We start from the raw sequence: 288,358 nt of genomic DNA on the forward strand, positions 1-288,358 counted from the left end.
GGTCAGGACTCTCAAGTCCAGGCCTCCCGCTGGAGGGAGCACCCAGTCAGAGGCCACGGAGGCTGGCCACAACCTTCAGAAGCTGAGTCGGTTCCAGGGCAACTTGCACCCGAACGAACCGCTGCAGCGGTCCTCCAGAATGACGAACTCGACAAGAAGGTCGAGAAGCTGGAGCGCCAAATCCAGGCACTCCACGGAAGAAAATCAGGACGTGATGGCGACTTCGAGTTCACTACGAAGTCGCCCTTCTCTCTGGAGATTGAAGATGAACCGGTTCCACTACGGTTCAAGATGCCTCAGGTGGAGCCTTACAACGGCAAGGCTGATCCCCTTGACCACCTGGAAAGTTACCGGGTCTTAATGGTCCTACAAGGAGCCTCGGAGGCCATGATGTGCAAGGCTTTTCCGGCAACACTCCGAGGGCCAGCCCGGCTTTGGTTCACCGGGCTGAAGCCGAGTACTGTCTCTTCTTTTGAGCAGCTCGGCAGACAATTTGCTGGCAATTTTGCCGCCAGCCAGCCCCAGCGGCGGACATCGGACTCCCTCCTTGATATCAAACAGAAGGAGGGAGAATCCTTCAAGGAGTATTTGGACCGGTTTACCGCCGCAACATGGGAGGTCCGGGAGCTTGACCAGTCCATCGCCATGTCAGCGCTAAAGACTAGAGCCCGGTCTTACAAGTTCCTCTTCTCAATCGAGAAGAATTTCCCCGCGGACCTCACCGAAATGTTCGCTCGGGCGCGGAAGTACGCCAAGGCTGAGGAAGCCGTGGCTGTTAGGCGGGGTGGGACCGAGCAGACCCCCAAGAAGAGACGCCGCGAGGAGCGCGGCCAGCCCAGAAGCCCGTCGCCGCTACGAGCCAAGAATCCGCCCCGCCCGAAGAGTCCACCCCGGTTGAGGGGACCGCCACAGCAGAGGTCACTACCCCGCCCGAGGTTCCCACTGCGGGCCCATGCACCCGAAGGGAGGTATGAAAACTACACTCCCCTCAACGCTCCTCGGGTTGAAATCCTCATGGAGATTGAGGGTCGGGATCGCATCCGGCTCCCACCTCCAAAACAAGATACCAGAACCCGGCGTGATCCCCGGAAGTATTGCCGTTTCCACCGGGATCACGACCATGATACTGAGGATTGTTATCAGCCCCGAAACGAGATCGAAGCACTCATCCGCCGAGGGGTGTTCGATCGGTTCGTACAAGGCCGGCGTGAAGAGAAGAAGCCAGCCGAAGGAGTCGCACAGCCTGAAGGTTCAAATGCCAACAGGCCCATCGCCGGCATCATCAACGCCATCCGAGGCGGGGCCTCGGCTGGAGAAGCTTCAGGGGAAGAATCCTCCTCGAAGCGCCTGCGCGCCTCTGAAGCCATCTCCTTTTCAGATGATGACCTAGAGGGAGTCGAAACTCCCCATGATGATGCCGTGGTCATCTCCATGATCATAAATAAATTTGATGTAAAACGCATCTTGGTCTATAATGGAAGCTCGGCGAATGTTTTGTATTTCGGTGCATATTATAAAATGGGGATGACAAATGAGCAGCTACGGAGGATGAATGCTCCGTTAGTTGGATTTACTGGGGATTCAGTCCCAGTAGAAGGCGAAATCGACCTCCTGGTCACAGCCGGGCTCGCCCCCCGTGAAAATACCGTGGGGATGAGCTTCCTTGTAATACGCCTGCCCTCAGTCTACAATGCCATCCTCGGAAGGCCGGGTCTCAACGCCCTCCGAGCAGTGGTCTCGACCCGCCACCTGCTCATGCGATTCCCCACCAGCCAGGGAGTCGGCGAAGTTCGAGGGGACCAAATGGTGGCGAGGCGATGCTACCTGGCAACCCACGAGGCAAAACGGCCAGCCGAGGCGCCTACCCCAGCAACTGGCCAGCCCTCGACTAAGGTCATCGAGGCACGGGTCAACCCTCAGAAAGAGCGGGTAGAGCCTGGTGAGTTACTAATTCAAGTTCCTTTACGAGAGAACACTCCCGAGCTAACCGTGCAGGTCGGCTCTGGCCTCAACGAGCATGAGAGGGGTCGCCTCGTCAATTTTCTACGAGACAACATGGACGTCTTCGCATGGTCGCCTGCGGACATGCCGGGGATAGATCCAGAGATCATGGTCCACCGGCTCCAAGTGAAGCCAACCAGCAAGCCCGTGCGACAAAAGAAACGAGGCGCTGCCCCTGAACGACAGCGAGCAGCAGCCGAGGAGGTCAGCAATCTCCTTGAAGCTGGCTTCATCCGGGAGATAGCCTACCCAGAGTGGCTCGCCAACGTGGTCCTCGTCAAGAAAGCCAGCGGAAAGTGGCGTATGTGCGTGGACTACACCGACCTGAATAAAGCCTGCCCAAAGGACAGCTTCCCACTCCCCAGCATCGACCAGCTCGTAGACTCCACCTCGGGTCATGAGCTGCTGGCATTCATGGACGCCTTTTCCGGATACAACCAGATCCGCATGGCGCCAGAGGATGAGGAAAAGACAACCTTCATCACCGACGGAGGAACCTACTGCTACAGAGTGATGCCATTCGGCTTAAAAAATGCCGGGGCAACTTATCAAAGGCTGGTCAGCCGGATCTTCAAAGACCAAATAGGCCGAAACATGGAGTTTATGTAGATGACATGCTGGTGAAAAGCAAGATGGCGCGAGACCATATAGCCGACCTCAATGAAGCATTCTCCACACTCCGAAGGTACCAGATGAAGCTCAATCCGGCCAAATGTGCATTCGGAGTCACCTCCGGTAAATTTCTCGGCTTCATCATTACGCAACAGGGAATCGAGGCCAATCCTGAAAAGATCCGAGCCCTTCAAGAAATGACGCCTCCCAGGACGGTCAAGGAGGTACAACGGCTCACAGGCCGAGTTGCAGCTCTTGGGAGATTCATCTCCCGCTCGGCCGAGCGCTGCCTTCCATTTTTCGCAGCCCTCAAGAAGCCGAAGAACTTTTTGTGGTCGGACGAGTGCCAGCAATCTTTTGAGGAGCTCAAGCATCTCCTGGCTTCCCCTCCCCTGCTCACAAAGCCTCAGCAGGGTGAGCTCCTCTACTTGTATCTAGCTGTCTCCCCTATAGCAGTAAGCTCGGTCCTGGTCCGAGAGGAGGGTAAGCTCCAAAAGCCAGTATATTACACCAGCCGGGTCTTGAGGGATGCCGAGACCCGATACTCCAAACTGGAGAAGACTGTCTATGCTCTGGTCATCTCAGCTCGGAGGCTCCGACCCTACTTCCAAGCCCACACAGTGGCCGTACTGACCGACCAGCCGGTCAAGCAAATCCTGCAAAGATCAGACCGTGCGGGCCGGATCACGAAATGGGCCATCGAGCTCGGGGAATTCGACCTCGAGTACCGACCCAGACCGGCGATCAAAGCACAAGCGCTCGCAGACTTTATAGTCGAGTGCACCATACCAGACGAGGCCAAGCCTGAACCTGAGCCACCAACGGAGCTGACCCCGAGTTTGACATGGACCCTGCATGTCGATGGCTCTTCAAACTCGAGGGATAGCGGAGCAGGACTTATCCTCACCAGCCCGGAGGGGGTGGTCGCCGAGCAAGCCTTGCGCCTCGAATTTCCTGCTTCCAATAACATGGCGGAGTACGAAGCGCTTGTCGCCGGGCTCAAGCTAGCCAAAGAGCTAGGAGTGAAGGACTTGAAGGCCTTCAGTGATTCTCAGCACGTCGTCAACCAAATCATGGGCGACTTTGAAGCCAGAGACCCGACCATGCAGAGGTATCTTCGGAAGGTACAGGATCTCGCCTCAACCCTGGACTCTTTTCACATTCAACATGTTACCAGGTCGGAGAATCTCAGGGCCGACCAGCTATCAAAGCTGGCGTCCTCTCGCATGAGCGAGCTCCCCAAAGCAGCCGTACTGGAGTATCTCCAAAAGCCCAGTGCAGACGAGCCCGAGCAGACCCTCTGCACTGAGTTCGAGCCAAGCTGGATGGATGAACTCATCAGCTACCTGCAAGACGAAGTCCTCCCCACTGATGAACGAGAAGCTCGCCGAATAAAGCGCTCCGCCACCCGGTACATACTGCATGAGGGAAAGCTTTATCGGAGATCTTTCACATCTCCTCTCCTCTGATGCCTTCGCCCAACGGAGGCTGATTACGCCATGCGCGAGGTCCATGAAGGAATTTGTGGAAATCATCTAGGAGGACGAGCATTGGCCCATAAAATTCTACGCCAAGGATACTATTGGCCGACACTCCGAAAGGATGCTCTGGACTTCGTCCAAAGATGTGACCGGTGCCAGAGGAACGCCAACGTTCAACGCCGGCCCTCGGCTCCCTTGGCCTTTTGCCCAGTGGGGAATCGACATCCTAGGGCCATTTCCACAGGCCACCGGACAGAGGAAGTTCCTGGTAGTTTCCATCGACTATTTCACAATGTGGGTGGAAGCCGAGCCCCTTGCCCGAATCACCAAGCAGAAGATGCGGGATTTTGTCTGGAAGTTCATAATCTGTAGATTCGGCTCCCCCGCATCCTTATCTCTGACAACGGTCGCCAGTTTGACAACATTCACTTCAGAGAATTCTGCTCCGAGCTTGGCATTGACCACCGCTTCACCTCGGTCGCGCACCCTCAGACGAACGGAGAAACAGAGGTAACAAACCGTACTATTTTGCAGGGGCTCAAAGCCAGGCTCGACAAATCTAAAGGACAATGGGTCGAAGACCTATACAATGTCCTGTGGGCTTACCGGACCACGTTCCGCGTCCCCACCGGCGAGACTCCCTTCAACCTAACATATGGGACGGAGGCTGTCATTCCACTAGAGATTCGACTTCCTTCTCCAAGAGTTGAGTATCACGATGCCAGCTCCAACTCTTCGCAACTCAGAAGCAACCTCGACCTAATCGAGGAAACAAGGGAGGCCGCCCGAGTTCGTATGGCGAGATACCAGCAAAAGACAGCTCAGTACTACAACGCCAGGGTCAAGGTCAAATCCTTCAGACCAGGGTACCTTGTCCTCAGAAGAGCTGAAGCCTCCCGACCAACTGAGCAAGGGAAGCTAGCCCCGAATTGGGAAGGACCTTACCGAGTCACGCGCATCCGCCGACCCGGAACTTATAAACTAGAGTCTCTAGACGGGACTCCAATTCCACGAAGCTGGAGCTCTGAAAATCTCCGCGCGTACCACCAATAGAACCCCAAGGGGTCCCTCAATATTCAACTATAAATTTCATTTTGTGAATTTCGTTTTATGATGGTCTGCGTGCTTACTTCGAGCTCACCAATTCTCCTGATTACCCCATGGTGTCAGGTTTATTTCCCCTCCCTTGACCACGGTTGGGATGCCCCGATGTCTCGGGATGATGGAGTATCTACGTGGACTCCCTGAAGATGTTCGTGAGTTTGTGATGCGCTCTCCATCGGCCAACGAGCTCGGCTCGTTCTCCATCGACCAACAAGCTCGGCTCGTTCTCCTATCCCGACCTCGGCCGGGATGCCCCGATTCGTCGGGAAGCCTCGAGACGTCGAGTTGCGGTCTTTAGTGACCAGACGAGCTCGGCTCGTTCTCCATCGACTTCCACCGACGAGCTCGGCTCGTGCTCCATCGGCCAACGAGCTCGGCTCGTTCTCCTACCCCGACCTCGGCTGGGATGCCCCGAGACGTCGGGATGCCCCGATTCGTCGGGAAGCCTCGAGACGTCGATGTGCGGTCTTTAGTGACCAGACGAGCTCAGCTCGTTCTCCATCGACTTCCACCGACGAGCTCGGCTCGTGCTCCATCGGTCAACGAGCTCGGCTCGTTCTCCTACCCCGACCTCGGCCGGGATGCCCCGAGACGTCGGGATGCCCCGATTCGTCGGGAAGCCTCGAGACGTCGAGTTGCGGTCTTTAGTGACCAGACGAGCTCGGCTCGTTCTCCATCGACTTTCACCGACGAGCTCGGCTCGTGCTCCATCGGCCAACGAGCTCGGCTCGTTCTCCTACCCCGAGCTCGGCCGGGATGCCCCGAGACGTCGGGATGCCCCGATTCGTCGGGATGCCCCGATACGTTGGGGTGCGGTCTTCACTGACCAGACGAGCTTGGCTCGTTCTCCATCGGCTTCAGCCAACGAGCTCGGCTCGTTCTCCATCACTGAATCTCTGCCGACGTCCTCAAAGAACGGAGTCCGAGCAGAGGAACGTCTTCAGTCGCCTCGGCGCGAGAACGCTCACGGTACAAGGTACCCATTTATTTAATGTCTTTACATTATTTTACCTATTCTTGGATTTCTCTCTGCCGACGTCCTCAAAGAACGGAGTCCGAGCAGAGGAGCGTCTTCAGTCGCCTCGGCGCGAGAACGCTCACGGTACCAGGTACCCATTTATTCAATATCCTTACATTATTCTATTTTTGGATTTCCCTCCGCCGACGTCCTCAAAGAACGGAGTCCGAGCAGAGGAATATCTTTAGTCGCCTCGGCGTGAAAACGCTCACGATACCAACAAACTTGGTATAAACCAAGTCTGTTGAATCCCCGTCACGAGCCGACGAGCATTCGACCCATTCGTTGGAAAAAAATCCGGTCCGCCCCGACAATGCGAGGCTCGAAGTTCACTAGCTTCGCTGAAGTTCGAGTCCTAATGACCGCCCTAGGGCTTGGTCGAATTCTGGACTTGGCTCGAAAAGACTCTCCGAGCCCAAATCCCTTGGGCATAAGCGTTGTTATACCTCTGGTCGAAGGACCGAGCAATGGAGCTCGGCAAGCCGAACCTAAACGCAAGTCCTGTGGCGGACGAAGTTGGGGCCATAGAGCCCATGCCTTTGGAGCCTAAAGAGGATCCAGGCAGAGGAACCTAAGCCTATCAAAGATAAGGCATTGCAAATATAAGGAAAATACGTGTATATTCATTTCAAAAAAAAAAAAAAGCCCGTAGGCTAAGTACAGAGCTCGGACTCGGCCTTAACAAGTATAGAGGTCGCTCCGGCTTACAAAAAAAAAAAAGAAGAAAGAAGAGAGAGAGAAAAAAGGGGAAGACTACACCAAGGGCTCAGGCCCGGCGACTTCAGGAGCGGTTGGCTCCTCTGCGGTCAAGGCCTCCACGATAGCTTCGGGAGCCGCCTCGATGACCTCGGGAGCGATCTCGCCTTCTTCAGCTTGACCCTCCTGGTCGGCCCCACCAGAGGTTGGAACCTCTGCCTCCGCCTCCGCTTCTGGATCTTCGACCCCAGCGCCTGGTTGAAGCAGGCTGAGGTCGAAGTCTGGGAGAAGTCGCCGCAACTGGTTGCGGAAGTCCTTGAAGCCCTGGATGAGCCCGTTGACGCCTTCCTCTTCCATCAAGTCGCGAAACTCTTCCGATTCACGGAAGAGCTTGACGGCGTCCTGGGCCTGCTCCCGGGCCTCCTTCTCCCGAGCCTCATGGTAGGCGGCCTTCCGCTCCAAAGTCTTTATTTCTCTTTCGCGGTCCGCAAGCAGAGATTGCACGTCAATTAGACGGACCTCGAGATCTTGGACCTTTATTCGAGCCTCCCCCACCTCCTGCTCGCGTATAGCGAGCGACGATTCGGCCTCCATCCGGCGGGCCTCCGCGGCGCGCACTTCAGACCTGGTCAAAGTGTGCGCGCCCTTGTCCTCTTTAAGTTCGGCAACCAGAGCCCGAACCTCGTCCTCGGCCGCCCCTAGCTTCGCTTGAAGCACTTTCTGCTCGGCCTCGGACGCGAGAAACTTCGCTTCGGCCTCCTCACGCCCCCTTTGATGCCTTCGGGCCCGGTCCCGATAGTCTTGGATGATGTCAATCATCGTTTCGGTCTCGTGGAGGCGCTGCAAGAGGGACACGTAAGAAATAGTTTTAAGCCGAAACACAAATTTGCACAGAAATAAAAGCTGACTTACTCGGATGGAGGAGCAAATAGTGGAATCCATGAACTCGCCATAGTTTATGGATCGGATCTTGACCTGGTCGGCCGGGAGCAGTGCGACCCGGAGAACTTCGCGCGCCACTTGTACGCTGTCGAGGGCCGAGTCGCCCTCAAAGACGACCCATCCAGGAGCGTATGGCACCCGCTCCAGGGGGCCCGATGAACCCGCCAGGCCGGCCTCGGCCGGCCTGGGTGCAGCCGACCCCGTCGCTTCCTGACTATTCCCCGGCTCGGAACCGGAGAGTTGGGGTCGGTTTGGCGGCCGACCTGACCGCCGCATGGTAGAAGAGGGGCGCGCGAGTGCCAAATCTGTCGAAGTCCTCCCTTCCTGGTCGGAATTTGGAGTTTCCTGCCGACCAGGGACTTGCGAAATGGGCACCGGGCATGGAAGTGCAATCGTGGCTCCGCCAGAAGCTGCGCCCTCTCCCCGACCAGCCTCAGAGCGCGCGGGGCGAAGAGCGCGCGCCTCAGCTGAGGTGGTCGCCGAGGTCTTCACCGAGGTCTTTGCTTTCTTCCTCGGCTCGGTCGGTTCTCCCGAGAGCTCGGCCGCTCTCTTTTGGAACCGGGCGTATAGGACCTCGCTCTTGGTCACTATCTTTGCGATATCTGCAAGGACGAGCAGGATTAAAACTTAGAAACTGTAATAAAATAGAAAAAAAAACACCTTAAAGCTACTCCTACCATGGGGACGCGCCGAGCTCAGCCCAACATTTACTAGAGCGTCCTCACTGATGAGGCCGTTCGGTAAGATGCCGCCCCCGAGGCTGCGGATGGCGTCGAGGACCCTCTGCTCGCGCGAAGAAAGCCTGGGGACTTTATTGACAGATTTGAGGTGGGTTGGCCCCCACCTAGGGTCAAACCCCCACGACCGCTCAGACCCCAGGAAGAAGAACTTCTTCTTCCAGTCGTAGATGGACGAGGGGGCACCATGGAAGAGTGGCCGACCCGCCCGAAGGGCGATATAGAGCCACTCTCTGTCTCCCGGATTCGACTTTAGCACAAAAAGTCGCCGGAAGACGTTAACAGAGGTCGGAATCCCGTGCAGTAAGCACAGTGACAGAAAACCGATCACTGTTCTCCAGGCGTTCGGAGCAAGTTGCGCCGGAACCAACTGGTATTCCGTCAGCAACTCATTCACGAAGCCGTGAAGAGGGAAACGTAGGCCGGCCCAGAGTGATTCTAAATACACTCCAACCCAGCCTACCGGAGGGTCGGTCACCCGATCCCCCTGCTTGGTGGGTTCCAACCGGAACCCTTGGAGAGGGAAAAACCACTCCTCGGTCATTTCCACCTCCAGTACGCTCATGGTGGACTCGACTTCATTTGGACCGGAACCCATTAGGAAGAAGGAAAAGGGATTCTAGAAGGAAAAGAAGAAGGGGGGAAGGGACCTGTGAAACGCCGGGAACAAAAAACTTCGGACTGAGAAAAGCTGAAGGAAGAAGACGACAAGAGAGGAGGAGAAAGCCAGGTGAGGGTTTATATAAATCCCCCCAACGGCCCAGATCAGCGAGAAAGAACGCTGCTCCCTATTCGGATTACGACGCGTGTCAACCCAAAAGGTAAAGCGTCACATTTATTCCGGGCTGACGCTTCGAACACAGAAGCGCCTTATCGAATCATACGGCCCCATCATGAGCCCACGACGCGAGGACGCTTCGGAGAAGGCGTCCTAATAATGAGGCCTTTTCGGAAAAGGAGAAACGCCGTCTATTAAAGGCATCTCGAAGCGTCCGGTAATTCAAAAACGCGCAATAACTTTAAAATTTCTAAATCCATAGTAACCCAACCAAAACTACTTCCCGCACTCAAGCTGGTAGCCAGCTAGAACTAGGAAGTCGGGGGGTAGTGTTGGGAAAATACCCAAGTCATGACACCTCAGAGGCGCTCGACCGAAGAGCGCCGACCAGAGAGGCGCTCGACCGAAGAGCGCCAACCAGGGAGGCGCTCGATTAGAAAGCGCCGACCAGGAGCAACCCCGCCACAGGACAATCCGCTAAGCGAACTATTCGGCTCGGCACCTCTGCTGAGCCCATGCCTTAGCCGAATATCCAATCTCCGCTTAATCCTCCAACAGGTCTGACAACCAAGTACGTGACTCCACTACAATCTGCCGCCATCCTTTAAGTCATCAAGGCACGGGATCTCCACAGGAACTCGGCATGACCTGTCATTAATGCATGAGACCCCCTCAGGTCTCCGATGCACTCAGTCATTAAATGAACACGGCCCAAGAAGATCTCCGGATCACTGAACCATCAGAGCGTATGGCTCTTCCTGACCGCCGGTTCACTCGGCAATAAATGCACTTACCATCTACGAACCTCAGGCCCACTACGGCCGACGGTTCAACCACTCCAACGGGTCTGATCAACCACGACAACTCCCTGACCCCGGCCTGATTCGGCCTTATCCTCCACTACGCCATTAATGGGCCAGATCGCGCCCAATTATCACCAAAAAGGACAAATTCCCCCGTCACCTCCCAGGTAACACAATATCCCTCTATAAAAGGGAACCTGGGGGGGGGGGGAAGAAGAAAGGGAGGAGACAGCACAGACACAATTGAACACAATATTCTCTTTATTTTTTCCACATATCTCTTCCTTGCTCTCTCCACATATTGGCCCCCTCTGACTTAAGCATCGGAGGGCCGGCGCCGGAGAGCCCGGCCACCGGCTTTTTTGCAGGACAGGACAGGACGCACTCTTCTCCGCTCTCTCATCCCCACGAAGGACGCAGTCGGCCGGCGCACCGCCGTCCGCCCTCCCGGCAGCGGAGCTCCTCCTCCCCTGGTTTCGTGGCGGCCCCCGGGTCCAATTTCCAGCAACAGAGCCCACCCCCGCATAGCAGCTTCTACTGGGTCCCTCCCTCGCCAGGAGAATATTCGATTCGGATAGAAATGACCGTATGTTAGGCACCCCGACCGGTTTTACTTCTACCCTTCCCACCTGTGGGCCATGCTCGGATATCTCTCTTGACTCCGGCACAAATCTTTCGTGTAAGTACGTCACACCTGGTACTACCGAGGCTACCAGCAGACCAGTAGCTCTGCCAAACCCCGTATCCGAGCAGAGAGCATCCTGTCTCCATAATTTAATCGATGCCCGTGCATTTCGAACTCGAAACCACTTGATTGGAAGTAAGGCTCCGTTCTACCGAGTTACCACCTCAGGAGCAGCACACACCTCTTTCACTAAGTTCCATCCGCAGTGGATGGACCCAACCCCGCACCATGCACCATGCACCCCTCATGGAAACCCTCCCCTCATACCCCTCTACATCCATGCCGCCACCTCCTCTTGCACATTCCACACGAGTTGCTAGACGATAAAGGAAAGGAGGGCCAATGAAGAAGTTATCGAGCTGATAAAGGAGTTAAAGTTTAATTTTTGGTTCGACAGGTTGTTAATTGCATGCATGTCGTTGTTACCCCAGTAATAATGACAATAACTACTGAAATGCTTTACATCATAAAAAAGTTCAGTATTGTTAGCATTGGGTTTACAACAATACGAAGTCTTAAAGGTTATCACGAACTTACCGCGCTAAATAACTCTTTAAATTATTAGTTTGGTGCTTCTCTTTTACTCAATGGCAACAGAACAAAAATAGCTTTCGACAACAAACGGCTCTATAAATTCCTTATTTTATGCAGTTATTTTTTTACCATATTATAGTATAAATGTCACTACCTTGCAATTAATTTTTATTATTAATAGTATTTTACTGTATGTTGTGAACTAAAACTGCTAATATGAAATCAAAAATTTTAGAAGACTGCCGCTAAATTTTAAATTATTAATTTTTATACAAAGTTTAAATTTGATCAGCTTGAGGTGTTCGTCTAGACATATATTAAAAAATTAAGAATCAAAAATTATTTAAGATAAAATTATAATATAAAAATTTAGTATTTTTGTATCAAATATTATTATTAATTTTTATGAAAATATAAAAAAATAATCATGAATGATCTATTCCTAGAGAGCTTGTAAGATAATTGATATATGAATATAGGCATACCCATAAGTTAGTCTAAATTTTTTTAATGATAAAATTTTGAAAATTTTCTAAAAAATAAAATTAAAATAAAAAAATATTAAAATAATGATTAAAATATGAAATATCAAAATATACATCAAATAATTATTAATTAATCTAAATATATATGAATAAGGTAAACAAAATCTTTTTGTATGATGCAAATGCGTCTTGTTGTTTGGCAGTTAAAAACTTCCCATTCAAATCAGCAATCAGTTGATAAAGAAACGATACAAAAATAACGAATAAGATAATTATAATTTTTTCCTTGCAATATTACTTAAAAATATTAGTAATAACTAGTAGTATGGGCTAGCTGTCATCACTTGGATTAAGATTTCTACTAGCCTTGTTACTATGTCATAGCTATGGGGTTTTTTTTTTTTTTTTTTGGTGAAAAACGGGGGTGGGGGGGGGGGGGGGGGAGAAAACCTCACCCGCATAGCAGCCTCCATTGGGCCTCCTTCTACCAGAAAATATTCGATGCAGGCCGCAAGTTTCCACGTATCCTTTCCGATCCGTGGGCTCCCCCCACTGGGATTAACACTCACGTATGAGTATGTCACCCCGGCGCCGCCTCAATTCCACCGAAAGCGTCCAGGCATGGGGTATTCGGTCTCTAAATTTAATCGACACCCGTGCGTTTCGAATATGGACCATTTTGATGGAAGCAAAGTCTCGTTCTATTTATGCTACCATCTTGGGACATGGCTATGGTTTTTTGACATGGTGGTCCTTGCCTTCGTCAAGAGGGATGGCTGTTTCCTTTCTCATCATAAAATTAGGCTTGCCCTCTCGAGGTGCATCGAACAAAGAAGTTTATTTTTAACCAAAAAAAAAAAAAAGTCTACGCTGATGCAGGGCTGCGTCCATGTCGATTGGAAAAGCGCAGATGAGATCAAGGCGCGATCGTGCGAAAGAAATCAGTCGTCCTTTTGAAACGGTGATATACGGCTCTCAGTCTCTGATTCATACGGTTGAATCGTTCACCGTGGTATCTTATGTAATATAGAATGCTGTCGTATATTAGGATTCCTGTCATAGATACTGGGAACGAGCTATAGCCAGGTGTCGTGATATACGGATGATTGTTTGACGAAAAAAGCTCTGATCCCAGTTTGGGACTTCCTCTTCATGTCACGAGAGGCATTCGATACTTGACCTCCGAAAATTTGCTGTCCAGTCAGCAGCCTGATTACATTCCCTATAGACATGGTGACCTTGTCATTATGAAAGCTTCCCAATCGGCCTCGTTGTCTGGTGTAGCCTTTAGTTGGTATGGGAGGCTTCCTCCCAACTCTATCCATTAGATAATGATTCCCATATCGATAAAGTGTATGATCCTGTTTCAGGAAGGAAACAATGAAAACTACCGATATGATCCCCCAGGTATGGTCTTGTTGGGAGTGTTTTTGGAGTATGACTACGATCCCCTGATATGGTCATGTTGGGAGTGCTTTTGGAATCTGGCAGGCGGAGGGCTTCACTGCTTTGGCGTGAGATTTGCAGATATATGCTTATGGTCATGGAGCGGTGCAAGTGGTTGATAGGAGATGGCCAGAGAGTTGATATGGTGGAGGATGCATGAGTGGATAAGATTCCATTGAGGCATTGGCCGACCCTAGTCGGTGTTGAGATTGGGGAGGGACTGCGGGTGGGTGACCTGCTCCTCCCCAGCGACGAGGGGTGGGATACCTGCCAGATCAGTCAGCTGTTCGGTGAGCCACTTGCAGAGCGAATCCGGTCGATTCCAGTTCCAGTCCACCCATGTCCGGATGTCAGAGTCTAGAGTTCGTCCTGTAGATCTACAGTCAGGGTGGCCAACATCTAGGGCGTTGTCCAGGATGAGCAGTGAGCGGTAGATTTTGGCTGGATTTGGCGGTTTAGGTTGCACCTCAGGGTGGCTCTGTTTCTTTGGAAGGTCACTTGGGGTCGTCTACCGACGAGACTTCTACTCTTTGAGAGGGGCATGGGTGTCCATCCCCAGTGCCATGAGTGCTTGACAGACGAGTCGCTAGATCATGGTGTTTTCTAGTGCCACCGAGCTAGGGGGATCTGGAGTTGAGCAGGGTTTCCCTTGGAGCTCTGGTGTCATCGGTGTCCTTTCTGGAGGCACTGGGATGTCTTGCGGGGCCCTCGCAGTCTAGACCAGAGGCGGTGAGAGCGACCTATACTGCCTATTAGATATAGCTTGCGAGGAACTCATGGACGTTTGGGGAGTCGAGACTCCTCCGGGGGTGGTGGTGGAGAGGGCGAGGTTGCCAGCAGTAGAGATCTCTCAGATGGACCTTTCGAATGGACCTTTGATAGCTCGGGACATCTGGAGCTCTACCTCTTCGCATATATCACTTTGTACGGTGTTTTTCATATGGGAGCCCTCATCCTTGAGTTTTCTTAAGGTCAACTTTGACGGTTGCGTTCTGCAAAACGGTGCAAGGGGAGGTACGAGCTTTGTGGTTAGAGGCCCGGACTTCAGGGTGATTGCTGTTGGGGGTTGCCAGCTGTTTGACACCTCGGTTCCTGGGGTGGAGTTGAGAGCAGCATGGTCTGGCTTGTGCTATGTGCGGCATGCTCTGCAGGCGAGAATGGTGATCTTAGAGGGCGACTCTGCGATGATCATTAGATGGATTCAACAGTTTTCTGGGAGGATTGGCGATTACCATCTATTGTTGAGGGATATCCGGGCCATGGTCTGAGATGGGATGGCCATTCAGGCGAAGCATACTTTCTGTGAGACCAATGGTACGGCCGATTGGGTGGCTTTTTTTGTTTTCAATCATTCTGGAGAACACCTATGGATGGGTAAGACGGAGTTGCCTGGTGCTCTTTGAGATGTACTACTTTTTGATTTTTGTTAGCTGTATTTGTACTTATTTAGTGCGATTTTTTTGGGTTTTGCCGGAAAAAAAAAAAAAACTACCGATTCGCCACATGTTTATTACCAAAAGCAGATGGTAATCCAGAAACAACACGCACGTGGTAACAGCACATGGCATCACCCCTCCCTAGACTTGTTACGCTCCTCGCGGCACAGCATCAGACCCTGGATGAGACAGCTCATGTCCTCGTACGACGAGCCACCCTCCGCTACCGCCTGCCGCCCCATCGCCGCCAGCTCTCGCACCCTCCGCCTCATAGCCGCCACCTCCTCCCCGCCGCCGACGAGCCGCTTCACCGCCTTCGCCAGCGCCTCCGCCGGCACCACCACCTTTTCCTCGTCCACCACGCTGCTGAACCCCTCCCACACGGGCGTCGCGATCTTGAGCACGTCCACCAGTAACTTTTCCGTCACGAACTGCTCGAAGCGGCGCGGCCATGTGGCCAGGGCCACCCCTGCGCACACCCCTTCCATCACCGTGTTCCATCCGCAGTGCATGACGAACCCTCCCACCGCCCGGTGGGCCAGGATCTCCGCCTGCGGGGCCCACCCCCGAACCACCAGCCCCCGCCCGGCGACCCTCTCTTCGTAACCCTCCGGCATCCACTTCTCTCCTTCAGCTCGCAGCACCCACACGAACGGGTGGCCGCTCGCCTCCAGCCCCAGCGCCAGCTCTCGGAGCTGCTCCTCGCTGAACTCGCACAGCGTCCCGAAGGAAACATACACCACCGAGTCCTCCTCCCTGGCGTCCAGCCACCTCAGGGTGGCGTCGCGGCAGGCGGTGGCTTTCTCCTCTTTCTTCTCCGCCGCAGGCGGATGAGTTCCGGCGAGCCCGACCGGGCCGACGAGGAAGACCTTCCGGGGGGCCACCTTGTAATAGTGCTCGGCGTAATCGGGCTCGAGGGCGTAGAAGCTGTTGACGATGACGCCGTAGCTGTTGAGCTCGGACTCGTGGAGAAGGCCGAGCATGTAAAGGGAATTGAAGCCCTCCGCCATGGAGGCGCGGGTGAGCTTGACGGGATGGGGCAAGCCTGGGATGGAGAATGGCTCGGAGCGGGAGGAGATGGACTCGTAGGGGCGGTGAAGGTAGGTTTCGTTCTCGACGCAGAGGGGGAAGAGGCCGAATACCTGGAAGATGAGGCGGGGGATGCCGTGCTCGGCTGCGAGGGCGGTGGTCCAGACGTGGATGGCGTCGGAGACGAGGGCGTCTACGGGGCGGAGGTCGCGGAGGAGGGTGTCGAGGGCCCCGCGGAGGGAGAAGAGGGCGGCGTAGAAGTTGGGGACGAGGGCGGGGGCCGGAACTGCGGAGAGGCTCTCGCAGCCGTCGGGGAGGCCGAAGTCGGCGGAGGGGTAAGGGATGAGGCGGAGGTCCATGTGGGGCTGGTGGGGGAAGGCGGGCCTCGAGTTGGCGCGGTCGATGGTGGGCTGGACGAGGTGGGCGTTGGCTGGCGTGGTGACGACGGTGACCTTGACGCCGCGCTCGGCCGCGATACGGGCGATCTCGAGCATGGGGATCATGTGGCTCCGTGTTAGAAATGGGAAGAAGACTAGATGGAGGGGTTGTTGTTGCTGTTCCGGAGCTCGGGAGTCCATGGCTATTTTCTTCCCTCTACTATTGTTTTGTTGTCTTCTCAGCAAGCAAGCAATCCAGGGTAGACAGGAGGTCTATTTATCGAGCACGCATGCAGTACCATGGAATGCTGTACAATCATGGATGGCCGAGATGAACGGCCGTTAAATAACAAGGTAGACTAGGGAAGCATAAATATGTATATATACGATGACCGGATGGCGCCCATCCAGGGATGTAGAGCACTCTGCGATGCATGGGTCTACCGCAGAAGATTTTGATTGTTATTTACAGGGATCAGATTCTCTGTGGTGTGGGTTTTACACTGTTAAGGACTATGTAATGGTAGACTAGTATTATGTGGATATTTTTTTTGATCCAACGGTTCTAATAATAAAAACCAATTCGAGTTCATTAATGCAATATTTTCGAACATTGTTTTCCATTTGGGTTTGACTCCAATTCTTCAGATCCAACCTTATAAGGTCTTCTAGATTGATGCGTCTTCTATCCAAATTAAAGAAAGGTGTCTCGTACCAATTTAAATGCTTTCTTATAAAGGCACTATCTGGTGTGACGTAATTCCGATGGATGTTGGTCATCTAATATTGGGAAGACCTTGGTTGTTCGATCTTGATGTCACCATCTATAGTCGCCCTATTTCTTGCTCATTCATATTTGAGGACAAGAGGATTAAACTTAATCCCTTAAGACCCAAGATGCTTGACAAGGGTAAGAAGAAAAATGAGCCAAAAAGCAAGGCACTCCCTATCTTTAGGCCCTCCAAATTTGAAAAGAAAGTCTTTAGTGATTCTTTGGTGTTCGCTTTACTTATCCTAGAAAACCATCTGCATCTGCAAAGCGAGCTGCCATCAGAGGGTCAGTTTATCCTAGAGGAGTTTTCGAAAGTATTCTCTGAGGACCTCCTGGATTAACTGTCATCTTTGCGTGATATACAGCACGCCATTGACCTAGTTCCGAGAACTACTCTGCCTAACCTACCCTACTATCAAATGAATCCTTCTGAGCATGCTGAGCTGCAAAAACAAATAACGAGCTCATACGAAAGAGGTTCATTCGTGAAAGTTTAAGTCTGTGTGCCGTACTTGCACTCCTCACACCAAGAAAAGATGGCACATGGAGAATATATGTTGATAGCCAGGCAATCAACAGGATCACGGTTAAATACCGTCTCTCCATTCCTCGACTCGACGATATACTGGACATGATGGCAAGCGCCGCGATCTTCTCCAAGATTGATTTAAAATGTGGATACCATCAAATTCAAATCTGCCCAGGTGATGAGTGAAAAAACGGCTTTTAAAACAAAAGATGGCCTGTATGAATGGTTGGTCATGTCTTTTGGCCTCTCGAATGGTTCTAGTACTTTTATGCGGGTGATGACACAAGTCTTGCGACCTTTTATAGGCAAATTTTTAGTCATATACTTTAATGACATCCTCATCTACAGCTAGTCAAAGGAGCAACACTTCAATCATTTGCGACAGGTATGCACAATCCTGCGGGATGCGAAACTGTACGCTAACCTTAAGAAGTATTCATTCTTCACTTCTTATGTCAACTTTTTGGGTAACATTTTCTCATCAGAGGGTTTGTCTGCCGACCCTAATAAGGTCACGGTGATATTCGAGTGGCCCGAACCCAAAACTCTCAGTGAGGTTCGCAGTTTTTATGGGCTGGCTACTTTCTACCATCACTACATTAAGGGGTTTAGCATGCTTATGTCCCCAATCACTGATTGTCTTAAAAAGGGCGACTTTCATTGGACTAACGCTGCAGCTAAAGTATTTTACGACAACAAGAAAATAATGACGGAGGCGCCAGTTATGCGCCTGCCCGACTTCAGTAAGGCTTTTGAAGTGGAGTGTGATGCATCCGACCTTAGTATAGATGGCGTGCTCGGCCAAGAACGTCATCCCGTCACATACTTTAGTGAGAAGTTAAACGAGGCTAAGCTGAAATATTCCACCTATAACAAAAAATTTTATGTCGTAGTCCAGGCCCTCCGGTATTGGCGCAATTACCTACTGCCCAATGAATTCGTCCTTTACTCTGATCATGAAGCTCTTCGCTACTTTAATTTTCAAAAGAAACTGAACTCTAGGCAGGCCAAATGGGTTGAGTTCCTCCAGAAATACACTTTTGTCCTCAAACACACATCAGGTGCCTCCAACACTGCTGCTGACGCACTGAGCCGTCGAGTGACCCTACTCACGACCATGTTTGTGCATGTCACGAGCTTCGACAGACTCATAGAGGACTACTTATCTTGCTCTAATTTTGGAAAACTCTACAAAGACCTCGCCGACGGACGAGGTCCCTCGATCAATGGGTGTCACCTTCAAGATGGTTATTGTTTAAGGCAACAAAGCTTTGTATCCCACGGACATCAATACGAGATTTCTTGGTGTAGGAAGTACATGCAGGTGGCCTTTCCGGGGATAAGACCATCGAAGAGGTGGAACGTCAATTCTTCTGCCCTAGCTTAAAAAAAGACGTTGCTAAAATCATTGGCCAATGTCGAACTTGTCAATTAGCCAAATACTGAAAACAGAACACTGGCCTTTATACCCCTTTACCGGTACTCGATCGTCCCTGGCATGACATTAGTTTGGACTTTGTACTTAGTCTACCCCATACCGTCCGGAGACATGATTCTATTCTTATAGTTGTGGACCGTTTTTCCAAAATGGCCCATTTTATCCCTTGTTCCAAAACCTCTGATACTTCCAAAGTAGCCAAGCTCTTCTTTGATAAGATTGTCAAACTCTACGGCCTTCCAAAAACCATCGTGCCGGTCACGACCCCCGCCCCGTTCCCGACGGGCCGCCGCGACGGTCCTAGGGTGCGGGTAGGCATAAGGCCACCAGCCACCACGTAGAACCCTACTACCTATCAACCATCAATAAATTCTGAAAATTTTGGCATGATGCATGCACAAAATGATCACCTTTCCTATGGTGACCTGTCAGGATTATCTCAATACATACAACACACTACCTGTCAGAGCAGCAATCACATAACCTGTCACATAACGAACCTGGACAATATATATCAATACATCATCACAGGTATATAACTCAACTGTATAAAAATCTGGTTCCTATTCCATCCATAGTCAAACCCATATCCACAACAGGATCTATGACTGTAACTATACACTAAATACAACAGAAGGTTTATAATACACCAAAAGGGTATAAACCTCTATCTACATTATACTATACTATACTATGGAGCGGCACAGCAAGCAGACAATCTCTAACCCTGCTCCTCTCTATACAATACCTGCCCTGCAATCAAAAACACCAAACTGGGGAGTGAGTATATGAATACTCAGTGAGTGGAGTAGAGAGTACTATGCACATGAGACAGAATATAATCATGGCTCGAGATGAAATCTCAAGATCAATAACAAGATGAACATGAACTCAATATAGAGAATATGGAGTGAATCATCACAATCCCAATCAACACATCTGGAGCACATATGGAATAATCAAGTAATCATATATGCTACCCATGAATATGCTCAATAGGTCATAGTACTGAATCATATAAATCAGGTGTCAATAGGCTGAATCATCAACAAGACAGCTATCGGGAGGTGGGTTTTACGCCCCAGGCGAACCAGCAACAACTCCCTACTGCCATATGCATACATCGAATATGACACCACACCAATATGTAAATCATCACTAGACAGCTGTCGGGAGGTGGGTTTTACGCCCCAGGCGAACCAGCAACAACTCCCTACTGTCACATGCATATGCAGGATAAGACACCATACCGATAACATAAATGCTAGACAGCTATCGGGAGGTGGGTTTTACGCCCCAGGCGAACCAGCAACAACTCCCTACTGTCACATGCATATGCAGGATAAGACACCACACTGATCATATAAATGCTGGCCAGTATCCAGAACAGAAATCCATCTCACATCTACATACTAAACGGCACCTCGCGGGAATTCTACATCCGCGGAAAGCCATACTGCACCTCGCGGGGTCTTACTATGCCCGGCGGCAAGCAGAATATAAGTCGTAGGACCGGCCGATCCTACGCCTAGGGCCGTGTCCCCCCCTAGGAAGGGACTGGGCTCCGCCCACCCAGAAGGCTACTATGTGCACAAAGGCCGATGTTCAACCCCATCGACTATAGGTGTCCTGCAGATACTGCCAAGCCATGCATAAATGCCATAATGCACCCTCCCAATACTCTACTAAAAAGGAGTATAATCAAGATTACCACTCACTCGATCATGACCCAATCATAAACTAACATCAGGGTTAGGAGTGAGGGTCAAGGAAGTGCAATACAACTCAATATACCACTAAAAAGGCTTTACAAATCTTTGAAATGGAGGAAATGAAATCAATTTACAAAAGAAGTTATTTCACAATTTGGAACCAATTTAATTACTCATAAAAGAGTATAATCAAGCTACGACTCACAAGTCTTTAAAATAGAGGAAATGAAATCAATTTACAAAAGAAATCATTTCACAATTCGGAATCAATTTGATTACTCATCAACCCCTCGTAATTCCTCTCAATGTTCCCTCAAATGCATGTACAGAATAATCAAGCATGGAGAATCAAGATTATAGAGGAATCTACTACAATATCAATCAATATGCTCAAGTGGAATCAATTCACACTTGGCGACATTCATGAAAATGAATTAAGGATGCTCATGGTGCAAAGTACATGACTCCCACTCACCTGCCAATCCGGCACGGCCTCGATACGCCTCTAGAATTTTACAGTAGGCAGCAGGGGACTTCTTCCTCTTGTTCCCTAGCTTCTTGCCCAACTGTGACATGCATTTACAATACATTTAGTTTTGTATCAAGGGCTATAATCTACGTGCCAATTATAACATAGGAAACTTTAATTGATTCAACTCCCCTGTTCCCTAAATCTTTTCTTTTCTTTCTTCTTTTCCTTTTTAATTAATTAACTCACCATTTATGTGTATTAGGGACTCCTTTGCATGAGTACAAGGTCCCTTTTAGCTTGATCTAGGCTTAATACTCTATTATAGCATGAAATCCCCTATTTTCCACCCGGATGAACAGTAACCCGAACTGACAGTGGGTTACTTCATCCCGGTTTTGATCCACTTTCAGGACTCCAAATTTGATGAAATTTTTACCTAACATTCTACACTCACAGAGGATTCCAAAGAGATAACATGCATCATCATCGGAGGCCATTTGACCCCCTAAATAATTTGCCGAAGTTGGGACTTCGACACAGTTTTTCCGTAGTGCCAGAAAAATTTGTCAAAATCCGATTCTTCTTCTTTTAACCACCTCTACAACCCTTATCCGACCCCTCTAGACTATATCCACCATTTGTATAGCCTAATGTCATCAAAAGACTAGATAGGGATGGATATTTACCTTTTTCTTTTTGGAAATCGAGGTCCTTGTGTAGAGGAGAAGGAGATCTACGTTTTTCCCTTCAGCTGGAAGTGCAACCGGGATCCCTTTCCTCCTTGAATCCCCTTCCTCTTCTTCTTTCTTCTTCTTCTTCTTCTCTTTTTCTTTCTTTCTTTCCTCTGTTTCACGCCTGAGAACCCCCTCCCTCTTTCTTTCGGTTTCATTCCAAAAGCCAGCTCAAACCCTCCAATTAAATCACATCAAGACACTATTCACCCTTTGTTTAATATTATTAAATTCCCATTTTGCCCCTAACACTTCAACATATCTACCGTTATGCCATTAACTTTTGATTCTTTCCTATTTTACCCCTTATATTAATTGAAAAGGACTATTCTATCCCTTTTTATATAAAAAAAATATTTTGTGGTTATTACATCCTCCCCCCCTTATATAAAATTCGTCCTCGAATTTAAAAGAGTAAATTACCTGATTACTCGAAGGGGTGAGTGTATCTGCTCTTCATATTCTGCTCGGTGTGGTATTGGGAATCAAATAAATTAGGAGTGTTTTACCTTCTATCTCTACCACACAGGTAGGATAAACATACTTCGCTTTTATACTATCCCCTACATGTGTACTAATAGCTAAGGGAATATGCATTAATATCTTATCCTTAGCTAACTTTTTAGCGAAATAAGGGGACACAAATGAATGGGTAGCTCCACAATCAAACAACACTCTAGCTTTAAACTTATCAATGAGGAGCATACCTGTCATAGCTGCATTCGATGCCTGTGCCTCTTGTGGATTTACCGTAAATACCCTTCCTTGCCCTCTGCCTGCTGGAGCTAATGGCTGAGATGGTCCAGCACTCTGCTGTGATGTTTGTGCTTGACCTCTGCTTCTGCCTACAGGCCCCCTACTACTAGGCCTGTCCATCTGCACAGAAGGGTAGGATGTTAAAGGCACAAACTGCTGGGTGGCACCCTGCGGGCATTCTCTGACAAAATGACCCGGCTGTCCACATCTGTAGCACACTCCCTGACCCATTCTGCATCTGCCAAGGTGCTGCTTCCCACATATGCCACATACTGGCCATGATTGGAACTTGGATTCCGTTCTGGCCATAGTGACCGGAGGACGAGGTACTGATGGCAGAAAAGTATCTTGTGATTGACCTCTTTCCCTCCATTTCCTCTTACGTGGGGCAGGTGGAGTTGAGCGTAAAGACTGCTCCGTCGGGCCCTCCGAGAGATCTACTCCCTCAGATCTACCTCTACTGCTTTGCTCCTTCCCCACACTCATTTTTCTCTGTTCTCTTTCAACTCTTTCCTCTTTGTTTCTGGTCTCCCACTGTTTTGCTTTATCTATCAGCCTAGACAAGGTGGGGACCTCTACTGCCAACACCGCATTATAAAGCGGGGAAATCAGACCTCGTCTGAACCTTTCTATCCTGGCGGCTTCAGTGGGGATGATGTAAGGTGCATACTTCCCCAATCTAGTGAACTCACGAGCGTACTCAGATACGCTCATTCCGGGCATCTGCTTCAGCCTCTCAAACTGAAGAGCCCGATTCTGCCTCTCAGCCGGAGACAAGAACTCATCCATCACTGCTTGCCTGAACTCTTCCCAGGTTGGAGGATTCCTACTGTACAATCTGTCCTCCATATGCCTCTGGTACCAGTCCCAGGCATCTTCCTTCATTGTAAGCCCTACAAGTTCTATAACTCTTGCATCAGAACAGGGCAGTCTCCGTATCATCTTTTCAGTCTCCTCCAGAAATCTCTGAGGATCTTCACCTTCTTCCCCCTTAAACTCCGGGGTTCTGAGCCTCAGAAATTCCTGTACAGTAATCCCCTCATCATTTAGAGCTCGCCTGGCCAAACTTCTTGGCACAGGTACAGGAGGTGGGATGGATACTACTGACGGGGCAGGAGATTTCCCCCGAGCAATCTGCTCCCTCAGAGCCTGATTCTCCGCTAGTAACTGTTCCATCAATGCATCTCTACTTCCTACCTCTCCTTGATCATCAACCCTCCGTCTATCAGCAGGAGGAGATTTTTCTCTTTGGGGCTCGACATGTGCGGAACCCGCATCCAATGCTATATCTGGCTCCATCCTCTTTCCAGGACGAGCAGGTCCTCTCCTTGGAGGTATTCTTTATATGTCTCTAAAAGAGTTAAAAAGAAAGGACGGTCGTTACACATTGAGTCATAATATATTTTACTGAATTGTAAATGACTCATAAATTAATATACAGAAAAATCCTATGCTCCATAGTATAATCTTATACTTAATCCTGACTCACCCTATTGCTCTGACAGGACTCTTCTTAACCTTTGCTCTGATACCACCTCTTGTCACGACCCCCGCCCCGTTCCCGGCGGGCCGCCGCGACGGTCCTAGGGTGCGGGTAGGCATAAGGCCACCAGCCACCACGTAGAACCCTACTACCTATCAACCATCAATAAATTCTGAAAATTTTGGCATGATGCATGCACAAAATGATCACCTTTCCTATGGTGACCTGTCAGGATTATCTCAATACATACAACACACTACCTGTCAGAGCAGCAATCACATAACCTGTCACATAACGAACCTGGACAATATATATCAATACATCATCACAGGTATATAACTCAACTGTATAAAAATCTGGTTCCCATTCCATCCATGGTCAAACCCATATCCACAACAGGATCTATGACTGTAACTATACACTAAATACAACAGAAGGTTTATAATACACCAAAAGGGTATAAACCTCTATCTACATTATACTATACTATACTATGGAGCGGCACAGCAAGCAGACAATCTCTAACCCTGCTCCTCTCTATACAATACCTGCCCTGCAATCAAAAACACCAAACTGGGGAGTGAGTATATGAATACTCAGTGAGTGGAGTAGAGAGTACTATGCACATGAGACAGAATATAATCATGGCTCGAGATGAAATCTCAAGATCAATAACAAGATGAACATGAACTCAATATAGAGAATATGGAGTGAATCATCACAATCCCAATCAACACATCTGGAGCACATATGGAATAATCAAGTAATCATATATGCTACCCATGAATATGCTCAATAGATCATAGTACTGAATCATATAAATCAGGTGTCAATAGGCTGAATCATCAACAAGACAGCTATCGGGAGGTGGGTTTTACGCCCCAGGCGAACCAGCAACAACTCCCTACTGCCATATGCATACATCGAATATGACACCACACCAATATGTAAATCATCACTAGACAGCTGTCGGGAGGTGGGTTTTACGCCCCAGGCGAACCAGCAACAACTCCCTACTGTCACATGCATATGCAGGATAAGACACCATACCGATAACATAAATGCTAGACAGCTATCGGGAGGTGGGTTTTACGCCCCAGGCGAACCAGCAACAACTCCCTACTGTCACATGCATATGCAGGATAAGACACCACACTGATCATATAAATGCTGGCCAGTATCCAGAACAGAAATCCATCTCACATCTACATACTAAACGGCACCTTGCGGGAATTCTACATCCGCGGAAAGCCATACTGCACCTCGCGGGGTCTTACTATGCCCGGCGGCAAGCAGAATATAAGTCGTAGGACCGGCCGATCCTACGCCTAGGGCCGTGTCCCCCCTAGAAAGGGACTGGGCTCCGCCCACCCAGAAGGCTACTATGTGCACAAAGGCCGATGTTCAACCCCATCGACTATAGGTGTCCTGCAGATACTGCCAAGCCATGCATAAATGCCATAATGCACCCTCCCAATACTCTACTAAAAAGGAGTATAATCAAGATTACCACTCACTCGATCATGACCCAATCATAAACTAACATCAGGGTTAGGAGTGAGGGTCAAGGAAGTGCAATACAACTCAATATACCACTAAAAAGGCTCTACAAATCTTTGAAATGGAGGAAATGAAATCAATTTACAAAAGAAGTTATTTCACAATTTGGAACCAATTTAATTACTCATAAAAGAGTATAATCAAGCTACGACTCACAAGTCTTTAAAATAAAGGAAATGAAATCAATTTACAAAAGAAATCATTTCACAATTCGGAATCAATTTGATTACTCATCAACCCCTCGTAATTCCTCTCAATGTTCCCTCAAATGCATGTACAGAATAATCAAGCATGGAGAATCAAGATTATAGAGGAATCTACTACAATATCAATCAATATGCTCAAGTGGAATCAATTCACACTTGGCGACATTCATGAAAATGAATTAAGGATGCTCATGGTGCAAAGTACATGACTCCCACTCACCTGCCAATCCGGCACGGCCTCGATACGCCTCTAGAATTTTACAGTAGGCAGCAGGGGACTTCTTCCTCTTGTTCCCTAGCTTCTTGCCCAACTGTGACATGCATTTACAATACATTTAGTTTTGTATCAAGGGCTATAATCTACGTGCCAATTATAACATAGGAAACTTTAATTGATTCAACTCCCCTATTCCCTAAATCTTTTCTTTTCTTTCTTCTTTTCCTTTTTAATTAATTAACTCACCATTTATGTGTATTAGGGACTCCTTTGCATGAGTACAAGGTCCCTTTTAGCTTGATCTAGGCTTAATACTCTATTATAGCATGAAATCCCCTATTTTCCACCCGGATGAACAGTAACCCGAACTGACAGTGGGTTACTTCATCCCGGTTTTGATCCACTTTCAGGACTCCAAATTTGATGAAATTTTTACCTAACATTCTACACTCACAGAGGATTCCAAAGAGATAACATGCATCATCATCGGAGGCCATTTGACCCCCTAAATAATTTGCCGAAGTTGGAACTTCGACACAGTTTTTCCGTAGTGCCGGAAAAATTTGTCAAAATCCGATTCTTCTTCTTTTAACCACCTCTACAACCCTTATCCGACCCCTCTAGACTATATCCACCCTTTGTATAGCCTAATGTCATCAAAAGACTAGATAGGGATGGATATTTACCTTTTTCTTTTTGGAAATCGAGGTCCTTGTATAGAGGGGAAGGAGATCTACGTTTTTCCCTTCAGCTGGAAGTGCAACCGGGATCCCTTTCCTCCTTGAATCCCCTTCCTCTTCTTCTTTCTTCTTCTTCTTCTTCTCTTTTTCTTTCTTTCTTTCCTCTGTTTCACGCCTGAGAACCCCCTCCCTCTTTCTCTCGGTTTCATTCCAAAAGCCAGCTCAAACCCTCCAATTAAATCACATCAAGACACTATTCACCCTTTGTTTAATATTATTAAATTCCCATTTTGCCCCTAACACTTCAACATATCTACCGTTATGCCATTAACTTTTGATTCTTTCCTATTTTACCCCTTATATTAATTGAAAAGGACTATTCTATCCCTTTTTATATAAAAAAAATATTTTGGGATAATTACAGTGCCCGACTGAGATGTACGTTTCATGAGTTATTTCTGAAAAACCTTGTGGCACTAGGTTGGTACGAAACTTAAATTTTTCACTGCTTATCATTCACAAACCGACGGCCAAACAGAAGTGGTCAACTGAAGTCTTGGTAACCTGTTACGATGCCTTGTAGGCGAACATACTCATAATTGGGATTCAGTTCTTCCTATCGCATAGTTTGCATACAATAATTCCGTCAATAGGTTCATATGCACGAGTCCATTTGAGGTCGTGCATGATTACAAAGCTAGAAAACCTTTAGATCTTTTATCCATGTCACCATATATTAGGATTTCTAAGTCCGCACATACGTTTGCACAATACATTCATGAGTTACATCAGAAAATCCAAAAGCGCATTCATGCAAGTAATGCTCAATATAAACAACAAGCTGATTCTCATAAGAGGGATAAGATATTCCAACCAGGGGACTATGTTATGGTACGTATTCGGCCGGAGCGGTTTCTGCATGGAACCATTAAGAAACTGCAGGCTCGTAGTGCTGGGCCATTTCGGGTATTGCACCGGGTGGGCACGAATGCCTATGTCATTGTCATTCCATCTGATTTTGGTATCAGCTCCTCTTTTAATATTGAAGATCTGGTTGCTTATAATGGTCCTACATCTATCCTTGATGACTCTTTCGTTGAGCCCTCTCTTGATCCCGCTGATTCTCCTTATCCCTGATTTTATACTATCCCCACTTTCTTTACCTCTCCCACTAGCACAAAAAGAACTCATTGATGCCATTTTAGACGAGCAAATCATTTTATCCGGTGATGGAAGTATTCAGCACTTCTTGGTTCGTTGGAGAGGATGACCGAAGTCCGATTCGACTTGAATTACACGGTAGAAGTTCCAACGTATTGATCCAGACCTTTCGGAGTATCACCAGGGCTACACCGAGCCGTGTTCGTCGAGGTCGACTTTTTTCCACTCGAGAGAGTTGGTGCGGACACTAGTATCGGACCGTTTGTTACGCGGGGCCACAGTCATCGCAGGAGCATAGTCCAGCCACTTTCGTTGTGGCTGGATTGATTTAATTTTATATTATTTTACTGGGTTTGTTTGCATATTGATATTTTAGGGCTTTTATGGAATTATTTTATTTGTAGGGGGTCTATTTGTTATTTTGTGATCCTATATATATGGGTTCGTGCACTTGATTAGGGTTAATGAATGATTGCTTGAATGATTAGCCTTTTTTCTCTTCTTCTTCGTCCTCCTTCTCTTCTCTTTCCTTCTTTTTTTTTTTAGCCGTCCTGCAACAAAATGCCAAATGCGGCTTGGCAATTAAGAACTTACCATTCAAATAATTATATTCTTTTCCTTGCAATAATACTTAAAAATATTAGTAATAACTTGTAGTACGGGCTAGCTGTCATTACTTATGTTGCTGGAAATTGGACCCGGGGGCTACCGCGAAGCCGGGGAAGGAGGAGCTCCGCTGCGGGGACGGTGGTCGGTGGCGCGCCGACTGGTGACGTCCTCCTGGAGGGGCGTAAGTCCTGCAAAAAGCCGGTGGCCGGGCTCCCCGGCGCCGGCCCTCCGATGCTTAAGTCAGAGGGGGCAGATATGTGGAGAGAGCAAGGAAGAGAGTATATGGAGAAGACAGCAGGAATATTTTTATAAGATGAAGAAGATGAAGAGGGTGATATCCTCTATTGTGTCTGTGCTGTTTGCTTCTTTTCACCCAGTCCAGGAGGGTTCTGTCCGGGGGCCCCATCCTTTTCTCCCCAGGTTTTCTTTTATAGAAGGATTTTTGTTACCTGGGAGGTGACAGGAGGTTTGTCCTCTTTTGTAATAATTGGGCACGATTTGGCCCATTAATGGCGTAGTGGAGAACGGGACTGAATCGGACCGAAATCAGGAAGTTGTCACGGTCGATCGGACCTGTTGGAGTGGTTGAACCGCCGGCTGTGGTGGGCCTGGGGTCCGTGGATGGTAAGTGCATTTATTACCGAATGAACCGGCGGTCAGGGAGAGCCATACGCTCTGATGGTTCAGTGATCCGGAGATCGTCTTGGGCCGTGCTCATTAAATGACTGGGTGCATCGGAGACTTGAGGGAGTCTCATGCATTAATGGCAGGTCGTGCCAAATACATGCAGAGATCTTATGCCTTGATGGCTTGGAGATAGTGGCAGGCTATAGTAGAGTCGCGTGTATAGCCGCCGGACCTTTCGAGAAAGCTTGGCGGGGAGGAGTATTAGTTAAGGCATCGGCTCGGCAAGGGTGTCGAGCCGAGCTGGTCTTCCAGAGGGGCGCCCTGTGGCGGGGTTGCTTCTAGTACCTCTGGTCGACGCCCTTTGGGCGAGCACCTTCTAGCCGAGCGCCTCTATTTGGCGCTGTCTCTGGTCGGCGCTTCCTAGTTCGAGCGCTTCTCTGGTCGGCGTTCTTCTGGTCGGCTCTTTCTAGCCGAGCATCCCTACTTGGGACGTGTTGGTTGGTCCGAGCACCTCTTGGCGCCCCGGTCGGCACTCTTGGGCCGAGCATCTTCTCGGATTGGCGCTCTCTAGCCGAGCACCCCTCTGGTTGGTGCTCTCTGGTCGGCACTCTTTGGCCGAGCACCTTTCCGGTCGGCGCTTTTCGGCCGAGCGCCTCCGTGGTGGTATGACTTGGGGTTTTTCCCCCAACACTACCCCCCGACTTCCGAGTTCCAGTTGGCTAACAGCTGGAGCGTGGGAAGTAGCTTCAGTTGGGTCATTACGGATTCCGAAAATTCTAATTTATTAAATAAACGGGTACCTGGTACCGTATGCGTCCTTGCGCCGAGGCGACTAAAGACGCTCCTCTGCTCGGGGTCCGTTCTTCGAGGACATCGACAGAGAAAAGTTCAAGAATAGAATAATGTAAAAACATTAAATAAACGGGTACCTGGTACCGTATGCGTTCTTGCGCCTAGGCGACTGAAGACGCTTCTCTGCTCGGACTCCGTTCTTTGGGGACGTCGGCAGAGAAATCCAAAAATAGAATAGACAATATAGACATTAATGTAGAAACATTAAGCAAATGGGTACCTTGTACCGTGTGCGTCCTGGCGCCGAGGCAACTAAAGACGCTTCTCTGCTCAGACTCCGTTCTTTGGGGATGTCGGCAGAGAAATCCAAGAATAGAATAGACAATATAGACATTAATGTAGAAACATTAAGCAAATGGGTACCTTGTACCGTGTGCGTCCTGGCGCCGAGGCGACTAAAGACGCTTCTCTGCTCGGACTCCGTTCTTGTACCGTATGCGTCCTTGCGCCGAGGCGACTGAAGACGCTTCTCTGCTCGGACTCCGTTCTTGTTCCGTGTGCGTCCTTGCGCCGAGGCGACTGAAGACGCTTCTCTGCTCGGGGTCCGTTCTTCGAGGACATAGGCAGAGAAATCCGGCGATGGAGAACGAGCCGAGCTCGTCAGCTAAAGCCGGCGGGCAACGAGCCGAGCTCGTCTTGGTCAATGAAGACCGCATCCCAACGCATCGGGGCATCCCGATAAATCGGGGCATCTCGACGTCTCGAGGCATCCCGGCCGAGGTCGGGGTAGGAGCACGAGCCGAGCTCGTCCGGTCAGAGAGGGCCGCTACTCATAGTCGATGGAGCACGAGCCGAGCTCGTCCAGTCAGAGAGGACCGCTACTCATAGTCGATGGAGCACGAGCCGAGCTCGTCCGGTCAGAGAGGACCGCTACTCATATCTCGACGTCTCGAGCTTCCCGGTAACCGGGGTATCCCGATGTCTCGGGGCATCCCGATAAACCGGGGCATCTCGACGTCTCGAGGCATCCCGGCCGAGGTCGGGGTATATCGATGGAGCACGAGCCGAGCTCGTCCGGTTAGAGAGGACCGCTACTCATAGTCGATGGAGCACGAGCCGAGCTCGTCCGGTCAGAGAGGACCGCTACTCATAGTCGATGGAGCACGAGCCGAGCTCGTCCGGTCAGAGAGGACCGCTACTCATAGTCGATGGAGCACGAGCCGAGCTCGTCCGGTCAGGGAGGACCGCTACTCATTGTCGATGGAGCACGAGCCGAGCTCGTCCGGTCAGAGAGGACCGCTACTCATAGTCGATGGAGCACGAGCCGAGCTCGTCCGGTCAGAGAGGACCGCTACTCATATCTCGACGTCTCGAGCTTCCCGGTAACCGGGGCATCCCGATAAACCGGGGCATCTCGACGTCTCGAGGCATCCCGGCCGAGGTCGGGGTATGTCGATGGAGCACGAGGGGAGCTCGTCCGGTCAGAGAGGACCGCTACTCATAGTCGATGGAGCACGAGCCGAGCTCGTCCGGTCAGAGAGGACCGCTACTCATAGTCGATGGAGCACGAGCCGGGCTCGTTGGTTGATGGAGAGCGCACCACGAACTCACGGACATCTTCAGGGAGTCCACGCAGGTACTCCATCATCCCGAGGCATCGGGGCATCCCAACCGTGGTCAGGGAAGAAGAATAAACCTGATGCCATGAGATAATCAGAAAAATTGGTGAGCTCGGAATAAGTTCGCAAACCATCAGTTTATTATGAAATGAAATTCATAGAATGAAATTCAATGGTTGAATAATGGGGAACCCCTTAGGGTTCTACTGGTGGTACATGCGGAGATTTTCAGAGCTCCAGCTCCGCGGAATGGGAGTCCCATCTAGAGACTCCAATTGATAAGTTCCGGGTCGGCGAATGCGCGTGACTCGGTATGGTCCTTCCTAACTCGGGGCCAGCTTCCCTTGCTCAGTTGGTCGGGAGGCTTCAGCTCTTCTGAGGACAAGGTCCCCTGGTCTGAAAGATTTGACTTTGACCCTGGCGTTGTAGTACTGAGCTGTCTTTTGCTGGTACCTCGCCATACGCACTCGGGCGACCTCCCTTATTTCCTCGATCAGGTCGAGGTTGCCTCTGAGCTGCGAAGAGTTGGAGCTGGCATCGTGGTGCTCGACTCTTGGAGAGGGGAGCCCAATCTCTAGTGGAATGACGGCCTCCGTTCCATATGTTAGGTTGAAGGGAGTCTCGCCGGTGGGGACGCGGAACGTAGTTCGGTAAGCCCACAGGACATTGTATAGGTCTTCGACCCATTGTCCTTTGGATTTGTCGAGTCTGGCTTTGAGACCCTGCAAAATAGTACGATTTGTTACCTCGATTTCTCCGTTCGTTTGAGGGTGCGCGACCGAGGTGAAGCGATGGTCAATGCCAAGCTCGGAGCAGAACTCTCTGAAATGGATGTTGTCGAACTGGCGACCGTTGTCAGAGATAAGGATGCGGGGAAGCCCGAATCTGTAAATGATGGACTTCCAGACGAAATCCCGCATCTTCTGCTCGGTGATCCGGGCGAGGGGCTCGGCTTCTACCCACTTCGTGAAGTAGTCGATGGAGACGACCAGGAACTTCCTTTGCCCGGTGGCCAGTGGAAATGGCCCAAGGATGTCAATTCCCCACTGGGCAAGGGGCCAAGAGGAGCTGATAGAAGTCAAAGGAGCCGAGGGCCGGCGCTGAACATTGGCGTTCCTTTGGCACCGGTCGCATCTTTGGACGAAATCCATAGCATCCTTCTGGAGTGTCGACCAATAATATCCTTGGCGCAGAATTTTATGGGCCAATGCTCGCCCTCCCAGATGGTTTCCACAAATCCCTTCGTGGACTTCGCGCGGGGCATAATTAGCTTCCGTTGGGCGAAGACATCTGAGGAGGGGAGAGGTGAAGGATCTCCGATAGAGCTTTCCCTCGTATAGTATGTACCGGGTGGCGAGGCGCTTGATTCGGCGAGCCTCTCGTTCATCAGCGGGGAGGGTTTCGTCTTGCAGATAGCTGATGAGTTCATCCATCCAGCTTGGCTCGAGCTCGGTGCAGAGGGTCTGCTCGGGCTCATTTGTGCTGGGCTTTTGGAGATATTCCAGTACTGCCTCTTTGGGAAGCTTGCTCATGCGAGAGGACGCCAGCTTTGATAGCTGGTCGGCCCTGAGATTCTCCGATCTGGCAATATGTTGAATGTGGAAAGAGTCTAAGGTCGAGGCGAGATCCCGTACCTTCTGGAGATACTTCTGCATGGTCGGGTCTCTGGCTTCAAAGTCGCCCACAATTTGGTTGACGACGAGCTGAGAATCACTGAAGGCCTTCAAGTCCTTCACTCCTAGCTCTTTGGCTAGCTTAAGCCCGGCGACGAGCACTTCATACTCCGCCATGTTATTGGAAGCAGGAAACTCGAGGCGCAGGGCCTGCTCGGCGACCACCCCCTCCGGGCTGGTGAGAATAAATCCTGCTCCGCTACCCCCCGAGTTTGAAGAGCCATCGATATGTAGAGTCCATGTCAAACTCGGGGTCTGCTCCAGCGGTGGCTCAGGTTCAGGCTCGACCTCATCCGGTATGGTGCACTCGACTATAAAGTCTGCGAGTGCTTGTGCTTTGATCGCCGGTCTGGGCCAGTACTCGATGTCGAATTCTCCGAGCTCAATGGCCCATTTAGTGATCCGACCCGCACGATCTGATCTCTACAGGATCTGCTTGACCGGCTGGTCAGTCAGCACAGCCAATGTATGAGCTTGGAAGTAGGGTCGGAGCCTCCGAGCCGAGATGACCAAAGCATAGGCGGTCTTCTCAAGCTTGGAGTATCGGGTCTCAGCGTCCCTTAAGACCCGGCTGGTGTAATACACTGGTTTCTGGAGTTTCCCCTCCTCTCGGACCAGGACCGAGCTTACTGTTACAGGAGAGACAGCTAGATACAAGTAGAGGAGCTCATCCTGTTGAGGCTTCGTGAGCAGGGGAGGGAAAGCCAGCAGGTGCTTAAGCTCTTCGAAAGATTGCTGGCACTCATCCGACCACAAAAAGTTCTTCGGCTTCTTGAGGGCTGCAAAGAATGGAAGGCAGCGCTCGGCCGAGCGGGAGATAAATCTCCCGAGGGCTGCCACTCGGCCCATGAGCCGCTGTACCTCCTTGACCGTCCTGGGAGGCGTCATCCCTTGGAGGGCTCGGATCTTCTCTGGATTGGCCTCAATTCCTCGTTGTGTAATGATGAAGCCGAGGAATTTGCCGGAGGTGACCCCGAATGCACATTTAGCTGGGTTAAGCTTCATCTGGTACTTTCGGAGTGTGGAGAATACTTCATTGAGGTCGGCTATGTGGTCTTGCGCCGCCTTGCTTTTCACCAGCATGTCATCCACGTAGACCTCCATGTTTCGGCTTATTTGGTCTTTGAAGATCCGGCTGACCAGCCTTTGATAAGTTGCCCCGGCATTTTTTAGACCGAACGGCATCACTTTGTAGCAGTAGGTTCCTCCGTCGGTGATGAAGGCTGTCTTTTCCTCATCTTCTGGCGCCATGCGGATCTGGTTGTATCCGGAAAAGGCGTCCATGAATGCCAGCAGCTCGTGACCCGAGGTGGAGTCCACGAGTTGGTCGATGCTGGGAAGCGGAAAGCTGTCCTTCGGGCAGGCTTTATTCAGGTCGGTGTAGTCCACGCACATACGCCACTTCCCGCTAGCTTTCTTGACGAGGACCACATTGGCGAGCCATTCCGGGTAGGATATCTCCCGGATGAGGCCGGCTTCAAGGAGCTTGCCGACCTCCTCGGCTGCTGCTCGTTGTCGTTCAGGGGCGGCGCCTCGTTTCTTTTGTCGCACGGGCTTGCAGGTCGGCTTCACTTGAAGCCGGTGGACCATGACCTCTGGATCTATCCCCGGCATGTCTGCAGGCGACCATGCGAAGACATCCATATTGTCCCGTAGGAAGTTGACGAGGCGACTCCTCTCGTGTTCGCCAAGGCCAGAGCCGACCTGCACGGTTAGCTCGGGAAAGTTCTCTCGTAAGGGAACTTGAATTAACAACTCACCAGGCTCTACCCGCTCTTTCTGGGGATTGACCCGTGCCTCCATAACTTCAGTTGAGGGCTGGTCAGTCGTTGGGGCAGGCACCTCGGCTTGTTGTCTTGCTTCGTAGGTCGCTAGGTAGCATCATCTTGCCACCATTTAGTCCCCTCGGACTTCACCGACTCCCTGGCTGGTAGGGAATCGCATCAGCAGGTGGTGGGTTGAGACCACTGCTCGGAGGGCGTTGAGTCCTGGTCTTCCGAGGATGGCATTGTAAACCGAGGGCAGGCGTATTACAAGGAAGCTCATATCCACGATACTTTCACGAGGGGCGAGCCCGACTGTGACCAGAAGGTCGATCTCGCCCTCTACTGGAACTGAATCCCCAGTAAATTCAATTAACGGAGCATTCATCCTCCGCAGCTGTTCTTTTGTCATCCCCATTTTACAATAAGCACCAAAATACAAAACATTCGCCGAGCTTCCATTATCAACCAGGATGCGTTTTACATCAAATTTATTTATGATCATGGAGATGACCACGGCATCATCATGGGGAGTTTCGACTCCCTCTAGATCATCATCTGAGAAGGAGATGGCTTCAGAGGTGCGCGGGCGCTTTGAGGAGGCTTCTTCCCCTGAGGCTTCCCCAGCCGAGGTCCCGCCTCGGATAGTGTTGATGACGCCGGTGATGGGCCTGTTGGCATTTGAACCTTCAGGCTGTGCTGCTCCTTCGGCTGGCTTCTTCCCTTCACGCCGGCCTTGCACAAACCGATCGAGCGCCCCTCGGCGAATGAGTGCTTCGATCTCATTTCGGAGCTGATAACAATCCTCGGTATCATGGTCGTGATCCCGGTGGTAACGGCAATACTTCCGGATATCACGCCGGATTCTGGTGTCTGGCTTCGGAGGTGGGAGCCGGATGCAATCCCGACTCTCAATCTCCATGAGGATTTCAGCCCGAGGAGCATTGAGGGGAGTATACTTTTCATACCTCCCTTCAGGTGCACGGACCTGCAGTGGGAACCTCGGGCGGAGTGGTGACCTCTGCTGCGGCGGTCCTCTCAACCGGGGTGGACTCTTCGGGCGGGGCGGATTCTTAGCTCGTCATGGAGACGGGCTTCTGAGCCGGCCGCGCTCCTCGCGACGTCTTTTCTTGGGGTTCTGCTCGGTCCCACCCTGCCTAACTGCCACGGCCTCTTCTGCCTTGGCATACTTCCGCGCCTGAGCGAACATTTCGGTGAGGTCCGTGGGAAAATTCTTCTCGATCGAGAAGAGGAATCTGTAGGACCGGGCTCCAGTCTTCAATGCCGACATGGCGATTGACTGGTCAAGCTCCCGGACCTCCCATGTTGCGGCGGTGAACCGGTCCAAGTAGTCCTTGAAGGATTCTCCCTTCGTTTGTTTGATATCAAGGAGGGAGTCGGATGTCCGCCGCTGGGGCTGGCTGGCGGCAAAGTTGCCAGCAAATTGTCTGCCGAGCTGCTCAAAGGAAGAGACAGTACTCGGCTTCAGCCCGGTGAACCAAAGCCGGGCTGGTCCTCGGAGTGTCGCCGGGAAAGCTTTGCACATCATGGCCTCCGAGGCTCCTTGTAGGGCCATTAAGACCCGGTAACTCTCCAGGTGGTCAAGGGGATCGGCCTTGCCGTTGTAGGGCTCCACCTGGGGCATCTTGAACCGTAACGGAACCGGTTCATCTTCAATCTCCGGGGAGAAGGGCGACTTCGTAGTAAACTCAAAGTCGCCATCGCGCCCCGATTTCCTGCCATGGAGTGCCTGGATTTGGCGCTCCAGCTTCTCGACCTTCCTGTCGAGTTCATCGTTCTGGAGGATTGCTGCAGCGGTTCGCTCGGGTGCGGGTTGCCCTGGAACCGACTCAGCTTCTGAAGGTTGTGGCCAGCCTCCATGGCCTCTGACGGGGTGCTCTCTCCAGAGGGAGGCCTGGACTTGAGAGTCCTGACCTCGAAGGGGAAGTCCGCTTGCAGGAGGCTCCGGATGGACTGGAGCCGGAGGAGGCGGTGCCGTTGGGATGCCCCTGGGTTGCAAGCTTTGGACAGCGGTAGCCAAGGCTTGCACTTGTTGCACTAGGGCATCAAACTGCTCCGGCCGAACTTGAGGGGTTGACTCGGCCGGAGGTGGTGAGTTTCGGACGGAATGCCCAGGATTGGGTGGAGGACGTCGAGAGGCGTTGGAAGCCCCTTTGCTTCTTAGCTTCATGGCAGCGAACTCGGTCCCTTCCTCTAGCGCCAACTATTGCTGGAAATTGGACCCGGGGGCTACCGCGAAGCCGGGGAAGGAGGAGCTCCGCTGCGGGGACGGTGGTCGGCGGCGCGCCGACTGGTGACGTCCTCCTGGAGGGGCGTAAGTCCTGCAAAAAGCCGGTGGCCGGGCTCCCCGGCGCCGGCCCTCCGATGCTTAAGTCAGAGGGGGCAGATATGTGGAGAGAGCAAGGAAGAGAGTATATGGAGAAGACAGCAGGAATATTTTTATAAGATGAAGAAGATGAAGAGGGTGATATCCTCTATTGTGTCTGTGCTGTTTGCTTCTTTTCACCCGGTCCAGGAGGATTCTGTCCGGGGGCCCCATCCTTTTTCTCCCAGGTTTCCTTTTATAGAAGGATTTTTGTTACCTGGGAGGTGACAGGAGGTTTGTCCTCTTTTGTAATAATTGGGCACGATTTGGCCCATTAATGGCGTAGTGGAGAACGGGACCGAATCGGACCGAAATCAGGGAGTTGTCACGGTCGATCGGACCTGTTGGAGTAGTTGAACCGCCGGCTGTGGTGGGCCTGGGGTCCGTGGATGGTAAGTGCATTTATTACCGAATGAACCGGCGGTCAGTGAGAGCCATACGCTCTGATGGTTTAGTGATCCGGAGATCGTCTTGGGCCGTGCTCATTAAATGACTGGGTGCATCGGAGACTTGAGGGAGTCTCATGCATTAATGGCAGGTCGTGCCAAATACATGCAGAGATCTTATGCCTTGATGGCTTGGAGATAGTGACAGGCTATAGTAGAGTCGCGTGTATAGCCGCCGGACCTTTCGAGAAAGCTTGGCGGGGAGGAGTATTAGTTAAGGCATCGGCTCGGCAAGGGTGTCGAGCCGAGCTGGTCGCCCAGAGGGGCGCCCTGTGGCGGGGTTGCTTCTAGTACCTCTGGTCGACGCCCTTTGGGCGAGCACCTTCTAGCCGAGCGCCTCTATTTGGCGCTGTCTCTGGTCGGCGCTTCCTAGTTCGAGCGCTTCTCTGGTCGGCGTTCTTCTGGTCGGCTCTTTCTAGCCGAGCATCTCTACTTGGGACGTGTTGGTTGGTCCGAGCACCTCTTGGCGCTCCGGTCGGCACTCTTGGGCCGAGCATCTTCTCGGATTGGCGCTCTCTAGCCGAGCACCCCTCTGGTTGGTGCTCTCTGGTCGGCACTCTTTGGCCGAGCACCTTTCCGGTCGGCGCTTTTCGGCCGAGCGCCTCCGTGGTGGTATGACTTGGGGTTTTTCCCCCAACAACTTGGATTGAGATTTCTACTTGCCCCATTACTATGTCATAGCTATGGTTTTTTCACATGGTGGTCCTTGCCTCCGTCAAGAGGGATGGCCGTCTCCTTTCTTATCATAAAATTAGGCTCGCTCTCTCGAGGTGCATCCAACAAAGAAGTTTATTTTTAATCAAAAAAAAAAAAAAAGTCTACGAACGATGCAGGGCTGCCTCCATGTCAATTGGAAAAGCGCAGATGAGATCAAGGCGCGATCCAACGGTTAAGGTGCGAAAGAAATCAATCTTCCTTTTGAAACGGTGATATACGGCTCTCAGTCTCTGATTAATACGGTTGAGTCGTTCACCGTGGTTTCCTATGTAATATAGAATGCTGTCTTATATTAGGATTCCTGTCATAGATACTGGTAACGAGCTATAGCCAGGTGTCGTGATATACGGATCCCGTTTCAGAAAGGAAACAGTGAAAACTACCGATTCACCGCATGTTTATTACCATAAGCAGATGGAAATCCAGATTCCAGAAACATCATCGCACCAACGGGGCCACGCACATGGTAACAGCACATGGCATCACCCCTCCCTGGACTTGTTACGTTCCTCGCGGCACAGCATCAGACCCTGGATGAGACAGCTCATGTCGTCGTACGACGAGCCACCCTCCGCCACCGCCTGCCGCCCCATCGCCGCCAGCTCTCGCACCCTCCGCCTCATCGCCGCCACCTCCTCCCCGCCGCCGACGAGCCGCTTCACCGCCTTCGCCAGCGCCTCCGCCGGCACCACCACCTTTTCCTCGTCCACCACGCTGCTGAACCCCTCCCACACGGGCGTCGCGATCTTGAGCACATCCACCAGTAACTTTTCCGTCTCGAACTGCTCGCAGCGGCGCGGCCATGTGGCCAGGGCCACCCCGGCGCACACCCCTTCCAACACCGAGTTCCATCCGCAGTGCATGACGAACCCTCCCACCGCCCGGTGGGCCAGGATCTCCGCCTGCGGGGCCCACCCCCGAACCACCAGCCCCCGCCCGGCGACCCTCTCCTCGTACCCCTCCGGCATCCACTTCTCTCCTTCAGCTCGCGGCACCCATACGAACGGGTGGCCGCTCGCCTCCAGCCCCAGCGCCAGCTCTCGGAGCTGCTCCTCGCTGAACTCGCACAGCGTCCCGAAGGAAACATACACCACCGAATCCTCCTCCCTGGCGTCCAGCCACCTCAGGGTGGCGTCGCGGCAGGCGGTGGCTTTCTCCTCTTTCTTCTCCGCCGCAGGCGGATGAGTTCCGGCGAGCCCGACCGGGCCGACGAGGAAGACCTTCCGGGGGGCCACCTTGTAATAGTGCTCGGCGTAATCGGGCTCGAGGGCGTAGAAGCTGTTGACGATGACGCCGTAGCTGTTGAGCTCGGACTCGCGGAGGAGGCCAAGCATGTAAAGGGAGTTGAAGGCCTCTGACATGGTGGCGCGGGTGAACTGGACGGGATGGGGCAAGCCTGGGATGGAGAATGGCTCGGAGCGGGAGGAGATGGACTCGTAGGGGCGGTGAAGGTAGGTTTCGTTCTCGACGCAGAGGGAGAAGAGGCCGTATACCTGGAAGATGAGGCGGGGGATGCCGTGCTCGGCTGCGAGGGCGGTGGTCCAGACGTGGATGGCGTCGGAGACGAGGGCGTCTACGGGGCGGAGGTCGCGGAGGAGGGTGTCGAGGGCCCCGCGGAGGGAGAAGAGGGCAGCGTAGAAGTTGGGGGCGAGGGCGGGGGCCGGAACTGCGGCGAGGTTCTCGCAGCCGTCGGGGAGGCCGAAGTCGACGGAGGGGTAAGGGATGAGGCGGAGGTCCATGTGGGGCTGGTGCGGGAAGGCGGGCCTCGAGTTGGCGCGGTCGATAGTGGGCTGGAGGAGGTGCGCGTTGGCCGGGGTGGTGACGAGGGTGACCTTGACGCCGCGCTCGGCCGCGATGCGGGCGGTCTCGAGCATGGGGATCATGTGGCTCCGTGTTAGAAATGGGAAGAAGACTATATGGAGGGGTTGTTGCTGCTGTTCCGGAGCTCGGGAGTCCATGGCTATTGCCTTCCCTCTACTATTGTTTTATTCTCTTCTTACCAAGCAAGCATTCCAGGGTAGACGGGGGGTCTATTTATCGAGCACGGATGCAGTACCATGGAATGCCGTCCAATCATGGATGGCCGAGATGAACGGCCATTAAATAAACAAGGTAGACGAGGGAAGCATAAATATGTATATATACGATGACTGGTTAGCGCCTATCCAGGGATGGGTCTACCGCAGAAGATTTTGATTGTTATTTATAAGTGTTGGGGGAAAAACTCCAAGTCATATCGCCACGGAGGCGCTCGGCTAGAGAGCGCCGACCGGAAAGGCGCTCGGCCAAAGAGCGCCGACCAGGAGGATGCTCGGCCACAGAATGCCGACCAGGAGAACGCTCGACTAAAGGGCGCCGACCAGAGAGAGAGCGCCAAGAGGCGCCCAATCAAAATAACCAAGTAGAGATGCTCGGATAGGAAGAGCCGACCAGCGGACGCCGACCAGAGAAGCGCTCAACTAGAAAGCGCTGACTAGAGACAGCGCCAAATAGAGGCGCTCGGCTAGAAGGTGTTCGCCCAAAGGGCGCCGACCAGGAGTACTCGAAGCAACCCCGCCACAGGGCGCCCCTCTGGGCGACCAGCTCGGCTCGACACCCTTGCCGAGCCGATGCCTTAACTAATACTCCTCCCCGCCAAGCTTTCTCGAAAGGTCCGGCGGCTATACACGCGACTCTACTATAGCCTGCCACTATCTCCAAGCCATCAAGGCATAAGATCTCTGCAGGTATTCGGCACGACCTGCCATTAATGCATGAGACTCCCTCAAGTCTCCGATGCACCCAGTCATTTAATGAGCATGGCCCAAGACGATCTCCGGATCACTGAACCATCAGAGCGTATGGCTCTCCCTGACCGCCGGTTCATTCGGTAATAAATGCACTTACCATCCACAGACCCCAGGCCCACCACAGCCGGCGGTTCAACCACTCCAACAGGTCCGATCGACCGTGACAACTCCCTGATTCCGGTCCGATTCGGTCCCGTTCTCCACTACGCCATTAATGGGCCAAATCGTGCCCAATTATTACAAAAGAGGACAAACCTCCTGTCACCTCCCAGGTAACAAAAATCCTTCTATAAAAGGAAACCTGGGGGGAAAAGGATGGGGGCCGCCCGGACAGAACCCTCCTGGACCGGGTGAAAAGAAGCAAACAGCACAGACACAATGGAGGATATCACCCTCTTCATCTTCTTCATCTTATCCAAATATTCCTGCTGTCTTCTCCATATACTCTCTTCCTTGCTCTCTCCACATATCTGCCCCCTCTGACTTAAGCATCGGAGGGCCGGCGCCGGGGAGCCCGGCCACCGGCTTTTTGCAGGACTTACACCCCTCTAGGAGGACGTCACCAGTCGGCGCGCCGCCGACCACCGTCCCTGCAGCGAAGCTCCTCCTTCCCCGGCTTCGCGGTAGCCCCCGGGTCCAATTTCCAGCAACAATAAGGATCCGATTTTCTGTCGTGTGGGTTTTACACTGGAAAGGACTATGTAATGGTAGCCTAGCTAGTATCATGTGGATTTTTTTTTTTTTTTTGATCCAACAGTTCTGATAATAAAAACCAATCCGAATGCGACGGTGTGATCTCATGCTTCTCTCTCTTTCTCTAGCCTCCAAAAATACAACCGTACTCTTATGATCTTTCCTCTCTTTACCAAATAGGCCAAGGCCGAACCAATGACTCTAATTACAGAGACCAAAACTCGAGACTTTATCTGGCAGGCCATAATTTGAAGGTTCGAACTCTTCTAAATAATCATCACAGATAATGGGCTTTATTTATTATTATTATTATTATTATTATTATTATTATTTGAAGGTTCGAACTCTTCTAAATAATCATCACAGATAACGGGTATTTCATACATCATGAGTATGAAAACACTCAATGAAATCAAAAAATAAAAAGTATCGAAGTGCTCTGGGCATCGCACCCTCCCCGGTCTATAGGGTATCTTCTGAGTGGCTCGGTACATATGCGGCCACCTAGTCGGCTGGCCCATTAGCTTGACGATATACATGCATAGCCTAAAATGTAACACTCTCTCACCATTGTCTAAATATCGCAGAGCAGGGGATGAACTCCTCCGTCACTGCTCGAGCCCTGTCGGATCCAGCTGATCACCGTAGCCGGGTCACATTCCAGCAGCACTGAAGTCGCCTGAAGCACCCGTCGTACGTAACACATACCCATCCAGGCTGCCCGCAGCTCTACGCTAGGAACCGAGGTATCGAAAATCTGACAGCCCTTTCCAGCAACCACTCTAGAGCTCGGGCCCCTAATGACGAAGCCAGCCCCTCCTCTCCACCTCCATCCGATACTGAGCCGTCAAAATTGATCTTGAGGAAACTCGGGGGTGGGGGCTCCCAAGTAAAGAATGCCCAATTAGGAACTGCCGAAGCAATGTGGGGGCTCTAAATGTCCCGAGCTGTCAACGGTCTATGGTCTAGATCAGCATGGATAATTTCTGCTGTCTGTGCACGAGCTCACTCCATGACGAACCGCGGGGATGGACTAGACTCACCAAATATCCGGGTGTTCCTGGCCAGCCATACCTGATAAGCTGTACAAGTCGCCCTAATAGCCATGGGACACATCTGGGGGATACCAGACCATCGCCGAACCTCTTTGAGACAACAATCCCTCTGACTCCAAGTGTCCTTGGGATCCCTGATAGGCACCAAGCACCCCTCGCCCACACACATTGGAATAACACATGATTCACCGACTCGTCCACCCCACAATCCAAACATTGGGGAGAGATGCTCATTCCTCATTTGCTTAACTCTGAGCAAGTCGGCAGGCGCTCCCATGCCACCTTCCAGAGAAAAATAGCAATCCTCTGATGTAGCCCAAACCCCCACACCCAGTGACAGTCTAAGCCCGACTCTGACTCCTGCTGAAAAACCCGAAAAATATCGTCGATCCCGACTCTGGCTCTACAAGCAGTGCTTCAAACCCTAAGATCACAGATAATGGGCTTTAGTTCGACAATGCCTGATTCAAAAAGTTCTGCATCGAGCTCGGAATCAACTATTGATTCACTTCGGCGATGCACCCCAGTCCAACTAAGAGGCCGAAGTGACCAACCAAAAAACCCTGCAAGAACTGAATGCGAGATTGGATCGGGCAAAAGGGTTGTGGGCCAAAGAGCTCTACAGTATCTTGTGGGTATACCGGAAAACGTCTCGGGCCCCTACTAAGGAGACACCCTTTAACCTTGTCTTTGAAACAGAGATAGTAATCCCACTGGAGATCGGATTTCTGTCTCTTCAGATGGAGAGCTTCGATGACCAGACAAATTCAGATCAGCTCCGAGCTAACTTCGACCTGCTAGAAGAAATTAGAGAACGAGTTCAAATATGTGCGGTGGCGTACCAGCAGAAAGTAGCTCGGTACTACAACTCAATGGTTAAAGATAAGCTCTTCCGACCTGGCAACCTCGGTGCCTAGAAAAGTGAATCTTTCTTGCTTGCGAAAGATACAACTACGTCCCATATAGAATTTGCCGGTGCCTTGTTATCTTGCAATACTTAGCTTGTATGCGTGCGTGATGCCGCTGCAGCTCGTCCCAAGTCCGCAGCCGCACGAATGGATAGTTTGCAGGTCTTGATAGTATATTGTAGCCTAAGGATGCATTTAAATTAACTTGAAACTTAAGAGTAAATTTTGGTGCTATTGTAATATTTCCTTCCCAAAGAAAGGGTTAACTGAATAACCGCGGTGCTCTCCCTTCTCTCTCTCTCTCTCTCTTTCTTTTTGTAATATTTTTCTCAATTTCCCATGCTAATCCTCAATCTTCAACCAAATAAGAAATTTCAGAGTAAACTAGAGTTAAAGATGACTATCCCTCGATTAGCTTATGCATCCAATTGCAACCTTAAACGGGTAAACTCCGCTATATGATTTGTCTATCCATCTTCACCGCACGGTGAACTCTAGTGCTAGTTGCAAAAAATCTGGTTGTGTGTGGTCCCACTGCATCAGTGCTAGTGGGGATTTGGAGGGCCATGACCCTCCATAAACTCCGAAATCTTATATGAGAATAGGATTTTCTTCCTATTACCTATGCGCTATGGTCTTTACAACTTACATGGCCCTTTTCCCCAAATTTTTCTTTTTTAACCAGTTTCTTCTACTTATTCTATGAAATCTTCAATCTCTTAGTCCTCCTCCATTTACACCTTAAAAGAGTATTTACTCCTTTTGACTCTAAAATCAATAATTGGATATCAAAATTGAAGGTCAATATTATTAATTAAGATTTATACCACTAAAAATATCTAGATATAAAAATTGTATATTTTTTCAGCCTCTAATTTAATCAGGTGTATACCAAAATGGATGATTATTATTGTATAAGTGTATTAAAATATATGATAAAATATTTAAATTAAGAATCCATGTTATTGATCATGATCTATATATGTTGAAAAATGTATCGATTGAAAATCACTAAACATTAATATTTAAATCATAGTGAAGTATAGTCTCGCATCATTTAAATACATGGTTGTTAGTCTCTCTCTCACTCCATATATAAAGATTTTGACAACAAAGTTTCTTTTATTGCCTTAAATGCCATTATTGTCCCTCAACAAAACTAGCCCCTATAAAATATGTATAGATGGAAAATAGACCCCAATGCCTAAGTAAACACATAGAGATTCATTGCCAAGTCACACTATTATTAGGAATTTCTTTAGTATTATATTATAGTAAATTTTAGTTTTAGTACTAGTCCACTTTAGTTAGGATGAGCGTTACGCATAATATATTTGAGTTCGGCTTTTAGTTAAAGTGAGGCAGTGATATTTTTATTTTTTAATGAAAAATGGTGACGTTTTATTTTATAATAGGAGAGAAAGTGTGTGTTTTTATTAAGAGAGAGAGAGAGAGCTACAGAGGTAGAGGGAGATCTTTATGAGGCATCCTTGTGAGAGGGAGAGAGATATCCTGAAGAAGCTTGAGGTAGCCGAATTTATTATTTCAACTTTTATTTTTTTAAAATAAATTTATTTTTCTATCCTGATTTTTTTCTTTTATTATTATTGTTTAATTTAGTTGGTGTTTGTTCTAAACCCTAGACCAGCATATTTGATCTATACCAAGTCGTGTATCCTTCTATATGGCATCATGCCACAATTTTGATATTAGTGGTTAAGAGAGCGACGTCGCGATGGTGTGTCAAAGCTCAAGAGCACTTACCCGAAGGACCCTTCTTGGATTGGCATGTATAGGCAAGGGCTAGTACCCATTGGTGGAGAATTCGGTCTCGTAGGCCGGTCATCTTCGACAGGTTGCCGAATGTGCCGGAGATTACGTGCGGTTGTTTTGCACGTGCGATATGCACGATGCATATCGCATATGCAGTCAAGAAAACCTTCTACAATCATGGCCTAGATGTTGCTAGCTAGGAAAAGATTTTGAAATTCAAATGGCTCTTCACGTGCTACTAGACTTGCCACGTGGCGGGTCTTGGTTGGTGGATTGAAGGCTTCATAGATGGTTTGATTGGTCGGTCCTCTATATTAGTTTTGGTCGATTCTAAAGCATATCGGAAAAAAAAAAAAAGAAAGGAAAGGAGAAAAAAAAGAGCCAGAAGAATCCAAATAATCGAATATAAGTCCAGACAATATCAGCAATTCCAGCCCCTGGAGAAAGTAGCTGCAATTCAAAGATGGAGCCCAACCCAGCAGCATGTCGAGCATTCAAAATAAAAAGGATGAAGGACCGCCGGATATCAAAATTAATGAAAGTAGATTGTTGGCGATGCCATACAAGGAACAAGGACAATATGCTCGGAGTAGTTTTGTAACTTTTATACCTAACACTTGGAATCAACTACTACTTCCTGTTACGCCTCCAAGTTATTGAGGTCGTGTTTGGAACTTTGGATGCTGGTTAAATGGTAGATAACATTAGAATATCTAGTTAACCCGCCAAATGTCATACAGAAAGGCTTGAGTAAACTTATCTAATCAATCTAATAAATGGGCCAAAAAGGTAGATCATCAGATTATATTCATTTCATGAGAAATAACTTCCTCTCCCATTCTCATTTTCTCTAATGCTTTACCCAGCTAGATGTTATTTTTAACCATCTCCTTATTGCCATCCTTTCACGTTTTGTAACATTTTATACATTAACGGTGACCAGTGAGTACTAACCAAACGGTGAACGATTTTATTCCCTGATTAATTGGTTAAGGGGCGAATACTAGGGATTAAAGTTATTCAGGAACGGAAGCCAATGTTTAACACGTTTCAATCCAAATAAGGTTGGGACGTTCAGAGTAGGCCTTTAGCTTTAATCTAATATTTTATAATCAACACTTCATATTACACAGAAGAAAGAAAACAGTTGAATAATCTTTAACATGTTTGAATCCAAAAACTTCTGCTATTAGAATAAAAATGTTTTTTTATGGCTGAAAATTTCTTTTATTGCTGGATTTCTTCGGATTGGAAGTACCTGGCGATTCTTTTATTAAAATCAAGAGAGAAACATGGAGAAAAGGTCCCCCACAATTCAGTGCACCAATATGACGGAGGAGGGGGCATTGATGCAGTGTTCGGTCGCTTCCGACCAACTTGGACCGGACGGGACGCAGTGGCTTTTCCAAGTTTTTGCTGTCCGATTGCTGCGAGTTGCAATTTGTTTTAGATGAGCCCCCTTGTCCAGTATCAATCATTAGAATAAGATTTAGAAATACAAGTGTGATCAAAACAGTAGATTGTTGTGGCAGTGATTTAGAACTTCAATTGGAGGAGCTCTCCATATAAATTTCGTTCCTTCTTCGTAGCCCTGATGCCCCTCTTAATCTATACTCGAGAAAAACAAATTCAATTCCTTGATATCCGATTCAGGTTTCAGATCTGACAAGAAGCAACTCACATGGCAATAGCAAATATCAATCCATGGAGGAGGACCAGGAGGTTGATAAATTCTCGAAAGCGGCGCCACCTGCGTCAATCAATATGAAATTATTAATGAATTTTCTGCACTCTTATCGATATCCGGCCAGCATCATTGTTAAAACGCTCGAATGGCATCGTCCCCTCTCGCAGTTGCAGCTATTCAAAACCTTTTTTTTTTTTTTCTTAAAACATGTGCTTCATACAGTACGTGTGTGAATATACCAAATAAGATCAAAATACAGTAACTCACGGAGTGCCAATGGCAACTCCCCCTTCTCTGACCAAAGAGCATCCCCGAATGGTGGGCTACGTAGGCAGCTACCCAATCGACTGCCCCGTTGGCCTTCCTGAATACATGCTTGGCCTGGATGGCCATCCCATCACTCATCATCACCACGATATCGCGGATCAAGGGGTGGTCTGTGCCCTCACCCCTCAACCCCCTCTGAATCCATCCGATGACAGCGGCCGAATCACCCTTCAACATAATCGAGCTGGCCCGCAACATAATCCGTGCATGACGAAGGCCTGCCCAGACTGCCCGCAGCTCTGCTCCGGAGACCGATGTATCAAATAACTGGCAGCCACCTGCTCAGGCTGCCCGCAGCTCTGCTCCGGGACCGTTGTATTCAAAACTCCTTCGGAACCTAACTTCTGTCGACGTAGATATATTTGATTTTTTTTTTTTTCAAGCAAAACTCTCGAACTAACGAGCCCTTGCGGAAACGAATCATGCATGCATTGGAAAGACAACCATCGCTAGAATTATCGTGCACAACGAAGAGCCTTAAAAGCTAGCCCCTAGGTATAATTGCAATTCATGATCCTACCTATTAATCCCATCCGGAGCATGCTTTAAGCAGTTCAGGACTTGACCTAAATAAATTTAGATCCTAATTCATTTAAATATATTTATTAAATAAGCCGAATTTAGACTTAGATCATTGACCTATTTTATCCATTTTGATCTATTAAATAATTGGATTGGATCACAATCCAATCTATTTAATCCCCATTTAATCCGTTTAATACACTAAAAAAAAACTATTTCAACTTGTATTGAAATAGAAAATAAAAGTAATCTTAATATAGGCAGGATTTCTAATGAAGGAGATCGAGCTGCATCACTTCTTATGCTTGAACTAAGGGATCGTTTGGTTCGCGGAAAAAGAAGGAGGAAAGTGTGGTCAAAAAAAAGTAATGAGATGCCTCTTGTTTGGTTAGAGTTTTCAAAGGAGAGAGATAGAAAAGTTGTATTTTCATGGAAATATGATTCCTATATTTCATGGAAAAGTCTTTCCCATGAGAAACATGGAAAAGTAATATGAAGCGGGAATCATTTCTTTTTTATTTTGTTTTCAAAAAAATCCTTCAGCATTAAAGAAGCATTAGAAGGCATTAAAGACCTAATTTTTATTAAGAACATAATAGAAATTATACATAACTTTTCCAGAAAAGTGGATGGTTAACCAAACATAAGCACTTTGCAAATTTATCATTTTTCCATGTTTAACCAAATATGCCAAAAGTACTTTCCTACATATTCTCTTCCTACAAATATGATTTCCAGGAATCATATTTCTAAAAGGAAAAATGCTTCCTGCGAACCAAACAAGCCCTAAAGGTATCTTTTCAAAAGGTTAAGCCTACTTTTGGAGACAATATATTTACGAATTTGGCTGGATCTTGATATAGTAAATTATCTTGATAAGATAATGGATTTGTAGTTTTGTAGAACACTGTTACTCGCATGGACTCCACCAAAATTGTCCTCATGAGGCACTGCCACCCTGGTCGGCCAGGCACCAAGCCGCCTGCAATTATTAAGTGAATCAGATCCACGGTGAATTCAAGATGGAATGAATATTTTTTAATGTGGTGACAGAAATTAGCACGGTTTCATTTGGACCCACGTTGGACTTGATTGATCTAATAATTTCAGCCCTATTTGGGGAGCTGTTGGAAGTAGAGCTGTTGGAAGTAGAGCTGTCTGAAGAAGAGCTGTTATAAAAAGCTGTTTGTTGTTTGGTACACTACAAAAGAAAGAATATCTCCCGGCGCTTTTTTTGGTCTCTCCCGACGCTTTTAAGCGTCGGCAAATTTCCAGCCCACGCATCGCAAAGCGTGGGTCAGACGTCGGGCAGGTGGGCGTGGGTCCGGTTTTTGCCGACGCTAAGAAAAAGCGTCGGCAAAAACAGGAATTTGCCGACGCTAATGAAAGCGTCGGCAAAAACGGCTTAACCGACGCTTTAAAGCGTCGATAAAGCCCAATCCAGTTTTGCGTTGCTTGGACTATGCCGACGCTTTTAAGCGTCGTTCATTTTTTACAAACCCGACGCTTAAAAGCGTCGGCGTACTTCAACCCACGCTTCCCAGTTTTGGACTATGCCGACGCTTAAAAGCGTCGTTCATTTTATACAAACCCGACGCTTAAAAGCGTCGGCGTACTTCAACCCACGCTTCCCACCGTATTTTGTATTGGACTATGCCGACGCTTAAAAGCGTCGGTGTATGCAACTTGAGCGACGCAATAAAGAGTGCTGTATGAAGATTGGCCAAGCAACTTGCAGTAACTTTTGGGGGTGGTCTCCCTTAGAATCCAAATGGTGGCTACAAATTCAAGAAGCCAAACATGATACAGTGGGCTATAAACAACTTTATGTTGCAGTTTTAAGGCATAGCTTTAGCTAGGAGATGGTTGCTTCCCTGCTTGCATCAGATTTAGCCTAGTTCGATCAACCAAACAACCAACCAATACCATTGAAGGACCTTTCATAACTTGAAGAAGATTCAAGCTTCATAGCTAAGAATGTCTATTTTAAAAGTCTAAGAAGAAAGGGGGTTGTCATGAACAAAAGAGCTGCGTGCTTTAGACAATCATCTTAGCACCTAAACAGGAAAAGGCTAATAATAAAAACAGGCGTTGGCTTCTCACTAAATGGATTTACATGTGACCTGCTATCCCATTGCCGCTAATATGTATTCCCTCTCCTCTTTCCTTCAACACTCTGTTGCATTTCTTTTCCTGCAGACTGCTCCCAGCTGAAAAACAGTGAAGATATGAAACAAAATCAGTCATAAAAGTAATCAAAAATAAATAACATGCGCACAATTCTGACCAAGTATGTACACTAATGAATTATCTCTATCAGCCAAGGTAATGATCACAATTTATGAAAGATAACAAAACAGCGAGCTTACAGATAGCACAGAAAGATCGGAGCTCTTCAGCACCCTCAGCCTCTTGACAGAAGAGACAAACATGCTGCAAGTGTCACCAGAAAGTATTTTAAGCTATATAAGATTATGATAAGCAAATCATCTGGCATTCTGCTGTGATTAAAATAGAACAAGATACATGCAGCATTCCTTTTTTCAGAAAAGATATACGCATAACCATGTCAAAGTTGATCCTTGATGAGAGATTGCTAGTGGCTTCCCTATCCACGCTTTGATTGTCTTACAATTCAATGGAGATATAAATCTCTTAATGCTGATATACTTGGAGAGGGTAAATGTGTTTGCCTTTTGTGTCAGACTTGAGTATTTCAATTTGAACAGGGTGTCCTATAATTGCTTTGCCATTCAATCTGCTCATCAGAGAAACCAGAGGAACATGCTCACCTTGATAACTTGCTTGAACCTTCAAATCCACATCAAACAGCATATGCCTCGTCCTGTCACTGAGACGAGCAGCATAAACTGTCTCATAACACTCGTCAGAATCTTCCTGGTATGCCCTACGAGCCACATGATATGGGCCTCCAGATTTCCAGACTGATGGGGAAATCATATGAGAATCATTGTCAGAATCTTTGAAGCTAATGTGACTTCTCCCCCGATCTCTAGCTAGCTGCTTTCAGAACAGAGGAATATCTTCGATTACCATACCCAGTCAATTCTGCACCACCCACATCCTTATAAAAGCATATAACAGCAAGAAAGGATTGAAGCAACAAGAAAGAATTGGTGAAGCTCATGGAGAGCAGCTGAACATAACATTGGCAATAGCATGAGGTAGGCCGCGATAACGAATCTCCAAAGCATTTTTATTGGCATATTATGAGAAATGACTAATAAAAGGAAGAGAATACAGTAGATGTGCCTGGGAGGGGAGAGAATATACTGGATGTCGATTCAAGGGGCATCCATGTTTCACAGTTCACAACAAAACTATTTGAATCAATTATTCTCCGTACTATTTTTTAACAAAAAAAAAATGCATCGTCTTGTTCTTATTTTTCCCTAAAATTCAAGACAATAATACCACAGCACAAAAAGGAATTACAAAATTCTCAAGACAGAATGGATGTAGGCATTCACCATAAACCATGGATCCCTCTACAACTTTGAGAAGGAACATATCAACCCCCAAAAAACAATCTTTGCATACATAAATTACAGAAGCCTCTGCAGTACATTCAGAACCATGAAAGCATACTAGCATCATATTCAAAAATCAGGAAGGCACAATAATCATTATATATAAATATAACAATTAATAGTTCATCCGGGTATACGCTAGAAAGGCAGTACAAAAATCTTCCCCGACCAAAAAGGCATACAAATAATCTAACAACCGTCTCCCGCAAGGCGAGTAAAAGAATAAACTAAAGGTAGTATAAAAATGTCGAAGACACCAAAACTTCCTCTTCCTCATATTTTCCACATAAAACAACAGCATGGAATGAGAACGCATCACTTCACTTAGCCAACACCTGAAAACAGATACTTCAACCTACACTCTAGAAAGCCCGAAAAATACTTCATTCCAGAAAAGCCTTACTGCTGCTTGCACTCCGCGGGCCGATCCCCTTGTTGACCATCCCCTCCACTCTTCTGCAGTAAGATAACCATCATTTAGAATATAGATTAAGAACTATGCAGATTAAGATCAAGTGGGTGAGTAGATATCTCACCTTCTTTGTTGTAGCTGTCTGCTTGGGACAATAAAGCAGATCAAAAGTAAGCACACCATTCTCAAATATTTCAGACCTAAAAAGAGTAAAATTTAGAAATCTCAGACACATACCTTCTTCCTGGTCTTTCCTTCCTCTTCCTCTTCTTCTTCATCATCATCTTCATCCTCCTCATCCTCTTCCTCGTCCTCCTCCCCATCTTCATCTTCATCATCCTCTTCTAAGTCCTCAAAATCATCCTCCTGAACAGCCTCCCCCGTGAACCACGAAACAGCATGAGGAATAATCTTGTCTCTGATAGTGGACCTGCAGGACAATGACACCACCCACTCAGCATCATCTAGGAGCATGCATGAGCTTACACAGTAATCAGAAGGCTTATCTCAATCCTGATCTTATAGGCAAATCATTATAAGAACTAGCAACCAAAATGCCAGAGATGAGATAATCAAAAACTGCCTCTGCAAATGTTAACTTGATTTTGTTTTTTTTCCATAATCAACACCTCCCTCTAACCTTTAGACACTTGAGAGCTCCCTCATCACGCTCTTGAATCTGGAATCATCATAATCCAACTTTCATAAGTCATATATCCAATTTACAAGGAATAGAAGGAACAAAAGAAATGCATCATACTCTCATGAGGAATAGAAGGAACAAAAGAACAGAGGAATATCTTCAGAGGACTACAACCAAAGGTGAACATATAAAAGCATAATCATGAAAACTCTCTTCAGGGGAATATCCGGTATACTATATAAAGAATTGAACATGTGATAGATTTAGGCAATTGTTATTGTAATCAATATAGAAGTCATATAGGAAATCTACCGAACAGAAAATAACAACAACTATTTTTTCTTACCAAGTCTTGCCTATAATGATATATTCCATTGATATTTCGCTTCTTCCATTCCTTCAAGTCAAAGATGTTCATCCCAAATGCCCATCGACAAGCTTGTGGATCAAAATTTTCAGAGATTTTTGGGTTTGAGAAATTGAGGTAAGTATCAAACCTATGAAAGCTCTCTTTGCACGTCTCAACTGCTCCATTCACCATCCCCTTCAAATCTAAAGACCATAGTGGTGTCAAATCCTTTTGAACAACAACATCATCATCAAGAAAAAGTATCTTATCAAGCCATGGATAAATAGAAATGAACAGTTTTACTTGCATGAAGAAGATGTATTCCAGTTACCTCATCTAGTTCGTGGGAGTCAAGTTGTCCAGCCGGACTGCCTGTCCTGAAACCATGTTCCTGTCAAGTCAACATAGAGCCATTCCCCAAGTAAGATAAGGTGAAGTAGATAAAGTTGTGCATATTTGAAGAACATACTAATTTCACAAACAAGAACTTTTCATTCAAAATATTCATATTATCATATTTGATTACATTGTACTTCAAAAACATTCTTAAAGCATACAAGTCAAATTCCTAAGTCACAATCTACAATATGTATCAAGGGTCGGCATCATCATCTCTACGAGTAGATGAAGTATCATCAACCTACAAGAAAAAAAAATATTTTAGAAACTAAAAATACGAAAGTCATCACGCTCATACAAGAATACATTATAATTACATAAAATATTCAAATAGATTTAGTTATGTACCGGAGGAGCAAATCTCTGCAAAAAGGATGAAATATGGTCAAGCTGGTCCTGCAAAGATTGTATCTTCAACTCTTGGCTTTGCTTCAACTCCGCCATATCAGTCATATGACTCTGCCTCATCTCCTCTATCCTTGTCTCATATGACTGCTTTATCTGTGCCATCTCTGTCTTCAAACTACAAACCTCTGCAGTGCTAGTACCTTGTCTGGCATCTTGGGTATATCGGCTCACTGCAGACAGCTGAGTGGGGGTAACTCCGACACCGTAACCTCTCACGCGATCATAGCGTTCTGGGCCCATCAATTCAGCATAGACCTGAGCCTCGACGCGACTGGCCGTGTCGGATGATGATGACTCCCCGACGCGCTCTGAAATAAGAGTTGTAGCTCTTTCCTATATCTCTCTCAAGAAAAAAACAGTCACATTAATATTTTAAAAGAAGTAAAATTAATAAGAAAATTCTGAACAAATAAAAAATGAATACATACAACTATATCTCTCGACTCGTCCCGGACAAAGCTGCCATCTCGGTGAGTGTGGGTCATCTTATAAAACTCTACCTCACCAGGCTCCCTTCCATGCTCTACCATCTACACATACGGAAAGTATATTGGCAAACTATATATCATGATACGTGCTATATGTTAGTAAAATATCAAATAGTTTCAAAAGAACTTACGAATTCATTTCTACGTCTTGCATAACTCTTCGAGCCTGAAGTATGAGGAACTGCTTGAGATGCTCGTGCAGCTCTGCCAATATTAGAATATGTCTGCCAAAATAAAAGCACACAGTATAATATGATTCAATGTATATATTCGCAATCTATATTAATAATAAATATAATATAAAATATTGAAACAATATACGTGACCTGTCCTCTTTCAGAAAACCAGTAGTGAACAAGCTCCCTTCACTGCTGAGGGTATACATCAGGAGGAGTCACACGAGCAACCTCCTCCTCTGTCATACCCTCGCGCTTGAAGTCCGTCTTCAATTTTGCTTTATATTCTTTCCATTTGCGATTGAGGGACTTTAGCACCCAATCATGGCTCTCTGGAGGGAGTACAAACTTATCCTACAACAAGATTCAGAATGTTATAATAATATTAAACATCTAAAATAAAATTATGATACTAAGCAAATTAATATACAGGAGGTGTCGAATTAAAAAGAATAAATTCAATTCATTACCTGTATAAGTCTAAGAAGCTCAACCTTATACGAAGGAAGCATGTCATTCCACTTTGTATAGTTGAGCGGACACAGCTGACCCTTGCGTGCAACCGATCCTAAAAAGCTTGATAGAAGACTTCCAGCTCTATTGATGGGCTGCCCCAATTCGTTGCATCGGATGATGATCTTCTCACCCGGAGGAAGCTTCCACACATCCTTTGCTTGAGTGGGTCCCCGTCTCGTCCTCACCGTCCCTTGTCCATCTATTAAAATTAAAAAGTCTTAAAAAGTTGAAGACAAATATGAACATAAAATATGAACTTTAAATCGAATTACTCTGGATCCGGAGCTCATCCTCCGGGCAATCAGCAGGAGGCTCGCGCTGAGATCCTGACTCGTGCTGCTGGTGCTCACATGGCTGCTGGGACTGCAGGGACTGATCAGAAGTAGATCCCACCTGAGAATGCTGGAACTCCACATCTCTAAATCGTCTCCCTCGGGGCATATTGTTACCTGGTATGCACAAAAAAGAATCAATATTTGGTTAAATGATAAATTTATACTAAATTTCATATTGCTACCCGGTCCTCCCATCTTTAGCTGCGGATCTCTTGATGTTAAACTGCTAACAAACAAAAATAGGATCATCAACACCATCAATCAAACACATTTATAATCTAACACTTACTATCAAACTATCAACCTGAACTATCAAACTAGTTGCTCAACATCTCCTGGTTTATAATCTAACACTTACTAACTGCTGCCGTACCTGGATGAAGATCCATAAAGAATTGAAACAACGAAGTCTTGTTGTACGCGAGATGAAAGTGAGCAGCCTATTTATTTCCATAGAGTTCTCAAGACATGAGATTCAAAAGATTCTCTTGGGTTCCCATTCCACTAGTCCAAAAGATTTCAAATGTTTTTCCAAGTTATACACTTTGATGATAATATTATGAATGAAAGTAGTACTACATTTAGATGACCACATGCAATTGAACATAAAAAGAAACAAACTACATTCCATAAATTATAAGTCAACTGTAATGGTCTCTACATTGCCATGGACCTCTATTTAAGTACTGGTTCTTCACAACAACATGTTCTACATTCTCTACTACATTCTCGACTTCCACCCATTGTCTCAAAAAGTGGTCGCTGCACCTACTATAGCAGCTGTCATGGTGATTTTGACCCAAAATTGCTACACTAAGCTTCATTGGGACTCTGTGGCACTTGGGTAAAAGTTGCCGAATATATCAAGAAAAAACATGCTGTAGCAGCTGCTACACTACATGCTCAAGGCAAGCACTTTATTCCATAAGGGTAGCACCAGTTCCCTAATGGACTGGTCCAGCAATTATATATCAAATCAGCTGAACTAAGAGTTTGTTTGGAACAAGGGTTGGTTTAATGCTTTGTGCCCTTACCAAACGAATGTTGGTACTGGGTGCATGATGTTTATAACTTTGCCTTTAATATTTAATTATTTTTGCACAAAATATTTAGTGAAAAATATTGACATGTTTAAGTAGCCTGTCATAATTACTATATTATGAAGGTTACCTTTACATGAGATTATAAACTATATTTATATCATAATTACTAGAACTTATGTGATCTGAATCACTCCGATTAGCAAAAGTGATTATGCGTTTGGAATCTGGTTTAGGTACTAGAAAGAGATCTTTTAGAACGTTTGCTGTCTTTTGACCAAGCTGCAATAAGTCACCAAATCAAGCACACTCAGATGAATTTAGCAAGAAAGGGAAGAAGATAATGTCTTGGTGAAATGATAATATCCACTATCAATGTCAAGGAAAAGAGCATGTGTCACAAATCAATATTAAAAAGGTAAAGAATCTTATTACTGTGATTTGAAAGAAACCCAATATCATGTGATCTGAATGTTTACTAAGGAACATGATATAAGACAACAAACTTTCTTGATCTAAAGGATGTATCAGCTAGATCGGTTACTTTATTGATATTGTAACTAGCCATGAAAGACATCTTGTACCTTTACAATTTAAATCATGTGTAAATTAATTGATGCCAGTCTACACAACATTTTTATTGGTACATATTGCTAAACAATATTTTCTAAATATCATTTGGTTGTTCCATTATTTGAAAAGTTCATCAATTAATCATGGTCTACCGGTGCCACAATAGAAGAAAGCCAGATCATCAAGTAAGCATGCAAGGTATAAGATCTTGGTCTTATAAGATCATGGAGAGTCAGGGGAGTTACAAGCCTTAATTTGAGTCTTGGGCGCCTTGCTGCACTTCTTGCCTGCAACAGATATCGACAAGCATGCCATATTCGAAGATTCAAGGTCAAAAATTGAAGACTGACAATAATAGGTCCACAAAACAACAACAACAACATCATAAAACCATGCTACAGAAGTTATAATAAGACCATATTCAACACTTATCAATGCAAGTTCTCAGAAAAGTACTGGTAAATACCGTAAAAAATAAAAGGCATGACTAATGCATTACTATACTAATCAACTGATGAACATACACAAACATGCACATACATGTGGGACTGTGATATTTCAATGTCCCTGTGCTGCCCATCCATTTTTAACTCCTTTATTATAATTGTGATTTAAATGTTTAGTCTTGTAAATACAGCCTATTCATTACATAAAATTGTGAGGAGTATTTATGTCATTTAATCAAGAAGGTGGGAGCAATGCAGTTTGTTTTCAAATTGAATGCTCTTTCAGAAGAAATGACTTCCCTGTAAACAAACTTTCCTCAGGGAGGTCCAATTCAGAGATTACTCTGAATCAAGAGAGCTGGAAAACTTCAGAAAACTCTTTAATGAAGGATTCATGAGTGACATCCATTATTTAAGTTGTATCTTCCGTTGTCCCTAACAGCTTCTCACACTCTCAAAGTTGGCTACGTGACACAGCTGCATGACTCTTAAAGAGCATACGAGTCTTACAGAACGAACAATATTTCAATTACACCCAAAATTTAAACCAAACATATAATAGCAATAAGAATTCAGTTAAATATTTTCATCATTAATAAATAGTAAAATTTGTTCAACTACATAATGCAAATGTTCATCATATACATGGGGTATATGATGAAGCACAATAAAAAACACAGTGAAACTACACTGTGTTTCACTGGATCCGGGACTGTGACTTCTAAATGATTAATAAAAAAAGATTCGAGGCACTGAATTGCAATAAATTTGTGTTTCAACCAGAATAATCAACCAATTTGTGTTTCTTGAACCCCAAGTTGAGAAAGGGAATTTTGTGATATGAGGAGAAAAAAAAGTACATGAGAAAAGAAAAATAACCTTGAGAGCAGAGAGAGCCTGTTCGATTTGATCGGCAGAGAAACCTTCGAGCGGAGCTTGTCGTAGATGGTCCGAAGCCTCTTCGCTTTTTGAGCTTGTCGTAGGTGGCCGGTCGCTCGGTGCCGGAGACGAGAGAGGAGGATGCGGATGGTCGCTTGCCGCCGGAGAGGAGAGAGGACGAGAGGAGCTTGGCGTCGGACGTCGCTCGGCGCCGGAGAGGACAAGGGTCGATCGGTCGCTCGTCGTCGGAGAGGAGGGAGGAGGAGCCAGAGGAGCTAGGGCTTGATCGGGATGCAAAATGAGGAGGAGAGGGGTGGCCACTGGTTTTGATGTGAATTTGACTTTTGACGACGCTTATACGCGTCGTTTTAGGCCGGAATATACGACGACGCTAATAAGCGTCGTCTATTCCTAAGAATTACCGACGCTTAATTAAAGCGTCGGCAAATATTTGGGCGGTGAACTTTTTTCCGACGCTTTTTCCTAGCGTCGGTAGAAGAGCGTCGGGAAAAGACCATTTTCCTGTAGTGGTAACTATATTCGTAAAGTGCTGTGGTACTTTGTTTTGTGTTTGGTAAACAAACTGAGAAAGTACTTTTATATGACAAAATTACCATAAAGAACATTGCATAGTATTATACAACACAACATAATAAAATATAACATAAATTAATACATAAATATACGATATAGTATAATATTATTGTAATATAAAATAATATTATGTTAATATAGCATAATAGTAATATAATTATTAGAGTAAATTAATATTTGATAATATAACATAAAATTAAATTATTTAACATAACAATCCAGTTTTGCGTTGCTTGGACTATAAAATTAAATTATTTAACATGAAAGCGTCGGCAAAAACGGCTTAACCGACGCTTTAAAGCGTCGATAAAGCCCAATCCAGTTTTGCGTTGCTTGGACTATGCCGACGCTTTTAAGCGTCGTTCATTTTTTACAAACCCGACGCTTAAAAGCGTCGGCGTACTTCAACCCACGCTTCCCAGTTTTGGACTATGCCGACGCTTAAAAGCGTCGGCGTACTTCAACCCACGCTTCCCACCGTATTTTGTATTGGACTATGCCGACGCTTAAAAGCGTCGGTGTATGCAACTTGAGCGACGCAATAAAGAGTGCTGTATGAAGATTGGCCAAGCAACTTGCAGTAACTTTTGGGGGTGGTCTCCCTTAGAATCCAAATGGTGGCTACAAATTCAAGAAGCCAAACATGATACAGTGGGCTATAAACAACTTTATGTTGCAGTTTTAAGGCATAGCTTTAGCTAGGAGATGGTCAAAAATTGCCTGCAACAGATATCGACAAGCATGCCATATTCGAAGATTCAAGGTCAAAAATTGAAGACTGACAATAATAGGTCCACAAAACAACAACAACAACATCATAAAACCATGCTACAGAAGTTATAATAAGACCATATTCAACACTTATCAATGCAAGTTCTCAGAAAAGTACTGGTAAATACCGTAAAAAATAAAAGGCATGACTAATGCATTACTATACTAATCAACTGATGAACATACACAAACATGCACATACATGTGGGACTGTGATATTTCAATGTCCCTGTGCTGCCCATCCATTTTTAACTCCTTTATTATAATTGTGATTTAAATGTTTAGTCTTGTAAATACAGCCTATTCATTACATAAAATTGTGAGGAGTATTTATGTCATTTAATCAAGAAGGTGGGAGCAATGCAGTTTGTTTTCAAATTGAATGCTCTTTCAGAAGAAATGACTTCCCTGTAAACAAACTTTCCTCAGGGAGGTCCAATTCAGAGATTACTCTGAATCAAGAGAGCTGGAAAACTTCAGAAAACTCTTTAATGAAGGATTCATGAGTGACATCCATTATTTAAGTTGTATCTTCCGTTGTCCCTAACAGCTTCTCACACTCTCAAAGTTGGCTACGTGACACAGCTGCATGACTCTTAAAGAGCATACGAGTCTTACAGAACGAACAATATTTCAATTACACCCAAAATTTAAACCAAACATATAATAGCAATAAGAATTCAGTTAAATATTTTCATCATTAATAAATAGTAAAATTTGTTCAACTACATAATGCAAATGTTCATCATATACATGGGGTATATGATGAAGCACAATAAAAAACACAGTGAAACTACACTGTGTTTCACTGGATCCGGGACTGTGACTTCTAAATGATTAATAAAAAAAGATTCGAGGCACTGAATTGCAATAAATTTGTGTTTCAACCAGAATAATCAACCAATTTGTGTTTCTTGAACCCCAAGTTGAGAAAGGGAATTTTGTGATATGAGGAGAAAAAAAAGTACATGAGAAAAGAAAAATAACCTTGAGAGCAGAGAGAGCCTGTTCGATTTGATCGGCAGAGAAACCTTCGAGCGAAGCTTGTCGTAGATGGTCCGAAGCCTCTTCGCTTTTTGAGCTTGTCGTAGGTGGCCGGTCGCTCGGTGCCGGAGACGAGAGAGGAGGATGCGGATGGTCGCTTGCCGCCGGAGAGGAGAGAGGACGAGAGGAGCTTGGCGTCGGACGTCGCTCGGCGCCGGAGAGGACAAGGGTCGGTCGGTCGCTCGTCGTCGGAGAGGAGGGAGGAGGAGCCAGAGGAGCTAGGGCTTGATCGGGATGCAAAATGAGGAGGAGAGGGGTGGCCACTGGTTTTGATGTGAATTTGACTTTTGACGACGCTTATACGCGTCGTTTTAGGCCGGAATATACGACGACGCTAATAAGCGTCGTCTATTCCTAAGAATTACCGACGCTTAATTAAAGCGTCGGCAAATATTTGGGCGGTGAACTTTTTTCCGACGCTTTTTCCTAGCGTCGGTAGAAGAGCGTCGGGAAAAGACCATTTTCCTGTAGTGGTAACTATATTCGTAAAGTGCTGTGGTACTTTGTTTTGTGTTTGGTAAACAAACTGAGAAAGTACTTTTATATGACAAAATTACCATAAAGAACATTGCATAGTATTATACAACACAACATAATAAAATATAACATAAATTAATACATAAATATACGATATAGTATAATATTATTGTAATATAAAATAATATTATGTTAATATAGCATAATAGTAATATAATTATTAGAGTAAATTAATATTTGATAATATAACATAAAATTAAATTATTTAACATAACATATTAATGTATTATGATATAATGTAATATATATTATATTTATAATATAATACAATAATAAAAGTATAAAATATTATAATTATTAGTATAAATTAATTTCTCATAATATAACATAATATTAAATTATTTGAAATAACATATTAATGTATTATAATGTAATGTAATATAATACAATATTTATAGTATAATACAATAATAAAGGTATAAAATATTATAATTAATATTATAAATTAATTTTTCATAATATAACATAATATTAAATTATTTAAAATAACATATTAATGTATTATAATGTAATGTAATATAATACAATATTTATAGTATAATACAATAATAAAGGTATAAAATATTATAATTATTAGTATAAATTAATTTTTCATAATATAACATAATATTAAATTATTTAACATAACATATTAATGTATTATGATATAATATAATATGATATTATATTTATAGTATAATACAAAAATAAAGGTATAAAATATTATAATTATTAGTATAAATTAATTTTTCATAATATAATATAATATTAAATTATTTAACATAACATATTAATGTATTATGATATTATATTTATAGTATAATATAAAAATAAAGATATAAAATATTATAATTATTAGTATAAAATAATTTTCCATAATAATTTTTCATAATTTTTCATAAAATAATTTTTCGCGGTCCAGGGGCTCTTCTTCATGGTCCACGCTCGAGGAGGACCTCAGCGTGGGCTACGAGGTTGATGATAAAAAAAAAACAATAGATTGATTTTGGAAGGTATAGAAAAGGATTAAAATTTTTTTCTTCTAAAATGTGGTTCAAGAGATGCATACAAAAATTGAAAAGAAAAATATCTTTTCTTACGGAAGGGAGTCTGACGGCTTGGGTTCTTGGCTCCAGCAAATTTTTAGGTTTATACAGGGATAAACTATGTAATTATGTTATTTTAATATGGGCATTTTTGTCAAAAATATAGCTTTCCGAAAAAGCTGAAACAGCTTCCTCCCAAAAGCTCCAAATTGGAGCTTCCTCCCAAAAGCTGTTTTCAGCTTCCCGCAAAAGCTGAAACAGCTTTTTGAAAAATTTACCAAACATAGTTTTGCATCTAAAAGTACTTTTGGAGGGCCAGAAAGTGCTTTCTGGCCCTCCAAAAGCTCCCCCAAACAGGGCCTTCTTCACGTGAGCCACCGTTCCGATCGATGCCTTTCAGCACTCTGATCGTTATCAAATATCTGATTATTAAAACGTTAAAGGATGGCGATGTCTCCCTCTTTTTTTTTTTCTTTTTTTTTTCCTTTTTTTTCCGACGGATTCTTTACACAATACGCGTATGAATACATCCAAAAAAAATCAAAAAACACAAACTCGCGGAGTGCCAGTGGCAGCTCCCCCTCTCCTGACCACAGGGCACATCCTGAGTGGTGGGCCGCATCGGCAGCCACCCAGTCAGCCGCCCCGTTGGCCTCTCTGAATACATGCTTGACCATGAAGGCCACACCATCCCTCACCATCATTCCAATGTCTCGGATTACTGGGTGGGTTGTGCTCTCACCACTCGGACCCCTCCGAATCTATCCAATGACCGTAGCCGAATCGCCCTCTAGGATGATTGAGCCGGCCCGCAGCACCTGCCGCGCATGGTGAAGACCTGCCCAGACAGCTCGCAACTCCGCCCCCGAAACTGATGTGTCGAACAACTGGCAACCGCCCGTTGCCACTATCCTAGAGTGAGAATCCCGTATAACAAAGTCTGCCCCGCCTCGCGTACCTCCATGCAACACCGGCCCGTCAAAGTTGACTTTGAGAAAACTTAGGGGTGGGGGCTCCCAGGTGAAAAACACCGTCCGAAGAGCTGCCTGAGCAGAGAAGGAACCCCAGGTGTCCCGAGCTATCAAGGGTATATTTGAAGGGATGGTGGGTCTGGACTCCATCGCCAGTACTCGAGCGGACTCCGCAACAAACCTCGGAGACATCCTGCGCTTACCAAAGGTGCGAGCGTTCCTTGCTAGCCAGATCTGATGGGATGTGCAAGTCGCTCTGATGGCCTCCTGACATGTCCAAGGACTAGCCAACCACTGTCGTATCATCTGTAGGAAGAGTCGCCTCTCATGCCAAGCCTCCTCCGGGATCCCTGTCCACTGCCATGTCGACCTCGCCCATGTGCACTGGAATAGCACATGGTTCACTGACTCCTCTGCACCGCAAGCCCCGCATTTCGCAGGAATCCCCAAACCACGCCTGCTCAACACTGCTTTCGTCGGTAGGCGGTCCTATGTCACCTTCCATAAAAGGAGTGCTGCCCTTGGGTGGAGCCCGGACCTCCAGATCCAGGTGCAGTCCGGCCCCCGCTCATGCTCCCGCTGGATAAATCGGGATAGGTCTCCCAGTCTGACACTGGCCCTGCATGAGGTGCCCCAAATTCTGACGTCTGGCCCCTCACAACGTAGTACTGGAAGAGACCGGATTCTCTCAGCAAGGTGTACTCCGAACAGCTGTCGTAGTCTGGCCTCGTCCCACTCTGCCCTCCCTAGTGCTAGAAGGTCTCACATCCGGAGCCCCTCTGCTGCCTCAGTATCCACCATGATCGGCCAGCACCTCAAAGAAAAGGTATCCACCACGGTGTCTTCCTTTTCGCAGCAACGTGATATCTCCTACCACGCATGCATGTGATATGAATTGCGTAAACATTTTTCCTGTTAGCAGTGGTAATGTCCACACAATTTTAGCAATTCAAAACATCTTTGAAACCTAACTTCTGTCGACATTGATATAATTTAAAAACTAGCCACTAACTTAACTTCTCATGGAAGTAAGATTGGCAATTTATGATCCAACCAGCTAACTAATTAGCAAATAACTTGTTTTAAATAAATTTAGATATGACATAAATAAATTTAAATTCTAAATAGACCCATCCGTCTAAATTATTTATTAAATAAGCTGGGTTCAGAGTTAAAATTTTGACTTATTTAACCCATTTTGATTGGTCTAATAAGTGGAACAGACCATAATCTGGCCAATTAACCCATTTTGACAGATTTATTAATTATGTCGGGTCATAACTCGACCCCTTTAACCCGTTTAAGACTTATTTAACCTATGCAAAACCAGCTTAACCTATTTCTGTCTTGTTTAATCCAAACCGCTTAAACTGTTTATCCAATTTAAATTCATTTAATTGCTTGAAAATCTATTTAACCTAACTTAATCTATTTAATAAACATGTTATGTGGGTCGGATTGAGTTATCTGATCTGAATCTTTGATTTGTTTAATAAACCAGTTGGATTCATAGCTGATGAATTTTTGACCAGATTCATATCTAATCCAACTCATGTCTGGCCCGACCCGACTCACCAACCTAACCTATGAAGAACACGTTTTAAGCAGGCTCGGATTTGATATAAATGGATTTGGATCATATATAGAACAACTTATCTAAATCTATTTATTAAATATGAAAGGTTCAGGTTTAGACTTTTGACTCGTTTAATTTATTTCGATCCGTTTAACAATTGGGCCATGTCATAACTTGGCTCGTTCAAACTATTTTAACCCATTTAATAATTAGATTGGATCATAACCCGGCCAATTTAAACTGTTTAAAAGTTGTTTAGTCTATTTAAACATACTTAACTTATTTCTGTCCAATTTATCCTGATCTGTTTAATCTGTTTAACCTATTTATATTTATTTAATCTATTAAAAAACTATTTAAGCTATTAAATCTATTTAATCTAAGTTAATCAGTTTAATAAATGAGTTATATGAGTGGAAGCGGATTACTTGTTTAATAAAAAAATCGAGTTGATATCTAAATTTTTGATCGACTTAATAAATAAGTCGAATTTAGATTGATGAATTTTGGTCCCCATCTCATCACCCTGCATCGATGTTGACTGTACGTGATTAATTCTCCTCCAACAATCCTATCAACTATGAAGTCAAAACAGCTGCCAAAAAACAAAATTATAAAATCTAGCAAATTATTGCCTTCGGTGGCATTTGTCGTTGCCTTAGGCTTAATATGTTTAATCTTTATTTTAAAGTTGAAGTAGGATAGTAATTTTTTTGACTTTTAGTAGTAGATAGTGATGCTTTTGTCTTTTTAGTGGGAGAAAAAAATGTGGTTTTATTATGAGGGGGGAAGAATTCTGCATTTATTTCATTTATTTTGCTTTGCATACTGAAGTTTGGAATAAGTTCAATACAAATCATGGTCTTGTTGACAAAATATCTGAGAGAGTTGCTAGCTATTTAGAACTCAGATACCTAAATAGTCTCTCAGCCGATGTATTGTATTCTTATTCTTCCGTTTGATTTTTGTTGTGTGATGAAGCAAAGAGGATGGTGCAAAGCAGTCCACTTCTTCTTGAGTTACCATCACACTACTAAGGCAGGTGGATGAATATAGAGTGCTTTGAGATCTGCATGGGTACGATCCCATAGTGGTTACGGGGAAAGAAAATCAATTATTCTTCCAAGCTAAAGATACTACCCGAACCCTTTAGCAATACATGGAGCAGAATATGTACGTACATGGGTAATATGTGGAGCAAAATAACAAATCCATCCATCTATTTCTTTTGGGTAAATCATTTTGGTAGCAAATAAATGAGATTGGATCTTCGCCAATTCTAACACTAAGGTTCCATCATTTATACAATAGATAGTGATAAAGTCAGTGCGTAATATTGTATTGAAAAAAAATGTTAGTACATAATATAATTTAAAGAAAATCAATGGTCAATCGCTTCAATTAGCCATCATTTTATATTTAGTCTCTATTAACCGAAACTTTTATTTTTGTATTTAGTCTCTCTTCATGTATATGCTTAAGTATTACTGAAATTTTATCTTATATTTAGCTTTTGATTATGTACATGCTTAAGTATTACCGTTATATAACTGTATACGTAAACTCGCACAAGCATGTACAACATAGATATAACAGTGTGCAAGGCTATATATATATATATATATAGAAAATGCTATATGTTTCAGTACTAAATATAAAACAAATACACTACGAAATACTGATCTGGATCTATACATTATGAACAGCGAGTGAATGGCATTTATTACACAAATAGGAGAGACTCCCAAGTTTAATGTCATAGTAATCCACCATCAGCAACTATTTGTCAATTAAATATGTATAGACATATATTTATTTTGTATGCTTTTCGAGGCATCTGTATATATACATTTACATTTGTATATATTCTTTTAGTAATGCATATGTTATTTTTATATAAACATATTGCACATGCATGCGTGCATGCATAGAGATTCCTAGATATATGTAGGCATGTATTCATGCAACCATGTCAGTATATGCGTTTATGGCACATGCATAGTAACATAGGCACATATATACATATACTAAAAGGAGTGTATGCATACATGCCTATATACAAGGTATGTTTGGAATTTGTTTGAAACCTGCTATCAAATACATCCCGCATATACTTCGCATAACTTACTTTATGAGGAAATCAGCAGCCAAACTCTCCGATAGGCCTAGTCATTTAGTTAATCCCTTGTCCCAAGATCAGAGATAATCTTTCATCCTTGCTGAAATTTTGCCTTTGCATTGATCCTTGGGTAATTAGCGCACAGGAGCATATAAATTTTAGTGACAAAAATCCTGATAGGCCTTGTCTCATGAGTTTGTTTATTTTGGCTTGACATGTCTCATTGTTTGTGATTCATCTAGTCAAATGAGTCGGATTAAGACATGATTGCGTCAGTGCATCACAAGGAGATTTTTATTAGGGCCAGGCACCCAGCTTGGTCAAAAAATGTAGCAATTTAGTGATATCAATGGATCAGACCCTAGCCTAGCATGCACCCACGTAGCTTAAGCTTGAGGCTAGACTTGTTCATGGGCGAGCAAGACTAGGCTTGGGTCGGACTTTGCCCAAGCGTTAGCACAATTCACTTGGGCCTGGACCCACCTCAGCCCCACCTTCGGGCTTACTTTTCTAGCCCAAGCCGGCTTCTTCCCAGCCTTCGGATCAAGCCTCAGGCTTCTTAACAATTTCTTCTAATTCTTAAAAATAGTAAAAAATATTTATAAATATTGCCAATGACAATTTTAATACTTGGAACTAAAATAAGATGCTTAAGATTCTAGATCCTCATTAAGTTTCGATATCAACAAAACCTAGGATTTAATCTTAAAAACCTAGCATTAAAAAATTGTGTGCCAGGCTAGGCTTCATCTCCAGCCTGAACCCGCCCATTTAATAAATGAGCTTTGTTTTAAGCCCTGCCCAGCCCGATGGGCCTAAAGTCGGAAGTCGGCTCAAGCACACCCAAAGGGCTTGGGACTTAAGCGGGCCGGGCAGGCGGGGCCTCCGGCCTGTGAACAGGTCTCATTGATGTTACCGGCCATGGTTGGGCTAATATGGAGTTGTCTCAGCCTATTAAAGCTGGACTATTCTCAAACCCAGCCTGCCCGACCCTATGGTACTGGCTTCTAAGTCTAGTCTTTAGGCTGATTGGACCAATTTAGCCCATTGATACCCTTAGAAGGATGGGAGGGAGGTGTTAATGGCGTCTCAGGTAAAATCTCATAATGGTGCATGTCCACATGACCGTTTTGGTTCCGACGTATACATGATTTGGTCCAACCGCTTACACCAAAAAAAGAAAAAAAACAAAAAGAAAAAAAAGAAAGACGTAACTCTCCAGACAGGGTTCTCTCTCCTAATTACTCCACTATGGAAACCAAAAGTTGCATTTGAAAGGGACAAAAGATCTTGGTCCAGACGAAGCATGTGTTTAGAGAAGCCAACGGGGCTGCGGATTGGGTGGCCACGTATGTGGCTAACCATGCCGGTAGTACCTTATGGGCTGGGGACGGGGAGCTGCCTCGGGAGCTCCGGAATGTTTTGTTTTCCAATTTTATTGGGTGTATCCGTACACGTGTTGTATAGATCACCCGTTTTAGCACAAAAAAAAAAAAAAAAAAAGAAAGAAGAGAAGAGAAGAGGGACAAAAGATCTTCATCAAAAAAATTTTTTAAAAAAAAAAGAAAAGAAAAGGGGCAATGGATATAAAGAAAGCCATCCATGCGCTCTCTCTCTCTCCTTACAGAACAACAATGGACTACATAATGGGGCGTAGCCTTCCTTCGATACTCCTGATTGATGGAATGATTAACTTAATGAATTATAAATCATACCTTGATTCGCTAAATCCATCTGGATTAAACTTTGGAATGCGTGCGCAGCCTCGAGCACCGATGATCTGAACAAAGATTAGCGAGAGACCTTCTGGAGAGAGAGCTCTTAATGCGTGTTTTAGAGAAGGGGTCTAACAGGCTATTTATAGCCCTCTCCAGGGACCAAACGCTGCAGGCGGTTACACCCGTGAAGAGTCACCCCCCATCAAGGTAACCCTTCACTGCTGTGAAAATACCTTAATGCCCTTGTGATTATCAGGATTTACGAAATTCAAGGGACACTTGTCAAGATGTGGATTCTAATTAAACGGGATCAAGGTTTAATTAAACGGGATCCAACATTCTCCCACTTGGACCATATTGACGCCATTTGTCAATGTGGGCCACAACTTGACGAGATCCCAACATTCTCCCACTTGGACCATATTGACAAGTGAAATATCCTTAGCACTTGAATGTTATAATCTTTATACGCGTGTTCTTTCTATCCTGATATCAATTTGTGCAAACTTTATGTTTGATTACTTTGAGAATAATAATACGAACCATGGCGGAAATAACACCTATTTGATCGGCGTATAACCTTCCATGATCACTATATTACTAAACCATCATAACCAAACCCTTATGAATGAATTTCTCATAAAATTCATTCTTTGGTCACAATTTCTGCTACCATAGTATGCATAAACCATATGAATTCATTAAAGCAGAAAATACAATATATGTGATTTACAACCATCTAAAATGTGCACAATAATACATTAATTAATTTATACAGAAAAGACCCATTTGACTGACATGCTCCTTATGCAATCCCGGGGTTATTGCTTTGGTCAAAGGATCTGCCAACATAAGCACAGTATTGATGTATTGAACTGAAACTTTATGGTCTTCACATTTTTCCTTTATAACAAGATATTTCACCTCCATGTGCTTATTTCCATTGGATATCTTGTTATTCTTTATTGAGGAAACTGCTGCTAAATTATCACAATATAATTTTATGGGCCTTGAAATAGTGTCCACGATCTGTAGGCCCGTAATAAAGTTCCTCAACCAAATAGCCTGTGTAACTGCATCATAGCATGCTAATAACTCAGCTTCCATTGTTGAAGCAGCTGTCATCTTTTGCTTCGAACTCTTCCACGAGACTGCACCACCAGCTAGTAGAAAGATATAACCTGATGTTGATTTTCTACTATCTAGACATCCCGCAAAGTCTGAGTCTGAGTATCCAACTATCTCCAAGAGATCGGATTTGTTGTATGTGAGCATATAATCTTGAGTTCCTTGAAGATATCTCAATACTTTCTTTGCAGCTCTCCAATGTTCCATTCCTGGATTAGCTTGAAATCTCCCCAGTAATCCCACAACATATGCTATATCAGGTCTGGTACAGACTTGAGCATACATTAAAGTCCCAACTAGTGAAGCATATGGAAAAGCTTTCATATGCTCCCTTTCAATTTCATTCCTCGGAGATTGTGATTGGCTCAACTTTTCACCTTTAGTAATAGGCACTGGACTTGGTTTGGAATTTTCCATACCAAATCTCTCCAATATTTTCTTAATGTAGGCTTTTTGAGATAGACAAACTTTTCCCTTAGATCTATCTCTATGAACCTCAATGCCGATGACATATGAGGCTTCACCCATATCCTTCATATCAAAATTACTGGAGAGAAATTGCTTAGTCTCCCTAAGCAATGCCAAATCACTACTAGCAAGCAAAATGTCATCTACATATAGGACTAGAAAAATAAATCGACTCCCACTGATCTTAAGATAAATACATCTATCAACAACGTTTTCTACAAAGCCAAATGTAGAAATGACGTTATTGAACTTAAGATACCACTGTCGGGATGATTGCTTGAGTCCATATATAGACTTATTTAGCTTGCAAACTTTTTGACTCTGACCTTCTGAAACAAAACCTTCAGGTTGTTTCATGTAAACTTCTTCCTCTAAATCTCCATTAAGAAATGCAGTTCTCACATCCATTTGGTGCAGCTCTAAGTCAAAATGAGCCACCAAAGCCATAATTATCCTTAAAGAATCCTTCTTTGAAACTGGAGAGAAGGTTTCATGATAATCAATACCCTCCTTTTGAGTAAATCCTTTGGCAACAAGTCTGGCCTTATGTCGCTCTACCTTGCCTTTGGAGTCTCTTTTGGTTTTAAAAACCCATTTGCAGCGTACTGCAGTAGCTCCAGGAGGTAGTTCAACTAGATTCCAAACATTATTTTTAGCCATAGAATCTATCTCATCTTTCATAGCATCTAGCCATTTGGAGGAATTTACCGAACTTATGGCTTGTGAGAAATTTATTGGATCATCTATATTTCCAATGTCATAATCATTTTCTTGAAGGTATACTATGTAATCTGGTGGAATTGGAGATCTCCTTACCCTTGATGACCTTCTTAAAGTTGTTTCTTGATCCACTGGTTCTATAGGTGGAGGAGCAACATTCTCAGTGATAACTGGCACAGATTCAAGTGGAACATTAATAGTAGACTCATCCTCCTCCAAATCATTATCAATGATAGGTAGAGGAATCATTGGCTGCTTATTTGAATCTTGCACATCATACGGAGTTTGCTTTTCCTCAAAATTAATTTCTTGAGGTTTTATACTCCCACTGATTTGGTCATTTTCAAGGAATCTAGCATTTCTTGTCTCCACAATCCTCAAAGTATGATTAGGACAATAAAATCTGTATCCCTTGGACTTTTCTGGATAACCAATAAAATAACAACTAATGGTTCTAAAGTCCAACTTTTTCTCTTGTGGGTTGTACACCCTTGCCTCAGCTTGACACCCCCAAATATGTAGATGTCTTAAACTAGGTTTCCTACCTGTCCAAACTTCATAGGGTGTTTTTGGGACAGCTTTAGTAGGAACCCTGTTTAGAATATACGCAGCGGTTTTTAAGGCATCACCCCATAGAGAAATTGGGAGAGTTGAGTGACTAATCATACTTCTTACCATCTCCATTAATGTTCGGTTTCTTCTTTCCGCAACTCCATTTTGATCAGGAGTACCAGGCATAGTGTATTGTGCAACTATACCTTGCTCTTGAAGAAATCGAGCAAATGGACCTAAATGTTGTCCTGTTTCAGTATACCTACCGTAGTATTCACCACCTCTATCTGATCTCACAACTTTAATCTTTTTATTAAGTTGTAACTCTACCTCTGTTTTGAAAAGCTTAAAGGCATTTAATGCCTCAGCCTTGTCATACAACAAGTAGAGATACGCATAGCGTGAGTAATCATCAATAAAGGTGATAAAATATTTATGACCAGTAAAACATGGGGTCGAAAAGGGCCCACATATATCTGTATGTATGGCATCCAATAAATTTGTGCTTCTTATAGCACCTTTCTTAAACTTGTTAGTCTGCTTTCCCTTGATACAGTCTAAACAAGTTTCAAAATCACCATAGTCAAGAGTTGGTAAAATTCCATCATTTACTAATCTCTTGATTCTTTTTATGGAGATATGGCCTAATCTTCGGTGCCATAACATAGAGGAATTTTCATTTATTAGGCTACGTTTTAATCCATAATGATCTTTATTTTGCAGGGATAAAAGGGATAGTTCAAAGGATGTATCAAGGTCTAATTTAAATAAACCATCCTCTAACAAGCAATTACCAACAATAATATTATTCAAGGAAAGGTTTACAAATGACCGTCCAAATGAAACGGTATATCCAAAAGAAGTAAGTTTAGAAACAGATATTAGGTTTCTAGAAAATCCAGGTACATAAAAGGTATTTTCTAGGTACAAAATATGGCCAGTCTTTAAGGTCAATTTGAACGTTCCAACAGCTTCCACATGTGAACGCATCTTATTTCCCATTATGATGCTTCGCTCACTTTCCGTTGAAATTCTTTTGTTTAACAATCCCTGCAAAGTTTTACATATATGGATAGTAGCACCAGAGTCAATCCACCATGTGTTATGAGGTACATCAATAAAATTTGATTCATAACACACTAAGGAAAGAAAAGTACCTTTCTTTTCGAGCCATTTCTTGTACTTGATGCAGTCCTTTTTCAAATGTCCCTGTTTCTTACAGAAGAAGCACTTTATTTGCCTTTTGTCAGTCACTTTGGCTGACACTTTCATTTTCTTCTTCTTAACAGGAATATGATGACTGGTACCGCCGACCTCTTTATGTCCTTTTCCCTTATGAGAGGTGAGATAAACACTCTCTTGTCTCTCTTGTTTCATTCTCTGCTCCTCATCAACACACACGGCTAGAAGTTGATTCATAGTCCATTTTTCTGTATGTGTGTTGTATGAGATCTTAAATGGTGCATACTCCATAGGCAGAGAATTAAGGACAAAGTGTACAAGAAAAGTTTCTGACATGTCTACTTCCAATGATTTTAATTGGGCAGCGATGTCACGTAATTCCATAATGTGCTCAGTATGCCACCATTATCATTATACTTTAAGGAAGCAAACCTTGATATTAAGGTGCTGGCTAGGGCTTTCTTTGAACTCACAAATTGCTCTTCTACTGCTGTTAAGAATTCTTTTGCAGTTTTGCAATCTGGAATTGAGCCCCTTATCTTTCTGGAGATATGATTTTGTATGAGTAAAAGACTTAAGCGGTTTGACCGCTCCCACCTCTCATACAACTTTTTCTCCTCTGGCGTAGTTTCCTCCGTGGGGACAGGTGGCATGTCCTCACGAAGTGCCAGATCAATATCCATGCACCCTAAAGTAAATGTCAGCCTTTCTTTCCATTCCGAGAAATTTGAACCATTAAGTATTGGGATGCATGATGTAGATTGTGAAAAAACTGTCGGAAACAAAGCTGCAAAACATATGCTTACTATCAATATGCATGCTATAATTACGCTAAAACCTTATCTAAATCACTAACCCATATTAGCAATTTAGTGAGTAAATCAAAATTAACTTTACATGATTTACCCCTTTACGATAAAACTAATGTATTAAGTATGATATTTAATGAACTTTATATATCTAGTTGGAAAAAATTCAAAGAATAACAGCCATATCAGCTCCAGATCGGCGGTGGAGCACTAGGCTCACTTAAGTACCAGCCTTTCTTAGGCACGTATGCCTTTTTGACAAGCTTTTCTTAGACACCGTTATTCAATGGATAAAATTTTACTAGATATTGTTCAATAAAAATGAAAAATTCAAGGCCTTTGGGCAACAAGATTTCATCATAAATATCATACTAATAACATTATTTCATCCCACCATTAACTTTGTATAATGATTTCCCTTTGGGGCCGGTTCATTATATATGATGCAACTATTCAATTTCATGAAATGATGATAAAAAGACTCTTTATTGATTAAATTAAACTAAAGCATTCTAAAATTTATGGGATGCTTTGGCTCGTCACCACAAATATGCACAAATTTAATCATTTATATGTCTTTTCCTACATAAGATGCTTTGGCTCGTCTCATGCATATATCATCCTTTTATCATGAAAAATATGAATAATTTAAACAATCATGTATCATCATAAGAAAGCATCTAAATTGATCATTTATGTAATAAATTCATTACAGGGACCAATATGTAATAATTGGTGTACTGATCTGTAATAAATCCTAAGTACAGGGATCAAATAAATATATTTTAGGACCTTTCTGTAACTCAACTTTCTTCTGGGGACCGTATATGAATTTTCTAAAGCCCCTTTTTCAGAATAACATATTGTCAGGGGTTTAACTGCCAAATGCACAGTTTAGTCAAAAGGATTCGGGTTTCGGGTTGCGGGCCGAGACCCAATAACCCGAAACTGTTAATCCCTTCACCCTTTTTTTTTATTATTATTTAAATGGATTCGGATTTGGGGTTGGATTCCATGCCCGAAACCCGAAACCCATCTCTTCATCTTTCCCAAACGAAAGGAGCAGAAGGGGACCAAAACCAGTGGCCCCTTCTCTCCTAAACGACGGCGGCGCAACCGCCACCGCCGGCCGTAGGCGCGGCGGCAGGCCGTGGGGAGGCCACAAGGCGGGGCCGGAGGTCGGGGTCGGCCGCAGGGTGCGGCCGCAGCCCGCGGTCACGGGCCGCAGGGGCGTCGGCCGGGCGCCGCTGGCAGCGGCCGGGGCCGCTTAGCGGCGGGCCGCAGGCCATGGCGGGGCCGAATCCTCTCTTTCCTCCGCCCGCGGTGGCCATGGCGGCCACGAGGAGCCGCAGCCGCTGCGGGCTCGCCGGGACGGCGGGCCGCAGTGGCTGCCGGAGAGTCGTAGGCCTTGGACGGGGAGTAGGGCTACTGGACGGTGGCTCTATTGGCCACCGGTTAGAATGGGGAGGGCCGCGACCAAGACTCGTCGCAGCGACGGCCATGGCAGCGGCTCTCCCTTAATTTTTCTTAAACAAAGGTGGAAGAAGGGGAAAACAAATGAAGGTTTTAGTCCCACATCGCCCAAATGAAACGATTTCATTTCTTTAAGTAATATGGGCAAAAAAATTTCATTCCAAAAGAAGCTTTTAGTCCCACATCGGAAAGCCAAAAATCTTTTATATGTTTAAATAACATCGGGTTCCCAAGGCCTTCCGGTCAGCAGAGTAAATAGGTATAATTTATTTTGAAATCCATCTGCTCTGATACCATTGATGGAATGATTAACTTAATGAATTATAAATCATACCTTGATTCGCTAAATCCATCTGGATTAAACTTTGGAATGCGTGCGCAGCCTCGAGCACCGATGATCTGAACAAAGATTAGCGAGAGACCTTCTGGAGAGAGAGCTCTTAATGCGTGTTTTAGAGAAGGGGTCTAACAGGCTATTTATAGCCCTCTCCAGGGACCAAACGCTGCAGGTGGTTACACCCGTGAAGAGTCACCCCCCCATCAAGGTAACCCTTCACTGCTGTGAAAATACCTTAATGCCCTTGTGATTATCAGGATTTACGAAATTCAAGGGACACTTGTCAAGATGTGGGTTCTAATTAAACGGGATCAAGGTTTAATTAAACGGGATCCAACATTCTCCCACTTGGACCATATTGACGCCATTTGTCAATGTGGGCCACAACTTGACGAGATCCCAACACTGATACCTCAAACCCTGATAAAGATAGGATTCAATCACAAATCACTGAGTACACCTATCAAAAATTTTACTTACTTTACTACCTTGGCAAGCTAGTACCTTTCATCTATATTTATCTGAAAGAAGAAATTTAGTTTCAAAAAATCTAAGGCCGAGGTGATATCATTTAAAGTATCCAATGCTTGTCCTTTAGACATACTCCTCTTAGAACTAAATTTCATATTACAACTGACTAGTTTCCATAAACATGGCTTTTCTTGTTCCTTTTATTCCCTAAGTTCATCTCTCAGATGCCAACGAGTCTTGTCAAATGGGTCAGATAAAGTTTTAACTTTTTGAAAGTAAAGAAGGGAAACCCTCCTACACCATGACTATCGAGATTAAAATTTTTGGAAATGGACCAACAAAGAAGCAAACTTAAAATCCCTATTTGGAACTTGAATCTCTAATTGCTAAGCATGGATATGTGAACACTAGTGGAAATGGACCAACAAAGAAGCAAACTTAAAATCCCTATTGAAACTTGAACCTCTAATTGCTAAGGATGGATATGTGAACGCTAGTGCAAGATTTAGTCCGCTGATCAAGTTGAAAAATTTAGTTCAATTGACATCCAACCGAAGTTGGATTTGAAATTTAGGGTCTACGCCTCATTTCGACCTAACCGATCTCGAACTGTGGATCCTCACCGGCTTTCTCTCTCTCTCGGCCTTCTTTGGAATATCCCCGCCTCGGTCTCGCTTTTCTAGAAGTACTATAATCTAAAGAAGCAATCTTAGGACAGCAGCTGGTGTTTTTTTTTTCTTTCAAAAAGACCGCAAGTTGTTCCGAAGTACTCCCTGCTTCATCAATGAATGGAAAAGAAGATTTTTCTTTGTATCCTCCGAGCAACCATAACGATTTGAAATCATATGGAGGACACCTCCGTAGAATTGGAAACGGCTCCCGTGGTTGTCTGGCGACGACCAAGGGGTCTTGGATAAACTTTTCCACTCTCATTCCAAGATTTCTGCCTTGTAGAGTTGTTGTCCGATTGATATTGGCCTAAGTTTGGCTAGACAAATTTCGCTCAGAAAAGGGCTAGAGCCCGTTTTATCATTTTTTGTGGTATTTAATTGCCGATCATTCCGTAAACCTTGCTGTAATGGAAAGTTCTTCGACTATCGTTTATTTAACATCCGATCCTATCTTATCCCTCCTCATTCTAAAATTTCCAACTCTAACCTTTCCCACCTACCCTGTCACCCGCTCAAAAAAATTCCTAACCACGTATGCTCAACTTCTCCATCCCATCCCTTCTCACTTGGCAGGAGTTTTTTTTTTTTTTTGACGGAAAAACCTGAATTTATTAAGAATGAAAAAAAAATGTTCAAGGATAGAGGAATATAGAGGAAAGAAAGTCTGACAATGGTTACAATGGTTTCATAGAATAATAAAACACAGTCAAACAAAATCTCTAGCTGATTTAGAGAAAGTTGATTAAACGGAGCAAAGATACTAAAAAACAGATAAAAAGATTTAAAGTAGGCCTAATGAGGTTACAAAACACCAGCTTCAAAGATAACAACAAGAGAATGGAATCTTTAAACAAACTACATTTGCTAGCAGCAATCTTCCTATGCTTTCTAATTTATCCTCCACCGGAGCTACTAGGTAGGCTTGATAATCATGATATTTTTTATTATTATTTAAATTTAATTCTAAATAGTTGCAGTTTCTTGTAGGTTGATTCATAGTATGAGCTAGAATACGTCATGTTGTTCTTTGCAATTGATAAGTAACATTTTAGGCCACCAAATACAACCAATTTTAATTAAGGCTTAAGATGCATTTAGTTCAGAAAGATTAATCAAAGCATTTCAAAAAGAACCTAAAGTTTGAAACTCAATCTTAAGTCCATCTATGCAACTTTTGATAGCATTCTTTCCTTCACCAAGTTTAACCAAGACCTTACATAAACTAAGGTGAAAATGCACATTATAAGAACCATGATCGGATCCATTGCAAGGGCAGCCCGGAAGTCCTCAACATCCAATTCTAGCTTACCCTTTATAGCATTGTCTTCAGCCTGCAATAGTCCCATCAACTTCCACTTAATAAATATGCGATAAAATACTAATTTTTATATTTACATATAACTTCTAGAATAAATTAGCTTTCATATGCATCATAATGTTAAACATGTGCAGACATTACACAATGCAATTGTGTGGAAGTAATAGTATGTAGAGTTGAGCCAATAACTGCAGGTTAAAGAAAGAATAACATCATTACAACATAGTATAAAAATTTTCAGCACACACTTAACATGCCACAGATATACAGTTAATATACCACAATATATATTTAATATATTACAAGAGATAGTTAATATAATACAATATATAGTTATTAGATATACGTACATACTAAATATACCACAATAAACATTTAATATAGCACACGACACAATTAATATAAGACTGTACACAACTAATATCTTTAGTACACAATTGTTAGATATGTATATACATTTAATATACCACTATACACTCTTAATATATCACAATGCAAGGTTAATATATCATAATATATAGTTAAGATAACACAGTACATAATTAACATCTCCCGTACATATTTATTAGATATATGTTTTTTTTATATATTTATTTAGTGGTAGGTGTGGCTGATAGGTTGGGATGGGAAAGGTTGAAGAAGATGTATTAGAGGAAGAAAAAATAAAATAAAAAATATATTAGTTAGTTTAGACTTAGTAAAAATGGGTAGAAACTTGGAGTTATAAAAATTATAATTATTGGACTGGGTATTATAGCACGTTCGTGGAGAGACCGGATGTAATTTTTTTTTTTTACTAAAGCTGAGGTTGCTCCATCTGTCTCCACAGGAAGATGCACAAATCTTGTCCGGGTCTAGATTATAATTTATTCTCTCTGAACCACGAAGCACGCAACGAGAGTGGGAATGGGGGTGGGTGGAAAATGTCAGATACGGAGCCAAGAACAGGTGCCCCTCTGACACGGGAGCCATAATGAAAAAGAGTCGCCCTGGCACGCGGCAGTGTCGTGTATCTCGTGAACATTTAAAGAGGTCGTAAAAAATTCCACCAGTTGGCCATTCCAAACTTCTGGAAGGAGAAGACAAAGAATCCCACTATTAAAGCGGTTGCTGCGTTTCGCTTTATCGACTCGAATTATTCTATAGAGAGCGCCACTTCGCATGTGCGGTCCAGCGCAACGAGTCACGTGTCATTCTCCTCCCCTTGGAAGCTTGACAATTGGCTCAACTGCTCCTCTACGAGCAAATAATGGGTTCCATGTATGCAAATGGTTTTAGACACGACGCTAACAATTGGTTTCCTATTCTAGATCCCTAAGAAATTCACCATTTAATTGGTTGGCATATAATCTAACGCGCTTTGGTTATAACCCCTAGGCCAGTGGCATAATCGAATTTGCCGGTTAGATCTAAATAATGGGTTAAATAGAGGAAATACAAGTGGCTTCTCGCGTCCATCTTTGTATTTTTGATGAAATAGGTTGTGCTATTTTAGATATCTAAGTTGATGATGAAAAATTTGTGTTGGAAATAAGATCTGAATTGTGCTTTATATGCAAATTAAATTTTTAGATATAGTAGAATACAATAATAAAATTATAAAACTATGAAAAAGATACTAAAAATTAAATATAGTGTAATACAACAGTAAAATTTTATAATTTACTGTAAATACTAATTTTGCATATAATAATTAATTTAATAATTTTTAAAGATTGAATTGTAATATTATACTAAAATTATGCATCATTTAATGTACGGTTGCATGTGATTCTAAGAAGGTGGACATTTTTTTAGGTTAATAGCATTTATTATTGGGGGGCTAAAATTCAGTGCACTTCCTCACGTGGTGTCACATCCCTGTATACATGACAGCGAAAATAGTGACGGACGGTACAAACTCCACCACGCAAATAAGAAGGGCAGGGACTGGCACATTACAAGTGGTTGACAAATTTTACGTATCCTTGAGACAACAATTTATTTTGGTCCTCTAGTGTATATAAAATGAAAAAATATTGTCTTTAGGTCATCAATAATTATTTAAAATTAGTTCCAGATGCTAATAAACTATAAACCCATGTTCCCTCCCATTCTCCGGCCACCACCGAGCGAGAGAGAGTCCGAAGTCTTCAGTCTAAACGAGTGAGCGGCGAGGCCGAAGCAGCTGTTTTTAAGCCAAAAGGCGGCACCCAAAAAGGAAGGAGAGAAATCCACCCACGGATTCCCCTCCCCTCCCCGCCTTCAAAACCCCCCCCTCTCCACCCCCACACCCCCCGGGCCCTTTCCCCCGGACTGGTACGGTTTTTTCTCTCGTTTTATCTCTCTTTCGGTAGATATAGAATGATAGCTTTGAAATCAAGGGCAGGAATTTTCTCAGCTTTGATTTTTTTTTTCTTTGAATTGATCTGATTTTTTTGATGATTTCTTTCTTCATTTCTATCTAATACTCTGTTCTCAATATGATCTGCTATTAATGGAGTTTGCCGTTTAGAAATGGAGATTTAATTAATTTTTTTGGTGATTTTTTAAGTAATTTTGATCTGGAGTGTTAAAAAATGGGGATCTTTTAGGGGCTGGCTGTTGCTTTCTTCTCCATTCGTTTGGAGATTCTTCTGAATTTATGAACAGAGCTTTCCGGCCCTGGTTGGGTATTTTGATCTGGAGGGCATCTTGCAACTGTTTGTGTGGGTGCTTCCATGTGGGAGACTTCTAGTTGTTGAAGGATGCAAGGCTTTTGTTTAGGGTTTTTCTTTCATCTCTTCTATTTTTCTTTGTGGCGGCTATTAATTGGTTCCAACCAGCTGGCGCTTTATATGTGCTGGTAAGTAAGGAGGCATCAAGGGCCCGCTGTCGAGGTGAATCCTTCCATTTGGTTGCTTATCATGCAATTTATTGAATTCCCAATCACGAGCTTCTTATAATCCTGTAATTCCATGCATGTTAGACTGGTTTTACCTTTGCAAGCTGATGAGTAGATCGAAACCTGATATTTTCCCTGGTTGGTCCACACCATAGGCTCATTTATTTAGATCGCATACTGAGTTTTTTCGGTATGATTTCATTGTTGGTCAAGAATAGTACGAAAAGCTGAATTTGTCGATGTTGGACAGAAAAGAAAGGCTCTATCCCTTTTAAATTTATTTGTGCAGAAAAGGTTTGTGACGACAAACGATGCTACTGTGCTTTCTTTTAGGCTTTTATGCACCTGCACATCACATGGGTCATGGCAAATATGCTGAAAGCTTTCAGCATACGAGCAATTATGATTCTTTAATGTGCATACACTCCTAGGATCTGGATCTTGTGTCATTACTGTTGTTTGAGGAAAACTTCAGCTCTACCTCTAGGGTCTGCATGATTTGTTGAGAAACATTTGTTAAACACTATCAGATGGCGGTTTCACAGTCTTGCATTCTTGCCAAAGTTACAGCAAAAAGGCTAATGGAGTCTAGGTGCATTCTCATACAGACTGCCACTTCGACCTTCTGTTGGTTCTTGCTTTCACTCATGTTCAAGTTTTTCAACAGGGCTTAGTTGCACCAATGCGCTAACTGCTACATCCCAATTCTATGAGTCCAAGATGCATTGACACCTTGTAACGAGATCTGGCTTGTTGCTCTGCTCAGTGAAATTTGCTGTCAAAACAGATTGGCAAAAGAATTCCATATGAGAAGAGATTCTCTTCCAGTGTAGGCTTTTCTGAGTTAAGCAGCCAAGGAAGAGAGATCTTGAGTATTACAAATAGTAGAAGCTGGCTTCTGCGTTGCAAAGATTTTAGGAGGAAGATGGACCTCTTCTTAAAATTGTTCTTTGCCTTGCAAAAGCCAAGAAAGATAGCAAAGGAGTTATTTTATACATGGGCCCAACCAATGATCCCACACGGTGGTTATCTTAGGGTACTGTATGAAAATGGTGGCTAAATACAGCCAGTCCAGATGCCACTTTTTACCTGGAAAAGTAAAAGAACATGTCTTATTTAACACTTATCAGCAAAAATAAGGTTCATTGAGTAGACTTGGTTGCTAGATAGTGACAAGGTGGTCCGAGTCTAGGTTGTATACTATGCATGCCCTATGCTATCGATCCAAGCATGTTGCAGGCTAGGTATTGAATGTGATGGCCCCATCTTTATGAAGCCATAACTTTGCTCAACTTGCATGAATGCGGTGCATTAACAATCTGCTTGCTTGTGCAAAAACTTGTTGTGACCCTTATGGGCATGTGGAAGAGCCCACAATCGTTTCCTTCCATGTTTGTATTTAGCCCTTGCTACTAGGAAAAACTTCTACGTAGGGTAGCTTATCCACTTTGAAAAATCTCTGAAAACTTGAACTTGCACCTGCTTCCTAAGCTCTTCTTTATATTAAGCGTGTTTAAGTATCCATTTCCTTGCACCCACACCCTACCTATTCTTGCACCTGCACCTGATTATGGAAAATAAACGCAGCCCAGGGACTTGCTTATGCGTGTAAAAACATGTGGTCATCCTCGACGGCATGTTAGCAAGCTGCGACATCACACATGGCACATGCATTATACTATGGACCTTCCTTACATGTTTATGAGCGATTAACAACTGCCATGCACATGAGCATCTGGTGCCACCTATGCCTCGATATGGGGCATCCAACCCAATAATCGAGTCAATCCAGAGTTTGACCTCCAGTTATATGAGCTACTTGATTCACATTTGGCTTGGTTTGAGCATAGCCGGCTCTTATTTGGACCATATTGTAGACGCATTTCATCTAATATTCATGTTAAGGCCAGATCATGACTGGCCTGCGGCTAAGCTAGGTCCGTGGCTGGATAGCATATGGTTGCTTCAAGGGATGCAATGCAGCTAACAAATCTTATGCTAGATTGTTTTTACTTTGGCTGAGCAAGCAACATTACTAGTGGAACCTCAAATCACCACCTGGTTTATGGTGCTCATGAAAGTTGTAATCGAGCTGGTGAATTTTCACATAGAGACTATCAACAATGTCCGACTGCTATTTAGCACCATAAATGTTCAATATTCCAGTGTTTGGTATTCCACTTTGATTCAATTCTCAAGTAGAGACTTTTGACAATACCCAATTATTTAGTACTAATTTTCTGTCTTCGCTTTTTGGTTTACTCGCCTTCTGCCCTCAACTGATTCTTCAATATGATATCTCTTTGCTTAACATGCTTTCTTGCTTCTGTATCTGCCCAGAAACCTTATGTCTCCATGCCCATGTCTTTGCATTTCTTTCTTGTTAGTTTTGTGGGGTTCAGTTCATTGGAAGCCTAAGTTGTATTATCCTCTGTCAACTCAAGTTTGAAATTTACATTCTCTATATATTTCTTGTTGCTAGTCTTTGCCATGACTGCGTGAGGCTGTGATGTTCAAACAAGTTTTTTTATATGGCCTGAGTCTTGAAAGCCTCTCATGTGAGGAAACTTCTGAAGTTCAATTATTAAACATATTATAACAGAACACTACCTTTGGGTAATAGCCGGAGGTTCACTCATGTACTCTCCTGCCCAAAAAAGCCAAATTCCTTTCCTAGTTTTTTGTGATTAAACTAGAACCTGGTTAGCTAAGGATTTAGAATATCTAAGTGCAAAGAGCGCCATAGATTCCAGACCATCTAATTTTTTGCAGTAATTACTTCATACTTTAATTTATTGCACAGGTCGATATTACATATCTATATGGTTCAATCAAATAGAAATTAATATCTCGTTTGATATTTTATCATTCCTGAAAGATCTAAGTTTGGATTACAACTTAGATCATGTTTTCACCAGGGGACTTTGTGTAATGAAGAATTTTCACTAATTAAACTATGTAGGGGGCTAAGCACCTCCTGTTAATTTGTAAATGACTTCAATATTAATTGTTTCATCCAAGGTTTTAAGTACAGCTTTCAGGAAGCTGGTACCTCCATTGGTACAGATTGTACTGAGTGTTAGTACAGTATATCTCTTGGTACTGATACTCGGTGCCGTCACTCAGTGCGGTTGGCATGCTAGGTACCATTTCCCTATTGATGTAGTACGGTAGACCCATTAGGGACTGGTATGTTCTGGTGCTTAAACCTTAAATCTTTTGTCAATTTCCTCTCAGACCCACCATCAGTAAGCTGTAGACATGGAATATGACTTGAAGCTAAACAACTACATTTGTGGTGTTCACAACTGAATAAGAATTTGGCTTTACTGGTGCACCGTTGTGAATTGGTTATTTTTGTAGAGAGAAATTTGCCTTAGCTGATGTATAGAGTTTTTTTTTGGAAATTAATGCATTCCTTTAATGAGTATATCTGCTATCTGAAGGTACACATTTTTGTGACATTGTGAATTGGTCATGTTTCGCAAAAAGCATAGCGCACATGATAATCAGGAGGATGGTACTATGCGCCAAGAAGCAAAGGTAATTAGAGTGAACAGGTCCAATTGTCATGTTGACTTGATTTGATGGTCATGATATTCTGGTTTGCATTTGTATATATATTTTAAAAAACTGTATACCTTGATAAATATGCTTTTAGCTTGATTTTTATTTGACAAATACTTCCATTCACTTATAATGTTTTTATATTACCTAATTTAGGTTTGCTAGTATAGCTATCATGGTAGGGTTTCTGAATGCGGTGTTAGTATTTGCTTCAATTATATAGAACAGTTGACGAAGCAAAAGAAAAATAGAAGGTCTAAGACCAGTCATTAGGTAGAGGATGATGACCTAGAGTTTTGAATTTATTCCTGCATGAAGATCTCTTTATATGGTTGTTATGTTTTCAGATTCTGCTCTATTTTCGTAATGCAGAAAGTTATAGGACCTTATATACTACAAAATTGTAGCGAATATTTTTTTAACCTTGTGGATAGTTAATAGGCATTCATTTTACATATTTTTTTCTTGACTATGAAGGAGCAATGAAGAAACCATTAATAATGTTCTTTCCTGTCAAGTTTTGTTCTATGTTTCAGATCGATATACCCCATTTTCTCTTCATTTCTTGCTTTGGAAAACTTTAGGCTATTATGCCTACTATTCTTTCTTGGCAATAGTCAACACACAAAATTAGCATTCTCTCTCTGGAAAAGACTAGCTTTCTATCATTAGTAAATCAATTTTAGCTTTTTGTGAGCTCTTAGGTCACATATGTTAATTAAGTTGGGTACTTTTTGTATATTAGGGCGTGCAAATTAGTTGCACTCTTTGTTTTTTTATTAAGAGATACAACCAAATTCTTTGGTACTTCATTTAATATATACAAGAAAACACATCTCATTGGTTTTTGTTAATCATGCTTTTTCTATAAAGATTTATAAAATATGTTTTTATTCTTTTGAAATTTCTTATAATGGTTAGACTTATTATATTTTCTTTAGTGGAAATATACATGAAAATAAAGTGGGTGCTAATTTTATTCAAACTGATTTTGCAAATTTTCTTTTGTGTCTGGATGTTGGTTTGGGTGTATGTAATTGCATGTCCTTTCATTGTTCAATGCTAGAAGGTGTGACCTGTTTATGTGTATGGATCTCATTCAAAGACTCCAGTTCTTTATTCATTCCAGAAATCTAAACTTTAACATCACTGTACAGAGTGACCCTGTCTCTCCTAGATGATAAAATCTCCAATTCTCCATCTTCCAAAATTTCAGCTAGCCTTCATTCAGCTATACTCTATGCAGTGCCAACCAAGGAAGGCAACATCAGAATCGGCATATATGCCGGTTGGCCGGCGGGATGGTATGGTACACCTTCGTGCCGTGCCGTCCCGACATGAACTGAATAGGCAAAACCGAAAGGGAGAGGGAGAGGGAGGAGATAGAAAAAAAAAGAGAGAGAAAGAGGGAGGGAGGGAGGGAGAGAGAGTGGGCGGCAGCCGGAACAGGGGCGAGGGAGGGAAAGGAGTTTCGAGGCCCTCTCTTCTCTATGCATTGGAACAGGGGTGGAAGCTTTTATTTTGTTTCGAGACAAGGGCTTCCCCTCCTTTTTATATATTTTTTTGATTTTTTAAATGAAGTCGGTAGTGGCTGAAAAAGGGGCGGAAGCTCCTATTTTGTTTCGAAAAAGGGGCAGACCCCCCCCCCCCCCTCTTTCCAATGCATGGAGGAGAGAGGGCTTCGAAAGCCCTCTCTCCCCCCTCCCTTGCCTTTGTTCCGGACACAAATGGCCATTTCTTTCAAAGCCCTCTCTCCTCCCTCGCTTGCCCCTGTTCCAGCCACCACCCTCCCTCCCTTCCACCCTCTCTCTCCCTCTCTCCTTCCACTGATTTTTTGATCTGAAGACCGGAACCGTCCCGATCTGCCACCGGTACGGTTCGAAGCGCCACGAACTGGAAATTCGGGACAGTTCCACGAATGCTGCTGCCAACCTTTTATCTCTATTCTTTTGCTGATAAATTTTATATAGAAAATAGAAGACAACAAATGACTGCAGTTCCATTCTGTTTGGTCTAGACCTTTATTTATCTTCAACTTTTATGATAATAAAGATGCAAACTTATAAACAACTGATTGCTCATTATTTCTTAGTAAAATTTGATGGAATCATGGAGTCATTGGTTCATCCCTTTAAATAATCTAACTGTTCACTCCCTTTTCTTTTACTTACAAAAATTTACATACTGCTCGGGCCTCTTCATTGAGCCAACAAAGTTCTTCGAGGCAATTTCAGAAATCATGAACTGGGAATCATTACATAGAGATTTGATCTAACCTGCATGTACTATCTGTCCTTTTCTATGTACATCATGTGCAAATAAGCCCCTTTGGAATTTTGTTCAGAACTTGTTTGATGTGGTTGAGAGTTAGATGGGGTTAGGTCTCTTAATTTGTTTAGGAGTCCATTTTGTTTCTTTTTGCTTTATGTGACTTGTAAGAAATCAGGACCATTGAGGGTTGGTATTTTGGGATGCTTTTAAGTAACATATGGTATTCTTTAAGAGAGTGTGGGATCTCATCTCATTCTTTAGGAGCTTTCAGTGAGTTGTGACAATTTTATAGGAGGAAAGAGCAGTTCAGCTGAGGAAGAGAAAAGAAATTACAAATACAAAGAAAGAAGAGAAAAAGAGAGACTGAAGGAGGGAAAGAAAGCAAGAAAAAAAGGAGGAAAGAAAGGGGATAAGAATGGGAGGGGAAGGACAAAAATTACGAGGACAAAAGAGAATAGGTAGAGTAGGAGGAAAATAAAGGGAAGAAAGGTGGCCGGTCTCAATGTAGGAGATCACTTAAATGGTTGGTCATACAAGGCCTTTTAACTTCAAATTTTTCTTCTTTTATCTTAAATGATGGAACTTACATCACTTTCAGTAATCTGCTATATATAATGCAAAAGTCTCGATTCCAGTCATGCAAGGCCTACCTATAAGGCCTTCCGCATTATACAAATGCCATTCACTATCTTATTAAAATAAAAATTCTATTCCCAGGTCTCAAATCTCCATATATGCTATTTGTCATTATCTTTCCCTATTTCCATCTTTTCCCTTCCTCCTCCCTGAACACGAGATGTAACCATGGAATCGCAGCAATCCATCAAATGCTCTCCCTCTGTGTTCCTCCATGCATTCCACTGACCTAATTATGGAGTAATTAGAGAGATTTATGGACATTTTAGGTCCAATATCCTTAAGGAACAGGATTTGTTTGGTTGGCTGTAGAAGTGGAAATAGGGGATTTTTTTTTCTAATTCTGGTGGTGGTGGGATATTTAGGAGTTTCTGGTAAATCTTCATCTTTGTTAGTGGATTAGGTTTCAGGGATTGAGAATTGACCCTCATATCCTATCATGGACTAGAACCAAAACGCTCATCTGATACCTTTATCATATCTCATATCTGATTTAACCCATGACAAGAAGTTATCATCTTCATAAACTCATTATATATGAATATGGACAAGAGACCAAAAACCAAGAAATATGCATTCTTAATTCACGGTGCATTTTGCACCTGCTGTGTTACCATGTATATGATTTAATCTAATGCACATGCATGCTCATGCTAATATTGTCACTGTCTGTTGCTATGTAATAGACTTGCTTGACAATTATCTTGGCTTGTTTTCTCTCAATTTAGCATTCCTTATCGGCTCTAGGTCAATTAAGCTTGTTATTTCTCCTGTAATCTCGAGTTATTTGTTTAAGAACATGTTTAAAGAAAGTGCATATGGCGGAACTGCCACAATCAATGGCTCAACCTCTGCAAGTGCATTGCATGTGACTTGGGCTATGTTGTGTGGTTATTGATACTACCTTTTATGTAATACTTAGGTATGTGGAGTTGTTATTTTCTGAACCTTAGAAAGATAGAAGTCAACGCTAGAGCTATGCATATTGAGGTTTCATTTTTTCTTGTATATACAAATTGGTTTAGAACAACTGTTTATATTCTTCCTATGTAATCAGAACTATTTTTTATTTTTTATTAAATTTAATGTATTAATAATCAAGAAATTTGTAAAATGCATGTTATAGATTTTGCTAAATTATGACATGATTACTCCATTAAGAAATATGCCTTGTAGAAAAATGAACCCTAGGTCAAATTTATTAACATCTAAACAGTGTCTACAGTGTTTTCTAAACACTTTTTAGTGATTGTTTTAGATAGAGGGAGCAAAAGACTATTGAAAAGTATGAGTTTTTTGAGATTTGCTAAGCTTTTTTCCTATTACAGAATCATGATTGTTCATGTGATAGTTGCACTATTGGTATTTCAGCCAGGTAAAAGTAACATATGTTTATTGTGGGATTTGCTGACATGCTTTAGCCCAACGATATTCAGCAAATATTATAGATGTTTTTCATGAACTTCTAAAGAGGATGCACAGAACATTACTTTCTAAGAATATCCAATATGTCTGTATAATTTCTTGATGAACAGGTCTGATGAAGCGTCTGAACTCATGCTAGTTGCACTGGGTTCTCATAGACAGAATTGCTTCTAATTTATAGTTTTATTAGTTGTGCATTAAGTAGATACAAATACTTGAGCTTATTCAATATTTATTCTACAAACAGATCAATGAGCTAAGAGTTGCTATCGGACCCTTGTCTGGACGTAGCATACAGTATTGCACTGATGCATGCTTGAGGAGATACTTGGAAGCTAGGAACTGGGATGCTGATAAGTCCAAAAAAATGTTGGAAGAGACGCTTAAATGGCGATCGACTTACAAGCCGGAAGAAATCCGCTGGGTAAGTTCTACTTTTCTGGGACCATCCTTCGCCATTAAATTGTTAGACGAGAAATTAACGTATTCACTACAATTTTTAATTCTTTCAGGATGAAATTGCTAGTGAAGGTGAAACTGGTAAAGTGTACAGAGCAAATTTCCATGATCGAGAAGGAAGAACTGTTCTGGTGATGAAACCAGCAAAACAGGTATGCACTGAATTTTTATTTTCCTTACTGTTTCATTCAAGGACAAGGGTTTTGAACATGTCTAATCTACAGAACACTGCATCACATGACAATCAACTCCGGCATCTGGTATATCTCTTAGAGAATGCGATTCTCAATTTGCCTGAGGGTCAAGAGCAAATGTTGTGGCTGATAGACTTCACTGGGTGGTCATTAAGTAATTCAGTCCCCACAAAGACTGCTCGAGAAACTGCAAACATTTTGCAAAACCATTATCCTGAGAGGCTTACTGCTGCATTTTTATACAATCCCCCAAGAATCTTTGAAGCTTTTTGGAAGGTTTGAGTTCTTACATCCTCTAAGCAATCTATAAGCAAATATAGGAAATTACACTTACATGCACATCTTCCTCATCTATTGTCTATTACCTTGAATACTATTTAGTTAAAAAGATAAACCTGAAAATGGAAAAATGTATGGAATTGTTGTTTCAAATCTCTTAAATCCCAGGATCGATCGAAATGTTTCATGAGTAGCTTCAGTGCATCAGTCTCTTTTTTCTCTTTTCCTCATATGCTGAATATATAAAGCACTCACCGTCACTCTCTTTGTTATATGATCTTCCTCTGACATTGTTCTATTCTCCCATGCAGATTGTCAAATATTTCCTGGACCCAAAAACATTTCAAAAGGTAAAATTTGTTTACCCAAAGAAGGAAGAAAGCATGGAACTCTTTCGTAGGTACTTTGATGTTGAGATACTCCCTGTCGAGTTCGGAGGAAAGAGCAAAGTACAATATGACCATGAAGAGTTCTCCAAGTTGATGTTAAAGGATGACATCAAATCAGCAAGCATTTGGGGTTTGATTGAAAAACCAGCCCAGGTCGACAATGCAACCAATGGGCACTCAACTTCTGAGGTCGCACCAGAACCATCGGGTATTGCTGCACAAGCAAGTTGAGCAAAAGCACCACTAGTAATTCCCCTGCAGTATATAGCTACTTAGCACAATGCGTATCATTTCTCATTACCATTAACAGCTTGACGGTATTCTTCGGGTACCCACTTATACTATGGATCTAGTTCTTTATGTTTCACTACAAATTGTGCGAAGAGATGTTTCTCTTTGCTCGAAAAACTAATTTACTGCAGACAAACAACATTTCTAAAGAGTACATAATGCAGAGGAACATGGTTCTGGTGATTCAGGAAATTATTCTCTTCACTTTTGTTTTGCAATATATTATGATCATTCCAAAATCTAATAATGAATATCCATGTTTCATGAATTATGTTTTGGGATGGCAATTCTCGACACAACCTGTGTCGATCTGACTTAAACAGCTTTGGGTTGGCTATAACTAAACACGCCTGAGAACAATAGGTCAGTCCGACCTAATCTTGTATTAAATCGGTTGGCTTTAGGTTCAAGGAATTGATATGACAATCCTAAGACGACCCATCTATCAAATGGGTATTTTTCACTAAACTAGGACCCAAAGCCATAAAGATTGAGGGCATTTTTGTAAACTTAATAAGAGAGAGGAAAAACCAGGGCTATGTTGCAACCAAATTCCTCCTCTTATCCATGCTTCTATCTACGGCCTCATCTTCTCTTCCTCGCCTCCTTTGCAGCCTGCCCCATCACCCCCATCCTAGGAATGCCATGGATGAGCTAGAGTGGGTCTTCAAGAAGTTCGGCTTAAACAGGGATGCTTGTCGTATAAATAGGTTAAACAAGGTAGGGCAGGTTACTATTTATTAAACAGATCGGAATTAGATTTTAATTTCTGACCTAAAAAGTTTATGTTGAGTCTTTTTTTATCTCAATCTGTCTGACTTGACTTGGATCCTTCCAACCCAATTGATATCCTTAATCATGATAATAGGTGGATGTTCTTTCTTGTTACCATGAAACTAGTTTCCTCCGTGAACTGAATTGCTTGAGTAAACTTCATTAATTTTTCAACTATTTAGCTTGCAATAGGGAAGCTCTAATATTCAAATTTGAATCCACATTCAGCTAATTTGCTCGGTACAAAACTTAGTTATCAGTTCTGAGTGGAGGTTCCTTTAAGCCTCATCAAGCAGGGGGGCAGCCAAAGTGGGTATTCTCTTTCAAAAGGAGATGCTTCTTTTTATTTTGATACGTTCGAGATGAATGACTTAGCTTGTATTGGTTACATAACCTTTCTGAATTTAGAGCTAATTTTTAAAATATGATTTGGACTCATTAATGGATTCGAAGAGGACATCCCAAATCGGGTGCAGATGCTTGCACATAACTTCATTTGGTTGAAGAACATTATGTCCAACCTGTGCAAAAGAAAGAACCATCACCAAACCATCTCATGCTCTCAACTCCACTAAACAATTTTTTTTTTTTTTTGCATCGTGCAGCTCCGACAAGCTCTTCACATTCGTCTCCCCCCTGTGGCTGGCATTTAGCACTGAGAACAAACCAAGGGATGTCTAATATATGATTCTCAAGAGTTAAAAGGCATGGTTACAAGAAAAAGTACCTCTATCCTGTTCAATCACCTCTGCTTGCAAACATTTAAAATCCATAAAAGAAAAACAATTAAATTAATATTATACCCCGGGTCTAGTCCGTGGGTTCAGATGATTCATATGCAAAGGAAAGAGATACTAGGAAAAAAACAAATGCTGCCACAGAATCTCAAATGCTTTGGAACTTATCGTTCAACAAAACAGGCTTCAGAAGCATAAGCACAAGGAAAACTGTGTCAGCAACAAGTAGAAAGTTCCTGCTATCTAAAAATTTCACAGCATGAAAGGTGCCATTGAGGCAGAATAAAGTTAGCTGCTTTATGGATGAGTGGAGCACGAGAGGAAGAAAAAAAAAAAAATCCAATTCTTGTGATTAATATTGGTTGAGGCAGTAGTTTCAGATCAGGATCAGAAGAGTCGCCTTGTAAAATTTCGAGTGGAGGCTTGATACGCCCGGACCAACAATCCAACACCAACTCCAAGTCCGAGGCAGATGCCAAGGCCAATCCCCACACCCACCCTCACACCAGCATTGAACCAAGAGAGTTCCCCATCCTGCCCTTCCATATATTCAGCTCTTGAGTAGATGCAGTTGTAGTCAACCGCTACATCATTTTCTTGTTGGTAGCCATCATATTCAGTTAACTGCCACAGAAGAAGAGATGGATGTTAGTATCTTGCATGAGTGGTTAATTATGAGAGCAAATGCAAGAAGATGCATTTGCTCCAAGTCATATTGGAAGAATTTTCTTTTCTTTTCTTTTCTTTTTTTCAGAAAGAGAATAATGGAAGAAATTATAAACTATATAGGAGAATTTTTTTATCCAAGATGCTAAACAAATTTTTATCCAAATTCTTCATACTGGATACTAAAATAAGCATTCCAAGAACAAATTCAAGTAAAGAACATAAAAATAAGTAAACGTTCATTAAAAAAAGTCATTTTTTAAATGGAAAGTAAGGACTTGTTAAGCGATGCAGAATTTCGTTACCAGAGATGAAGTGTTGTCAGCTGCTGAGACAGCATATATGAACAAGCACACCACTCCATTATGTTAAGATCGACTCTAATTCCAGATCAATGTTCAGACAAAATTTCAGACAGACCCATGCATCTCGGTCCTTGCAGCCTTATGTAATGAAATTCTACCATTATGAGCAAACAAATGGAGAGAAAAGATGGTTTGGAACATAGATAATTCTGAGTAGGGTGTACATTGCCAGGTTTGAGGGGAACTGTATAATGGCAACTTAAAAGCTACTTCTGACTATCTTTAGTGCTTTATTTAACTTAGTGGTTAAACTAGTGGGACAAAACATCTTTCTCAAAAGACTAGTGGGTGAAAACGATATATCCACCGTCCACAGCTTGAACACAATCAGGGGGCATGCGAAATTACATTGTATGTTCTTCAGCACGTCCACTAGAAACTAATACGGTATATTAGTAACAGGAACATTGTGACATAAAGGCCTTATGGATTAAGCAGTTATATAAGATTCAACTACCAAAGCCAAGGGACAAAGCAAAAACTACAAAAAATGCTGACATATCTTCGCAACAGTCTCTATACATGAAAAGGGAACTTGAGAGGTAATCTTGAGTCTATCATCTTAGTTCGTATTGCTTTACTTGCTTTCATATTTTTTGTTTTTTCTTGGTTTTGGGGTGTAAAGGATCTCCAAGGATAGAATTTTCCCTCGACAGCCGGATATATTTGAGTATTTCCTCCTCATCTCTAACGAATTGTTATTACTAATATAGCTAGTAGGGTCTTGTTCTTTTCCTCCCTCCCTTCCTCCTAGAATGTTGGAGCTTGGGATTTCTCCTAGTCCTTATCCAGTTTCTGGATAGCAAAGGAACACTAACAGAGGTTTGCCTTCCTTAAGTCTTCTCATGTATATTAATCTTTGTTCTAAATCTTGTGTCTTGTTGAATTCCTATTGAAGAGACTATAATCTGTAGTCATGCCTGGTCAGTGATTGGAAAATATCAATGGGATTCATGCTTGGACGGTGGCAATATCTAAGGTAGAAGGTTTCTGCAATGAATGCAATGACAAGCAATTAATGTTTTTTTTTACAATTCGTCTCTTTTTGAAGTCACATAACTCCGCAGGGATGACTGAGGATATGGAATTCATATGAATATGCTCTCGCCAGAAGAAGGCAGTCCCAGAGGGAATGCAATCCTAGAGGATTTTGCTATCTATCTGAAGTCCTCAAAGATTACATTCGAGATAATTATTAGTATTGAATTAAAAGAAAACGGTGACTTGATTCTTAAATACCTAAAAAATAATATCCCCAAGTCATATTGCACTTCTATGGTTTCATTCACAGCTTTTATCACTTCATAGACTTAAGGGCTGAATGCATGTGATGCAATTGCTGCATTCTGCAGTATATACGGTTTAGGCAGTTGTTCCAGCATGTTAAAAAACCCAACAGTTCCTTCAGAACATTATTAGAAAGTCTAACTAGACCACATTTCAATCTCATGTTATGAACAAAATAATCTAGAATTAAGATCAGAAAAGACATAAAAAGGTGGCCAGGTAACGCAAATGTCAAAAAATTGGACTGCATAGAGCTAAACATAAATGTCTAATGTGTTTTCCTTTTTGTGCCACCTCTTGAAATAAATTTGATGCAGATACCAAGTTTTTAGCATAAGCCATGGTGCTATGTCAAGATTAAAAAAGTCAATGGAAAAACAGGTTATCTTCAACAGTCCTCTTAAATACTTTGCTGACCATAATTTGTATATATTGACTGATTGTTTCTCTACTGTTTCAACTATTCTATGCACCTTCTATTTATCCCTCTCCAGAGCAGACAAACAGGATATATTATAAGTAAAAAATCAGAACATATATTGCATGAACATTGATGCCAGGGACTCGTTAAAGTATGAATATAATGCCCTATCATTACTGTAAAAGTTAAAAATAACAGCACTGTGAAACCTTTCCAGATGTTGTCACAATGGATTGGAAGTTTTTGCCAAAACATCATAATGCTCAGCTCATTGATCAGATACTTCACAACAAAATTAAATACATCAAAATTATTACAATCATTACAATTTGGCAAAATTGAGCATGGTTTTATTATGGACAAATCAAATGCAATTTCAGTCTCTTTAGACCAGAAAAGAACATGAGTTCCCATTTGTACAAAATGCACCTTTTAAAATATATATTTATCTGGAAATTTATTTAGCAAGATAACCAATTTTTTGAAGGAATTATACAGAGTCACATAAATTATAGTCTTTAATCTTGATTGATATTATTTAAAACTTGTTATGTTATCAGACATAATCTGCAATTTATGTCTTCGAACTTACTTTTGTTTCAAAAGTTTACCAAAATCTTGTTAAATACTCCCCTCTTTTTCCATTGGGAATTTTACAGAAATGGCTTAAACTTACTTTCCTTCATGCTGGACCATTTTTTTTTCCAAGGGAGCAGTTTAAAACTTTTTAGACACTCTTGACTCTGAGTCACATGTTTAAGCGGAGTTGAACACATCTTTTTAAATAGTGAATACACATGATTGTATGAAGTCACATATTTTTTAATATTAAATTAATGTATTTTCTGAGTACAGAATGCAAAGTTCCCTATCTATGGTCCTACTGCTTTATCTTTTTTGCCTCCTGCTTACCACATTTATTTGCTACTTCTTTAAATAACTGTCACCTTTCTTAAAGTTCTCTTGACCCAAACGACATCTCAAAACCAATATTCTAAACCTTTTGATCTCTCCATTCTCTTATTTTTTCCAATATTTGACAAAAGCTGTCTTTTAAATAAATACTGAGTGTATGTGAAATGAAGGTAGAAAAGAAGTATGGTATCACAAAAAAAAAAAAAAGAAAATTTACAATTAAGTCCCAATCTAGGGTCTTCTATCTAACTATCATACTGTGACATAAAAACATATATAATCAAGTGAATTTCCGAAGGCCCAATGTATTCCTGAAACAAGCTGGGGAAGACCCAGAATAGCAGAATACCCCATGTTCTCATGGTTTGTAAATTTCCTCCACAAAATGATATGAGGAAAGCTGAACAAATTTGATAAAAACTCGGTGAACTTCTGCTTAAATAAATTTGAAACAAAGCAATATTTTAGTGCATAATGGCTAGAAACTGAACAGGCATGCCTTGTGCCGTTGGTAACTGGATCCACAAATTGCAGTTAGAACATGTGACTCAGGAGATTGTGAGATCAGTGCACTTTCATCATGGATATCTCCAGGTAAACCTCAAGATAGCAAAATTCAGAATATAAACAAGTACCTGAAAAGTATCCTCAGATGAAACATTCTTCATAAATTCAGCTGTCTCATGCTCCGGAATAGAATCCAGCACAACCTTCATCTGATGTTTTTTCCGACAAGCTAGCTGAAGAGTCTTGGTTAGGATGATGGGACTACCCGAGAAACAACCAGCAACATATACCTCAATGGTTGGCAAACTCCTCTCTGAACTCATGGAAGGTTTGCCCTTCAGAAAGCCCATCACAGGCTGGCAATTCATGTTCCATTTCTTTCTGGTGTTCCTTGATTCTGCCGTAAAACCATTACCACCACACAATTCCAAGACTCCGGCAAGAAGCAGAGCATCTCCATTGTAGACCTCAAATCTGACACTTCCAGTCATCCTTATACTATCTGTGCTCACAAATGTCACTTCTTCCGATCTCTTATCAACCCTGTCCCTCCTAAGCAAAGAAGAAGCGCAGCCGGAATAAATGCCACTTCTCTGACCATTTACTTCGAGGATGGTGTTGGGAGTCAGGGGGACGTGATTAAGAGTAAGATGATCAGGAGTTGATTCATGGACCTCACAATTGCCCACTCTCACGTAGAAAACCCTCAGATCAAACCAAGGTGATGACTTAGGAAGGTGGAGGGAGTGCAAGATGGTCTTCCGACCAGGATTAGATGAATCGACCTTGGTGATTGGATCGTAACAGCTCTCCATAATCGGAGAGCGATCCTCTCAGCAAAATCTTTTCACATCAGTGTTGACTATGAGAAGAGAGATTTACCAACAAAACGAACTCATGGAATTCAAAGTTCCACGTCTGCAAAGCAAACCGATAGCTAATCATTTGCACCCAGCAATCACAGCAGAATTGGAACGACAACTAAAAAATATTGTAAACTGAAGCATCACATAACGTAAAGCCATTCATTAGAAAACAAGCCATCATCAATTCATCATCAATAAGACAGACAACACTGTTAATTTCTTCAATACATAACATGCATTAAATAAGCACAATTCAAAGCAGCAGAAACAAGATAAAGTTAATGAAAAAGGATTGCCTTTAGCAACTCTATACAGCTTTTTTTTTTAAAAAAAGCAAAATTGAGCAGAATACTTCAGAAAATTGAAACAAAAAACTACGCAACAGAAACTGATCAAAGATTATGTAAAAAGAGGCCTCTTTTCTTCTTTGTTCTTTTCAAAATGCAATTGTTAAGTCCAAGGAATCACCAAAAACTTCTAATTCTGATGGGGAGGCATTCCTCCAACCCGGGTGACACAACTTGGAGGAAGACTTCGTTTTCCGCTAAAGAAGAAACAAACTCCCAGAAGATCATAGAAGAAAACAGTAAACAAAAGAATAAGTACAACCTCTATTATAAACCGAACAGAGAAGAAAAAAAAAAGCCACTTTTCCGATGATATCCAACGCCTAAAGTTACATCTTTCTCCTTCTGTGTGTGATATCACAGTTGCAAAAGTGGAGCTAAATATAAAAGAAAGTTGCCTTTTTTATATCACAGGCCCACGAAGGAAAGAAGCAAAGCGGCCGACGAGAAATTCGCCGGCCACGTCCTACGTCACACTACCCAACAAACCCACCACCGTGTCTCTCTCGTTCTCTCGATCCATGGAACCACTACAAGAAATACAATTATAATTCGATGGGAACCCCGTAGCCACGACTCACCAGGCGGTCCAAATCGAGGCTCCAATGGCCGCTGCCATCCCTTTCGGCGTCCGACGAGATGGGACGAAAGCGAGAGACGGCGGAGACCAGCGGCTCCCTATGTTATGCACGCAACAAGACAACAAGGAGAGAGAGAGAGAGAGAGAGAGAGAGAGAGAGAGCGAGCTTAATTTCCAAGTCCTTTTGTTTGGATTCCATCAATATCTCATCAGAGTCTTCAGAGATAGAGATATATATATATATATATATATATAGAGAGAGAGAGAGAGAGAGAGAGAGAGAGAGAGAGAGAGAGCTTAATTTCCAAGTCCTTTTGTTTGGATTCCATCAATATCTCATCAGAGTCTTCAGAGATATATATATATATATAGAGAGAGAGAGAGAGAGCGCCCACTAGGACTCGTGCGGTTTTGACGTTTATTTGGGTCTTACGTCCTATAGGGCATCCGACTCCGAGCTGGGCTCGGGTTGCATCTGTCGCCTGAAAGAATGACTGGTGTTGTGATCGCATCAAGCACAGATCGCAAAGCATTCTGAACTTCTTCATCCACCATATGCATAGATCTTGGAGTGAATATTGTGTAGATCCAACGGTGGATTTGCGCATAGAAAGATGAGTCCTTCGCATGAAAGATACAGCCCCTGTCCCTCGGAGCCATTGTGGGGGAATTAGAGTATAGAAAGAGAGGGAGAGATAGAGAGGGAGTTGGGACTTTGGCTATGGTTGCCATGGCATGAGATACCTCCCTCCTGACTATCAACATTCACATAATTCATCAGCCACGAGGCTATCCTTTGTTGGTGTTAATTTTAGGATGGCATGTCGCTTTTATGTTGCTACTTGCTAGTGGCTACGATTACTTGATTATGACTCAATTTGTTAGTTTAGGTCAGCTGTTATGAAATAGATATGCTTGATAATTATGGTTAATAGCTTACCACTGTATCATTGTTTTCTTAATGATACCAATCTAGGATTTGAGTCAGGCGCAATCACCCGTGCAGATCAAATCAAAGTGGGTAGGAGGGTGGGATTGATGGTGCCAATTAAGAATTGTAACATGTTAATTAAACATTCGGAGTCTAATAGATGAAATATTATGTTCTCAGCATATTTTCAAAATAATATCAAAAATAATGAAAATGTTTAGCATACTCACATTTCAGCGTTTATATACTAAGGTTCCTTTCTACCTGTCTTAGTTGCTACTTAAATTAAAAGGTTATTTGGATAAATTCCATGACAAATGGGTCTCTAGTACCAAACGATGTAATGAAAGAAGAAAAAAAAAAGTAGAAGCAGATATTCTATTATGGTCAATTGGCAGTACTATGATCACTCTTGCTCCATCTATTATTTTAAAGAGCATTCTGCATATTCATAGACATGATGAATTGCTTGAAGCAGACCAAAATGCCAAATTTTATTTAAGTTTATCTTCTAATTATTGTATACAACAGGCTTAGGGGGTGTGACCAGTTCCAAGGGCAAGATATATGATGGGTTAAAAGTTGCACAGAGTTTGCAGCAACCCTTTTAGATGAAGTGGCAGTCCGCACGCATCTTGTCCTCCTACAACGTGTGGGAATCTGTTCTGCCATACGGTAGGCATGGATCCGAGTTGTACACAGATAGCTCGCCGAGAAATTTAAATTGTTCTGATTTTATTTGGTGTATTCGTACACGCATTGTATAATGAACCCGCCAAAAAAAATAATAATAAAAAAAAGAAATTTGAGTTGGGCTGCACCGTCGCCTCCTTAGAGCTTGTCAATTGCTGTCCACCAAGATCTTCAAACATAGGCTTTTACATAGCATCACCATTCATTATATACAGTCTTCTCTAAAGTTGACACCATTACCTACTAGTTTACCACCAAGACTAACCATGTATATTTACCAGAGTAAAAATGTCCCAATCCTTTCACAATTCCATGGCAGACAAAGAAGAGGGAGAAGAGCCAGACACAGTACGGCATGGAGATGAAAGCGATGTTATTCTAATCTCCTTAAGGATTTCAGTCCATGAAAACAGATAGCATTGTCGACAGCTACCCCTAAAGTGAGCCATCAAGAGACTACAGAGTCAGAACTGAATAGATTGTTGACAATTCCTTCTAATAACTCTTGGGAGATGCATGGGCCACACAAGAAAGCACGAGGTGCTCGATTAGCATCACATCTAAGTCCAACAAGCATTCTTATCACTCGGAAAAGTCATATGTTTCCTATGGATAGAATAACATATTCCTGTCCCTTCATCTTAAAACCAAACCACTACTTAAAACATACAGCTAAGGGCTTCTCCAAGCTTGGATAAGCTATCCCTAAGATCATACATAATCAAATTTTTACTAAGTGTTTTTGGACTGCTTTATTGAGATGGCTGCAGAGACGGTTAATCAGATAGAAGACAGAGCAAAGCCCCACAGTCATAGCTCATAAGCACCTAAATAACAATCTTGGTGTCACGCATCCATCCCTCTTTTTCGTCATCTTATCAAAAGAAAGTAGTTTCCATGTATTTGTCTTTCCATCCCCTGCTAACTGCTTGCTTTTAATCTCATTCACAAGGTCAGCATAAGTTTCCAGATCTCCGCTTTCCCGCAAATGATTCCTGCTAAGATGAACATAAACAAAACCAACAGCCATCCATTCTTCATGAGACAAGAATTTGTTCTCATCTGGGTTTGGGAAAAAAATGGGGCCCCAAGCCATCAATAGCATGTTGATTTCTAGAATTCAAGGACAAAAGGCAACTCTACATAGTTATTCACTGACTGGAATACTGAGTTTTCAGTTTCTTCAAGTAATTGTCATGTTGGAACTATCAGATACAGTACAAGCATGAACTTTCACAAAAGAGTTGTGAATCATAAGGCACGGATCAGAAATAGGTAATCAGGAGCAGATCGATTTGGTAAGAAATAACAGCAGCCTTGTGCCTCCATCCCCATGGGATGGCAAAGTCTAGATACTGCATACAAGAATTAAACAAAAGGGGAAGATAGATCGGCAACACAAAAACATCCATATGATTATCATGCAAGAATAAAGGGAAAAATTTTGTAGCAACAAGGGGCTCTCAGAGATCTCAACAAAGTCCATTATAAAAGAATGACGGATCACAAGTAATATTAATATCCACCAATTTACCATGTGATTCTTTACAAACTAGATGAAATAAGAAATCACTGGGCAGGCTGAAGGATGGACCTAACATACAAAAGAATGAACTGCAATTTTATAGTTCAAAACTGGCATGCATTTTGTTTGGCTTAAGAACAAAACTCTGGAAAAAGCGATCAGCTATTGACCATGAAAGCAAGGTCTTGTCTACAGTTAAATTGTAGACCTTGAAGACAATGGTGCTCGACCTACTTGACAACTAATTTTGGCGGTATATATAGCAGTGATGGGTAAAAGCATCCATGCTTGAAATATACATACATATATTAAATTTGCTACTGAAGGATTTGTCATGTACCAACACTTCCTGGCACTAATACAATGAGTCAAAAACTATTCTGAGCATCCTATAATGGTGATAATAAAGACTTAAGCACTAAAATTTCCTAAATGTGATTAATTATTGTGGCTCTATGACCTCGAGGAAGTATTTGTTTAACTTCTAAAGCTCTCTCTGTTACCCTTTTGAAGTCTCAGACAAGTAAAGGGCTCCACTCATAGTTATTTCATATAGGAATTGTTCTATCTCCAACCTAAGCTTCTTACAAGCATTGCTATTCATAAATTCACTAAGATGATCCAGATAATGGTTTCCTCATACATACTTGGATATAAAGACATTAACAGACTCCTTTGGACATGATAAGGATAATAGCAATCATTATTCCAGAGCAAAAAAGATTATAGAAATCTCCATCTTCAACAAGAAGGTATGAGCTAAAGATGATACAGGACATTGCGACATTGTGCACCACTCTGAACAAAGTGAGGTAGACAAAGAAATGGTGTGGCAGATTAGGATAAATTAAGATACCAACCGGTTTGAGCTAGGGCATTAGTTCATTCCATGTACCAGAGAAGTTTTAGACAAATAATATTTGCAGAAGCAATGATGGTTGCTCTTTTAGAAGATAAGCAACCAAGTAACAAAATAACTTAAGACAGCAATGTTGTTTCACAATTCACAAACAAACTGCAAAATTGAACATCCTATAGTACCTGGATGACTTTACTAGCCATACATCAATATACCATACCACGACAATAATGTTAGATTCTAAACTGGTAATGAATCAATTATTGCCTATATCCTCAGATTGAAGCTCCCCTCTCCCTGGGATATTACAGAAATTTAATCAGCATGCTACATGGTTTTCTACTGAGGTACGTAAACATTTTCTCTTTTGGTTCATCCATGGTTCTCAGAAAGACAATGCTCTACAGTAGATCTACCTATATTCTTAGTTCTATTTGGTCTACAATATCTTGGGCTGCTAACGTGTTGCATAACCGACAAACAATATCAGTTTATTATACTAGGCCACTGAGATGCATTACAGATCTTTCACTGGTAACCATAAATGTTGCCATATCCAAGCAGAGGTCCTTAATTATAAGAGTTCCCGTTGCTAACCCACCAAACAATCAAGTTTTGTTATGTTCTGTAACTGAGAATAACGAATTCATGTTCATAATCAAGGCTACCAGGCCTGAATACAATGCAAGAGTTTCAAAAACCAAGCAAAAAAAGCTTGCCAGAGACAGTGCAAAGTGTAAATAAACTAGTCCAAAGATGTTATTGTGGAATAGAAGATAGAAACAAAGTAGCTATCGCCTTGAGTAAATCGCTCACTACTACCCTTCAGCTTGACCACAAGTGACAAGCAAATTCTACAATTTCACAATTGTAAACAACATAATTGCAGGTTATCATTACCACCACAAAAAAGCATGAAAAAGTTTTACGACGATGCATGACCCAGAAAAAGTTCAAACATCAGTACTCAGATTTGTTTCCAAGCTAAGGCTCCCCTGAATCTAATGGCAGACATGTGGACTTCTTTTGTTTACCTCTCTTTACATAGCCCTTCACCACCAGGCAAAGACTTCTCAAAAAATTCCAATTCTCTTATTCCTCCAATTTCTCCAGAATGAACTGCCTTTTTACACGCATTATTTCCTCCAGACACCAATGATCTATCTGTTTAAGAAATTTTTTTACTGTCAAAGAATGACCCTGCTTTTCACACTTCATCCTTGCTTACACCAATCCATTCATGAATTTTCTTTTTCTGATAGTCTACATCTTCAAATGCTAATCCCTCCTTGCACTGAATAAAAAAACCATACTGTTCCCATCAAAATCGATCTATAAGTCAACATCCTTGCAAAAGTGTAGATCTGCCAAGTTCCAGATTAAAAAAGTACCCTTTTCACCTGTTTCCAATCACCCATCACTATTACAAGTACTTAATATGAAGCGAGCGAGCTTTCCTATCTAAAACATTCAATATATTTAGCAGGTCACCTCTACAAGAATTTAATATGATAAACAATTGCAATGCAAGTAATATCATTGTCTCAACACAAGAATCATATAGAATTTCTCCACAAATAGTCCCAACCCCTTTTTTATAGAATGTATTGAACTATCCCTAGAGCTGCTCTGGAGTTTGGCTAGAATACATTCAAGAAAGTTGGATGAGTGGCTTCTTTATGAGGTGATAAAAAATGTAGAGATTCATTTTTATATCTGCTTTCTAGGACAATTTTTCATATTAAATGAATTCTTTTCAAGCCTCTATGACTGTCAATAGGATTTACAAAGTCTTTGTTCTTGAGCTTCATAATTGAAGTACCCCTACCCAACCATCACATCAGAAAGTATAATTGTCTAAAAGGCTTGCTGGGGCAAAATAATCTAATCAAACAAAATATTCATTCTATAAAGGAGAGAGAGTTACCTAAATACATGAGCCCAATGAGAAGTCAAGGCCTACAAAAGATTTTAAAATGATAACCTCAAAAAAACTGACTCAACCATGCACTCGTACTTCTATCGAATTGTATGTTTAAGTATACAGATGTATACAGAAGGAAGAGACAAAGAGGACCCCTAATTGAAAAGTAACGATATGTGTGACATTGTGGTTATACAATTTGAAGTGCCAGTGAATGTTTCAAAGTGGCATAGGGTCACTAAATGCTTAAAAATACCAATATGCTTTAGAAAAATTATCTGAAGCTTCAAATAACAATGACGAGAAATCCTTAAATACGAACCAAGAAAATATGACAATATAAAAAGATTCCCTTCTGGAATGGTTGTTTTATTATATAAAACCTTGTGAGGTCTCAATATTGCAGCTGATATCTAGGTCTTCAGAAAACAATGAGGGAATCCATGAACATACTCGCCCATCAGATTTACACCATCTAAGTGATCCCCTTTCATAATGTTTATTTTGTTATTTTAAACTTCGCAACATCTAAACCAACTATTTTCACTTAAGTTGACAACTGCATTCCGTCCATGGTAATGTATTGGGCCCCCTGTGCCTCCCTAGCTTCAAATTTTTCAACAAAACCTCCACAAAAACATAATCATTCCACTTGTAGATGGAAAAGGACCTTTCAAATCTTTTAGACAAAGAAACTTCATATTTTCAAACACATTTTATGTCATTTCCCTAAGGCTTCAAAGATTCCAAAATTACTCTCTTCAACTTCTTCGCAAAGATCTCATCATGATAATGGCCCACGGTTGCCAGAATCAGGAGCAAGTGAGGGGAAGCGGTATTTTAGAAACACTTTTTTTGTAAGTGCTTAACAAACAAGCGTGAGTTCGAGATTCTGCGGAGATTCCAAAGTGGGTGGTGTACTATTCTAAGCAAAAGAGTCCATGAACTAAGTAGTGGCCCACCACCAAGACGTCATCAAGATCTTAAAAAAGTTTGTCAACACCAAACATGCAAACTTGCCATGTATACCATGTCTTATTCCCTATAATGAAAAAGGACAGTATAAAGATAGAAGAAATGGCCTTGAATTTCCTATGAGACACACCCAACAGTATGGTAAAAATGCTCAAAGTTTACACACCTCCCAACAATTACTAAGACACCATATTACTCTCAATATAATGAAATCTACTAAGAAGCTATTATTGCTAGCTAAGCATTTGATAATTCATGCATAAAACTCAACATCTAATTTGTGGATTGTGCTGTAAGACAACTCTAGTGGCACATATCATATGACAACTAAAGGATCGCTTCACATTAATAAGCATGAAGAGCCAAATTTCATGCTTCTGAACAAAGACCTTGACTTGCATTTTGATGCTTGTCATTTGGTGTAGGAACAGTAAATCATCACCCACCCAAAAATGATAGTATATTAATATACAAAATAGACTGGTATAACTGTTCTAGGTGCAAGGGACAATCAACATTTACACGTGAACATGAAATGCATTATAGAACTATGGAAACTTATAATAACTCAAAGCCACTTTGTTTAGCAGAAGTTTGTGTTTGGATTTTTTTTTTTTAAAGCATATAGGAACCATATCCTTATCTAGATAGCCATAATGAGTGCATGTGAAAAAGCATTGATATTATGAAAATGTAAGCAGCAATATATAAAAATTTTCTTGTAGAAACAGAATTTTAGATGCAATTATTATCACTTGCAAGGCCAGATTTGGCTGCATAAAAATATGTAGCAAGTAACACGTCCATGCCTGTAAAAGTACCAAATTAAATAAAAAATCCAACTAGAAAACAACATCCATGAAGAAGCGTTATATCAAACACCCAAAAAATGCCACAAGAGGGCAACCATTTAAAAACATATCTCTGTCTCAACTGTTTGATGCATGATAACTAAGCTTAGAAAAGTTATTTTTGTCTTCGAAACAACAGAGAAGCTCTAAGAATCTACCCCGCATAGAGCCAGTAGACCTTGGTCACAAAGGTAAAGCACGCCCTATATCATGAAGCAAAAAAATAAAGTCAGGTCATATTAGAATTGATACATGAGACCCTATTTACCCACGGATATAATGTTAAAAATCTACGTAACTTTAATATTATTCAGAAAAAATAACAATTTCAGACAGAATTAAAGGCATTGAATTGTTTTTTTGAATATGCTCATAAAATATCACATCTCAAAACTCTAGAAGAAAGCTTGGCCTCATTCATTTTCAATTACGGTTCAAATCCTCACATGCAATGTTCCCTTACCTTCTCCGTTGCACTTCTTCATAGCCATGGTCAGATGCGCTTGTTTAAACCTATCATCAGAATTATCAAAAGACAAAAGTTCCAACCTTTACAAAAAAAATCAACCAAAACTACTCATTTAACGACATCAATCTCCGTACGAAATACACTAGCTTCTTAATTTCATTCTGTACAGGAGTCATAAAATACTAAAACTCAAGAAGCAAACAGTTAAAGCCTCAAGTAGCAAAGATTTCTTCCATGCCGAATAAAAAGCTAATGAAATCTGGATTTAAAGGAAAGAAGAAAACTTAGATTTTTCGGGATTAGGAAGAACCAAATAATTCATAATTATTACCCTGAGAAAGCCAGCTCCAGCAGGAGGAATCGACGGCTATGAACGACCTGAGCCGGGCGGAGGCGATGGCGCTGTGGAGAGGCATCAGAGACTCCACACATCCCAGCGCCGGCGCCACCGACCTAGAGAACCAAAAGCCGGAAAGCTAAAAAACCAATGATCGAGAAGGGAAACGGGGAGAAAAGCAGCGAAAGCTAGGGTTTTTAGAGGCATCGATTCACCTCCGAAGGAAAGAGGTAGCTCTCCTGGAAGGCGTGGGCTTGGGAAGCAGGGTTTTGGAGCGGACGGCGGCTGACCTCGCGGCGAAGACGACGGCCGACCTACAGAGCGACGCCATTTCCCACCCTCGCTATCCCTATCGAGCGGACCAAGAGGGGCATAGGAAAACCCCCTTAAAACCCTTAAACACGGCGAGTTAGACAACGAGTCGAACGAGTTACTGAGTCTACTTTCACGCTTTTGACGAAGGTCGGCCTTTTGGGCTCGGGCGAAGTGGTTCGAGTGTAGCCACCAAGGTGGTAGCCTAGTGGTACTGGGCAGAAATTCTAACCTTAAGGTCCTAAGTTCGAATCGCTGCGGCGACGATTAAATTGTGGACCGGAGCTCACTACTTTGGCCACTGCTTGGACTTGAGGTATAGGACCGCTCTTGAACCGCTAGTAGCCGGGGTGGTGCCGGATGTGACGTACTCACACTTGAGACTCGAGCCAGAGCCTAGAGGGGTAGCTGAGCCGGGCCCATGGGTGGGGAGGGTATGAGTAAAACCGGTCGGGGTATCCAACACACGGCCATTTCTGCCCGCATCGAACATTCTCCTGGTGGGGCGGGGGCCAGTGGGGGCTGCTACGCGGGGTTGGGCTTGTCCCTTCCTCCCTCCTACTCCTTTTTCAAAGCAAAAAAAAAAAAAAAAAAAGTGGTTCGAGTGTTTGGGTGTTCGAAATATACCCCTCGAACCGAGTTCAGTGACTTCGGCCTATTTTGGGATGGTCGCCCGAAGCGAGGGCTGCGAGAGTACTTCCCTCGCCTCTTTCTTATTGATGCTGTGCTCCCCTTTCCTTCCTCCATTGAAAGCCTTATCTCCTCCGACGACCCTCCAGCGGCAGCCCCAGCCTCCCCTACCCCTCTGGCGGCGACCACGGCCTCCCCTGCCCCTCTGGCAATAGCCACCGGCTCCCCCCCCCCATCCAGCGACGACCCCGGCCTCCCTCGACCCTCCAGCGACAGCCCTGGCCTTATCCCGCCCCTCCAATGCAGCCTCACCCTTCCCTCGCCCGTCCAGCGGCGTCCCCAGCCTCCCTCGCCCCTTTGGCAGTTGCCACACCCTCCCATGCTCCTCCAGAGATGGCCGCGCCTCCCTTTCCTCTGATTACAAACCTGCCCTTTCCAACTCCTCCAGTGATGGCTTCTCCCTCCATTTATTCCACCCCTTTTGCAAACCAACACCCAAAATCTCACTTTGGCCGCTTCCTAGCTCAGCCATTTCGATGTAATCAAGGACGCCCTGCTTTTCATGGACGACTGCGGGTGTCACCTGACCCATGTATCTGAACTAGGGGTACAAATGGGTTGAGATCGGAACCTCTAATATTAGTATCCAGATCCAACTCAATAAAAGATCGATCGGATCGGATCCATGGCTAAAACTTTTGACCTGTGGATCATTCGGGTTGGGTCGGGCCTACATGGTTACTGTTGAATAGGCCTATGATACTCAAATACCATAGCCAAGCAATACGGGCCACAACATCAAAATTGGATCTAGTAAATTTCGAATCTTCCGAGACCAACGATGTCCCGAAGTCGGATCAGGTCATAAGGTTGAAAATCTAAAATTGTTCCAAAAATCAAATAGGTCGAATCAGGTTAGAATTTCATAAATTCTGACCCAACTCGAAAAATAGAATTGGTCCAATTTTAGAACCCAACCCGGCCTATGGGTCCTTTAAATCAGGTCAGATCGGGACTAAATAGGTTGGGCCAGATCGGGTCATGGGTCAACCCGACCTATTTACAGCCTTAATCTGAACCTGATTCAGACCCTACCTAAGCCTAACTTGAACTTGAATTGGGGAGAGACCCGGGTTTATTAAAACTTTACCCTATCTAATCATATACAAATTAAGATATAAGTTTGAATTCCATGGATCTTACTTGGCCAAATCAAACTAAGTGTATATTCGATAGCCTATACAATATATAATACAAATTTTGTACTTTCATCATTCACATTTCAATAAAATTTATTATTTTTATTTTTATTTTACATTATTCATGAATATTTTTTAGGGCATGGAAGGAATTAAGCTTTCTAAATCATGCTCATTTGAAACTAGGATTTGGCCCCGATTCATAGACAATCCAAATTAGATTTAGACTCAATGTCTACCTGACCAGATCCAATTCTTAAATTGGAACGATATGGATCCAAATGTAGTCCAAACCTTCACCCTCCCCAACAAAAACAAGTCAGTCTAATGTAGGCAATACTCACATCCAACTCGACCTTGTGTTTATAATGCATCTTAACCTGTAGTGGAAGCCTAAAGTTTAGCTAGATAGAGAACACATGGCAATATCAGGGATTTGAGTAATAATGAGTGGTTCCAGCCTCGATAATGGAAAGAGGCTGAGCATTGAAGACTAATTTAACAAGACGAGCACGAACGATTAAGTGTTTAGATTTTTTACATCATGTTTCTATCAAAGTTGTAAAGAGCGGAAAAATTGATGCCACATGCTTAGAGAAGGAAGATAATTAAAATATAGACCAAGAAATGTACAGGCCGATCAATTTACCATATGGCATCATATAAGATACTCGAGGTGTAGACCGAGTCCCAAAGAGGTTATAAGTATAGATCGATTGTGAATATAGCCTACCTGAGAAGATAAATATTGATTAAAGATCTATCATTTTCTATGCTAAGATATCAACTTGATATAGGTTGAAGTAGAGTCAATTACTAAAAGACTAGAACGTGAAAAGTGGGAATAAACGGTTAGAATTGATTATAGCAACTGTCAGAAGAAAGTCGAAGAGCTGATAATAACTAGAAATGACAGATGTCAATACTAAAAATTAATAATTATCTGATGGTTAAGATGGAGATGTATAAATGTTAAAGTGTAATTCGAAAATAACCTTCGTCCAATCAATGATCAGCAGTTTTATTTTATTTTCTAGATATCTTTCTTTGCTTTTATTTTTCTTTTAGTTTACAGTTTTTAGCATAGCACTGTAATTACCGCTCTCCGTAGCAAAAATTCTTGAAGGTTAAGACGGTGAAACTCACTACTATCTATCCTTTTTAGTTCAAACACCAGTGGCATGCCCTCATATCGATCCAAACTTGTTCTCCTTTCCATTGCATCTTGAGAGGAAAAGAGAAGCAACACCAGGTAGCACCCCTAGACTAGTCATGTAGTTGGACTAATTTTGTTGAGTCTAATTGGGTCCTTTCAAGTCTAAGTAAGCTAGGCCCAATTTTAGATCTTCGCTTGGGACTAGGGGTGGCAAAAATTAACCCATCTCAAAAACCTAACTTGACATCTTTTGACAAGGTTCCGATTAGGATTTAGTCAGTTCAATTGCTCAACATATATGGTCGAGTTTATTTTGATTAGGAATTTTAATGGGTTAGGATGGGTCAATGTTGTAATCCAATTTAGATCGCGAAAGTATAGTTTATTAGAGATAATATAGTTACATTAGTTAGATCATAATCTTGGATAAGGATCTTTTGGGTGGTTGGTCTCTTCTTCTTCTTTTTTTCTTGAGAACTAGGTCAGAAAAAAGCCCAATCAAAGTTAAGATGAGGAGGGATCAAAGTTAAGTCATGTATGGGATGCATATATAGATATCTAATTTAACCTAATTTGGGCCCAACCTAACCTAAACTGTTGACACCCTACTTGAGACCGTTGTTTGATCTATGGCTACTTAGGCAGAGGCCATTTGTAGAGATTGAAAGAGCAAAAAAACAAAAAAAGAAAGAGTTATGCTTTTGAAATCAATTAATTTATTTTTGAAAAATCAATAATACATTGGATACAATCTAAATATCAATATGATCTCAAGACTAGTTAGATTCTCATGAGGATTCTCATCATCCTAAAATCTAGAGAAAATACTAGAGATACACTCGAAGAGACTACTTGGAGTCCTATAAGCAAAGCCGCATGTAACTTAAATTGCAATTATGTGCCAATCTGTTTATTTGGATGCCTGCAACTCTAATTGCACAGTAATTTTAGTTGCTTGTTGGGCTGCAACTCAAGACTTATCTTATAATAGGTCAACTAGCTATTAAAATAGCTACAAGATGAGTTGTAACCATTCAAATAATTATCTTAATAAAAAAAATTACTCTATTCTATCCCAATCAAAACCTTAGCACCCCAACCAATGTCATTGCCTCGCCTCTCTTCGATGTCCCATCTTAATCTCGACTCCTACCAAATCTCCCTAGTTGTGGCCCGCTAGACCCCTCCTTGGCCTTTCCTCTTTCACCTCCTTCCCTTCACCTCTCCTCCTTGCCCCACTCTCAAGTCCCTCCTCTTTGCTACTCTCAATGTTGCTATTGTCTCTTACCACCTACTAGAAGCCCACAACGATCTCCTTCACCTCGACCTTCATTGTAATAGCTTCCTCATCACCCACCTCCTCCACAATCTCATCGACTACCATATCCCACCCACGACACCAGTCTTCTCCTTCACCTTGGTCCCTCGCTCTAATTAGAGGTGACAATCGGCTCTGAACAAACCAAATACAGGTTGAGTCCGATATAGGATAGATCAAAAATTTATCAATTTGAACTTGATCTATTTATTAAATAGGTCAAAAATCCAACCTTGAATCTAATCATTTTATTAAACAAAAAATTCAAACTGACCTACAATAGGTTGAATCAAGTTACATGGTTAAATAGGTTAATGATTGCCACACCTAGCTCCAACTCCATCCTCTAGACTGCCCTCATCTGCAACCCTGCCCTCCTCCTCTATTATGCCTCCTCCACCACTTCCTTTGCTGCTCACCTTCTCTGCTTCTGTACCTCCATCTGCTGCCTCTAGTCCCCTAACTTGCCTTGCTCTTTCACCTTGGCTGTACTCCTCAAAGCCAGCATCAATGCTCCCTCCCTCCCCATGAGTACTTAGGGTCCTAGCAACTAGCAGCTTCAACACCAATCTCTTCGTACAAAGTAGTCTCATATTCATGAACCTCGAGTGCTCTAGCCTAACATCTGCTCACAAGATGCTTGACAAAATATTTATAGAAATGCCACATTTTGGACTTCATTGATTATCGCCTATACCAAGACCAGTGACATGGGCTTTGTCAAGGGGCTTTTTTAGAGGACCCCGGTGAAAGATATGGTGGCATGGACTGTCATGGTCTTGGGATATGGCCACCACCTCTTCTTTCCATCTTTCCTATTTCGTCTCTCTTTTCCTTACACTCTTTTTTAAACACAAGAAATGAGCTTCTTTGTAAGTAATTACTGCAACTTAAATTGCAATGTGACATAAGTTGCAATGAAACTTCAACCGTAGGGCTCCAAACAACCTTTTGAGTGAAAGCTACATCCCTGTAGCATGAGCGACGTGTGACTCCCTCTTTATGTGGTCCAGTATATAATTTATATGGAACCAGTATCTCCAGCGCGAAAGGTATGGTTCGTATTAAGAAAGTTGGTAGTTTCCATCTATGGGCGCACATAGGTTTAGCACACTCTGGTTGATTTTGGATCCTCTCAAGTATAGAGTTGAACAAGAGAGTTCTAGTTTTGCAATCATGGCCATTCATGTATTAGGTAATGATCATGATTGTGTAGATTCCGTGTAATACATAGGATAGTGCATTATATGGTACCAAGGAGTCCATGCAATCACAGGTCATCATGTGATACGTGGATAGTTGTGATTGCAAGATTTGATTTCTTGAGTTCAATGCCTCCTAGCAAGGACTTAGGTTTTGCCAGCCCTGGTTTTAGAGACATGTTTTTTTCTTTTTCTGTCGCCTATCCCTCCTTCTAGTATCTTCTTTTTAGCTTTTCTAAAGACCATTTGAAGTACTAGCTAATTGAGGGTGAAGGATTTCTCTACCAGCTTCATGGCCTTCTCTTCCCTTCCCATCTTCCCATCTCCTTCCTTTTGTAGACGATTCCATGGCATCCCTGAACCCATCCGTGGAAAGATGATCGAGGCATCAATGAATGTGATATGCCAGTCACTTAATGATGTTGAGGAGGAGATCCAACGATTATCCCTAGTGAAGAAAGCTAATGCAGCAAGCATTGATCAGCTGATGAGCATAGTGGAGACTGCTGCACTAGCAGGATTCGATGTGGAGAACTACAGGAGACGTCTAGGCCAGGTGAAGTCCATTTGCTTTATGTTGGAGAACAAGGTAAACAAGGCAGGGATGTTTCAGAAAAAAATTGGGAAACTCCATGGCATGCTAATAAAGTCGGATGATGAGCAAAAGGGGGACCCTAAAGTTTTAGAAAAGTGTTGTTCTGACTTTGAGAGTGTGGCTTCCAGCCCTTGGGAGTGCTGCTTTGATCTGAAAAAAATAGCATCCAATCCCTGGGAGTGTTTTTCCGATGCTGAGAGTGTGGGATCTTGCCCTCGAGAGATCGAGATGCAGAGGGAGAATGAAGAAGACGACAATGAGGTTACTATAGGAAGGAAAATTATGTAAACTTTTGAGAGATGTTGTGTTTTGATGGTTATGCAGCAAAGTTTACTTAATGAATAAAGCATGTTGTTCTTGTTAATTTTCTAATTCTCTTTGTCTCTTTTTTTTTAAGAAAAAATCTTATTTGTCAATTCACCTATTCTTGTCCTCTTTGAAATGTGATGGTATCTTAGAGGAAGGATGAGTGCAAGGTCATGTATGAAATCCCATTTATGGCAGTCTATCTATCATTGATGGATGTACAACCATTATGCATGCAAATCCTTTAATGCTAGAAAGTGCCATACAGGTGGCCCTTCATTAATGTGGAAGATTTCGCTCAAACAAATCTATGTGGTAGCCATTTTGATTGAAAATCCTTGTGTGCTAAAGAATAGCAGATTGGCAACTACACACAGGTTGAAACTTCTATGAATGCGATGTGAGTTAGGACCTTTGCACTTCAAAGTAAAGCTAGAAGGTGTCTTTCAATCATAACTGCCAGTGTATTATGCAATGAGCATGATTAAGAGGGTATCAGGCAATATGATGAGCCCCTCAATCTTATGTACTATGTTGGGCCCTCTCAATCACAATCATCATGCAATATATACAGGAGTGGTCATGATTGAGCTAACAAATCTCTTTAGTTCAACCTAAAATCGGAGAGGATACAAACTCAAAGGATACTCCTACATTCAAAATGGACTTGTATTAAATACTACGTGAACCGCGTCCTAGGACTTCAATCATGCTAAGTATATATTTTATGAACGCCACTTACAATGAGGGTAACATACTTAAATTTTCCAAAACATAGATAAAATCTTTGTGAGGATCCGTGCGGGCATATATTTAGTCTCATATTAGCTATGAACTGGATAAATCTTGGGTACTTATGCAGGGCCAAGAAACCCAATAATATCTTTCAACTAGCCTTTGTGGATGAGATCTTGGATTATAACAAATAGTATCAGAGTGAATCTAGCCCATAGTCTATATAGACTAGGAGACACTGCACCACGAGCCCATTGGGACTGATCACATATTGATTGTGGTGCTTGTGATTAGATTTGAATGAATTTGAACCCTTGATCTGCCGAGGACATCGGAGCTTAAACGAAAAAAGAATATGAGGATCCATGCAGATATATGTTTAGTCCCATATCGGCTACGCAGTAGATAGATCTTGAGTACTTATATAGCGCCAAGAAATCCAAATAATACCTTTTGACTTGTCTTTTTAAATGAGATTCTAGGTTGTAACAATCTATATTTGACGTGGTAAGCTGGTTTGCTTTGCCTGAATTAGGAAATATATGTTTACACTTTCTACAACAAATCTTTGTATGGTAGGTTCTTACTTAAATAAGTTTCTATGTGATATCTATCCTTGTTAGAAATCCTAATGTACTAGAGAACGGCAGATTGGCAGCCATACACAAGTTGCACTTATACACGAAGCAAACTAATAAGCATATGGTGTAAATTGCATCTTAAGACTTAAAAAATTATGCTCGAGTTTATAATGCATGAAACCCACTTACAATGGTTGTAACAAATTTCTTAATTTACTAAAATACTTCTATCAAAATGGAATTACTAAAATACATATGGAAATCCAACATGGTAAGCTACTTTTTTGGAGCAAATTAGGAGGATCAAACTACTACTTTTTGCAAAAGTTACCTGATCTATTTCAAGATATGTATTGGCTATATTTGAGAATTACTGCATATTTCGAAAAAAACTATCCAACACTTTTTAAAAAGACAAGTTAGAGAAAATTTGTAATTTATAAATAATAGTAGTCCTTGCACAAGTAAAGCCCTCTCACAGCAATTAGACCTATATATTTAGCAATGCAACTAAAGCGAGCTAAAATGTAATTTGAAGGTGGGCACACAATCAAGCTTGGTTTAGCTAATTTGGATAGAGTATTAGAAATAAATCTTCTCTTTAGTCAAGAACAATCCCCTCCCTCCTCTCCCATCATGGTTAGATAATACCAAAAATTAGTAGATTCATCCCTATTCAATAGTTGATTTTTAGATAATTTCAAAAAAAATAAACTAAATGTGGCATAGGCACCAAATATGCATTGGTTGAGGATCCTAAAACCTAAAACAATGTTGCAAAGAATGGACCCACTTAGGGCTGACTTGAATCTGGTTGAAGTTTCGTTAAATGGAAGTACAATGCATGGAGGAAAGTAAAGAAGATTAGAAGGTCTCTTGGAAAACTAACAAATTGCTAAGAAAAATGAATACAATCTTGGAGTGGTATGGCGGAGGTTCACACCCTCCAAGACCACTACCGTAAGAGCATCTGGGAAGAGACAACGAATTATACTCGACCAAGAACTGATTCAAGATGACGCACGCTTGGCCTCTAGCCTCCACCGCGGTGACAAAAGGCTGTGGTGGTTCAGGTAAGTTGAGTTTCCACAACTACTCATTCTCTCCTCCTCTCCTTTCCACTCTAGCATATAGGGTTTTCCCCTACTTTTAAATTCTTCTCCTTGGTCTCCTTTATTGGATTCTACCTTTTGTACGATGAATATATCCAAGGGATGTAACCTCTGACGAGGATTCAACGAATCCATTGTTGATGCTTGTGACTTATCTCATCTTTATTTTATGCTTAAGGTTAGAAGATGTGGGAAGTTTAGGAATGAATTGATAATTAGAAAGAGGATTTCTGGATAAAGATTGGATCACTTAAATAATTAAGGCCAGGATATTATAGAGTTCAACTCCAAGATGCCTTTTTTGAGATATTTTGCCCTACTTTCTTTTAGAAGGTGATATCTTGTTAGTGTAGAATAAAGAAATTTTTCAATAACAAAATTATGATTTTGTTGATCTTTCTTTAAAAACTAAGTTAAAGGAGTGCAAAGACCAAACTTTTTATGTTCTTCAGGTTGATTTTTTGTTTTATCAATTGTCATGATATTTATACTCAGCAATTATTATCGATTTTTTCTTCTATTCATAACCCAATTTTTATGAAGGACTCTAGATTTTATTTTCCTTTTTAAGTTTGCACACATATGGCTTGACAATAAAAGATTATGAAATCAATCGAAGCTCTCAAGAGGGAAGGAGGCTTTCCTTCCATCTGAGTTTATGTTATTCTCTTGACTGTAATTTGAAACTAAAAGGCACAAAAAAAAATTTGGAGAAAAAATTCTTAGTGGCAACATTGCGGTAAACAAGGGTGAAGAGAGAAGAAGAATATTTCTATTGGAGAGAGAGAGAGAGAGAGAGAGAGAGAGAGAGAATAACTATTGGCAAAAATCAATATTTGGGAACATATTTTTTGGTTAAAAAATAGATGAAAAATATTCTCACTAACAGTTTTTCATTCAAAATTAATTTGGACAAAAAATTAATCTGCCTCGCGCCAGGAAGGGGTCGAACCTTCGACTTTCTGCTTAGGAAACAGACGCTCTATCCACTGAGCTACAGGCGCCTCACTACATAACCGGCAATAATTATTTCCTTTTCTCTAAAAAGAGTTCTTACATCTTTCTCCCCCTTTTCCCTATTCCCTCCACCCCGTTCTACCACCGATCGGGGCAGAGCAGGGCAAAACGTAGCCGAGGTGCCGTCTCCAATCGGCGAGTTCCGCCGGCCAGAAACTATGATTCGGGCGGTGATAGTGATGAACACCCAGGGCAAGCCCCGCCTCGTCAAGTTCTACGACTTCCAGGTTCCCTTTGCCCTCTTCTAGGCTTTTCCTTCCCATTAGATTTCTTCTTCTAATTTTTCCCCTCCTTCCCTTCTCCTTTCCTTCATTCTTCTTCTCATCATTTGAATCCCAGCCGCCGGAGAAGCAGCAAGAGTTGATCCGCAGCGTCTATGGAGGTCCCGAGTCCCTTATCTATCGAATTGTTCTGTAAAAATCTCACCTTTACTCGTTTTAGGGCTTCTTTCTTCCTTAACTCGGTCTAATCCCGTCGCAGTTTTATCCGAGAGAGCAGACAACGTCAGCAACTTCGTTGAGGCAGACGCAATCTTCGGCCCGGTATGCCCGTATTATCTATTGCAGATTTTGATGTACTATGCTGTCTTTCCACTGAGTACGATCAAAAAAAGTGACTTTTTTTCTTTGTGATGATTAGTTGCATGCTAATTGCTTAAGTTTTCACTTGGTTCTAGGTTCTACATTCTCTCTTTCTCGGATTTCACTCCCTATATGTCCACAATTAGTTATCATAATTTGAACTTTTTAAACATGCAATCGGCCCCTCGTAGCCATTGAGCGAAGATACTGAGATAAAAAAAGTGGAGAGATAGATCTGTTGCAATCTATAATGTATTCATTCCTTATATTTTTTTTAAAATCGTGTATCAAAGATTGTAGAATTTGATGCAAAGAATGCTTAGGCTTGATGTAGAATTCATCTGATGATGAACCTCTTGATGCATCTGTTTGTGTACAAAAACCCATCGTTTTGTCATTAATCTGAATGATTATGACTTATCTATTATCTGCATGTTCATTGACTCATCTTATTTGCAGGGTACTCAGCTGGTGTACAAGCATTTTGCCACTTTGTATTTTGTTTTTGTGTTTGATAGTGCTGAAAATGAGCTAGCTATGCTTGACCTTATACAAGGTAAGTCAAAAGCTTTTTATGTGAAGATTGTTTAGTGCAAGTCTGTGCCTTTTGCTCTTGCATGGAACTTGAATGGCCACGAGTCGTGCATGGATTGTTGCTCTCATATTGTGCATTAAAAAGCCATATCTCGTAACTATTCCTTGTAATTTATGACTGAGCACTGATGTAGAATTTTTTAGGTCCCAATAGGATATTACCTGATTTTTTTTTTGAAGATATTGGATCTAATTAAATTGTGTGGCTTGCAGTGTTCGTTGAGACTCTGGACAGATGCTTCAAAAATGTATGTGAGCTGGACATTGTGTTCAATTTCAATAAGGTAGCGTTATTGGCTGTTGCTACCTTTCTCAGCATTTTTGGTCTGTCCATTGAGTTGTTTCATTTAGGTAGCCAGTTGACATATTTGGATACTGCCTAGATGACCGTAAAAAGATTGTCTGAGCCTCTGCATGCTTATCTAAATGAAGTGTATTAGGCTTTGAAGTGAAGTTTAAGAAAACTTGGAACAGGGAAATGGATGAAAACAAAAGTAGGAGGATTAAATTCATTTTTTCAATAAATGAATTACAAAGGCAGAATAATATGAACTAGCACTACGTGTAGCTGTAACCATCAAGCTTTGTATATTGGGCCCAGCTTTATGAATCTTCATTTTCCATTTGCTTTTATTAATGGCTATCTATATTGTTAGTGCAATTCCAACCATGTTAGCTTAGCTCTTCTACTCATCTCCCTAAATCTGTCAAGAAGATAAAGAGTACTTTTTCCTTTATGGTTCGCCCTCAGATCCTCATCCTGCATGCCCAGCATTGCACTCAGTTCTCTGTTTGTCCTCAGCTTAATTAGATTATCTAATATAGTAATTCCTAAGTCTAGTATACAACACATGTTTCTCGACATTCTCATTTTTGTTACATTTAACTTGTTTTCTTGAACCCCTGGTATTGCCTAAGTTTTTAAGGCATATGATATTGTGGAATATTTTTCATTTTTATATTTTTTTTCACTTAGATTACCAGGAATGCATTCATCACATCGCACACCATAATGTTTAATTTGTTCTTTTTAATCCTTTAAGATATATAAAATGAAAAATAGAAAGACTGAAATATCATAACAAAAGATATGCAAAGAAATCATAAGCTCAGCATACTTAAATAATTGTTGACAAAGTTATGAGGAAAGAGCATGTATAAACAAGTCATGAGGATTAGAAGATGCTTGATCCATAAACCCATTCTCATTTTTATCTCTATAATTTATGATATTATTATCACACACAAAATGCTAAATAACCAAACATAGAAATAAAACTGCATGGGAAATTCTTCAGGGGAGATAAACAAGTTCCGTTTTCATTTTGCTTGATTGACAAAGTGTAAAATGATAAAATGCATTAACTTATAGCAAAATCTTCTATATCTGACCTCCTCTTAATTTACAGAAAAGACATATCTCATTTGTTAATTGAAGTTTCCTACGCATGGTTATAGATCTTTGAAGTGTGGTTTCTGAAACTTACTTTCTACTGGAAGACTTTTAAATGACTTTGTGATTTAACCCTGGATTTCACTATGCTTGTATATCCTTTCTTATAGTCGACAGTGATGGATCTCTTTTAAAGACCCGATTGGCCTTTGTTTGGAGTTAAAGTGCAAAGTAAGCCTTTTGTTGGATGGCAACTTAAATGAAGAATCTAACTTATAATTATTGCTAGAAATGCAGCCATGTTTTGTTTTGTGTCGAGAGGATGTTTATATGTTAAGCACCTGCTCCTTTTTATAGTGGTTAGGCAAGTGAAAGCTCCAATCCCAAAGTCAATGAGTATACATTGGTTTCTAATTAGGGAAATGTCTGTTTTTTGGTAATGCTGGTAAAGTTTTCAAATAGGTTGCATTGACAAAGGGACCTTGATTCCTCAGGTGATCTTTTGGGGGGTTCCAATCGAGTGGAATAGAAGAATTCTTGATATCTTGAGAACATCTCAAAATGTTGGGCAATAAGTAATATTCAAGAGAGGAAGGCCATGGCATGAAAGGGAATATTGAGTTGTATGTTTGATAAATCTAGGAAGGACAGAGTTGAGAATGCATATGTTAGAGGAGGCGTAGGAGTTGCACTGATGAAAAAATGATTGGGATGGTATTGGCACATGCAGCAGAGACATGAGGAAACCGCTAGGGTAAAGTTGTTCTAGTCAACGATTGCTGAACCGGGCCGTACATCTCGGTTTAGGCCAAACCGGGCCGACCCGATCTCTGACCGGGTCGATTTGCTTATGGAAAATGGTTTCAGCCCCGGCCGGTACTAGACAGAATCGGGCAAAACCGGACGGGTCCATCTGGTTCGAACCAGTACCAAATCGGACTGAGCGCCGACCGGTACAGCACCCGGTACACGTTCGGCAATTCTTGTTCAAATATATGTAAAAGGATCTAGTAAATAGAGAGGTAGATAGCAAATCAGAAATATGTGAGAAAGAAGAAAATATTGCAGTAGTGTTGGAAGTCATCATTGATAAGAAAGGTTTAAAAAAAAAGATTCACTCAAGCAAACACAAACAAATTGGATCAGTTTAATGTGCATGTGAATGAAATATTTTTCAAAATTGGCATTGTAAGAAAGAATAAGGAAGATCTTGCTCTAATGCTGGAAGCAGTCATTGATAGTAATGAAGCAAATGAGGATTCACTAAAGCCATCCGAAACAGTTTGGATAAGGCGTGATGTGCATGTCAATGAAATTTCAGCAAATTTGGCATTGTAAAAGATAATATGGAAAATCTTGCACTAGTACTAGAAGTAATGATTAATAAGGATTATTAGCAAAATTCACCAAAGCCAACCCAAACAATTTGACTAAGGCTAGATGCGCATGTTTATTTAATTTGTGCAACTGACATTTTTTTTTGAGGAGTTCATCTACCCCAGCTCCTCCATTTCTTATTATTACCTCAAAGATGGCCCAGTCACTTCCCAGTGAAGCCCTTCTTATAAACTTGCTTCCAGTTTTAAGTTATCATTGCTAAAGATGGTGTCTTACATCATCCACTTTCTAAGAGTGCCAGCATAATGGTGTCTCTTTTGCTAGGGTGGTGTGAATGGATTCTAATTTTTCATAGATAATTCTTCGATTCTTACCTATGGGTTTTGGCACTTGTACACCGTTACATATATTGAGTCTTCATGACATTTCAGTTGTCTGTAATATAACGTTGTGGGAGGGAAGGGGGAGCATAATGATTTCTCAGCAAAATTAGCATAACTTTGTTATTATGGGAGAAGTGATACCATGGCTAATGTGAAAGTTGAAGTCCAGCTAACAACTGTAAGAATGTAAGATATATGAGAGCCAAAGTTGGTAAAGGGTCAAATGGAATGAACTCATGGCCTCTAAGAAAGCCTAAAAGTCTCCGCTGATATATAGGAATCTAAAAATCACAGTAATATCAATGTCAACATTAAGTCCTTTCGTAAAGTCTAGTGAATGATTTTGTTGTGAAGTGGATCAAGGAATGAAGTACCTGGTTCTTTGGTTTATGTTAGTTTTATATTCTGTTGTGCATCCAGGCCAAGCTAATTCAAAGGTTTTACAATCACTGCAGAGCACAGTGATCCACCATACATGTTTGTCATATTCCGGAGACATATAGTTTTGTGTATTAGTAGATTCTTCTGCTATTGAATTTGGCAATGTTGGTTGTTCTTTTCTTCAATGCAGTTGTTGGACCTTGCTGAGCTATAGAATGACTGTATTGGAATTTCCTCAGCTAGACCATGCTCTTATTTTCTATGATGAAATTGGCAGTTGAGCATATTATATTAGATTCTGTTACTAATGAAGCTTATACATACATATCCTGATTCGTTTTATTTGGGAGTTTCATTATATACGTTTTATGCAGATGCATATGCTTTTAGACGAAATTATATTTGGAGGCCAAGTGTTGGAAACTAGTTCTGAGCAAGTGCTGAAGGCCGTTGAGGAGATTTCCAAGTTAGAGAAATCTTCAAGTGCAATCAGTCTTGTTCCCAAGTCTGTTTCAGCAAGATTTGGCCGCTAGTTTTTACATGTGCAGAATAGAGTCCTAAGACATTAATGCAGGTTCCTTTTGTGGCTTGGTTATTGGATCGCATGTGGGCTTGCTTGTACCACTTAATCAAGTTGCTTTGGAGTGTAGACAATGTTATCTGATGTCGGTGCACTAGCTCCATTGCTGAGATAAAATTCTCTTAATTCTTTGTTGCTGAGTAAAACAGTGAAGATATGTCTGACTTTACTAATGGCAGAAATTTGATTTCCATTATGTTTGCACCCATCAAAGTTTGGTATAACTAGCAACCTGTTACCTTATCACTCTACCTAGGTTAAAGTCCAGGTCTGAGAAGACAAGACTAGTGCTCGCAGCATCAGGGTATAAAGTTAACAGGGCTGAAGCAAGAGAGTGGATGATCTACAGAATTGAATCCTATCGAACCGGAACCTCACCTCTCACCGGCAAGGGATTGTACCTTCCTGATCGAACTTCGACGTTGGTGCTCTTTTGCTAATATAACATACAAAATTACTGGTTGACAATAGATGCACCAAATATTTGCTACACCTTTCTTATATCCAGTTGTTTCTTCAGTAGCCGGTTCATTGAAGCATTCTCTCAAAGTACATGATTAAATTAAAAAGATGATGTGGATGAAGGATCTCCGGCTCGCACTTTTTCACTTTGTTTTGCAGCAAGTCTCTTCTCCTTGCTTTAACGAGGCGCTGCATGCGTTCTGTATGATCTTCTTCTAGTCAAATGGTGAAAATATAACGATGCAGATAGAATGGGTGATGGGAGCACCCTTTTAATCTTCTGTGAAACCTTTTCCTTCAGGATTCTGTGGTGTTGCGATCGAGGATTGTTAAGAGTGTTTTTATCAAGCAAAGACGAGGCGCTGAGTCAACATCACTGGGGTACCAAAGGAAACAGGAGCAGCAGTTTATATAATGGAATTATGTCCACAGAAAGAAAAGAATGTAATTCTAACGACTGTTCTGTACTTGATAGAAAAGAAATACCTTAGATTTTGTATTTGTTCGTTTTGTTGGAAAAATTGGAGAAGGTCATGGTTATGCTTTCAAAAATGATGAGCTTTTAGTTTCTCATTTACTTCTAGAAAATCAGAAGCCAGGTGTCCAGATTTTTTATATGAAAACAGAGAAACTCTCCATTCATCCATGGTCTGGTAGTCAGAACATTGGACTCTGAATTCAGTAACCTGAGTTTAAATCTCCGTGGGACCTTTGCTCTCCTTCTCTTTTTCATCCCTGTAAATGTTTTGGTCAGTAACCCAAGTCATCATATGGCCACATATCTGAGTAAAGGTTCAATAAAAAAAAATACATGTGATTGCAGGAGGAAGAAGGATGTAATGTGAAACCCAGTCATTCAATTTACAATACCCAGAAAGACCACCAATGAAGGATGGATTACACGGGAAAAAATTGCAGCTTGATGCTTTCCAGGGGGGAAAAGGACAGGTATAACTAAACAAACTGTAAGCAATGAACCATCGGCACATCTATCACTGTCACCAACAATGGGCGCACGGATAACTGCAGACTTGCCCTGGGCCACCACCATGGAAGCCTCCTTGCCCACCAAGTAATTTCATATACCAATGCAAAGAGAAAGAATTGGTCTCAATGCAAGGCATCAACCTCACTCCATTTTGATGCTTGCAGGATAATGGACTTCAGATCAGATGCCGACATGCAGGCACTCGAATGGGGAGCCTGCCAAAAATTATTACATAAAGAATCACAAATAAAACCATCATCTTCAATCCTCGGTGTCGCGAGCCCCAGACGGTTCTGGGAAGATCTCCTTTGATGGTCTCCTGTGGGAGAATGAGTTATCCCCACCACCGCTCCCTTGAGACCTCGATGTACCTGAACGTTTTAATACCTGGTCCTCCTTCGGCGGGCCAACATCAGAGCCTTGGCGCCAACTTCCGAACAAAGCAGCATTCCATGAGCCCCTTGAGGAAGTAGCCCTCAGCCTGGCTGAGCCAGAATTGTTCTCCTCCCTTACCACCTTCAGAGGGTTCTCCAGTGCTTTTAGGATGTATCTCATGAGTGGACGTTTGGAGGGTTTTGGGTTCAGGCAGGACTTTGCCACAATAGCAATTGCCCAGACTTCCTCCAAGTGGTCCTCATCCACGATGAGAGATGGATCCACAATTTTCGTGACAAGCTCCTTCTCGTAGATGTTGATGTAACGCAATGCATGCTCAATCCACTCATTTGTTGCAGCATCGTTTGACCCACTAATGCCGAGCTTACCGGTGACTAGCTCAAGTAATACCTTTCCCACACAGTATACATCGTAGGCACATGTTGCGGTAGAAGAGCCTGCACAAAATGATCAGTCGATTTTTGCGGACACTGAAAAAGGAAATAAGCTGAATAAAAGTTTAAAAAATAACAAAAAGGGAATTTCAGTAAGTTTGCGCACCAGAAATGCCTTGTTCAGATGTCCTGCACATCACGGACAAAAAGGAAACACTGTTAGAACATTACAGGCCACTTAATGTTATATGTATAACTAATAATAATGGCTAAGGTATTCAGCACCATTGCAGACCTGACTTTGCAATTGATACCATATATTACCAAGAAAACTTCCAGCATACATACTTAAACTAGCATGATATTGACAACTCGACATGAACCATTTCATATTAGCCATCATCAGAGAGTATAATTTAAGGTTTGATCCAGGCATTGTAAATCAAGTAACCCTTCGCTGGTGCAGGTGTAAAAAGGCCATAACAGAAGTTGGAGGTGAGTTAGACAAGATTGGGCCAAAAAGCTAATACCAAAAAATGAGCAAGTCAATTCGAGAAATACCAGCTAAAGCAGAGTGCATGGAAGGTTGTTGAGGATTTCACATCATCTCTTTAAGAGCTTGCAGATCATGTATTGGGTCAAACTTTTCATAGCAAGATTTTATATTTCTAAAATAGCTATCAGCAAGATTGCATCTCCTGTGGTTTATAAATACACTCATTATTTTCCTCATCCGTATCAATTAATATACACACTTTCTAGCCAAGATCCAAATATTCCAAAGTGGCATTCTCTCTCTAGGACAAGCTTAAATGTTCACATTTTGCACTCATTAACATGAAGAATATCTTTTTGTATATCTAACTCTGCGTCATCACAACAAGTTGTTTCTAGGAGATATCAGTCCAAGTTCGCAAGATATTCTCCTTCTCTGCCCCCCCCCCCTCTCTCTTTCGAAAAAAAAAACTTAATTCTTCACACTTAAAACTCATTTGTAATGATAACCGGAATGATATCTTTTTGTACATCCAACTCTCTGTCATTGTTCTCTCTCTATCTCTATGGCTATATGGGGCACGAGTTTAATTCTTCACATTTCACACTCATTTGATATGATAACATTAAGAATACTTTTTCATTTGATATGATAACATGAACAATATCGTTTTGTATATCCAACCGTGTCATTGCGCTCTCTCTCTCTCTCTCTCTCTCTCTCTCTCTCTCTCTCTCTCTCTCTCTTTCCGTGGGACAAGCTTAATTCTTCACATTCATTTGACATGACAACATCAAGAATATATTTGTGGACATTCGAGTCATCGCAACATATTGTTTCCAGGAGATATTAATCAAAGTCTACAAGACACATACTCGCTTGCTCTCTTTTTGTGGGACAACCTTAATTTTTCACACTTCACACTTCACACTCATTTGACATGATAACATGAACACTATCTATTACATGAGCCACTATCTATTTGTACATCCAACTCTGTGTCTTTACAACAAGTTGTTTCCAGGATACATACTAGTCCAAAAATCCAAGATAATACTCATATATTTCGGCAGAAATGTCTATAATTAACTGATAAAAAAATTAGCATTCCCACCATCCCCCTCCCCCTCCGCCCCCCCAAACCAAAAAAAAAAATCTAATTCTAGTATGCATATTTCAATACAATAAATACAAGGTTGGATTGCAATAGTATCAATCTTATAAACAAAACCAATCTACAAGAATGAATTATAATTACTTGCAATAGAATATTGTTTATTCAATTTGTCTTAATTGTTTATAAGTTAATGCGAGCAAACATTAGTGGAAGCCTGTATCAAAGCATTAAGAATGCTGGATATCAGAAAACATATGATCAAATGATGGATAATTAAGGTCTGAATAGCTATAGCAAGATACAAAATAAAATGAAACAGTCACGAAGATGCAAAATGACATAAAGATAAACCAGCTAAGGAATACTAGCTTGCTTTCCCAGATATTGCAAACATACAGTATGAACTTGATCAGCAAAGAAATATCAGAACAGACACTTACTGTGAGAATCTCAATATCCTGGTGATGACATTTTGATGGCCTTCCCCTTCTTGAGTGCATACCTCACTCAAACTTCCAAGCCGCACTTCAAACTTATCATCAAGAAGGATACTGCTTGCCTGAACATCTCTGCAACCACATAAGAACCTCAGTTGGTCATCACTAGACAAGTTTGCCCCTTTTACTGCTACAACAACTTGGTCAAAATTGGCTCCCATGATGCAGGTAGCATTTTAATGGTCCAATAAATCGAATTGGCCAAATAGTGGCAGGAAAGTTGCTTGCTAATTATGCTATAGGACTTTGATGCTAAAATACTTTTTAAGGAAAATGGAGCTGTTAAGATAAATTATAGGTTCAAATCAAGTTAGCTTAAAGATTGCTACAGGTCAGTAGTAACTTGATGTAACCCACAATAAATGTGACCAAGCAATATACCCGAATAATGTGGTCTCAAACAGAATGGACTTAGTAAGTGAGATTTGAAAGAAATTTCTCTTTTTTCCTAGCAGCAGGTAAGAAATTGTCCAAGAAATTTCAAAATGCAGTGATTCATTTTACAAATTGTAGATCCTTATTACATAATTTAAACAGCAATATCTCTCAATCTCAAAGGTTATTTATACTATGAGCGTGAAACTCTAGATGCCAAATGTATAAAGCCTATTAGGTCAAAGAAGGAAACCATATATCCTTGATCTAAACATTTTCTAATTTATCTGCCGCAAACTTCAACTAATTGGATAACCAAGACCATGACCATCCAGCCTTGTTTCAACTATTTGGACTCGGCTTATGGATCCTCATATTCCAGCCATTCCTATTTAGGGCACAGAAAAGCTATCCTTTTAAAAAGATAACAACCAAATATACAGACATATATATACATATGGAAATATAATAATTCATTCGAATCTCAATGATCAAACCAATAAGCATAGAAAATATAATATCTTTTTATAAGAAAACAAGATTATAAGGGCCAGACATGACCTAAACTCTTAAATTTGAAGGAAAAATACACCTCTTTCAAACTAAATTAGAAGATCTCTCACCCTCTCTCTTTGTGTTTCTCTAGCTCTTTTAACCCAATACAGTTCATGATATAAAAGAGATTTTGAGTTGGATTGCCTAGTAATAATAACAAATCTACTTTATTCCCAAAATGATTCCCACCAAGGATTCCAAAGATATCTCTAGTCAAATTGTCAAGACAATGTTAGGCAATTTCCTAAAGAGTCTCCTGCCCCACTACAAATTTCCTGTCCATTTTAGGTTGTTGAGAAAGTTATACTATCTTTGTTCTTCCTCTTTTCATTCATGAGAGGTAGAACTCTTGATGATAAGAAAGAGAGCATGCATATTCAACCAAGGGGTAAGATAAGAGACAACATCAAGACAATAGAACGATGTACTTAGCTTTATGGAGCCTAAGTTCAAGATAGAAGAAACTATAAGGATGTAGAATGGAAAATGATTTTTACCGAAAATTGTAAGATTAGTTGCAACCAAGCAATATAATTAAGGGCTAAAATATTTATGTAATTAAAAATATTGAGGTGACATGTGAAAGTTGACTATTTATAAGAACAAATAAAGTTTTTGAGTGGCACACTGAACAAACACAAAGATTTGCACAATATTATTTTGATTAATGCCAACAATGACACATAATATCAGTGTATAGACCTATGAAAGTTAAGAGAGAGGAAAATGTGTGCTTGGTGTTGCTTCTGCTTCTTACAAAGTTCTCACACAAGGAGAAGCCAGAAGCAAGATGATCTAGCTTCTGCCAGCAACACTTTTTTAACTTCTTGTAAACCACTTGCCAGATATGTTACAAAACACTTATATTTTCTAAGAAGCACTTTTTTGGCTTGAGAAATTACAAAAGTACCTTTCTTAAGCAACACCAAACACGTTCTGAAAAGAAGACAACTTGGCAAAGAATGGTCAAGAGCCAATACTAAAATACAAGTTTTCTAAAAGAAAAAAGAAGGCTTAAAAATTTTAATATGGAATAGAGACATGCCAGTGGATATAAACTATCAGTTAGCAGGATAACAGAATGAACCGCATACCTAGAAGGCCAAAGGATGATATTAGAGGCTAAAATCAAAGATATTCAAGGGATCCGACACAATTAGATGAATTAACCAAAAGATGTACTGCACTAGCAAGCAAGAATCGCAAGGGCACAATAAAACCATGTATTGGACACTTGATTAGCACCAGAGGACCTCAAACTCTTTTGAGGTTTCAAAATGAGAAAAATGGAGTTCAAGGTACGATCCATCAAGACAAAAGAGAATTTATTAACTATAAGGAGGTAGAATGCATATGCTGACCATCAAATTCCAAAATATAATAGAGAATAGACAATGGGCACCAAAATACTCAGACACCAATACCAAGAAGTAGCATCCAATCAGAAGAAGTCCCTTAGAAAGGATTCAGGAAGAGTTCAGAAGAAAGTCTAGAAAGTTTGAACTACCTATTCTTGGATTTATCTGTTGTTCGATAAAACCAGATTATACAATAAAAACAGAAAATGCCATTGATAAGAATAGATTGAATAAAATGTTGATGTAAGCAAATTAGCATTTGGGCATTAGTTGATGTAAGCAAAATAGCATTTGTGGCATATAAGTTTTTGAGATGATCATGTTGCTACTGGATAAAGGGAGTAACAGAATAAAGGCTACTTTCACCATATGCACCACTGACAAGTTTGTCAAGTTGCTACTAACGTTGTGATACTTGTTCATCTAAAAGAATAATCTAAGTAAAATGATTGCTATTACTACAACAATGTGGAAGCAATACCTATGAACCAGAGGTGGGGTACACTCATGATGCAGATAACACAAAGCTTCAGCCACCCCTATTGCAATCTTCAATCTCTTAATCCAATCCAATGACTGCAGCCCTTCTTCTTCCTGCCCGGACTTTGTATGCAGTGCATTTGATAGGTCACCATTAGGTACATATTTGTATACGAGGAGCTTCTCATTCTCATTATCCAAACAGTGCCCCAGGAATGGCACCAGCCTCTCATGCAAACCTCTGGCAAACAAATCCAGTTCCATGGCATAAGCTTCTTTCCCGACCGTCCGCATGTTGATCCTCTTCACCACCACAGGAATGGCATTCTCCAAAACACCATGGTAGAGATCCCCTGAGTGCCCATGTTTGATAAGGTTCACATCGCTGAAGTCTGCAGTCGCCCGAACCAACTGCTCATAGGTGTAGGCCTCCCCCACAGCTGACAAATTCACGGAGACCGCAGAAGGCTGCGCTCCAGAAGGGACTGCAGTCCCACTGCTCTCCCTCTGTTCACCTTCCCGGGCTCCACATTTCATCACGCACAGCACGATCACAAGGACCAAAATGACAATTAACAAAAGCCCCCCGAGAGCCCCTATCAAAATATACTTCCAATTTCTGTTGCTCTTCCCACCAGAAGAGCTGGCTGGTGCCGGAGCAATATTCGGGGCCTCCGAGCCATCATAAGACAGCCCTCTCTGCAAATAAAACTCCTCACAATCAGTTGGACTCCTCTGATTCGAGGCATTTTGGAAGCAATTCAATCCAAAAGACACATTTTTGCTGCTACGATCAACAGGCAATGCACCTTGGAAGTAATTAGCGGAGATATTGACCACACTGAACCTTGCGAAAACGACGTCAAACCCAGCAGAAATTGACCCGTACAAAAGATTGTTCGAGAGATTGAACACAGCACTACTGGCATTGGCATTGGCGATGGCAGGCACGAGGTCCGGGAGCGTACCGGTGAGGTTGTTATTGGCAACATCAAGAACCTGCAGCTCGGACAATGACCACAGAGAGTCCGGCAAGGCGCCCGAGAAGTTGTTGTGGCTCAGCGTGACGGACCGGAGCCGGGAGAGACCGGAGAGCAGGCTACTGGCGAGGAGGCCGGAGAGGGAGTTGTTGCCCAAGTTCAAATTTTGGAGGCTCCTGAGGTTCTTGAGATCGTCGGGGAGGGCACCAGCTAGGGAATTGAAGCTGAGATCGAGGGCGGTCAGCGAGGAGAGGTCGCCAAGCTGGGCCGGGACAGACCCGGTGAGGCTGTTGTTGGAGAGCATCAGTGTATTGAGCTTCGGAAGGGTGCCGAGAGCGAGAGGGATCGAGCCGCTGAGAAAATTGGAGGAGAGGTCGAGGTAGGAGAGGTTGGCGAGGGAGGCGAGGGAGGGCGGTATGGCGCCGAAGAGCGAGTTGCGGGAGAGGTCGAGGATCGAGAGGTTGCCGAGCTGGCCGAGGGTCGACGGGATGTTCCCGGTGATGTTGTTGCCGGCGAGGGACAGCACGGCGAGACCGGTGGCGCCGCCGAGGGAGTTGGGGATGGGGCCGGAGACGGCGGCGGCAGAGAGGTCGAGGGCGGAGAACCCCGGCGGGAGGCGGCGGCCGAGCCAGTCCGGGATGGGGCCGGGGAGGGCGAACCTGGTCGCGTTGAAGGACTCGAGCCGGGAGAGGTTCTGGAGCCCGTCGACGGCGAACCGGGGGTTGAGGCGGCCGAGCCGGGTGCGGCGGAGGCCGGAGATGTTTAAGGAGACGACCCGGCCGGCGCGGCACCCGACTCCAGTCCAGGCCGAGCACGGGTCGGTCCGGCGGGGCCAGTCCCGGGCCCGAAGCCCGAGCGAGGCCCTCAAGCTATATAACCCAGCGAGATCGGCCGCCGACGTTAGGTTCTGACCTAATGCCGGCGAGAAGAGCCCGGCCGCGAGCAAGATAAGCACTAACGGGGCTAACGGCGAGGGCATGACGGCTAAGCGGACGGTGATCTCGGGCGCATCAACTCTTGGTGGTGGACCAATGGTATAGTGTGCGTCATCGTCGTCCGGTGTTCCCCTTTCTTCGTCTCCTTGCCTGCCGCTTCATTGCGCCGGCTGTTGACGGACTACCTTCCATCTTAGTTGCCCTCTTCCCTTCTTTTCCTATTTTCGGGAAAATACTCAAAAATAAGAAAGAAAAAATGGAAGGAAATAATAAGGTGGGGATTGCCTCGCTTTTACCACAGCGACTCCCACTCAAAATGCCGGTATTAATGCCCAAAAGAAGATCCCAACCGCCTCTCTTCTGCTCTCCACTCTCACCAAATTTTTTCTTTATTTTTAAAAATTGTTACTCTCTAAATAACAATTTCTAATAATTTCTAGTAGCCGGAGGGGGTGAGGATGAACCGGGACTGGCCGGTCGCCGGAAGGGAGTGCAGAGAGAATTCAGATTTGGAGAAAGGAGGGAGGGGGTTGACTCGACCGGATAACCGGGAGCGACAGCCCGGAGGTGAGCTGGGAGAATTAATTAACAGCTTCCCTTTCCATTATTTTTTTTTCCCTTCGCGTCAAATCTATCAGCCGGTGTTGAAGATATTCCATAAAAGGAGGGAGGGAAGGATGAGAGGGAGGGCCAGAGGCTTTTAAATCGTTTGGCTACCCTTTTTGGTTCTTGATGAAAATAACCCTACCTTAATCGTGGAATTACTGCAAATGCCACTTGAAGTGGTTATTGAGGACTCGAGAAGAGGATGGCACTTTTGGGAGGTTTTAGGAGAAAGATGGGGTAATCTATTCTCGATCCTGGGTCAACGGCTCTGTAGTCGTCCAAGGGCCCTTGGCAGCGCCGTACAGAGAAAGAAAGAGGAGAGGGAGAGAGAAAGAGGAGGTAAGGGAGATGGGATGACGTGCCGAGACTGGTGCCGGAGAAATTATTACATGGACCAGGTCCAGTGGACCAGTCCCATGGCCCTCTCGGTAGATCTGCAACGGTACTACATATGATTTCATACTTGAACTGATCGAAACAGACCATTTCAATCCTGAAGCATTTGTACGGTGGATAACAGGTGTCCCTCGTCCGGCCACCAAGGTCGTGGCCCCCGGAGAACTTGAACTCCATTCAAATTGTCCCAATTCGAAATGCGTAAACGTCCATTAAATCAAAGAACCGCATGCTCCACATCCGGATGGCTATGTATGAATATACTTTTCTTTCATCAGTACTGAGATGACGCTGGGGTGATGTACTTATATATGAATGGCTAGTAAAATTTTTTACGAGTTCGAAAGAGCACGCAGATACTTGCAACCAGCATCGAACATTCTCTAATGAAAAATGAGCTCAATGAGAACTGCTATATGGATGGGGTTCTGCCTCTCCCCCCCCCCCCCCCCCCCCCCCCCCCCCCCCCCCCCCCCCATCACATACCACGTCCTTCATCCTTAAATGGTTTAAATACTGAGAGCAAAGATAATGTAGCGAGAGTGACCGGTCCGCTTAACCTGGACCATCTAATAATTAGATGGCTCGGAGACCCTGCCCCTGTGAGTGGCCGGTCGTGGCGTTGGCGCCTCAATCCACGTCATTCATTTCCTCCAATAAGAGATTGCAACGTAGACACAGGCCCCACCAAGTGACCCCACATGGCAGTTAAAACGTGGCTTCGGTGTTCAAAAATTCGTGAAGTGGTCTTGGATTGTTGCGGTTTTAGTTGAATCGTTTTTATCTAATATTGTACATGGTCAGAGTCCAAGATCGGGAATCATTAGACAATTATCAGAGTACACAACCTTTCTCTAATCCATGACATCTCTGTCCTTTGTCACGGAGATTGCTTTATACCTTGATATAATGAATTTTTTATTTTATTGAGAAAGAAAGAGAAAACTAATAGTATAATTATTTTAGGACAGCTTCATGTTCTCATAAGCATTTATATCAACCTTTATATAATAATAATGTGTTGCATTGTATACGTAACTAACAATCATGACCATTCTTATATCATAAGATGATCATGATGCAAACAAAATTGTATTGCACCCTCTACGATACATCAAGCTCCGTATATTACAGTCATCCCACAATATACGAAAGCCGATCTAGATTGTCGACTCAAACTCATAATAATTTATCCACCAAAAGATCTTAATTGAATTTATAACTATTTGAAAGTCATGGTATTATAATTTTAGCATAACATTGTATGTGAGAAATCTATTTCTTCATATTCACTTTTTTTCCTTACAATATTTTTATTATGTATAATAGTTGATAAAGATTTTAGTACAAGAGTAAATGGTGAGATTGATTGAGATATGATCCCAAGTTTTTTTTTGGTCCAAAAACATTCATGTTCTATTGTTATTACATAGTCATCATTGATAACATTTATGGATAATTATGTTTTACATACTAAGAAATGTAGTAGGAGTATCATCATTTCAAGGTTCAAATCCTAAATTTTTTCTAATTTAAGAATAGCACCGGCTAAATAAGCTAAGGCTTGTTCGTGCGTAAATAGTTAATTTATTCTTTGAAAAAATGAAGAGAAGTTATATGCCCGAAAACTAAATATGAATATTTCTATAATTATGCATATTTACTGCAATTTGCTAGACCTTGCATAAGAGATCCAGCAATTTCTTTTGTATTCCTTGAAAACATGGTGTATGTTGCATCTCTCTCCCTCTCTTGCTAATAAAGTCATAGAACAAACCATGTCCTAGAAATGTGTTTGTGTGTGTATGTATGTATATTTATATGTATGTATGTGTATATATAAAGTATGTATGTACAAGGAACTTATGGTCCTTAAAAACCGAACCGTGACATGACAGGCCTTTTAAAGTTTGGTTAGTTTTAACCGCACGGATTGGAGCGAGCTCAAGTTTAGCATGTCATGATAAGCATATCTTTATAACTTCCTTAGCAGTTCCCATCTTTTAAATTAGCATGGATGAATTTACTAAATTAAAGTACATGCACCATGACCCAAAGTAATTCATATTCATATGATGATCATAAAGAAATATGCTTCAGCTCAAACACCTATCAAAAGAAAGCTCCATCATCGCGTGTCATGAGGGGATTGTCGTTTTATACCACAAACCCCATAACCCACCTATCACGCCAATGCCTCGATGCTGCATGACATGCAAATAGTGCAAATTAAACTTCTCTTTCATCCTTCAAGAAAATCACATACTGATCTTTTTGGTGACTAAAGGGAGTGCAGCTTGATAACTTTGAGAAAAATAGTGAAAAGGAAAAATGGAAAGAGTTGATTTAATAACAACTAATTCAATCATATCTATAAGGTCACTGTTGCGGGATTTTCACCCTGGCAACAGCCCGCACACCGGCTGAGCAGGAAAAGCGGCTGCATCCCTTCCGAGGTATTGTCCGCTCTAGGCCCCGCGGGCGCGGAGCTCGCACGGAGTGCGCACCCACCTGCAGGCGCGGAGCTCGTACAGGGGGCTTGGGCATCCCTCACGATTTTGTCCCACAAAAAGGCCTTCGTGAGGAAAGGTTTTAGGCCTCCTCATTATAAGGCACAGACCTTTCCGCTGATTAGCCGATGTGGGACTAAAGTTCGGAACCCCATCCCACAACACAGCCCTCCAGCAGGAAGGTCTGTGCGTGGCCCGGGCCCTCCTTCTAGCGCCATCTGTTGCGGGATTTTCCCCCCGGCAACAGTCCACACACCGGCCGAGCAGGGAAAGCGGCTGCGTCCCTCCCGAGGTATTATCCGCTATGGGCCCCGCGGCCGCGGAGCTCGCACGGGGTGCGCACCCACCTGCAGGCGCGGAGCTCGTACAGGGGGCTTAGGCGTCCCCTCACGGTTTTGTCCCACAAAAGGGCCCTCGTGAGGAAAGGTTTTAGGGCTCCTCATTATAAGGCACAGACCTTTCCGCTGATTAGCTGATGTGGGACTAAAGTTCGGAACCCATCCCATAACAATTACAAACTTAGACAATGCATGTAGATTGCCTAGAAGATATCCACTACATTTGTCTATGACCTACCATAAGGTCATTTTATTACTACATACATACATACATATATATATATATATATATATATATATATATATATATATATACACACACATTTACATATACAATTCTATATGTATAGATGTGTGAGTTATTAAAAACAGCAATGCAGCTTGAGAAAGAGAGAGAGAGAGAGAGGGGGATGATTTAATAACAATTAATTCAGATCCATTATACGACCTGGAACTTGCACAATATAGGTGACTGAGAGAAGGATATGCATCACCTTCGCCGATAATGATAGGACTATAGCATATTGATGTAAGTCGAGCATTAGTTTTTCTTTCATTTCTTGGTCGCCACATAAAAGATCATATTGGTCCTAGGCCTCTTTGCTGGAAAGGCACAGCCTCAAAACCGTACATAGAGCTTCTGCCTCATACAGCTCCTCCTCCCGAGGTAGGAATAGGCCCAGCCTAAGTTTGTATGGTTAGGATTATTGTACACGATCTTAGTTGAGCATTCAATTGGAGACAGCAACCCAGATTCATCAGGGAAGTGCGTCTCCGGCCCCAACTAACCTAGTATGTCTCTGTCTCAAACTTCTGGTTCATCCACTTTAATTCCAACCTGCTGGCGGAGTCCGACACTGCGGCAGATGGCCTTTTATGGCATTCAGCAATGTGGATTAGGTGTAAACATGGCCTACCACTTACTGGATTACAAGGTGACAGTATCCAACCAACTTTGGACCCTGTGCATATATATATATGATTTATTATTTGAAAGATGTGTTCGAACATGTTGATGTATTCCCCCTACTTTTTATCTCTTAGGAAAAGTTTTAAAAAATATACCACCAGAATATTTATATAGTTCACTGCGATACTCCAAAATGATAAAAAGAATACTGTTGCTGAAAAATAGACCTGAGGGCGACCATGAGCCGAGGAGGAGGAGCTTCTACTGCGGTGCGGTGGCGGACGGTTGTCTCCGGCGGACCTGCAAAAAGCTTTTGACCGGAGGTTCCGGTGAAGGTCCTCCGATGCTTAAGTTAGAGAGGGGCTTTGGAGATAACGGAGATAATGGAGAGATATTTTCTGGCCAGGGGAGAAGATCCTTCCCCTAGAGCTTCCCCTCCTTTTTCTAGGAGGGAGTGTAGTGGTTACTCGCAATCAGGTATGATTGCGCAAATCTTGGTTTAAATGAGTTACCTTAAACGGGCCAAGATTTCGGGCTAGCTGGCGATCGGTTGAGATTGCGTGAATTCAAATATTGACAGCCATTGAGGCGAAAAATGCGGGATTTGATCCCGCATATGGAGGATTTGACAAACCTTTCCCTAGGTGGACCGGCTTGACTATTGGTGGAGTTAAGGTCGACTTGAGGTCAATAGGGCATTGCTCAGCCAAGACCATGCGTGCCGAGGTCGTTCTCGTCGAAGTCATTCTTGTCAAGGCCGTGCTTGCCGAGGCCATTCTTCTTGAGATTATGCTTGCCGTTGGATTCAAGTGCTTTAATTCTTCTTGAAAAGTGGTCCACTTTTCCCCCCCATCAAATACGATATTAGTATGTAAAAGCTAATACATCTCTTAATCAATTTTATGTTAGCTGATGAAATAAAGGTTGGTGCATGTGTGACCGTTGGTATATCATCAATCAGGGTACATAATTGTACATATAATATCATTTTTTCATTGTGTGGAAGTTAGGGTGTCTTTCTTTCCCCGTGATGATAAGATAATTAATAGACATGATCAGATGCAGGTGTTTTTTTTTCTGAACATGATATTCTAAGAGGGCTGGGTTCTAGTTGAGCTGGAGAGATTGGAGAAATCAATTCAAATTTGGTAGGTTCAAGTATGTGTAGCTCTCTAATTGCTCAAAGAGTCTGCAGCCTTCTATATGGTGCTAGGTCAAATGTGGATTCAACTGCTCCACATGGATGAGGCATTCATATCATCTATTTTCAAACTTCTTGTTAGAGTTGGAATTAGCAAAGCAATAGTCAAAATGATTGGCTTCCATGGCATTGACCAACCCAACCGGATCAGCCTTGCAGTCCATGGAACCTAGAGAAGGGAAGGTGGTGTTGTTATCTTATTTTTTCGTCAGAGACAATGATCGCAGGAAGAATAATTGTGCATTAGGTTCTTTATCATGGTACAATAGTAGCTTGTGGGATCAGCTTGTGTGACAATTGATCTATAGATACTGGTGACTGTTAAAGAGGAGCGATAGCATCAATATAAGCTTAATAATTCAAGTCTTGTTAGTCTGTGTTGTTGTGTGTCAAGCTGCAAATCAGAGATATGGATGTAAAAATCTCATGCACTAAATATATAGTCTGTTTGTAGAGTGAAGGCATTTCCGACGCCTTCAAGACGAGCAATTTGTTTCCTGATGATGAAGCATAAGGTCGCTTCTAAATGGCAACCTTGTGGTCTCTGGATGTGGGATCCCAAGCCTCACTTGTTGGAGTTTTAAAATAATAATAATAATTTTAAAAAAATAAATATATCAGTTTTATCTTCTAAATTTTAGTTGTTTAAAAAATTTAAAACTTTTATCTTTTTCTTCATATGCTTCTTTCAAAAGAGTTAACTCTTTTGAGAAGAAAATTGGTTCCGATTTTCATAAAGATGCGATATTTCTGAAACATCGCATGGAAATGCTGCATCGTATCGGTCACCGGACATAGTCTATAAATAGGCTCTGACTTCAATATTTTGAATAACTCAATCCAAATTACTATTTTACTTCTTAAGATGAAATAGAGAATTCTTCATTTCTTTTTTTTTTTCTCTTCTTTTAAACCTCTTTCAAAGGTTCCCTTTTTTTTTCTTTCTTTTTCAGAGTTCAAAGAACAGACATCGGACTAACTCAAGTGCATGATCGTCCATCTGCCGTTCCTTGGTGTGCCAATATTAGCATGAGTCATCAAGTATTGCAATCTCAAAATCCAAGAGAGATGATACCTTGAGTACTCCAAAGAGAATGCAAAGGTGAGAGATTGAAGGACACATGGAGAAATATTCAAAGGTTGGGAGAAGTAATGCAGTTCTCTCTTTGATGAATGTTTATTTGAAGTAAAACACAATTAACTTGTTACTTGGGCTAGTAAGCTAACAGTATGAACAGGAACCACCTATGTCCAAGCCCACTTAATGACCAGGTTTCGGCCTACGGGTTGGTCCAGCCCATCATGCAAGCTCCGCTATTCGGACTATTTCCCCTCCATTATTCTTTCCCTTTCTGGCTTTCTTTTCTATTTTTGTCCCCTTTATTTTTTTTCTTTATTATTTTTCCACTTAGCACCTTCGCCTCAAGATCATGCGCAAGGCCAAGGAAAACTTAATTCCGTTACCAATCTCTTCGTTCCTTTTTTTTTGAATTATTTGGGTTGTTTTAGATGAATTTTGGTTGCTACCTTATTTATCTTGAAAATTACTTCCTTCTTCGCCACACTTCTACTTCTGATTATATCGTCAATTCGAAAGCCGAATTCCTAATAAATCGTAGAAATTACTTATTTTTCAGTGAACAGACTAATACACTAGAAATTCTTGCCACATATTTGCAGACGAGGAAATCCAAGTACGTAAGGCACTAATGGAGTGCGTTCGAGCTTATTTGGATGAGGATAAGGGGCAGAGAAAGTGAAGGATACTGCGATTTCTCTAAGCTCACATCAGCTCACATCAGTTACTAAAAACCATAATAATTTCATTAAATGAAAAACAACTACATTGTTAACTAAATCAACTTCCAGCTGCTAATAAAGAATCTTGATTTCCTTTTTTTCCCCTACCTCTAAAATGATTGTTGACACCCTCTTTTGTTAGAAGATCCATTGGTGGCAGAAAGTATTTGCATGGCAAAGCTTCAACTCTCCAGAGCAGTTTAACTCTGGAAATCCTTTGCTGCTTATGAATGCATGCAGGTCAGCAGTGAGCTTGTAGTTGTCTTTAATGCTCCATCTGGCCGTGTGATATGCTGTTAATCTGATAAGTGTGTCAGCTGCAGCCTTCTTGTGAACTCTCACTCTCTCTGAATGAGGTTTCATTTGGTTTTATTTGTGTTGAAGAAGAGTCTCTCTACCTCATTGTGTTGTGATCTTAGCATTTTTCTGCATTTCCTTTATCACACTTACTGAGTGGTAATCAGTCTGTACACCCCCTTTTTTTCTGCTTTGAATTGCATGCTTTCTCCTGCCAACACAGTATGCGAGTTGTAAATTTCATAGGAGATTGTTGTGCCAATTTATGGGGATTTGATCAGTAATGCCATTTTTTGAAAAAAAACAGTTAGTTTTGGATCATAGTGACCTTTTCGTCTGGATAATATCTTTATGACCTGATGGAGCAAATCCTAATAACCTTCTCTCATTCCAATACAGCTTATATCATATTCTACTTGGACTGCAAAAGATCTTCAAACTCTGATAATGGAAGACCAGATTGACCAGATAGAAGTGAAGAGTATCTGCTAAAAAGATGCTTAATAGGAACAAACTCAATTGCTGGATTAAGATTAGAAGAGAGATAAGATTCTAGGAGACTGCAACAATATTCTAACATTTTTGGTTTTTCGAATGCCTTAAAGTTTTTCCACTATACTGATCTCACTCTAGAGACAAGTTACAACCTACGAAAAGCATTGGCCATTATTCTAATTGTTTTTGTAATTGCATTTTTTAGAAATATCAATGAACTCCCAATTGGTACAAAAAAACCAAAATCCAAGCCAGCAATAGGTATATCTCCTAGGGATGAGTGTGCTTGGTTAAGAGAAACTTCTATGGCTTGAATAACGATTTGCCAGCCAACCAGTATCGGTGGGTTGGGGGTCCACTCCCTGATCGAGCGACGGAAAGCCCTCGCGACCAGATTGGCGGCCAGGTTCCTTCTGGAGCTGGAGAGTTTCTAGGGCTCTCTCATAAGAGCCCAGTACGAAGATCCAGCCGACCAGCAGTCTTCCACGCTAACCGAAGTGGTTCCTTTATCTAGAGAGAGATTTATATCTGTGCCCCGACTGTCCTTTCGGTGATGAGGTGGAAGATTGGAGATGGACGGGTGTTCAACGTCTTGGAGAACAGATGATTGTCTGAGGTATCACTGTGTGGATGGCCCACCTTGATCGACCCCAGGTGGCTGGAGGGGCGTAGAATTTGCGATATGTTTGTACCAGGAGAGCGAAAATGGATAAAGGTCTCGTCCAATGAAAATTTGAGGAGCAATTGTACAAGCGGTCATGTCACTGCCGATTCCCATGGGGGAGGCTATGGATAGGAGGGTCTGGAGGGAGACTAGAAGGTCAAAGGTGAAAGTCTGGGACTTACTCAGGTTGGTTAGGAGGATTCCGACTTGACGGTTTGATGGGAGCTGGATCTGGAGGTTGCGTATCCACTCCCGAGTGGCCCTGTTCGTCTGTAAGGTGACGTGGGGGCGTCTGCCTAGTAGAGGCATGCTGGCTCAACGTAGAGTGCGGACTCCCTCAATTTGTGTGGTCTGTCCAAAAGTGGAGGAGTCCATTTTCTATGTCCTCATTGGATGTTCAGGGGCTGGTCAGATTTGGGGATACGCTTTGGCCTCCCCGACCTGCGGCAGGAGTGGTCGTCGATCGAGAACTTCTTTGGCTTCCTGCAAACTTCCTTATGGAGGTCCAACATTGAGAAGTTGGAGATCAGTGCTGCCTATCTGGCCTACCATTGTAGGCAAGATAGGACTGCTCAGGTTTTTGAGGACAACAGAGTGCATCCGAGGGTCGTGGTAGACATAGCCTTACTTCATGTGGCAAGGTCATTGACACTATTGTATTGTCATCACTTGGGACGGCTAGAAACATCTAGGACTCCATTCTACCATTGCATTGACTAGGATCGTATTTGTCTCTTAGGAGTCCCCATTCCTTGGTTTTCTCAGGTGAACATTGACGATAGTGTCGGCGAGGGAAGTAGTGGAGTCGTAAGATTCGTCATCAGAGACTACAATGCCAGACTGGTGGCGGCTAGAGGCTGATGGATCTTCGATACTTCGACCGTCAGTGCCGAGCTTAGAGCCGCATGGGAGGGCACCACCTATGCGAGGCGTGTTCTGAGTGCAGATCGCATCCTCCTCGAGGGAGACTCGGTTACAATGATCGAGTGGGTTCAAGGTCGATGCTACGCTACCAGCGGGGTGCCATTGCTTCACGACATATGCAGACTTTTGGAAAAGTGTGACTCCATTCGGGCCATACATATCTGTAGAAAGGCAAATAGTGCAGCTGATTGGGTTGCCTCCTATACGGCTTATCATTCCGGTGGTTTTATCTGGAAGGACCACGTGTCTGCTCCTTTTTCTCCGTGCGATCTTCTTTTTTTTAATCTTGTTGGCTGCACCCATACCTGTCATGTGTAAGGCACCGTTGTACCCAAAAAAAAACAGTCCCCACTATCCCTCTCTCACTCTATGTTTTTGTGTGAGATAACTCTAGACTACCTCAACTTCTCATGTGAGATCTTTAACTGTCCACCAAATCCTTCTACCTATCTCAATTGTCAATATGATTCCTATGGTGCTAAAATATTTTTCGGATAGTATTTTCGCTTGGTGAGCTACCCAATCATGAGCTGCCCAGTCATGGATAGTTATCCCATCATCCATCTCAAAGATATAAAGAGCCACATTAGATGCATGCCAAACGCTATGTTTGTAAGGATGAGTGACGGTCTTATATATATCTCCAAAATAAATGACGTGGTAGCTATTCAGGATTCTAAAGCTCTGTACGATGCAAAACACACACCATAGAGAATCCCGACTTAGAAAAATTATGCGACACTATTGTTGCCGTCCAAATCCCGATCAATGGATCAGAGGCATCCATTCTGAGCTATGCTCTGGTAGTCTGCGGCACGTCTGCTATCCTGTATACCAGAGAAAGAAAAGGTCCACTGGATTGGCTTGGACTGGATCCTCTAATGCGTAAGTTGGAGAGGGGTTTGGAGGAACAACAAGAGGATGAGCAAGAAGGCTAGAGAAAAATAATTGAGAAAAGAGTTCGATATCTCCTATCAGCGTTGGACCTTCTTTTAAAGAGGAAGAGTTCTTCTTGCAATGGATTCAGGCTCTTGAGCCCTTGATTCACTTAGAGGAGATCTGCGCTTCCCTTATCTGCACTATAGCCCAAAAATTTGAATTCAAATTAAAATGAAACTAAACCCTCCTATGCCACGCATCATCTCTTAATTAGTTAACATATTTTAGCCACATCATCCATGTATTCTGAATATAGTCCTTGACCCTGCCTCCTCATGCGTACTCAATGTTACAATGTTGCCCAATCTCTCTTGTTCTATTACAATACCTCTTTAGAGAGAACCCTTTTTTATTCATAATTTTTGAGAAAATCTTTTCTTTCGCGCTCAAAGAGGGGAGAAAAGGGAACTAAATTTGGGAGTCCTATTACCACCTAGTATAAATTTAATGGTCGTTGGATCACAGTAATCCTTTCTGCCTCGCATCAACATGTGGTCAATTCCACATTTTAACTAGATGTCCAAATTTGGATGTTCAACCACTTATCCTTCATTACCTTTTTTTTCATTAAAAAGAAACAAAAGACGTACATTAAGTGAAAGTAAGCTTATCAATTTTTTTTCTAGGGGGAGGAATTTATTTTTTTTGGAGGGGTTAATTAGGTGGAGGACCACAACCATTTACACTTCCTCATTTATGGATTTGCATTCAACATCGATCTAGAGCTTCTTAAAATATATTTGGATTTTTTTTTTTTAGATTGGAGAGAAAGTTTGACAGCAGAGGAGAGAGAGAAAATGTAAGGGTGCATTTGGTTTGTGATCGAAATTGAAATTAGAATCAAAATGGACGGGTCAATGGTTTTATTCTCCGATGCATTTAGTTCATGAATAGAGTAGGATTTGAATACCAGAGTCCAAATTTGGTTTCAGAGGATTAGGACATTTTTATTCTTCCTTGAAAAAAAAATGGAATTGAAATTGTTCCAACCAAATAGTTAAAATAGAAGCCACTCATTTCTATTCCTACTTCAAAGTCTAATTTCTCCTAATCAAATATGCCCTAATAGAATTAGACCACAACCAAATTCTGCGGACCATAATGTAACAGTCATGTATATGAAGTCGCACTTAGTTAGGCATGATGATATGATGGGGACATCTGTGCCCCAGTTAGATATGATTATTTGAACCTTAAATTTTTGTGTCTATGATAAAAGATTTAATTATGCCGTTTAGCTGAGTCAAGTCTTTTGACTCACAAAAGATTATAATATATAGATTAGCAAGTCCTAACAATTTCTCCCCCTCTTTCTTCTTCTTGTAGGAAATTGAAATGGGAGAGATTTCAGCTGCGTCTAATGAAGTCTTGAGAGTTCCTATCAGTGACTTGTTCATCCTCACTTTGATTTTCAACAGGGTTATCTCTTCTTTAAAAAAATTGAAGGAAAAAAAAAACGAATATTAAAGAAGTTTATGATACAAATGCACATAATTCGAGTCTGGGCCATGCCGGGTCCACGTGGGCTGTGGGCCCACAAGATGAAGCAAATCTCTTTTCGTCGGCGTCGGCGTCACCTCATCCAAAAAACGTCACCGTGTGCGCACGAAAGGCATTAAAAGCCCATCGGATGAAGGACAAAACCGTCATTTTGTTCTCCAGATATTTTCTCAGATACTAATCTCGTCACGTGCTACGGAGCCCACAAAACAAGTAACCTCGGGACGAGCTAACGTGACCCTGCTCAATCCCCGGTCGAGCCACAAGTGATACGACTCGTCTAAATCGGAATCACTCCGCGAATATTGCTTAACCTGAAATCCGGTACGCGTACCGGCGGTTACCCAAGCCCAAAAGATAAGAGCGCGTGAGCAAAAGAGGAAGGTTGTAGGGTTACTGATTAAGGTAAGGTTACCGTCTGTGCTGCCGCTCTATAAATATGGGGTTTGGGGACCTAGGGTTTCTCGTGCGCTCTCAGAGGTGGGTTGGAATTTCCTCCCCCTCTTTCCCCTTTCGTCGTCCTTTTCTTAGGGTTAGGGTTTCCGTTCCTTTCTTTCTTCGATGGCGGCTATCGACGTTGAATACCGCTGCTTTGTCGGCGGGCTCGCCTGGGCGACGGATGACGCCTCCCTCGAGAGGGCTTTCAGCCAATTCGGGGAGATCATCGAATCCAAGGTCTGGATCCCTCGATCCAACCCACAAGGATGCCTTGCTGACCTATTTCTCGTTTTTTTTTTTTTTTTTTTTTTTTTGCTTTTCTTGATGTCAGATCTGATGGTTTTCGGTGCAGATCATCAACGATCGGGAGACGGGGAGGTCGAGGGGCTTCGGATTCGTGACGTTCAGGAGCGAGCAGGCGATGAGGGACGCCATCGAGGGGATGAACGGGCAGACCCTAGACGGGAGGAACATCACCGTCAACGAGGCCCAGTCCCGGGGCAGTGGCGGCGGTTTCCGCAGCGGCGGAGGAGGTTACGGCGGCGGAGGTTACGGCGGAGGAGGTCGCCGTGAGGGTGGCGGCGGGTACAGCCGCGGAGGCGGTGGCTACGGCCGTGACCGTGACCGTGGTTACGGCGGGTCCCGTTTCTCGAGGAACGGCGCAGGGGACGGGGACTGGCGGAACTAAGGCTTCTCGGCCTGCCGCGCGGTCCGAGAGGGCTGGGCTTAAAGAGACGGTGGTGTCTCTCGTCCTATCTATCAGTTTGAAAGTGTTATGATGTTATGGTTTTTTGTTTGATGTCGTCGTTATCGTCTGTTTAGGTTTCCGTTCCGTTTGGTTATGAGAGAGAGAGAGTTGTTGGATGCTTAAAAACTTTAAAATTAGAGAGATCTGAGGGAGCAGAGAAATGGGTGTAGTGGATGTGGTTTCTATTCCTTTGTTCTTAATGGATGCTTTATCTTTCTGGGCTTGATTGGTATCTTGTGATGCATGCGTTTGTGTTTTGTTTCTAACGGTGATTATGATATCGGTTTTTGAATCTTTTAAGCTTTAAGTAGTATTTAGGTGTTGCGGTAAGGATCTCAATGAGAAGGGAAGAATGATGAAAATATAATTAGAAATATAGCCAGGAAGGCGACGAACATGGCTGGTTAAGCAATTCTCAATGAGAAGGGATGGATAAAAATATAGAGAAGGTGATGGAAATGATACACGACCGGGGAAGCGAAAATGGTCGCATGCGAAGCCTTTTCACGGAATGCTCAAATGTTTACTTCCTGGACTACGAACAACCTGAGAAGGAACTCCTACCTTTCGCAGAAAATGCTCCCACGTTCCCCCACAGGAGATAAAGATCTCGCGCACGCTCTGACGGATATCGATCTGGCGACCAGCTTGCGAGCCGGAATTACCAAGCCTGTCCGTGTACATTTGCACCCTGGAGATGATGGCATAACCAGGATCCGTCAGTAATCCATTTCTAATCAAAGATTCTTATCAGTCCTGCTTCATAATTTCATTGTTGTTCAATCCAATTCGAACACAGGCAACCAAACTCTTTCAACAAGTTCCAGCCACGCGCTTCGTGGTGCCAGGCAATCACAAAATGATTACTGTGAACAATACGAGATCCAACCATGGGCCAGCACAACAATGGCAAAGTAATCAACGTTACATCATATACCCATAGCTATATACCAAGGAAAAGTATCTAAATTGGAACTTGGCAGTGAGTAGGAACAAGGAAAACAAACTGTCATCTGGTAATATTCAACAAAGCATGGAAGCAAGTTGCCTGAATCTACTAGTACTTTGAGAATGTCATCACCCTAGCAGTTGGATATAGAGAAACAAGATATCAGACGTAAACAACTTCCAGAGCTTCCAGATTCTTATTGCGACACGGTTGTCTGAAGGGGCAAAAAACTTTCGACTTCTTTAGCTTCTGCAGTCCTTTCTGCAACAACTTTGGACATTCCAAACATCTGCAACAAAGAACCCAGTGGAATTTTGAATAAATGCATAATTAATAGTCCCACTTGTCCTTTCTCAAAATAAATAAACAAATAAAACAGTCCTACTTAACATGAATGTAGAAGTTTATTTTTTTGTTGCGAGTTACCTTTTGAACGGTCTTCTTAAAGCAGGTTTTGTGCTCATCCATGGAAGCATGAATAAACTCATCAATATGATCTCTCAGATCTTGCAAAAAAGTGGCATCCTCTGATTTCTTCTTTCGGCATGAAGTCATTGCTGGATTGACTGTGGCAGATGGATGTTGGTTTTCGGAGTGAGCTTTTTCCGGCTCCATCCTGAAAATGTGGAACTAGTTGATTTGTTCTGCACATGTTCAAATGTAACCATGATGCTCATAGCCTTAATTGCGAGGGACAGACAAAAGTCCATCAGAAATCAAGCACTAGTGCATCAAATTTGCCTCCGCTAAATAAACAGGATCAGTCGCTAAACATAAAAAAAAAAGGGTCCAAACCTTTCTGTTACAGCTAAGTCTCTTTGTATCAAGGTTCGTCATATGGATACCAGACCCTGTACCGGTGCCACACCAGCATAATGCCGATACGGTATGATACGCAGTACGCTTGGCATACCGATACGCCATCGGTACCCAACTAGTTCGGTACGGTACAGCATACTATGCCTTGTATGCGTAGCCAGTATTCGATTAAACTGGCTTCATAATATCTAAGCAAATTTCAGACAAGAAAGTCCACAAATTTGACATGAAAGCTCATAATATTCTCCAGAACTAAAAGCCAGTGGAACAGTATCATGAATGTCCTCACAAAATTTAGTGTGGTCCCACTATCCATTTAATGAACAGTTCTTTTACAATCGATAGATAAGAAACCATTTTTGGACTAGACAGCTACATGACATTTCACGTACATGGTGTCACAAACTTTCTTTGTTGAGCATCTTTCAGAGGAATAAAACTGAACTTAAGATAACTAAATCTCAATTACCCTATGACTACGGGCAAAAACAAAATCTCGAAACTTGGATTTGATCACTTACCACATTGAATTCCATTGTTGACAACAAGAGTTAGGGTACAAACTACAAAGAAAAGCCCTTATTCCTTATCCCATCTCACTTCAATTGCAACAATATGAGGTCTATGCAACAAAGAAAAAGGCCCCGAGACTTCAATATTAAATGTTTCACATGAAAGGAGCTATATTCGACCTTACATAGTTAAAAAGTAATCAAGTTCAAGCCAGCATATCCAAGTTCCTCTCCAAAATAGCCAGGTCAGGGGAAGATTCTAGGCCAAGCATATTTAAAAAAATCCTTTTTGTTCAACAGTTCGAAATCTCATGTCTTCATTTTTGATCCATCTTCCAACCTGTGCGTCCCCTAAGCTCTCCCATTTGTGACCTTCAAAACTCTCCCCTAAAGGTCATTATCCTACATCCCAAACTTCCACATGTTTAAAGATCCACATACCATCTTGTCAAACTTATATAACAAGTCAAGTTCATATACAAGTAAACAACTGAATAGTATGGAACACCTGCCACTATGTTATCAGATGCTTAAGGTTCAGCCAGACTGCACATACGCATGGCATCTATAAAATGTTCCTCTGAACACCAATGACCAACATCAAAAGAATAAAAATTGTCTCAAGTCATCTTTGATCAAAATCAAATGAGCCATGTAGACTTAGCTGATCAAATTCAAATGACTTATACTAAAATAAAAGAAAATCATTTAAGCATACATCAGAACAAAGAAAACACAAGAAAAAAGGTCAGGAGTAGAGAAGGAGTTAGTTTTAAAAATTCCATTTCTGTCTACCATCCAATACCCAAGTATTTCAATTCCCAGCATTTTGACTCATGTTATATAACCAGTTCTGCTGCTATCTGATGAAATTACCATTCAAGTATCAATTATGTCAACAGTTACCTAACACACCAATGGTGCATCTCTCATTGATCTTAACTTCTCCAACACAAATTAAGTCATCCAGACGCAATCTCCAGACTTCATCCAACAGAAACTACTTCTGAAAACAAATGTCTAAAATAAACATTACTGCTCAAATAAAATCCACACAAGTCACCTATATTCTCTATCTGGTTGTTCAATTTCAACCTTTATTCTGTACAGGCGTACAGCGACATTGTTGATGCAGCTCAATGACATCCATGGATCACTGGATGCTCCAGTGGAGTTGGACCCTCGTGTAGAGACCAAAAAAAGAGGGGCCTGCTTTGTCAAACTACGAAAGTCTTATATTCTCCCTCTCTCTCGATTAGGAAGGGCTGATCCCTATCTTCTACCGCCCCCCTTGCCCAAGTCGCAAGGGGTGATATCATCAGAGCAAGCACTCAGGTGGTTTCTCGCTTTAGTAGACAGTAGTAGCAGAAAATAGAGAGGGGAAAAAAAAATGGACAAGTGAAGGTGCCGACAATCAGCCCCAAAACAAGTATTTCCCCCCTAAAGATGAATTTTTTTCTACCAATTCTTCCATTCATGAATTCCTTTCCCAAGTAGATTGGAGGAAGCCACCTAAAACCCAACAAAGAAGGGTATCTCGACTCCTCATATATAGAAGAATCCAATAAAGTGGTAAAATCAATTGCCAGTATTTTTTTTATGGGCATACGATCAAATTCACAACCCATGAGAAAAGGCCAAGGGGATCAAGGTGCCAAATTTTTTTCTTTTTTTTCTTCGATCTTCATATTTTCATAAACAGCTAAAGAAATTAAGCTTGCTGAAGGCAGGAATAAATGATCATACAATTTCGATTCGAAATAATATTGCATACAACGAATAGAAAACATCCGAACAAAATTCTAAAACCACAAAACGCACAACCATTCGAAAGAACCCTAACTTTCCATGAGGGAAAACTAAAGCCTCGAAACCCCAAACCTACGGTTCGATCAATATGAAATTCCAAGAAAAAAAAGCATAAAATTTAAAAGAATCAAGAAAGAAAAGATGAAGGGTGGGCACGCACATGGAAGAGCGAAGAGGGTCGACGAACTTTCGAGAGCGGGGGGGCTTGGGAGCGCCGGGCCTTTACATCTACATCTAAAAGCGCGAGCGCGACCCCATGGCTTAAAACATTGAAAATGGCTTATCTAATTACTATTTTGCCACTACCTTAGCCGCCTTAAATTCAGTAGTATTTTCTTCCTCCTGCTGAAAAGAAATGCCAAATATTTTGGGTCTGGATCTGAAGTTTTTGCAATTCTGATGGCTGATGGATTAAGATGGTTACTATGAGAAAATATAAATATCGCACAGTTAATATTAACGCATGCCGGCTGTTTTCACTGTTGCAATAAAACATGAATGGCCTTTTTTTTTTTTGTTGATACAGTGGAAGATCAGAGACCACAAATAAAATAAAAAAAATAAATGAATAGAAAAAAATTAAGAGTATTTGGTTAGGAGAAATTGAAGCCTGAAATAGAAATAGAAACAAGTGGCTCCTATTCTAACCGTTTGGTTAAAGAAAGTTTTACGCTCATTCTAATTTTAAAAAAAAATGGGAATGTCCTAACCAACTATTCGATATATATAAATTCTCGTATCTAATTAAATGTACTTAATTTCTATAAGAAATAGGTTGGATGTTTGTCCTTAATAAACTTATAGCTTGTATGGAGTGATATGTAGTTATAGGACACCTTTGATGAGTTTGTCTTTGCAGCTATGGGAGGCGGATTATTTCCATGGGTTCTTGCTAAGCTATGATCAACATTTGATTTGAGTGCCTTAGGGACCCGACTTGACACCGACCGGCGGATAGTCCCGCACAGCAAACTCCGCAAGTTGGTATTCGTCTACGAGAAACACACTCTATGTCTTTTCAGGCTTCTCAGTGTAAGAAAGTCTCAAAAAATTATTCCATCCAACGTCTTCTTCTCTAGATCCGAAAATAGTAGTATGTACTGAATATTCTGCCCAAGCCAAAGAGTTTATTGTGAAAAGTCTCGACAAAGTGGGGCCTAAGAAGCTGAACTGGCTTGAAAATGATGCACTCTTGTATCCTCGCTGGAAAGCGTACTCCTCTTTCTTTGTTTTATTAGAAAGCTTGATTGGCAAAAGCTACTGTCTTGAGAGAACCAAGTATCCTTCTATAATGGAAATATTTTTTCACATAATTGCTAATGTTTCGAAATCAAGGTTCAATCTCTACAATCCCATTGATTTATGTTCAACCATAGATTCAAGAGTCATCCATCTGATATTAGGTATACCTTAATTTAATATTTTTATTTTTATCACAAATAAGTGGAGAGTTGTAAGAGTATTTTAATTAAAAAAAGCCAATAGTTTGACGGTCGGGACCAACCAAAGGCTAATTTCCAATGGGTGCCTTTTGTTTTCAAAATCTTGGATTTTGGGAATCCAAGGGATGGGTCTTGACGAGTGCCTTGGCACTTTGAGACGCTACGGCGGCCTTTTTCGTTTGTCTCGTTTATTTGAGTTTTTGAACTAAATAATATTGTATTAAAATATATAACTATTAAATAAACAATTACTATTTAGATCTTTCTATTGAATGATCCTACTACAAGCGATAGGTTCAAGTTACACCTAATCTAACTTTTTTTAGAGTTACATTTTTTTAAAAAAAATTAAATGACGGAGATTTCACATTAATAATTCAAATTATTGTATATGATTTACTTTTTTTAAAAACACTTTAATATCAAAAATTGTATAATTTAGAACCTCATTAGCTACACATCAAATGGTCAAAATTGATCAATTTAAATAATGAAAAAATTGACCATTGATGCATAAGCAGCCATTGGTTTGTGTTATAATTTATGAAGTGGATGAGGGTTAATAAATCGGTACATCGGTCGCCGTATTTCTTGCGCGACGGCTATTAGCCTATTACCAGCTACCGTCCGCTCACGTGCGTTCTTTCTCCATTCTCTCTACCCTAACTCTGCATTTCCCGGGTCGCTTCCTTTCTTCCTCCGTCCTCCACAACTTGCGACCGAACGACCCTCCTTCCGGCCGCCGCCAACTTCGCTGCCCTCTCCCGTATCACCTCTTCTCTCGAGGTAAGCTTCCCATCTGATTTTGGATACATCTTTTAGTTTCTCGTTCAGAAAAAAAATATCTTCGATCTAGTTTTCTTTTATTATATATATTGCCTTTACTTTTGTTGATGGAATGGAAACTCTTTTTGATGAGATACGAGCATGTATCCTAGTTGTCTTAGCTATTTCAAAAAGATTATTTATGAGACAGTTGGTACCATAGTGATTGTTTCCCTTGCAAATTCGTTACGACTCCAATCACATACTAATGCCTTTGCGATGTAGAAGCACTGTTCAGATTAGAGATAGTTGGAATATTTTTTTTTACATAATTCTCTAGGCAAAAAAAAAAAAATCTAATTCTCTAGGGGTTGATATGGTGCAAATGATAAGGGTGTTACTTTAGATGATCATTTGCTATGTTTCTCATCTAAAATTTTGATGATTCTTCATTATTATAGTTTTGGTCAATAATCATTTCAAGGCCATATATCAATTGATGCCTGTTGTTACTTATTAGAGATTTCAGTTTGACTGCAATGTAAAGATGGTAATCGCATCAAATTCATTAAGATCATGAACTTATTACATCCATGTAGGGTCAGGAACATCAAACAAAAGATAGGAACAAAAACAGAAAACTGTGGAAGAGAGTAAATAGAATTGGGAGCTAACAGCAGATAAGGGAAGGGCTGAAAAACACATTTAGTATAGGCCATGTATGTATTCGACGCCTTCATCACCTCGATATCCATCGAAGGTCCTTGTTTTTAAGGAATGAAATCCATGAAGAAACAAGAATCCACATGTCTCTCCAGAGATCATCTCTACTCTTATTAACAACCTTAAACTCTCGCCCATTTCTTTTGAGACATACACTTACACTCCTGAGCAAAGCTGCAGCAGCCATGTTCCAGACCCCTCTCATCTTGCTGCTGACATTGCAGTCCCTCCATTTTGACCTTTAGTTTCCATTATCGGGAGTTGGTACAGGTGCAAGGAAGCAGATATTTTAGACACACTCTTAATAAGGAATATGTAAGAAGTAGATGCGGGTTCAAGATTCCGTGAAGGTTTTGAAGCGAGTGCATTACCAGGTAAATGATTCCAGCTACTAAGATCTGACCAACTGGTATATACATTCAATCCCCTAAGGTTAAGATTCTATGCTCCGACTCTGAGGAGTTCTTTCCGCAACAAAAAGAGTGACACTTGAAAAGGATTTGGTCTGCTGTCTCATCTTGTGCATCACAGAATTCACGTCTTGGATTGAAAATTGAGATTTTTTAACTTGAGGTTATCCTTCATAGCAACTTGATTTCTTGTTAGTGCCCAAACGAAAATCTTGACCTTCAGCAGGGATGAGATACTTTTGATATAATACATCAAATTTTTGTTGTTATGTTTTATCATTTTAGTTATTATGCTTTTAAAAAAAAAATCAATTTTGACTTAAACTAGTTTCTGTATCATGATTGCGGAATTCATTTGATTTGCTTAAAGCAGATAAGTTGTGGTCATGTTGAATGAGACAAGTGGTGGTTAATAGTTTATTGCCTGTTTTTTCTCTCAAGGGCATGCAATAGAAGTCAGTCGGCTACTCATGTTGTTTTAAATTTATGTCCTTTTGGAGAGTTGAGCTCAGAAATCCTTGGTCATGGTAGTGCTAAAAATAGCTTGTAACCTCTGGTTTCTTCTGTCAAAAGTTGTTGTCGAAATCCTCTATGAAAGCCCTGCAGAACATGTAGCAAACTGGTGTTATTTTATACCCATGACTTTAGCCTCAGATGGACTCATTGATTTTTCTTGACAGGCAAGATGGAGGCCAAATTCTTTCGGTTTCTAAAGATTGTGGGAGTTGGGTTTAGAGCAAGAACTGAATCAGAAGGCCACCGGTTGTTTTTGAAATTGGGCTACAGTCATGAAGTAGAGTTTGCTGTTCCTCCTGCTGTTCGTGCTTTCTGCTTTAAACCCAATATAATTTGTTGTACTGGGATAGACAAACAAAGGGTACACCAGTTTGCAGGTGCTGTTCGTAGCTGTAAGCCTCCTGAAGTCTACAAAGGCAAGGGAATTCTGTACATCGATGAAGTAGTAAAGAAGAAGCAAGGAAAGAAGTCAAAGTGAAAGCGGAAAGAAAGGAATTACCTTTCTTGTAAGCTTATGCTGCTGAGTAGCACCACCATGGATCAAACCATGTCAGGGACAAGGATGGAAGATCGCTGGTGCATGAACTACTTGTTATGACATTAAAATCCTTGAATTTGATTTCCTGAAAAATCATCCAGGGTGATCCTTTTGGTGGGTCAACATATCTAATTCCTGTTTGTTCTTTTGAGTTCCTTTCCATGATATGTTTCTCAAGGTTCTGCTCCTGTAAATTGTGGTAGTTCAGTATGAAGAAAGGGTTACCACCTTCTTGGTCCATGGCGAACCTTCATGGTGATCAATGAATGAAACATTTTGGACTGCCAGCCACACCAAAAGTCATAAGGTGGAGCAATAAGTTTGCGTTAGCAGCGCAGCTTGGTGTTGTGTATTTTCTCCTTTCATGCTTCTGGGGCCGTGACAGCAGCAGGTTTAGTTGGTGTTAACAACAATAAGCTTATTGTTGGTGGTAACAATAAGTTTAGTAACAATAAGTTTAGTTGGCCTCCACCCACAGAACTCCTCAGTAAACTACATGACAGCAGGTGCAAACCTTACCAAGCTGATCTTTTTTCTGTGATAAGGGCCGTGATATTCATCAAGTGAACAGCTCCAAAACCTGAAATACACCCATGATGGTCGCAAATAATGAAAGCCTACTCCACAACACCCTTTATGAGTCATATTCTCTCTCTGTTATGGCACCAATCCTTGGCAAAGCTCTCACAACAAAATCAAAGATTCTTGCAAACAGGTGCTGCAAAGTTGCATTGACCACCATCTATCAGAACATATTGATCTTTGCGAGAAAATATCAACCACTATCTAATCTAGGAACAATCTGATCACCATTCTGACATCTTTTGACATGTCTATGGCTATTAAGCATTAACCACTTAGGCCCCATTTGGTAAAGTTGTCGGTAGTAGAGCTTTGTGAAATAGAACTTTTTGAAGTAGAACTTTTATTAAACTATTTGCTGTTTAGTAACTATATTTTTAAAGTGTTGTGAAACTTTAATACGTGTTTGGTAAATAAACTGAGAAAGTACTTTTGGTATGACCATAAAGAACATTTGCATAGTATTATACAACAGGGCATAATAAAATATAATATGTATTAATACATAAATATATGATATTGTATAATATTATTGTATTGTAATATAATATTTTATAATATAGCAATATAATATTGTATACTATAGCATAATAATATAACATAATTTGATATTATATAACATAACATATCAATGTATTATGATATAATGTAATATAATATTATATTTACAGTATAATACAATAATAAAGATATAAAATATTATAATTGTTATCATTATATATTAATATTTTATTAATATAATATTTTTAGGAACTAATTTTTGAGTTTCTTGTTTTCTTTGTTGGGATATTTTTTGTAATTATAATATTTTAACATGAGTATTTTAGTTCAAAAAGAAAATTTTATAAATCAAAATAGCTTTCCGATGCATGTTAAAAGTGTTTTTTCAAAGAAAAATTTTGGAGCTTCTTTAGCTTTTTGGTAAAGCTAAAACAGCTTTTCGATTTTTTTTATCACACCTCTATTCCATCCAATAGTATTTTTGGAGGGTCAAAAAGTGCTTTATGGCCCATCAAATGCTCTGCCAAATGAAACTTAGTCTGCTAAAGTAACATAATTAAGATCGTTGGCTATTAAGCATTAACCACTTGTCGGCGCAACTACCAGTGGGCACCAATATGTGTCAGCGGCAATGCCTATTTTCCTAGCTCATTTTAAGATTACTACGAGGATTTTTTGCCTTATACTTACTGAAGTTTATAATGAAATTAATAAAAATAGACTCGGAAAATCACAAGGTCACCCATTCAATTAGTTTTGAAGTATTAGGAAACTAAAAAAAATATTTTTTATTAATTTTCTAAATTTTTAAAATATAAAAAATGGTATGGCTAATTATTTTTAAAAATATAAATATGATGGTGGTGGTGGAAGTGGTAGTAGTGGCGGCGAAGATAATATTTGATGAAGATGATGGCAATAATGGTAAGGATAATAGTGATAGTGGTGAGGATGGTGATAGTGGCAACTATAATGCTAAAAGTTGAGATGTTGGCAATATGGCAAAGTGACAACAATGACAATAGTGACTGGGGGGTAGTGCCTTTATTAATTATGTTATAGGCAACACCTTTCAAATTACAGCCAAGGTAGTAGTTGAGTTCAAGTGACCATCTAGAGGCTTCTTTATATTAATTTCATTGGGACGATAAATCTAAGTAATTTAGATTTTCCTATTAAACATTCTTCTAAAGAATAGTATGTATGACGAGCAGCATGCTAAAATATCCAATATGGACTTTTTTTTACTAAGGGTTGCCCTATTTGAAATAACACATTAAAATATAATAGATATATCGAAAATTAGGGCATATAAATTGAGTAAAAATTGCAACTGCTCTACCTATATTTTATCGACAAGCGAAGATCAAGGATGTAGATAGAGAAAATCGATCATCCAATTGATCCTTGGTTTCTTGTTGGCAAGATTTTTATATATAATGCTCATTGGCTTTAGATAACGCATAGTCGCCAGGAATGCTCATTCCAAAGTCATGGTATTGAAGCTGTGTCAACTCAAGCCAAATCAAAATTTCATTTGGGCTATTAATTACATTGAATTTTATAAGGTTTGTTTATGTTTAGCTAGAATTAAATGTATTGGAGTTTTATATTTCGTTTGTCCATGTTGAATCAACTTGAATTGTATCAAAAGTGTGCTACTAATTTTTAAGACCTTTTTCAGAAAGTTGGTATTCAATGGGATTGTGTTTCATTTGGCATTGACTTATCCATGAATTAGAGATGAATATCATTTTTATATTAAATATTACAATTTTTCCTCATAAATCAAAATCTATTCGAGTTTTGCGTGACTCCCATTCAATGCATAAGATTCGATCTTGACCACTATATTACATCATATACTTCTCAACTCATGCCAAACATTTTATGTTGAGGTCCTTCCTAATATCTTGCTGGAAATTTATACTGTCAAGAAGCTCTAACACCACATTCTGGCATGAGCTTGATCCTAGGTTGTCAAATTTGCCCTGTTTTTTAATATCTTTTAATACTTTTATTGTTTTTATTTTGATGAGATATATATCTGATCTGATTACAACGAAAATAGAAAGACCACATTTTATTTTATTTTTTCTTAATGAAGGTTTGTTTTCCAAATGTTGCGGGATTTTCACCCCGGCAACAGCCTTAGTCCCAACCGAGCCGAGCAGAAAGAGACCGCGTCCCCCACGAGGTATTGTCCGCTTTGGGCGCTCCGGTCCGCGCGTCCAGCGCTGACGGAGGGAGACGTTTCCGGCCCGCGCGTCCAGCGCTGACGGGGGGATTGCCCTCACGGTTTTGTCCCACAAAAGGGCCCTCGTGAGGAAAAGGCTTCGCCCTCCTCATTATAAGGCACGGAACCTTTCCGCTCTAGCCGATGTGGGACTAAATTCAAGGCCCCCTCCCCCCACAACATAGCCCCCCCTCCCCCCCACAACATAGCCCCCCCAGCGGGAAGGTTCCGGCCAGGTTTTACCCCAACGGGCCCCCACAGTCCTGGAGGGTAGTCAATGGAGAGAGGAGGCTGGCCCTTCCTCTAGCGCCAACTGTTGCTGGAAATTGGACCCGGGGGCCGCCGCGAAGCCGGGGAAGGAGGAGCTCCGCTGCTGCAGGGGGCGGACGGCGGTGCGCCGGCCGGCTGCGTCCTCCGCTGCGGGGGGGTGTGCAAGTCCTGCAAGGAAAACCGGTGGCCGGGCTCCCCGGCGCCGGCCCTCCGATGCTTAAGTCAGAGGGGGCAAGTATGTGGAGAGAGCAGGGAAGAGAGTATATGGAGAAGACAGCAAGAACATTTGGATAAGATAAAGAAGACGAAGAGGATGATGTCCTCAATTGTGTCTGTGCTTCCCGGCGGGTTCAGTCCCGGGGATCTGTTTCCGTTTTCGTTCAGTCCCTGATGGTTTGCGAACTTATTCCGAGCTCACCAATTTTCTTGATTATCTCATGGCATCAGGTTTATTCTTCTTCCCTAACCACGGTTGGGATGCCCTGATACCTCGGGATGATGGAGTACCTGCGTGGACTCCCTGAAGATGTCCATGAGTTTATGGTGCGCTCTCCATCAACGAGCTCAGCTCGTTCTCCTATCCTGGCCACGGTCAGGATGCCCCGAGACGTCGGGATGCCTCGGTTACCGGGAAGCTCGAGGCGTCGAGACATGAGTAGCGGTCCTCTCTGACCGGACGAGCTCGGCTCGTGCTCCATCGATTATTGAGTAGCGGTCCTCTCTGACCGGACGAGCTCGGCTCGTGCTCCATCGACTATTGAGTAGCGGTCCTCTCTGACCGGACGAGCTCGGCTCGTGCTCCATCGACTATTGAGTAGCGGTCCTCTCTGACCGGACGAGCTCGGCTCGTGCTCCATCGATTATTGAGTAGCGGTCCTCTCTGACCGGACGAGCTCGGCTCGTGCTCCATCGATTGTTGAATAGCGGTCCTCTGACCGGACGAGCTCGGCTCGTGCTCCTACCCCGACCTCGGCCGGGATGCCTCGAGACGTCGAGATGCCCCGGTTCATCGGGATGCCCCGATACGTTGGGATGTTGTCTTTATTGGCCAAACGAGCTCGGCTCATTCTTTACCAGCTTCAACCAACGAGCTCGGCTCGTTCCTTCATCGATGGATTTCTGTCGACGCCCTCCAAGAACGGAGTCCGAGCAGAGAAGCGTCTTCAGTCGCCTCGGCGCCAGGACGCACACGGTACAAGGTACCTATTTATTTAATGTCCTTACATTACCTATTGTTGGATTTCTCTGTCGACGCCCTCCAAGAACGGAGTCCGAGCAGAGAAGCGTCTTCAGTCGCCTCGGCGCCAGGACGCACACGGTACAAGGTACCTATTTATTTAATGTCTTTACATTACCTATTGTTGGATTTCTCTGTCGACGCCCTCCAAGAACGGAGTCCGAGCAGAGAAGCGTCTTCAGTCGCCTCGGCGCCAGGACGCACACGGTACAAGGTACCTATTTATTTAATGTCCTTACATTACCTATTGTTGGATTTCTCTGTCGACGCCCTCCAAGAACGGAGTCCGAGCAGAGAAGCGTCTTCAGTCGCCTCGGCGCCAGGACGCACACGGTACAAGGTACCTATTTATTTAATGTCCTTGCATTACCTATTGTTGGATTTCTCTGTCGACGCCCTCCAAGAACGGAGTCCGAGCAGAGAAGCGTCTTCAGTCGCCTCGGCGCCAGGACGCACACGGTACAAGGTACCTATTTATTAAATGTCTTTACATTACATTACCTATTATTGGATTTCTCTATCGACGCCCTCCAAGAACGGAGTCCGAGCAGAGAAGCGTCTTCAGTCGCCTCGGAGCCAGGACGCACACGGTACAAGGTACCTATTTATTAAATGTCTTTACATTACATTACCTATTATTGGATTTCTCTGCCGATGTCCTCAAAAAGCGGACACCGAACAGAGGAGCGTCTTCGATCGCCTCGGCGAAGAAGTGCTCATGACACCGACACATTGTTGCAAGTCCGGTGAATCTCCGTCACGGGCTGACGGGTATGCAGTCCATTTGTAAGAAAAGAATCCGGTTCGCCCCGGCAACCCGAGGCTCGGATTCGAAATTCGCCGCATTAAGAAGTCCCAAGTCCTAACGACCGCCCTAGGGCTTAGTCGAATTCTGGACTAGGCTCGGAAAGACGTTCCGAGCCCAAACCCTTGGTATAAGCACAAGCGTTGCTATACCATTAGTCGAAGAACCGAGCAATGGAGCTCGGCAAGCCAAACTCTAACTCAAAACCCTGTGGCGGGAAAAGCTGAGGCCCTAGAGCCCATATCCTCGGAACCTAAAACGGATCCGAGCAGAAAAACTTAGGCTACGACAGACAGAGTTTTCAAAAAAAGAAATGAATATTCATTTCAAAAAGGCCCGTAGGCTAAGTACAAAATCCGGGTTTGGCCCTTACAAGTATGGGAAGCCATCCCGATTTTACAAGAAATAACAAAAATTACATCGGAGGCTCAAGCTCGACCACCTCGGCCTCGGCAGTACTAGGAGTGGTTGGCTCGGCTGCCGGGACCTCTTCAATGGCCTCGGCGGCAATAGGAGTAGCCTCGGGGGCGACCTCGGGGGCAACCTTGGTCACTTCGGGGATAGCTGCGGCCGCCTCGGCCCCCGAAGTTTCTGCCTCCGCCTCCGCCCTCCCTGCTCCCGGCTGGAGCAGGTTAACATCAAAATCTGGGAGAAGCCGCCGCAACTGATTGCAGAAATCCCGGAAGCCTTGGATCAGCCCGTTCACGCCCTCCTCAGCCATGAGTTCGTGAAACTCTTCCGACTCACGGAAGAGCTTCACTGCGTTTTGGGCGTTCTCCCGGGCCTCTATCTCCCGGGCCTCGTGGTAAGCGGCTCTCCGCTCGAGGCCCCTCAGCTCCTGCTCGAGCTCCGAATGTCGGAGGCGGGCATTTCCCACCTCCTGCTCGCGGGAGGCCAACGCCTGCTCGGCCTTAGCCAATCGAGCCTCCGCGGCGCGCAGCTCGGACCTTGCCAATGCGTGCGCGCCCTTCTCTTCATCGAGCTCGGCGGTCAGAGCTCGAATCCTTTCATCGGATGCTCCGACCTTCTCTTGGAGCACCCGTTATTCGGCCTCAGAGGCCTGGTACTTCTCTTCGGAGGCTTGGTACTTCGCCTCGGCGGCCATGTACCTTCTCTGGGCCTCCTCATAGCCGCGCTGGCACCTCCGGGCTTTCTCCCGGTATTCTTGAACTAGGTGCATCAGCATCTCCGTCTCGTGCAAATACTGTAAAGAAGACGAAAAGGAAAACATAAGACGCCGCCTATTAAAGGCACCTCGAAGCGCCATCTGTTGCGGGATTTTCACCCCGGCAACAGCCTTAGTCCCAACCGAGCCGAGCAGAAAGAGACCGCGTCCCCCACGAGGTATTGTCCGCTTTGGGCGCTCCGGTCCGCGCGTCCAGCGCTGACGGAGGGAGACGTTTCCGGCCCGCGCGTCCAGCGCTGACGGGGGGATTGCCCTCACGGTTTTGTCCCACAAAAGGGCCCTCGTGAGGAAAAGGCTTCGCCCTCCTCATTATAAGGCACGGAACCTTTCCGTTCTAGCCGATGTGGGACTAAATTCAAGGCCCCCTCCCCCCCCCACAACATAGCCCCCCCAGCGGGAAGGTTCCGGCCAGGTTTTACCCCAACGGGCCCCCACAGTCTTGGAGGGTAGTCAATGGAGAGAGGAGGCTGGCCCTTCCTCTAGCGCCATCTGTTGCGGGATTTTCACCCCGGCAACAGCCTTAGTCCCAACCGAGCCGAGCAGAAAGAGACCGCGTCCCCCACGAGGTATTGTCCGCTTTGGGCGCTCCGGTCCGCGCGTCCAGCGCTGACGGAGGGAGACGTTTCCGGCCCGCGCGTCCAGCGCTGACGGGGGGATTGCCCTCACGGTTTTGTCCCACAAAAGGGCCCTCGTGAGGAAAAGGCTTCGCCCTCCTCATTATAAGGCACGGAACCTTCCCGCTGGGGGGGCTATGTTGTGGGGGGGGAGGGGGCCTTGAATTTAGTCCCACATCGGCTAGAGCGGAAATGTTCCGTGCCTTATAATGAGGAGGGCGAAGCCTTTTCCTCACGAGGGCCCTTTTGTGGGACAAAACCGTGAGGGCAATCCCCCCGTCAGCGCTGGACGCGCGGGCCGGAAACGTCTCCCTCCGTCAGCGCTGGACGCGCGGACCGGAGCGCCCAAAGCGGACAATACCTCGTGGGGGACGCGGTCTCTTTCTGCTCGGCTCGGTTGGGACTAAGGCTGTTGCCGGGGTGAAAATCCCGCAACACCAAACTTTTTAATGATGGTAGAAAGTCTATAGTTGAAGATGTTGTGTTGTTAAGTATATTATCAATAGGATCCAATAATTTACCAAAAAAAAATAGGATCCAATAAAAAAGAAAAAGAAACATTTTTTTTGTAAACGTAAAACAAACATTGAAATCATGGAGCCTTGTCTGTTATATTGGTGATCTACAAGGGCCCAAATGCGAGATTGGCATTGGCTTAACCCCTGCGGCACAAAGACCGCTTTCCATCTCCACCGCGCCGCCTCGAGAGTGTATTCCCCTCTCATCTAAGCTCGCTCCTAACCAACCAAGAGAACACCTCTTGGCGATGGACGACGACGACGACGAATTCGGCGATCTGTACACCGACGTCCTCCGCTTCCCCACCTCCTCCTCCGCCCCTGTCCCCGCGGCCCTTCCGCCGCCGCCTCGCTCCTTCCCCTCCGCCGCCGCCTCCAAACCTCTCCCCGATCCCCTCCTATCCAGCGACGACGATGATGACGACCGAATCTCCCTCGGCGCCTCCCGCCCCAATCCCCCCGCCCCGCCCCGCTCCGTCCCTTCTCAAACCCTAATCCGTGCCTCCGACGAGGACGGTGATGACGATTGGCTCCTCGGCCAAGCGCCCCCTGCCGTGGAGCCTCCGGCGAATTGGGACGACGAGGCACCGCCGGAGGTTGCCGCCCTGTCCGTCCCCGAGCCGGGCGAGCGTAGGGTTTTGGAGGAGGATTACAGGGGTGAGGCTAGGGTTTCTGAAGTCCCCAAGAAGGGTGCCGAGATCGCCGAGGAGGCGGGGGACGGCGATCCGCTCCTCGGAGGTGGGGCTAGGGAGAGTATGGGGGTCGGCGATCTGGATCAGGCCCCGGTCATTCCCGGACTCTCAGCTGGTCCGGCCCCTCCGGGACCTTTTCTCGATATGACCGGCGGAGACGTGAAGCCATCGAGGAGTGAAGATTGGGACACCGACAGCGAGGATGATCTGCAGATCGTCCTGAATGACAACCACGTGCCGCTCGGTGGCGAGAGGAATGATCGAGTGGGAGCCGAGGAGGATGATGATGAAGACGGGGAGGAGGATTTGGTCATCGTCACCGATGAAGACCAACATCACCACATCCCGGCCATGGAGGAGCAAGACTGGGGCGAGGAGGCCATCCAACCTGCTGGGGATGGAGAAAGGAAGGAGATGGCAGATGTGGCAAAGGGTAACGGTCCTGCTGGGACTTCTGCCACGAGGATTGGGTACAGCAGTCATGGTTTTCACATGCAGCATCATTCGACCTACAAGGTCAGTTTTTTTCAATGAGTTTGTCCGGACGCTGTAAATGCCGTTTTCGTTACTGTAATCTGGAACATGATTAGGTGTAGATGAATGGCTTTATGTGCTATTTGTGTATTATGTAAATCTTATTTTGCCTTGTAAAGATTTTCATGCTTTGCTTACTATGTTCGTAATATGTATTTAGTTGGCAATGCACTGAAATTTGCCCTTATAAGTTTGTCACAAATGTATCACCGGATCATTAATTATTCACAGATTGAAAGGAAAAAAATGATTAATTAGTTGTGCAGAAAAAAAAAGGCATAAGACATGTTGCTAAGAAGGGGGCAACTGCACTTACTTTTTGGCCACATAGTTATTACTTTTTGTAAATAAATCATCTTAATTACTGCAATGTTGTCCTGTGTCTCACATGATAATTTCTAAGCAACTAGTGACGAACTCTGAGCTCATGTTCATAAGCAAGAGCTGAGATGCATAAAGATGGGACACTTTATTTCTCTACCCAATAATGTAAATGCCTGTTCTGAGTCAAAGGTAGAAATTATTAGGATAGATGCTGATATCATACAAAGTTTCATGGTTTCAGTAAGCAATAACTGTGGCCAGGTTGTAATAGTTGTTAATGTGCCAATATGGAACCCAAAGAGAAGTCACTCATCATATATGGTGGTTGGGAGAGCGAATGCCTTATATCGTCATTTACTTTTTTAGAAGCGAATTGTTAAAGCTTTATAGATTCCTCTGGAGTTATCCTTTTCACCAAGTTCTTTTGTAGTCCTGAATGCCTTGAATCCTACAGAAGTCAACCAAAGATGCTAGGTGCTGAATTATTTGCTTGCTTATATGTTAATGAGCATGGAAAACCTTATATGATGTCGAACATGCCTTGTGACTTATTAGGTTGACTTAAGACACTTTAGTTTTCACATATCTTGGAATGCTAACACCTTAAAACTGATAAACACTACAAAACATGCCACAGTACTTATTGACTCTCAGAAAATGGCATGTCTGAGCTTCCATTAATCTGAAGAGTAAGCCATTAGCATTGCCATTTGTTATGTATTGACAAGGGATACTTCGGTGTTGGCAATTCTAGTTCAGTTGTCAACTATTTCAAATGCTAAAATGTATTAGCATATTCAGAAGAAACTCTGGTGCAAGTAATACTGCTTTAACTCTCAACTATTTTAATGGTAAACATAGTAGTCCTAATTTGTATAGACAATTTTGGGAAGTGTCTCACATTTTATTTTCTTTTTAATGTAATATGGCATGAAAATAGGTTTTTATGTAGATATTATTAATCAGTCTTTAGTCTGTTACTCATTGCTTTTTTATAACTTGTTTGTTTTTATGTTGGTCTGTAGAATTGCACGTATACCAGGAGTACTTAATATTGCAGTTTTGGACATTTTGGGACACCTGGACATTCGGAACCCATGCAAAGCATTAGGAGTTTTCATATGCATCCACTTTGTTCTCATTTATTTTTGCATATCCATCCATTTTCTAGTCATATTTTCTATCGTCTATCCTTGTCAGAAGAAAGAAATTCTTTAAGCTGCTATGTGAATAGCCTTTGGTTTATGCAATATTGGGGTCTTCTACCCCACTTCTTTGGACTGAAATACAAGAGCAGATCAAAGCATCTAAAACTGCCTTAAGGGCTTTATCTTGACACTCCAAAAGGCTAATTAGTGATCACTGTCACTGGGATGTGCATGAAATGCTTTGATTTAGCATGTGGATGAGTAAGAGTAGATACAATGCAAACTCTCTGTCTCTCTCTGTGCCTCGCCCCTCTCTCTTTCTCTTTTTCCTTGGGGGAGAGGGCTGGTGCCTTGGTGGCATAGTGGTGCACTTGCAGGTTTGGTTAAAAAAATGCTACTATTTAGATGGACACCATCTATTCCATCATCTTTTGATAATGTTGAGAGAGGCAGTCAAAAGAATGTATCTTACAGAAACAACATGTATTTCTTGGTTACCACCACCATATACATATTTTGCAAGAGAGGCAGGTGGAAATGCTATTTGAGTGCTTGCACTTTACAAAGAGGAAAAAATATGGTGTTTATTTACATTCAAGGATTAAGTCTGTCTTGGTAGTTGTTTTACAGTATCCAAGTTCTGGCACTCCATTGTACACTATCTAGTTTCAATTGGTTACCTTGGTTTCATTTGGTTGAAATGCTTTTGTTCATTAAGACGATAAAATCATGGATACAATTTCCATTCGTATCAAAATGGTGTATTGGGATTTTACAACTTCCATCTTAATAGTTTACCATTTGACTGAGATAAATTTTTGCTGTTTGATGGACAATTTACTAAAACTCAGTGCTTATGGTATTTCTTATTACCTTTGGTGGCTTATTTTTGTCTTTTCCTTTTCCAGTATATAAGACCTGGTGCTGCACCTGTATCTGGGGGACCATCTGGTGGCGCTGTAGGTCCTCCTGGTCAGGTTCGTCCTCCTCTTCCCTTGGGCCCCACTGCTGGTCGAGGGAGAGGTGATTGGAGACCTGCTGGTGGCAGAGGCATTCCAAATGCCCCAAAAAGTTTCCATTCTTTTGGAGCACCTGCTTGGTCCAATGGCTTATCGGTCCGTGCTTTTGGCAGTGGATTAGATTTCACCCTTCCTGCACACAAGTAAGCTTGGCCATGTAAATGATTATAGGAAATATTATCTATCTAGTTGATATAATCTCATGAGCATGCACCTGTATTTTGATTTTTCAAACCATTTTACAAGCCATTTTATGTGTTTCTGATCAATCTGGCTAAATGGGGAGGGCAGCTCTTTGTTTCTTGTTTGATTGTTTCTAGGCAACTCACCTATATTTGAACACGAATTTGTTGACAGAAGCTGAACCAGTATGGCAGAACTCTTTGTTTTATTTGGTTTTTGTGTTAACATTACATTTAAAAGTACATATATGCTATATGAGCGTGAATTTTGTTTGAAGTGGTGCTGTGGGAATATCTGGCTATTGATGGAAATGATTGGAGGAAGCCTAGCTGATAGCAAATAGAATTGGGGTAGGGGGAGCTCCCTGCATCATTCATTGTTTACTACACGCAATAACATGGATTGTATTGTTCGAAGATATATCTGTGTATGGGAATGTTAGTGTGGGGAACGTAAAGCTGATTCCAAATATGGAGAGCAGTATTCCCCCTCCCCCGAATCATTCATTGCCCATGAGTACTTAATAAGTTAGACTTTCTAGCATTCTGGCCTAATCAAATATCTGACAAGTTGATATCCATGAAGAATGCCAATACAGATATACCTACATGTGTTAAGTGAGACCTCATGCATCACTGACTGCAGATTTTCCTTAGCAAAGAACAGCATAGCATCACCAAGAACATTTTGTTTCTAAACGTGTGATTTTGAAGAGGCGCATCATTTGGCACCAAGAGCCAATCATTAACATCACTGTACCATAGATAAGAAAACTCCATATATGGACCATCAGATGAAGTTCTCTCGCTTGTTTCAAGTAAATCGAGGCAAATGAGATTTAAGAGAAGCGAATCTGGACAGGAAAAAAATATCCCAATATATATTGCATTTAAAGAGGCAAAAGGGGCAAAATAGAAGAAAATAGAAAGAAGAGGAAGCTGATGAATGGAGCAGAGACGGATAAAAGTGCATATATGGGCTTACTTCTGTCCGATTACAAGTTATTTTATAAAGAATCCCTGTTGCTATTATTACAACTATGTGACATTTGAACCCTGACATAAGATTTACATGTGTTGTAGCTGCAAATTAGAAAATACTATGAATGCTCAATGCACAGAATTAGCTGTCCAATAAAGCCTCAATTGCTAAATTTGTTGTAGTGACAGTTAGGACCAAGTTTTGCAATCTCGTTGCTAGACCCCATACTGGTATCCAATAGTACACCCCATATCTAGGGTCTGTGTGATACATACCTCACTACGAATACTCGATATGAGGGGTGTATCGAGTTTTGGTACTCTACTGGGACAATATGGTATGCCTTATATCGAGCGGTACAGTTCGAGATTGCAAACTTTGGTCAGTATAATTTGACATGTTAACACTTATTTTTTTAGTTTAAAATACTTTATGGTTGTTGTAGAATGTAAGATTTGCTTATGGGTCACTTTAGATGCATTTTATCTCTAGAGGCTTTACCTTGTTGTGTTTGGGATGTTGCCTTTAAAAAATTGTTAGCATGTTTGAGTTATTAAAAAATTGTTCGATGCTTGTGTTTCAGCCAGTTGTTGCTTGGTAGCAAGATCCTGCACAAATTTTGTATTAGTGTTGCTTACCTGGCTATGAAGTGACAGTTGTATGTTCATTTAAACGTGCTTACCCTACTACAACATCACAGCTGTCCACAGATCCTCCTGACTGAAATGAGTTCTACAATCAAAATCACTTTTCTGGACTGTCAATACCTGACTATTTTATTTTTTCAATTGTTTATATTTTTAGGACGATATTTGATATTGACATTGAAAGTTTTGAGGAAAAACCATGGAGACATCCTGGAGTTGATATTTCAGATTATTTCAATTTTGGACTTGATGAGGACAAGTGGAAGGATTACTGCAAGCAGCTGGCAAGCGACGGTCTTGTTATACCACATATACAATGTAAAACATGCTTTTATTGTTATTAATCAAGGGCTTACCTTTTGAGTTCGCAGGACCAACTTCGTTTGGAGGCTACCATGCAAAGCAAAATCCGCGTTTATGAGAGCGGGCGATCAGAGCAGGTAATTGGCATTTTGGATTGCCATATGTGCTCAACTGATTTCTCCCTTTAAAGCTTTAGCTTTAACAGTATGTTGCTTTGGTTGCAGGAGTATGATCCAGATTTACCTCCTGAACTGGCTGCTGCAGCAGGCCATCATGATATATCTGCTGATAATGGTTATCATGGAAGAGCAGGCAATAGACAAACTGATTTTAATAGCCAAGGAAGTGGAGCTGCAAATATACGGGCACCAATAGTATGATCCAATCTTATTTGATATTGCCTAGTCATAAGTTAAAATTTTGCACATTTCTTCTGTTACTCAGGAAAATATTGTGCTTCATGGCCTGTTGATGTTTCTCTTAATTTTTGTTGTCATGTTTCCTTTTTTCCACTTGTCATTAAATTCTGCCTGCTTATTTTCTACGTATTGTACTGACTTCTGAGTATGCATCATTTATTTGGTTTTCTAGCCAACTGGGAGAGCGATACAGGTTGAAAGTGGTTATGGTGAACGCCAGCCTTCTATTGACACAAGGGCACCACGACATCGTGATTCAGATGCAATTATAGAGGTATATTTCATCCTTTGGAGTTGATTATGGAGTTTATTTTATTTCTTTCTTTATTTATTTGTGTATGTCAAGTATTTGATGGATGCTTATCACGAGACTCATTTACAGTACCTCTGGATTATAGTTAGTGCTACTAACAGACATACTGCGATGATCAGATTGTATTGCAGGACTCGATGGATGATCCAACAATAAACAATGGTGCTTTAGAGCAGCCTGAGAAGGATCTCCAAGGAGAAAATTATAAAGGTGTCCATGAATTTGAAGAAGAAAGACATGTTGCATCAGAACAAGACAACCGTTATCTGCATAGTTTAAGTGGGAGGAAGAGGGAAATGGCTAGAAAAGGCCCCTTGGCACCTGACAAGGATGGTATCTTACCCTTTCCCTCAAAGGCACATGGTCATTACCATTCCAATTCGAAATCAAGGAGCCCTGTATATTCTAGTGGATCGTTTGGGGGGCATCATGATGCAAGGTATATTTTACATTGTTGACAAGTTTTTTGTTGATTTTCTTTTTTATGTGAAAATAAATACATATGTATTTGAGGAAACATGAAAAAAAAACTAACGAATGGCTAAGTTTGTTTGAGCTTAATTTAGACCTTGCTTCATATTTATATATAGCTCATAATATATTAATGGTTGTAACTAAGGATGGCTGAACCGCGCTGAACTGGCTGGTTCGTGGTGCTGGACCCATCAGTGATTGGCTGAGTTTACCCTACATTTTCTAGCCAGTTGGCTGGCTTGGGTGTGATGTTCGAGTGGCCCCACATCCCTCCTCGCCCCGCCCTGCCAGCGAACACCTCTGCCCTCCTCACGGTCTCTTGCGATGGTCCAAGAGGGGGGTTTCTGATAAGTCCTCCCTGCGCTCTCTCTCTCTCTCTATTTCGCTTGCTAGGGTTAGGGTTTTCCTCGGCCCTCCCTCTCGCCCCCCTCTTCTCTCTCTCTCTTGCTCCACTAGGGTGGGGGTTAGGGTTTTTCTCAGCCCTCCCCCTTCTTCCCTCCCTCCCTCCCTCTCCCTCTCCCTCTCCCTGTTTTTGGTACACCCTGAAATGGTAAATAGTCACCGGCCGGTATGATCTTCGGTACCGGTTCGGTGAACCTTGTCCATAACATTAGCGTTGGAGTGTTCTAGTTTGTGCATCCTGAATGAGAGTACAATTGAGGTAGTTGTTTCTGTATATCCTTTATTCATCGTAGTTACAGGAAAGTTGCTTTTAGCTTTTCAATTTGTCCTAAATTTTCTTTAGTTCCATTTATTCATAGATTTTTCTATTAGAAATTTATGCTATAAGGCAGGTCATACTTTGTAAATGTTTCTCTTCTAGACTTATATTTGAACCCTTGAAATAATTTATAGGTGCTCAAAAAACTTCTTTGCTGTAGATAGTTTTACAGGTGGATGTATGCCTGCGGTATTAATAACTATACCAAATGATAGACTAGGAGTCCACTACTATGTGGGTTCATAGAAGGTCACCTAAAAATTAAAGGTCCCTGAAGGCATGTCATGTCCTTTTCCATTAACTTTCTTGAGTTTTGAAACATATTTACCAGTCAGGTTAAATAAGCATACTTCAGTCTTATAACTCCTCTGAAAGTGAGATTGTGGAGTATCTCTGGTCAAAAGGATAGCTGAGTCTGGTTATAATTTATGTTGTATGGAACTTGCCCAATATGGTTAAATGCCTCCTTTCACTATGCATTAGAAAGCCCCAAGGATAAACCTGTTATCTAGTAATTCTAATTCGAGTCATCTTATTGGTAAGGGCAATTTATTCCACTTATGCTGGCCACATTGCTCTGCTGATGCAATGTTTGCAGTGCTCTTATTGGAGTTAACATCTTCCCTTACCCTTTACCTCTGGTGAACTGATAAATCCTGTTACTGGGCTGCCTCTTTGATGCATCCGTATAGTCCATTCAATACCTTGTCAGCAATCCACATAACTTAGAACCGCTCCAAATGATGTAAGTAGCTGCAATAAGAGTAACCAAATCATTTCAGGCGTGGATCAATATCAGATTCTATAGTTGCGAACCTGATTAATAAACCCTCAGATATGAACAGTAACCAGCAGTCACTTCCTGCAACAAGTGAACCTAAAGCAACATCTTGCTGTGAATACTCAAGCAGCTAACACCATTGTTCTGATATAATTTTCTGAAGGAGATATGGATCTCTTTCCAGTTTGCAAGCACATTGTTCTAACAACCTAGCCCCTAGTGATACTGTTTATATGGTTTCATCAAATTAAGTTCTCTTATGAAAAACATTTTTTTCCTTGCCATATTCTGTGTACTGCTGCTATAATTCCCGTTAAATCTTATCATTTAGTTAAAGACATGAAAAAGCAACTGTCTGATACATAGGATTTGCCGACGACCTACATTAAAGAGGATGAAAAATTCCGGAGGCTTATTGCCTATGTGGAAAGAACAAATCATGTACCAATTGCTTTTGGTATAATAATTTTATTGCTCAGATCCAACATGCACATTCTTTTTGCTCCGGGCTATGTAATTTTGTTGGGATTATATTCTCTTGCACATTTCTGGATGTCTTTCCAGTCAATTCTGGATGTTGATTTCACTATCTTGCACATTCTAGCAGTGTAGTTATTAGCAATGTGTAAACTAGTAGCCCCCCTCCAATTTGCATAGCAATGACCGCCTCATAAAAATGGCATGGATTATGCAGAGGATTGTCCTTCGATTTTTCACATTCAGATCTCTTATGCCAGATTGTATGTTCAGGGTTTATTGGATAAATGAAATTTGACAAGAACCTATATTTTTCACTTTAAGTTTTCAGATCTGGATAATGTATTTATGATTCCACTGCATAATTCTCAAAAACGTGGTTGTGCATCAGTGTATCTGTTTTAGTGGCTAAAGTTTCCAATTTATATATCTTGTCATGCCTATCTGATTGAAATTTTTCAAATCCTGCAACATTTTGTTTTTATAGAATTTCTTGATAAGTTGGTTTCCATGACTTGCTTTAGTATCGAGTCTTGTTGTCAGCTATAGTGATATCCTATAATAAAGTACTGAATGTAGATTGTTTACCTACTACACCTTCAGGTTGCCTCAAGAGACCTCACATGGAAGGCACTCCACTGCAAGTGGTGAACCCTCAAATGATGTCATTCCTAGCGAAAGTGCCCATTCAAAGAGGCATGATGATCACCAGAAAGGAAAACTGATTGACAGTACGGAAGTTAACCAGACTTCTGAAGTATCACCTGCTGTTGCAGTTGAAATTGCAAGGAAGGTGAGCATTGAACATAAATATGAACATGATGAGAAGCTTGCACTGGCTGATAGCATTGATGTAGAAGGTGAGGAAATCACTTCAGATTTTCACATTTCAAGTGAGACTGTTTGTGATGATAACCTAGTCTATCCTCACAAGAAACAAAAATTAAGTTCACGAGTAGAGCAACCTGCAATCAATGATACTGATGATGAAGATGAATTAAGGACCTCACGTAGTGACAACAATAGAGCAAAAACTGGGAGCAGTAAAGATTATCAGAAACGGCGTGAAAATGGTGAAGAAGTCATGCAAGATGGACGATCAAGGCTGATGGGCAATATAAGCAAGCGCCGTGAAGGAGAGGAATATATTTTTCGGCGAAAGGATGATTATGGTCGTGATGCTAGACAAGAGACAGACAGAAACCGGATAGCTTCCAAAGGAAGGGAAAATATGTATCACTCTTATGGACATAGGGACTGGGATCCCACTTCTGCACACCCAATTCGAGATAGAAGTTTTGAGAGGCCAAAGGAGTCAAGTTCTTCTATTGGTGTCAGGCAAAGGAGACAAGATGACATTCAGAGGAGGGTTAAAGATGAAGACATAAAGAGGGAACGTAGTGAGGAAACGGAATCAAGGCACAGGAGTAAGGTAAGGGCAAGTGACAGGAATGACAGAGATGAAGATCTTCGTTCAAAAAAAAGGATGGATGATGGTGACTTGAGAGGCCGCAATAGAGATGGGACCTCGAGGCAGAGGGAGAGGGATGATATTTTGATGAGTCGCCATGAAAATTTAGATGATTCTTATATCAGAAGAAAGAAGGATGAAGAAGTTTCAAGGAGGGGAAAAGCTGATAAGGAAGATGCCTTGCATGGTCACAGGGGTAGGGAAGATTCCAGCCGAAGAAAAAGAGAGAGGGATGATGACATCAATTACAGGAGAAGGGAGGATGGTACTCGATTGAGAGACAAGGCTCAGGATCATCATTCTGCCAAACAGAAGGATGATAGTTGGCGTCATAGGGAGAGAGAGGATAGGCAGCAGGTTAAGCAACTTCATGAACATGCACAAACACATCGGGAAAGAGAAGAAGGGCGGGGATTGGTGAGAAGTGGCCGAGCTATAGAAGATAAGGGCTTGTGTAGGAATGCTAGAGATAAGGATGAATTGAAAACTACTGGTTCTGATATGGATTATCAGGACAAAGATAGAAAGCGGTATAATGAGCAGTCAAAGAGAGGAGATCGCATTGGGGAGGAGAATGTTTCACGTCACAAAGGACATGGGGATGTGCATGCATGTGAAAAACAACACAATAATGATGAGAGGAGCTCAAGGCATGAAAGGCTACGCACTCATAATGAGCGTCCTTCAAGTGCTTCTGACAGCCATCAGATGTACAGAGAGAGACACAGGGAAAATACAAGAAAAGGTAAAGATAGTGAAGCTAAGGAGCAAAAGAATCAGATGCTTGGCGGGAGAAAGCATGAAGATCACAATATCCACCAAAATGACAAGGTATGCTTCAGTGACATGGTACCATATAATAAGCCTCCTTATATATTACAGAAGCAAATTTTCATGATTGTCCATTGGCATGAAACAGTAAGTTTTAAGGGAAGGACCAATTGCTCATTGAACAGTTGATGAGATATATATTGAGATCTTTCATTTCCTTTTAATGAGAAAAGTTTTAATGTTAAGTAGAGCTTCTCTGCCCCTATAAAAATGTATAGTCTTAGATATGGAGTTAAATACATGGCAGAGAAACTAAGTGGAAGCAAATGTTATTGCAGTGGCTCGTGCTTGAGATTCATGTCTAATACCTGATTTTGGGAAAAATAATGGGTCACGTATTGAATTGTTAGCAACCTTGAGATAGCTGAATAAGTGCGCATATGAAACATCGCTAATTTTTTTTATGCCTTAAAGCATTCAAAACAGTATGGATGAGAAACCTGCATGCATGGATATACATTAGAAGCAAAAATTGAAACAGAAATGGCACTTCAAGAGTTACTTTCCAATTCCATATAATATACCTAGCATACACGGCACACATTTGGGATAAAAATAGAGAGTAAGCTTTTACATATGCATCAATAATTTATCAATTACCTATTAATAAGCTGATTGTTGCATTATTTTTCAGAATAGTGTATAACTACATTTACTATTTTACATTTAGATATGATGAATGTATGAGGCCTATTGTGTTAAGATGGCAGTTACATGTACAAGACGAAAAAATATAGCAAAAAAAAAATAAATTCAGAATTGTATTAAATTTGAAAAGAAAGCAACAGATGAAAAAATCAAAAGAAAATAAAAATAAAGTTTTTGAAAGTCAGACTAACAAAACCAAGAATAAAAAGTAAAAAATATTAACAAAACATAATAAAATAGAATACACTAAAAAATATAAAAATGAAAGATTATTATGGAACTATGTAGTGCCAAAAAAACTCAAAAAGTAACCAGAAAATAATAAAATAAGCTAGTAGACTGCAAATATGAATTTAAATATAAATACCTTGAAAATGAAATTACACAAGAAGTAAAAATTTATTTGACAAACTAAAAAAATTATATTGGGCATGTAGATTGGATGATGAAACCTGAAGAATAAATAACGTATTTATTAATCTGCAAAATAAAATGTTAAAATATATAAAACAATAGCATGAAAATATGATAGAAAAGTGAAAAAAGAATTCATTAATGAGATGTGTCCCAAACCTTATGTTAATCGAAGTCCTCTCAATTGGTAAACCTGCAGTCTTTAATTAATGGTGCTTTTTTTCTAGATTAGTTTTATGAAAGAAGTTTATCATGATTCATGAAACACAAATTATGAAAGTGTTAGGGGAAGAGAGAGAGAGAGAGAGAGAGAGAGAGAGAGAGAGAGAGAGAGGAAAATGGAACTCTGAAGAGAGTGAGTTGAAAATGGAACTAGTGTAGAAAACAATGGCAAGCATATTTATTATTAGGAAGGGGGTTTTGCAAATTGTTCATGGGATCTGATAGAATAATGTGATCTCACAAATTATGAAAGTGTAAAGGGACAAGAGGGAGTAAGAATTGAACATAAGCCTAATATAGGAAGTAGAACTAGTATAGCTAAAACAGGAAAGTGGATGGCTGTTGGGAGCCATGAGTCATGAAATTGAATGCTGTCAAGATTGGGATTATATTGTAAATTGTAGAGGCAGTAAAATCTGACTGAATTGTTGTTCCATTGTAGATCATGAGATTCTTTCTGATTCTTTTAAATACTAGTGGAAAAAAGGGTCAAAGAAATGTACCAAAAAAAGGGGTCAAAGAAGATGGCAAGTAACAAGCATGATAAGGAGTAATTTAAATAATTAATGAATAAGAGACCATCATATAGAAGCATCAGAAGTTCACCTTCGAACGACCATAAGCTCATATTTATATCGTGTCCAAAAACAAATACTGCATGAAATTATGTAGTTTAGCTTTATGCCACCTTGTAAGCCCATATGATAACTTGAATCAAAAAATATATGTATAGGCATATAGAGTAATAAGGATGACATAGAACATTTTCATTATGAGAGTTGATTACATAACTGCTGAACAAAATTTTCTTCCTCATCCGCTAGTTTTTATTCAATATCTCAGAATGAATTTTCTCCCCTTCATGAACCAACAATATCCTAAAAATAACCAAGAAGACATGTTTTACCCCTCAAAATGCATGAATCAAATTTTCTTTTGTGGTAGAAGATTTGTAGAAGCTAAGGAATCAAAATTTGAGTAGTGGTAGAGGTGAGATGATCATTTGACTCAAGTTTTGAACTTGTGGACGGCTATATTGCTTTTTTTACTCTTGAAAGCAAGGTTCGCTCTTGGTACCAGACCTCGTATTGGTGCCACACTAGCACAATATTGGTATGGTATGGTACGGTACGGTATGCCATCCGTAACTAATCGGTACGATACGGTATGCTCCATACTATCCGGTTCGGGCTGGTACGACAGATCTATGTTTGAAAGTTTAAAGCTCTATGGAGACTTCTAACTTTATGTTTGGTAAGTTTAACAAAAGTCAAAGAAATCAAGATTCCTGAAAGATGGGCATTCCAATCGATATAATATGTAAAACATAATCTAGATCTGAATCTTATGATCCATGGTCTGGTACTTCATATCCAAGTCTGAAACGCACATTAAAGGGTCAAATTTGGATCAGTTAAGGCTGTTTTGATCTGAATTGATGATCCCTATCATGGGTCAGAAGATTTTTTAACAATAATAACATAAAATGAACTACTGAGTAATAAATAATTAAAAATACTAAAAAAAGAAACTAAAATGGTACTATAAATAAACAAATGAAACTGAGAAAATATTTGATGGATGTTCGCAGTCTAATCAAGAATTGATAAATTTGGAATTATTTATTTACTTATCTGTCTGCAAATTACTAATATACTCTTGCTTATTTATGTGTATTATGCAACTCCAGGTTTAATATAGTAGTATTAAATGAGAAATTGACGTTGAGTTGTGTGAGTTGATTTGAAACACGAAGCCAATACGATTTTGGAAGGAAAAATATTTCATTTTTGTTTATTATCGTAGAACGTGTAATTGGAAGGATTGGTGGAAGTTGAGTAGAAATTGAAATTGTATAATTTTGAAATAGAAAATATACTTTGTTTTATAGATTCCCTCTCAATATCTCCATCTTAACACATGTCATTCTTTCTATGGTCTGCCAGATTTTTGTTTGAGGGAACATGCATAAATGTGTGATTTTTGGTGTGCCCAATGGGACCAGTTAATCTTTCTAAGATGTCTAAGAATCTGGTTGATCTGATTGACTTGCAAAAAATAATTTGGTGAGGGAAGATCTGTGCTTAGTGCTTGGTATCACAGAGAGGAGGCAATCCCATGCCACCAAATGATTGGAAGGAAAGATAAAAAGAGGAAGAAAGGCTGCACATGATCCCATAAAGGATTTGTGAGTTACACTAGCACTAAGGGTATTTTGGTGAGAGATTTTCAGAGAATCTTTCAAGGAATATTCCAAATTCAAAACTTCTCTTTTTTCTTGCAAAATTACTGCAGACAATATGGGTTAGATTCAGCTGTGTGATAACTCAAAATTAAGGCTATCATCAAATAGATTGACTTTGAGAAAGTGTGGTTTAGGTCGACGGGTTTGAGGTAGACCCATATGCACCTAAAAAGAAAAGCCAGTAAGATAAAAAGATTTAAAAACTACTGACTGTACATATCCTTGAAATCATTTTCATTTTGTTCTCTATAACAGCAGATTTGGGTTAGGAAAAATCTATTGTGAATTTGCTCGTTGTGCTTATGACATTTATCTTTGGATAACAAATTTAACTCTCATCAACCATGTTCTGGATGTTATCTAGTTCTTGAGACATAATTGCTACTTCAAGAATTAGTTCTCTTGTATCTTTTTGGATCATCTTTTTCATTTTGCATACCCTATAACTGACAAATTATCAATTAACATTTCCCCAGTGACTAGCGTCTGGCTCTGTTGGAATCCTTCTCCTCTCATACTTAACTACAATTCGCCCTGCAGTAACCAAGTAATTGATTCAACTCATGATAAAAGGTTGTTATAGATCCCATATATATCCAGTGCACTGCTGCTCTCTCTCTCTCTCTCTCTCTCTCTCTCTCTCTAAAAGCAATTTTGTGGCATTTCAAAGTCCCTTTGTCTCCCCTTGCAAGCAGCTCAGTTCATTAAAAAGGCATCCTAGTGCACTAGGCTCTTCCTACTGTGGGTACACAGCTTTACTGCTGCGTGCAGAGAGACAATTTCCATGTTTTGAATCTGACACCTAGATCACAATGGAGTAGTCTTACCATTGCACTAAGGATTGTTGTCTACAAATTCTATGGTGCTTTTCTATTATAACTAGGACTATCAAAAAATTGAAGCTGCATTTCATGTGGCAATGTGACCCAGTGTTTAACCTATACATTTCTTTTTTTCAGTGATACTGAAGTTTTATTATAAAATTAGCAATAGACATTGCAAATATAAGAAATTAATTATATTAAGATAGATTACTGTCTAGACCTATTTCTTAACAAACACTTCTAATCTGATGCATTCTTGTGTGTGGTTTACCTTGTTCAGGTTAGCTTGAAAGGCACAAATGAGCAGGAAAGCAGTACCTTTTATTCCCCAACACTCTCCAAAAAGGATCATCATCAAATCCATGAACAGTTAAAGGTTCACCAACTGCATGATTCTTTAACAAAACAAGGCGAGGAAGATCTTGTCTCAGATGATGAGAACCAGCAGGATTCTAGACGGGGACGGTCCAAATTGGAGCGTTGGACTAGTCACAAGGAGAGAGATTATAGTTCTATTGAGAATGTACATACACTTTCTTCCATGGAAGATGAAGTCACAAATGCTGATGTGATACATGTGGACGAATTAGCGAAAACTGAAGGTAATACAAATGCTGGTGAGTTAGAGCCCAAGAGTGCTGATATAGGACAAACAGTAGATAAGATAGCAGAGGAACGTCATCTGGACACAATGGCTAAGCTAAAACGGCGAAGTGAGCGCTTCAGACTTCCCATGCCAGGGGAGAAAGAGCCGACACTGAGCAAAAAGGTGGAGAATGAAGTGCGGTTAACCCAGAATGAAGCTGTTGCTGATACAGAGGTTAAGCCAGAGCGACCAGCTAGGAAACGAAGGTGGACTGGTAGTTGACTAATTTCAGATATAAGGTTTTTTTCAAAACAGATATGTAGTGATCAATTGACATCCATTAGTGTGGCCCCTTTCAGGGGCCATTTGCCAACAACCCTCCATGAAGCAGGTGGGAAAGTTGGGGCTGGGCTGCAGCTTCGCAATATTAATTCTAGATCCCCTCTCCCACTCCTCCAGATGCTGTCCTTGATTATGTCTTATACTTGTATTCTGGATATGTAACTTTGAACATGTTCGATGCTGGTTGGAACTTGTTTTTTCTCTATTTTTGTTGGGCACCCACATCTTGTAATGCATGGAGGACCCTTTGGGTGCCATGTAACTTAACAGGATTCCATGATTAAACAGGTTCTGGCTCGTCAGCAAGACATCAAGTTTGGAGGTTAGACCTAAAGATGCATGGAGGATCGATCCAGCCTGCCTTTTCTATCAGTGGTGAGCTGAAGCATTCCTACTTTCTTAGTGAGGTTTTCATCAAATATTGGAACAAGACTGAAAGCTGGGAGGTGGTTGAGAGGAGCTGCATCAGTTCCATCATCCTGAAGCTGTTGATTTGCAAGTTGCTGGGCTCCGTCTGTGCGTGGGCTGCTGTTTCTACTCTCTCTCTCTCTCTCCCTCTTCTTGTTCCCTGTTCCCTTGCAAGAATGATGTGAACCGTGATGAAGGCCCCTCGAGAGCAGTTGGTAACTGACTCTGGGTGATGGCAAATGCCTGATGCTTCTAGGGATCATACATTTCCGAGGTGCCTACCATGGTAGCCCTCAGGGTTTCCTTTTGTCCAGGACATAGCAATCTGCTTAAAGTCCCCGATGGATGACGGTTGTGATGGAAAATAAAGGACCTCCAGGTTGTGTAAGCAGTTGCTAGGTCAGCTGTTTGGTGGATCCATGTACAATTTTAGAGCCTGAAAGATTACTGGAGCAAGAATTATATATGAATTATAGGTCCTATGATTGTACTCACCAGTCAAAAAGTTCCTGCGGCTGATGTCGCGTTGTACCCAAAAGATAGATCGGGCAAAGATATGATAAGCAGTCATATTTCTAATTAATTCTCTCTTGTTTCTGTCAAAGCAAGTAATCATCCATAATTGGTAATGTTGCAAGTTTTCAAGCTTCGGATCAGTTAGATGGCTATGGGTACCTGCTTTCATGGGGTGTGCTAGCGAAAGGAAAGCCTAAAGCCATGTCAAAACCTATGCTGGATCATTAGGGTTTACATTATCAGGACTCTGAGATCGCGGTTCATGGCGCAAAGTATATATTCCTACGACTCCCGGATTATGCATTTATTTGTTGACCAAATCTCAAATTCTCGGTCGCTGTGCTATGAATCTATGGCAACTGGTCTGAAGGTCGACATTAGTTCGCAACGAGACACTCCCACTCAACAAATTTATTGCTATTGAACTATTGTTTGAGCAAAGGATAATATACAGTAGGAGGAACAACCAAATATAGTTCTTAATAATAATGTTATTTTTTATATTAATTTAATGGTGCTAATATATTTTTTTATTTATTATAATTTAATAAGCTAATAAACTTCTTATCAATATATTGTTATATTTTGATTAAAAAATATATTAATTAAAAACTTTATTTATTATATAAAATAAAAATTTTTATTAATAATATTATTAATATAGATGTAGCTAAGAATAATGAAAATTTTGGCGCAAGCAAAACCTACATTTTGAGGGAGAACTGCTTGGGATTAAACGTACATTAAACAGCGCTAGCTGTGCCAACATCACAATGTTTCACAATTTTGGTCACATTCCATTACGTCACTCCGGCTCAACCAAATCAGCACGCTCTCAGTCTCTCACCAGCCGCGACCCACCCCGCCCGCCGCCTTTACCCCTCGGCCGGCCCTTACTAAAATCACGTGCATAATGCGTGTTTTCAAATCGAAGGCGAAAGGAACTAAAAAAAGTAAAAGAACGCTCCGGTTCTCTCAAATGAGAAGAATTCAAAGGCATCGCTGCCTGCCGGAGCTGCGATGAGTGGCGGGTGGTGGTTGACCCGGACTCCGGCGCCCGCGTCTGCGATTCGTGCGGCTGCGTTCTCTCCTCCGACGACTTCCGCCACCAGGCCTTCTCGTCGGACGGTGTGCCCACTGGCTCCCTCCTCCTCTCCGTTGGCGACTTCTCTTACCGCGACCGCCTCCTCCTCCGCGCCCGCAGCATCCTCGCTGACATCGCCGCTCGTATCGGCCTCTCCGCTGCCCGCGCGGCCGAGGCCGCCGCCCTCGCCTCCGACGTCACCGATGGCGCCCTCGGCGACGGCCAGTGGTTCACTGTCCTCGCCGCCGTCAAGAACCTGCTTCCCTGGGGAGCGGACGTCACCGTCAAGAACCTAGTGCAAAATACCCCCCTTTTGATCTGGATCATGGAGGTGAAGTCGGAAACTAGATCGGTGGAGGGGTCTGAGGAGGGAGGTGAAGTCGGAAACTAGATCGGTGGAGGGGTCTGAGGAGGGCTTTGGACATGATTTGGGTGATCTATTGAATTCCTATCACTCAAACTATGGGGAAGATGATGATTCCAAGTATTTCAACAATGTAGGTCATGAAGAGGGTGGTCTCGAGGTGATGAACTGTGATGAGTTGGAGAGTCGAAAGGTCTCAAGGGAATATCTTTCGAATGCTTACAAAAATGTCTTGGAGAGAATTGCTTGTCTTAAGGAAAAAGAGGAGAGTAGGATGGGCATTGGAGGTCTTGATTGATACGTGGGAGGGAAGATTGGATTCCGACAAGAAGCTCACGCTCGAGTAAGTATTACCGCATGTCGTCGGTTAAGATGCTCTGCCTCCATCTTTTATTATTGGTGTCAATACCAGGAGATGGAGGAAAACAAAGATAGAAGCTGCTAAGTGTAGAATTGATGAGGTTATGAAGCCTCCATCATCCACCGCCGGTTCGGGTGGGAAAGAAGAGGACTGTGTTTTGGAGCAGATGATAGGTAGGAAGCAGAGGAGGAGAAGGAGAGTTGAAAAGGGTGGTCTTGATTGGGAGGACTGCATAATGAACTTTTACTTCTTCATGGAGTTACAGATGATGAAATAGAGAAAGGGCACTATAATACATTGCTGGCCTTGCATGTTTTCAATTCCTTGTGTATTTGGAGACAAATAGGACCAGAAAATTCCAAAGTTGGTGATTGCTGGTGATGGTTTTTGGTGTTTGGGGGCCCTTGTCAATATTATACTTACAGGTTGGACATTACTTGAATCGACTCATATTGTTTCTTTAGTGATTCATTTGTTGACAAGAACCCATTCATTTTGATCGGTGGTTGCATCAAAATGTTGATATGTTTACTTCATACTCTTCTTTTCATGACACAGTGGAGTTCATTTGATAAGTAAAGAAATTTATTGACTTCAGCGGTTGCTAGCTAAAATGGTTGTCACAAAAAAGTTTTGGCTTTTAAGAATCAGTGTCATTTATTATATATAAAAAATAGTTTTATATTGTTCCACCTGCTTCATACATGGAGATGTAGGTGCATTACTATTCACTTAAAGGTTTATTCATCAATAGGGACTTTTCTGTCTTCGAACTTGATGATTTTCTAGAAATAATATATAAGCGGTAATTGGGAAATGTAGCTTAACAGAGCTATTGTCCCCATTTATTTTTTAGTTTGTGGACAATCTGAAAATGCCATGTTGTTTGGATAAACAATGCAGACGCACATGAGTACTAGCATCTGTTTTACTTCCTTTAATTTTGCACTTTCACAACTAGTAGAAAATGGAAGAAAGGAAAGCATGAGCTGACACTTTAACACTTATGCATAATTTTTATAAAATCCTATAGCCCTTATCCCATATTTATGTATTTTTTTTAACATCTTGCCACTAAAGTTGCCTGTTGATCCCCGTGGTAGTTTTACAGTGCCGTTTTAACAGACATGTTAGTTAGTTTTAGGTAAATTCAGTTTCTCTAGATCTGTGTTGGCTGACAATCCATAGACAGCCTCAATATCCTTTGCAAGTTTTACTATCTTATTCATAAGCATGGAACCTATCAGGCCTATCAAACTTTGGCTCGTGTTTTAGAACTTTGAGACATCAGAAGCTTAACCACACTTCTGAACCTTATAAATTGACTAGTAATCTGGCATCCATAATGCTGCATAAGTTCTTGAAATTTATCTGTCTCTGATCCCTGTGGAAGTAAACCACATGGCCAAGCCTTTAGCACATCTTGTTTGTGTGCGTAGGTGCAAATGCTTGGGAGGCTTGCTAGCCATCTATCTTCTACAAAATTGTTTGGCATGTTCTAATAGAAGAAGACGTTCATGTTTTGTTTCAATTTACTAAATGACATGGATAACTATTATTACCTTTCAAGTTTCCATGCATTGGTTTCTAGTAAGTGTATATCTTAAGTAAAAGAATAATTTCTTCACTCTTTCATGGTAAAAGTATGTCTTTTCCCTATCTATATAAAACAACTTCAGAATATGTGCTAATGTCTCTGCTGTCTCATCTGTATATTGGAACTTTTAAGCACAAAATAAGAGTTTCTGTTTTATGTATCTTGTACTTTGTCTGGGTCTCATCATGAAGGAAGATTGCATGTGAAGCAATCAGACTGTAAATTTCAAGCTATCTATCCAATTTTACACTTGTTTCCTTCTCTAATTTATGTTTGTGGGTTGGATATTTTTGGGATATTTGCAGTATTATAGCTTATATTAGTAGTTTTATACACATGGCATCAGAGCTAGGTTCAAAGGACCACGTCATTTTTTCTTTGAGAAACCAGTTTGTCCAGAAGTTATTGAGATGTCTAGACTGTTGACGTTTAAATTATCTCACATTACAGTTCCCCAAAATCACAAGCATTCTAAATGCTAAGGAGGCTACTCTAAGCAGGTGGGAAACCTGTCTTTCTTCATATGCATTGTCTTAGTTTGATTTTTAATCTTTATTTAAATAAAGGTTCCTCTGAGATAGGTATGGGATTCACGTATTTTCCTCTAGATCCTTCAACTTTTACAGGTATTGCCCAACAAAATGGACCTAAAGAATTCTTTCAGTTCAAATTTATTCTACTGCCTATTGCAATCCTTCAACAAATAGTAGTCGCTTCCAGGTTGAGCCTAGGAAAATTTATGGCCATCACCTCAAGGTCTGGTTCTTTTTAAGGATGAAATCTTGGATTAGCTTGTGATATGTTCATTTTGGCAGAATGATACAAAAATGTGGTTTCACTTGGAATAGAATACTTATCCCACCAATAGCTAGAATGATGATCCTGATTATTATCATCCAGATTTGATGCTTATGGGTTCTGCACATGTCTGATTCTTCACCATACACCCTATTCTGATATATTTTCATCTAATTCTTCCATGACATTTTGTATAACTAGCATGGTTGATGTATTGACAAAATTAGATTTTCTTCAGGTACGTTTACTTTACCAATCCAGGCTTGTGCCCATCCTTCGCTCTTGTAAAAGAATTCTAGCAATGCAAGCTCGATCAACTGCTGACAACATTCTTGGAGTAACTGCTTAGCAATGCACTAAATATGTCTAACCAATAATCTTCCAATAAGAATTAGAGGAGAAGGAAGAAAAGAGGAAGTATTATCAGTTTGACCTGAGTATCTCTTTGTTTGATATCCTCCATTTAATATTCTAATTTAGTCCTTGAGAACCATCTGTAACGGTAGTTAAATCAAAGCGAAACATTCAGGGACTTTCTAGCATCAAGTTGGTAGACCAGCTTAAAGTTCCCTGTTTTAAATTTTCTCCTCCAGCGAAGAGATTTCTTTTCCTATCCAGTGAAGTTTTATATATATATATATATATATATATGTGCTTTATTTGATAAGATCTTCTAAATTTGATGTACTTTATTATTTCCAACTTCTTCATTTTATCAAAAAGCTCAGTTTTAGTATTTTCTCTTTCATAGCAGCTTTTGGATACAAGGGGAGATCTTTTGTAGCAGATGCGGATATCATGGTGAAAGTGAACAATTTTTATCTTATTGTTCCTCTCTCTCTCTCTCGCAAAGTTATTTTCTGTTTCCTTATGTTATGTGAAATCAAGGCATTACAATTTTTTCATGATCTTTGGTGCCTTTTTAATCGAAAATTGTATCTATATCTTTGCACCACTTTTCTTTCTTTTGAGTTGTCAACTGTCATCATCTACATGTGGATGTTGCAGCATGTGTTTCCTCTATCTAATTTTTCTGTCAACCGAGCCTAAATTAGAACTAAGATCTGATTGCTTTGTTGATGAATGTTGGTATTTATTTATTTATTTCATTTCTTAAGTGTGGCTTTCATGTTTCTTTAAGTGCAAGCTTCTCAATAATTTTTCCATATTTTTGACAATGATTGACAAGTTTTTTAGCAGTGGATGAATTTAGGCTAGGTATCACCACTTTTTGGGCATCTGCTCAGTTTCTTGCTGATGCTTCTTAACAGGAAAATGAGATTGTTTACTTAATTTCCTTACGGTGAAGGTTTTTCCTGAAAACACGTCCCACCTCCCTCTTAGAATGCAGCAAGGTAATGTTCCATTAATGTCGCCATGTTTTATTGTCATCTGAATTCTGATTTCCATGATTTGTGATATGTTTGTTGAGACTGAGTAGCACATTTGCACCTACTGAGTTCGGAGCCAGCTTCCTTGCTTGTTTCATTGATATTCATACTTTTGCATTAAATTGGACTCATACTGCTGATTCTGCATTCCTAAAACATAGCGATCCTCTATTTGCACAACTAGAAGTCATGAGCATCATCGCATTTCATGTCTTTTTTCCATCACCCCTGTCCTACTCCTTAATTTGTAAAAGCAAAAGCAAATATCTTTTTTTGGTGTTTTATATTTACTTCTTTGTCCTTGAGTTATTTTGAATTGCCAAACACTTACAATATAAAATTTCTTGCATTTTTCAAACTCCTCTGTATGCTTCATTTAAATTCCTCTACATGCTTCAAATGCTGCACAATTTTCTGTAAATTATTATGTCCAAACCAGTGTCCTGACCGACCGTAGTGACTGCAGAGGTCTTCTATGGAATAGCTTAGCCAGGGAAGCCAATCTGCCACACTTGTTGGGAAATATTTACCTTGCCAATGTGTTTGTTTGCTTTCTTCTCTTGGCATGTTGGCTGTAAAAGGTACTGCATGTTGCTTTAGAATTAGGGATGATGGATCAGAGAGATGAGGTGCATGAGGAATAGTTATAGGATCTCAAGAGGTATATGATTTGTGTCTGTTCTGTCCATGAGTATTAGTGATTGTTCTCCCAGCTCTAGATATTGCTGCGTCCATTGTCCTCTGATTAATCTGGCGGTGACCATTAAGCTTGTCCATGCAGTATGCAATACCTGAAAGGTAGGGCATGACTGATTTTTATGACAAACTGTATCTCTTTAGTGGTGTTGCTTGAATATGAGGCTGTCCATGTGAATGGTAACTCTTCTGATAGTAGAGAATGCATTTTGTTGCTGATACCCTCTCTTTCCTGAAGACTATTTCAGTCTGTGTCCCCACAATCATGTTGCACTTCAAACATTTGGCATCATTATTGCATCCTATGTTATTAATTAGGGCAAAATTCTATCTACATGGCTGATGCTTGTCCCAAGCCCAGATGGAAAGTTGGGTGGAAGGTTTAGACTATACAAGGAGCATGTTAGAAATGAATCCATATTCGGTATCAGTAAGTAGTACTGTAAACGAGTCGGGACGGACCGGGGCATGCTCGACCCGACCTAGACCCGCATTCTTGTACATGTCTTGATTGGATCCGGATCTTTTTCAATAAATGATTGGGATTGGTTGGGTCCATAGAAAATATTTCAGACCCAACTTTCGGATCAAGTTGGGTATATGATCAGGACCTAAAAAAAATATTTGGATCCATATCAGGTCCGATTTTGGTCTAAGTCTTTATTTATTTATTAACAAAATTTCATGAAAAAAAATTATGAATCAAGCTGAATTTTGACTGGCATAAATTTGTTTGCTAACATAGTCAAAATTTCATACGTTAATATTTATTTAAAATTGTAATCTGCTTTAGGAGGTTAATAACTTCAAATTAGTTTTAGCATTTTTCTATAACACAGTGAAAGGAGAAATGTCATGGAATACTTTCTTCAAGTCAATTTTGGTTAGATCATATCTGGTGACTAATAGAAAAATCCAGAAGAGATTTATACAGTGTACAGATAGGGTTGAGTCGGGTCAAAGTTTATGAAATCTAAACCTAACCTAAGATGTAGGAGGGGTCTAATATTACCCGGCTCCATAGTTCTTTACGAACGAGTTGGATCATATCCATTTGAGTTGGGTCGGATGAGGCCATGGATGCATACGGCCTATTTGCAGTCTTATTCCTAAGTGTTAAGGTATCTAATGTTTCAACTAAGGCTCAAATGGGTCGGATCGACCCGTGACCCAACCTGACCTGAATTTTAGGATCCGCGGGTAAAATTGGACCCGAATCATTTTCTGGGTCGGGTTTGGGTTTACCGAACGGATCCGACCCGACCCGAATGGACCCGAAGTGAGAGAGAGAGAGAGAGAGAGAGAGAGAGAGAGAGAGAGAGAGAGAGAGAAGGAAAAGTGAGGGAACACTCGGCCCATCAGCATTCTCTCTCGATCTACACTGTGTTGTCTGTTGATACCTCTGGTGTCTCGGTAGCTGGCTTTTTTTTTTTTTTTTCCTTCTGTTTTTGGGCTTTTGTTTTTTTTAACGTTTGAAGGGCGAAAGTGAGGGAACACTGAACTGAATATGGGTCATGTGCCAGTTTTCTGCCATGGAATTGGATTTTGGAAGACGGTTTGGGATTTTTTTTTTGTCCTCGTGAGAGGGGAGTTGGGAGACACCAAGTTCCGTCCAATCAGTCATATAGATAAAAAATAGCGTGGTATGACATTTGGCTTGTAGACCGACTTAGTCATCTATTCTGACTCAAAGCCACCCATGACTTAGCAAGTCTTTGGAGTCATGAGTCACCCAGCACCTCATAATTATGATATGACCAAATTAGATTTGTCCAAATCTTTTTCCAAAATCACAAAAAATTGGATCCGATTCGGATCCGAACCCGACCCGATTTTTAACCGGATCGGATCTGGGTCCAAAATTAGGATCCGAACAAAAAATCGGGTCGGATCGGGGTCACTCAGGATCCGACCCGATCCGACCCATTTGCATCCCTAGTTTCAACACATTAAGTTTGAGGTAACTTTGTATAGGGAACGCTTCGGTTTCGTTGTTATATTTATGCATGATAGGCAGTAACTCCACGTTTTAGGAACTTAAAAAAAGGGAAAAATTCTACATTTGACCATGCGAGTGTATGGATGGCCACCCTCCAAGTTTTACGCATTGTAAGCTCTCGGAAGATGCTTGAAAAAATAGTGGGTTGTTCAGGTCAGGCATGTTCTTCGGAAGGCGAACTAGGCGGCTGACTAGGTCGTCTCCTTCGCTGCGCACTATTCCGGAGAGTTTTTTTGGACTCAGCAGTTTTCTATTTCTTTTGCTTTGCGTTGTTTGCTTGACTCTGATGTAGCTGGCTGTGCTCATGTTAGAGTAGTGTGAGCAGCCGATTCACCAAAAAAAAAAACAACAACAATAACAACGGTGGGTGAAATACTGAAATTGGCCGGGACGGAAAGCTTAGGTGCTAATGGCGCAAGCGTGGATGCATCTGCGATCAGGATCTTGCTGGTGGTGTGGAAAGCAGCGTAGACACTTGCGTGACTCAAGAGCGCAGCATTGAGATTGAAGTCTATTCGATGGGTATTATGTCATTTTCGGCCTATATCGGCTGTTGTCTCCATGTGATTTTGTTTTATTTATCTTGTTCCCGACGCAGATTAGTATCTCTACCAAAAAAAAAGAAAAACTGATTAGTACTTTTTTTATTAAAAAAATGTAGATAAGTTTACCACTTACTGATGGCACAACCAATACGTGAGACGAGCTCTCAAATTTCAGTATTTTGAAGGACTAATAGCTAGTGTAACTACTATGATAAATGTAAGGATTCGTATGAATGTGTATTTAGTTCCACAACGGTTGTTCACTGAGAACATCTTGAGTTTTTATATAGAATTATGAAGTTCAAAAAATACTCTTCGGCTAGCTATTTGGGCGAGATTTTTTGTTGTTATAAATAGTATCAGAGTAAATTCGATCTATATTCTTTATAGATTATGGAATACTGCAATATAAATTTACGAAAGCTGATTACGAGCCGATCGTGATACTTGTTTGTGATTAAATTTGAATGAGTTTAAATTTCTAATGTGACGGTAATCCACGCTTGAACTACGTTGTTTATGAGCTGCAGCATCCAAGCTTTTGACGTCCGTATCATTATCAGCAGCGAAACACCAACCTTTGAGACTGCTCGATTGTCCGGGATCATTTGAGTTATTTTTCTCCATCCCGTCCCATCCCGTTCCCCGCTACAATCCAAAAGGGGATTCCCCATTGCTTGTCGCGCCCGGGCGTACTCCCGGCGCGGGCGAGGCGCGTGCCCCTCCCCGCCGTGCCACAGGCCGGATCCCTCCACCACCCATTCCTCGTGCCTTGGCCCTCCCCATCTCCTCCTTCCAAAGGAATGGCTCGCTCGCTGCCTTGCTCTCCGGAAATAAGGGAAAAAAACTCATCTCGATCGTTTTGCTTTCACGGACCCAGTCTCAAACCAAGAGAGCCTCGCCACCTTTTAGCACCGGCTCGTCACGCCGACACGCGTCCACACTCAACCACCATTTAATAATTAGAATTTTTTTATTTTACGAATACTTTTTTAAAAACTCAAATTCACGTGAATATCCTTTTAAAATTTATATGTATTTCTGTACTCTCATGTTTTTGCATAAATACTTTTAATATATTAGTTCTTCTAACATCGTTAATAAAAATCATATTTATTTTTATTAAAAATAAAATAAAATTCTGAAATTATTTTTTTAGCCTTCATCGCGATCGTCTTATAAATATTTCTTATTGCACATCTACTCATTAAAAATATTTTAATTACTTTAATTTAAAATTGTTAATTTTTTAATAGTGTTAGATGGTATGGGTACATCAGAAAAATAAGGATGAAAAAATAGGATAGCAAAACAAATATTTATAAAATATATCTGTAAATATTAATTTTTAAAAAATATTTATAATAAATTTAATATTTAAGTGTCTCTTCATGCAAAAAAAAAACTCTTAACAATTATTCACGATCCAGTGATCGGCCATCTTTTCTTCCTCCCACTGTTTTGTACGCCCCGCATCCAACGGCTCACAACACCCACTGATTTGACCACGATTCCACCATCCTCACCCACGGTTTCTCTTTTCCAGCCCTCGGTCTCGTCCCAAAACTGCTCATTCTCGCCGACCCATCTTTTCACCTCCCACAGAACCATCCTTTCTTCTCCTTCTCCTCACTGTCTATATATACGCGGCAACATAGAATGGATTTCAAGGCCTTCCTAATATCTAAATTTGATGGCTCCCACGGCTGCCATGCTCTTCCTTGGTTACCGCCAATGGAAGCCCAATCCCTCCTCTTCCCAATATCTCATCTCCAATACTCCTGCTTTATTTCATGTTAAGGTTGCCAATAGAATGGCCTCCCGTCCCCCATCAAAATCGCCGCCATCGGAGATCATCGGCGAAGTAGCGAGAAACCAAGGAGCCAGAGAAGAAGGCAGGGAGGCTAAACCTCCCTCCCTGGAAGACAAATTCGAGGAGTCCCTTCAACTCAGCTGCTGGTCCTTGTAAGAGATATTGCAACTACGTTGGTCCTCACCTTTTGTCGGTGTTAATCGTGGAAATAATGTGAAAGCTCTCTACGATTTTCTTCTGATGAATTTATTGTACATCCTCCCTTTGTTTTCCCAAAAGTTAGTTCCTTTGTTCTAATACAAATCACATTCGACACACAATAGAGAATTAACTGTGAACCCAAAAGCCAGGTGAAGCAGCGAGCTCTGCCTTGGATTTTATATTCTCCGGCCGAAAGTCTCCCAAGGAAATGATACGTTATCCAAATCATATCTCCAAGTAGACCAAGGCAGGGGAACGATATGTTAAAATAAGAGAGATTGTTTGTATGTTATTTTAAGTCTTTTTAAGAGAGCAAATTAAAGAATCGAGAATGGAGGTTTGGGGCTATTTGACACCTTTGGAGTTCAGGAATCGGGAGAGAGAGGTGGCAGAGATGTTACCAGAAATGATCTTATCAAGATCAGAATTTTGGTCAACACCTGCAAGAAGGGATGGAAAGTTGGTTCTTCTCATGATAAGCTCAAGGAATGACAATTTAATGTTCCTGCACGGAGTGTTAGTATTGAAGAACGAGCCCACGGCGCTTGATGTTCCATCGAAGATGTAGACCAACTGCTTGTAGATGTTTCACCACCATCTTATCTTTTCTAAATTTTTTTTCAGCCTTTTTTCCCAATTCTAATCAATTGAAAATGAGATGTAATAAATTGATAATGAAAAGGTAGATTGAATGAAGGGATTGAGAAGAGAAAATATCTGAGTAGCGTTTGTTTGTTTTTTTTTTTTTTTGAGTGGTAACAGAGGAAGTAAGGAGTATTCCCCACATTTACAGATGGAAATGTATAAGACGAGAGGGCGGACATGAGTTTTTTTTTTTTTGGCTTTCAACAGTTTGTCTATGCTTAGATTTTCCTGAAGCTTGAACGTGGGAAAAATTTTCCATAGCACGACATGCACTGAGGAATCCCTTTTAAGAAAAATGGGATTTTTCTTCATCCCAACTCTGCCAACAAAATGCAATCACCAATTGGTCCCACGCTTATTTTGATGGATAAGTGAATTTTCTTCCTTCTCCAGAATGTCCAGAGTCCAAAGATTTAGAGGCCATCTTCTCAACAAAGTTTAATCTTGAGAGAACATCATTTTTTTTTTGTGAAACGAATGTTATATATATTTTTTTTTATGGGATCTCTTTCATGGAGGCCAATAAAGGAGATAGGAAGGGGCATGATAAGGAAATTAAGATGGGATGGTCAGTTAAGATGGATAATGAGGAATCAGAAGGCCAAATGTGGGCTGGATCCGGGCACTGGAAAAAGATAACGTGAGCAGAAATTGGATGCCGGGTTCAGAGGAAGCTCTTCAGTTGTACATGGTCGTAATCCCAATCAGCAGCCATCTCCTTCTCCTCGGGCACATATTTTTTGTTAATAAAAGTGTGTTAGGACTTCCTAACTCTTTACCTCAGGAAAAAAGACACGATATGAAGCGTATGGGAACAGAGCTTGAGAAGATGAGATCATGGAGGAATGCAAAGGAGGAAGAAGACGAGGGAAGGGAACGGAAAAGGGAAGGAGTAATTGCTGGATTGAAGTAGTGCTGTATGCCTCTCTTTCTGAATCGGCATTCGGTGGGACATGAAGAAGCCCGTTCGCTTTCCTTATTTTTTTTCTTCTAGAAATATGATTCCTAAAAATATGATTCGTAAGAGAATAATTTTAGCATATTTGATTGATAATAAAAAAAGTGGCATATGGTTGAGCATCTGAAAAAGTTGTATGAAATATCTATTAGATTCTTAATAAAGAAAAGATCTTGTTCATAAATTTTGATGGCTCAAGAGGAGAATATATATATATATATAGCTGCTTCTTTGGAACTATCATGTGCGGAGATGGATGATGATCTTTTGCATGAGATTGAAGCTATTTTAGGGCCTATAGAAAAGCAGTCTTAGCTCTTGGCCCAGCAGCATTCAGCCTGTCAAATTACCAAGGGTTACGAGCCTAGTTTTTTCTGCATTTTTCGAAGCAGGAAAGCTTTCATGTTGCTTTGATGCTGCTGGCCGTATGATTCTTGTTCTGGTAAAGAAACCCTGATGAACGGTAGCTAATGGAGCCCCAGTATAATGTTAGTTATCATGTTAGTCGTTGAGCTTTTTGCCTTAGGAGGTAATCATCTCTATGTCATGCAATTGATTGAATGCTCCCGAAATTCTTAAATAACTCGCTCTGGATGTGCAAATCTTTGGATATTTTAATTTGAACATGGACCGTTCGAAAGTTTATATCACAGAACTACAGGGATACACCTAAGATGAGAACATACTGATGAGAGCAATGCTAGCCGCATCCAGATATGGGATAAAACTATTGGACGGTTGAGGTGGCACTCCGAGGTCGGGTAAAAATATCGACAGGGCGGATTCGCTCCGAAAACAAAAATTGAAACCGATTCCGAAATCCACTCGTTCTCTGAAATTGAAAGAGGAACCGGAATCAAATAGTTTTTGAAATAAAAAAACTAACACTACATAACCGAAAATTAACTATTTCAAAATTTTTATATAAATATTCAAATTTAAAATATCATATATATTTTTTATATAAATCATACTTATTTAACTAATAAATATGTTTAAAAATAATAACAGAATCATCTAATAAACTTAATAATTCTAATATAATAAGACAACCATTCAACAAACCTAATAACCGCGAAGAAAATATAATAATTTAAATTAAAAACAAGTCTAATTACGTTCAAGAAAATAAGTCTAACAAACATAACAACCACAAAGAAAAACTGAATATATAAAAATAGAGGGTTAAATTTATACTAAATATAAAGAATAATAAGAGATATCAGATATGTTCAATTTTGGATTGGGTGTCAGATTTGGTTCCTGGAATATTTTTTTATTTTTAAAGCCATCGACGAAATCATTTCCATTTAACATATCGTAGAACCTCTCCGCCGGTGCTGGTTTAAGTTCTTATGCTGGAACGCCCGATGGGACGGAAAAAGAAGAGCTTTTATCAAATTTCAGATGTGCCCTTAGCTTATCCAGCTAGTCATCTTGTTTGTAGGAAAATTGGAAAATCTTACTGATTTCTTTTTTTTCTTTTTTTGTGTGCTAGGAACCTGACCATAGGGTCGATTAAATGTCATAAAACATAAAACGATCCAGTCACTCTAGTGGCAAGCAAGTTTTGAATTGAACAAAACTATCAAAGTAATACGACCATACATCTGTTTAGGCCCTTTACAGTAAAACCCTACTGCAATTAAGTAATTCAAGTCCAGCAAAACCAAAGATGAAGATAGATGGCACCTATAGACGTTAGATGGCATCTTGGAGGTTAGTTTCTCTTGGGGAAAAACCCAAGTCATACCGCCACGGAGGCGCTCGGCCAAAGGGCGCCGACCAGGAAGGCGCTCGGCCAAAGGGCGCCGACCAGAGAGAGCGCCAAAAAGAGGCGCTCGACCAAAGGGCACCGACCAGAAGGGTGCTCGGCTAGAGAGCGCCGATCAAGAAAAGGCCCAACCAACACAACCAAGTAGGGATGCTCGGCTAGAAAGAGCCGACTAGAGGACGCCGACCAGAAAAGCGCTCGGTTAGAAAGCGCTGACCAGAGAGACAAAAGAGCGCGAAATAGAGGCGATCGGCTAGAAGGCGCTCGCCCAAAGGGCGCCGACCAGAAGCACTAGAAGCGACCCCGCCACAGGGCGCCCCGCTGGGCGACCAGCTCGGCTCGGCATCCCTGCCGAGCCGATGCCTTGACCAATACTTATCTCCGCCTAACTTTTTAAAGGATCTGACGGCTACATACACAACTCCACTACAACCTGCCACCATCTCTGAGCCGTCAAGGCACAAGATCTCCGCAGGTATTTGGCACGGCCTGTCATTAATGCATGAGACCCCCTCGAGTCTCCGATGCACTCAGTCATTTAATGAACACGGCTCAAGACGATCTCCGGATCACTGAACCATCAGAGCGTATGGCTCTTCCTGACCGCCGGTTCTCTCAGCAATAAATGCACTTACCATCTACGAACCCCAGGCCCACTACGGCCGACGGTTCAACCACTCCAACGGGTCTGATCAACCACGACAACTCCCTGACCCCGGCCTGATTCGGCCTTATTCTCCACTACGCCATTAATGGGCCAGATCGTGCCCAATTATCACCAAAAAGGACAAATTCCCCTGTCACCTCCCAGGTAACACAATATCCCTCTATAAAAGGGAACCTGGGGAAAAGGAGGAGGGGGACCGAAGACCGAAGAAAAAAGAAGAAAACAGCACAGACACAATTGAACACAATATTCTCTTTATCTTCTCCACATATCTCTTCCTTGCTCTCTCCACATATTTGCCCCCTCTGACTTAAGCATCGGAGGGCCGGCGCCGGAAAGCCCGGCCACCGGCTTTTTTGCAGGACAGGACAGGACAGGACGCACTCTCCTTCGCTCACCCCCTCCACGGAGGACGCAGCCGGCCGGCGCACCGCCGTCCGCCCTCCCGGCAGCGGAGCTCCTCCTCCCCTGGCTTCGTGGCGGCCCCCGGGTCCAATTTCCAGCAACAGTTGGCGCTAGAGGAAGGGACCGAGTCGCTGCCATGAAGCTAAGAAGCAAAGGGGCTTCCAATGCCTCTCGACGTCCTCCACCCAGTCCTGAACATTCTGTCCAAAACTCGCCGCCTCCGGCCGAGTCAACCCCTCAAGTTCGGCCGGAGCAGTTTGATGCCCTGGTGCAACAGGTGCAAGCCTTGGCTACCGCTGTTCAAGGCTTGCAACCCAGGGGCGTCCCGACGGCACCGCTTCCTCCGGCTCCAGTTCAACCGGAGCCCCCTACAAGCGGGCTTCCCCTTCGAGTATCATGCTCCAAGTCCCAAACGCTCAGTCCAGAATTCACCACCAAGATCTCCGGTAGATCAAGTTCCACAAGTCCAACTCGAGCACTTCGATGCGCTAGTGCAGCAAGTCCAAGCGCTAGCCATTGCAGCCCAAAGCCTGCAACAAGTGGAGGCCCCTCCTGTGCCGCCTCCACGGAATCATGTTAAGCAGAGGAAGAAACTTTCTCCTGACTCCCGAGCCATCTCGAATCAGGCATGGCTCCCGCTGCAACGACGTATGTGGGGGCAACCAGTGAGAAGTAGTAGTCCAAGTCTCACGTCAACGAGTTGGGGGGAAAGAGAAATAAAAGCTGAGGTCTGGAGAAGGAGAGTTATGGAGCTTTAAAATGGGATTGTAAGCCTCTGTGACAAAGGGTACAGCCCCATTAAATCTCATTATCCTTCCAAGTCTTCTGTCTTCCGGCAGCAAGCAAGAAACCAGCATGTACTCCCTCCCTGGGACGGCGCCCGCGACATTGCTCCCCTTTCAGAGCGTCGCCATCACTGAAGCCCCCGCTGAGCTCATGTAGACCGAGCTCAGAAATCCGAGCGCAAAACACCACCTAGAAAATCGAGCCAAAGAAGGCCAGTGCTGAATCAAGTCCTGAGGGACTTCGAAGCTCGAGAGCCATCAAAATATCTCCAAAAGGTACAGGACGCCACTTTGGCTTCAAATAAATTTAATATTTTATCTATTTTCAGGTTAACGAGCTCGGCTCGTTCTCCATCGGCCAACGAGCTCGGCTCGTTCTCCATCGGCCAACGAGCTCGGCTCGTTCTCCATCGGCCAACGAGCTCGGCTCGTTCTCCATCGGCCAACGACCTCGGCTCGTTCTCCTACCCCGACTTCGGCCGGGATGCCCCGAGACGTCGGGATGCCCCAATACCTTGGGATGCCCTGAGACGTCAGGATGCCCCAATATATTGGGATGCCCTGCCACAACGGGATGCCCCGATACGTCGGGAAGCCTCGAGACGTCGAGGTGCGGTCTTCACTGACCAGACGAGCTCGGCTCGTTCTCCATCGGCTTCAACCGACAAGCTCGGCTCGTTCTCCATCGGCCAACGAGCTCGGCTCGTTCTCCTACCCTGGCCACGGTCAGGATGCCCCGAGACGTCGGGATGCCCCGATACTTTGGGATGCCCCGAGACGTCGGGATGCCCCGATACGTTCGGATGCCTCGAGACGTCGAGATGACGAGATGCGGTCCTCACTGACCAGACGAGCTCGGCTCGTTCTCCATCGGCTTCAACCGACGAGCTCGGCTCGTTCTCCATCGACCAACGAGCTCGGCTCGTTCTCCTACCCTGGCCACGGTCAGGATGCCCCGAGACGTCGGGATGCCCCAATACCTTGGGATGCCCTGAGACGTCAGGATGCCCCAATATATTGGGATGCCCTGCCACAACGGGATGCCCCGATACGTCGGGAAGCCTCGAGACGTCGAGGTGCGGTCTTCATTGACCAGACGAGCTCGGCTCGTTCTCCATCGACTTCCACCGACGAGCTCGGCTCGTTCTCCATCAACTAAACGAGCTCGGCTCGTTCTCCTACCCCGACCACGGTCGGGATGCCTCGAGACGTCGAGATGCCTCGATCCGTCGGGATGCCCCGAGACGTCGGGATGCCCCGGTTATAGGGATGCTCGAGACGTCGAGAGGCGGTCTTTATTGACCAGACGAGCTCGGCTCGTTCTCCATCGACTTCTACCGACGAGCTCGGCTCGTTCTCCATCGACCAACGAGCTCGGCTCGTTCTCCTACCCCGACTTCGGCCGGGATGCCTCGAGACGTCGAGATGCCTCGATTCGTCGGGATGCCTCGAGACGTCGAGATGCGGTCTTCAAGGACCAGACGAGCTCGGCTCGTTCTCCATCGGCTTCAACCGACGAGCCCGGCTCGTTCTCCATCGGCCAACGAGCTCGGCTCGTTCTCCTACCCCGACCTCGGCCGGGATGCCTCGAGACGTCGAGATGCCCCGATTCATCGGGATGCCCCAATACGTTGGGATGCGGTCTTCATTGACTAGACGAGCTCGGCTCGTTCTCCATCGACTTCAACCAACGAGCTCGGCTCATTCCCCACCGATGGATTTCTCTGCCGACGTCCTCAAAGAACGGAGTCCGAGCGGAGAAGCGGCTTCAGTCGCCTCGGCGAAAAGCAACCTTGGTACCAGGTACCCATTTATTAAATGTTTTTACATTATCTTATCTATTCTTGGATCTCTGCCGACGTCCTTAAAGAACGGACCCCGAGCAGAGGAGCGTCTTCAGTTGCCTCGGCGCGAGAACGCTCACGGTACCAGGTACCCATTTATTCAATATCCTTACATTATTCTATTTTTGGATTTCCCTCTGCCGACGTCCTCAAAGAACGGAGTCTGAGCAGAGGAGCATCTTTAGTCGCCTCGGCATGAAAACGCTCACGATACCAACAAACTTGGTATAAACCAAGTTTGTTGAATCCCCGTCACGAGCTGACGAGCATTCGACCCATTCGTTGGAAAAGAATCCGGTCCGCCCCGGCAACGTGAGGCTCGAAGTTCACTAACTTCGCTGAAGTTCCGAGTCCTAATGACCGCCCTAGGGCTTGGTCGTATTCTGGACTAGGCTCGGAAAGACTCTCCGAGCCCAAATCCCTTAGGCAAAAGTATTACTGTACCGCTGGCCGGAGGACCGAGCAATGGAGCTCGGCGAGCCGAACCTAAACCCGAACCCTGTGGCGGACTAAGTTGAGGCCATAGAGCCCATATCTTTGGAACCTAAAATGGATCCGAGCAGAGAAACTTAGCAGACACGAGTTTCCAAAGACATATTCATTTCAAAAAAGGCCCATAGGCTAAGTGCAAAGATTCGGGTTTGGCCCTTACAAGTATGGGGGGCCATCCCGACTTAACAACAAAAATTACACTTTAAGGCTCGAGCTCGACTACTTCGGCTCCAGCAGTGTCGGGAGCGGCTGGCTCAGCGGTCGGGACCTCTTGAGTGGCCTCGGCAGCAGCAGGAGCAGCCTCGGGGGCGACCTCGGTGACTTCAGGGATGGCTTCGGCCGCCTCGGCCAGACCTCTCTGGTCGGCCTCCGGGGTGTCTGCCTCCGCCTCCGGCCTCTCGACCCCTGCTCCCGGTTGAAGCAGGTTCACGTCAAAATCCGGGAGGAGCCGCCGCAGTTGGTTGCGGAAATCCCGGAAGCCCTGAATCAGCCCATTTACGCCCTCCTCTGCTAGGAGGTCGTGAAACTCCTCCGACTCGCGGAAGAGCTTTACCGCGTTTTGGGCATTCTCCCGAGCCTCGAGCTCCCGAGCCTCGTGGTACGCGGCCTTCCGCTCGAGATCTCTCAATTCCCGCTCGAGCTCTAAGTGACGAAGGCGGGCATTCCCCACCTCCTGCTCGTGGGAGGCCAGCGCCAGCTCGGCTTCGGCCAGACGAGCTTCTGCGGCGCGCAGTTCGGACCTCGCCAACGTATGCGCGCCCTTCTCTTCATCGAGCTCGGCGGTCAGAGCTCGAATTCCTTCCTCGGATGCTCCTACTCTTTCTTGGAGCACCTGACGTTCGGCCTCGGAGGCCTGGCACCTTGCCTCGGCGGCCAGGTACCTCGCCTGGGCCTCCTCATACCCACGCTGACACCTCCGGGCCCGCTCCCGGTAGTCTTGGATAATGTGCATCAGCGTTTCTGTCTCGTGCAAGTGCTGTAAAAGAGACGTGAAAAAACATAAGGCGCTACGAGTAAACTTTCGTAAATTACACAGACGAAGAAAAACTTACCCGGACGGCGTTGCAGAGAATAGCGTCCATGAAAGCATTATAGCTCATGGACCGCATCCTGGCCTGGTCGGCCGGGAGCAGCGCGACCCGAAACACTTCGCGCGCTACTCGAGGGTTGTCGAGGGCTGAATCGCCCTCGTATACCGACCAAACAGGTGCAAGGGGCACCCGCTCCCCCGAGCCTGATGGGCCCGGAAGGTCAGCATCGGCTGACCTGGATGGAGCCGACCCCGAGGCTCCCTGACTGCTCCCCGGCTCGGAGCTAGAAGGCTGGGGTCGGACAAGCGGCCGATCTGACTGCCGCATCGCTGAAGCGGGGCGCGCAAGCGCGAGACCCGCAGGACTCCTCCCCTGGCCGGCAACTGAAGCATCCTGCCGACCAGGAACTTGTGCCAAGGGCACTGGGCATGGGAGCACCACCGAAGCTCCCTGGGAGCCCGTGCCCCTGGAATCCGCGCCCTCCCCCCGACCAACATCGGGGTGCGCGGGGCGAGAAGGGCCCGCCTCGGAGTACGCGGGGCGAGAAGGACCCGCCTCGGCCACCGCTGTCGCCGGGGTCGCTGGGGTTGCCGAGACTTTCGCCTTCTTTCTCGGCTCGGTGGGCTCTCCCGAGAGCTCGGCCGCCCTCTTTTGGAAGCGGGCGTAGAGGACCTCGCTCTTTGTCACCATCTTTGCGATATCTGCAAGGGCGAGCAGGATTAGAACATTAGAACAGTAGCAAAACGAAAAAGACACTGTAACTATCCTTACCGTGGGGACGCGCCGAGCTCAAGCCCACGTTCACTAGAGCGTCCTCACATATGAGGCCGTTCAGCAAAATGCCGTCCCCGAGGCCGCGGATGGTGTCGATGATCCCCTGCTCACGTGGAGAAAGCTGGGGGGGCTTGTTGATAGACCTGAGCTGGGCCGGCCCCCACCTAGGGTCAAATCCCCAGGTCTGTTCAGAACCTAGGAAGAAGAACTTCTTCTTCCAGTCGTGAATAGACGAAGGGGCACCATGAAAAAGTGGCCGACCCGCCCGAAGGGCGATATAGAGCCACTCTCCGTCTCCCGGATTCGACTTAAAAATAAAAAGTCGCCGGAAAACATTGACAGAGGTCGGAATCCCGTGCAGTAAGCACAATGACAGGAAACCGATCACTGTCCTCCAGGCATTCGGAGCGAGTTGCGCCGGAACCAGCTGGCATACCGTCAACAACTCATTCACGAAGCCGTGAAGAGGAAATCGGAGGCCGGCCCAGAGTGATTCTAGATACACTCCGATCCGGCCTATCGGAGGATCGGTTACCCGATCCCTTCGCCTGGCGGGCTCCAAACGGAACCCGTGAAGAGGGAAAAACCACTCTTCGGTCATTTCGACCTCCAGGACGCTCATAGTAGACTCGACTTCACTGGGAAGAGAACCCATCGCGAGAGAAAAAGAGATTAAAAAGAAAAAAGGAGACCTGAGGAAGACGCCGGAGAAAAAGAACTTCGGACTGTGAAAAGCTGGAAGAAGAAAGCAATAAGAAGAGGATGGAAGGCCGGGGGAGAGTTTATATAGACCTCCCCAACAGCCCGGATCAGCGAGAAAAACGCTGTGTCCCGATTAGATGATAACACGTGTCGGTCCAAAAGGCAGAACGACGCGTTTAATTAGGGCTAGCGCTTCGAACACCGAAGCGCCCCATCGGATCGTGCGGCCCCATCATGAGCCCACGACGCGAGGACGCTTCGCAAAAGGTGTCCCAATAATGAGGCTTTTCGGGAAAGAAGAGACGCCGCCCATTAAAGGCACCTCGAAGCGTCCGATAATTCAAAACGCGCAATAAATTAAAATTTTCGGAATCCGTAATGACCCAACTAAAGCTACTTCCCGCGCTCCAGCTGGTAGCCAGCTGGAACTCGGAAGTCGGGGGGTAGTGTTGGGAAAAAACCCAAGTCATACCGCCACGGAGGCGCTCGACCAAAGGGCGCCGACCAGGAAGGCGCTCGGCCAAAGGGCGCCGACCAGAGAGAGCGCCAAAAAGAGGCGCTCGACCAAAGGGCACCGACCAGAAGGGTGCTCGGCTAGAGAGCGCCGATCAAGAAAAGGCCCAACCAACACAACCAAGTAGGGATGCTCGGCTAGAAAGAGCCGACCAGAGGACGCCGACCAGAAAAGCGCTCGGTTAGAAAGCGCTGACCAGAGAGACAAAAGAGCGCGAAATAGAGGCGATCGGCTAGAAGGCGCTCGCCCAAAGGGCGCCGACCAGAAGCACTAGAAGCGACCCCGCCACAGGGCGCCCCGCTGGGCGACCAGCTCGGCTCGGCATCCCTGCCGAGCCGATGCCTTGACCAATACTTATCTCCGCCTAACTTTTTAAAGGATCTGACGGCTACATACACAACTCCACTACAACCTGCCACCATCTCTGAGCCGTCAAGGCACAAGATCTCCGCAGGTATTTGGCACGGCCTGTCATTAATGCATGAGACCCCCTCGAGTCTCCGATGCACTCAGTCATTTAATGAACACGGCTCAAGACGATCTCCGGATCACTGAACCATCAGAGCGTATGGCTCTTCCTGACCGCCGGTTCTCTCAGCAATAAATGCACTTACCATCTACGAACCCCAGGCCCACTACGGCCGACGGTTCAACCACTCCAACGGGTCTGATCAACCACGACAACTCCCTGACCCCGGCCTGATTCGGCCTTATTCTCCACTACGCCATTAATGGGCCAGATCGTGCCCAATTATCACCAAAAAGGACAAATTCCCCTGTCACCTCCCAGGTAACACAATATCCCTCTATAAAAGGGAACCTGGGGGAAAGGAGGAGGGGGACCGAAGACCGAAGAAAAAAGAAGAAAACAGCACAGACACAATTGAACACAATATTCTCTTTATCTTCTCCACATATCTCTTCCTTGCTCTCTCCACATATTTGCCCCCTCTGACTTAAGCATCGGAGGGCCGGCGCCGGAAAGCCCGGCCACCGGCTTTTTTGCAGGACAGGACAGGACAGGACGCACTCTCCTTCGCTCACCCCCTCCACGGAGGACGCAGCCGGCCGGCGCACCGCCGTCCGCCCTCCCGGCAGCGGAGCTCCTCCTCCCCTGGCTTCGTGGCGGCCCCCGGGTCCAATTTCCAGCAACAGTTTCAATGTCAAAGTTTATCAGAATTGGACTGTAAGATGCCTTAAAATGAATACTATCAATCTGGGCAACCATATTCTACCAACCATTCCTTGGTGCTTCTGCTGGAGGGGTTTCAGTTTCAAGCATGGATATTGACAGCTCCCTCATAAATTTCTTCAAACAAAAACTTGTGCTAGATGCTGGAGAACAGGGAACATGAAATCGAAAAGGAAGCAGATTTAGTAGATGATATCAAACTTTCAATTTCGTTTTCCATTACAATTAAACATTATAGTACAGATGCCATCTTGTAGACATGAGCAAGGCTTGGTATCCACAGATAAAATCCTCAGATAAGCGTGTGGGGGCCAATTTCCTAGTTCGTCTAGGAAATTGAACATGCACGTATTGAGTATTATTCTGACCCATGGGAAGTCCCAGAGTAGGAGGCTCATCGCAGCTTGTCCAGAAAATCTAATAGTCCATTAGTTTTGACCTCAAGCAATGCCAGCCGTAAATCAATTCACTGAAATCCCTGTACAACCTGAAACTTAAATCTGCTCCATTTTCAATAACAAGGATTTGATTGCTCTTCTCTCAAAGAACAAAAAAAAGAAAAGGGGGTGGGGGGGGGGGGGGGGGTGGGATTTGGTTACTCAGACTCAGTTTGCAGCTTGTTCAAGCGATGGCCAAGCAATTTTATCATCATTGTTGTACCCATGAATCAAGAAATCTGTACAGTTCTTTCTGCAACCATGGTTATAGGGATTCCAGATTCGTCCACCTGGTCCTCGAAGATATGAGTAACGAGAAGCATTTGCCAACTCGTTGGTGGTGATGTTACGCGCTATCTGCATACAAATGAACACCTGACTGTAAGTCACTGTAAAATTGGATGTGATTATCTGCAAGACAATGCATGCAACAATGCTCCAAAGTGCACAATCCACTGCTCGGAAAGTTCTAATCGCATTCCGCATGTTTTCATTGCAACAGTGCCCATTATGTTACATTATGTATGTCTTGAAACATGGAGAGAGTTGGTAAGGACCATCCCTAGCAAGGAAAGGGTTCAACAATCATAAGTGAGAGCCCTTTCAACCTTAAAATATTTTGCAAGTCAAGAAGCTATAACAGATCTCCATTCAATCTGCATCTCTACGAGAAAGAACAGGGGCCTCGAATCACAATACCATATTTATCCCCTGCTGCAGAGATAGCTATTCCTGGCTCAATATTTCCTAGTGCTTAGAATCGCATGGTCAAAAATTTCATGACAGGCAGTTTCAAAAGAAATCAAAATTGTTATGCATTCCTGTCCAGTTTCATATTAAGTCATGGGATATGACAATAAAACTTTTCCAATCACTCACAATGAATCCTTACCAACCAATTAGTCATAACAAATTGTCCTTATTGTCCATATTGTTGCCATCAGATGATAGAAGTTGCATAACAAGATATATAAGACAGTGAGTTTCCATAGTCTTTTTTAGCAGAAATATTGCGAGTTCAAGGTGGGCAAACTTGTTTATTTTCAGACTTGCTTCAAACAGCTGATACCACGACCTTAACAAACCAGCATCCATTCAATTTTTGAGCTTATCTGTATAAATCCATCGTCATCTATTAGAATAAGAAACATGTCCTCCATCGGTGCTGATTTCATTGAAATATGCATCCTTCCACAATAATACGAGCCCGCAATTAATTTTTAATATTTTTGGCGGCTGGTGTTGCTGATCAAAAAAAAAAAAAGACACCATACAAGGATTATAATTTACAAGAAGCAACGAAAGGGTCTGCAAGAACCTATAGGAAGAGTTGGGTAGTATTTCTCACAAAATTTTGACTCCAAAAACCCTCAGGAGCAAGGGAGTCTGCCAGTTCATTGGCCGACCTAAGAAATGAGAACAAGGGAAATACCTCATTCTGCAACGTCGCACACCTTGCTGAAGAAAGCAAGCTTTCAAGACACACTACCAAAAGTGGACCAAGAGATGGCATTGCTTACGTGAAACAAATCTCGGTTCGTTCTATATCTACATTCTATCTGCCTATACCATCTTAACCAGTCTTCCACAGCTTTTCCTCAACTAGGGTGACTATTATTCGCTTCAATTCACAAATCATATCTGGCTATATTCTCCGTGGATTTGTTACCCATTCATTTCAACATTCTCATGTCAATGAACATTATCTTGCTCGACATTTTAATATACAAAATACTTTATTGTGCATATGCAGTTAACCATAGCCATACTACTATCTTGTATGTTTTCCTTCACTTTTGGACAGATACAATAGTCATATATCAAAAAAATGCCTCACCACTTCAGAAGCCTCTTTTTCAATATTGTAAAAATGATTGCATAGGTATATTACTTGGTTATCAATTTTTTAACTGGTACCTCATTACCATTTCCACCAAAATAGCAATACATGCATCCCTTTCCTCTATTGCTGCATTTTAAACTCCAAACCTCTAAAGTGTTCTTCCATTATTCAAACTTAGTTTTCAACCATATTATTAATCAAAAATTATCATCTACATCCATGAAACCTCTCTTATATTTTAGCATTTAACTGATTGATGACAAATACAAAGCAGTTAATGCTTTCAGGTTGACCATTGAATCAATTCCATCTCAGTTGTAAATTACTTATCAAGTCATAGTTTTTAATAATCATCATTGCTTCTTTACAGATGTCTCTACAGATCAATGTACAGTTTAGCATGCTCTTCTTAACAATCCTCATCTCTTGTGGCACTCTTAGCGTCTGCTTTTGGCCCTTCTTTAAGATCAATATGACTTGGTGCAGTTTCTTTTTATGTTTATGAGATTATGATAAAGCATATACATGATTAAGAAATGCAGTTGCACTTCTTTTTAATTTAGTTGCTTAAAAAGATTTCATTTTCCCGAATTCCTAACATTTTTTTAATTAATATAAATGTAGTTCCTTATACTAAGATTTCTTTTTAATTAATAAGATTTAGTGTGATTGCATTTAACTCACCCATATCCATATCCAGTGTGGCTATGATATTACCTCAATTATAAAAGCAAATATTCTGAAAAGTTTCTTTTTACATCTATAATTCATGTTGGAAATGCAGTATATTTCCTGCATTTAATCTCTCACCACCATCCTCACAAATTGCTTGGTCCTCCATAAACTGCCAATAGTGTCAGGCAAAAAGTACTCACATTTAATGAGCTTTCCCTGATCATTGCAAAAAATGACAGTGTTCCATCCTGAAACCCTCTACTTTTGATCTCCTCTCTCACCTTTTATCATCCCTCTCCGCTTTGACCTCTCTCCTCTATTTTCTATCACCCCCTCTCTCTCTCTCCCTTGATTCTTCAAGCACCCTCTTCTTCATTCCTTGATTCTTCTATGATCCTCTCCTACAACAATATGACGAAGACCAAGACGGATTGTCCCTTCTGCCATTGTAGCTTTTATGTGGAGTCTCAATGCATGAAACCACCATGAGATCTTGATTAATTCATTATCTTGGCTACATCTACCATGACAACCATCTTCTTTACGAATCTATAAGATCATAAAAAGGCTAGCTCCACTCTTTTCCGCTACCTCCCTTTTCCTTTTTCCAATCTTTGCTGCCCCCACCACCCACCCCCTCCCTTCCCCAACCCCTTCTCTATGAGCACTGACATCATTTTCGGTTCAGACTCTGTTTCCAACTAACTTTTCGGCTTTTAGTTGTGCCTTATAGATGAACTCAATTCCCTAATAATAAAAAGCTGTGTCTATCCGAGGGAATTTGGAAGAGTTCTATTTACTCATACGAGACTGATATGCAACAAGGTGCTTCCCCTGCAACAAGGAACTTCTTCATTCACATCAAAGTGGCCTTAGCAGACCTGTCACTTGCCTATAGTTGTCATGGATTGGAATTTGGCACCAATTCTAAAAGAGCTGATACCAGCTCAGCTAGTCATAAAAACAACAACTTAATCCTTTCATCAAACCATTTTGACCTACAACTATTCTCCATGGCCAAGCTCCTACCAACGGGAAAAAGGCATTGGATTATGATGATGATTGAAAAATAGTCAACTCAACATTTTTCAGGTGAACCAGTCATTTGACCAAAAACAACTGTGATAAACCCCAAAGTCAGGAAATATCCATTTCATGGTCAATTTTATTTTGCATGTTAACTGATGGTCTGCAGAGTTGCTGGATCCCAAAGGATCTGCCATCTTGGTGGTACTCGTGCCTATAGGCATGATGGCGTCACATGAATAGGAGACTTCCATGATTTAGACATCTAGAAGAGCATGATTCATGTCATATGATGGATACATTGCATAAGGCAAATCAAATTATGCCATTATTTGAGCCAGTAGACAAAAAACCCTTGTTAAATTGGATTCATTTAGATATCAAATTTTTGGCGAGGGCATTTTAAGACAAGGTATTAATTAATTAGTTTACATTATGTTTCACTCAGATAATTAGATCCTTTCTGGAATGATTCTTTCTTTAATTCCTTCTAAAAACTTAAATGTATCCAAGCAAGCTAGCAAGCAAGCAAGAGAGCAAGAAAGAAAGCAAGACAGAACGAAAGAAAGAAAGAAAGAAAGTTGCATGCACATATATTGATTAAACAAACAGAAAAAAGAATGAACCAGACAAGTTGTATTTAAGTGCCTGCACACTTTTATACATATTTAATAATCAGTTTTAATCTCTGATCACGTTGTTGAAGCCACTTTAGTCTAAGAAGTTCGGTTTGTTAGAGCACATCATCTTCCCAGTGACTACAAGTAGAATTCTAGGTTTATATTATTTTCATAAACATCTAGCATCTGTTCACACGTATCAGAGTCCCATCCCTGGGACAGGCTCACACTGCAAGAAGCATTTCTCCATTCCTTAACAACACTATGTACTGATGATCCTAGATGTAGCTTGCATCAACATTAATAGAAGAATTAAGTGCCAACAAACCATTACCTGTGATGCTTGTTCCACCGTCAAAGCAAAAACTCCAGATAACAAGATAACATCCAAGACAAAAAATGTAACAGCACCAGGATGTTCCATCACCATATGATGAATCCATGTCTCAGAAGAAGGAATTTTGGGTGACCCTGTCCACATTCCTGTTACGTAGCATAAAATTTAAAGATATCTAAATATGCCAAAGCAAATTAAGAAAAAGACCAGTATGGTTATCCAGGTTTAGAATACTCACTATGAAATGCAATGACAGCACCAAGAAATGTTGTCAATGTTCCCATACAAAGAAAAACAAAAAAATCCCATTTATTTTTCTGCAAAAGAACCAAGTAACAAAAGCCTAATCACTATGAAAAGTTTTAGTACACTATTCAACTACACAAGTAATCATGTAAATACATCTAGTTTTGAAGAAACACAGATTGTATTAAAATGCTGAATTACCCCATTTCTTCCAAACTGCAGCTACAATCTTACAAATTTCATATAATTCAACATATTATTTGTTCCATCATACCCAACTCATGCCAAACTACTACTCACCTTTCCAACACAGTTAGATATCCAAGGACAATGATGATCAAACTGCTCCACACAATGTTTACAAGAAAGACAGTGTTTGGAGCGCACAGGCCGGATTATCTGATGAGAAATGCAAGATTACAGTAAATATTCTTCAAGATAGGTATCTCACCTAAACAAGGACCCAGAAACAAAAGAATTATCAATGCTCAATGGACCACCACTATATGGAGTCGAGAGTGGGTTTTCTAGTTACTGACAAAAAACAGAAAAGAGTTCAATCAAGGTCACTTTACGATTGCGAAACCACCTACCCATCTCTCTCTCTCTCTCTCTCTAATAAAATGCTGTGCATACCTTACACGTAGGGCAGAGTTGGGACCAACTGCCTGTCCAAGTTGAAGAATTGTTGAGATCAATTTCCAACAGAGGATCCTGTCAGATACAAGCGGCAAACAATGGGATGACCGCAATAAAGGTTAATTCAGCAGAAGGTGTATAAGAATTAATTCAGATACAATTTGCAGAAAATAAGCTGAAGCAGAATAAAGAAGGATGAAGTTAATTAAATGAATGGTATATAAGCAATTCTACACATGCTTTTAAGCAAAGGTTTAGATCTTCATATCAGGCCCCATTTTGATTTTCTCCTGGAACAGTACAGTACCAGGATACAGGATGGTCAGGAGTTGGGACATCCTAAAACAGCCAACAACAACAATAAAAAAAAGAAAAAGAAAAAAAATGTGTCATGGTCCATTACAACCATCTGGGTGCATCCCAGGTGTCTGGACGCAACCAAGACAGTCAGGACAGTCACGAAGTTCTGGTTCAAAAGAGAACCATGTTCTAGGACCCGACGTCCTGTTGGAATTGTATGGTATGGATAGCATCATCCTGTCGGCAGGACCAAAGCCTTATTTTTAAGTTTCGATTGAAACTCCAATACCAAGCCAAAACTTTTCAAATTTTGGACCGAGCTAATGCAAAGCCGTGGTTGGTTCTGGAACTTTAGTGAAGACTTAGGGGAGGGACCAATTATGAGCAATTGGTGCTTATTATTGTTTCCTGTTTTTTTTTCATTCCAAGAAGCATTTCATCAAGACCAAAGTCAGAACCTAGAAGTTTCGAAAAAAATTTGAAGTAGTATGATGTTATATAAAAAGTGGAATCTATAGAATGTATGATTTTCCATTAGTTTATCCATCATTGTGCATGATTGTCAAGGATATAGATTGTCATGTATTAGATTGTCTTTAGTCATCAAATGAAATATAATTATCAAATTACATGTTGCATTCTCAAATAACATGTTGATTCAATCATTTCTTAAAAAGAAATAATAAAGTGTGGACTATTTATGCATGAAGCCATGGAGCAGTAAACCTAAAGGTCTGAAGCAGCACAATATATTGTAAGGCCTAGTTTGGAAAGGGATGGACTATGGTGGGGACAAGGTGTCAAACCAGGTGAGCATATGTGAAGGCAGGATAAGGCATAACTTCTGATCAGGAGAAATGCTATATCCTACGTACTGCCATTCAGGTGATGCCCAAAGGATAAGAAAAGAGAGTGATAATTTTTTGATGGAATGGACAAATTTGCCTTGTAATTTAATTTTCTCGAGTCAATTTCTAATAAATAGTAAGAATAAATTATCAATATTATACTATAATATGATATTACATTGAGCTGTAATGCATAATATAATATTATTTTGTTGTAATATTATATTAGAACATAATAACATAATATAATATGCTTTGAGAATATTATACTATCATAAAATAATAATAAATACTATCATTACACTGTTTAAATTTTAAGTGGGTTATTTTTGGATTAAGGAAAAATAAAATGGACCTAACCCACCTAGGTATAGACCTTATCAGCCTACTCTTGGCCTGCAGTTGTACCCCTAAGCCCAACTTTGACTGGATTGCTGGGTTATAGCAAACCTTACTGGTTCAAATGCAAGTTTGGCTGTAAACCCCAATTAAATGGGACAAAAAGGGCTCATCCCTGATCCATGCTAGGCCTACGATAGTTCCTAAATAATTTGCTTGACTTGTTTTGTTTTTTATTGTTTTCTTGTAAATTTTTGAAACACTTTTTAGATTAAAACTACCAAAAATAGAGCCGATTCTCAAAATCAAAACACATTTGATCCAACTAAAGCCGAAACCAAAACTATGTTTTCGGACCTAAGTTCTTTGAAAAAGAAAAAACTCAAGACATCTGCCCCATCATCTACCTATCATTTGTAACCTGATATCACAGTCAGACATTTAGGGTTCGGGGTTTCATTTATTTGCTTGTACATCTGAAAGTGGGTTGAATAAAGTCCTACTTTTTTCAGATCCATATCAGATCAGATTTGGATAGAAAGTCATAATTCAAACAGATCCAGATACGGATTCGGATACAAAAATAGGCTTTTTTCCAATCTGGATACAGTGGATTTCGATTTAGATATCCAAATAGTCAGATTTTCTTGGATTCAGATATCTAGAAAATAAGGTCTTTTTCAAAATTGGATCCAGATTTGGATATCTGGATACTAAGGGTTCTTATTTTTATATTCAGATGTCCAGATACTTGGCATTATCTTAATTTTTTTTTACAAAAAAATCCTTTATTGAATTAATCCTAGAAGCTTGCTTGAAATTGATATGAATATCATACAGTTTTTATTAATTAAATAAATTTGCTATGTAAGATGTATGTCATTCTCCTACCACTTAAAAACCATCAATATGCGTAAATTATATAATTTAGTAAATCCTTTGCCCTTTCCTCAAAAAAGAAAATTTCTTATCAAAGTCTTAAATATCATAGGACAGGGCTATCCCAGCTTTTCCATGGAATGCAGCACTCCACATAATGGCACTCAAGCTGGTTGATGTCTCATCCCATTTGAGTCTACTTCCTGACTCGTCCCATCACAACACTAGGAATAGCCCTGCCTCAATGCTGGAGATGTTGGGATGCTATGCCTTCCTAAGAGTATCCAAACCTTGGTCCTTATCAAATTTTGCTCATAAATCTGATTTACATTCAGAATAACATCTGATTTATATATATATACTCATTTAGAACAAATCAGGGTACCGTTAATTTTTGATTCATATGTATATATGTTTAGAACAAATATGGGTACAAACTTTAGTATCTGTTAATACTGACTATTGAACAAATATAGATATACATATGGACATCACCAATATCCAATCCGTATCCGATCTGTTTTCAGCCCACTTTGCTTACTAACTAGAAAAACTTCCTAAATATAAGCATGTATCAGATTGTCTCAAATGCCATCAACTTTATCGTCTGATGGTCTATTAGCCCATTATTATTCCTCCTTCACTTTTCCTTCTTATTTATAATTTAAACATAAACAAAGTGAATTCGATTCAGGTCTCCTGATTTCGCCGAATCCTCTATTTCCTCTTTATTAACCCTAAGAAAATTTTGAAAAATATTAATATCGATATTACTAATAATGGTCCTTAACAAAAGTATTCCCCTTTCAACACCGAATCATCTATTAAGTATTTCAATTGGTATAAAGGATTTCCCTGGCAAAAGTAGGAAAACACTAAGGAAAACTTGTCTAGATGTGCATAATGATTCGAACCAACACATATGTGAAGCTGACATATAATACAAATCAATTTAGCAACTAATGACTTACATGAGGTAACAACTCAATAAGTCACTGGTAATTTCTTTTGTGATTATCATTCAACAACTCATCATTTAAGATAATGAAAGAAGGTATGGAAATTCATGCCAAACAAAATATAAGAAAAAGCCCATTGGAAATTATTCCTAAAAATGAACTATAATAAAGATGATTTTACTTAGCCTTTTTAATCACTTTAGCATTTCATGTTGCCTGCCAAATTTAAACATATAGAACTAGCTCCATCCCAGATAACTATAACTGGGTTATGGATCCTACTTCAATTTGGTCCCATCCCAGGCAAACCCTTTTTTCCATATTCAGTGTGTTTTTAGCTAAATCTTTTATTACCAATGTGTGTTATAGTTATCAACAATATGCAGAACATGCAACTGAGATAGACAATACATACTCCTGCACCTGCATTCTTTGCTGACCGTCTAATATTTGGTTGGATATAGCCAGGATCCTTGCTGCAATACAACCACTTAATGAGCTCAGAGAATGTATTAAATTGGGCAATAACATGGGAAGTATAACATAGTATCATATCCAGACATGTATTCTATTGCAGATCATCCAAAGGACCTAGGTGATAAATGAGGAAAAAAGGAAGCATACTTATAGATATTTTTCTATTAAGAATATTTTTCAGAGAAACAAAAAGGCTTATCACATGTAAACTATATAACCACCAATGTCAGTTCCAAGGCCTGAATGAAAAGATTCAGAACAACAGAGGAATTCAGTGAAATACTAAATATTGCTAGATGATTGATAACAAGCAAAAGACATTCACTATTTTTGCTTGACGTTTATCAGTTAATGCTATATGTACTGGAAATGTTCATCTGAGTTTTATCTATATAAATTTCAGACATTTTTGAGAAAGTGAGTACAAAAAACTATTGAATATTCTGTTACAAGCTAAGACAGTTATCTACACTTATCTTAAATGAAAAAATACTCTCTCTCTCTCTCCCTCTCTCTTCTCGTGACTGTTTTTGACTTTCCCTATCTGAGGATGGAAGATCGCTGGTGCTTTATATGACTGCCACTAGAGAAGAAGATACGACTTTAATTTTATATTTTTAATTTTATCCTTCTTGGGGCGTATGATTTGGACCTAAGCAAGCCTTAAAAAATCTCAAAAAGTGGGCTATATGCTGCCACCCCAGCTGTACAAGTGCAATGTGTACACGCAGAGTTTAGAACTTTAGATGCTTGGTGCAATCCATTTTGAATTTGAGCAAGCAAGCTAACTTGTTTTGCATCAAGCATTTAGACTGACTATTTAAACATATTATACAATATAAACACTTACCAAGAACATGACTTTATTACATATGATTACAGCTGCCTACCCACTTCATGGAGATAGCAACTGTTTCACTTGCCACAGATATCAAACATGCTAAATACAACTTTAATAATGTCAAATGGCCAACTTGCAAATACAATTTAAGAGGTGTAAACATCTCGCTCGAAGTAGCATCAAAAGGGCACTTTTGCTTTTGCCAGAAGTGTTCAGGGACCTAGGAGATGAAGATGCCATCATAGCAAGAAAAATAAGGTAATGAATTTCTTCTGGGTCTTTTTTATCACCAAATGAGTGAAATGATGTTACATTGTCGAATAGTTTTCATGGACCCAAAAACCTCTAAAAGGTCTGACTAACAATGGCATCATGAATGTTGTCCAGATATAAAAAGATTTTGAACTTTACAAGTACTTGCAAAACTACAAGAAAAACATCCCAGGATTAGCATATTCATCAGTTTGTAACGATAAGGCCATCTAGTAAACAATTGAAGTTATGCCTAACCAACCTAAAGAGTTACCTGCTACATCTGTAGAACATTAATAGTGAACCAGCTGCAAGTGAAAGACCAGTCCATACCCAAAGGCCAACAACAGCAGTAACCTTTGTAAAATTAGGTGCTAGAAAGAGGGAAGTAGAATTAGAGACTAAATTTTGCAATCATCAACTTTCATTACTCATCAATCAGTAAATCAAGATAACAGCATTACTCACCAATAAGGATGGAGTTTATGAAAAGAGTCAATAGGATAATAATCACAAACAGCAAAATCGGCGCATATCCAATTTTGTTAATCCTTCCAGAACAAACTTTATCATTGCAGGAATTTCCATTTGCGCTTGTTGCATTGGACTGAATACAGCACAGTAATTAATACTAGTAAAGTTCAGAAAGGCTTCAGCACATTCAGGTCATATTCAGTAGCACCTAAATTTTTTTTCCAAAAGCAGCATATTACAAATCTTCACAGTTCATAAGCAATCATCAACATATCAAGGTTCATCTTGAGAAGGTACAACATTCTTCAGGTTCATAAAGCAAACTGATTTCTCCATAATCACAACAATGAATTTAATCTGAAGTTCAGATTTAAGTAACGTAGCCATCATAGATGTATTTGAGAACAGTATGTAAGCAACCCCAGACGAATCTCCAACAGAATTTAAGTATAAATATCTTTCAAGTGAACCCATAACTATTAGTTCAAATCTAAAATGGTGAACATTATGTATGTATAAAAGATAAAGAATATGATAACCTCTCATCAGTACATACAAGAATGCGGGCGACATGTCGATGACCTTTATCAGATGCAAGCCGAGCAGGAGTAAACCCTTTATTATCCTTCACCATCAATTCTGCTTTAGTGCCTGCATGTACAAGCAAAGTGCACACCTCTGTGTTGCCTCGCTCTGCAGCCCAGTGCAAAGCTGTGCAGCCTAACACCGTAACATTTAAAATATTATTAGCATCTAAATTGATGAGTAACTTCTGTTTTCAGCATTTTGAGATCCACTAAATTAGTTTCCAAATATGTCATATGATGCAATTACAAATGATATATGTCAATAATATTTAGCAACCAATACCTAACACTGTTTTTTAAAAGATAAATGGTTTATAATGTGTGCTTTTTTCTTTTAAGTATTAGGATTGCCACCTATGAGGAGGTTAGCCAACCTCAGGCAGCAAACATGGCAGAATCACAATTAGAGTTTTAAAATGCCGTTGCAGTATGTGGGTGGTCAAGGGTCTCTATAGCGCTTTTGTGGTATGCGAGCTAATATACAGGTGAATTCTGCAATTAGTACTTCTTAAAATACTTAAAGATGAATGAAATATAATAAAAATAATAATAGTAACAGTAGTGCTTTTTTATATAACAACAGCAATATTAATAACAGCAACTAATATTTAGTTCCTATTAAGTACTTAATATCTAATAGCAAAGTTATATTTACCTGTAGTAAGCCAGCCCGAAACCCCACTTCCACCCTAAACATTAGCTTGAGCCAGCACGTCTGGGTGGGTCACACAGGTGGCTGTACAATGCTAGGTAGGCCATATATGCAGTCAACTGGTGCTATGCTGACCAACTCTTCAGCCTATTTGCAACAGGACCACAAATCTTAACCTCAAATGGTGAGTGTGGTGCAGTTAGGGGACCGCATTCACATACGCAAGCATGTATGTGGCTCCATAGACTAAATCTAACACATACTCACAGTACTTATTACTCTAGAATCTAATCATACATAAAATTCAAGGACAAATGATCGTCGCTCTGCTAAGCTAGGCATTCGAGATAAGACTACTTCCATCTATGAGATGCCTATAGGATAAAAGTGGCTTACACACCTGCTACAGACATAGAGTGAGATGCATACTTTCCATTTTGAACTTATTAAAAAATAAGAAAAAAACTGCATTTGCTCATATCAAGCCATAGATTCACAATATCATGCCACTTCTTCCCATATAAACCCATAGATTCAGAGTCACCCCACCTGACTAGCATTTAACTAATTTTTCCCTATGCATAATTATAGGGTTATCTCACAATATCTGAGAGAGAGGGAGGGAAGGAGGGCTTAACTACTATATAATAGGAAGGCCACAAAGAAATTGCTGCATTTACTCTAAATTACTATCTGTAAATAAACACAAAAAGGAATAATGCTTAATAAGGAGAGGAAACTGCATGAAAGTGTCAATTAGGGATACCTTCTTTATCTTGCCTCCCTTGGTATGCGTCCCTGAACAGAAGCAGCCTTACAGTATCTGCATCTCCCTTGTACACAGCCCTGGACAATGGCATGAGATGTTTAAGATGATTGGCTGATAAATGTAGCAAACCCATAACTTAAAAAAAATAAGTGGTTTTTCCCTTATTGATTTGGCATCTATTGCAGATACATAGCAATTCTAAAACACTCATATAGGTAATCCAACAAAAAGGAGAAAAATGTGATTGCACGAAAATTCTGCAGAGTGATAAACTGATTCCAAAGGAAAATACACTTTCACTGAATTACAAGACAAAATTCCAAGGTGCTCAGACCCTCTTGTCGACTTTACAAGAGATGAGATCGGATGTTGTAAATTGGAATTGTGATAGAAATTAAATTGAAAACAATGTCAAATGAATTCACAATAACAGCAATTAGAAAAGTAAAGAAGTGATGTATATAATGGTCTATATCTCCACCGGTATCTCGGTCAATATATCGGTTTGTATCAGTATTGGGAAGCTACTAATACGGTATAACTTATATCTCCACCATAATTATATTGGCCAATATAAATAGATACAATTGTTATTGGCTAACGTGATATCAGAATATCGGCTAAGATTTCCTAATTTGCTTTTTATGATTTTAAAACAATATTTTAATTATTAATTATTCAAATCAGCAATTAAATATGAAAGTAAATCCAAGTTTACCAATAATAACCAAGACCTCAGAAATCTTGGTTCCTATAATATCAGCCATGATATATTCGATAATATTAGAGAACCTAATACCCCAATTAACATCAACATGAACATCATGTACAATCAAGTACAATAGGCTGGCCTTGGCACAATGGTAAGCTTATTCCATTGTGTTTTTTTTATGAACATCAAGTATATGCAGGTCAGGGCATTAAAACCATAACCAACCACTCTTCTTACTACCTGGGGTTACCTTCTTATAAATATCTTCCACCACTAAACAAGTTCAACTAAATTCATACAACAGTTTGAGCCTTTGTACAGTACAGCATTTACCAGCCTCAACCATCCACCTTTGATTATCAAACAAGACAATGGATCTCACTTTTCTTCTAGTTCTAAACAGTAACTAATAATTGAAACTTCTATATGTAACAAAAGCAGTAACTAATATCGATACAATGGAAAAATAAAAAAGAGCCAATCTTTGACCAAAATGAGACATCCAAGATGTTATATGCTTGCACAACATTTATGTTAAGGTAAAAGGTTAAATTAGAGCATTAAAACAAAAATATTTAAAGCAAAGATATCAAAAGAACTAGGCAGCCCCATAATAAGTTAAACTTGCATTAATCATGAGATTTCAAATATCATCTAAAATGATATCTTTTAACTTGCTAAGCAATCAAATGGCTGTTAATTTAACTTTTTATTTTTTTTGGTTTTAAAGGACTAATTCAAGTAAAGCCAAGCATGCCCTAACTGAAATATGTTGTGGGCTTCCAAAAGTGGAATGGCTCCAGAGCAACTTTATGTATGAGGTTACCTAAACAATGTGTGGGTGTGCATAAGCAACTTTATCTTTGCACTTACAACTGGCATTAGAGAAGTTTTCTCTTAACTAGTCATAACTGTTTTGCAGAAAGGAGGTCATTAGCATATGGAAATGACAACCCACGGGCTCTTAGAAGCTAGTGATTCTCTAAAGGGTAATGGCAGCAAAAAGGGGAGTCAAGAAAACCAAAATACAAAGGAAGTCTAGGTTCACCACTGATCATGAGCCAGCTACAATTCATTTTGGCAACTAAAGCATTGGCAGATAAGGATGACCAATTAGCTGTCCAAAAAACATGAGCTATTTCTCTCCTTTCTTTTTCTCTTTTTATTTTTTCAATTTATTTCTGTGGGGGGGTGGATTGGAAAACATGATAGTATCATCATGTCAAGGATAGTATCATCATGTTAAGGCACCACATGGTATCTAAGCAAAATACCATCCCTTAGGCAGATGCTCTAGGCAGTTCATATCTAAAAACATATAACTTCAGGATAAAAGGTCAACAAGTAGACAATTAGAAACCATTCAGTAACAATCTGAAAAAATAAATAAATAAATAAAGATAAAGGGGACGCATATGCATAGACAGCATTAGAACACTTTCTAAGACACCAGAACCAGCAACTCCAATAACAAAGAAAACCAACTAGATGAAAAGAATGATATACCAATGCAGCGGACTTCTCCCATCATTATCTGTGGCATCAAAATCTGCCCCGTAGTGAGCAATGATGTGATTTAAGAATGTCGTTTGTCCATACTGTGCTGCAACATGAACTACCTGATGCAAATCCATCCACAAATCAAGATATGATCAATATAATCTAATAATATAACACATAACAGCTAAAGGCAATACATGAAGTCCTTGATATGCAGCATGAATTGAACTTTCAAGCATTAGCCTCACACTGCAAGAAAGTAAATGAAATGGTCAACTACTGCTGTATAGATTGAAAATGTATGCATAGGCTAGAAAAGCAAATTAAACGTTGCTAACAGACCTTCTATGAAAGGGCAAAAGACCAAAGCCTTCTTTTTAAGGACCAAACAACAAGCCTCGTTAACATAACAGCAAAGGAAAAAAATACAGTTGAATTGGGTATGTTAAATCGTCAATAATTCTTATTTTCAATACTGAAATGAACTTAATCAACACCCGGGTGTGATTCACTGGCATTCTTCAAAGTGAAACTGAATGAGTGAATAATATACAACTTAAGATCTAAAAATACCCATAAGGACAAGATAGCCAGACGAGCCAACAGCGGCTAGTCTACATATAAATGCATGTACGATATAGGCCAGCAATTCCTGCTATTTCTATACGATGTTAATACCATAGCCCTTCTTTTACATGGCAATGGGGAGGTCATGCTTCATAATCTATATCCAGGAAAGGAACAACCAAGAGTGCCTGGTTAATATTGGAGCTGTTGAGGAAAAGAAGAGTTTCATCTACATTATTCATGCCATAGCCCTTTACTGTAGATAAAGTAGGGTACATTTCATTTGTTGAGTTCAATTAACACTTATTTTAATTCATGAATATAAACAACTCAACATAAGGAGCATCTCATTGCATTGCTAATACTTTTGCAATAAAAAGAAAACACTTCAAAATATTCAAGCCCATTTGGTTGAGAGTAATCTGGTATGGAAAAATAAATTTCATGTCAGATTACCATGTTTGGTACGAAAAGTGGATGAGAGAAATGATAAAGTAAATGGTGGGTCTCATATCTATTTTTTTAGAGAAAAAGTAAAATAAATACCACCAAAAGGGTGGTATTTGTTTTTCTATACCAAATTACCGAGTAGAGAAAATCTGAAAATATCATTAGAAATACCCTCACTTATATTATATTAATATTGTATTACTTATATTATATAATTATTATTAATTATATTTTTATATATTATATTAATATATATTGTATTAATATATTTGTGATTAATAATATTTATAAAACATAATATATTTACTACATTAGTATATCTATCAATAAATATTAATTATTAATAAATAATTCGTAAATATTTATTAATTATCAATAAATGTAACATAGGATTTATTAATAATTAACATATCTATTTATATACCAAAATATACTGAAATTTATTTATAATAAGAAATATATTTTCTAATATATATAATTAACATAAAATATTTATTAACTGATATACATATTTGAAAATTTAAAAATGCTATTACTTAAATTATTTATTCAAAAATATTGTTAGAAATTTAGCAACATTCTCGCAAAAGATTACCTCTAACCACACATATTTTCCGATGCTACTTTCCAAAGTAATTTTTCCACCAATCAAACACGATAAAATTTATTTTCTCCCGTCACATTACCCCCAACCAAATGAACCCTCAGTTCTTTCCTCAGAAAAATTGCTGATGCTCTTACTAATATCGAACAGCTTGACATCATATATTGCATCATACAACCTACAAAGCACAAAATGTTCAAATGTGCGTTTCAGGTATGCACCGCCGTACCTTTGGCCAAAGAAGGATTCTTTTGAATCAAAACAGTAAGGCAAAAAAATCTCTCGCCGCACCAAACTCTTAATCATGCCCCTTTCTTTTTCCAATGTGAATCATCCACAATTTCTCTCTCAACAGAGGAAGGCGATGACAAGCAGTCTCGAAATAAAATATTACCCGGTAACCATTTAAGTCGGCAGCCTCAACCCGAGCTCCATTCTGAAGCAGCACGACAGCCACCGCAATTGAACCACGGACCGCCGCCCAATGAAGGGCCGTCTGCTGCGTATGGTCGGTGGCATTCACATCGCCCCCATGCTTTGGAAATCAAAAAGCTGTAATCAGAAGCAGCAATCCAGGACGCCTTGAGAGAACCGGAAAGAGAAACTAGGAAAAAACTACCTCAATTATGTACTCGGCGATATCAGCATAGTTGTTGAGGGCGGCCCACTGAAGCGCGTAATAGCCGTTGCCGTCGGGCCTGGCGACGGACTGCCCATTCCTCTCCACGAACCTACGGAGCTTCTCCAAGTCCCCGTAGGCGGAGGCGGAGTAGACGTCGACGACGAGGTCCACAGAGGGATTATCCCCGGCGGGGATCCCGTTTTGCTGGGTTTTGGGATCCGAGACGACTTCGATCTCCCCGGCGGCGGACGCCATGCCCTATAGCACGCAAGGCGAATCGGAGAGAAGAGGAGAGCCCGGGTTTGGAAGGAAGAGAATGTGGTTGGGGTCAAGATTCTAGGGTTAGAGTTCGGGTTTTTATTTTTTTGTGAGACTCCGAACGACGTCATGGTCGCCTTTTTGGAAAGACGACCGCCGTCGCTGGAGGAGAGGTTTCAGGGGGAGGCGGCTTCGAGGCCTTCGTTTCAGTGGTCCGCAGAAATAAGATGAGAAGGTAGCGGTCAAAGGTGTCTCGGCACCGGGGCCGGGTTCGTTATGGACGATCTACGGAGGATGTTTGGTGGTCGCACGTTAGTTAAACTTTTCTCGTGGAGAGATGAACTGGACGGCGGATATGGTCTTTTGACCACCGTATCTACTCCAGCGTGCCGTTTGACTTCACCTTCTGCAGTCTTACGTGCGAATCAGGGATGAGAGCAAAAAATTTCTAAAGTTCAACGCGGCTAATAATACTTATCGCAAAAAAACACAGTCAGCATGATTTTTTTTTGACTTCAAAAAAAAAAAAAAAATTAGAACTCGGTGCGCCCTTAACTTTAAGGGCTCGTTTGGTTCGCGGAAAAAGAAGGGGGGAAAGTGTGGTCAACGAAAAAGTAATGAGATGCCTCTTGTTTGGTTGGAGTTTTCAAAGGAGAGAGAAGGGAAAGTTGTATTCCCATGGGAATATGATTCCCACATTTCATGGGAAAGTCTTTCCCATGAGAAACATGGGAAAGTTACTTTCCCATGAGGCGGGAATCACTCCATTTTTACTTTTTCCCAAAAAGTCCCTTCAGCATTAAAGAAGCATTAAAGAGGCATTAAAAACCTAATTTTTATTAAGGGCATAATAGGAATTATATATAACTTTCCTAGGAAAGTGGATGGCCAACCAAACATAAGCATCTTGGAAATTTGTCACTTTCCCATGGTCAACCAAACATGCCAAAAGTACTTTTCTAGGCATCCTCTTTCTAGGAATTTGTTTCCCAGGAATCATATTCCTAGGAAGGAAAATGCTTCCCGCGAACCAAACGAGCCCTAAACATTATTTGTAGAACGAATACGAGACTACTCCATTTTTTTCCCGTCATATTTTATCTTTCGACTTCTATGCAGTTAGTTATACTAGGGTTGTATGATTTAACCATCTTATTAAAAAAATATATAATAAAATATTATATCTGACAAAATAACGGCGTTCAAGCTAATAATTTGAGCAAGTTAAAGAAAGGGTTGAAGCTCCGCAAATCAAAATTCACTCTTATACCTGCTAACCAATTAGCTGCAAAAATTTTCTCTTAAAGACATGCACCGCTGTCACTGAGGTGGTAGCTCAACGGAACGGGGTCTTATTTCCAACCAAGTGGTTTCGAGTTTGAAACGCGCGGGCGTCGATTAAATTGAGGAGACCGAATACTCCCTGCTCAGACATAAAATTTAAAAGGACTACTAGTCTGCTGGTAGTTTCGGTGGTGTCAGGTGTGACGTACTCACATGGAGGGTTCGTGTCGGAGCCCAAAGGGATCACCGAGCCAGCCCACAAATGGGGAGAGTATGAGTAAAACCGGCCGGAGTGCACAACACACGATAATTTTTATCCACATCGAACATTCTCCTGGCGGGGTGGGAGTCCAGTAGGGGCTGCTATGCTTGGGTGGGCTCCTCCCTTCCTCCTCCCTTTCTTTTTTTGTCCTAGCAAAAAAAAAAGAAAAAAAAAAAAAGGAGAAAAGACATGCACCGCTAGCAGAAGTCCAAGATGTTGAGCCATTATTGTGAGTGTATGTACGAAGGGGTGGCTGGAACCTCATGCCGAATCTATTATTGATCTAAGTTACAAAATTTTCAAAACTGCTAATCCTAGCTCACATCTGAGTTTCATAAAGATAAAAATTTGTTATTTTCTTTAAGTAATTATCAAATTACATGGATTTCAGAAAAGAAAAATACTACTGTTAACTGTTAAGCTGCGCTTGGGTCTGCTTCAGCTTGATTCGAAACTGGCCCCACTCTGCGAGGCCCAGGCCCTTCGGCCGGTCGAAAATCTGAACCGGCCTTGATCCGCTTGACCCGCCTGAATTGGCCTTGAACAACCCAGCCGCAGCTGGGCGCGTGCGGCACGCGCGATAAAGCTCGATATCCCACCCTCGTGGGGCGTCAGTTGATCGCTGTTGCCGGAAACGTAGAAAAAAATTTCCCACCAGCCGTCGCCTTTCCTCGCCGTGTCTCCCTTCTCAGGGCCTCGCCTGACCTCACCTTTCATCGGACCACTGTCGCCGGCCGGAATGTCCTCGCAAGATTGCCGGATTTCGATCGGTAAGCCATCCCCTGTTTTATTCTTTTCTTTTCCTCCTCGCCGGCCGCCCGCCCTCACCGCCATACTTTTTTCTTATCGTATAATCTTGTGTTTTAGTATTAATGGTATTGCTTATGTGTCCTCCCCTCTTCTCTCCGTCTTCTTGCAGTATTAGATACAGCGGGTTCTATAAGGTCTTCTGTAAATATCCTCTTGTTCCGTCCCTTTCGGATTGCTCAAAGGATAACATGAAGGTAAGGGTCAATTGAGCTTCTTCTTCTTGTTCGCTTTGAGTTCATAGTCCACTGTTCTTATCCGATTGTTTGATGCATTATCAATATTGAGCAAATAAAAAAAACAATCTCCGGATCTATTCTTTTTGTTGTTTCGGTTTCATTGGAATCAAATGCTACCGGGTTGTAAAATTATTTTGCATTGCAGCGTTGAGATACATCTCTGACTTAGGCCCTGTTTGGGGGAGCTGTTGGCAGTAGAGCTGTTGGAAGTAGAGCTTTTATAAAAAGCTGTTTGCTGTTTGGTAACTATATTTCTAAAGTGCTGTGGCACTTTAACATTTGTTTGGTAAACAAACTGAGAAAGTACTTTTGTATGACAAAATGACCATAAAGGACATTATTAGTATTATACAATAGTGCATAATAAAATATAATATATATTAATACATAAATATATGATATAGTATAATATTAATGTAATGTAACATAATATTATTATAATATAGTACTATAACATTGTATACTATAGGATAATAATTTAAAATAATATTAAATTATTTAACATAACATAATATTATATTATATTATATTTATAGTATAATACAATAATAAATGTATAAAATATTATAATTATTAGTATAAATTAATTTTTTACTCTTTTGATGAACATTTATTTCTCTAACAAATTTTCTAACTAGGTAAAAAAATTGGTTAAATAATTACTAATATTTTTATTTATTTATTTATTTATTATTTTATTTCATTGAAATATATTTATTTATTATTTTATTTATTTATTTATTCGTTCATTTATATACATATTTATTTATTTATTTATTTTTCTTTATTTTTCTTTTTTTTTCCTTTTCTTTTTTTTCTTCTCTTTTTTTCTTTCCTTTTCTTCTTTTTTTTTTCTTTTCTTTTTTCTTCTCTTCTTCTCCTTCCTTCCTCTCTTTCCTTCTTCTCCTTTCTTCTTCTCCCGCGAAGCCGGCGGCGCCGGAAGGGGGACCGGGCCGCGGGAGGGGGGCCGGGATGGCGGGCCGCGGCGGCCGCGGGAGGAGGGGGGCTCGGGACGGGGCCGGGACAGCGGGCCCCGACGGCCGCGGGGGGAGGGGGGCTCGGGAGGGGGCCGGGACGGCGGGCCCCGACGACCGCGGGGGGAGGGGGGCTCGGGAGGCGGCCGGGACGGCGTGCCACGGCGATCGCGGGGAGGGGGGGCTCGGGAGGGGGCCGGGACGGCGGGCCCCGACGACCGCGGGGGGAGGGGGGCTCGGGAGAGGGCCGGGACGGCGTGCCGTGGCGACCGCGGGGGAGGAGGGGCTCGGAGGGGGCCGGGACGGCGTGCCGCGGCGACCGCGGGGGAGGGAGGGCCTCGGGAGGGGGCCGAGATGGCGGGCCGGCCGGGGAGGCAGCGGCCATGGCGGCCCCTTCCTCCCCTTCCTTTTTTTTTTGGCTATGTGGTGGGTCGCAGCGGCGGGGGCTCGGGTGGGGGCTGGGGGCGCGGCCACGGGTGGCCGGCGTGGTGGCTGCCTCCAAAAAAAAAAAAAAAAAAAAGAGGAGGGCCGACGGCATTGAGGAGAAGGAGATAGAGAGGAAGAGAGAGAGAGAGGGGGGGATGGTGAGAGAGAAAGAGGCGGTGGGATTGAGATTTTTGGGAGGAAAAAGAAACTTTTAAATGGGGGTATTTTGGTCAAAAATACAGCTTCCCGACAAAGCTGAAAACAGTGTTTTCGGAAAGCTCCAAAATTGAGCTTCTGCCAAAAAGCTGTTTTCAGCTTCCCGCAAAAGCTGAAACAGCTTCTTGGAAATTTTACCAAACACACTTTTTTCCCTAAAAGTACTTTTGGAGGGCCAGAAAGTGCTTTTTGGCCCTCCAAAAGCTCTCCCAAACAGGGCCTTAGTAAACTGTTTACTGACACTAAGTTCTGCTTTACTTTACTGTTAAAATAATTTACAATATTTGCACAAATCGCTTGAGTCCCAACCAAATGTTTCTCTTTGGCTAGGGAAATGAAATTTGGGTGCATTATAAAAAACAGTACTTCAAACAGCAATTCGTGATATCCATCACTTATAGAGATTTTAAGAGACAAAGCATGAAGGATGCCAATGCTCGGGGTGGGAATGTTAATGTTATTTTGGAAATTGCTGACACAGTTTGAAATGTCATTCTAGATTGGCTGCTTTTGGAATGAATTCTCCCAATTGATCTATAAAAACTGAGCTATTGATCGTTGTTGTTGAACTTGTTCTCTTCCCCAAACCAATATCTATATAGTGTCAGAAGAATCGGAAGAAAAAGAGTCAACATGTCCCACAATATCCATGAAATTGAAGTATGCACATATGGCGAGAAAGAGAGAGAGAACATATCGAAGCCATAAAACTCTAAGTATGCTTATCTCCCAGTAGCCTCCATTTTTTGAAAGTAATAAGAAAAATTGTCCAAAATTGTAAGAAAAATTAAAAGTGTCGGGTCGTAGAGTAAGAAATCTAAAATTGTTCCAAAAATCAAAGGAGTTGGGTCGGGTAGGGCCAGAATTTAGTAAATCTAGACCGGACCCGAAAAATGAAATGGGTTTAATTTTAGAACCCAACTTGACCCCACAGGTCCTTTAAACTGGGTCGGATCGGGTCTCAGTGGGTCGGGTCATGGGTCAACCCGACCCATTTGCAGCCTTAGTCATAGTTTACTGGGGATGCTTATAACATTTTTTTTTTGGTGCAGCCACATTATTTTTTTGTTGTTCAATTTGATCCTATGCAGTAGTAACAGATTATGTCATTCATTCTGTTCACACAAACGGTTGCTAACTAAGTTTTATTCTGCATGATTAAATAGCTTAGCCTAGACGTCAAGCACAAATAAATAGTTTGTGCATTGTGTTTGATAATGCTCTAATTGATTCCTCATTACTATCTTAAAGCTTGATAATTCATGCTCACCCTACTCTCAAGTGGACTTGATTTTCCAAAACGGCAAGCACTCTTCTTTCTATGAATTATCACTAATATTTGTAGTTTAAAGTTATTGACAGAAATAAAATCTATATTGATGCCAAGTATACATATGTATACATTATGAACGTTTCAAAATATTTTTGTCATTTTTTGTGCTTTATTGTTTTATTTCAACTTGTGTTGTCATAAGTGAATGTCTCTAGAAGCTGACACTTCCTGATTTTATATCAATGTTTAGGATTTGAAGTATTTGTTTTCAGGTCCAGAAGAACACTGTAGGTAGTATTCCTGCTGCTGAGTTGTTGAATAGACTGAAACCATCTTATCGGTTTTCCGCCCATCTGCACTATAAATTCGCAGATATCATCCCACACAAGGATGGATCTGTCACCAAAAGTTTCTTGCTCTAGACAAACTGTCTCCCAGGGAACGAATTTTTGCAGGTGTTTGAACTTTCATGCTTTCCATTTGTGATTATGGTACTTGAGCACTGTTCAACTGGGGCAGGAACATCATTTTTATCTTCAATTATGGCACTTCGTCATCAATTAATATGCAATAGATACTAATATTAGAGCTCCGTGCTTGTATTCAGGAGTCTTGATAAGAGGGTCCAAACCTTTTCATTTTGTGCAGACAGTCCCGTCCTTTGGCCATTTTCGGGGAGCATCCAACCCTTCACTCCATGGTAACTTTTCAGTATCTTAAATCTCTGTGTGTGTGTGTGTGTGTGTGTGTGTGTGTGTGTGTGTCCATGTGTAAATTTTATAAGTTTGTTATGTCACAATTTGTCTAAATGTCCAAACATGAGGAAAATGAAAGAAATGCTAGATTTTTTTTTGTTAGGAGGGGGGCTAGTGTTGGGGTGGGGGGTGAGGTGGGAATATTTGGATTCTATTTTCTAATAATTAGTTTGTAGGCATAGTCCATCCTCTAATACATCCTACAAGTAATTCTTAGTTTTCTTTGCAGTAATATTTTTTGCCATATGTTATTGTCATCGAATGTTTATGAATGTCCAAGCATGTGTGGAAAAAATATGAAAATTGCTAGATTTCCTATCATGGATTTTGTTGGATTTTGGTGCATGCTACACTAATGATTTATATGCATACTCTATATCAATCTCAGCCATTCTTTCGTATGTCCTTTGTGGAAATGATTCAAAGGATTTTGTTGTAAATATATACAAATTTCCAAACATGTGAAAAATAAAATAGAAGTTTGTGGGCTTCCTACTATAATTTTTTTTTCATTATCATTGCTTTGAAATTTTAACATTTAAGGTTGCAGTTGAAGCATTAAAAATTTCATGTTAGCTTGGTTAAATGGAATAGGTTGGAGGGTATAGGAGGGTTAAACTTTTCCATCTTTTCGTAAGAATAAATTCTTGGGTTAAGCAGGTTAGATGGGTTTGGTTAAGTGGGATAAATGGGCTTGGAGAAGAAAGAGGTAGATCATTTATGGTGTACCAAGTTTTCCGAAATACTTATTTTGCCCTTAAAAAAGTGATTTAAACTAGTTGTCTATGTTGGTGGTAGGCTGAATAAGGTGGATTAAATGTGTTAAAAAGCTATTATTCGATCTTATTCCCCAAATTAACCCAGCCTAATAGAATAGTGCTTTCTAGGTTCAAAAGAACTTTATGTTTCAAGTTTGAAGCTTGTAACAGTAGGAAAATTTTATCCTGTTTATTCATTGTGATGTGTATAGATTATGCAGATTTGGTTGTGATATATTTGAACGTCCATGACAAACTTGATTGACAAACGTGCCTAGTTATCTCTTCTACTGTTGTTTCTTCATGTGTCTCCTCATTGAACTGAAGGACTTTTAGGAGTTGCAATCAAAGGAACTTGGTAATTTTGGTTCTATAATGTCATATTATTCTAAGAGCAAGAAATATAATATGAGAGGTTTCCCCTCACTACATGGTTTGCAATAATCCTCTATGAGAAAACTTCTAGATTTATCAACTTTTTAACACATACATGCGTGCATACATGCATACACACATATATCGAAGTTCGCTATACCAGTACCTTAATGGTATGGTACAATTCGCTCAGCATAGAATGGTATAACCTTAATACAGGTTCAAAGACTCTCTTCTCAAGCCCAGCCATGGCACCATACAGAATCAGTTGGTATAGGTCGGTATAACTTGAAGTCGAGTCAATCAGTCAGTTCCACCCAGGTCCGATTCGGATCCCTCTGTTGTTTTCCTTTCCTCCCGAACCTTTTCCTCGAAATGAGAAAGAATCTGGACTTATGATGCTACGGACGGCTGTCCGAAGTGCAATGACGGGCTCGGATAGGATAGGATTGTGCGTATAGGCCAGTTGGTTCCATTTCTAGCCTCGAGCTATACAACAACAACAACAACAACAACAACGAGAACAACAACCACCCTTGGGCTTCTGGCTGTTAAAACGTGGGAGAACGTAACACGTCAGGGTTTTGTAATTTGTAGAAATTTGTTTAATTCTTTATAGGTTTGCACTTGTAGGCTTGTTTCTTCTGTAGAACTGGTCCTAATATTTCTAATTCCACTTTTGAAATCATGTCTGCAGAAATGAATACTAGCAGTAGAGTTGAGAAAACTACTGGATCATGGCTTCTAAGTAATTTTATCAACTGCTGTTTTTGGCATTGTCATAGCCATCATTTTTTCATTGTTCTTATTTGTCTTTTTAAATTACTTCATGGCTTTCTTCTTCATATGTTCTGATTAATAGTGGTATACTTTTTTTTGTAAGACTTGCTAGATTTTTACAATCAAACATCTGATGATGATGAGGGTGTGGATGTGGATGATGTACAGTTAAATATAACATCTTATTTGGCAGTTCCACTCTCCGTTGGGCTCTCGGGCGTTGGTTCTGGCCTTTTACATCTTAAATATAACATCGTACAGTTTTGGATCCACTAATAAATCAAGCCCATATAAAATCATAGTAATTCCAGCATGAGAAGAAGTATTTAGCTCAGAGGACTCTGCACTTAGTTTTTTTTTTTTTTTTTTTTTTTTTTTTTGAGGTTGGGTTGGGGGTGGCTATTTTTCTGTAATTAAAATACCCTTGTACATAATCGATTTTGAGATTCAGAAATGACATCACATATTAAGTGGCGTGCTGAGAACATTTTATATTGTTGTTTTCAAATCTCAAAATTGTCGTATATGGTACTGTACAAAGTGTTTTTTTTTTAAAAAAAAAACTTTTTAAGATAGAAATGGAGGGATATTCATCCACAAAATAATTACTCATTCAAATACTTGGAATTTTTGGAGGGGTGTGCCCATTGGGATAAGCCCTGAATCCCATGATTTGCTTGCCGCAAGTGGGTTTGAGGTGGAATCACCGTTTCCGATTCAAAAAACAAATGCTGCAAACAGCATAATATTTGACTATCCACTAACCTCAAAAAAGCATGCAATATTATTTGACTATGTCCTTAAAATTTAATATTCTTTGCAATTTTTTATGGCTATAACTAGAGTTGAAATTGGATCGGATATCGATCATATATTAGTATATTCGTATCCATATTTATTTTATTTGATAAATATAGATTAGAATATAGATGTTAGCAGAATGCAAAAATTCATGTCAATATTTAATTTAAATGGACATGAATACAAATCAGATACTGAAAATATGGATATAAATATAAATATAAATTGGATAATCAAATGTTATGACTACAATTTTAGAATATTACTAAGTAGATGATAAATTAAATTACTATGGTCATTTGTTTTTCTTAAAAGTTTGTGAGTGCTATATAAAATTAAATAGAGTTTCAAATAGAATCGAATATTCGAATATAGATCGGATAATTGTCTATCGATATCCATATCTATTTTTCTACGCCAGATATGAATACGGATGCAGATATTAGTCAGATATTCAAATTTTTATTCATATCTAAATTATTTTGATTATGAAAATAGATCCGACGGATATTATCCGACCCAGTTTCACCCCCAACTGTAAGTCTGTAACTCTTCTGAATAAGTAGCAGAACAAGCAACAAAACTCTTCTACTGTGGATGATCTAGCCTAGCCCCATTATGATTCTTGCCGAGAGCTAGGGCCTATATTTTCCAGCTTATTGGGCTGGGTTGAGCCTCCATTTTACCGGCCCACATAAAATTGGGCCGGACTCAGGCTTGCTATTTTTAATCTACCCAGCTAAGAATGTTTGTATATTATCCATGAATCTGTATGTAGAATAATACTGTTTAACAAAAGTAAAAATAAAATATAAAATATAAAAAGGAAATCGAGTTCGATGAACTTCTTTTCCATTGCAGTGATTTTGATGGGGGGAGTTCCAAGAAACGTTTAACATCTTGTTTTTGTCTTCTCCATTCAGTAAATACTTTGAAACACATGCATCGATTCAAAGTTATCGGCTCTCGGAGGTCCAAAAAATTGGCTGCCGCGCGCCCCTCGTTTATAAATTCTCGGCGATCATCAACGGATTGGTCCGAAACTTTGAACAGAGATTGCGTCTTTCCATTAAAGGAAAGGACTCGGTTTCCATTTTTGTGGCTGGACGGACTCTCTTTTACTCGGTAGTCGTTGAGGTCCACCATGATGCCTCCTCTTTCACTAGTATTTCCCCGGCCCCCGCCTCCAACTGATTTAGATTTTTAATGCAGGGGGTTCCAATTGTCAAACCATCGTTTTTGGAAGCAAGGCATTCTGGTCAAACGCCAGGAAGCCTCTCTTTTTCTTCAAAGCCAAAGATGCTTAAACCACGTGTCATGCAGCTGCTGAGGCACAGGCCAAGCTTTTTCACTCTCCATGGATGTCTCCAGCTCTCTACTTCCATGCCTCCTTTTCTCCATCCCTCGAAGAGATATCTTAATATATTGAGAGTGGAAATGATGATGGAATGATAAGAGTATTAGTATGAGATGTGGTGGAATGGGATTGTTGAAGCCCTTTTTCTTAAGAACAACACCACCGTTGCTTTGAGGAGTCGGTTCTAATTTAGAGAAAAGTGGACGAATACTTTTGTGGTACCCGCCATTCCTTCCAGCTCGGATCACCGTCACCTCAACGGCGGTCGTCCCGTTGGTTGACGCCTAATCTTGCACTCGCTTTTGTTCCCCCCCTTCCTTCGAGGCATTCGCCATGAGGATGCGGTGTCGTGAGATGAGGGGAGCATTGCGCAACTGATAACGTTCATGCTTGCCGTGTTCGAACCTTGTTCAAAGTCCAGAGCTTTGAAATGGGTTGGTGGGTGGGTTGGTGGGTGGGCTGTGTCGATCCATCCTTAGCTCAAAGTTCTCACCTTTTGGAAGCGTAGCTTGTATTGTAGATTCTGCTGTCCTTGAGTGAATGACCTTTGTGAAGCAGTTCACATGCTGATGTGAGATGTCCCTTCTGCAAAGTATTTCTGGACCATTGAGCTAGAGAGAGAGGTCTCAACCACCTCAAATTTTTTCAGGCTTAGACTTTATAGACATCTAGTACGTAGCGTCATTGGCCTGCTGTGGCTAGATAATCCATGTGTCAAGTGTGCATGAGAACCCAAGCATGCGATATATCCATATGATTCTTATAAGTTTTGACACAAGGTCTCACCAAAGGTGAAGAGGACATGGAACTCTAGGAAGGCTACTACATTATGAAGGGAGACATGCTCTGTATTTCCAAGTCAATGAAGCCCACCATGTGGATATTTTTCAGTTTGGGGGGACATGCAGCCCTAGTGTAGCCTTCCTTAGCCTCATGGAAACAAAGCCATAGGAGGGGGAGAGGAGTGTAAGTGTGAGCTGGGGGGACACAGGTGTCACTGCCTGGAAGGGCAGCTCGGCCTCCCCCATCCTCTTTTGAGAGTTTGGTGGTAGGCAACTTCGAGTTGTTTTGGGCTTTTGTGCTTTGGGGTGGGAGAGGATAAGGAGCACTCACTGGTCTACCAAGGGGCCTTGACATGACATCTAGAGGGCATCGGAGGACTAATTCATGCTAGTTTTTAGGTATGGCAAAGGGAGAACCCTAAAGAAACAGCAAAGGATTGAGTCCTCTCTTCTTTTTTTTTCTCACTTCCTCTCTCTTCTACCTTGTTTTCTTCTTTCTTTTGCCTCATATGGAGCTTCCATACCCCACCAAACTCACGACTTCCACCAATTAAGCCCCCCTTGATTTCAATTTATGCATTCTAGATAAGGAAAAAAAATAACATCATGCAGGTTCTTAGCCATATAAACTACTGTTCAACAAACGACACTTGCACTACTGCCCGTCCATTACTTTATCCTGATTACTTAAAGATAAAATAATTATGTTGCGATGTCTAGTGACACAATAACAATACCTTGCTGCTTAGCGACAACGATTCTTATGATTATCTCTCTTAATTAATTTGATTACCTTGGTTGACAAAGGTCACATTAATTTGCTTCATGTGTCCTTTTAAAATTATTTGAATCAATGTTAGGTTTCCAACGACATAGTATTCTTCTGGACCACCATAAGGTCAGAGTTGAGTTAGAGGACCAATCAAGTGGGGTCGTGTTGAGCACCAAAGATGCCTCCAATTGGGGTGGAAAGATGATAAGTTTGTTTAATTGCTAAACTGCAGGCTAAAAATTCGTTAGCTCCTTTAAACTTTGGTCTCTTTAATCATGCACCGACCTTTGGCGCACTTTGGGTGTCAATGTACGAACCATTAGGTGCGAAACTTATCATTACATGATAATGTACTTTGATTCTTTTTATCACACCAACAATAATTTTTATAATTTGAAAGGTGAGATGGCAACTACATTAGACAAATTTAGTGCAAGTACACAAACATCATGAAATCATCAACATTGTCTCGTACGCCTGCCCTAATAGTTATTTGAACTTTATTGGACCATGGTAATTGTGATGGTACATCATTCATGTGGCAAGCATATTGTCAGGATCAAGCGCTACCATTACACCAAAATCCGCAGGTGTTAGTGAAGACGCAACTTTATTTCCTTAAACGCCCATAGCGCCACGAGTCGACTCCGACCAAGCCTCGCCCAACTCCGGACTCCGACAGGGCCTCACCAGTGGGTTCAGGGACCCCCTAGTGGTATAACCCACCCTACCCCTCTAGCGCATCCATGTTGGCAGGCGGCGGGATTGACTCGGCCCTCCAGGCCTCCGCCAACGTTGACTCAGCCCCTCAGGCCTCCGCCAACAATCCCCCCCCAACGTGATGCCTGGGTTTCGAACTCGAGACCTATGGCTCTGATACCAATTGTCAGGATCAAGCGCTACCATTACACCAAAACCCGCAGGTGTTAGTGAAGGCGCAACTTTATTTCCTTAAACTAGGCAACTTTATTTCCTTAAACTAGCGCAGGGGCCCATAGCGCCACGAGTCGACTCCGACCAAGCCTCGCCCAACTCCGAACTCCGACAGGGCCTCGCCAGTGGGTTCAGGGACCCCCTAGTGGTATAACCCACCCTACTCCTCCAGCGCATCCATGTTGGCAGGCGGCGGGACTGACTCGGCCCTCCAGGCCTCCGCCAACGTTGACTCGGCCCCTCAGGCCTCCACCAACACATATGTTTCAATCTTCGGTCCTGATCATTTCAAGATGTGCCCCATTTTGAATCATATGTCATTATTCTAAAATGTTAATGTTAAGAAGTTTTGCCCGTTTTGATAGCACATTTTCAAATCCTGCTTGCTTTGATGCTATGTTCAGGTCCTAAAATCTGAATCCTAGTTAATTGTCAATCTAAGTGATATTGCTTGAGGGTCCCAACTGATATTCTTGCATCAATATAATTACTTGATCAATCTCTCACACATCCTATTTTGCTTTTTTTTATAAAAAAAAAGGAGATGTCTATCAAAAAAGAGAGGAGATCATTATAGGAATCCCTTGTGATAACATTGGACGGATACCACATGAGTGGTGTTTTATGAGCTTCTTCATTTTATCTCCTATAAACCTCCGGTACCTCTCCAAAGAAAAAAGAAAATAGTTAGTTACAGAAGGAAAAACTCTCCATTAGCTAAAATCTTTAACAATAGGATTTGGCTTTTCCACAGTTGGAAATTCCAAACTCAAAGTTACAGTGTTCTCCAAATCATGACGCATTCTTCAGTTATTTAAATTTTTAACTAGCCTAATGACTTTGAGAGCATGTCTTTTATAATTGTAGACAATTTATTATCTCAAAGTTCTATAAATTATTCATGGTTTATTCATAGAGAATAAACATGATGTATTAAGTAGAGTTATATTATACATTGACAACTATCATTCATTCGACCTAGGCTGAGGTATCACCTTTCCAAACCTTTTTCTTATGCAGGCATCTCATATGCCCCATTACTTTTCTCAATAATTTTCGAAAACATCAGATTTTTCGTATTTGCAGGAATATTAAGTATGGGACCTTAGATGGAATATTCCATTTAGTGTCCAAGCGTCTGTTTTTGTAAAAAATAATATAAATTGATTACGGCAAACAAAAAGATGCTCTTTCTTTAGCTTGACATACTTGCAACTAAAAGATCATAAATATCAAATGCATGCATCAGTTTGGGTGCAAATGAGCTAAGCAGCTCGAGCCCGACTCGAGGCCAAGCTCAATTCGACTGGATTGTTACTGCGCTTGAGTCGAGCTTGAGTAGCTCGAACAGTTTTTTGAATCGAGTTCGAGTAGTAAAATAGCCGGCTCCAAGGTCGCGAGCTTAGTCAAGTATATATATGTTTAATAATATTATATTTATTTACAATATAATAATAATTTAAAATATAATAACTATTTTTTTATAATTATGCTCAAGGCTCGAATTCAAGCTCGAACTTAGGCTCGAATTCGGCTCGAGCTCGAGTCTAACATGGTTGATATTCAAGTTGAGTCGATCTCACTTTTTTTTTGTAGCAGTAATTAATTTTTGATCTTTTCAATGACCGTGGTATAACAAAAAATCTCTGCTGACCGAAAGTTCACAAAATATGTCTTATAATTCTCAGTCTCTAATAAGCATTTTAATATTTCAAAATTTTGAAGATACCCCCACAACCGCCATGCGTTCAGTTACAGCAAGTCGATGGAATCCTGAGTTCGTGGGGTTCCCCGCAGGAGCTCATTTTGTTAAGAAAATTCATCATGCACGTCCCCTCTAAATCGCTTCTTCCTTCATGTACGCCCGCCCCAAATCTCTTCTTTCCCATTTAGCTACTTTCTTTCTTTAAAGAAGAACTCAAAAAAATTCTTCTTCTTATTCTATTAATGCATCAAGGGGGTCCTAGGGAAGAATCCTCCCCATTCTATTTTATCATTCTCTTCACATCATATATATATATATATATATATATATATATATATATATATATATATATATATATATATATATATATATATATATATATATATATATATATATATATATATATATATATGTTGCACCTTTTGATCCCTGCTCTTTAAATTGTATTATCTAGCATTCAAACGGTCATGGCTTCAAAGGACATAGGTAGCTCGATTTTCATAGCTGTTTGCTCTTATCATATAGTAGTGAAACCCACATCATTTCCACTCTGAAGACATAAGTCTCGATCATATTTACAATGAAACTTTGGAAAAGTAGAAGCATCTATCTCTTACAATGATAGATATAAAATTCTATGTTCCAACCAATTCTAGAATATTTGTTATGCTCGTGGTCGATAAGGATGTTTAGAAATATACATCAAATACACGTCAAGTTAAATATTGTGATAATTGAGATGGTTGTCAGTCATTCTACATCTTTAACTCAAGCGACTAATGTGGTAATCGATATGAGGTAATGCACGAAATTTTTGTGTTCCTTTTTGTTTTGGTATTCTTAGTTTTAATTAGTCGTGTGTGCATATCTGGTGGCTACTTGTATGTACAAATTATGATCTATATCATGCAATCTATTTTAAGTGCAAAATTGTTGCTAATATGTTGAATTATATATATATATATATATATTATAGGGATAGTGGCCCATCCCTTGAGCATGCATAACCTTACAAAAACAATACAAAAAGTAGCTCATCATGTTTTATCTCTTTTGACAGCTCAGGTAATTTCGGTCGAGTTGTTGAAGAAATAAGAGTCACAATTGAAGAGGAACTAAGTCAAAGAAATACTCTAGATGCTTGGGAGAGCTCTATTGACAGTGTCAGCCCGAAGTTTAAAGATGTGAAAATTCTTTATGACACAATTCGTAGCTTCTACATTGCAAATTATAGAAATTTTGTATTAATAAAAAATGATCGTCGGCATGTGATCGTGGAATATGCATATAAAGAATATGGATGACGTATTCATATTTCTCAACTTGGAATTCATGAAAAGTTTTTAGTTAAAACAATGAACAATGAGCATACATGCGGAGGAGGGTTGCAACTTCGGTCTCATTCTAAGGCTTTAAAACATTGAGTTTCGAATATTATTAAAGAAAAACTTCAAAATATGCCATTATATAGGTCGACTGATATGGTAAAGGATATTCGTTGAGTATAGGGTGTGGAATTATTGTATCATCAAGCTTGGCATGGAAAGAAGATAGACTATGAAAGAGCTTTATGGTCACAGATCACTATGTTATGTCTGGACAATTAGCATTGTGATGTCATTCTTCGGACCAACTCTGGCAGCATAGCGGAGTATGAAACCAACGGTAGTCGATTCACATACTTATTCATTTCATTTAATGTGTCAATCACGAGTTTCATAAAAGAATATAGACCTTTGATTTTCATGGATGGAATATTTATAAAAATAAGAATGGAGGAGTACTACTTGGTGCCACTAGCAAAGATGTGAATGATGATATGTTCTCCATTGTTTATGGTGTGGTCGATACAGAGACTGATGACAATTAGAAGTGATTTTGTCGAATTTTGAAAGGAGCAATAGATACTTGCAGTAACTATCATGGTTAGAAATTCATATTTATAACAGGTAGATATGAAAAAACTTATCAAAGCAGTGTTGAAGTACTTCCCTCACAGTTACCATTCATATTGTGTCTGTCACATAAAAGACGGCTTCAAAAATCAGGTTTGCAGTGTTATTTTTCTAAATTTTAAGCTACAACTTTAATAATTAAGTTCATTATGATACTGTTGGCCCCATGCTTGATCCTTTGATAATTGTCAATGCAAGTGCTTGCCTATTATTGCGTCGCTAAGAGGAAGAGGCTGCTTATTGGAGAATCTCTAGCATGCTAAATATGATTTTGTATGATGAAGTTGACACATTATTCTATTGCTCGCAGAAATTTTTAGGTAGAAAAAATAAGAAAAAAATAATTTATTTTCACTTAAATTCTTTCACATTAAAACTTCAAGTTGAGGTATCTAGGTTTAATCCTAAATCTAAGATTCAATATATAACATGTACTGAATACTGTGTTTTCAATATATATGCATGAAACCGAAATTTAACATACTATATGAAACTTCATGCTCTCAATTTAATTAATCAATTATGCTTGTATTCCTCTTTTTATTTTCAAAATCCATCAAAATTGTATGTTGATCAAGGCTTTTGCCTTCTCTTTATTGAGTGTCTATAGTTGCCACAGACGAAAATGGTGGGATGAAGGTAGTTGGACAGGGATGCATGCTGGAGAGACACCACTTGTAGACCGGAGAGGCAAAGGGAGATAGCAGTTTGAGGGGAGAATGCACTGTTGCAGATGCAGATAGTCATACCGATTGGCCGAGACAACGTGAGGAGTATGAGGACCTTCGAGTCGACGAACGCCAAGGAGATGATGAGTCAACGGATGCTAGAGAGATGACGAGTCGCAGATCAAGTAGATGGAGAGGTAGCGGAGTGAAAGGGATGTGTAGTGTAGTACAGGAAAAAGTAGAGTTCAATAGGAGAGGAGAAGTAGGAAAGAGGGTTAAGGATTGAGAAATTACAAAGAGTATAATTGTTATCTAGCACTAAAAATTAAAACCAATTTTTGATTGTGGACGGGATGCTATAAAACTAGTCAATAGGGGTTATAAATTAAGGCATGACCTACATATGGACACGCTATTATTTTTTTATTTATTGAGTCGAGCTCAAGCCTTTAGCTACATCTCAACCAATTACGTCCCTAATTATATATGTCAAACATCCTCAGGCCCTTTGACATGTTGTCAGATGGCCATTGATGCAAGCAATCACCGTTTTAAGCAGCAGCAACATTGCGAGAGAGGCCAAGAGGCGGCCATACAAAGATCCATCTAGTCCCTTTTTCTCCTAACGTCATGGCAAAATCTGATAACTAGCAAATGGTTATATGAGTACTAAGAATGGTACCGAAGATGGACACGAGAAAAGAGAAGAAAAGTTGAGCAGCACAGACAAGAAGAGAGAAAGAATGAGGTGAAAGAACAAGGGGATATTTTCCTAAATATTAGGTGTAGCATTCAGTAAAACAGCAAATGGGGACCCTTTATCTTTCCTAGTTCTTTTGTCTCATTGGTACAAGTGAGGAAAGTGGGAGGAAAAGGTAAAGGAAGTGGGGGCTACGGGGAAGTACTGTTTGTAATTTCCTCTTCATTGTTTCTTCAGTTTAGACTATTGCCTCCCATCATCATCCATCACTCTCTCTCTCTCTCTCTTTCTCTCTCTCTCTCTCTCTCTGAGTCATGGAACCATAGACATACATTCAAGAGGATAAGCACTCTTCTTATCAAGTGAGATGGGCCAAAAAATGTGTCTACTTTGGCAACATTTGATGCTTTATTTTGAACAATCGTAATTTGACCTTTATTCTAGATTTGGTTCTTTAAAATTTTACATAGCTCTGATTTCAAAAGAGGGGATCTGATTGTCATAAAGAAAAGGATTGAAATTGGAAAAAGAGTGAGATGACAAGGAGAGAATAACATGAAATTGGAAAACACTAGCATAGGTGGAGGTTTTCTTTCTTTCCTTTTTTTTTCTAATGGAATCCAAGGTAGAAATTTTAATTCCATGATTCTAGACTTTTAAGCATTGCACCAACAAACATTTTATATGATAAAAATATAACTTTTAATACAACGATGTGTGAAAATCATGAAATATCATGATTCTCGAACACATTCAAATGCAGACTAAAAAAGTTTAGCGCATTTAAAGGCCAAAAGTGTCGTGGAGTTTGGACTGTGGAAGATAATTTATGCAGCTGGCATTCTGAAACCAAGGCACAGGTCATCAAAGAACAGAATATGACTTAAAAAAAAAAAAAAAAAAACTAAAATCATGTTGTTATTGACTAGATTAGTCATTAGATTGGAAGGGAATGGAGTCATGGAGATAACAGAGCTGAGCTGGGTTTTTTTCCCCCCCTAAAGTGAACTCCTTTAGAAAAACTAGCACGTACAATGGGAAAGGAATGTCAGTGATAAGGGCATCTACTTTCTAATGGGAACAGGCACTCAAAAGAATGTCAAACTATAAAAGGGACCACTTTTAATGTGATGTTGGTATGAGCCACTGTGGCATATTGTAAGTAAGCTTAGGAACAGTATGAAACGCTAGGAATGGCACGTACGGTCTCAAGTATTCAGACAAACATCTCCATTACATCCCTATCAATATATATACATACAAAGAAAGAAAACTTCGGAGATGGAAAAAGAGAGTTTCATCTATAGCGTCACCTGAATACATCAGATTAAAGTAAGGTTGAACAAAACAAAAAAAAAGCTGAAAAATAAAGAAGTGGAGAAGACATCTAGTCTCTTTCCAAAAACAAAGCCCATGAAAGGGAGAAAGAAGCCAAAAAAAAAAAATCTGCAACTCCGAGTTATTCCACGGAAATGAGCGGATCTGTCTCTAAAGGTTCGCTCTTCCCATCATCACCAATGCACAGGATCTCTTCCAAATTAGCTGTCTTCTTGCCATCTTGACTAGAAGCTGGAATTGCATTCCCAACGCCATCGGAATCATTAGCAATAGAAAGGGCAGCAATAGAGGAAGAATTGGAAGCCTTCGTGAGTTCTTTAGCTCTCTCCGCCTCCACGACCCAATCCGTCGTAACGAGCGCATATGCCATTAACGTAGCGCATGATGCCTGCGCCGCAAGCAAGCCCAACCACAGGCCGGCGAAGCCCATGCCAGCGGCAAAAGCCATGAAAATGGCGACCGGCATCCCGACCAAGTAGAAGGAACCCAGATTGATGGTAGCCCCGGTGTTGGGCCTCGCGCTCCCTCTCAGCACACCGCACCCCGTCGTCTGCGGGCAGTTCCCGAGCTCGCAAAGCCCAGCGATCGGCAGCGCCACCGCCGTGAGCTCTAGAATCTCCTCGTCGTTTGTGAATAGCCTCCCCCACCGGTGCCTCATCGAGGTCGTGAACGCCATCGCCATTAGCCCAAGCACAACCGCGCAGGCCAGCGACACGATCGTAGCTCTCCGGGCCTTGGCAGGCCGACTGGCTCCCAACTCGTTCCCCACCCGGGTTGACACCCCAAGGCTCAGTGCTGAGGGGAAGACATACACCAGCGACGTCGTCTGGATCAGTATTCCCATCGATGCCACCGTCGCCTTCGGATTTACCAAGAGGCCGCACAGCATGATCATGAACTCGTACCACCACCACTCGAGGCACACTGAGGCGCATGTCGGGATGGCGAGCCGAAGCAGCGCCGACCACCCCTTGAGGCAGTCGGCACTCGGGCTCACCCATGAGTCCTTGTAGACTCCGGAGACCAGTACGAAGAGAAGCAAGCAAAGGAGCAGATTCAGATTGGTCCAGACCATTGCCAAGGCCGCGCCGGCGATGCCCATTCCGAAGTGGACGACGAGGAGGTAGTTTAACGGGACGTGGAGGATGACGGAGATGCAGGAGCAGTAGGTGACCGGCAAGGTGATGTTCTGAGACCTCAGGTAGACTCTAAGTGGGTGGAGGAGCGAGAGGAAGACGAGGTCCGGGATAGCGAAGGTGATGAAGGTGTGGGCAGTGGAGGAGATTTGCTCATCCTGGCCGCACCACAGGAGAATCCTCTTCATGTTGAGCCAGAGGAAGGAGATAGGAAGGGAAGCAGAGAGGAGGAGGAGAACAGTTCTCTGGAGGGTGAGGCCCAGGACCTTCCACTGCTTCGCGCCGTAGGCCTGGCCGCAGATGGGCTCCATGCCCATGGCGAGGCCCGACAGGACCGAGTAGCCCGTGATGTTGGCGAAGCCGATGGAGAGGGAGCCGCCTGCGAGCTCGAGCTCGCCAAGGTAGCCGAGGAAGAGCATCGAGATCATGGCGCGCGAATAGAGGACTAGGCCAGTTAGAGCTGTGGGGATGGATATCCTTCCTATGGCTCCCATTTCCTCCACCACCTGAACGCAGTTCATATCAGCAGACGTTAGCATCTATCCGCTAGCTTGTAAGTAAAAGTCTTTCAGGTCTCACATATATTATGGAAGAGCAAAAGCTAAACGTATGTCTTGTATGAAGCACCCGTTTAAAGCAAAAAAAAAAAAAAAAAAAAAAAAAAAAGCTAAACGTATATATAATTACTTGGTTAGTTACCTCAGAGACAGTAGGCCATCTTTGGAGGTCCTCTTCCAAGTGTTCATTCCGGGGGACTAGGAGGCTGGACATTTTGAGGGAGGAGAAGGGAAGGGAAGAGGAGGGTGTGGGATTGCCCATGGTGTTTGATTTCCTTCTTTGTGTTTTCTTCTTCCTCTTTTCCACTAGACTTGGACTACCATGAGGGGATTGGAGGCCTTGGAATTGGTTCGGAAGGGTGAGGAGGGACTATGCTTATATAAGCTAGGAGGACGAGGTTCTCGGACACGTGTCAGTGTTGGAAGAATAAGCAATTTTCAAAGCGGCTTATATGCCAAGTCTTAACACGGCTCTCTCTGACAAGGAAGGAATATGATGTGCAGGAACTGAGGGAGTGAGAGCCAAACCAAGGGAACAAAGCAGGTACATGTTCTTGATGAGGGGGTAGACGTGAAGATCCTTATCTATAGAAACGCATAATAAGCTACTTCCAGTGATTGGTGAGGCTGATGTTAGTGTGTTTTGGCCTTTTCTTGTGTTGGGATTTTTATCTACTTTTAAAGCTACGAGGTTTGCATTCTGGCCCATAGAGCTTTGTGTTCGAACGGATTCGTCGAACGGAATCCATCATGCATGCGTGTATGCAAATGCTCGCTTATTTACCAGGAAGACCATGTTTTGCAGGCATCATCTAATTCGGTCACCGAAAGAAGCTAGTTTTTACCTCTCTTTCTCCGTGCCAATTGTTATATAAGAAGTCTTTCTAGCTTTTAGTAGTTTTTCCTCTCTCTTCTTTTCTCTGGTTCTATTAGGACCAAAAAAAGCTTTTTTAGCTTTTAGTATTGTTTCTTCTTCCTTTTTTCACTCTGGATGTTACTATTATCAATATTTTCCTAGTATTTTTCTGAGGGATTTTACTTTACTTCCTGCTTAGAAAAAGCAAAAGCATGTTTTTCGGTGCTCCATTAACAGGGTGATGTTGGAATCTTCGGGCAAATTAGAGTCTCCCGTTCCCCATCTTTAATTAGTGGGATCTTGTTAGGACGGGAGTGGGCCCCCGTTGCTAGTTTTAGCCGCACCTGCATTAATTTGTTCCCTCTCCAACTTGCCCTCAAGCGTTAATGCCCTCCCCAAGTGCCCTCCAACCCCAAAGAGAGCTTCATGTGTCGAAGACGTAGGCTTCAAGCCCCTAGATCTTTTAAGGCTTCAAAGCTCCAAGGGTCACTCTAAAGGATTAGTGTTGAGACTTTAGTGGGTCCTAAAGCTCCCAATTGACTTCCTAGATACTGTCGCGAACACAACCTCCTAACGCATTGGTTATAAGGTCTGTCGAGTAATAATAGTCTCAATGCGAGCATACTCTCGTGCCCATCCATCCAAAAGCTCAAATTTTTAGATAGAATCTAACACGATATCAGGATCCAGAACATCCAGACTTTTAGATAGGATCTTATCATGGTACCCCTCTGGATCTCGTCCATCGGGCTCTACACTTAAGAAAAATTAATCCTACACCGAATAGGTTAAGAACTCTTATATATGGTGCTTATATACTATTATGCCTATCCATCTAAAAGCCTAGGTTTTTGGATAGGATCTTATTAGGAGGATAATTGATGGGGCAAGAGAGCTAGGGTTGCTGCAATTCACAGGAAATGAAGCGGGGAACAAGTGGGAGCATTATGACATTTTTCCCTGAATTGGTACTGTTGGGGGGAAGCAGTTGGAAGATAAGGAACACAGTGGACAATACGTGTTCCAATAAAGACCACTAGTTTCTTGCATCCTTTTCAACAACATATGGAGAGCTTGTGCTGGGCCGTGGAGGAGGAGAAGCAGAAGCCCCCTAAAAGAACAAGAAGAGCAGAGCAGAGAGAGGAGCAGCCCCACACAAGACAGAGGTGGGCTGAGATGCTGCCGCCCAGGGATCAGCTGGTGAAATGCACACGCGTGTCGGGAGGCACGTACGTGTCTTTCCAGCAGGGGTTGGGAACGTGGGGCTGAAATGGAGAGAAGGAAAAGGATAAGAGGGAATTTGTCTCTCTTCGTGCATATTTATATGATGGCTATGTTCATGAGTCCAACTCGGTGGGCACCTTGTCTTGGCAGCTGACCACCTCCTCTTCCACTCTTTCCCAGCTGCAGTGCACAAGGAAGCTCATGATCGCCCTCTGTTTCAGCTTGAATACAATCTGATTCAACCACGCCCACATCTGCATCGACGAGCAAGCATAAAAAATGGTGTATATTAGAGCCATGACTGCATGAGCGAAGCAGCTTATCCACCCTCAAACTGGTCTCACAGAATGGGCACTCTCTTCGGTCATTGACCGAGTTCGGCACAACGTCGTCATAGCCGCATGCAGTCTCCCTTTTTCTTCTTTCCTCCCTCATGCCTCAAGAACGAAGCAAGCATTGTAAAATATGAAGCAAATTTCTAGCTGCGGCTCAGCACTCGTGGGCAGGGGAGGGCTCATTTCTTGAGGCAACTCCCATTCATGGCATGCATGCATGCATATATGAAGAGAGATGTATGTCAGGAGCCAAAAATGAATTAGACAACGCAGTGTATAGCTTGTTGAGCACAGTATATGCGCTCGTCTATTCAGGAAAATGTTTTTGAACATGAGCATGAGATCAAAGAACTATGGCTACGCCATTAGAATCAAGCTGTCAATGGGATATATGTACATATATTTTATAGCATATGACATGACATAACTAAATATCTTTGAAGGTTTTTACCGAGTGCGGATACTGAGGCCAGTAGTCAAGGGAATTTGTAGTCCAGACCAGAAAGCAGCAGCAGTCGTAGAAGGAAAGCTTTAATACCACCAGCTTCTTGCACCAAAGCATGGGCATCGAAGGCAATCAATCAATGAGAAGTTTTCAGAACCTTATGATGGCCTCAAAATCCAGAATTTATTCCATGATGCTGATGCATGAACCCATGAAAATTGAAGTTCACACCAAGGAAAGCACAAGGCTTGTCTCCATCGAAGCATCGATCAGCATATCCTAATCTTGCTTGCTCGCCACAAAGCTCTCAATCCAAACATCCACGGAAGGCACACTGTTGAGGATGTCATTCTGGCTCCGAATAAATGAGACAGGACGACTGACTGAAGGGCCATTCCATTAAGTCATCTAAGAAGAATCTGTCTATGCTAATCTTCAGGCATAGAATTATGTGACCCATTACACCAAGAGTGAATGGTGTTGGAGATTCCATCAAGAAAAGGTGCATTGTATTGTTCTTTTTGTGCATAGCTGTAAATCAATATTTCTAGGATACGATTAATATTCCAACTTCTAGAAATTCCCCATGTTGGTGGGTAAGATGACTTGCTTCTGAAGTAGCTATTCACAGGCCGGGAAGCCTTCTCAGCCCACTCCAGCCCGAAGCCTTTTGAGTGGAAAGTTCTGCACTGTCACCTAAATGACTATCTACTGAGGGGGACAAAAAAAATCAAGTAAGGATTCGTGCTTTTCTCATGTGTTCTATGGTGCAATTATTGCAATTGGTTTTTAACTCAAATGTCATGGCCATGCATGAAATCCTACCAACATTAGTGCAGGGGTCAATAAAAAAATAATCCAGAACTCTCTCTAGCCCTTTTTTTTAATGCTCTATCATAGCTTTCCCTCCGAGATTTGGAAGATAAAAAAATTTGATTTCAGATTGCAGTAATGCTAGTGACCAACAACCAGAGAGACTGAGAGTGTGTGTATCCTGGGGGCAGCCAAAAGAAGCAGAAAAGTGACAGAAGGAAAAGAAATAAGCAGCTTTATTTAACAAATGACATCTAATATTACATCTTTTCCCATGTGAAATGGCTATTGAACAGCAGCATAGATTCCAAAAAAAAAATGATAAAAAGAATACAATAATACACTTATCTGCGACTCTTTGTCCTTCCAATATAGGATGGAGGAAGACCAACAATTGCCACAACTCCGCTGGCAAAAGCTGCAACTGCTGCTACAGCAAAGGCTGGCGAATTGCTGCCTCCAAATAATTGATCCCATGGTCCACTTCCCAGAGAGACCAGTACCTGATGTTTCACAAGTCCCAACAGCAACAGTTAAAAGCAGTTAAACACTCAATTAATATGCATGGTAACCGAAGACTAAATTCATTTTTGATCTCTATATACAAAAGCTCATGTATTCACATGCAGATGACGTGAAAGTACTTCAAGAGGTTGGACAGATTTTGACAATTACCAAATAAAATGGTTGCCGAGTCAGAGTTCTAATATCCAACCCATTTTCGATTTTGTTCAGTTGTCAAATATGTCATTTTGTCAAGCTTAATCTTCGTAATTAAAGTATGAATCTCACAGCTTATGCTTAGCAAGCTCGCAATTCATGCAGTATGGCTAGGAGTTCTTTGATGCTTGGATTATAGTAGCATTCCTTGTCTATGGAACCACTCATTCAAGTTATTCTTCAGATTTTGAAAGCCAATAACTTGGCCCATTATTCATAGGTTTACTAAGATAAACAAATAGAAGTATATCATCCTAAATCGGAAAGACAAATTGATGAAAATTAAAAAAAATATTATGTTTGAGCCCCAATTTAATTAAAAAATGAAAAATATAACATGAAAGGCAAAGATTTTTCTAATAATCTCAGCAAGTGCAATGTATTTTTTAAAAAGATTAATAAATCATAAAGATATGTTGAAAAAATCCATAAAGGAAAGGGGAAAAAAGTAAATTTGGAAAAAGTCGAAGAAATTTGTTAACAAAAAAAAAAGATGTCTCACAATTTTCATTAAATGTGATTATCAGTCATATATACTTCCATTTGTTAAACCTAATTACAATAAAATTTTGCTGAAATTCTCATCATCATCATTATTAGTTCAAGTTAGAGTTATGATGACACAACAGTGTACATTGAGAACTGAAATATTTTGAAGTGCATCAGAGCAATTGCTTCCATAGACTCGCATTGGATTGACATAATGATATGTGATGTAGAAAAGAAAGAACCCGGTTCTTAACTAAGGTTATAGACCCTATACTGATCCTTTGAAAACATATGCTCATGGAAATGAACATGTCACCTCATTACTCTGTTGTTAATGCATCCATCACTTGCCACTCTAAAAAGCTTCCCTGGAAGATCCAAACTTGCAAGTGTCTTTCTTAAAAAAGATAAAAAGTATAAACTGAACAGTAAGACTTAATTCAAATGGTAGGTAAGGACGAAGGGCTATGATATTAAAGAAATGGTAACTCTTTATCTCGTTTGGAACCAAGAAAATCTCAAACTCTCCATGATCATGAAGTACATGAGGCAGGTTACATAAGGAAAATGATAGGATTTGTCAGATCCGACCAGATTACCGAGAGATTGATAGGAATATTTAAATCATAGAAAACGAGAGATAAAGGACTGGAAAGAATGCAATTAGTTTGGATGGCAGACAGGACTAGTGCACTCAGGGAGATATGGCATTGGTTACTAGAGGAAGACAGGAATTGGGCATGAGCACAGTAAAGGCAAATAGGGAAGAGAGATTACATTGGTCTTCCAAAGTTTCAGAAAGAAGTGAACATGAGTTCGGAGAGAGGGTCTATACATTGCCTATTGACCTAATATGGACTTTTAAAATAGTGATTCTACTGCAGTTTGCTTAATAAAAAAATAATGTCATTTTGCGTACGAAAAGAATTAGCTGACAGTACCTCAAAGCTCCCTCTTCTTACAATGTGATGTGTATTATCATGTAATATACCCAAACTTGTCAAGTTAGCTCTGTTTGGGTTGTGTATGATTGGTCCAGGATTAACTTGAAGTGCTATACATGGCAAACCAACATTTTTTCAAATGGGAGAAAAGCATTTGCTCAACTAGTTTACTTTTTAAGTTAGCCCACTAGCCAATGGGCTAAAATGACATATGGACATCCCTACTTTGCAAACTCAATAAGACAAACACCAAAACTAAGACACTTCCAAATATCCAGCTAAGACACACTGATTTTACCCAAAAAACCATTTTTCAACTTCAACTTCCCCATCTGAAATTCTTTATGGCAGTGTAAGTCTTCCAAGACTGGCACATAGGTGGAAAGCAACTGATGCGGAATAAAAACTGATTGACTCTAGATTCTTTTTGAACCTTTAGAACCTTTATATAGATAATTTTTAAATTAGATTTTAATCTATTATTAGTGTACAAGAGTCCTACTTTAAGTACACATTAGGCAGAATAAGTGAAGAAAATCTGTCGAATCCAAAATTTTTGGTTATTTTAGGTGTCTTTCTATACAGGCTTAAGTGTGAATCCTGAATTTTGTATTCTTAGAAAAGGTTTTGGGTGCCCATGTAGAGATTCATACTTTGTTTCCAAGAATCCTAGTTTGTTTGTAGAAGTCATGAAGAGTCTATAAAAGGACTTATTGGGGTTGGCCAAAAAATCATCATACATGAATTTTAGAAAGAAGTGATTTCTTTAGGCCAAATTCAGCATCCCTCTCCCTCCAGCTCCAAGAAAAAAAAGCATCTCTTCTATTATCTTTGATTTCTCCTAATACGATGCTTGTTTTTGCTTCTAAACCTCACTTTACTATTGTTTTCTACACAAATATAAAATCTGTGATCTGAATTTCTATTATAAGGTCACTACATACCACCACCAATTGACAAACGCCCTTTAGAAACTTGTTCTTTGCATCTATACCTCATCAAATCTTAAAAATAAATTTTAGGCCATTTTAAATTTTGTGATTGCCAAAATCAATTTTTCTTCCCTGTTTTCTATGACAGAACAGCAAGGTCATTTCTTGATCCAAATTCTAGTTTTCCAAACCCTTCAAAAGCCTTCCACACATTTTAGGCCATCAATTGTTGGCTCAACACCAAATTTGGTATTGGAGATAAAGGATTCTATCTTATTCTTCCATTCTTTACCTGAGTCATCTTGCTTTTCCCCCTTTTATCAGGTTATTAAACAAGAAGTTGAGTTCCAAAATTAATGCTCTTTATTAGCATAAATACAAGTAGATCTTTTAATAGTTACAAATTAAATTGACATCTCTCAACAATGATTTGATGTTAAGCAATGTTACATCAAAAGCAATTGTAGCAACTTTAGGTCTTGAAAAGCTTCTTGAGACTGAAATATGGATCAAGAATCATGAATTGAAGAAATTAAAGAACCACTACATGAAGAGCTTGCATCAAAACTTTTCCATGTGCAGGCATATGACCAAAGGTCCATTATGCAACAGTCTCCAATTTAAGATATATTAGTTGCTAACCTTGCATGAAGGTTCCATATATTTGCCTGGAATTAGGCAGGTTGCAATCCCAATTGCCGCAGTTGGAATTGCAAGCAGCTAGTGCAGTTGTTTGGTTGCCTGCAATTCAGTTGCAACTTGCAATTACAATTGTCAAAAAAAAGTCCCAAAGTTGCATTTGGTACTGCAATTAAAAAATGATCGTAGTACCAACTGCAACTTAAGTTGCAAATCCTATCCCGTCCATCTTGTATCCTCTCACCCTCTCAGCATAACTTAAACTACAATTTAATAATTATATAATATTAACATGTCAAGATTAATATTATCATAATTACATATAAAATATAAATTTACCATTATAATAGTACATATTCTTATAATATAAAATAATATTTTCATGATATATTACTATAATGATTATAGTTGTAATACTATAATAACCATCTAATAATATCACAATTTTTATTAAATGGTAGCATTAATAACATTATTATTACATTATAATGATTCTTATTATAATCATTATAATTGTGTTGGAGGCTCCATTTAAATCTTATGTTATATGTATACATGACGGGCTTATAAATAACAACCATTATAATGGTAGAATGGTCGTTATTTAATGTTTTCATTATTCGTCCTAATAAAAATAACATTTTTAAATTCAAATGTTATTCAAATTATGAATTCCCATTTTATACCATCAACACCACTAAATGATTTATACCAAAGTTGTCACTTGTTCCTATTTGTTTACCATAAATGCTGATAAGCAGTTCAAACCAGAAATATCTTTCATTTCTATGAGAATGACCATTCATCCAATTTAAGAGTGGGATGGCAATTCCTCTATTTAAGGAATGGTAATTATTAAGAAATCATGATTCCATTCCTTGTTACACAAACCAAACATCAACATGGGGCCAAAGCTGGATTTCTATTTCATGGTAGGCTGACATTCCACGAAGCAAATGTCGCATAAGGAACTAAGCAAAATCCAAAATGGCGAGGTGCTAAGATTTGCACTGAAGGATCTAGAATGAAATGGAAACGCAGCATTGATGAAGTAATGAAAGAGGATTTGAAAAAGTTGTTAGGCTCGCTAGAGCTAACCTTGGATGGAAATGAACTGTAGATAAGGATCCTTAAAATCATCAAAAATACGATGACATGATTTAATGATTATAGTCACATAATAATGTGCCTTTTCCTTGTTATTTCCTTTTCCATATACTATATAATGGGAATATAAAAAAGTTTGAAGTTTCCTAGCAAATTAATGAAGTGGGTATCAGCAGGAGGAGTGTTTGGTGTTTTTCCATCATATTAAGCTACACAATAATGCAACTGGAATTTTGCAGAAAAATTAACTTTATTTTCATTTACAAAAATAGATCAGTTTCATTTTTTTTTTTTTTTTGCAGAAAGTATTCATTTTGGACTTTAGTGGAGTATCATAGCCGTATTCTGAAATGAACACACGTTTAGCTTATAAATACACACTGTGATAGTTGAAGTACACAGATCAGTAATGGATGCATATATAATATCAATCTACATGAACCAAATGTTCACATACTATGCATGAAGATAGAGGTATATGGTCTAAAAAATCCAAAATGGACAGTTCCTGCAAAAAGATAGATAAATGAAACAGTGTGACCCAATAGAAAATTGAAAAATGAGTAAATTTATCCTTACAAAATTCTGCAATGCTATAGGATGTCGTAGAATATATTTATTCTAAATCTTCCCCTTGTTCTATAGGTTTCACTTGATGTGAGACTTGCTTTTACTTTTCAGAATATATATATATATATATATATATATATATATATATATACATAATTATTTTTGTTGCTTTAGTCTCTTGAAAGGTCGGTAGAATTATTTGTAAGTTTGAAGTAAGCACGTGAGTATAGCTTACATATTATTACGCTCAACAGAATTCTTTAGGGCGTGTTTGGATTGCTTAAAGAAAGTACTTTTTGACTTTTAAAGAGAAAAAAAAATACTTCTTACAAAATGCGTTTGGTAACATTATTTGAAAAGTGTTTTTACTTTCAATGGTAGTGTTAATGATAGAGCTGGCATGGGAGGAGAGGGTTCTGTAACTAGAGGCCCGGATTCCCAATTTATTATGGCTGGAGGAAGACAACTATTCGAGCCATCTCTACCTAGAGTAGAGCTGAGGGTTGCTTGAGAGGGGATTCGATATGCTATATATTTCCTAAGAGCCAATCATATTCTACTTGAAGGAGATTCAGCTATAGTGATTGGGTAGATTTTAAAATGACCTGAAACTACCTTTGAATACCCACTGTTGTTGGACATTTGAAAACTATCAGAGAACTATAATTGTTGTAAACCATGTCTACAGAAAAACGAACAGTGCAGCGGATTGAGTGGACTCATTTGTTGTTGAGCATTCCAATGGAGTCTTATGGACGTCGTATTCCAGTATTTCTGTATGTTTCAGAGACATTTTATTTTCTAATTTTGTTGGATGTAGGCAAGTATGAGCCATCCATTTTATCAAAAAAAAAGTGTTTTTACAAGAAGCAAAGTCAGAAAAGTTGCTTTAGGAAAAGCTCAAAAACCAAGCTTCTGGCTTCTCTCTCTTTTTATAAAATAGAAGCCACGGTTAGAGAAACCGGTACCGGGCACCGTACCGGTTCTTCGGTGGCACAAGATGGTACGGGCCGTGCCGAGCCCGTACAGACGAGTGAGGGCACGGTACCGTTGGAGAGAGGAAAAGAGAAAGAGAGAGAGAAGGAGGAGAGAGGGAGGGAGGTGGACCCCGGCGGATGGTGGAGGATGCTGGTGGAGGACGCAGCGAAACAAGATCCGGTCACGACTTAAAAAATTTTAGAATTTTTAAGTGAATTCGGCAAGTCACTTGCCGACTTCACTTAAAAATTTCAAAATTTTTAATTTTGCGATTTTTATGTGAAGGCGGTCGGCGATTTGCTGATTTCACTTAAAAATCACGAATTTTTTTAAGCCATGGCTGGACCCCTATTTCGTTCAAAACAGAGAAACTAGCCGCGACCTTGCTTGCCATAGCCTCTGCCGGCCCCCTGCGGCCCTCCCGACCTCTCTCTCTCCCTCCCTCCCCCGTTCGCTCTTTCTTTCCTTCTCCTTCGCCGGCTCCAGCAACAGATCTCATTTTCATTATCGGAACCGTACTGATGAGCCACCGGTATGACTCGGATTGGCCAAAACCGTCCGATTCGAGACGGTTCCGCCGACCTTGACAAAAGCAGCACCAAACATGTCCTTAGGATACTGTTATTTAGTTTCTTTGTTACTTTTAAGTTCTATAGATCTTTCTTTAAATTTCGCAGCATTATTTAGCACTAGAATTGCCCAATACAGGATGATAACTTGCCTTGTTTCCACCGAAACAATAATTCAAGAAATATAAATAATTTCTCATAGAATATTCAAATACTTCTCCTATAACAAGGAAAAAGATACTACTCAAACACAAATTTAGGAATATTATAGTGAGAGAATGTCTACCTGAGGAATCACAATTGCAAGATTTAGAATGCCCATTGCTAATCCTGCAATTTAATTGTCAGTTAGCATATAAAAAACAAGGGCAACAAAATACAAAAGACTTAGAGATAAGAAATGGAGCATCTACCTTGGCCAAGCCTTAAAGACTCAATTCGAGTAGAAATCATTGCATAAGGAATACTATAAGTAACCTGTAAAAATGAGAACTACTTTATAAAGTAACACGCAAAAATGACTTTACTAATTAATGAAAATGTATATTGAAGCTATTTACTCACTGCCAGAGGTGCCCCAAGTACTGCAAAAGCAATTAGTGCAGCAACAACAATGCCATCTGGAGGAAGTCCACTGCTGGGGTAATCCACATTTTTCGCAATTGAAGATATTACGAGCATTGTTACAAAGCAGAAAGACATGAGAATATTTGAGATTCCCCAAACAAGTCCAGTTCCCAACTTCCGGCACAGTTTTTCCATCACAACTGAAGTAAAACCAAGAAGAATAGAATTCAACATCAGACCAAAAGCCCCCATTCTAACTCCAATTTGATAATGTTGCCCTTCATTTGGGTTGCCTCGATAGATCTCTCGGCCCATCCAATCAGTGTCAAAGAGAATAAATGGAAACCATCCTATCCAAGTAAGTGCAGTAACAATCAGAACCATCCAAACAGGCAATGTTAGGTATCTAAAGGATCCTATCAATTCCCAGAGGAAAGCCTCTTGGCCATGGTTTAGCTGCTCTACTGTTCCTTCAGCAGAGTATGGAACCTCACTGCTAGAATTTAGAGGAACTTCTTGGACGGATGATATACTGATATAAGTAGTGATGATAAGAAGAACAAGGTCAAGAAGAAAAGCAGACTTGAGGTTGGCACAGTTGATGCTGCAAGCTGAGGTGACAGTAAAGGGAAAGATGGTAAACCAGCCACTATAAGATCCAGTAGCAAAGCCTAGTATATTTCCCAAGGCCATGAAGAGTGAAAAATAAGCATTAGCTATCCGAGTCCTCCTGTGATCCTTCCCTGAAATAACAGAAAGAATGAAGGCATCTATTAGGTAAGCAACATGTAGAGTAGCCAATCGACATCTGAGTATGACTGCCCCGACCAGATAATAGATATGCCATTTGCTTGACTTAAGTTATCCTGCCGAATTATGAGCAAGTTAGCTTAAATCTTTTGTTCAAGTCTCTTTAAATATCCGCAGACATAAATTTAAGGAGACAACTTTCTGAAAAGAAAAAAAAAGGGGGAAAGAAAGAAATCCTTTGCCTTGCATTATAACTTCCAGAAACCTCTATCCTGATTAAAATTCCTAAAATCCAAAAAAGACTCAGAAGTGCTGAAAACAAAAAGGCATGCTTGTTCAATAGGATTACATTTTATTTCAAAGAAGATTTAGTCTTGCCAAGGACTGTCAAACAAGTAAGTAGTTCTGAGTAGCTTGTGTTCAACTAGAAATTGAACCCAAACTCGTAGCTCGGTTAATAAGTGAGTCAAGCTAGAGAGGCTTGACCTGCTTGCACTCTGCTCTATTGATCTTAAAATAGGAGTAATAATAACTAATATATATTACAATAGCCACTAGATATAAATAAGAATTATTTTTATACTAAAATTACTAAAATTACTAAAGACTCATATAATTCACATGCAGAACAATGTATATCAACTACAATATTGAGATAACAGTGGAAATTAGCTCAAGGTATATATGCAAAGTCCTTGAGGGACCTCTTGCTCTCACTAGATCTATTAAAAGAATTGTTCATAAGCAGCTCAAGTCTAGGTTGAATTAAATATGCTGGATCAGATTCAGGATAATTAGAGAATAAGCCAAGCTTAAGCTCAGCCTGGCTGGCTGATCTTGGCTAGCTTATAATTTTAGTCTTACCTATAAGACCAACCAGTGGAAGAAGACGAACAAATACCAGATTAACATACTAAGGCATAAAAATTAGCATATCCAATTCTGATAAAACCATAAGATTTTAGAAGTTAAAACCCGATGGTAAAAACCTGAAAATCTAGATTTAACTATAAAGGTTAACATTCTAGAGAAAAAGTTGATAGGAGTTGGAATGGAGAAACCTTCCAAAGGAAACAACTTGCAGGTTATAACTACAAAAAAAGGTGTTCTGCCATAAGTAACATGACACAGCACTTGACTAGATGCTGGCAAACTCAATGGTCTAAAAGTGTGTAATTAGATAATTACTAAGACCTTCAGAATAGCAACTCAAAAGCCACTCGAACAGCAACTTATTCGAGTTAAGAAAAATTGTTTTAGATTAATACTAGGACTGAGCTATTTGGATCTCCGTAAATCAATCAAAAATGCTTCGTGTGAACATTAATGGGACATGAATGATAAGACCTAGTATAACTAGCACTCCTTTGTTCCTACGACTTCCATGCATATAAAATGTTATTTTCTAGAGGTCAGGCTGATGCCATGCCCATGAAATTTTCATGCCACATCAGTAATCCCATATTTCTATTCTATTCATCAATCTAACTAACAGTAGCATACCATTTGGTGTGATTTTTGAGGTTTACTTCCATCAAAGGTAAAATGTGTCATACTTCCCTAAATCTTAAATTACAATTTTCTGTTCTAGAAAGTTCAAAATGTCAGTCATGATTCCTATTTCAGTTTATGATAAAAGCCTAAGACCCTGCATTTCCCATTTCAATTTCCATTTTTCTATAGGTCTAAGAATTTTGTAGTGTATGAATGATAATGCTTACAAGCCATTTATCCTTTGAATCAAGTTAATAGCCTGAGACATTACACATTTCACATCAGTTTTCCTTATTATCAAGGTCTACAGGTTTTCAAGTCTACATTCGGTAATGCTTACAAGTCACCTAAGCAAGTAATAACCTAAGAAGTTGCATTTCCCGTTTCAATTTTTCTAGTTTTCTGTAGGTCTAGGAGTTTAGGAGCTCAAAATTACAATACTTATGCGCCATCTATGCAAACTAGTAAAGTAGTAGGCCTGTAGAGTCCTCCCCTGATCCTCTCAAAGTGGGCTAGAGTCCCTTCTCTCTCTCTCTCTTCCCCCATCCCCTCCCTCACCCCCCTCCCTCTCTCTCTCCCTCTCTCTCTCCCTCTCTCACTCATATATTCTACTAATTGGACATATATAAAGGCATTGAGTCCTAGCAAATTAAGTCAGTTAAATTGAAATAGTCTGACTCGCCTTCTAGTGTGATGGGCACCATCGTGATCCAGACCAGAATCCAATAAACCTCATGAATCATGCTGTTTCCCAGCTACGAAAAGGACACAACAACACGACATTCTCTACCTGGTGCAATTCCATCACGAGGGACCATGGACACCAAATCATCTATATAATTCCAAGAATCATCATGTAGGAATAATGAATTAAGACTTAGAGCAGAAAAAAATTCCTATCAACAGCATTAATCCTATGCCAAAATATATTCATACCCTTGAAAAAAAATGAAACAACTTCCATGCCACTGACAGTCGTTTCCTCCTTCAAAAATTAGCATATCTTCAACTCAACGGAAAAAGACACATACCACCAGTAATCCCCAGCATGGCATTCAAGTAATTCTACCAAAAATTCAATGTCATTAACTCAGCTATTAAAGGAAAGGGAAAGTCCATTGCTTTCAAGATTCCGGAGCCCACATAACCTTCGGCTTCCTCTACCCTATTGAATCCCAAAACCGGGCAAACCCCAGCTCCGCCGCGTCGCAACGAAATCAAGAAGGAAGAGAGAGAGAGAGAGAGAGGGGGAGGGAGAGAGAGAGAGAGAGAGGACCTGCGAGGTCGGCGAGGAGGGCGCGGCAGGGGCCCTGGGTGGCGTTGTTGCCGACATCAAGGAGCCAGAACCCCAGAAGGTAGACGGCGATGGCGCGGGGTCGGCGGGGCCAGGCGGAGAGGTCGCCGAGGAGGTGGCCGAGGTCGGCAGAGTGACTGACGAGGAGGACGGCGAGGGCGATGGTGGCGACGCCGCCGGCGATGAAGGGGCGGCGGCGGCCGAAGGGGCTCGCGGAGCGGTCGCTCAGGTAACCAACGAGGGGCTGGACGATGAGCCCCGAGAGCGGCCCGCACAACCACACCAGGCTCGCCCATGCATGAGGGATCCCCAGCTCCTGGACGTACGGCGTCAGCAGCGACAACTGGAGGGCCCAACCGAACTGAATCCCGCACGCCACTGACGCCACGCGGAGGACCCGCCGCAGCGGAACCCTAGGCGGCGGCGGGACCACCGCAGGCGCCGCCCCGTTCCGATGCCTCTCAGGTACCGTCATCTCCCTCCTCTCTCTCTCTCTCTCTCTCTTGGGGTCGCGTCGCCACGGGATCTGGAGTCGACGAGGGCAGGGGAGCGTTCTTTGTCGAATTAAACGAATTCTTTGAAAATAATAATAAATCGGTTGGGCATCGATCCGGCGAATCGTAGGAGAAGCAGGGAGAGAGAGCGGTAGGAGAACTGGAGAAGCAGGGAAAGAGAGCGGTGCACCAAGTTGACGTTATGGCATCAGCGTCACATGGAGTAAGCGGAACCGTGAAGGGAACGGAAGTGGTGGGTTTCGAATATATCTGAGTTTTAAATAAAGGCTCAGATGCCGCTGAGTTTGGATTTAATGCCTTCGGGTTTGTTACAGCGCCGTCGGAGGATTGGACTAGGGGAACTGACGCTGCCGTTGAGATAGCCTGCGGAGCAGCGTACTGAACGTTATCGATCGGACGGTCGTCATAAGATGGGAATCAGCTGATGGTATTAGCTTGAGTTGTACCTGCGGGACAGTAGGCGGATTTGCTGCGGAAGTGGGCGATCGCATGACGGCACGAGGGTCGATTTATTGTGGATTTTGAGAAGGAATTACGTGGGCAAAGGACAGTGGACGCCTCAATTGTAGTGCGGGCGGAGGAGGTCCTCTTGGGAAGAGATTCTGCGACCATCTTCGGGTGAATTCGGTGGACCTGAAGACGGTAATTACCATCCGCTGCTAAAAAAACATCCAAATCATGGTTTGCAATAAAATGGCTATTCAGATATAGTATATATTTCGGAAGGTCAATAAGATAGCCGATTGGATGGCGTCTTTTGTTTGCGAAGAAACCACTTATAAATGGACTAGACAGAATTATCTAGTGTTCTTCCGAATGTACTGTATTTTAATTTTTTTTATTTATATTCATACACTTATGATACGATGTTTAAAAAAAATTATAAAAAAAAAGGCCGCTGGCTCTTGGTGGATGCGTTCTACGGGTTCAAGTAACGCCCATGTACATGCGGTCAGCGTGTCATGTGGGATAAGAGAGCTCTGTTCCTGGATAGAACCTGGAGTTTCCATGTGCAGTACTATATTTTTTCTCACTATATATGGCGTCAAGTTGACCAACAAATGGAAGGTGTTTCTGAACCAGCATATGATTTGATTGCCGTGAGTTTTTTTTTTAAAAAAAAAAGCTTTGAAGAGTAGGGAGCAAAGGTCTCATTCATACGCATCATTAATCCAAACGTGTTCCCAACGCATGTCTTCATTTGATAACTATAATTTGAGGTTCCACCGAGAAAAAGATACCTATAATTTGAGGAGGCATTTGTTTCTGATGATCTGTGTGGATATTCTTTATCTATATATGCATCTAGATTTACTTTTTTTTTTTTCTTGTCTAAAAGATATAGTATGGATATTTAGGTTTTTATTATAATCAATTCATGCGGACTGCTATAGTTGCTACTGATCGTTACCCAAAAAAAAAAAAAAAAAAAAAAGCAAAGCTAAGCCTAATGAGTTTGGTTGGCAGGAGCAGCCCAATGTATTTAGAGGCCTAACGCCTTTTTGTCTTTGAGGTGTTTCTGCAGTGGGCCGGTCTAAGGCGAACTCTTTCCATTTTGTCTTGAGGCCTTTTCCATGATGGTTTTTTGTGGACTGGAATATTAAGAAATCGCCTAAATCGCTTAAAGGTTGGGCCGACCCTGTTAGTTGGTGGCTATCGTTGATGGCGCTTATCATTTTTGGCTAAGGATATATTTGATTGCAAGAGAATCTATGGAAGAAAAAAAAAAGTGGGGTAAAATTTTTTCAAAAAAATAAAATTTTTTTTGAGGATCTAGATTAATTGATTTTCTATAGAAACAAATAAAAAAATATTTTTTTGAAAAAAAATAATTTATAAATGATTATAATTGTGCTTCCTCTATGATGGGCTCTATTCCTTGCTTCTACTCGATAGGTGATGTTAAAAGAATGAGAATGTTCTTATACTCATTTTACTTTAAAAAAATGTACAGTGGCCTATTTTACCATTTTGCTAAAAGAAGTATTCAAAGGACATGCTCTAGTTTGCATTGTCAATTGAAAGTTGCTTGGTTGTTATCAATGGAAATTGTTTTAATATTTTAGTACAATACAAGTTAGTTTGTTGGTTTTGTGATGTGACTGCCTCTTAATAATGGAAAAATATATGTTAAATGATGACATCCTTAAGTTACAATTGCACGATGAAAGTAGCTTATTGGCACCTTTTAGCTGTTCAAGCAATGACAACTTAGATGGTAATCATTATCTGCTTCTTTTTTTTTTTTTTACCAACCAGTGGGGATTAGATATAGATCCTGACAAAAGTTTATCAACATGAACCTCACTTATTTATTAAATAAGTCGAAATTCAAGATTCAAATACAACCTTTATCCAACTTGTATAGCTCATATGCTAAATGGTTTGAATTAGATTAAACAAGTTAAATAAATTAAAAAGGATTTAATGACATTAATTCCACTATTTCATGCCTTCACCTAACTATCCTATCCAGTACAATCCAATTCTAAAGTATAGTTGCAAGCTGTTATCCTAGATGCTAAAGCATGAATATTTTGTGCCTGTTGAGAAAAAATAAGTTGTAATTATATAGCGGTATTTAAAACATATCTTGAGACGCCTCTAAAATATTTATGGTATTATTATGAATATTCAAGTCAAATCCATAAAAATTTAGAAAGATACAAGCTCCCATTAAGATGTGATATGAGTGCTCTTGGCATGAATGGAACCAAATTCCTGCTGCATTGGGAAGTTCCTGCTCTCATTCTTCCCTTCAAATAAATCCCCCCCATCATTTCCAGGCATCAGCTCAAACATGTGAGATAGATGAGCCTTAGATCGAGTCTGGCTCCGAGATCAGCAGGAACAGATCATATAATGGAGGTATGAAAGTTGGACACAGCAAGACGGAGGAGATGATGATGGAATCAGGAAAACCATGTCATCTCGGCTCCCATCTAGTTCAAATACATGTGCATTCATACCAAAGATTTATATTTTTCTTATTTTTTTTAGTGGAGTTGACACCGGAACAAAACACGTAGAGTAGACTACGTGCAAATTTAAACTCGACAACTGAACCAATCAGGAGTCGCTTGACCTGACCAAACAAAACTTTTTCCTTTTTTTTTTGGTGGAGACCTAACAAAACATCCAAACAGCCAAACCCGAGAATTTGGTTCAACTTAATTTATACATGGATAATACTTAATGATAAATCCACATTTTAATTTTAACCAAAGATCCTAGGCCACAATTGTGTCAACTTGGGTACGGTTTTTTTTTTTAGGCTAAAAATTAAATAACATCCTGCATTTTATCTCAAGTTGCAAATACCTCATGTATCTCCAATTGTGGTAACGTCAACTCTACATTTTTCAAAATATTGTAACGTCCTCCACCGACCTTCCAATATGGGCCAGAACTTGCCGCCGGTGAATTTTTTTTTTTTTTTTTTTCAAATAGACAGGAGATAAGGATGGTAAAGCATCAAACTAATACGAAAAATTCAAGGCTCGCCGTCTTCATCTCCCTTCCTCTCTCCAATGCCCTTCTCATCTTCACCCGTGTCAAGGCCTAGTAACTCCTCGCTGTGTCGGCAACTTCCGCACCCCCAATGCTCTCCATAGCCTCACCCGCGTCGAGGGTTGCTCGATCAACTCTGAATCATATCCTCTTCTCCTCGGCCCCTCACCACTATAAGGAAAACATGCCTTTAACATAAGAGAGTCCATTTCTTTCAAAAAGAAAGAGAAAGTTGTAAGAAACCGTGCAGATGTGTGTTTAGTTTCACATCGGTTATTCGCTGGATAGATCTGAAGTACTTATATAGGATCAAGGAACCCAAATAATACCTTCCGGCTAGTTATTTTGGGTGAGGTCCTGGGTTGTTATAAATAGTATCAGAGCGGATCCAGCTTATAACCTATATGGATTAGAGAACACTGCAGCACGGTTCTATTGGGGCTGACCACGAGGCCGATCATGGTGTTTGTGATTAGATTTGAATGGATTTGAATCCTTAGCCTAACGAAAACGTCAGAGCTTAAATAGGAGGACTATGTGAGGATCCGTGCGGACGTGTATTTAGTTCCACATCGGTTATTTGCTGAGTAGATCTTGGATACTTATACAGAATCAAAGAACCCAAATAATACCTCCCGGCTAGCCTTTTTGGATGAGTTCTGAGTTGTTATAGAACTTGAAACTAAAACAAAAGGAAGTTTGATCTGTCGGCAGCACCAACTATAAGTCTTCACCCATCCAACCCACAACCCGTAGAAAAATATGCAAAATAAGACCATCCAACAACATTAGAGAACCGATTAATGAAGGGAATTGAAGGATGCATCATTACCATTTTCATCCTTGTTTCCCCTTCAAATTCAATTCTATTCAAATCAAGAGATCTAGTAGCTCCATTTTCAATTTCATTTTAATTTCCATTTCAATTCCGTTTTTTAAAAAATAGAAAGAACGATCATCAAGTGCTAGTCCAAGACCATTTAGCCCCCAAACACCCCAAACCCTCCACTAATAACCACAATGGCAAGTACCGTCGTTTCGACTCCATCCAACCAAAAACATAGACTTCTCTACCTAGTTCTTAAATAATCTCCACGAGATATTTGTCTTCCTCCTCACCGCAACCATCGCCCTCTCTTTTTCCTCGGTAGCGCAGGGACACCGCCGACCAGGGGCGGCCCAATACATTTGGGGGCCTAAGGCAAATCCAATGAATGAGGCCTCTTTTTTTGATAATAAATTTTTTTAATAAATATAAAATATTTAAAAAAATGATATAGAAATAGATAGCTATCAAGTATACTATTTCAACAAAGATATATAAATTTAATAAATATAGGTAAAAAACTTTTTTAATTTAATATAATTTTTAAATAAGAGTAAATAAAAGTAATTGCTCGAAAAGAAGAGCCATGAAACTGATTAATTAACTAAAATAATGCTTGACAATAGTGTTCACCATGTCAAGCAAAAGCCGAATAGGAAATGGTTATCTCATGGCACTTCATTGTCAAGGTAATAAAAAAATTGAACTCTCTATAAGAGAAAGTAGGGGCATTATAGGAAATTCACTCCATCCAATAAATAAAAGTCCTATCCCACCATCTCCCCTTCAAGTGAGTACCCAAGCAGCAACTGCAACATCACAGCACAGCAGCCATTCAACTCCCTCTAGCTCCTTTTCTCTCTCTACCACCCAAGAGGGGAGAAGAAACCGAGAGGAGAAAATTAAAAGAATCTCCACCCTCCAAGAAGTCCATCTCCGATCCCCCTATCTTTCTTCCCGATGGCCCAGCTGGATCAGGAGTAATGTGAGGGAAGGAAAACCAAGACCAAAACCAAAAAAGAGAAGGGATGAAAGATAAGAGTGGAAGACGAAGGGGGGGGGAAGACGAGAATGGAAGGAATGAGTGTTTGTATAGCTGCAGCATCTTCCGGTGGGGGCCTTCCCTGGGCCGGGGGCCTTAGGCGACCGCCTCAGTCGCCTAAGGCTCGAGCCGGCACTGCCGCCGACCCTCCTATGCTTCAAAGAGACCCATCTAGATCTCCTATAATTCCATCCCTTCTTTTCTCCTTGGTTTTAAAATGAGATTAGGGTTTCAATTAGAAGATGAAGATGAAGAGGAAGAGGAAGAGGAGGGTTTCAAAAGTATCGTTTTATTTTTCTAGCCAAGAGTAGGTAGGAGGGCCAGTCACAGAAAAGGCCCAGGCCGATAGCGGGCCAGGGCCTGCAGCGGGGCCCAGGATTGATGGGCCTGCCGGCCCGCGCGCATCCCGCGGCGGGCCAGCGGGCTGACTTAGTGCCGGCCCAGCGCGCCCGGGCCCAGGGGACGGGGCGCCGGGGTCGCGGGCCGGCAGGTACGCGGGGCGCGCTCGCAGCGTGGGGCGCGCCCCGTGCCCACTCAGCCCCGGGCCTGCGGGCTTCCCCAGCGATGGGGGAGCGGGCCCGGGAACTGATGGGCCAGGCCGTCCTAGCTGAGGGGGCTGAGGACGGCCTATGGGTCCAGGGCCCACACGTCCAGGGCACGGGGGATCCGCGGGTGCTCCTCAGTGCGGGGCCAGAGGTCCACGTTCTGGTGGGCGATCAGTCTCAGTCCGATCTGGGGGTGGGGGTTCAGATTGCGCCAGACCAGCAGGCCGGCGGCGAGAGGATACCAGTCTTCCGGTTTGGGCCTCTGCCTTTGGACTCGGGTCAGCGAGTGGATGCGGCCTTAGCCGGACACGAGGCGGGGGGCCGCTCCGCCCCTTCCGCGGAGGCTGAGCCACTACAGCTGGGAGGGGGTACGGACATACCCACTGTTGTGCAGCGCGTTAGGGCAGCAGTCATGGGTGCTGCTCTCTCTGCGCACGGGGGGGAGGAGGAGGGGGGCAGCCAGGGCGTTGAGCCTGTGGACGTCCCTGCGACCCTAGGGGAGGATGGGTCAGAGGCCGACTATGTGGACTGTGATCCATGATGATTCTAGCATGGAATTGTAGGGGGGGCGGCCAAGCCGTCCTTCATGTCATCTTTTAAGCGACTAGTACAGGTTCACTGTCCGGAGATCTGTTTCCTATGCGAGACTCGATTATCCGGAGAGGGACTTGGACGTTTAAGGCGACGTTTGGAGAGGAATTGGGAGACCTACGCAGTTGAATCTCGGGGGCTGTCGGGAGGCATTCTGGTCCTCTGGAGGCGAGGAGTGGCGACAGTTGATGTTTTCCACAACTGCCCCCAACAGGTAGTCATGATAGTTTCAGAACCGGGAGCTGCTCCGTGGGTACTGTGTGGTGTGTATGCGAGTACGGATCACAGGGTTCGGAGAGTCCTCTGGCAGGAGATCACCAACATTACCACTCAGGGTGTTCCGGTAGTGGTGGTTGGTGACTTCAATTGTATCCAGGGTGAGGATGAGAAGCGGGGGGGTGCAGCCTTTTCAGATAGGCTGGATAGGAGGGAGTTTCGCGATTTTATATTGCGGAACGGCCTGGTAGACCTAGGTTTTTCCGGACAAAAGTTTACCTGGTGCAACAACCAGTCAGGTAATGCTAGAGTCTGGGAGCGTTTGGATAGGGCCTTAGCATCCCCTGATTGGGTCCTCTGGTTCCCTACTTCCCGGGTCAGGCATCTGCCCCGGATAGCCTCAGACCACTGCCCCCTGCTGCTATCCACCTCATCGGTACATGTCCACCATAGCCCCTTCCGTTTTGAGAAAGTTTGGCTATCATACCCCCAGTCGTGGGACGTAGTTCGTGACGCGTGGCGTACTCCGGTGCGTGGTGATGCCATGCAGCAGGTGTCGCGCCGCCTGGAGTTGACGAAGAGGCGTCTCCGCCGTTGGAATCGTGAGGTTGTGGGCAACATATTCCGACGCTTGGAGGGGGTAGAGTCCTCGATTGCGGAGTTGCAGAGGAGAGAAGACCTGGGGGGTGTACTCCCGGAGGACGATATGTCCGACCTTCGGGGATTACTAGCGACTCACCACTCCCTGCTGCGGCAGCATGAAATTTTCTGGCGTTAGAAATCCCGTGTGCGGTGGGTGAGTGAGGGCGACCGTAATACCAGCTTCTTCCATCGGTCGACGGTTATTCGGAGGCAGCGGAGCATGATCCATTCCTTGCGAGATGACTCGGGCCACCGGGTGGAGGGCGAGCAGGCGGTCCGACAGACCTTATTTGACTTTTTCCGCGCCAGATGGACGGAGGATGAGGAGGTCAGTGATGGGCTCCGCCCTTTGAGGGTGGAGACGGGTATTGGTGATGTCGAGAGGGCATCCCTGATCCGACCGGTGCTGGCACAGGAGGTGCAGGAGGCAGTTTGGGCACTGGCAGCAGACAAAGCCCCAGAGCCCGATGGTTTTCCGCCTTTTTTCTTTCGTCAGTACTGGGGCATTCTCCGCCGAGGTGTGGTGGAGGCTATCCAGTGTTTCTTCTCCCGGGCTGCTATGCTGGAGGACTGGAAAGCCACTTTCGTTACGCTTATACCGAAGCGTCCGGATGCGGTTGAGCCTAGTCATTTCAGGCCTATTAGCTTGTGCACGACTTTATATAAGGTCGTGGCAAGAATAATGGTGGGCAGGATGAAGCCCCTTTTGCCAGGCATCATTAGCCAGGAGCAGGGGGCGTTTGTAGCTGGTAGAAATATCTCACATAATGTTTTGTTGGCTCAGGAGATGATGTGGGACCTTCAGAGAGCACCGAAGCGGCGCAGCTTGATGGCCATCAAGCTGGATATGGAGAGGGCCTATGATAGGGTCAGGTGGAGCTTTCTGGAGCAGGCGCTGGAGGCATATGGTTTTCACAGACAGTGGATCGGATGGGTTATGGGGTGCGTACGGGGACCAAAGTTCTCTCTCTTGGTCAACGGCACGCCCTCACATTTCTTCGAGTCCACATTGGGGCTACGGCAGGGATGTCCTTTATCTCCATACTTATTTATTATTTGTGCTGATACTTTGTCACGAGCTTTGCAGAGAGTTTGCGCTAGCCGGGAGCTGGTGCCGTATAGTCCGGCACCAGGGGCCCGACCCCTTTCCCACTTATTTTTTGCTGATGATTGTCTTCTTTTGACCAGGGCACGAGTGGCTGAGGCACGGGTTCTTCGCAGGGTGGTGACGGACTATTGCATAGCGTCTGGCCAGAGAGTGAACTTTCGGAAGTCAGCTATTACCTTCAGCGCCAGTACGGAGTCCAGAGTTCGACAGGAGATCCGGGGGTTACTGCAGATACCAGAGCAGGAGGGACGCTGACCTACCTGGGAGTTCCCATCACCGGCCGGCGACCGCGAGTGGCAGAGTGCTCGGGCCTGGTGCAGCGGGTACAGAGCAGGCTTGAGGGATGGAGAGCATCTTCCCTATCCATGATGGGAAGATTGACTTTGGTTAGATCAGTGTTGGGATCCATACCGATGTATCTCATGGCCAACACTGTTATGCCAAAGACGACCTTATTGAGGATTGAGCGTCTTCTTCGGAGTTTTTTGTGGGGCTCACACGGTGGAGGCCATGGAGTGCATTTGGTGGCTTGGGAGCAGGTTTGCCGTCCTATTAGTGAGGGCGGTCTTGGGGTGCAGTCCCTGATGGAGAGGCGCGAGGCGCTCATCGCTCGGCATGCAGTTCGGTTTATACTTGAGCCACATAGCCTATGGAGTCAGGTGATGGTAGCCCGATATGGACGAGTGGGCCTTGGGGGGGCATGGAGGGGCCGCCGAGTCTCTTTCATGTGGCGTGAGATTGTGAGGCACTTACCGACTACATTAGCGAGCACCAGGTGGCTGATCGGCGACGGGCGGAGCATTGATGTGACCAGCGAGCCATGGGTGGACACTTTGCCATTGAGGAGTTGGCCGACCATGGTCGATGTAGAGGCAGTAGAGGGACTACGGGTTAGCGACCTTTTGGCAGGAGGTGGAGCAGAGTGGGATGATACTAGACTTCGACAGCTATTTGGGGTACACCTCGCAGCGAGGATCCGGTCTCTTCCGTTACCAGGATGTAGGGGGCGGGATGTCAGGGTATGGGGCACATCGAGCCAGGCCAGTGTCAGGCTAGGAGACCTCTCCCGTGTCATCCAGTCAGAGCGGGAGAGGGGGCCGGATTGCACATGGATCTGGAGGCACGGTCTCCACCCGCGGGTAGCCCTCTTCTTATGGAAGGTGTTCTGGGATCGCCTTCCGACGAGAGCTGCGCTGAGCAGGCGTGGTTGGGGGATCCCTGCAGAGTGTGGAGCGTGTGGGGCTGTGGAGTCGGTAGACCATGTGCTCTTTCAGTGTGTATGGGCGAGATTGACATGGCAGTGGGCCGGGATCCCGCAGGAGGCCCGGAGTGACAGGCCACAGTTCCTTCACATGATACGACAGGGGCTACCCAGTTCCGGGACGTGTCAGGAGGCTATTAGAGCGACTTGCACAGCGCACCAGATTTGGCTGGCAAGAAATGCTCGTACTCTCGGCGATCGCAAGGTGTCACCGAGGTTTGCTGCGGAGTTTGCTCGTGTTCAGGCCTTTGAGTTTGTACCCACCACCTCTTCAGATAGACCTTTGACAGCTCGGGACACCTGGGGCCCCCCCTCTGCTTCGGCAGCCCACCAAATGGTGTTTTTCACCTGGGAGCCCCCACCCCCGAGTTTCCTCAAGGTCAATTTTGACGGGTCGGTGCTGGACGGCGGTGCGCGGGGTGGTGCGGGCTTTGTTATACGAGGCCCGCACTCCAGGGTAGTTGCAGCAGGTGGCTGCCAGCTGTTCGACACGTCGGTTCCGGAGGCAGAGCTTCGAGCAGCCTGGGCGGGCGTGCGCCATGCGAGGATGATCCTGCGAGCCAGGTCGATCATTTTGGAGGGCGACTCCACCACGGTCATCGGATGGATTCGGAGGGGGGCGACGGGTGATGGTACAGACCACCCTTTGATCCGCGACATAGGGAGCATGACGGGAGATGAGAGAGCCTTCCAAGCTCAACATGTATTTAGAGAAGCTAATGGGGCAACCGACTGGGTGGCGGCCCATGCGGCTCATCACTCAGGGTATACCCTTTGGTCGGGGGAGGAGGAGCTGCCACATGCGCTCCGCGAGTTGCTTTATTTTGATTTTCTTGGATGTATTCGTACACGTATTGTATGAAATACCCGTTTTCAGCAAAAAGAGTAAGTAGGAGGATGATGTGTCAAGTTTTTATTGGCTAATCTACGGAGGTGTGGTAGTCTATGTCTACCCAATAATTTCTTGTGTTAGTTGATTAGTTTGATGCCTTGCCATCCACGTCAGTTTTTTTTCTATTTAAAAATAAAAAAATTTACCACGTCAGACTATATATCCTCTTAACTTGCCATATAGGCACCGACGGCGAGCGGAGATGCAGAGATATTTGCAAATTAAAATAAAATGTGGAACGTTATTTATTTTTTTAGCCTTTCTTTTAATTTATTTGCAAATTAAACTTGCCATAGAGCCCCGCCCAATTCGCACCCTAAAACCCCATCCACTTGAGCCCTTTCACGTTCTTCTAGTTCTCCCCACCCAACTCCGGCCGAGCTCGGGGCCTCCGGGGACCTCAAAAGCCCACCCTCCTCCGTCCATGGCCGCCGCTGACCCTCCCTCAACGGCCGCCGCCGCGGACGGTGGCGTCACCCCCTCCATCCCCCAGCCCTACGTCCTTCGCGAGACCCTGACCGGCCACAAGCGCGCTGTCTCGTCGGTGAAGTTCTCCCCCGACGGCTCCCTCCTCGCCTCCGCCTCCGCCGACAAGACCCTCCGTATCTGGTCCACCTCCGACCTCTCCCTGCGGGCCGAGCTCTCCGGCCACGACGAGGGCGTCTCTGACGTCTCCTTCTCCGCCGACGGCCTCTACCTCTGCTCCGCCTCCGACGACCGCACCGTCCGCATCTGGGACCTAGCCGCCGCCGCCCCTGTGAAGACCCTCACCGGCCACACCAACTATGCCTTCTGCTGCTCCTTCAACCCTCAGTCCAACATGATCGCCTCCGGCTCCTTCGATGAGAGCGTCCGCATCTGGGAAGTCAAGTCCGGCAAGTGCCTCCGCGTCCTCCCCGCCCACTCGGAGCCCGTCACGGCCGTCGACTTCAACCGCGACGGCAGCCTCATCATCTCCAGCAGCTACGACGGGCTCTGCCGGATTTGGGACTCCGCGACCGGGCACTGCATGAAGACCCTTATCGACGACGAGAGCCCTCCGGTGTCGTTCGTCAAGTTCTCGCCCAATGGGAAGTTCGTGCTCACCGCCACTCTCGATAGTACCTTGGTATGATCACTAGCTTCACGCTCTTCTAGTACATTTTGCATTGATTGATGAGAATTTCGTTGCGGTAGCAAAGAACCTATTTTATTTGCTGAATCCAAATCAAGTTGATTGTGGTGTGGTGAATTTGAAGTTCTGGTATCTGATTGACAATAAAATAATATAATGGGATGTCCAATAAACACTAACAAGCAACACATACAGTGAATTGTGAAGTCTTACTTCGAGCATCAACTCTTTTTTGAAATAACACGAGACATTTAAGTAACTACATGCAGAGAGAAAACTGAATTGCTTTTGGGTAGGAGCGTGTTCATTTGTCGAGCATGCGTTTAGGTTAACTATGGTGAATGTTAAGATCTGGGATCACTGTTTTGGTAGAAGTTTTTATTGTATCTTGAGTGAATCCACAAGAATCAATATTTATCATGAAACATCTACTCTTATTTTGAGCATCAAATCTTCTCAAAGATAAAATGGGATAATTTAGCTACCTAAATGCAGAGAAGTGAGTGGGTTATTTTTCTTTAGGAGTGCCTTTCATTATCAAGCTTATGTTTGGGTTGACTAGTGTCACACCCCATTTTAGTTCTTGTAGTGCATTTCATTACATTTGGCTAGCTTACACATATAGTGTCTAATGAGAAACGATAGTTATTGAGATATTAATTTTCACTTGGATACCCTGTTTTGACTGGCCTAGGCTCTGAAATATTCTGAAAATTAGCTAGTGGAATGTGCAAGTTTGAGTTGCTATCAGATTTGGGTTGTTTTGCCATTCCTGAACAACCTATCTTTGCTTCATATTTTCACCTATTCTTAGATTCTGATGTAATTCTTTGTATTACATCAAAATCAGCGATACTCATCATTTCCCAATTGGTTACAACTGAAACTAGCAAGAACCTATTGGCCAATGGGTTATGACTTTTTTGGGCATCTATTTAGGAATGACAATTTGCTTCCACACTTGCACCCACTTCTTGTAACTAAGGGGGAAATTACAAGTATCACCATCGTTTCTGTTGACTAGATAATCCATATGATTGAATATCATTAGAATAAATTTTCTCTGAGGTTTAAATGAAATGTCCTATGATCATAATGGACACATTGAAGGAGTGATGGATGGTGTAAGAGCAGTGAGTTTGGTTGCGGTGGCTGGGCATGCACCAAGGCAAGCCTGTCTTTTTACACATTATCAATTGCTGACATTGAAGAGGAGGTGCTTTGGTTATATTATTTGTGGATGATACTGTTGATTCTTAGACAAGAGTAGAATTTTATGTTAGTTGGAGCAATGATTAGTTGGATTAACCATGAAATTCAACTCTAGTTGGAATAGACAAGTGAGTGAAAATTCCAATTAAATTCATGGCCTAGATATACCTCAGTGCAAATATTTTAGCTATCTTGGATTGTATCGGAGATGGAAAGATAGAGTGATGTATTTCTGATAGAATTAAAGTGAGCTTCATGATTTGGGGACTTTCTCCTTGGTTTTTATAAATTACTGTATCGCTTCAAGATCTATAGGTAAAATGTTGCATTTGAGAATAGGGTAAACCATGTTCTACAGATCCACATTAGGTAATTTAGAAGTTTTAAGCACGTAAGATAAGTCTAGGAGATATGAGAGTAGTAAGATTAATGAGAAGGGAGACTAGGAATCTTTGGATTAAGAATGAGTAATTTAAATAAACTTGGGAGTGAATTAGATAAAGTAATAGAGAATTGATTTAGACAGTATTAGCATATATAAATTACAATAAAGCTGCAAAAAGGCTGCAATGATGAGCAGGTTTGTTTATGCTTCAGGGTGGAGGGGGGTTCCAAATATAGTTAAGGAACCTGTGTAGAAGTTGTGCTAGGGAAAAATTTTGGAAGGGTTTTCATTGACAGTATGTAGCCTCGGTGGAAATGAATGGTGAAGTACTTATTTTTAATTCTTCTGAAAATCTAGTGAAGAGACAATGGAACACTCCTCCAACCTGTCTACTGTGTCAAACTCAGCTGGAAACCATGGATCGTTTGCTACTTTCTTGGACCTTCTCAAGATCATTTTGGAATTTCTTCTATCAGACTCAATCACCCAGCAGGGCCTATGAGTCCATTTGATTTTCAGATTTCTTGGATATTAGCTTCTATTCCTACAAACTAGGAGAGGCTGGGATGTCTTGGTGGTCATAAAACTCTGGTGTAATTGGTTAGAGCAAGATGCAGGAGTCTTCGGAAGAACAACAAGCTCAGCAGCAGACCCAGGACAACATTCAGTTTCTTCTTGCAGACTAGTGTAGGGTGGCTTGCAGGAAAGAAGTTGCAATTAATTAAGCTGGTGCTTCATGCTTTAGGGTCGAGTTCCTGACTTTCTGATTTTCTTCTCTGTCCTGGTTGTTCTATTTTATACTTTGATCTTTTTCATTTTCTTAATGAAAGATCATTAGTCCTCACATAACCTTTCAGGCAGAGAGAGAAAGAGAGAGAAAGAGAGAGAGAGTATTCATTAGCTTGCTCAAATCAGTTGAAATAAGGTTTGTTTTATGTATTTGGTTTGATAAGTTCTAAACCATGCATGATGTAGGAACACAAAACATACTTGTTTTAAGGTTTTAAGCATTATAGCCACTTAGTCACTTCTTGTAGTTTGTTAATAAAAAAATCACCAATTTTGTCTATAACCAAGCAATGAATTTGCTCTCTAGTTGGTATAGCAGGCACACCTTACAGAAACCTTAGCTGGAAAGGGAGGATGTTTTAGACGTTCAGGGGTTAGCTCAGTGGGATATTATAAGCTATATGCATTGTAGATCATCTTACATTCTGTAGCTGTTGGTTGCTTTATCGAGGAAAAAGGTTTACTGGTACAAAATATTTTAACAAATTATCTTGCTATATGAGTTGATCATTCAGTAATTTGTGGCTATTTTGTTGTTAGGTAATACTAAAATGGGTTTATACTAAAACTAAACTGAATAAGTTTTATGAAAGTGCTTGGTTGTTTGCTTTTCTTGAAACCTGTTTTGTAAAAACTTAAGGAAAATGAGTTTTTATGAAAAACAGTCTCCCCCTGCTTTCTGTAAACTAATTTTCCACTTTAAGTTAGGTATTGTATTAACTGATTAAGAAATATCATATATGACCTAGGGCACTTACAAAATTTGATAATAAAGGTTATGATACTACCCTGATCCATCGGATAAAAACAGGAGAGAATGGCCGGAGAGTGGTCTGAAAGGCCTGCGGGAAGGAATTTGACTGATGCGTTAGGAAATCGCTAACATAGGAGTTGCCTTTATAATAATCAAGGCTCGCATTCTTGCTATCTGACCCTGTACTAGTATTGTGTTGGTACGTCCGAACTGAGTCTCAGTCTGGTATTGGTAGGGTATGGTAATGCCTAGTACGGGGCGATATGCACCAATGTTGTAAACCTTGGTAATAAATAAGTTAAGTTGTTCAAACGCTTACTGATTTTCTGAAATGGGCAACTTATGTTTCAATAACCACTTAAAGCCCAAGTTGCACATGCCATGCATTCACTACAATTGCTTGTGCTTAAGCAACTATTTGGACTTTAGAGGCCTTAGGCAAATATTCAAGGCCCATGATTTTATAAATATTTTTTTCCATGTTTATCATTAAATCAGTGTCGTTACATTAATTAAATGATCTTTAATATTAAAGTATTTATATGTTCTTCCCTACGCCATTCTGTTGTTCTCTATCCTTAAGTTAGGGTTGCCAATGAAAATTTGTAGCCTGAAGTTCTGATTTTTGTTTGATCTGGCAACATCAACCCTTACTTTGATGATTTTATCAGTATTCTTGATTGTTCAATGCCATCTTATCACCACTCTCTGATGACGAACCTTTTCTTTTTGTCACGAATTTGTTGGTATGCCATCATATTCAGCCATCATACTGCAAGTACGATGATCAGGTAACTATAATCTCTTTTTGATCAATTTCCCTATGACTTACAACAGCATTAAGACTAAAAGGTTCATTTTGCACTGGAATCTTAACATAATTGTTGCATTGTTAACTTCAAAAATTTGCTTGGTGGTTGAAATGGAGTAAAAATTTGATAATGGCAAAGTCCAACTCTATCATCTGCCTGAAACTATACTTGAAGAGGATCCCATTTGTATCCTTCGCGCCGTAAAAGAAGGATTCACCTTCCTTTGTGCCCATCCACCATTGGATCATCCACTGCTTGCTTTGATAGCTGTGCAGTGGATGATCCAACATTGGATGGGCACAAAGAAAGGTGATCCTTCTTCTGCATGAAGGATACAAGTATGATCCACTTGAAGAACATATGTTGGAGCTTAACAGTTTAAGTAAAAGGGCTACAAAATTACAATCTGGAATAAGATAGAAGGTATTTTGGATAATGAGTGAGAACGAAATTTTTTACACAGTGAAGGGGAAAGAAAGTTCTTCACAGAAGATATATGAGTGATTGGCTTATGTTTCAATGTAGCTAAAATTATCTTTCTTTTGGCTATATGGAAAGAATTTTTCAGATGGAAGAGTGTGTATTTGTGTGAGGTGCAGGATCCTTGCTGACGGGATGATAGTTTATTTTTCAAAAAAAAAAATTCCCTCAGTTCACTGCCTCGAGGGAAGTTGATATGTAAGATGTTAATGTTGATGTGCTATTTGGCTGATGCATTCTTACCTGATCTTTTGAAGTTTACTGTAAGTTGGGAGGTGCTTTGTCTGTACTTGTTTGAGAAAGATTTCTCTAACAGTTGGGACTTCTGCAGGATTTCAGCAACTTGGAATTTGATGATTATATTAACTTTATAATAGTCTGTATTTGGTTCATATCAGTTGCATTGATGATGTGCTGTACCCTTTTGGTCTCTTCTTCCCGAAATCATTTTTCAAATTTCCACTTGTGGAGGAGCTTTTAGAAAACTCTAGCTTATGTTTCATGTGATTGTATCATACCTGGAGTGAAATTGCTTTCTTGGTTACTGCTAAACTTTATGTGACTTGTGAAAATTATTGAAGTGTAACCAGTGTAAAGCCTTTGCCCCAGTATTGTACTCTGTTGGAAAAATGGTGGAAAGACCAGTCATTTTAGATTCATTATTAAATGTTCAGTTTTCTGTTTTTCCCTCTGAGATGGCTATGCATATTTTGTTGGGTTTATAAAATATAGAGGACATGCTTATTGACTGGAGCAGGATCAATTTGATTCCATCAACACTGATGTGGAGTTATTGGAAGAGAAGCAAACTTACATTTTCTGGAGGTCAAGACATGGTCAAGCTTGTAATTGAGAATAACAGGAAACATCTTATTTTTATTGTAATGGATCTTAAGAAGAAGCTGTTTTCCTTCATGTGCCAATTAGATTTTGAAATTCATGCCATGATTGCATATCACATCTTGTATACTATAATGATAGTTCACTCATTTCCGGATGACTGAAGCTCAATATTGGTGGCAGCTTGATTGAGAAATTGGGTCCTTCCATTATTAGTGGGGAAGTAAAGGGCTCCTAGTAAAATATGTCAATCCTTTGATTTAAAAAAATGTACAGACAGTTACTCTCAGTTGGACACTGAGGTGACTATGTGATCTTGCAAAAATGAAATTAGTGTGGTTGGTTGTTCCAGCAGTGTCATTTCCTGTTTCAAATGGTGGAATGCCTTTTAAAACTTTGCCTCAGGTGATTGCATTTCCTTCACTTATATTCTTAGGGTTGCCAACAAAGTGGCATTTATTGGTACCTAGAGAAGGTATTGAGGGAGAATAATTATAGTGAGTTGTATTTTCCTGTAAGATCTCACCTTCTTTGGGTCCTGTGAGATCCGTGTAATGATATGTTATCTGTACTATTTACTGCTTATAACTAGGAGGAATAATAGGGTAAAACTCTACTACAAAAGAACTGGAAGTAAAATCTTTTGGTGTGTTTTTTATATTGTTGTTATGAATGTATTTAAGTTTGAAAGCATCTCCATTTCTTCAAAATTCCAAAACCAAAGTGGTTTCACTGTATTTGAAATAGGCTTGACTCTTTATAGTTTCTTTGATCTGATCCTCTCAGATTTTCATCCTATGTTGCTAGTAGGTTCCTAGATTGTGGTGCATCTCGTCTCATAATCATATCTTAACATTTAGATTATGTTACTTTCAGAAGCTTTGGAACTACTCAGCAGGTAAATTTCTAAAGACATATACTGGACATGTGAATTCGAAGTTCTGCATTCCAGCCGCATTCTCCGTTACAAATGGGAAGTACGTTGTCAGCGGTTCGGAGGACAACTGTGTGTACCTATGGGAACTCCAAACAAGAAAAATCATCCAGAAATTGAAAGGTCATACAGACACTGTGATTGCTGTTTCCTGCCATCCATCAGAGAACATGATTGCCTCTGGGGCACTTGGTAATGACAAGACAGTAAAGATATGGGTTCAGAAGGATGAAGATCAGAGAGAAGCCTGAGTGAGTTTTGTTGCAACACTTGCTTACTCTATAAAACTTGGCTGATGGTGGTCTGAGTTTTCTTGTCGATCCACCATTGTGTAATCTTCATCAGGGAACTTGTTATCCTAGGGCAAACTTGTGTAAATGTCAAATATATTTATATTATCTATTATGTATTTGTCGAATGCAGAGTTTTTGTATTTGGTTATGCGTGTGATGCAGCATATGTTCCAAGTGGTGGTTCTAGAATGGTGAAGCTGATATCTAAGGCATGGATGAGCTCCTGTGGTGTGGTTGATGCTTCCTTCCTTATTAAAAACATTTTTCAGCAACTAGCTGGTGTCAATACAATGATGAAAAACCTCTCTCATGAGTGCTTTGATAGCAGCAAGCATAACATAAAAGATTATGCAGCCTATCTTTGGTGGGGAAATTTACATATTTCCCCTTCTCTGCTACTTACCGTCAAAGGCCGATCTTTTTGTTCCTCATTATTTCCATCAATTTCATCTCTAATCTTCGGCATCTAGCACTTTTTTTTTTGACCTAAAACCGAAAGCTGTTGGAGAAATTATTTTAGATGTCGAACTCCCTGTTCCCAATTATCATGCCAAGCATTCTCTAGTACACTTACATTTAGGCCTGTCCTTCTTTTCTTTTACCATAGATTTTGCTCCCATCAAGTGCAAGTTCCAAGCCCTAGAGTATACAGGACATCATCCAAACTAGGCATTGCATTTACCTCTCTCATGATTCTGAGACTCGACAAGCCTCCAATACTTATTCCCAACATGTTTTCAGATCCAACCTGTACACTGATATCATCAATATAATTAGTTGACCACCGCAGACTTTGTCGTAATGGATAGATTGGCATTCATGCAACCTCACACCAATTAAACATCATAGGATTGATTCCTGCGACATTAGCCCATAGGATTGTCTCATTTCCATCTCGTAGCTTCGGTACAACCAATGCCATGACTATGATCACAATCTGCCAATCCTGTCCTTAATCGCAAATTGGCAGATTTTATAACTGCTGTGACCACCTGCCTCCTCTTGGTTAGAGGCAATCCGGCGCGGCTGCAATGTGAGCAAAGTCTGCGCCTATTCATTGATACGAGAAAGAGATGTATAGAAACAAGTCACCTGCCATAGAATCCACAAAATCCAGCAAGTATTTTCCAGCTTGTTGTGGACTTGGGAGGTTTGATTTGGTTGGGAGACATTAATAAAACAAAAATACGACATGAAGTTAGTAGCAAAATTGTGTCCTTCGCTGGTTGGAGGGGTGATGTGGTGGTTGGCTTGAGGTACACTTGTCGGTTGGTAAACCCACACCAGCCTGTTTCTTGCAAGTTGGTGACCACGTTGGCATTATTTTTGGGTCCAGAATCTATTATCAATTGCAAGGAGGTAAGAGTCTGAGGTCTTTGGGGTCTTTGTACTGAACCACTTCATGGCCCAATTGGAATGCAATGGAGATTTGACTTGACTGCACCAAATCATTTATTCTAATTCAGCACCTTGGTGTTTTGGACGCTTCTTCGTATGTACGAGGATGAGATCCTAACTCCGTATGTACATGCTCGATGCTTTGATTTTCTTTTTCCGTTAATCAAAGTTTCATCGTAAATTCGGAAATCTGTAAAAAGTTACAAGTAGCTTTTTATATAACTAATTCGAGTCACATTGTCACAAATATATGCAATTAATCTTCAAAATTGTGAAGGCGTAAATTGGGTAGGTAAATCAATGTGATAGGAAGCAAGGGCATTTTTCATCGTAGTGCAAACAATAGAATGTTAGAAATTGTATAAGTTATGTATTTATAAGAATCTAATAAGGAAATTTTGACCAAGTAGTTTTATTTCTTTTTCTTTTAAAGATAGCTTCGGAACATTGTTTACAGAAATTTTGAATAGAAGTTGCGTAATTTTGTTTGACCACTAGATGAAGGGCTTAAGCAATTCATCAACATGATAGAGGCCAAGATCATTTCTCTCTAGTGGGATTAGAAAAAAAAAAGGTTGTTCTTGCAAAATAGAAAAAAATTGAAGTTGGAGCTTGTAAAGCTAGCTCCTTTTTTTTCTATTTTATAAAAATCTGCAAAATCCTATCCAAATTTTACCATTTTGTTTTTTGAGCAATTCAAGCCCAAATTCGTATCTTTTCTTACTGAGTGTGCTTGCTGCTAAATTTAACCTTTTCAACCTCGTAGTTTCGAACTTTTACTAGCCTCTACACTCGGTGATTTTTCTTAATGGAGCCTAGATGCTTCAATATGCTATCATACTAGCACATATCCAAACTTAAAAAGATCTGTAAGCCCAAAAGTACATTTCCAATCCAATTTCACCTGAAAATGGTGGCTTGAAAAACATAACAATAACTTTCAAGTAGATATCAATAAAAAATTTATCAACAGATCTCTCATGATTTCCCTAATCACAACTCCACTATGATGTCAACTTGCAACAATATAGGTTTCCTGGTCGCCAAATCTTTAGCATGGCTATTATCTACTTCGTCAGACTTGAACTCTCTTGGGGATTCTCCTGCAGCTAATGTGCGCAGAAGTCAAGAAGTAGATGCTTTCCATTCATGAAAAATAGGTTGCTTGATAGGATATCCGAGATGCGTAATGTCAAAAGAAGGCCAGAAAGGTCTATGGTGGTGATATCCCCCATTGTACTTCTCAAGAAAAGAAACACAACTTGTATATCTAGTCCATCATCTATTGTACTTCTCAAGAAAAGAAACAGAACTTGTATATCTAGTCCACTATCTAAGAGATGGATGAGGGGTACCTAAAATCTCCTATTGCTCAGGTGGTAGTCCATTTGGTAAAAGTCACCATTTCTAAAATCAAATATCTCCTGCATTTTCAGAATTATCTCAATATTTTTTAGATTTTGCGAAATGATTAAAACCTGAGTGCAAAATTTTTTTTTTCTCAGTGCAAAAACATGACCTAAGAGAACTTAAGCATAAAATTTCACATATTTTATCATATTTATAATGTAAGAATTATTTCTAAGAAATAATGTTAAATACCCAGGCCAAACTGAAGACCTCCTAACGTTTGAACTTCGAATTTGAAGCCTCCTTCAAACGGATCAGATGCAGCCACTGGGCTAGCCCAGTTTTCTGCCATATTATCTTTATTTTTTCCAGAACCACTTGCCACCTCATAATTATTACAATAACATAAGAAGATACATAATCTTCTGAATGTTTGTCAATTATTTTCTCTTGATATGCTTAGTTGTAATTGGCATTCTTTTCTCGTATAAAATCCAAGAGAAATCAATGTCGAATCTCTTGATATTCTACATAATTTTCTGCGCCAACTTCTGTTGTTATTACAATGCGATCTCTGGTGTCATTAGGGTGGTGGATTAACTTGGGCTTATGATTTGGTGTACATACTCAATTTAATAGTGTTCTTTCCTTCCAGATTACAACATCACTCTCCTTCCATCAAAGCTAGTCACAATAATTTTTCTCCCCGGAGAGCTTTTATTTTAGCACACCAGTGGTCCTCTTGTTCTATTTTGAGAGTAAGAGAGCTGGAATAAAGGGCTCTTCTATGAAGGCCCTCTCAATCGTTTTGCTCATGGAGAAGGCTATTCCCACATGCCTTACTTTACTAATCGTCTCAGAATAAAATAAACTTTAATTGTTTCTTTTAATTAAGCAGATGATTCGTACATATCTTGTATCATAGACCAAGTGGGAAAACAAGGGTAGACCACAACCTTTAAGTTCAAGGGTAGACCACAGCCTTCAAGTCTTAAGAGCCCCATCAATTAAAGAAACGGCCTCATGGTGTCTTTTTTTATTCTCAAATTAGATGATTGGTTGTTTATGGGGCTGAGTCAGCGTCAGCTTTGTTGTGTTTTTATGCATTTTAGACCTGGTCTTCCAACTTATTGGACCTCACATCAATGACCAGGCTTTGTTATAATACTTGAAATATGACATGTGAAAAGCAAGAAGGGATGACACTTAATTAGGGTGGTCCCCAAGGCTAGTTGTTAATCATGTTGAACCATTGTTAACATTTAATGCGAATTTGGATGGAGCTTTGAAATCCATGATGAAGTATTTTTATATTTTTCTTCTTTCTCTCAAAAAAGTATGATTTATGTTTTGGTTTACTTTTACATTAAATAAATGGTTATTTGTGCCACGATGTATAACTATATGATGAATAGTTTTAGAGAAATATTTTGTTTCTATTTAGTGGCGCACCTAATTGACAATGATTTTTCACCGATATCACCATGTTTATGGTGTTTGTGGGCATAAAAGCTCATCCGCTCTAAGATAAACAAAAGATGGAAATTAATGATATACTATAGATAAAAGAAAAATTGTATGTATAAGTTTCACTAAATCTAATCTCTTATATTTATTAATTGAATGGAGTTTATCATTTTGAGATCGTGATTATTGCTAACACCTTCAGTCCCTTAGCCATATAATGCACAAGGGTACTTGATATTTTTGAAAAGGTGAATGCCCCTGTACACACACACATGGTCATCATCATTATTGCCATCTAGCCGAAATTTAATCCTATCCCTAATCACAATATATAGGGAACCACTTTCGCATTTCTTGCATATCTACTTTATTTTCTATAGCGACTTTTAGATGACGCTAATGATATATTCCTACCTTAAAGAAAAAACTAATGACGAAGTTTGCTATAACCAAATTTCTTATATCATCATCCATACTCTTGGCATCTTTTTGATAAAATGTAGATATCGTCGGCTAAGGGCTTGTTCTCGAGAGAAGAACAAAGTTTAAGCCCTAATGTTAGCACATTATTACTACACTCCTCAAAATAAAGGATGCAAATTATCCTTAACATCATGTGTGATTGAAAATATAATAAAGACAAATTAGGTTCGGTGGTGTAGCAGCAATCCACATTGAGTTGGAAAACTATAGACCTCTGTCGGTCTTAATCAATACAATGTGCTCATTATTGTTCATGAAAAAGAGGAATTATTAGCTCTTGTGGTACTAGAGGATCATCATATTTGATGTAAATCTCTCTAACTATTATGGAGTGGATTTAATAAATTTCGGAAGTGAGATCTGGTACATTAGGAGGTCAAATCATGTGGTAAACTTTCAAAAGCCCTAACCTACCCGTAAGACATCCAATTGAAGTACTCTATTTTACAATCAGTAACTTTTTGGGTTTTATAACATGGTGCTACGAGATAAGGATGTGGTGCATCAAACAATCATGACCAAATTCTATAGTTTGGATCTTGAAATGGACCAATTAAAATAAAAAAAAATTTACAAGAAAAATTTTGATTGGGCTTATCTCTCAACAAGAAGAAGTAGAAGCATCTGAAGACAAAGCTGATATAGAAGTAAAGATCTACTTTCTGTTAAATTTAGCTTTTCCGTAATTATTTTTACTAATTATATCTATTTCAAAAAAAATATAATCTCTTTTAACTAGAGGCAGAATTTAACTCAAAATATAAAATGCAGCCTCACTAGTATAAATAAAAGCTTTGTAACTCAGTTTTATTATTAATGAACAAAAACAAAACCTAGGCCCTACTTTTATTAATTTTTTTATTTTCTATTTTTTTAAAGATATTTGAGTTGAGAGAGTTGCAGAATTTCTTTCTTCTCTCCGTTTGGATTATTTCAATTTCAATTTTTTTTTTGAAGAAACACTATGAAAATGTGACTCCCTAATTTCATAATCATGGGTCTTTATCTAGTAAATATATTGGAGAAAGGGTTGCTACCCATCAGTCTCCCATTGGTTGGTTGCCAATTATAAAGTGACACATGGCATCAATCTAATTACAAGTCTACGTATCTTAATGTTATTAGACAATAATGATGTAATGTTGTTAGCCTAGGTGCATGTAGACTAGCTTAATTTAGCATCTTGCCAGGTGCTTAATTAGCAGCAACAAATATATCGCAACCCTGCATTGGACAACAAGACAACACCTTCAACACTGCATAAAATAAGAAAGATGATCAAGCAAAGCAGCGACGTAAAAGATGAGTAAAATAAAAATATCAATTTTCCTAATTAAAAAAACCAAGAGAAGAAAGGGAAAATAGATACGGAAACCCTACCTAACTCCGAAACGGGTTGGGGTTGTATCTTTCTCACGAAAGAAGAATGATTGATCTTCTTCGACGACGTCGACCGTTGGATTGATCAATGCAGAGCTCTGAAAGCCCTCCGAACTCCCTCATCTGTGCAGGCCGCCTGCAATCCAACGGTGGATTCACGCGAAGGAAGGTGAATCCTTCTTTTGCGTGAAAGATACGACCCTCGTCCCTCCGAGGCTCATGTGAGGTCAGCATTTCACAAGCAGAAGGTGCATATGATTGAAGTTGGAGGACCAAGACTTCGCAGGAAGGGGGTGGCGTGGGGAGAGTCTTCTTCTGAACAGCGATAGGGAAAGGGAGCAGGAGCGTTCCCATGGGTATACAGGCCCCCAACCATATGAGGAGGGAGAAGAGAACGTTTCCCATGACTTGAAAGAAGAAAAGCTTTTGCATGTTCGTTTGAAGAAGGTATGCTTTCCTCTTCCTCCTTTTGTGGAGGAGTCCATGGCTTTTCCTATATATCCTTCAGTTCTCCAAGATCTTGGCAGTCTTAGGATTATCAAGATTATTATGTGCCCGGGGTTTCATCTCGAATGCATCTGCTTTTGTACTTAAAAGGACTGACCTTGTGCTTACAAAAAGAAGGAACCCCTCCTCCCCCTCCCTCTCCTCCTCCTCCTCCTTATATTCGAGAAATAGAATCCTGGTAGGTTTTATATTAATACTGGCCTAAATTTTTTCAACATATGATGATGGAATTCTTTTCTTCTTCTTTTTGCGGAAAGAAAGATGTTTTGATTAGTTGCCATGCCATCAAAGCCCAACTTTTCATTCTTTTGCCCAAGATCTGAAGGAGTGTCAAAGCCTTCTGGTGCTCATCTTGTTTTCTGCTACCTTGCATGTTGAAGTCCTATTCTAAATAGAAGAGTTTGCTACGTGATTATTTCTTTTTCTTGGTTGTCCAGAAATCTACATGTCTTTCTTTTGTATTTGCATAAAAAAGTTTTTCCATTGGTCTCCTTTTATTCGGAGCCTGGAAACATGAGTCTATGCTCCTTCTCACATCATCTAAACGCATCATGCATATCTGATCTCAATGGGTCTGGTCCAGGATCTCTTTGTCTGTCATAGAGGCAGCATCACAAGAATGGAACCATCGCCTGTTCCATATATGGCCATCTGAAGCGGTAAGGATGCAGCGATACCCTTCTTGGGATTTCATCAATCTTATAAACTTTTTTTTTTTTTTAAAGAACGATCTTATGGATGTAGGACCAACAGTTTTGTAGTGTTTCTTGTTATGGCATGACACCAGCTAACACCTTTATGGATAACAATGACAGGAAGACTCTACCTTCATCTGCCTATCTGAAATGAGCTCTCTAGATCACTTTGATGCGCAAGAGATAATAGGTTCCCCTGGCGAGGACTTTGAATACCCTCTCTCCTTGGAGAACCATTCCTCTTTTTCTGCCTTCGATTCGCCGGGGATAACTGAATTCAACGCCTCCTTCAAGTGCTCATCCATGGAGGCCTCTGAAAGGCCCATTAATGCCTTCAAGGCTGAGGGAGTCTCAGGAGCAGTGCCGAACGCATCGTCCGCCAGTTTTATCTCATTCGGCAACGTGGAGTCAGCGCATGATCCCCTCCAACCATGGCCAAGAACTGAAAGTTTCTACTCTCATGATTCAACATCGAATGAGACGACCCTGGACTTCCAAAGACCTGAGAGGAACGGCATGGTGAGTAGACCAACTTCACAAGACCATGTGATTGCAGAGAGGAAGCGACGGGAGAAACTCAGCCAGCAGTTTATAGCACTATCAGCTATCATCCCAGGCCTAAAAAAGGTACTTAAATTATGTCTACTGTTAAAAGTTAAAACTAATGAGCCTCATTTTTGTATGTTGTTCCTTCCCTCAGCTAAAATGAACTTTTGAATTATGCTAACTTTTAACTATAGAAAGTGATCCAAAAGCATCGTTTTAGTGTTTTCAACGAGTGATTTCCATAACTATTTCATTTCATTTTCTCCCTCGTTTTATTATCAGTTGCTGCTGAGTGTTTGTTCTCGTTATATAAATTGGACGAAGCCTTGCTCTTGCATCCTTCTTTCGAGCTCTCACAATAAATTCAGACAAAACTCATGGAGAAAATAAAAAATTAAAAAAATTAAAACATACGAGCAGATTAAATCAACATATATACCTATCAAAAAATATAAAATATATAAATAAATCTACCTCATTTTAAGCTTTTGAGCCAAATGATGATCTCAACATGGTACCAGAGTAGAGGTCCTGAGTTCGAACCCTGTCTCTGCATTCTTTAATCCCATTATTAAAAAATTTTACATGTTGGGCTCACCCATTAAAAAAAGGTCCAGTCTATATGCGAGGGGGAGTGTAAGAAAATATAAAATATATAAATAAATCTACCTCATCCTATTAGCTTAAGTTTTTGGATCATTCTCTAATACATTAAATGGACATGCTGCCACTGGATTCGAACGAAGTCAGAGCGCAGCTCGAATGACCCTAAGATCGGCTGGAGACGAGCTGAGCAGGCTGGTTGAGGCATCGGACATTGGTCTCCTCCGGATATATCCTGCAGAAAGTCCACTTACTGGAGAGTTTCCAGTGAAGGATCCTCCAATGCTTAAGTCAGAATAGAGAGAGACAACAACATGGAAAAAAGAAAATTTCAGTAGAATATGGTTCTGATATCGCGTAGTGCGTGTCAGTACGTACTTGAGATCTTTCGGACTACTCCTTTATATAGGAGAGCCGGATTTATCATTATCTAGGTCGGCATGCACAAGTGGTCAGGTGGTGGCTAGTAGTACGGCCTCAGCATGGGCGATATAGGCAATGACCGCGCGTCGAATGCAAAGCTGTTGCAACGGCCAGTCATTGTCACGATGGCCGATTATCAGGATCGACAGTTTTTACCGACACGTGTCAATGGGCTCTTTGGTTAGAGGTGAAGTCGCTCACTTTAGTCGGTTGGCTCTTCAGTTGGAGCCGAAGTTGTCTGCTTCGATTTGTACCGAAGTTGTCGAGGTCGGTCTTGTCCGAGGTTGAGGTGTCCAATATTTCTCCCATCAGGACCATATATACCAATGCTTCCCATGTAAGTTTAACTTGGTAATAACAATAACGTATTATCTCTAATTTGGAACCCAGTGTAGCCATTGTATTTCGGTGGCAGAATATTTTAAGTTCAGGTAAGTAATTCTTGCTAAGCGGTCGTGTAAGAGCCTCTCAGTATGCTTTCTCCAAGTTACAATGGGGGAGGAATCTTCTAACAGCTGATGCTGAACTTGCAAAGATTGAACCCGGTTCTTTGGTTCTCATATGATGAACTTAACTGGTTTACTTTTTATCATGGACCTCCCAACCCCCAACCCTTCTCCATTATTTTTCGACAAAAAGCTCTTCGCTGCAAAATTGTTGTTTCTCAAGTTGAGTCGCATCCTATTTACTTCATTTTACAGACTGAAAATTGTAATGAAGTCAAATAATTCCAAACCACTGATATGATGATTCAAGTTAATATTTCAAATAATTTCTTATCACCTATATGATAATCTTAAAAACTTTTCTCATAATAGATTTGCAAATGACTAGCATGCTGACATGCCATTTATGCAATGCCTTACTAGCATCTTATGAGGTGATTTAATGCCACATTGTTTGGAATCCATATAATATATTCAAATTCGCATAATATTTGACTCTTACAAACTGATATCATCAAAACAAGGATGATCATGAAACGGACATCTCTATGCCAAGGTTCAGGAAGTCTGTGGACCAAAGGAACTCTTGCGCTGCTACCCAGAAATCAAGACAATTGGCTTGGTTCTGATATTAACAAATTTGTTTCATCATTTCTTAAATTTGCGCTTAAAGATACAAAGTGAACTTACCTCTCTGGTAACTAGAATCAAAACATGCCCAACATGACATGAAAGGGCAATGATCTTATTCCTATTAAGCCAGTCTTCACTTGTTTGATGTGTTATATAAACTGTAATTTATCTTCTATATGTTAATATAATTACTGAGGTTTTATCAGAACAGGTGGAGACATTCCCTCTTTGAGTGGTAAGTACAGATGAAAAAGTACATTTGGAGGAGATAATGAAAGCAATAGATTTGGCTATTAGTTATCATCGGAATATAATGAATAAATTAAGCCAAGGACATAACATAGGTAGATAAGGGCAGCCTTTTTTAAAATTGAGGTGTCCTTTTCTTAATAAAATCATATCTTGCCAACTAACCATGAGGAAGAGACTTAAAAGACTTATAAGCTAAATTAGTAGTTTTCATTAGTCGGGAGTACATTAGATAATGCTTGGTACATAAATTAGTTTCTATTCTTTTCCTTTGGAAAAAAAATCTTGGAATAGTAGATGCACATATAATAAAAGGTTACTTATAGATTCCATTCATGTAAAACAATCAGGATAAAGAAGTGATCCTAACAAACACAAGCAGAAGATATAAAATTCTTCAATTATGAATCCAGCCTAGAATATTGAGTTTGAGTTAATGTTTATAGCAGAAAGACTAATTCTCTTATATCTCATCAAACAACAATAAGATGGTGGAATCTGAATAAAAAAATGCTTTTTTTTTCCTTCAGGTGTACTGTGGCAATAGATGACTGAATTTATAGTGATGCTCTTAGAGTTTATAAAGATATAAGATGCCCTTCTCAACAAAAACAAAGGAGTAAGATGCACAAACGAAGAAAATTTGATTTTCACAGTGTACGGATCCAAGAGGCGGTTGATAAAAAGGTTAAAATTTCAATTGCTGCAGGATTTTAAAAAAGAAAGGTATAAAAGCAATTACAATAAAAATCATATATAAACTTCTTACGTTTCTTTTAGAAAAATAGTGGGAGCACCTCCAATCAAGTCATACAAATGATGAAAGAATCACCCATGTAAAATACTTAAAGAAACACATTGGAAGGATCCAACACTAGATCACTTCCAGTCAAGAGAGGGTGCAACCTATAGGGCTATATATAGTTGTATTTTGTCATTGATCTTTACAATCTAAACTCAAAAGAATTGAACAGCCTTGCTCCAAACTCATAACTCAGGTCAGCCACGGGCCGTCATGGTATTTGTATTCAGATTTATGGTACTTATGTCGGATTTGAATAAATTTAAACTTTTACCTTAGGATGCAAAAGCTTAAATAGAAAAAGTATATGAGGATCCATGCGAGTATATATTTAATTATACATCGGCTAGATAGATGTTATGCACTTATATAGAGCAAGGAACCCAAATAACATCTTATGGATAATATTTTTGTGTGAGACCCTGGGTGGTCATAAATAGATATTGTGTTTACTGATGTGATTTTCTTTTAAGTAAAGAAAATTAAGATTTTTATTGATATTGCTTATAAGAACATAAGTTTAAACAGGATTCCAATTTTAACTGATGCCTGAGTTTATTCTTCCGGCAGACCGATAAGGCTTCACTTCTCGGAGATGCGGTCGACTACCTTAAGCAGCTTGAAGAGAAGGCGAAAACCTTAGAAGAGCAGGCTGTCAAGAAGAGTGCTGCTGAGCCTATCATCTTTGTCAAGAAGTCACTTCACATCTCCAATACTAATGGGAGCTCACCTGGCGAGGCTGTCCAAAAGATCGAGGCTAGCTTGGAAGGAAAGGCTGTTCTCATGAGCATCCACTGCGAGAAGAAGAAAGGAGTGTTGGTGAAGGTGCTATCGGAAATTGAGAAGCTCCACCTCGGTGTCATCAACATGGGCGTCGTGCCCTTTATTGACTCCTCTCTAAACATCACTGTGACGGCACAGGCAAGTGGCTGTTGTCCTCAAAACACCATGGATTATTGGATCATTAGTATAAATTGGCATGGAACAAAAGTCTGACTGCAATTTTTTTTAAAAATAGTCCCAATAGAAAAAATAAAAATATATGCATTAAAAGAGCGGCGTCTGTACTTTATACTTGCAGAAGCTCCACTTAGCCTATGATACACTTTGGTGAACTACATACATATATATATTTCATAAACTTTTGTGAGTTTTTGTTATAGAAAGGGAACAAAATTATGATGAATGCTTGGCCTTGGCCATCAAGAATGTGTGCCATTTTACTGGAAGAGTTCATGGGAAGAAAAGTACATTGAACAGTAAGTAGAATGTAACATGGATGGTTACAAAAGCAAGCTATTAATCTATGGTCTTTTTTTTCTCTTTGGCTGTACAGATTGAAGAAGGATTCTCTATGACCGAGAAAGATCTTGTAAAGGAATTAAACTCAGCTCTCAGCCAGTGGTTGTGAAGAACATAGAGCTGTTGTACGAAAGAGGTTGTTGCGTGTTCCTTAGAAGGTGGTTTCTAGTTGTGTTGTAATGCTTTTGCTAAAGTTTTTTTCTGAGAAAGCTAGAGATATTGGGTTTGTTAACTTTTTTTTTAGTTCTTCAAAAGCTCCTCTTCTGCTCGAACTTGTCCTGCAAGTGTTGGTATCTTTGCAAGGTTTCACATGTCCTTTTGCCGACAATCATCCATGTTTTTCACGTGGTCAACCAAGTTTCACATCCGTTTCACATGTCCTTTCGCCAACAATCATGCATGTTTCTCCCGTGGTCAACGAAGTTTTTTTTTTTAATGTTTTATTATTTTTTAATGTTCTTTGACTTCCAAACATTCTCTCATGCCTCCACGCGGGCGCACAAAACACGAGCTCCTTTCTAGACGTTTTTAGAAGGGTAATTTAACACCTAGGCCCTTGCTATCTTTGATATGTAGACAAAATATTTTATTTATATGCTGGTCCTTGTATATAATTTTCTTCAAGAGAGAGATTCCTACATTTTCATGCTTTCTATCTAACGTTCGAAGTCGGAATCTTTTGGTTACTAAGCAAAGAAGCTAGACCCTTGGGATGAGCCTCAATCCATGGATATCTTTGAAATGAAGAAAGATGCCAACCAGTTGAGCTAATGTTGATTGGCAGCCCTTTTATAGAGTTAGACTTATTTAACATACAATTATGCAAATCAGATACATGGATGAGGGGTTAAACATAAAAATGGTTATTGAAATCACTGATTTAGAACAATATTTTCAGTCAATCTTGGCACAAAATATTTCTAGCTAGCATACTATTTTACACTGAATCGCCATGGTTGACTCAAATTATCTAATGGGTTAGGTCGATATGAAATGATACTCAGAGTCTACCAATTTGGTAGCCCCCTAGTCCGCAATAGAGATAATTTGCATTAATTTTTTTGGAAAAAACTTTTTTTTTTTTACTCAATAGATTCCATCTATGTGCTAACTCTTGCCGCCAAATTATTTCTAAAGCATACTTGTCGAGAAATATTTTGACCGCTAAGGTTAGGGTTTCAAGTAGTTATGTTTGGGTACAAAATCAATGAAATCTTTCCAAGGCAAGAAAGGTGTGCAAGAAAATGTAAATTATAACACAAGAAAAACAGACTCTCTAGATAGAGAAAATTTTTGAATGATCCTTATTGGAAAATAAAAAATAAAAATAAAAACAAAGAATGGCCAAGCAAAATAGTACAAAAACCAATTGGAGATCTGCAATAATCTCTACGGATTTCAAGAAAGTACTGCTATATTTCCTCAAAACCATTAGGTGTAAAATCGGTTTTTGATGCAACACATAAGAACATTGAAGATCATCTTGGGCCAAAATGGACAAGGGTTGTATCTTTCGTGCTAAAGGAGGACTCGCCTTCCTTCATACGAATCTACTATTGGATCTCACACTGGTCATTTTGATATATGTGCAGACTGATGAATGGAGAGTTGGGCTACTTTGAGATATGTGTAGTGCATGATCTGATGGTTGACATTGCAGAAGAAGATCAATCATTCTTTCCTGTGAAAGATACAACCCAATCTCAAAATATCAGCTTCATCCCTAGCAGCTCCAAAAAAACATGATTTATAGCAGTTTCGGCGAGCTTTCAGGGGAAGATAAATTCTCCCATCCAATCTTGGTCTCCCATAGTATCTCTTTATAGATGTGGCTGGGTATGCCGAATTAACTAAGCCCAGCGGTGCCTGATGAGTTGAGAGAAGTACTTTTAGCCTGATCTAATTAGGAAAGCACCTTTCTGAAGAAAGGAGTCAAATAATTGGGTTTTGATGCACAAATGATTTTTTTAATTAAATGAGGTGAGCAACCAGACTAATCTAATAATAGGTACATGCTAGGTGGCTAATCTATCCCGAAAATTGAGCATGATCAAATAAAATCTTAGGGAAATCTTAATCAAGTTGCGAGAAGAACAAGCCTTGGCGGTGGGTGTCTTGGAGTGTCATGGAATGGTTTTACATCTAGAAAGTCTTTCATGGTTTTTAATATAAAATTTCTTAGCATAAGAGGTGTTCTAGTCTCTAAAATCATTTTTCTTATAAAGGGCATAGCTCAGGTTTACAAAGCAGCAAAATTTTTATTTCTAATTTAAATTTTCTGTGTTAGATGATGAATTTCAATGCTTAAGTCGGTATCAAAAATATGAAGCCCATTAGGCCTCCATGAATTCCTATTTCTGCTCTAAAACATACATAGAGCACACTCTTCCATAGAAGCGGCAAAAGGAATAACGTATTTTGAGGGTGCCAACTAATTTAGTTGGTAAAGCCACTGGAGGTTGGATACTAATAATCTAGTCCAGATCTCACTTCCTTTCCCGATTTCGGTCAAACCTCCTTTCTAGTTCTCAACAAAAGAAATGTTTGGCTATCAAGCTTATAGGTTAAACAGAGAAAAAAGAAAAGAAAAAAAAGGCTTACTATGTTAAGAATTGGAAATTATTCACCTTGGAATTCACCATTTTATCTCGGCTTTTCAGCTCAGCTTAGAAT

At 41.7% G+C, this 288,358-nt stretch overlaps 17 protein-coding genes, 2 long non-coding RNA genes, 1 other non-coding gene and 1 pseudogene across 24 annotated transcripts; 9 read left to right on the forward strand and 12 right to left on the reverse strand.

The window, feature by feature from the left end:
- Positions 1-14,800: 14,800 nt before the first annotated feature.
- On the reverse strand, positions 14,801-16,517 carry LOC103704299 (scopoletin glucosyltransferase-like). The gene has a single exon (XM_039134134.1). The coding sequence runs from the start codon at positions 16,363-16,365 to the stop codon at positions 14,890-14,892; it is 1,476 nt and encodes a 491-aa protein (XP_038990062.1). The 5' UTR covers positions 16,366-16,517; the 3' UTR covers positions 14,801-14,889.
- A 22,351-nt stretch (positions 16,518-38,868) lies between these two features.
- LOC120113255 (scopoletin glucosyltransferase-like) lies at positions 38,869-40,566 on the reverse strand. Its single transcript, XM_039134135.1, has one exon. It carries the CDS (start codon positions 40,469-40,471, stop codon positions 38,996-38,998), a length of 1,476 nt encoding a protein of 491 aa, XP_038990063.1. The 5' UTR covers positions 40,472-40,566; the 3' UTR covers positions 38,869-38,995.
- Positions 40,567-50,210: 9,644 nt separating this feature from the next.
- LOC120113257 lies at positions 50,211-51,371 on the reverse strand. The gene is made up of 2 exons (XR_005515059.1): positions 50,637-51,371; positions 50,211-50,477 (listed from the first exon to the last, which is right to left on the reverse strand). It is a non-coding gene; the product is annotated as an uncharacterized LOC120113257 (long non-coding RNA).
- Positions 51,372-51,886: 515 nt separating this feature from the next.
- Positions 51,887-52,863, reverse strand: LOC120113256 (nucleosome assembly protein 1;2-like). 2 transcript variants are annotated; one of them, XM_039134136.1, is made up of 3 exons: positions 52,468-52,857; positions 52,355-52,372; positions 51,887-52,274 (listed from the first exon to the last, which is right to left on the reverse strand). In XM_039134136.1, exons 1-3 carry the CDS (start codon positions 52,702-52,704, stop codon positions 52,218-52,220), a joined length of 312 nt encoding a protein of 103 aa, XP_038990064.1. In that variant the 5' UTR covers positions 52,705-52,857; the 3' UTR covers positions 51,887-52,217. The 2 variants fall into 2 exon arrangements, with proteins under 2 accessions (XP_038990064.1, XP_038990065.1); XM_039134137.1 differs by lacking the exon at positions 52,355-52,372 and having other exon boundaries at positions 52,468-52,863.
- A 27,200-nt stretch (positions 52,864-80,063) lies between these two features.
- Positions 80,064-90,535, forward strand: LOC103704242 (phosphatidylinositol transfer protein 3). Its single transcript, XM_026803515.2, has 6 exons — positions 80,064-80,264; positions 84,276-84,372; positions 88,976-89,152; positions 89,241-89,339; positions 89,412-89,657; positions 89,972-90,535. Exons 2-6 carry the CDS (start codon positions 84,307-84,309, stop codon positions 90,278-90,280), a joined length of 897 nt encoding a protein of 298 aa, XP_026659316.2. The 5' UTR covers positions 80,064-80,264; positions 84,276-84,306; the 3' UTR covers positions 90,281-90,535.
- Positions 90,536-91,886: 1,351 nt separating this feature from the next.
- Positions 91,887-97,961, reverse strand: LOC103704243 (uncharacterized protein At1g01500-like). Its single transcript, XM_008787456.4, has 3 exons — positions 97,807-97,961; positions 96,141-96,930; positions 91,887-92,475 (listed from the first exon to the last, which is right to left on the reverse strand). The coding sequence occupies exons 2-3, from the start codon at positions 96,825-96,827 to the stop codon at positions 92,239-92,241; spliced, it is 924 nt and encodes a 307-aa protein (XP_008785678.2). The 5' UTR covers positions 96,828-96,930; positions 97,807-97,961; the 3' UTR covers positions 91,887-92,238.
- A 7,470-nt stretch (positions 97,962-105,431) lies between these two features.
- Positions 105,432-106,771, reverse strand: LOC103704244 (protein NONRESPONDING TO OXYLIPINS 2, mitochondrial-like). Of its 3 annotated transcripts, none has more exons than XM_026803517.2 (4): positions 106,585-106,755; positions 106,364-106,485; positions 106,027-106,076; positions 105,432-105,766 (listed from the first exon to the last, which is right to left on the reverse strand). In XM_026803517.2, the coding sequence occupies exons 1-3, from the start codon at positions 106,698-106,700 to the stop codon at positions 106,057-106,059; spliced, it is 258 nt and encodes an 85-aa protein (XP_026659318.2). In that variant the 5' UTR covers positions 106,701-106,755; the 3' UTR covers positions 105,432-105,766; positions 106,027-106,056. The 3 variants fall into 3 exon arrangements, with proteins under 3 accessions (XP_026659318.2, XP_026659317.2, XP_008785679.2); XM_026803516.2 differs by having other exon boundaries at positions 106,010-106,076; XM_008787457.3 differs by lacking the exon at positions 106,027-106,076 and having other exon boundaries at positions 106,585-106,771.
- Positions 106,772-116,446: 9,675 nt separating this feature from the next.
- TRNAR-CCU lies at positions 116,447-116,519 on the reverse strand. The gene has a single exon. It is a non-coding gene; the product is annotated as a tRNA-Arg (tRNA).
- Positions 116,520-116,595: 76 nt separating this feature from the next.
- LOC103704245 (AP-3 complex subunit sigma) lies at positions 116,596-121,988 on the forward strand. Its single transcript, XM_008787460.3, has 6 exons — positions 116,596-116,759; positions 116,872-116,914; positions 117,013-117,074; positions 117,573-117,669; positions 117,921-117,991; positions 121,577-121,988. Exons 1-6 carry the CDS (start codon positions 116,691-116,693, stop codon positions 121,733-121,735), a joined length of 501 nt encoding a protein of 166 aa, XP_008785682.1. The 5' UTR covers positions 116,596-116,690; the 3' UTR covers positions 121,736-121,988.
- Positions 121,989-123,031: 1,043 nt separating this feature from the next.
- Positions 123,032-131,446, reverse strand: LOC103704246 (probable LRR receptor-like serine/threonine-protein kinase At2g16250). The gene is made up of 4 exons (XM_008787461.4): positions 128,882-131,446; positions 126,056-126,184; positions 124,169-124,191; positions 123,032-124,065 (listed from the first exon to the last, which is right to left on the reverse strand). The coding sequence occupies exons 1-4, from the start codon at positions 130,837-130,839 to the stop codon at positions 123,494-123,496; spliced, it is 2,682 nt and encodes an 893-aa protein (XP_008785683.1). The 5' UTR covers positions 130,840-131,446; the 3' UTR covers positions 123,032-123,493.
- A 12,375-nt stretch (positions 131,447-143,821) lies between these two features.
- Positions 143,822-144,793, forward strand: LOC103704248 (glycine-rich RNA-binding protein GRP2A). Its single transcript, XM_008787465.4, has 2 exons — positions 143,822-144,050; positions 144,166-144,793. The coding sequence occupies exons 1-2, from the start codon at positions 143,937-143,939 to the stop codon at positions 144,499-144,501; spliced, it is 450 nt and encodes a 149-aa protein (XP_008785687.1). The 5' UTR covers positions 143,822-143,936; the 3' UTR covers positions 144,502-144,793.
- A 651-nt stretch (positions 144,794-145,444) lies between these two features.
- LOC103704247 lies at positions 145,445-148,936 on the reverse strand. Of its 2 annotated transcripts, none has more exons than XM_008787462.4 (3): positions 148,811-148,911; positions 145,937-146,126; positions 145,445-145,799 (listed from the first exon to the last, which is right to left on the reverse strand). In XM_008787462.4, coding segments are annotated over exons 1-3 (285 nt in total). In that variant the 5' UTR covers positions 148,813-148,911; the 3' UTR covers positions 145,445-145,706. The 2 variants fall into 2 exon arrangements, with proteins under 2 accessions (XP_008785684.1, XP_008785685.1); XM_008787463.4 differs by having other exon boundaries at positions 145,455-145,799; positions 145,937-146,154; positions 148,811-148,936.
- A 1,770-nt stretch (positions 148,937-150,706) lies between these two features.
- Positions 150,707-153,282, forward strand: LOC108511183 (60S ribosomal protein L6, mitochondrial-like). Its single transcript, XM_017842062.3, has 2 exons — positions 150,707-150,878; positions 152,671-153,282. Exon 2 carries the CDS (start codon positions 152,676-152,678, stop codon positions 152,982-152,984), a length of 309 nt encoding a protein of 102 aa, XP_017697551.1. The 5' UTR covers positions 150,707-150,878; positions 152,671-152,675; the 3' UTR covers positions 152,985-153,282.
- Positions 153,283-161,122: 7,840 nt separating this feature from the next.
- LOC103704249 (FIP1[V]-like protein) lies at positions 161,123-178,583 on the forward strand. Its single transcript, XM_008787466.4, has 9 exons — positions 161,123-162,201; positions 164,600-164,853; positions 166,679-166,805; positions 166,893-166,961; positions 167,049-167,198; positions 167,416-167,517; positions 167,676-167,995; positions 170,613-172,311; positions 176,945-178,583. Exons 1-9 carry the CDS (start codon positions 161,242-161,244, stop codon positions 177,530-177,532), a joined length of 4,269 nt encoding a protein of 1,422 aa, XP_008785688.2. The 5' UTR covers positions 161,123-161,241; the 3' UTR covers positions 177,533-178,583.
- Positions 178,584-178,778: 195 nt separating this feature from the next.
- On the forward strand, positions 178,779-180,918 carry LOC113462541 (annotated as a pseudogene).
- A 20,397-nt stretch (positions 180,919-201,315) lies between these two features.
- Positions 201,316-219,275, reverse strand: LOC103704250 (probable protein S-acyltransferase 23). The gene is made up of 13 exons (XM_039134138.1): positions 218,801-219,275; positions 218,576-218,716; positions 216,567-216,679; positions 214,346-214,425; positions 212,897-213,060; positions 212,335-212,473; positions 212,141-212,240; positions 210,712-210,772; positions 206,969-207,046; positions 206,633-206,731; positions 206,325-206,403; positions 206,084-206,232; positions 201,316-201,942 (listed from the first exon to the last, which is right to left on the reverse strand). The coding sequence occupies exons 1-13, from the start codon at positions 219,056-219,058 to the stop codon at positions 201,754-201,756; spliced, it is 1,650 nt and encodes a 549-aa protein (XP_038990066.1). The 5' UTR covers positions 219,059-219,275; the 3' UTR covers positions 201,316-201,753.
- Positions 219,276-221,121: 1,846 nt separating this feature from the next.
- On the forward strand, positions 221,122-227,549 carry LOC120113352. The gene is made up of 5 exons (XR_005515267.1): positions 221,122-221,377; positions 221,527-221,611; positions 224,815-224,997; positions 225,150-225,242; positions 226,650-227,549. It is a non-coding gene; the product is annotated as an uncharacterized LOC120113352 (long non-coding RNA).
- Positions 227,550-238,165: 10,616 nt separating this feature from the next.
- LOC103704301 (protein DETOXIFICATION 48-like) lies at positions 238,166-240,251 on the reverse strand. Its single transcript, XM_008787531.4, has 2 exons — positions 240,057-240,251; positions 238,166-239,863 (listed from the first exon to the last, which is right to left on the reverse strand). Exons 1-2 carry the CDS (start codon positions 240,174-240,176, stop codon positions 238,343-238,345), a joined length of 1,641 nt encoding a protein of 546 aa, XP_008785753.2. The 5' UTR covers positions 240,177-240,251; the 3' UTR covers positions 238,166-238,342.
- Positions 240,252-243,796: 3,545 nt separating this feature from the next.
- Positions 243,797-255,936, reverse strand: LOC103704302 (sucrose transport protein SUT2). The gene is made up of 5 exons (XM_039134139.1): positions 254,623-255,936; positions 251,100-251,845; positions 250,949-251,012; positions 250,822-250,865; positions 243,797-244,090 (listed from the first exon to the last, which is right to left on the reverse strand). The coding sequence occupies exons 1-5, from the start codon at positions 255,113-255,115 to the stop codon at positions 243,932-243,934; spliced, it is 1,506 nt and encodes a 501-aa protein (XP_038990067.1). The 5' UTR covers positions 255,116-255,936; the 3' UTR covers positions 243,797-243,931.
- Positions 255,937-266,090: 10,154 nt separating this feature from the next.
- On the forward strand, positions 266,091-273,526 carry LOC103704252 (COMPASS-like H3K4 histone methylase component WDR5A). Its single transcript, XM_008787467.4, has 2 exons — positions 266,091-266,896; positions 273,051-273,526. The coding sequence occupies exons 1-2, from the start codon at positions 266,213-266,215 to the stop codon at positions 273,357-273,359; spliced, it is 993 nt and encodes a 330-aa protein (XP_008785689.2). The 5' UTR covers positions 266,091-266,212; the 3' UTR covers positions 273,360-273,526.
- Positions 273,527-279,781: 6,255 nt separating this feature from the next.
- Positions 279,782-285,794, forward strand: LOC103704303 (transcription factor bHLH18-like). The gene is made up of 4 exons (XM_026803478.2): positions 279,782-279,926; positions 280,802-281,308; positions 284,954-285,373; positions 285,720-285,794. Exons 2-4 carry the CDS (start codon positions 280,832-280,834, stop codon positions 285,792-285,794), a joined length of 972 nt encoding a protein of 323 aa, XP_026659279.2. The 5' UTR covers positions 279,782-279,926; positions 280,802-280,831.
- Positions 285,795-288,358: the final 2,564 nt, after the last annotated feature.

The sequence above is a fragment of the Phoenix dactylifera genome, chromosome 15, assembly GCF_009389715.1.
Source record: "Phoenix dactylifera cultivar Barhee BC4 chromosome 15, palm_55x_up_171113_PBpolish2nd_filt_p, whole genome shotgun sequence".
NCBI classification, from domain to species: Eukaryota; Viridiplantae; Streptophyta; class Magnoliopsida; order Arecales; family Arecaceae; genus Phoenix; species Phoenix dactylifera.

What these genes read in the sequence shown, in the direction of transcription:
- LOC103704299 (XM_039134134.1), bottom strand. Translation starts at nt 16,365, where the DNA reads ATGGACTCCCGAGCTCCGGAACAGCAACAACAACCCCTCCATCTAGTC.
- LOC120113255 (XM_039134135.1), bottom strand. Translation starts at nt 40,471, where the DNA reads ATGGACTCCCGAGCTCCGGAACAGCAGCAACAACCCCTCCATATAGTC.
- LOC120113256 (XM_039134136.1), bottom strand. Translation starts at nt 52,704, where the DNA reads ATGCTCCTAGATGATGCTGAGTGGGTGGTGTCATTGTCCTGCAGGTCC.
- LOC103704242 (XM_026803515.2), top strand. Translation starts at nt 84,307, where the DNA reads ATGTTTCGCAAAAAGCATAGCGCACATGATAATCAGGAGGATGGTACT. An exon ending in AGCCGGAAGAAATCCGCTGG is followed by an intron (nt 89,153 to 89,240) that starts GTAAGTTCTACT and finishes TAATTCTTTCAG; the next exon opens with GATGAAATTGCTAGTGAAGG. An exon ending in TCTTTGAAGCTTTTTGGAAG is followed by an intron (nt 89,658 to 89,971) that starts GTTTGAGTTCTT and finishes TCTCCCATGCAG; the next exon opens with ATTGTCAAATATTTCCTGGA.
- LOC103704243 (XM_008787456.4), bottom strand. Translation starts at nt 96,827, where the DNA reads ATGGAGAGCTGTTACGATCCAATCACCAAGGTCGATTCATCTAATCCT. An exon ending in CATCTGAGGATACTTTTCAG is followed by an intron (nt 92,476 to 96,140) that starts GTACTTGTTTAT and finishes CTTCTGTGGCAG; the next exon opens with TTAACTGAATATGATGGCTA.
- LOC103704244 (XM_008787457.3), bottom strand. Translation starts at nt 106,700, where the DNA reads ATGGCGTCGCTCTGTAGGTCGGCCGTCGTCTTCGCCGCGAGGTCAGCC. An exon ending in GCTACCTCTTTCCTTCGGAG is followed by an intron (nt 106,486 to 106,584) that starts GTGAATCGATGC and finishes TTGGTTCTCTAG; the next exon opens with GTCGGTGGCGCCGGCGCTGG. An exon ending in CTGGAGCTGGCTTTCTCAGG is followed by an intron (nt 105,767 to 106,363) that starts GTAATAATTATG and finishes TTCATGATATAG; the next exon opens with GGCGTGCTTTACCTTTGTGA.
- LOC103704245 (XM_008787460.3), top strand. Translation starts at nt 116,691, where the DNA reads ATGATTCGGGCGGTGATAGTGATGAACACCCAGGGCAAGCCCCGCCTC. An exon ending in CAGACGCAATCTTCGGCCCG is followed by an intron (nt 117,075 to 117,572) that starts GTATGCCCGTAT and finishes TCTTATTTGCAG; the next exon opens with GGTACTCAGCTGGTGTACAA. An exon ending in TATGCTTGACCTTATACAAG is followed by an intron (nt 117,670 to 117,920) that starts GTAAGTCAAAAG and finishes TGTGGCTTGCAG; the next exon opens with TGTTCGTTGAGACTCTGGAC.
- LOC103704246 (XM_008787461.4), bottom strand. Translation starts at nt 130,839, where the DNA reads ATGCCCTCGCCGTTAGCCCCGTTAGTGCTTATCTTGCTCGCGGCCGGG. An exon ending in ACCCCACCTCTGGTTCATAG is followed by an intron (nt 126,185 to 128,881) that starts GTATTGCTTCCA and finishes ATGTGGTTGCAG; the next exon opens with AGATGTTCAGGCAAGCAGTA. An exon ending in ATCTGAACAAGGCATTTCTG is followed by an intron (nt 124,066 to 124,168) that starts GTGCGCAAACTT and finishes CATTTTGTGCAG; the next exon opens with GCTCTTCTACCGCAACATGT.
- LOC103704248 (XM_008787465.4), top strand. Translation starts at nt 143,937, where the DNA reads ATGGCGGCTATCGACGTTGAATACCGCTGCTTTGTCGGCGGGCTCGCC. An exon ending in GGGAGATCATCGAATCCAAG is followed by an intron (nt 144,051 to 144,165) that starts GTCTGGATCCCT and finishes TTTTCGGTGCAG; the next exon opens with ATCATCAACGATCGGGAGAC.
- LOC103704247 (XM_008787462.4), bottom strand. An exon ending in TTAAGAAGACCGTTCAAAAG is followed by an intron (nt 145,800 to 145,936) that starts GTAACTCGCAAC and finishes TCTTTGTTGCAG; the next exon opens with ATGTTTGGAATGTCCAAAGT.
- LOC108511183 (XM_017842062.3), top strand. Translation starts at nt 152,676, where the DNA reads ATGGAGGCCAAATTCTTTCGGTTTCTAAAGATTGTGGGAGTTGGGTTT.
- LOC103704249 (XM_008787466.4), top strand. Translation starts at nt 161,242, where the DNA reads ATGGACGACGACGACGACGAATTCGGCGATCTGTACACCGACGTCCTC. An exon ending in TTCACCCTTCCTGCACACAA is followed by an intron (nt 164,854 to 166,678) that starts GTAAGCTTGGCC and finishes TTATATTTTTAG; the next exon opens with GACGATATTTGATATTGACA. An exon ending in ATTCAGATGCAATTATAGAG is followed by an intron (nt 167,518 to 167,675) that starts GTATATTTCATC and finishes TGCGATGATCAG; the next exon opens with ATTGTATTGCAGGACTCGAT.
- LOC103704250 (XM_039134138.1), bottom strand. Translation starts at nt 219,058, where the DNA reads ATGGCGTCCGCCGCCGGGGAGATCGAAGTCGTCTCGGATCCCAAAACC. An exon ending in AGGGAGGCAAGATAAAGAAG is followed by an intron (nt 213,061 to 214,345) that starts GTATCCCTAATT and finishes TTACGGTGTTAG; the next exon opens with GCTGCACAGCTTTGCACTGG. An exon ending in GACATGTCGCCCGCATTCTT is followed by an intron (nt 212,474 to 212,896) that starts GTATGTACTGAT and finishes TGCTGTATTCAG; the next exon opens with TCCAATGCAACAAGCGCAAA.
- LOC103704301 (XM_008787531.4), bottom strand. Translation starts at nt 240,176, where the DNA reads ATGGGCAATCCCACACCCTCCTCTTCCCTTCCCTTCTCCTCCCTCAAA. An exon ending in GATGGCCTACTGTCTCTGAG is followed by an intron (nt 239,864 to 240,056) that starts GTAACTAACCAA and finishes AACTGCGTTCAG; the next exon opens with GTGGTGGAGGAAATGGGAGC.
- LOC103704302 (XM_039134139.1), bottom strand. Translation starts at nt 255,115, where the DNA reads ATGACGGTACCTGAGAGGCATCGGAACGGGGCGGCGCCTGCGGTGGTC. An exon ending in GTCTTTAAGGCTTGGCCAAG is followed by an intron (nt 250,866 to 250,948) that starts GTAGATGCTCCA and finishes ATTAAATTGCAG; the next exon opens with GATTAGCAATGGGCATTCTA. An exon ending in TTGCAATTGTGATTCCTCAG is followed by an intron (nt 244,091 to 250,821) that starts GTAGACATTCTC and finishes GTGAAACATCAG; the next exon opens with GTACTGGTCTCTCTGGGAAG.
- LOC103704252 (XM_008787467.4), top strand. Translation starts at nt 266,213, where the DNA reads ATGGCCGCCGCTGACCCTCCCTCAACGGCCGCCGCCGCGGACGGTGGC. An exon ending in CCACTCTCGATAGTACCTTG is followed by an intron (nt 266,897 to 273,050) that starts GTATGATCACTA and finishes TGTTACTTTCAG; the next exon opens with AAGCTTTGGAACTACTCAGC.
- LOC103704303 (XM_026803478.2), top strand. Translation starts at nt 280,832, where the DNA reads ATGAGCTCTCTAGATCACTTTGATGCGCAAGAGATAATAGGTTCCCCT. An exon ending in TCATCCCAGGCCTAAAAAAG is followed by an intron (nt 281,309 to 284,953) that starts GTACTTAAATTA and finishes TTCTTCCGGCAG; the next exon opens with ACCGATAAGGCTTCACTTCT. An exon ending in TAAATTGGCATGGAACAAAA is followed by an intron (nt 285,374 to 285,719) that starts GTCTGACTGCAA and finishes TTGGCTGTACAG; the next exon opens with ATTGAAGAAGGATTCTCTAT.